This window comes from Hermetia illucens, chromosome 2 (assembly GCF_905115235.1).
Source record: "Hermetia illucens chromosome 2, iHerIll2.2.curated.20191125, whole genome shotgun sequence".
Lineage (NCBI taxonomy): Eukaryota > Metazoa > Arthropoda > Insecta > Diptera > Stratiomyidae > Hermetia > Hermetia illucens.
The window spans coordinates 124134522-124360707 of record NC_051850.1 but is presented as its reverse complement, the minus strand read 5'-3'; the positions used below and the strand labels follow the sequence as shown (position 1 = coordinate 124360707).

The window sequence follows — 226186 nt, the reverse complement described above, 5'->3', positions numbered from 1 at the left end:
CAGCTGAAATTTCTGCGTTCGAGTGACAGTCAGTGTGTGGCGTGTCACAGGTACCAGGTATAATATTCGCTTTTGACCATTAGGCTCCTCTCTACCATTGAATAGAAAAAACCTTTGTACAATTATACCCTTGCGCAACCGGGCGGAGGCTGTCCTGTTAAGTCCAAAGAAAACTAAGAAGACTTAGATGGCAGAGCATCAATCACCGCGTTCTTCCACTACAAAGGGAGAGAGCGTAATAAATTTTCCTTCAAAGTAGTTGCAGTTCTTAAATATTCAAATTGGAAGTGCATCGTTCCTCCTCGTGAAAGACTCCTCGACCTTATATACAGAGGATCGTGCCCCCTTATATCCTGTGCTGACTCTTACTTGCCCATAAAAGACTAAAGTAGTCAATCTCAGAATTTTGTTTAAAATGTGTAATCCTCTAATAAATCTATAGTCTGATGGTGGCTTTTGACTATTAAAACATTTGGCTTATCTCTCCTTCGTTATCTAGGTAAGTTCGCATCGTTTGTAAGATTCCATATATCGATGTTATCATGATAACGCAGACGCTACCAATGCTCTTTTGCATATTTTGAAGAACTTCGCTAACGTTTTGCAGATGTGTAGATTTGTATGCTTTATGTGCTTCTTTTGGAATGTCTGTATTTATTTTAGGCTCATTTTGTTGGTGTAGTTGTACAAGTATACTATACGTCTAAGTGAGCTTTATGATTTACCTATAGATTAGTAACTCATCGTCCATGCTGACTTGAAAATTCTCTCCTAATAGCCAATACCTGTATATGTATATGGAGTTTAGCTCTATTTAACACGCTCCATGTGTTGATTTTTTTCGTCAATCACACATCATCTTCCTTACGGGTGACTTTGATTCGATTGACTTTTTTATTAGTCAAATTAATGTGAACAGAATTGGTTTCAATTAATTTTGTTCTATATTTCAAAATACAATTATTTATGCGATCAACGGGATGTTGTGATTTCTCAGTAGGTTCTTTTTTTCTATTGTTAAAATAGTCATGTCCTCAGTTGATGCTATTATTTTAGCTTCGGCATAATTTCTACCGCTATTGGTGTGCGAACGTATTAGAAATGGTTTTATCCATTGCCTTACTAAATACAGGCAGCATTTTTTCAGACCAGAATATTCCTCCTTGCATTTGACTCTGAAAGAACATTTGGAGACATTTCTTTGTGTGTGAAGTAATGAAATGCTTGATGTACCATCAACCAGGTCATCACCTGAACGGTACTTCGGATTCCTTCTACAAAGTTGTCAACTAAAAACACGTCCAACTGGACGCTCCACCCCGCAATCGCTTTCGCATTACTTTGGGGTTGATCCTGTGTAGTAGCTGTGTGTCTGTTACACAGACTTTTCTAAGAAACGGTTATAGTGATTGACACCAAATTGGAAACTGTGAACGCGCACAAACGCAGAGTTACATACAGTTATATCGTTCTATGTGGAACTTAAGGGCGGGGGGGGGGGGGGGGGCGTACATTTGTTTCGCCCAATATAGTCATGTGCGACAGCAAATGTAATGTCTCGGTTAGTACTTCTCAATGTTGGCTTCAGTTCTGACATTTAATGCAAAAAGGGGAAGGACTGGAAAGTGGTCATTTCTTTCTCGGACCCATTCTCAGAACCTACCCAATTGATAATCTGAAAAAAATTACGAAGCTGCCACTAGGCTCCAAAATACCTTCCATATCGATATCTGTTCGAATGAAGTTAATATTAGTACATCTCTATAATGCAATTTTCAGCAATTTACTTTAAAATAACATTTTACGGTAATGAATTTGGGTCAAGTTTGCAATGATGTTGGTAACAACGCATGCGCCAATTTTCAGCTCGATCATTACTCTTTCGTTTCGTCACCTATCGCAGTTGGGAAAGTATATTCAAAATCATGTATTCCCGCACCACTAAAAATACTGTTTTGGTCATGCGATAACAATATTTCAGAAAATATCCATATCCGGACAAGAATTGCGTAAAATCTCTTTGATCTATTTTTTTTTTACATCGGGAATGAGCCGTTCATTTGCCTCCCGCTATCCGTCTGTCTTTTGGAAAGTCTTTTTGAATGGCTCAGTTGCTTTAAATTTTGAAGTTTCTGCCGCTCCAAACTTTCTTTTGCCTTTGAACGAACTGGTTATTATGACGTTGTTGTATCTTATATTCTAGATATCCAGGCCTAAAATGGGCCCCTAGGCTATATCGGACATTCGTTTTTTTCTTCGTATGCCATTACTGGTCTCAAATCGAAGTTGACCATTCTCAACGTATTTATTTTGGATTTTTTTTATTTAAAAGATAAAGAATGCAATAAAAATAAAACATATCCGATTGTTATTGTTCAACATTAAATGAATTTGCTCTTTTTGGGGTTTTGTGTAAAGCAAAACCTTATTAAAGTTGGCTTACTGTGTGTCTGTCTGTCACACGCATTTTTCTCGAAAACGGTTATAGCGATTGATACCAATTTTGGTGGGAACGCTCGTACATACAGTGAGATGCATCATTCTACGTCGAATTTCAGAGGGGATCCCCATGCATGTAATAGGATGATGTAATTTTTTTCCACCAAATATAGTCATTTGGGGTATCAAATTAAAGCTCTCGGTTAGTACTTTCCGAAGCCAGTCTTATTTTTGACATTTGTTGGGATAGTGAGGAGTACGGGAGGTCGAAAGTGATCATTTTTTCATGGATCCATTCTAAGAAACTATCCAACCGAAAAAAATTATAAGCCTGCCACTATATGGTACCTAGGCTCCGAAATACCCTCCATACTGAGAGAGAAAATGATCCTATTCGCACAATTACTAACAAAGTTGTAATGGGTCAAAGTTATCGCTTCTATGCAAATTCAAGACCTTGAATGTGAGTATCACGCGAAAGTGGATATTCTCACATAATATATGCATATATTACGCGCTAAGTACTAACTAGACAAATGTCTACTCAAACGCTTTTATAAAATAAATACACAAAACCATCATACTTGAAGAGTCCGATTTCCGGATTCCCAAATTGTTTGAGACTTAATCCATTTTCTCCTGCATTTAAGGTCAAACGGTGAACCAAAAATGCAGTTTTCTTTGGTCCATGTGTATTTACGGCCCGAACTAGAACTAACGGGTTCGGTTTAAAAATAAAATTTTGCTAGATTTGAAAAAATTAAATTGTTTGATTTCTTTTACCTAAAACATTGAACAAAAGGGACGAACAAATCTCGAAAATCTTAGTTTCCTCATAATAACGAGTACTTCAATAATTTTTCAAGAAACATTTTTAAAATATATTCTGTAGTTTCTGTGAAATATGAAAAAACGAGAAGCTTTGGGAAATGCGGTTTCTAGATACAAGCGTTCAGAATTGTTGCGTTTTTCAAAAGATTGTTGCGACCATTCGCTAATGTGTGCAACAAAACCTTATTAGCGTCGAGTCGATGTCTGTCTGTCTGGCTGTTTGTCTATCTGTCACACTTAATTTATTCGAAAACGACTGGACCGATTATCACGAAAATTGGTTGGGGCGTGTGGCGCCATTTTGTGTATGAATGGAGAGTGCACAAATTTTTTTCACAAAATATGACCATGTGGGGTATGAAATGAAAGGGCTCAATTAGTATTTTTCGAAGTTGGTCCCATATTTGATATTGGGTGAAATGTAGGGGAGTGAGAGCTCAAAATATGAGCCCCAGAAAATCTAACAGGTCTTGTTTTCAGAACCTATCCAACCGAAAAATTTTAAATAAATCACAGTGATGTATCTAAACGAAATCTTGACCCCCTTAAGTTCATGCTAGAGCTATAGAATTTGGCATTTGTATAAGGGATAATATAAGGCATAACTTTGGTAAGCTTGAAGAAACAACAACTATTATTAACAGAGTGTTAGAAGGTGAAACTCTTGCATTTTATGTGAATTTCGTGCATTCTAAAGCGTGTATGACGTCATCATAACATATCAATTCACACAAAGTGAGCTGACGTGAACGGGAGGTCGCAGGAAAACATTTTGTTATAGTTCATTTATATGTCAATATCAATTACTCCAGACAGACATGTATAAATTTATTTGTATATGTGAATGAAGCTTTGGGGTAGTGCCTAATTGAGATAGATATATTTGTACATTGAACAAGCTGTATTCAATATACTTACTTTATATGTACATATATATACTTTTATGCACGAAGTAAATCGAAAATAGGTGTACAATCAATTTATATACATGCATATAGAATACAGTATTCGGTAATAGAGAAAGTTTGTTTGTTTAGGGTGGGCATAATATCTACGTATGTAGTATGTACGTATTTCTTGTAGTTTGAAGGAAATATGAAAGAATATTTTGGGTTTTTAACCATATACGAATGGAAAAATGTGCGTAGAAAGTTTCTCACAGAAGATGAACACAAAACCTTTATACCCGAAGCACCAGCTTCCGGTATTTCGACTTGTTTTTAATATTATCTAATTAGTGTCACAATCAATTAGTGTTTTGTTCTCTTTATTTCATTCCACACATTTTCTGTTGGGTTATTTTCCTCTAAGGTATTTTTTTATGGATTTCGCGGTGTGATATATCTTGCACAAAGATGAACAAAGGTGTCTAAAATTCGATTTCATCAAAATATGGCAGCGCGGCGGTTTTTTTATATTGATGGGGGTTTTGGGTTTCTCGATGAAATAAAGAGGCCCTAGTCCGTTAATGGTGATTACTCCCCATACCATTATAAATAGCGGATGCTTAACCGTTTTCTTAATGCAGAGCTCATCGCAATTCTCTGCCATACCCCCTTTGACTTCCATAAACCATTATATCGTCGATTCATCAGGAAACACTACCTGAGAATATTTAATAATATTGAACGTTAGATACAAACATACAAATTAACGCTTTTAAATTTAAGGATTCTGAACGAATATTAATATTTGTCTTTTCCAAATATTCTACAACGAATTTTGAATTTTCCTTAACGAGTCTCGTTTCCTTTATTATTCGGCCGTCTTTCTTGAAAGCTGACATCCTCCAATCTCCTTCGTAAAGTTAGCTCCAAAATCTCTATGCCAGCATCATGAACCCATTTATTGACTTCCCACGAAGAAACCTTGCGATTCGTACTAGCAATTGCCAACATTTTTCCTTGTGGCCTAGGCTTGTTCTTATTTTTTCGTCCACAATGTGCCCGCTTTGACGATATCTCAGATGAATTTTTCTTTATTTTTTTTTGGAGATGTGGGCCACATAAAGTGAAATTACCTGAGAGAAATGAGAGCGCAGAAATTGCACTTTTCTCATTGGATATATCAATTTTGTGCCCATTATAAAATCTACACCAAAATATAATAATAATAATCGTTGGCGCAACAATGCATATTAGATCAGAGCCTTGAAGTGTGTTAGAACACTTCATTCCAGACCAAAATGGTACACTACAGCACACTGTCAGCATTGCGCTCCTCCGAGATTATTACCCTATTTGACTCAGGTATTCATTCACATCTGAGTCGACTGGTACTCGACGTTAAGTCACGATAACAAATTCCTACTCTCAATATGAATTACCGGCAATAATTAACCTACCAATTACTTAGTTATGATACGAAAATTACCCCTTTTCGGGGTGCCGTAAATTTTTAACGCTTATGATTTTTTAACAGGAATGTTTGTTCCTTTTACATATACTCTTTACTCCCCATTAGAGCTGCCATAAATTTTTAGAGGGTAGCCGTTGGGATTTTTCAACTGGATTTAAGAGAGAGGACCATCTTTACCTATGCGGGGATAAGGTTCAACATTAAACCCTAATGTTTTGACATGAATATGGCTCCACTTCGAGGAGCCATGGCATTTGGAGCGGTTGTGACCGCCGCAATCCTTTAACGGGATCTTTTCCTTTCTTCTACATATCCTCCCCATTCAATTCAATCTTGACCGTGATGATAAAAAAATTCCCCTTTTTAAGGGGTGTGGCCGCCACCCCTTCACCCCTTCACCCCTCCGGGGATGGGATTGAAAATTCAACTTTTACCAAAAGTGTAATTCAGCCCAGTCGACTGAAATATATTACGCTACGAAGCGCAACTTGGTCATGCATAGTACAAGGCGTTGCCCAAACGATTCCGTTGCACAGAAGATTTTAAAAATTTTTGAATCCCGTCAAACATTTGCGGAACGCATCGAACACGCCTATATTTTCGCAAATTATTGTGCAACAGCCCGCGTTGCGCAATTTGTTTGATAGTGCATGGGCATTTTTAGTTCTTGTATGAAATTTTCAGTCTTGCCTTCACATAAAAACTCAGAAAAGAGTTTTGAGTTTTGCTTTGACTTTTGGGGAACGATTCGAGAGAATATTTTCAATTGACAAAAAAGAAATGCATTACATATGTCCAGCATATAGAGAGGTCTTTATGTGATGGCTGGATGCAATAACTTTTGGGTTTACTAAGCAGGAGCAACTCTTGGTTTTTCCATATTTTCTTTGAATAAGCAGGTGTTATACAGATTTCGGCTGCTAGCATTTTTATGCGTTCCCTAAATATCCCGCCTGTAAACAAGACAGGCACATTGTATGTCGTTTCAGATTTTTCCCTTAGTGGTTCGTGCCTAGGAAATAAATAGGCAACGATATATTCGCAGTTTCACTATCCATCAGCGCATTGGCAGATTTTGCAACTGCAGATGTCCTAGGCAGGATACTTATAGCACCTCAGCACATGATCAGTTGATTTGCATCCAGCATTCTCATATAAACAGCATTCTAGTGTTTTGTCGCACTGTGCACACTCTTGTACCCTTCTTTGCCATAGAGATAGAATTCTGTCTGAACTTCTTTTGTCCATCGGTAGATGATTTAGAACAAACATCGGTAGAATTTCTTCGTTTTCGGGCAAGGTGCATTCAGACAATTTTAATGCTCCTTCGCTTGAGTAGCATTACGTTCCCTCGCTGGCTAGTGGCACGAATGCCTCCAATTAGTCTGTGCAATTTTCCGCTATAACTTTCCTTTACAGCGTTCTGTCTTTCCTCTTTAACAGTGTGAGAGTTCAGGTCTCGCTTCAACTGTTAATACGCTAAGTTTCTGTCATCAACGTTCGCTCAACAAGCTGAGGGCTTATGAAATTCCCACGCTTTTCTTTGTTTTCCTCAATTGTTTGTATTGGACAGTCATTAAAGTTTTTTGAAAGTTTTAGGAGGTTGAAGATATATTTCAGCGATCAGACAATCATTTTAAGGTGTTGTGTGAAACAAAACCTTATTAGAAACGAGTGGATCAATTGCCACGAAAATTGGTGAGAGCATGTTCTCTTTACATACAGCAAGTGGCGCCATTTTGTGTTAAGCTTAAGGGGCGGCTCTCCATACATGTGAATGGACGGTGCAAATTTTTTTCATAAAATGTGCTCATGTGATGTATGAAATGAAAGGGCTCAATTACTACTTTTCGTTTTGATATCAGGTGAAACATAGGGGAGTGAAGGCTCAAAATATGATTATCAAAAAGTGTAACAGGTCTCGTTCTCAGAACCTATCCAACCGAAAAATCTGAAAAATATCACAGTGGTGCATCCCTATGAAATCTAGGCCTCAAAATACATTCGGTTCCGATATCAGCTCAAATAAAGTTAATAATAGTATATTTCCACTTTTTAGAAATTTACTCGGCAACCCCCCTAAGTTCGTCCCAGAAGTATAAAAGTATAATTAGCATGGGTGTAATGAAGGATATAGTGCACAATTTGGTGAAGTTTGACGAAAATCCAGTTATTTTTAACAAAGTTATAGGGAGTGAAACTTTGCCATTTTTTGTGAATTTCGTGTATTCTACAACCTGTATGACATCATCATTACATATCAATTCGTCAATATCACAACAAAGTAAGTTCATATGAACGGGGTCGCAAAGAAATATTTTGTTTTAGTTTTTTAGTCATTTGTATGTGAATATCAATTACTCCAGACAGGCAGGAGTGTATGTAGGTATATAGTATATGCGCGCTAATGAAGTTTGCAGATAGTCTCTAACTCAAATAGATATACATATTTGTACATTAAACAAGCCGTATTTAATATACGTACTATATATGTACATATGTACGTTGTGTAGGAAGTAAATCGGAAATATGGGTACGATCAATTTATATACTTGCATGTATATGTACAGCATTTGATAACAGGCAATTTATTTGTTTAGGATGAGGATAATATCTATGGCTGTAATATATGGAATATATGTAAGGTAGGTAGGTAGGTATCAGTGACCGCACCGAGGTGCGCTTTGGTGCGCCGTTTTGATGCCACAAACTCCTAAGACCGTGAATGTTATTATGGGAGCAGGGAAGCAGAGTTCAGCCGACTCGGATCTTCAGAGCCAGCCCGTAGCATTCACGAAAGAAAACAGCTCTCCGACCCTGCAGCTAGAAATCTCTTTGAGGTCCCCAAAGAATGGTTTACCCAGTGTCCGTAGCCTGACTCTAGCCAGAGCTGGGCAATCGCAGAGAAAGTGCATGAGGATTTCCCTTCCTTATCCGCAGCTTCGGCAATGCGAATTGTAGGGTATGCCGAACCTAGCGGCACGGTCCCCTATGGGCCAGTGCCCCGTGCAGACCGCCGTAATCTTGAAAGCATTCGCACGCGTCTGGCACAGGAGCTCTCGTGATCGGGCTATGTTATAAGCGTGCCAAATTCTCCTTGTTTTATGTCTTGTAGCTTGGAAAAATATGAAGGAATATGTTGGATTTGTAGCTATATCGGATAGAAACATGTGTGTAGAAGTTTCTCATATAAGAGGAACACAAAACCTTTATATCCGAAGCGCGAGCTTCTGGTAATCCGATTTGTTTTAATAATATGATGATGATTTTCAATTCAATAGTAATAAAGAATTCATAGATGAAATATAGTTTTTTCTAATTATATATACTCCTCTTTTTTTAATTGATTAATTACTGAGCATATTAAACCAATAAAAAATATAACTTACCGACCCGGGTATTTTTAGCCCTTTCCCCTTCTTAGAGATTTGCCACTTTTCATGTTTTCTTATTTCTTGTGTTCTTGCCAGTGCTAATGAGTGCGACTTTGTACCGCCTGCGATCGCCGCACTGCTTATTCTAACGTTGCTGCCATAAACGGGCAAGGGTCCTAAGGTTTTTGGGATTTTTACTAGATTCTAACCCGAATGCCCTACATATGCTGCCCTTTGTCAGGGGTGGCCTACTCGATATTCGCGGTTAGTCTCTTGATAAAGTCCAGTTAAGCCATAAAACATACTTTTCTCTTAAAAATAATATTTAGTACTAAAATTGTTATGTTATACTCTTGTTCATAGCAATAGCATTGAAAGACCAAAATTAAACAAGTAGGGCTAAGTACAGGTATTTATTACATATATTACCAGGTGGGCGGGAAAGATTATTGACTAACATAGAAAAAACAACTTTTCTGATGAAATTTGATTTTGTTATTCAATATAGTTGGGAGACTATAATTCTATGATATCGTAAAAATATGTGACAGGCTTTGGGGAAAACAAAATCAAGAAAAATATAACCAAAAACATTTGCCTTCTTTCGAATAAAAAAAATAAAATCTTAAAGCAAAATACTACTAAAAAATGAAATGTAAATATAAAAATGTAAATAAGGATTTGCTATTGTATATTAAATATATATGGACAGTCAGAAATATAAAAGATTTGTGATAATGTAAGTCTAAAAATTGGAAGGTGAAAACTTCAATTATGAAAAGTTTAGTGTTTTCTTGGGCATGGAACTTCCGATGTACTTCAGATGAAAAGAAAATTCAATTGGGATCTATTTTTTCAGGGGCCGTTTTTACAATTACCACATATTATGCACACTAAAAAATTACAGAAAAGTATATATATGCGCATATTGTATATGTAGCTAATTTCAATTGTTCTAACCGCTTCTAGAGCAACTGTCTGTGTGTCTAAGTTTAAGATTTGTGATGATTTCAAACGGATCACTAGATAATGAAAGTTATAAGCAATATTGGGAAGTTTAGAAAATATTTTATGGCATTGAAAAATGAAAGCCAGTTTATAAAAACAACTTCAAAAATCTTTCTTCTTACATATAGTGCTTTAGAAATACAGTGCTCGACAAAAAAAAAATGTTCGCATTGCGAGTGTGGAAGAAAATTCAAGTTCAAAAAGGGTTTTTCTGGTTTATCATACAAAAAAACGTCAAAAAAAACATATACACAAGCAATTTGTTAAATGATTTTTTGAATGAAAGTAGATAAATAAAGGTATCTATAAATGTCAAATTAGAAGAAATTAATTTTCGCTTTTTAAGGTTTTGTGTGAAACAAAACCTTATTAGAATGGTGACGGTGTCTGTCTGTCCGTCTGTCCGTCTGTCTGTCTGTCTGTCTGTCTGTCTGTCTGTCTGTCTGTCTGTCTGTCTGTCACACCCGATTTATTCGGAAACGGCTAGACCGATTGTCACGAAAATTGGTGAGAGTATGTAATCTGGTGATCCCTTTACATGCAGTAAGTGGCGCCATCTTGCGTTAAGTTTAAGGGGGGGCTCTCCGTACATGTGAATGGAGGGTGCAAATTTTTTTTTCACAGAATGTAGCCAAGTAGGGTATCAAATGAAAGGTCTCAATTAGTACTTTTCGAATCTGGTTCAATATTTGATATTAGATGAAACATAGGGGAGTCAGGGTTGAAAATATGACCCACAAAAAGTGTAACAGGTCTCGTTCTCAGAACCTATCCAACCGAAAAATCTGGAAAAAATCACAGTGGTGCATCTCTACGAAATCTAGGCCTCAAAATATATCCGGTTCCAATATCTGCACAAATAAAGTTAATAATAGTATATTTCCACATTTTAGAAATTTACCCGGCACCCCCCCTTATGTTCATCCCAGAAATACAAAATTTGGCATGAGTGTAACGAAGAATATAATGCACAGTTTGGTCAAGTTTGAAGAAAATCCAACTATTATTAACAAAGTTATTGGGGGTGAAACTTTACAATTTTTTGTGAATTTCGTGCACTCTACAACCCGCATGACGTCATCATCACATATCAATTCGTCAATACCACAACGAAATGAATTTTTATGAATTGGGTCGCAGACAATTATTTTGTTTTAGTTTTTTAGTTATTTGTCAACCAGACATGTGTATATGTAGGTATATAATATATGCGTGCTAATGAACTTTGCGGCTAGTGCCTAATTCAGATAGATATAAGACGTAAATCGGAAATATGGGTACGATAAATTTAGATATGTGCATATATGTGTACAGCAGGTAATAGGCAGTTTGTTTGTTTAGGGTGAGCATGATATCTATGGTTCTAATATGTACGTATGTCTCGTAGTTTGGAAAAATATGAAGGATTATGTTGGATTTGTAGCTATATACGGACAGAGAAATGTGCGTCTCTTACATAAGATGAACACAAAACCTTTATACCCGAAGCGCGAGCTTCCGGTATTCCGACTTGTTTTTTATTTTCGGTCTTTAGTACTTCGTATGACCGCCTTTCGCCCTAATCACCTCTGCACCTCGTGCGGGCATCGATTAGTATAAATTTTCAATAAAATTGTCCGGAATTACATTAAGCCACATCTTTTCTAGATTTGCTTTGTTCCTTATCGATTTTTGTTGCAGTCGTCTCTTCTCTTCTCTTTAGGGTTCAGATCTGGACTGTTTTCTGGCCATGGTAGTGACTGCATGCCAAGCTCCTTTTTCCAAGGTGTTACCTGCGAATAAGAACCGTATTGAGAATAAAGCAGATTAAAAATTTGACCCGGGAAAAATTTTTTTTATTTACAGTACGGGCCAAATTTTCCTGAACCATTACTTCATTAAAATGCTCATGCAGTGCTTCTACCGTCTGAACAACGCCATCTTCGACAACTTTTTTGTACTTTTCTGCATTGACAGCACCGCTGAGAAACGAGAAACTATCAATTCCTTTTGATGTTATGCATCCCCACATCATTACTGAGGGAGAATGGCGTGCAGTTCGTACAACACACTGGGGGTCAAATGTCTCTCCTTCTCTTCTTCGCATGGGGGACGGACTGTCAGATCCCAGCAAATTGAATTTCGATTCCTCACAGAACACAACCCACCTCCAATCGTCCACAGTCTAGTCACATAGTTCCAATGCCCAATTCAGCCTTTTTTCGAGCATAGCCTTCGTTAAAATCGGATTTTTTGCTGATCTTCGAACTCTGAGTCCTACTTTATTCAACTATCGCTGCACTGTTCTCGCACTACCTGACACATTTCCCCTTCCAGCGATTCAGTACGTAATTCAGGAGCAGTTGCAAATGTATCTCGCAAGGATGCTCGCTCTAATGACCACCTGGCGCGGGGAGTGATCACCGCTTCCTCCCGCTCCCTTGTTTTCAGTGCAAACTACCATCTCTGGCATATTTTTAAAAAAAATAAAATACTTACCCAGAACAGTTGATTTTTCTCCCTATTACTATCACCCCTTTCCCGCAAAATTCAGAATGCAGGCCTTTTCCTCAACACTTAACTGTTTTCTTCCTGACATTTTTTTCAGACAAAATTAGGGGTTGCACTCTCTCTCCTTCCAAATCTCCAAGCAAACTGATTCTGAACTAAATCTGAAAATGACAATCCTTTTACAACACCAATATTTAACTTTAAATCCCAAAACAGACATCATTAAGTGAGAGTAAAGTTGTCTTGACTGCATTCGTTGCGATTTCCATTTTCTGATCTTATCGTCCACGGGTAACTGGTCTGGGTGCCGACTCAGCTCTGTATTCGAAATAGTATCAGGCCAGCGTACTCCAATGATACTTCGAAGACAAGTGCCCACGAAGACTTGAAGCTTTTGAGTAACAGTGGTGGTCACTTTCCAAGTGCTGCTCCAGAACAATCTCAACTTGATCTTGGTGTTGAGATAACTGCATTTCTAGATTTTAGACAAGGCAGCGAAAGCGGATGTAATGCTGTTAATATGACGGGCGATATCCAGGTCGGTGCCATCTTTGGCAGACACGACGCTAGATGTACAAGTTGATCGACGCCTTGGGTCCTCTGCCTATAAATGCTGACCAGGAGAGTGCGTTGGCCCGCCAGACTGACAACCTTGGTTTTGTTAGCGTTTATTTTCCGTCTAACTCTACTTGCCTCTTTTTCCAAATCCAGAACTATTTGACCAAGATCCATGAACCGGGGGGAGAGCATACATGTGTCATCAGCGTAGTTTAGATATTTGAGGAAAGATGCCATAGTCCACGCCCTGCGGACAAGCCAGCACGAAGAACGTCGCCAATAAGAAGAAGAAATAATATATTTGACAAGAGGCAACCCTGCCGGCCTCCTTTTTTGATCTCAAAATCCTCTGGTAATTTAACTTTATGTAGCACGTGATATTTTGCACCATCATATAACGCTCTGATAACAGCTAGTTTAGTGTTAGTTTCTCCAGACTGCCACTCCTGCGGAGAGTGCTCCAGATATAATCCCTGTTGACGCAGTCGAAAGCTTTCTCGAAATCGATGAAGAGTAGGTGAAGCGAAGATCTAAACTCCGCGCCTTGTTCCAAAGTAATCTATAAGGTGTAAATATGGTCAATGATGGAGGATCCAGAGCGGAAACCCAGCTTTGGATATGTTCCAGGATTATTTTAGATGCTATGTTTGCGTTGGCAGCACGCAGATGCGCCTTCAGTTGTCACATTAAAAACGGATTCCTTTCTTTAGAATTTTAAAGATCATTCTTTTTTTCCACTCTCTGGGAAAGGTCTCGAATTCCCAGGATTTCCGTATGAGTAGCAATTGCAGACCAGCAGAACCTGTGGATGCAGTCATGGATTACTCTGCCGAGAAACCGTCAAACGATAATATAAGGCGCAATATCTTGAAATGTGAAGGTGATCCTACTATTACTAACAAGGTTACAGTAGGTCAAAGTTGTTTATTTTGTGTAAATTTATATATTCTATATGTAGTGAAATACCTATATCAATGCCAAAACACCGTGAACCGTCTGAGATGATAAAAGCCCATATATACGGACTTCGCATGAGAACATTTCATTTTTACTTTTTTCAGTTTTTTTCATTATTTGTATGTCAGCCCCAATTTTTCGAGGCATATATATACATACGTAGCGCGATCCAGAATGATTAGTGTCACGTAGCAAGAAAATGTGGTGCTACTCGTATTTTTTTCTTTCGTTATACAGTAGGTACAGGTGTCATTATGTAGCATGAGAAAATTTCCACTGCTTATATTACCTACTTTATTCTTGGGATGATGTTGTCGAGTAATTTAGAATGTTGTGTAGAATTGTTATAAAGTTCTTGAATAAGGAGAATCTTACGAAAGCGCAAATAAAAGAAGGATCACTGTCGTTTACGGTTACTCTTGTCCTTCATATCATCATCATCATCAACGGCGCAACAACCGGTATCCGGTCTAGGCCTGCCTTAATAAGGAAATCCAGACATCCCGGTTTTGCGCCGGGGTTCACCAATTCGATATCCCTGAAAGCTACCTGGCGTCATGGCCTACGCCATCGCTCCATCTTAGGCAGGGTTTGCCTCGTCTTCTTTTTCTACCGTAGATATTGCCCTTATAGATTTTCCGGACTGGATCACCCTCATCCATACGTATTAAGTGACCCGTCCATCGTAACCTATCGAGCCGGATTTTATCCACAATTTGGCAGTCATGGTATCGCTCATAGATTTCGTCGTTATGTAGGCTACGGAATCGTCCATCCTCATGTAGGGGGCCAAAAATTCTTCAGAGGATTCTTCTTTCGGACGCGGCCAAGAGTTCGCAATTTTCTTGCTAAGAACCCAAGTTTCCGAGGAATACATGAGGACTGGCAAGATCATTGTCTTGTACAGTAAGAGCTTTGACCCTATGGTGAGACCTTTCGAGTGGAACAGTTTTTGTAAGCTGAAATAGGCTCTGTTGGCTGACAACAACCGTGCGCGGATTTCATCATCGTAGCTGTTATCGGTTGTGATTTTCGACCCCAGATAGGAGAAATTATCAACGGTCTCAAAGTTGTAGTCTCCTATCTTTATTCTTCTCGTTTCACCAGTGCGGTTTGATGTTATTGGTTGGCTGGTTTTTGGTGCTGACGTTGCCACCATATACTTTGTCTTGCCTTCATTGATGTGCAGCCCAAGATCTCGCGCCGATAGCTGCCTGCTCGATCTGAATGAAGGCAGTTTGTACGTCTCGGGTCGTTCTTCCCATGATGTCGACATCGTCAGCATAGGCCAGTAGTTGGATGTACTTAAAGAGGATCGTACCTCATGCATTTACCTCAGCATCACGGATCACTTTCTCGAGGGCCAGGTTAAAGAGGACGCATGATAGGGCATCCCCTTGTCGTAGACCGTTGTTGAGAGTGATCCTGATGCTTTTATCTGGGCTCACACATTGGTCAGGGTCAGGCTAATTAGTTTTATCAATTTCATCGGGATACCGAATTCTGTCATGGCTGTGTACAGGTTTACCCTGGCTATGCTATCATAGGCGACTTTGAAGTCGGTGAATACATGGTGCAACTGAGACGATTATTGATTTATCTAAAGATGATCGATTTTTTTACATGTGAATAAAAATTCGCAAATATCAAAATCGGCAATTGATTAGTAATTCCCTTGGTATTCAAATTGAAGTGCTGCGAAAGTGTTTTCTTTGGGGTTCCATGGCTTTCAAGAAATTTCATTTTTACATAGAATTTTAGTTTAGTTAGGTAGTTGGATTTGGAAAGGCAAATAGGGGGGGCTGAAGATAATCTCCAACAAAGTGTCTTCAGTCCGACCGGTCATCGCGTTGAACGATTTGCATATCTAGGTAGTGTTGTTTCTGCGGCCGGCGGCACCGGGCGTCGTTTGATATATTGACAGCGCTAAATCCGCCTTCGTTGTTTTTCCAAAATTTTGAAGCCACAACAACAACAACAATCTCAACACCAATATCAAGTTGAGTCTGTTCTGTACCAACGTTCTCTCTGTGCCGCTGATGAGTAGTATATGGAAAACGGCCGCCATTGTTATTCGGAAGCTATAAACCTTCATCAGCTTGTTTGCGTCGTAACATCGGGGTATTGTGACTTGAGACAATACCAAACGAAGAGCTTTACCGACCTGCAGGCGAGATGCCCGCGGTCTTGTTGATCACAAAGCGCAAGTAGCAATTAAGTCCTGGCGGTTTAACGTAAAGACCCTCTACGCCGGCATAACTCCCAGCAATTCTCCTGAGACATATGAATTCGGAGGGCTATTCCAGTTCCCATGGTACTAGATAGCCTCTGGTAAGTCCCCGTGTCTTGCATTTGCCTACTGCATCACAACCAGCAAGTCAATGTGAATACAGCGCTTCCCGCGGAGATTCTCCTTGGTCACTTGGTGTTAATTCGGCCGACAGGGTTGGTGTCTCGCCTGTCTCCTCGCCACCTCTGAGCACGAGGAAGAATGGTTGTCACAAATGCAAACGTCTGGATAGGTTAGTTGACTTGGTAAGTGTAGGTTTGCTATCGCTTGTAGGTGATCTTGTGCGTGCCCAGACTTGCCAAATCTCAACAAACCGTCGTAAACGCAAACGTGTGGATAGTGTTTGGCTTGGTATGTGTAGGTTCGCTAACCTTTGCCACCGATCCGATCGAGTGTCGGTTTTTTGACACAAATCAAAGGGAATTTGCGGCTAGCGCTTGCGACGCATCCTCATGTTTTTTTTTAGTGAAATGTGTGACTGGTCTAGTGAGGATTTACTAAACTTCCTGGGATGTATGGGCGTGTGTGTGTGCGAGATAAAGGGACGGTGTGAAATGAAGCTTGTGAAAGGACCTTGCGAATTGGTTCGAACTTGGCCGACGTGGAATGTTTAGTCTTCATAGCAGTTGCAAGCGAGTTGCTGCTCACCTCAGACGCTTATTGAAGTTTGCGAGTTTTTAGCAACCGGCAAACATGTGAAACCGACTTAAAGAATTAGTAAACCACAAACGTGCAAGCAAACAACAACTTGGCTTGGCGGTTAGTGTAACGCACTTTCCAACGATGACGATGTTTGATACGCAAAATAAAAGCAAACATTTGTAAAGGATTGGAGTTTGCGGCAAGCGGCAAACAAGTGGAGCTGACGGGTTATACGATGCAATGAAACCTACTACTACGGATGGCTGCCGGATGGATCAATGCAGGTGATCTACTAATTTTGCGAATTTAATTTTTCGCCTTGATTGGTTTGTCGATTATTGATCTATCGATTGTGAGCGCCCCTGTTGAACTTTCTGACTGACGAGTTGTTTTTTTTTGGTGAGAACCGTCTTGATTTGTCCTTTCGAAATTTTGAATGATTTTGGAAAAAGTTTACATCGATTGAGTGGTAGTTGGTATGGAGCTTCCTTCAGGTTGACTCATCGCTGGGGACTTATCAATTATTTTCGCTAAATTTCCTATACTTCCTCGTCTCCTCCGTCTCTTTCATTGCTCTACTAGGATAATTTGTCTCACTTGGCTGTCGAATAATTGAAATAAGGCTCGCATTGTTGAGAGCCAAAATGAATGCACTGACGCGGTTCATCGATATTTATCAACGAGCCTCTAAGGGTGACCTAGACGATCAGTATTTCATCAGTCTGGCGTCAGTTTGCATGACAAAATTATGGCAAACTGATCGTATAGTGCATTTTTATGGCAACGACTGATGAAAATTTAAATTTCTAAACACAATCTGTCAGCCTGGCTGGACTAATGATAAGTTGAGTGTAGTTCAGTTGTTGTTTATGCAACAAAAATGGTTTTTGTCATTTTGTTTATACTGAATCGGTCGGCCCATTTTTGGTGGATAATCTTATGGCAGACTGATGAAATATAGATCGTGCAAGGTCAGCCATACATAATGCATAAGTAATAGTGGCGGTTATAAACGTGCAGATGGCGCGAAAGTGTCGCTGCTTTATTATATGTTGTAAAAGGTTTTTTTTTAGTTTTTCCCACTGACTTCACCTCATGGCAAAAAATCTTAAACAACATTCAGGATCGTACAGTTTATTGTATATCACAGCACTTACAATATTTTTAAATCTTTCACTTAATCAAATTTAATCTAATTACATGTTGTTTTTATGCAGTCCCGACTAAGTAATTACAATGAACTTACAACGACTGACACACTTGGCTGTGTTTTTCTTACAAAACATACAAATGAATGCAATGAAACAAGAGGATGACATTGATAATGGGAGGGCTCTCAATAATATTACCAACCAGCACTTAATGCTTGCGAAATTAAGTTTCTATCCTTTTAAATTATTACAAGATAACAACAAAACGATCAATATATATATTACTCTTTCGTTAAGAAAACAAAATTGTCCGCTGAAAAGCGGAGTAAAGCCATATCTTCTTGTAAAGCCTAATTTCAATTTTATGATGAATTTTTGTATATGTTTGATGCGGTTTATGCATTTATGCAAAAATATTGAAAAGTTATCTTAATATGGAATGCATTACAATATCTTATTCATAAGAGTAGACTCTCAACGTGGTTAGCAAGACGACTTACAGGTTACACGCTCCTTCGCAGTCAATAGATCGAAGTAGCACCAATTTCGAGTGGAAGTGCGTTGCGGAAAGACTTTTTAATAAATATAAATTAGAAAAAAACGCAATTCAGATGTAAAAACTAAGCAGTATTCAATCGAAACTTTTCATTTGCCTAATATTAGCCTTTCTTTCGGTCCTAAATATCCTTTTTGTTCGTAGCAGCCTCTGTAACCGTTGATTTTGCTTCAAGCTCTAAATTTTTTACATTTTCCTCCTTGAAATCGTTATTTAGTAGCACAAAATTGCTCTTCTCCGTTAGATTCTTTTGATTGTTGCTCACAAAGTTGGCCTGAACGTTATTCATATTTGAATTTTTCATGTAGGGCGTCGGTGTGGTAGAATTGGAAGTGGTCGTGGACGTGGTGACAGTGGCAGCCGTTGACGTAATGATATTCGCAACTGGTCGTAAGATATTCTTGGAGAACGGCTCCAACTGCTGCGGCGTAATCCAAAACCGGCGAGCAGTCAGCATAAATGAATCTTTGATGGCCGTTACGAAGGTGAATATCTTGGAAAGGATTGTTGTTATGGTATCATATTCATTTGGGATGATTCCGTCGACGGAACTTTCGAAGTAACTGAACATTGGAAACCATATTCGTGTGCGTGTGGAATCATGCGACATGAGGGCCTGGAAAACATGGAAAGAAGATTATTTAACGGCGATCGGGCAGAGATTCTTCCACCGGAGAAATACAGCTTCAGTGTTATCTGAAGTTCAGAGAAACGGAGCTGGAAGCTCACCTGGTTGTTAGCCAACGTGTGGTAGTACAAGAATAAACGCGATGTTATGTAGAATGCGACGAATACATCAATGGAGTAGTGCTCGTGGGCAGCAAGGATGAAGAATATGCCGAACATATTGAGCAGCCAAGTGAGCGTATGCAGGAAGTATAAGTTCCGCGGTGTATCTGTAAACAATGGAAAAATTATACAATTAATGTGAATACTGGAAACATAAGCTTTGTTTACAGCACGAAATTGTTATTTAAAATTGAGCGGACACAGCCATGTAACAGCAAACAGCTGGTAATTTTCAAGTAATTTCGAAGTCAACAAGCAATAAATTTCCGATATGTTAGGTGACTCTGCAATTCCGGTATTGTCATAAAACCATTACGTTTTCCACTCACGATTTCCTCAAATATTTTCTATATTCGAGTGTTTTTCAACCAAAAATGTAAAGCACCTTGAAAAAGTGTCGGAGACATAACACTTGTAATGCAGATACTATTCATTTCCTGGGCGAAGCAAGCGAGCTTCATTTGTTTGAGACCATCAAGCGTAAGACAATTTTGTAAACACTGTTTTAGAATAATTCGATGAGAGTCTGTTGAATAACAAGTTATTTTCCCGATTGTTCATTTTATTGACATATTGCCAATAAGCTAAAAGAGCTGTGGCTGTAAAACTATGCAATTTGGAATTTATTGGCTTAGGTTGTTTACTTTAGAGGTAAATATAGTTTTTCATTGATATAAACATCGACGCCGCCGGTTTTAATATTTCCTACATCTGTCTCTTTGGAGTAAGATATTGTGACAAATTGAACATTGAACACAATTCAAGGTAAATTGGTCGAAACCTTTTGACACTCCCATATTAACGACAGCCTTGGAGCGTGATTATATGCTAAGAATGCACATTAAGTTCCTCACGAAACAATATGAGTACATGGACTTGAAAAGTAGCTTAGCCAATTAAATTTGGCCAGAACAAAAAAGAACATTTTAATTATTTCAGATTAGGTAATTTCGTCCAGTCTATCAGGCGAGGGAATATTTCTACAATACTGACAACGCTCAAGAAGGGGATAGTTGAGAAGTCAGGAAGCGGAGCCAAACTCAACAATGGACTGATGCGAAGACCACAACTCTCTAAGTAATAGCATATCTGCGGTTAGTATATAAGACGTGAGGAAGGAAACATATCTCAGTGGCGTTGGTGCTAAATGGTATTTGCGATATCTGAAGGGAGGCTAAGAGGGATAGCCCTAAGCATCCAACAGTACACGAGAAGAGGGGTAAAAGAGAGAGTATAATTCCATAAAAGAAGTGCTTTCAAGAAAGCCAAACCTAAGAAGGAGGAAATCTCGAGTAGGTTAGAAACCAAGGTAGGAATCAGGAATCGACCGGCTCTTCTACCTAAATCATTCCCAGAGCAAATATTAACTGGCGCAGAGCAGGAAATCATTGAGAATAATTGAGTATCGTGTAAGGGATGGAGTGCCAAGCTTATGTACACGACATACGCTTTCGATCAGGTTTAATATTAATAGGCCGAGCGAAGAAAAACACGGCAGAGTGGCCCAGGACCACAGTTCCTGATGACATCATATGGTAACTGGCCTACGTTCAAAGAGCTTGTGAACATCATAATTGCCAAAATGAGTTCCGCACAGACTTGTGGAGAGTATTCAAAAGCAAAGCGGAGGGCATAGGCAAACTACTTGCGATTGAAGTGGATGGCAGATACTTGGAGGTAGCATTAGCTACAGATTGGTAACACCTCGGGCCATGTGCACCAGGAGAAACCGAAGAACATATCCGAGTGGAAAACCTACCAATGCTCCAAAGGTGATCATAGAGGCTTTAGCGGCGGAAAGGACAGGATCAGGTAAAGAGGTGGACCTGATGCCTATTGAAAAAGAGAAGCGGGACGATCTAGACCTGGACCTCCTAAGGCTCAAGGCGAATAACGAATCGTAAAAAAAGCCATTTCGAAGGAGAAGGGCGATAGTCCGAATTTGCAGAAGAACTCTTATTATTAATGGAGCTAATGCTCAGCACTAAGATAGCCCAAGAACCTTGGGGCGTATCGGATCAGATTCCATCATGAGATCTGAGGAAGCAGCAATAATAATCGGAAAGGTGAGTACCTTTTTAAATTTATGCTTAAGGGATAATGGCACCTTGAATGCAAGATATCAAGGGTCATTTTCAACGACTTACAGAAGACAAACAAATTAATATTTTTTTAGTTTTGCCTTTTTTATATGTAAATTTAAGACTTAAGTTACAAGAAAAAAATATAACTACAATATTTTAAACAAAATGCCGGTTTAATGAAGCTCCTTTTTTTTAAATGAACTCCATGGGCGTAATTTTGTATATGGAATAAAAAGCCAAAAAGTTTTCTAAAGTAGACATAAAAACCTAGTGAAGTACGTATGAGTTTTTTAAAATATTGATTTTGAATAAAATGGCGTCAATTTGAAATAAAAATTTGTTTTTTTTGCGAAAGCAATGGTCTAGAATCGTTCATAAAATAATTAAATTTTAGTCAATCGAAAAAACCCTACGTCTTTCACTATAAAATATTATTATAAAGCTACAGTTCAAATTTGGATTTGAACGGTTGAAAATTGGACACTCTAAATTTTCGTCCAATTCAAAAAAGTGAATTCGAAAAACGCGCGTTTTAAAGTTCTGCCTGTTAACATAGAGTAGGGTTTAGAAAGAAACATTCTTAGCCCCTCATTCTTCCTTGGTGAAAAACATTCTATACGGGCTTCTCTAGTTTATGCAGTGGGCAGACATTCAGACTGCGCTATATGCATGGCGTCAGCTTCGAGCAAAACTTATAACAATAAAGTGCCATTGTAATACCAAGTTGATTCATAACTTGCATTATATAAGGTAAGGCAAAAGTAATCACCCGGTGTTCCTTTACTGTAATTTTTTATGAAAAACGTTGGTTCTGGATGTGAAATTTATTTATTTAATCCATTCGAATTTATTCCATCAAGTCGACAGAATGATATCGGCCTAGTGGCCGTCGCCAGGGTTGATGACCATACGGGCCCGTTTTATGGCATTTTCCATCACTCTTGCCAGAACTTCGAGCAGTAGATTTTCGCATTCCTGCCGAATATTCTCCTTAAGATGGAAATCGGCCTCATCGCTCATAATCATTTTCGATGAAAAATCGTCCTCCTCTTCGTTGAGATTCAGTACGACTTGAGCGTAGGTTAGACGGGTTTGGCGGTCAACACCTAACAGCTGATGCACTGTTTGCACTTTGTAAGGGAACATCTTCAAACCTTTCACCAAAATTCTGCGTAGAGACTGCCGGCTGCCGACTCTATTTTCGGGAATAGAAAAAGTCCACCGGTGACCAAGTCGGGGCGATAAGGGGACTAAGACAACGTTGTCACCTTGTGCTGGGCAAGATACTCTATTTCGCGGAACGCTGTCTGGCTCAGCATGCTGTCATGATTCAGTCGCCAATTGTTTGCGTCCTTGCTCAAGTCATCAGCTATCATTCTGATACTCATCCTACTATTACTATTCTGTAAAATTCACCTGAATTCCAATAGTCAAAGATTACATCGGAAGCGCCCGTGACGAAAACATGCGTATGTAAGGCCAATGAAGCTGCTTCTAAAGGAGTTCGCTTCCACCCATCGAAAGCCAGTATAGCTAAGGCGAAACAATACTTCTCAACGCACGGCGGGGCACCTTTGTCACCCAAGAGTATTGTGGATTAGCTGCTGGCTAGCACAAAATTCAGATAAATGAGGAGCTTCAAAGGAAAATAACGAATAGCAGCATTGGCAACTGATTCTGCCCCGCAATGTAATTCCGCAGCGGCAATTCCACGGAATAAATAAAAGAGATACTTTTAGTAAGAGCCTGACAAAACCATACGGTGAGAGCAAGCGATAGAAATTGAACTTTTTTAATTCTGCATCGATTAGGAAAAAAAGCTACAGATATTTGTCTGTTTGTTTTTGGCAGAAGTTCTCGACATCCTGAATGCGATGATATCGGCTTTTAATAAGTAGGTATAAATCTCTCTTACCGTTCCCGGCGTTGATTTTTTTTCTAAAACACTTTGTATGGACTGCTTGAGTAAGTGAGCTCGTTTTCTTATCTCACACTTGTCATCTTATAATCTTCCCAATTAGCTAGCGTTTTATTGACAAGAACTTATGATAAGGGAGCTTCATTTGGACACTGTTGTTCCAGAGCTATTGTATATATACTAAGTATCGCAGTTAATGTATTGCTTGCCGGAAAGGGTGATCCCGAAAATTGTACAGATCTGTGCGGATTGTGGTGCTCTGAGTTCGATTCCATGTTTTCCCGACGTTTGTGATTGGCGACAGTAGTGTGAGCGAGATCACGAGGTCACCACCATTAAATTCGCACGAGCCTAGTGCCCTTCTTAGTGGTTGGATGCACAGGACAATCAATATTGAAGTCCTATGGTCTCCTATAAGTGACGGTGACAAAATGGTAGCATCTTACGAAGATATAGCTGATCTACATTTTACTGTTGCCGTTCACCATAAAGATATTTTTGAAGGAGGGCTTGACTCCGCAGGGCTGCTTAGCTACCGCTGCCGATCGCGATGAGGCTGCCTTCAATCGCTCGTCAATCATTCAGGTTACAGGTTTCAGGATCACATACACTTCAGTCTAGGCTATTTCTCGTGTTTATCAGAAAGGTAGACCACTGCTCCAGAATGATTTGTTTTTTGAGCCATCGAATCCAGCACATCGCGGATGCATACGTGATCACCGGCCTAAGTCCATCTGCATTGCCCATAAGCTGTCAGTGTTCTTGTTATCTTTGCCTCGACATGTTTGTTCCAAAGAAGTTTTTTATCTAAAATTAATCCAAGATTCAATTTTTCGGAAAGCTTGTGCCAAAGTTCGGTCAATCGCCAGGCCTCAAATCACCACCGTTGTTTCTGCTGGCCTTTTAATCGTTTCCCATTGACTTCGATGTTCAGACTAATCTTGGCAAGTGAATTCTCGCTAGGATGAATTACATACCCAAACAATCGAGGATGTCCTCATATACATTAAAATACATTATGCTGGTTAAAAAATTCACGGATAATTGAAAATTGCAATTAATAATATTCTTGGATCGGAATGTGAGTGCTAAAAACTAAATGACGTCTTAATAAAAAATGCAATTTGAAAACACTAGTCACGGCATTAAATCGTGTTCGTATCGGAACGACATGGACCCACGAAGACTACCCTAACTTTCTGGTAAGCACGTAGCCCAAAGTAAAACGTGCTAGAAAAGTATTTTCTAGAAATCGTTCTAGGTGCCCTGTACCCTAATTTAGCATCGTTGCGTAGATGTAATTCAGGTGCTTTGAAATTGTCAAAGGTTAGTATAGCAGATTGATTGGTTTTCGACTGCTCTCGCAGTGTTCTAGTTTCTCTTGCAACACTTTAGTGTTAAAAGGTTTGAAGAAACTACTAATGGACTCTTAACGCCAAAACAGTAGTTTCACCTGCTCAATTAATAAATTCGTTCAAAAAACAATTCGAAAGGCTAATTTGTTAATTATAATAATTTAAAAATCAAATTCTGGCAATTTCTCGCGATAATACACTGGCACGGTTCATGTGACTTCACTGGGCGAGTAGTTTGAATCTTAGCCATTTCAAAGCCTAGTATTTGTTACGTCCGAGTTTTGAAGTAATCAACCAGTTTTTAATAGAAAGGGGGAAATGGTTACGTGAAAGAACAATCTGACAATTTACCTTACAATTTTGCAGGGATGGTAACGAGCTATACATAACTTCTGGCAAGTAAACTAAAGGACACAAATGTTACGATCAAAACGGAAAGGTCGGTATCTTGTTTACTGCATATTAATTATACTAATTAGAATAATATCGTAATGTTGACGCCAATATTTGTCTCCACCGATTGTTGCAAACATATTTTCTATTTTACAAATGTGAGTTTAGTTAAATTCATCCAAATCTTCGACATATTGCTACAGAATTAATTTGCAGGTCCCACCATAAAAGTTATGGAGATGATGCAGTGGGGAGAGGGCAGGTAATATGCAAGGACAATGTTTCCATGGCTTTGGCGGAAATAACGCCCGAACACAAGGTGTACTAGAAACTTCCCTCGGGTGTTTACCTAGGTTGCGATAGAATGTACGCTTTTGGAAAATTCGCCAAAATATCGGACTCGCATTGAGCGGGATTAGAATCTTGGGCCGGTTGAATATTCTGCGAGATCTCTTGCCAAGAAACGCTTTCTTTGTAACTTTGCAAATGCAGGTGGAATTTTCTCACGATGAAAGGTTCTGGGGCTTTGGAAGTGGGATCTAATGACAACTCCATGTAGTTCTCAAGATCGTCCTTGAACTGTAACATGAAAAATGTATAACGGTGACAAAAAATTGTAATATTATCATATATTATTAATTAAAATTGGAATTCGAGTTTATAAAATGTTAATTCACATTGAAATGATTCTCAGAACAATATAAACCTAACTGCAAAGAAACTGGATTTCGACGGGCGATGAAGATGTTGTATTTACGAATATTTCCTTTCGGAACAGCTAAAAAAGCTTTCGACGGAGTTTTTTTATGGAATTATTTGTGCAGCAAGGCACGAGATAATATTTTACAATTTTTCTTGACATTTCGCGGCCAAAATTAACTTTGACGTTTGATATTTTGACGAACAAATGCCAGTCTATTGAAGTTTTATGAGTTGACTCCGTCATAAGTGAAAATAAGGCAGTGATTCTAGTCTCTCTCTTTCAATTCTCTCAGCTGTTCTCTTGGATGGTGTACTTTCAAGAGAGTTTGTTCTGACTCAATTCTAAATCATCCAATTTTCTGAGAGAATTTAACTCGGCCGGCTCATTGCGTTTATGGACCTTACCCAGTCTTGAAGTCTCTCTTTGGCCTACTCTACAGTATGTTCTAGAGGAAGCTCGTTTCGTACTTCTTGCGAGTGTCTTATATTCAGGCAGGAAACTCTTGACGTTTATCCAGTCTTCATTTTTACTGCTTTTACAAGCGCAATTCAGAAGTCTGGTTGATTTGCTAAGAGTTCTGGATTCCATCAACCAACAATTTGCATTTGCCTCGGATAATACGACAAACCTCTACAAAACCCTTTAAAAGTGTGCGATCCAGAATTTTCAATTGAACTTCTATCGCGAAAGGAATTCTTAGTCGCTTAGGAAAGCACGTACTACTGCCAAAAAGTTGTTTGAACTTTGCTTAACCCATTTTCCTAGGATTCCGTCTTTGTGTTATAGTCTGTTCGCCTGTAATGGTCAAATTAAGTTTTGAGTAACGGTTTTCCGATAGTGAGAATTCGTTTCACTTGCGCTAAAGATTACTCATGTGTACCATTGAATGTAAGAATCATTTTGTTATCAACATTCGGTGCATTTTTTGGTCCTATTGGGGGCTGGCTTTGAAGATCCAAGCCGACTGGATTCTGCCTCCCTTGCTACCCTCCCCCGCAGTAATGGTCTTAGGAGCGTGTGGAATCAAAACGGTGTACCAAAGTGCTAATTGGGCAACTTGGAGCAGCTACTGAAACCTACCTACCTCCGCGAGTCCTGCCACGAGAAGATATCACGTAGGGCACTCCAATGGCCTTGCATTTTGACGTGGGAGGCCTGCTTGCCGCAGGCTTCTAAACAATCGATTAAAAAAAAAAATAAAGTAGAACAGGAAAATTGAAGGAAACTAGGACATTGCTTCATCAAGATAGATGTACTGATGTTGTTAAACTTCAATATTAGACATGTATTATCGACCACGTTGCAATGTTTGCATTGGCAGTAGATTATTGAATCGAAATGCTGCCATATCTAGTGTAGTATGATTAATTGACCCGCCTGTTTGGTGTCATTGAGAAGTAGAAAGCCAATGGGATGTTGCTCACTTATTCAGCACAGATCAAATAAAAGACTGATAAGTCTCATTGGAATTATAAAGACATGAGAATGACTGATTAATCTGCCCGAAGCCGTCTGGATGAAACGTGATAAGATGTGACTAAACTGCTCCCCTCTATTAAGTCAGCTATCGAAGACCTATGAGTCTAGAGTCTGCGATTCGATTTTTATTCATATAATCAATCATATTCATTTCATTGGATTTTCTGAGAAGCGGTAAATCTTAGCGCCACGTTACTTTTGTCTAAAAAAACTCTTTTTATTTTTGCATTGTCTTATCACAACGCAATTTTCGCGTGTTTTTTAAAACGCAATATTTTGAATGATTCGGCGAACCATTTTAACGCAAAACGATTGATAGTACTTTCACCGAATTTTTCGTCACCAAATCATTCGGTCGGTCGCATACCCTCAGTTGAAACTGCGAAATTATGCGCAATTATTAAATTCAAAATGAAAAATACTGAAAATATATATTTTAGTGCAGACCATGTTTGACTTTATTACTTTTCGCAGTTCAAGTTCATTGATTTATATAAGTAGTTCAACATCCCATTCGGCGACATTTTCTATAAACAAAGATTAACCGATAATTAAAAGTTATTACATTGCAGTATTCGCCGAGTATATATGTAACGAAGACGTCTTAAATCACGAAGATAACCAGGATCTTAGTCATTAATTGGAAATTGTGTTGTCTTCTATATTTTGTAAATTTGTATTATTTAATTTCCGCGAATCTTCTTATCAATAGAACATTCAACAAAATAATTGTGGGGCAACTTCAGTCCAAACGCATTTGGAGCGTATAAATATGCAAACATTCGATCAGAAGTCCTCAGTCTGAAATCATTTCTAGTGTAAATTTTAAATTCACCGGACATAGTATTGTTAAAAAAATGCGTTCTAGTTGGTTCATTGTGGTGTTTGCAGCGGTAATTTTGCTATGGAGTACAGAAGAAGTGATAGCTGCAAGTCTAAAAATTGATAATGAGATGCCGAGTGATATCGATGGAAACGATTGGCCGCAGGGAAGGGATTCAGCAGTGCAAGCGGAGGACAAGGAGAGCCCTTCAATAGACACCTATGAAGCATGCAACAATCTTTGTGAAGCAAGTAGAGGAGTTCCAGGAGTATTTGATGCTGAAAGTATGAGTTGTAGTTGTGAATAATAAGTATAAAAAGTAGAGTGGAATGATAATTAAAATAAATATAAGGTGATTTTTCGTTAAAAATGGCGAGCGTTTGATTGAAATTACTCAAAAACTTTGTTGGAATTTTATTGTTACTGAGATCTAAGTTCATAATGTTCGTTGAAATTAGCTTTAATAAGATAAACAACGAAAATTTATGCTAATGATAGTACAGTGCTGGATTTTCTGTTAGTTTTGAAAAACTTTTTAGATATCCTACTCAATCTATTCAATCCAATCCAACGCGGTAATTAGAAGATGATTTAGCTTACTGACATTTTTGAAAAGTGCATATTATACCCCTTTATTTGCATTTTGAGCAAAACCGTTTTCGGGGATATATCACTGAGTGGAGCAACTTCTGATTGGAGAGAAACATACAGGACCTCAAAAGTGCTATTCAAATGATTTTTGCGACCTAACTCAGAGTGATGGTTACTGTTATCTCTTAGATGGGATAGCACATCAACCACACTTACATACCTTTACTGTCGGTTCGCTGAAATATGTTTTAACTCTCCCCTGGTCTTCGCGAGAATCCTAGACACCTCCTCTATAGGTCTGCATCACGTACTTCTTGGGTGACCCACACGTTGCCCACTCTGGGATAGTGGATTCTATCCACAGCAATTCTGTCTTCTAATCAACACGTCTACTGGCACCTGGCTCGTAAACCGCCGTGCTAGAATATTCTGATCACACGGCGTAGACAAGTGTTAACGAAGGTGGTATCTTTCGAATGATAACTTTCCATGTGTTGCTCCCATATAGCAGCACAGAAAGAATGTTGGCGTGCAACAAATTTGATGTTAATATTAGACATTTGCATTTCAAGATTGCAATTATTAGCGTAGTCGATGTGATTGAGAAAAGATGTCATGCTCCATTGAAGCCCTCTATGTCTTTCAAATAAGGCACCATGAAGAGTACAATCGATGACGATGAGGAATAATATCAATGAGAGATTATAATTCTGCCAGAATTCATCAAAGCAAAGCTATCTTAAAATCAGGAAAAAGTAGCGAAAGTTGATCGTGTAGGCCCATCAATACCTAAATGTAGCTTCATTGAAATGGCTCTCAGACACACGCTTGCACGGCTGGGGAATGTGGAGATCTCCTTTTAGAGTCCTTAACACAGCGCGTACAAAACTTCACGTGTATTATACATGAGACGTTCGGATCGCACTTGTATCTGAATAACTATAACCTTTTGGAAAATCGCGAAAGGATCTTGAGAAATGAACGTGACGTGAAAATTAGAACAAAAAAAAGTGACGGTTCGGCCGTACACGTGGATCTGATCTCCCGTGGACCCGGAGTTACAGTTAAAAGAAGCAATCGATGACCGATTGCATTATTGACTCATTCCTTTTTAGGCAGCAACTTTTTATGAGGCGATCGATAGGATCTTTCTGCCTGCCATGTTTTCAGATTCCATTTATTCTTTTGTTTGGCGATTTCCCATGATCGTCCAATAGTAATAAGTAATGGCGCACAGAACATTTTGAATGTAGACTTTAAAAAGTTAAAGCACTTCTAGATCTAGACCGTAGTGGTACTCCAGAAGACGATGTTGTCAGCATTGTACCCACCCAGAATTATTGCTTTGATGTTCACTCACAGCTACGATATAATTCCCTCTGCCATCAGCAAGAACTGTGATCCTTCATTACAGCCTAGTGTTCTAACCACTAAGCGATTTGGAATAATAATGAACTCTATTACTATCATCTACTGGAAAAAGCAAAACCTGAATATCGAGACAAAACACAACATTTCCCGATTAGAGATGTCATTGTCCTTCACGATAATGTATGAACAAAACAAGGCGTACCTAACTAAAATCCCAACCGGCGCAGATTTGTTATCGAAACACGGTCATCCATTTGGATCGTTGAAAAAACCATGAGAGGATAAAGATTCAATAGTGATTATCATCATGAACGGCGCAACAATCGGTATCCGGTCTAGTCCTGCCTTAATAAGCAATTCCAGACATCCCGGTTTTGCGCCGAGGTCCACCAATTCGTCTTCTTTTTCTACCATACATATTGCCCTTATAGACTTTCCGAGCTGGATCATCCTCATCCATACGGATTAAGTGACCCGCCCACCGTAACCTATTGAGCCGGATTTTATCCACGACCGGACGGTCATGGTATCGCTCATAGATTTCGTCATTGCGTAGGCTACGGAATCGTCCATCCTCATGTAGGGGGACAAAAATTCTTCAGAGAGGATTCTTCTCTCGAACGCGGCCAAGAGTTCGCAAGTCTTCTTGCTAAGAACCCAAGTCTCCGAGAAATACATGAGGGCTGGCAAGATCATTGTCTTCTACAGTAAGAGCTTTGACCCTATGGTGAGACGTCTCGAGCGAAACAGTTTTTGTAAGCTGAAATAGACTCTGTTGGCTGCCAACAACCGTGCGCGGATTTCATCATTGTAGTGGTGAAAGGTGAATAGGTTGAATTCTTGATTAGAGAAGCGGCGTTCAACGTTTTATAATGACAGGATTAGTAAACTACCAAAAAGTTGGAAAAAATATAAATATGAAATATATACATATATAAAATGTTTTAAAATTAATAATAATAATCGTTGGCGCAACAATCCAATTGGATCAGGGCATTGAAGTGTGTTAAAGCACTTCATTCAAGACCGTAATGGTACACTACAGGATTACAGTATCCTGTAGGAGGCAATGTGGTCAGTATTGCGCTCGTCCCAGGTTATTACCCTGATTTGACTCAGGTACTCATTCACAGCTGAGTCGACTGGTATCCGACGTCAAATCACGATACAAATTCCACTGCCACTAGTGAGATTTGAACCGCGACCTTCCGTACGACAGGCTTGTGCTCTAACCACTCAGCTATCTGAACATTAATGGTTGTCAGAAAAATTGATTTGAAAAAATCTCCTTTATATTTGACTGACCCTCGCATTTTAAGAAAATTAACGGGTATAAAATCAGTCATAAAATAAACAAAGCCCACTTGAATCTGAAAAGTAGGGACAGACAGGTGTCTCAGAGAGCAAACAAATTATGGAATTAATATAGTACTAACTTTATTATTCCAATGTACGAAATGCCCTAAGGATACACTTGAATTGCAGTCCAAAGGGGAAACAAATTTGTGGGCTAGCAATCTACACATTTCGAAATATTGCCATGCTCAAACTCTCGATGAAGCTCCGAGTGCAGATAATGCCTTTCAGGGTAAATGTTACAAGGGTGTTGCATTGACGTTAGTAACATTCGTAAAGCCCAAATTGATAGATTCAGGTCCAGTTGCAGATGATTTCTATTACAACTGAATTCAGTCTACGACAGGATTCTTTAGTTGACCTTATAAAAACATCTGCTAGGGCAAGCTATAAGGAAACACGGTCTTGATGCATACAATCATAATGATGAAAGTTTGTAAACTTTTGAAACGTTGACTTGTTAGCACTGATGAAGGGAACAAGTGGTTCCCGAAATATCGGTATTTGCGAGCTTGATAAATATCAATATCGAATAAAAAAAAGCAAGTCTTAATTATTTTAAATAATTTAATTGCTAAACACACCGCGAGCATTTAGATTCTGAAACGTTTATCCCATCATTATTGGCAGCAAGCTCTTTAAGCACGGGTTTTGTTATCAGATCAATTAAGTAACAACTAATCTACAATATGAACTCAATCCGAGTGATCACATTGCAATCAACAGGCGATTGAGAAGCTATTTTTCGAATATACCTAACACACAAGTTCAGAACGGCACTGGTATTGTCATTGACAAAGGGCACTCATGTAATGATCGCCAGGTTTACTGGCAGGCCAGCGAAAGCCATTTTGTGTTGAACAGAAACTCTTGATCAACCCGCCGAAATCCTAACATTTACGTCTAGTTTCAATGAAGTTGTAAAATACATGTAAAATAGTTATTCACTAAAGTTTGAATGCCTGTTGTAAACTGGTGCGTGCATATCCACTGGGACCCTAATATTAAAACAGAATCTGAAAAATAACACATAATGAAGGTCACGCCAGAAAGTCCAAGTAAAGAATGATGAAAACAGGAGCGGCTCTTCTCATATACCACTGCACTCCGAAATCAGTGGTTGGCAAACCGAAGTCTTTGCCTCCATTGATCTCGATCGAGCGACTGCGTCCTTTATGTCGTGAAGGTGAGTAGCGTTTGGCTCGTAGCGTCTGGAAATTCTCATCATCCATTCACTCCATATGGCCCGATCGGAGCTTCAACGTCATCTTTTTCTGCCAGAGATATTGTATTCCAAGGCTTTTGAGCTGAGTCATCCTCAGTCATATGGATTAAATGACCCGCCCAAGATAGTCTATTAAGCCAGATTTTATCTACGGTCGTGACATCGGTCATAAATTTCGTGGTTATATACGTAGGCTACGGAATCGTCCATCCTCATGTAGGGGAACAAAAATTCTTCGGAGGATACTTCTGTCGCAATTTTTCTTGTTAGGAACTCAAGTCTCCGAGAAATACATACAGACTGACATTGTCTTATAAGCGCTGTGACCCTATAGAATTTCGTCGTCATACCTGTTTTTGGTTGTGATTTTCCACTCTAGATAGGAGAAATTATCAACGATTTCAAAGCTGTATTCTCCCATCTCTAGTGTTCTCCGTTGATCAGCACTATCTGAAAGCAGATGTAAGGTTGTTCTTGCCGATATCGCCGGCATAGGCCAATAGTTGGATGGTCGAAGAAGATGGTGCTCTCTTATTTACATCAGCATCACTTTATTTCAAGGCCAGGATAAAAATGATGCTTTATAGAGCCCTTCCCTTGTTTTAAACCATTGATGATGTTGAAAGGTCTCAAGAGCGAATCTGTGGCTTTTATCCGGCCTTGCATATTGGTGAAGGTCTGCCCAATCAGTTTTGCCAATTTATTCGAAATACCATTCCATCACTGCCATGTACAGCTTTACCCTGACTATGCTCTCATAGACGGCATTGAAGTTGATGATTAATGATATAATCATATTATTATATTATTGATGGTTGATGATATATTACACTTTCGCAATATTCCTTCGATATCGATTCTTTTGTCCTTAGGAGGAGCTGATAGAGTTTCATCGTTAGCAATATATTCCCTGATCCTAGGAATTCCGCAGGTATTTCTTCTTCACCCGGCGCTTTGTACTTTCAGTTTACCCTGAACTATTTCGAGTATAGCCGGTGGAATAGATGTCTCAATGATCTCTTTACTTTGACGTGTGGGGATCGTCCCATGATGTTGAGTGTTTTTCGAAATATTGGTCCCATAGGCTTTTATTCTTCTTCATGACTTCGATAAAACTCCCCGCTATGTCTTTGCATAAAACACTTTTAAGTTAGAATTTCGATGTTCTCCTTTTTATCATGTTGAATTGATTTCAAATTGTGCGTCTTGAAAGTGTAATTTAGTCTGCAGATGTTGCTATTCATGTACTTGCGTTTCTGCCCTTTGCAAAAAATGTCAGTGTTAAAAAAATTTTTTTTTTTTTACATTTTACTCTCATGGATTGCTCTTTTTTCTCAACGATTGCCTACTGGCATTCATCATCGAATTATTTCAGGGGGTTTTCCTAGGTGGCGTTTTTCAGAAATCGATTCTTTCTTTTATCAATACATATTTTGAAAGCATAATATGTTGGGAGTATACTACAGAAATTTCAGACCGAAAATCAAAATAAAATTTCAAATATTTCAATATATAGTTTTGATGAGATCACTATCCCAATTGTAAGTGTCTGCAGGTGATTATCACTTCTCTGCCACTGATTAAGGACAAGGATATTACAATAATTCAGCTGGCCGTGGCGTGAGACCAGCTATGAATCTGTGGTATTATTATGGTTAAAATATTGAAGGCCTACCTGGTTATGGTCAGGAAATCTAACCCTGCCAGATTTCGTTGAATTTGCCAGGTTGTTGAATGGGAGCTTGATTAAATTCCCCACCTTATTTTTACTAACGACGGGGGTCACTTTTCTAGTGCAACCTAACAAAACTTTCAATTTCAACCGAATTCAAATGCACTGAAAAGCCCGCTCGATCTGTGAAGTCACAAATTGAGCCAAGCAACTTCAATAGACAATAGAGTAGGAGTTATTCAGAAGAAGTGGATCGCCATCGTCCGATGGAATCCAGTTTCTTTGGGGTCAGGTTTAAATTGTGAGGATCATTTTAATGTGAGTTAACATTTTAACTATTCAACTTACTCCCTTTTTTTTTAGTCCACGGTGCTAAGCCCCAAACCGAGGGTCCGTGGACCAAAAAAGAGGGATTAAGTTGCTCCCCATTTCGTCCGATCCGAGATCAAATGGATGCGAACTTAGGGCCCTGCAACCCTAAAATATATGTATATATTGCAAACCGGTTTTCAGATTGTGAGGTCGGATGGTGCCAGTAAACACATCACAACCTAGCTTGCAGCTCGTCCTCGGAACCTGGAATTGCTTTAGTCGAAGCTCTGCGTTTTCTTGCTGCAGCACTTTGAGCTCTTGGTCCGCAGACTAACATACTACAAGCTTTGCGTAATTGATTGCAACTCCACGACAAGGTGGTCAAAACCGTGTACGTGCTGGATATCGGTGGTAAACTGCCCGATATAATCCAGATGACGAAATGGACGCGGTAAGCATTCGTTCTCTTTGTGGAAGGCGAAGGTTAGTTTCTTGTGATCCGCGAAGATGGTGACCCTTACCATATGACGAAAGTGTTTTATCACTAGGTATATAGCCAATTGTTCCCGATCGTATGCTCCGTATTTACGTTCCGACAGTCCAGCTGTTGCGTGCGCGATAATCTGCGCATGGTCTCCACTTGCTATTCTTTGTATGCATTATATGCAAGGGGGCAGTCTACGGAGTATTGGATGGATAGATGGATGGAGCCATTTTTCCCGTTCCGTCCGGGCGAGTTATTTCCGAAAACTTCTGTAGTATGCAATGATAATTGTTCCGATGATTTGAATTGTATATTCTACCACCTCTCCTTAGTAAGTAAGGTGAGTTGTTGAATCTCAAAGACAAGCGTTCTGAAGATCTGGAAGGAGTCCTTAATGTTTTAGAAACCTGCTCTAAGTGTGGGTTGGAATCGTCCGTAATAATAAATCTCCAAGGGAAATTCCTTCGAAGGCTTATGTTGAGGTTAGCGATTCCGTATGTGGCAATTGGGGTCCCGTTATTAGTCATATCTTTATGTCGTCTAATCCAATATGGCCCGGAATCCAAAGTTTCTTATTGCACAAGCCAAGCATATTTAGTTATAATAGTTTATCAAAACATTTCCATACCAGTCTATAATTCACCTCATTGGATGCAAGTACCTTGATAGAAACCTGACTATCGGTTAAAATCGCAATGTTCCTGAAATTGCTTTGGAGGTTAAAGTAGACACATTTGTGGGCAGCATGTATTTCCGCTTGAAATATGCTAGCGTGTTTATCCATTGGTGCTTTTTCCTTGGACTTATGACTCCCGCATCCTCCTCCGATTCCGTAAGGGATCCTTCGGTATACTAGGTAATCAAGCAGACTATTATCAAGAAACTTGACTGTTTTCTAACAGAAATAACTTATACAGCCCTTGTTGCCTAATCCTGAAAAATTGCGACCTAGGACCAGGAGTAGGAGAGAGGGTAGATTACGGTTCAAAGCACCAATTCTTTTAATGCAATATGAAATTTCTTTTTTAGATTCAAAGCAAATCCCCGGAAAACGGAAACTCCTACGATGAAAGCAGTATGTTTACTGCTCTCTCGTAAACGAAGAAATGCCATGATAAATGAAAACAAGATGAAAATCTGCATAACACATCAATACTATATCATGACAAGTGCCAGAACAGCAAGAATTACATCTAGGAATAAGCTTCTGGTTTAACTTTACACGAAGGGTGTATCGATTGAAATTAGGACGTGGTAAAATTGATTGAGTCAAACGACAAAATCGAGAATATCATGACATAGGATTGACTGATATCCACATACCAATGGCAGATATCGGAGGAAATGGTATGCATGTTTTTTTCACCTATCTCTGTTCAATAATAATACTTATTTCAACTCGTTTTCAAGGCTTTGTGTGAAATGATTTACTGCCATATTGTTACCAAATTATACGAGTCCGGTGCAAAGGTTCTTCTTATTAACAAAGTTGCAACATCACAGAACGGCAGTATCACAATGAATAGTCTAACAAACTGAAATATAGTATGGCTGCCTACATATTAGAAATCCCTATGGTTCATTTTAGCATTCATCGACATGGGGATCCTATCCCTCATACCTCATTGACTTAAATCTGGCGAAACAATCCATATTGGATCAGGACCTTGAAGTGTCTTATAGCATGGTCAGCATTGCGCTCACCCGAGATTACTACCCTGATTTAACTCACGTACTCATTCACAGCTGAGTCGACTGGTATCCGACGTCAAATCACGATACAAATCTCAGTGCCACCAGTGAGATTCGAACCGCGATCTTTCATGCTCTAACCACGCAGCTATCTGGACACTTCTATATGCATTCATCATCAACGGCGCAATAACCGGTATTCGGTCTAGGCCTGCCTTAATAAGGAACTCTAGACATTCCGGTTTTGCGCCGAGGTGCACCAATTCGGTATCCCCAAAAGCTGTCTGGCGTCTTGGCCCACGCCATCGCTCCATCTTAGGCAGGGTCTGCCTCGTCTTCTTTTTCTACCATACATATTGCCCTTATAGACTTTTCGGGTGGGATCATTCTCATCCATACGGATTCAGTGACCCGCCCACTGTAATCTATCATGGTATCGCTCATAGATTTCGTCATTGTGTAGGCTACGGAATCGTCCATCCTCATGTAGGGGGCCAAAAATTCTTCGGAGGATTCTTCTTTCGAATACGGCCAAGAGTTCGCAATTCTTCTTGCTAAGAACCCAAGTCTCCGAGGAATATATGAGGACTGGGAAGATCATTATCTTCTACAGTAAGAGCTTTGACTCTATGGTGAGACGTTTCGAGCGGAACAATTTTTGTAAGCTGAAATAGGCTCTGTTGGCTGACAACAACCGTGCGCGGATTTCATCATCGTAGTTGTTATCGGTTGTGATTTTTGACCCTAGATAGGAGAAATTGTCAACGGTTTCAAAGTTGTATTCTCCTATCCTTATTCTTCCTGTTTGACCAGTGCGGTTTGATGTTGTTGGTTGGTTAGTCTTCGGTGCTAACGTTGCCACCATATATTTTGTCTTGCCTTCATTGATGTGCAACCCAAGATCTCGTCCCGATAGCCGCCTGCTCGATCTGGATGAAGGCAGTTTGTACGTCTCTGGTCGTTCTTCCCATGATGTCGATATCATCATAGGCCAGTAGTTGGGTGGACTTAAAGGGGATCGTACCTCTTGCATTTACATCAGCATCACGGAGATAACTTTCTCGAGGGCCAGGTTAAAAAGGACGCATGATAGTGCATCCCCTTGTCGTAGACCGTTGTTGATGTCGAATGGTCTTGAAAGTGATCCTGCTGCTTTTATCTGGCCTCGCACATTGTTCAGGGTCAGCCTAGTCAGTCTTATTAGTTTCGTCGGGATAGCGAATTCTCTCGTGGCCATGTACAGTTTTACCCTGGCTACGCTATCATAATCGGCTTTAAAGTCGATGAATAGATGGTATGGGCCAATGATGTTCTGAGCGTATGGGGCTATCCGGCCTAGCAAGATTGAGGAGAATATCTTATAGATAGTACTCAGCAACGTGATACCTCTATAATTGCTGCACTGTGTGATATCTCCCTTTTTATGTATGAGACAGATAATGCCTCGTTGCCAATCGTCAGGCATTGATTCGCTGTCCCATACCTTGTGCACAAGTTAATGAACCACTTAGTGTAACTGGTCGCCCCCATATTCAACCAATTCGGCTGTAATTCCATCGGCTCCTGGCGACTTATGATGTTTTAGCCGATGAATTGCACGGACTGTTTCTCCTAAACTTGGTGGTGGCAGTATTTGTCCGTCGTCTTCAGTTGGCGGGACCTCCAACTCGCCGATGTTCTGGTTGTTCAGTAGCTCATCAAAGTACTCAACCCATCGCTCTAATATGCCCATTCTGTCGGAAATCAGATTTCCCTCTTTGTCTCGGCAGGATGAGCATCGAGGTGTATAAGGCTTCATCCTGCTGACTTGTTGGTAAAACTTTCGCGCCTGGTGCTGTTGCTCCCTGTACTTTTCTAGTTCACAGACTTGTTGGTTCTCCCAGGCTTCCTTTTTCCGTCTGTGAAGTCGCTTCTCCGCTCGACGGAGTTCGTGATAAAACTCTGCGCGTGCCCGCGTTCTTTGAGAATGCAATATTACTCGGTATGCGGCATCCTTCCGTTCCGTCGCTAGCTTACATTCATCGTTAAACCAGCCGTTCCGACTCTTTTTGCGGCTGGGGCCAAGTATGTTTGCGGCCGTATCCATGATAACGTTCTTCAGGTGGTTGTGAAGATCATTTGTTGATGCTTCATCTCCAGGATCTCTGTTGACTGCGGTTACTGCGGTATCCATTTCCCTCTTATAGGTGTCGCGGAGGGCTGTGTCATGGATGGCTTCAATGTTAACTCTCACCTGATTGTCAGAGGGGATTCTAGGTGGTATTGTTATTCAAACTCGGAGCACCATGCCAACGAGATAGTGATCCGAGCCTATATTGGCTCCCTATATGTTCTGACATTCATCAAGGCTGGTCAATTTGGTTGAAAGGGGTCCCGTCTGGAGAGGCCCACGTATGTTTGTAGACCACTTTCCGCGCAAACCAGGTACTTCCAAGAAACATTTCCTGTGACCCTGCTAATTGAATAATCCGCAGTCCGTTATCATTTGTATTTTCGTGTAAGCTATGGGAGCGAACGTATCGCCTGAATACGGGCTCCTTCCCTACTTGACTGTTAAAATCCCCAAGTATGATTTTGATATCATATCTGGGACAGGCTTCGAGGGTTCGTTCTACTGCCTCGTAGAAGGTATCCTTCTCCGACTCTGCAGTCTCCTCTGTAGGGGCGTGGACGTTAATGAGGCTTATATTTCTAAACTTGCCTCGCAAGCGCAGAGTGCATAGCCGCTCGCTTATGTTTTCAAAGCCGATAACAGCAGGTTTCATTTTTTGGCTGACTAGGAAGCCTACTCCTAGCACATGGTTTACTAGATGGCCACTATAATATACTACTATACTATATGCATTGTTCGAATAAAATAAGAAAATGTCTAACTATTGACAAAAAGTCGAATAGCGTGGAGAGAAACCTCCGAATTCTGGGAAAACTGAAAAGTACAAGCGATAATCAGCTGCTTCCTCAAATCGGTATCACAAAGAGCAACAGTGCATGCCGACTTTTGAGGTATCGGTAAATGGGATTAAAACGTTAATCGATTCTTAAAACTAATTACACACATTCGATTAGGAAGCAAAATAATGGCCGACATCTAGGACCCCACATGCTTGGCCATAACAAGAACCATAAATCACATCATCTTCAATTTCTTGTAATTCATCAGAACCTAGCGCGAATTTTTCGTACTGAATTCTCTTTGATTGATGATTACTTCCACAATTATCGACTGTAGGAAGCGCCCGTATTGAATCAGAACATAATCCAGAATAAACAAGCAAACAAATCATACAGGGCAATCAGTTTGACGTTTGACCCTAATATCCTAAATGAATAATTTGGTACACTCAAGGCATTAATCCAGAAATATTTATATAACCGAAAGCTTAGATCCATCCGCCTAGTTGGACTGGCACCTTTCTGAAATACTTTCGTGCTTACGTATATAAATAAAATACGGAAACATTTAATGACCCTCCCCTTGACGTATGAGGATTATTCATTGCTAGTAAAATTTTATCGATTAGTATCAATCACGTATGCAAATACACATGTGTATATCTATCTATTATCATCTTAACTGCTATTCATACGAGTAGATACTTACATTCAGTAATGAAGAAATTTAAAAGGGTCAAAGCTACAGTATGTCCGCTAAACATATAGTCACCACACGTCCGCACACCACGTATGGACATGCCTAACCCGCTCCATATGGTATAAGCGCGTGATATTCTTAATTCGATAGCATCGCTGACGGTGAGGCTGAAATCAAAATAGAAAAAACAGAAATAATAGGTGAGTCGATTAACTTTCATTACACGTAGTTGCGACTATTGCCGCAAGTTAGAAAATAAATAGTTCCATGATAAGTGTATCTGCACATATTCATAAATTTACATATTATTCAGGCATTCACTTCCCTTGCACCATTCAGATCTAGGACAAGTGCAAGGCCGTGACTTTTGTTAGTCACTCGAGCGATGGGTGGACTTTTTCGTTTTCCTGTTTCGTAATCTTCGTATAAAAACATTCACGGAAAAGCCTTTAATGCAATATTTTAATTGGATTGAAGCGAGCTTGGAAGCTATAAAATCCCCAGGCAATAAAAGATATTTTCTGCTGCTTCACAACGAGGATATTATTGAGTTCCAGGCGCAGGGGGAAATGTTATAATTTACTGCCTAAGAACTTGGAAATGGAATGCTTTGTGTAGAAAGTCCCAACGAAGGTAATTACAATTCTGGGGGACGGTTCTGAAAGGTTCAGGGATGCCGAGGAGCCATCAATAATACAATAGCAAAAAATTGTAATTCACCATATCTTCAAAGGATAATGCCAATTCAATGATAAAACCCTGGGAAATGAGCTCCAAGACTATTCTCATGAAACAGGCTGAAGGTTCTTAAATGTGTTGATAATTATCGGGAAAAAATTTAAAGCTGCAAGAAGTGCAAAATACATATCTGAATACAAAAGAAAGAAAGAACTATGTAATATAGTAATTCGGTTCACGTCATTGTGATCGAAATCTTTTATCTTTAAACTCTCGGTTTCTTTCATTGCATTTTACGTATCCACTACATTTCATTCTTCAAAAGGCGAACCATATCTCAAGAAATGTCTACATGAGTTCAAGAGCGTTTAAATGCATATCAATAGATGACGATTCATGATATCTGTTTATCATCTGCTGCTGCTCTGAAGAAATCGGATTTCATATAACAAGGATTCGAATACATATTAATGATAGGATTCGAATTTCTGAAGGCAATCCTGTCATTCAGCTATTTCCTTGCCAACTCTATGTGATGAAGTGTTGTGTGGCAAGGACTGACATCACTGACGAGAATATAAGGTCATAAAAAGGAGCGATGGCTCGGATCAATTTGTTTCATTTTTCGGTTAGACAAAATGTATTTTCCATATTGATTGGTTTGAAGGACGCCTATCTGTTATATAATTTTTTTGGTTTATTATTTGATATCAATTACGTTTAGGATGCCTTACAAGCGTTGTGCGTAATTTGGTTGTTGATATTGTGGTTTATTTAGGAAGAACTTTAATGTGGAATCCAAAACCAATATTTTGTACGTATAAAGTGCGATTAATGTTAATCAGTACACGCAAAAGTTTTCAAGAGAAGCAAAATAACCATTTAAAATATTCGATAAGCATCTCATGCACAAAATATTGTATATGGTTGCCATTCATCCCTTGGTGGAGTATAGTGCGTCAACCACACCGACGCGCCATCATTCGCGGCTACCTGAAATGCCTTTCAACTCCCCCCACGATATCCCGAGATGCTCGCACTCCTCATCCTCTGTTCTGCGCCAAGTACGCTTAGGGCGAACCACGTCGGCCATCTTGGGAGAGTGGATTCCTTCCTAATTGTGTTCACGAAGGCTTGGAGTTTTTGAGTAACAGTGAAGTTCACTTTCCCTTATATCAAAATAGAAAGAGCATTAGCATAAAGCAGTCTCAACTTGATCTTGGTGTTGAAATAACCGCATTTCCAGATTTTAGACAGGGCAACGAAAACGGATCTAGCGCTGTTAATGAATCGGGCAACATCCAGTTCGGTGCAGTGACCACTCTTCCTAGATATATAAATTGATCCAAATCCAGAGTCATTTGGCTAAGATCCATGACCTGTTGAAAGCAGCGAGGGAGCAAATAGATGTCATCAGCGCAGTCGAGGTGTTTGAGGAAGGACGTCATCGTCCATTGAATTCTACCACGTTCTCTGGACAAGGTACAGGATAAGAACGTCGCCGACAATAAGAAGAAATAGTATCGTGACAAGATGCAACCCTGGCGGACTCTGCTTCGGACCTCAAAATCCTCTCAGATTTTAGCTCGATGTAGCATGTGATATTTCGCGCCATCATATGTCGCTCTGATAATCGCTATTAGCTTTTCCGAAATGTCCTCCCACGTAGAGCACTCCAGATACACTCCCTATTCACGTTATTGAAAGTTTTCTCGAAATCGATGAAAAGCAGGTGCAATGAAGATATAAACTCCCCGCATTGTTACAAAATGGCACGTAGAGTGTTGGATGTTGTCAATGCAGGAGGATCCGGACATACCCCGTCAATTGTCACACTCAAAACGGGTTCCCTTCTTTAGGATCTTGATTATCATCTCGTTCTTCCACTCTCTGGGAAAGGTCTCGGAATCCCAAGGTTTCCGTACATTTCATGGGCAAGAGAACGAATCTAACCGGATGTTACACGATTAAGAACCATAACGAATTGTTCTTTCCATCTCTTCAGTTGTTCATCATCGTGGATGAGAAATCAACCGCTGACGTCTTTCACAGGAGCAATGAAAGATGCAAACTCATTCGTGATGCGATATACACATTTCATTCGCTTCCCTGACCATCGCAATAACAAATTTTTTCTTGTAACGGCGTACACTACGCTGAACTTCTTGGGAATTCGCTCGGTATTGGACTTGGAGCGCATCACGACCGCTATCACTAGCAGCGTTCAACAAGGCTTTACATCCCTTCCGTTCAACGATCCGCTTTCACGATTTCACAGTCAGCCAGATCTTATGACGCTCCTTCGGGACGCGGACAACAGCCTAATGCCCAACGATGTTGTCAGGCAGAATAGTCATCTGCCGTCCAACCAGCAAGGTAGCTCTCCCACCGTCGGGCGACAGCTGAATCATATAAGCGTGTGTGATAATAAATGGCCTAATTTCAGGGTTCCGTCTTAAGTCTACTTTTATATAATATTTCCTCCTACTATATCTTACACCACCCAGATTTACCATTATTTATGGATCACACAACTGCTTATGTGCCTGAGCCTATAACGGTAAAACTAGAAAATTATGTCGCGTTATTATATTTTTTTTTACAAAAAGAGCTTAACTTCCTTAATAGGCAGATAAGGTGGATCATGGTATTAAGGAATGATTCTGGGCAAAATCACTATCGAATTGAAACCCACTTGAAGACCTGCAGCATAAATGCATCAAAATTTACTTTATGGACAATATAGGGGATTAATATGATCGGCGTCAAATGATCTTTGTTTTGGGATGAGCTTGTCCTTAGCCCTGCCATCGAAACCGTATAGCCAATATTTAAAATTTTTAAAAGTACTGGGCGCTCGCCCACGAAAGAGTAGTCCGCGCACTGAATAGCAGAAATAAGTTGCTTCTCAAATATGTGCAGCCCGCCATCAAGTAGATGGTGGGCTAAGGACAAGCTCATCCCAAAACAAAATTCATTTTTATTCGCTCTAACCAGTTGCAGGTTCAAACAAATGCGATTTCGGTCGTTGTAATTCATACCCTTGGCGGGTTTTGAACTGCATATAAACGAGCCAATTGCCACCTGTTGTCGCTTTCGGTCACGCTGCTCCGCAGGGTAGAGGCGCTGAGGCAGCGCCTCTGCCCTGCGATCGAAACCGTATAGCCAATATTTAAAATTTTTGTCAAATGATCGATTCCGCAATGAAAAGAGCAACTCTTCAAAATCAGCAGTAATTACTTCATGAACATTATGCATTGGTTCGATTGTTGAAAACGGCCTTGGATCGCATGCCGATAATGACTACAAAGTCTAAAAAACCTAATTTAATTCACCAAATAAGTTAACACAACCCTTAGCCTTAGCTAGTTATGTTCATAAGAATAAGGAAACTAAAATATTATTAGGACCGTGACAACTATCTGGTGGCTATGTTGATATATCGAGATATAATAGAATAATATTTTTTCCATATCCTGCAAATCTAGCTAAGGATACGCTTGCTGCATTATTATAGATAATATTCATTCTACCCGAATGAAAAATCAAGGTGTGTATCTCCCACTGAATGCTTCTCATTCCTATTCAGTTCCGTGTATTTATGTCAAACTCCAATGTTAATACAAAGGCAGTGCAGACGCAATCTTGTACAGAGGACAACATCCTGCCACCATTAACTAACCCCAAAATTCGTCCCGATCTGTTACCTATTTTCAATCTAATTTTAAAAACATGATATTTTTCTCATATTAGGTATATATTATTTCTTCTTCTTTCTCTTCAACCTTTGTCCCGTTCACAAGCAGGGTTGGCTCGTTGTGATCAGTTTCGCCATTTTAATTTTACAAAAGCCTGATTTGGATGCAATTGCAAGGCTTTCAAATCTTCATCCAACGTATCAAGCCACCGTTTTTTTCGACCGGCCTTTTGATCGCTTACCACCGACATCGATGTTCAGACCAATTTTGGCAAGTGAATTCTCTTTAGCGCGAATTACGTCACCATGCCAACGAACACGCCTCTCTCGTAATTTTTCCACGATCCGTGCAACCCCATATCGACCGCGGATATCCTTATATCCACTGGTCCAACGCAACATTTCCGTTTTCATTGCCGCAAGATGTCGTTCATTGTCTATAGTCGGCCAACACTCAGGACCATAGAGGGCGACAGGGCGAACGACATGGCGATAAATTCTAGATTTGTGACGTTCGTTGATACAACGATCATAAAGAACACCAGTTGTGCAATACAGCTTCATCCAGGTTGCGCTAATGCGTGAAGCAATTTGACAACGCAATTCTCCATTAACTTATAGCATTGACCCGAGATATTTAAATCGCTTAGTTCTGGGCAGATTACTGTGATTGTACCTGCTTCATGGAGATCGGTCGACAAAAATTCAGTTTTATTCAGATTCAATCTGAGACCGTGTTGCATAAGGCGATCGTATGGTTCACGATCAAATGCTTTCTCTAGATCCAGAAATGCAATATAAAGAGGGCGATGCTTCTCACGGTGTTTCTCCATGAGTAACCGTGCAGCGTGTATTGCGTCATTGCCGTTCTTGACAAATCAGGCTTGGTTCTATTTCGCGAATACGGTTGTCAAGAATGCGTTTAAAAATCTTCATGGTATTGGAAAGTACTCGTAATTTGAACATTCTGTTCTACCTTTCTTTTTCCATATTGGAACTGTGGTACTTTCTTGCCACTCGGCAAGGTGTTCGTATTATACTTTGTAATATTTTTCAAGGATGGTGATGAAGGGGGAGGATTTTCAACGCGAATTTCAAAACCTACGAAATCTTCCGATCCCACTCGAGACAGCATTTTACATTAGGCAGATAGACTTTGTATTTCGGAAAAAAATGGACAGGACTTTTAAGATATTGAACTTGAGTTTGAAATATCTAAGACAATTGGAGAAACTACATATACAAAGTTGTGCCCTTAGACAACAAATTAAGTGCTGCAAGCTGCAAACAATTGTGTCGTAATCTATCAGTTCATGGTACCATAGTTATACCCCATAAATGAAGATTTATAATAACCGTAGGCGCAACAATACAATTGGATCAGGGCCTTGAAGTGTGTTAGAGCACTTCATTCAAGACCGTAACGGAACACTTTAGAATTATAGTGCCCTATAGGAGACAACCTGGTCAATATTGCGCTCACCCGAGATTATTACCCTGATTTGACTCAGGTACTCATTCACAGCTGGGTCGACTGGTATCCGACGTCAAATTACGATACAAATTCCACTGCAACCAGTGAGATTTGAATCGCGACCTTCCGTACGACAGCCTTGTGCTTAACCACTCAGCTATCCGGACACAAATGAAGATTAGAATCCCTGTTTTAATAATAAAAAAAGTTTGGAAGTATCCCTATTTGGCTTAGTAATAGATGTTGCGATATCATTATTTCTGTCAATACTATGTGATGATATCCCGACACTAATACAGAAATCCTAACACCCTTTCAGAATAGTGTATTGTCTATTCGTGTACAACTTTAGAAAAATTGATGGGTCACTTTAACGATTTTCAATATATGCAAGATTTTTATCGTAGGATGAAAAAAACAAACTATAACTTATAGGAATGCCAAGTCATTCTCATGGCGCCCCAGACAAGATGAATGGGCGCGAACCTTCACCTTTTTCAATGAAGCATCCAATTAAAATAAAGCTATTGTCAACATGACAGGATGATAGTTTCATCCGCATTGCTACTTACTTTGTGTCATCTACTTTATGATCATTGGGGTTGCATTGTAAATGAGTTCCAGGTACACTTAGCGAGGTAATTAGCATTGTCACACATCGTAGAAGAAACACTGTTCCAGCTAGTGCAAAAAATCTTCGTAGCAACACCAACCGATGCTTATGAACTATACAAACACACAGCCACAGGGTGAATAAGATTGTTCCAGTTATTTCGCACATATGAAATGCCCATGGTATATGCGGTACATTATCCAAAAATATGTCAGGAAGAGGTGGATATCGTTTCATATCGGGCACACGTTCATGTACAACAACCATTACGAATGCTGTTATCCATGTTACAAGAAATGCATAGCCTGAAATAAAAGAAGGAAACATGAAATTATTGTTTCTTGACGTCATAAATATCAATAATGGATGATAGGCATTATGAGCATGGAAATTGTTGTCTAATTTAAGATTCAATTCATTTAGTTTCATAAATATTTAACTTTTGTAGTTTATATTTATCTGAGGTGAATCCAAAAAAAAGAATCAGTTTGGAACATTGTCGTCACAAGTGTGAGATTTGTACTTGGATTGTAATGATATATAATTAATTGTAAAGGCAACAGCACATATCACAAGCATAACAGTTGCTTAGGTTGTAAATTGTAAAATTATGAAGGCAATACTCTGGCTTAGTGAGTAGGGAAAGGGGTGTGATTCCTACTACGCTCGGGGTTTACCGGTATGGCCTTGGTAATGCCTAAATTGACCGTATTCAGGAATGACTTATTGAATTCTTGATCGGACTTGTTTTATTTAATTCGATTCATTGTTAACTTAGTCTGAATGAAAAACACGAAAATGTTGCAATGTGAATTGTTGCCTTGATAAAAAATTTGATACAATAGTGAAACCAGATGCAAAATAACAAAATTAATGATGCGTATTATCCAGATATTTTATTTTAGCACAATAAAGGAATTGTTTTCAATTGTTCTGTATGGCGTCTTAACCACATTCTTTTCCAGTACGGGAAAGCAAATTCTTGTGGGACTGAATACTGTAATTACTGTTGGTACGATTTATTTCAACCCAAAAGGATCGTCGATGAGTATATACTGGACTGTCTATGTCAAGCAAAATGAGTTAGAAAATGTGCACTTCTCCTCAATTTTTGTTGGTTACCCTATTTTGTTCATATAAGCGATAGTCTCTTGCACATCCCAAAGTCATCTACCAAAACCTGACCAAAAATTATCAACAATACATCTCACATAAAAAGGAGTATTCCAACTATTCATGGCCAAAGCTGATGGGAATTCTAGAAGAAAGGTAGCCACCATAGAAGAGTCGGTTGCGGATACTGACATCGAAGATTAACTTCTCTAAACAGATCTATAAGTGGTTGAAAGTATCTTTCGTCTTCAAATTTATCCTAAAGCAAGGCAAATAGCTACAATTATAGTACACAGTAAACTGAGCGAAAATTTCCACTTTTCTCGGAATTGGAGGCCTGATCAGTTTACTACCATCGATGCAAAAGTTTCAGAAAAAATATGTACGTCTATTCACAATAATATAAATCCTGGAACATGGATTCAGATAGGAACCCTCATGAACTGCAATTGGCAGCAGCTAAACATATCGGACAAGTGGTAGAAGTCTATAAAAATGGTATTCTTCGACCAATTACTAAAGCTTGGAAAATTTAGCTTTCTGGATCCCCTAATCTATATAATTGAATCCTTTCAAAAAACAAGAATTCTAAGTGAAAATTAGCAACCACGGATCCAGCGAACGATCGATTTAAGCAGGCACTCCTCAAGAATCACCACTAAAGTGTACTCAGCTCATATGATTGACATGCCATTTGCAAATAAAGTTACTGAAAATTTATTATTCACTGACAATGTTTGGATTTGCGGCACTCCTTGGCAAATGCATAGCAGCAAGAATAATGCTAAATATTTTATGAGATAGAAGATATGTATAACGGTATAAAATGAAGTGACTACGATTTTTCAAGAAAATGAAAATGGTAAGGCATGCTTAACGGGAAACTCTTTGGCGTACGCATTTGAATTTTCAGAGAAACCATCACGGAGAAAGAGAGCGAGTCCTCCACATACTGTCTCTTTACCGCTCCGGAGGTGAGGTTAAAAATTCAACCTTTACCAAAATAATTTTTTATAAAATCTCAAAGCGTCAGTACCCCTTAACGTAGAGAACCTTAAGCCACTTCCAACCGCCGTCCATAAAACTACAAATGTAACGATAATATACAAAATACTTAGGGCTGACATTCGACGACATGAAAACAACATACGAGTATAGAGAACAAAGGGCAATCAACTCATTACTAATTATTACATAAAACAAGTCGGGAAACCGGAAGCTGGACGCTTCAAGTATGAAAGGTTTAGTGTATTTATTTTATAAAGACATGTGAGTGTGAATTTGTCCCATTAGTAAGTAACACGTAATATTCGCATCTATTATGTGACACTTTTGGTGATATTGACATTCAAATTCTTGAATTTCCAAAGAGGTGGCAACTTTGACTTATTATAACTTTGTTAGTAATAGTGTGATTTCTACCAAACTTGGTGGGATCAAGCTCTATATTATAGCTTATATTGCTGCAATTTCGTGGTGCTAAGATGAACTTAAGGGGGGTTCTGCAGCCAATTACTGAAAATTATAGATTTTGTTTTACACAAAACCTTAAAAAACAGATTACTGATATATAGGTAATACAATCCTCCCTACTATATAGGGGCTTCGTATTTTATCGAACGAGTAAAACTTATGGAAAACGGATAGAAAAATAAAAAAAATGTAATGACTTAAGGGAATAGAGCAATGGGCTAAAGACCATTCTAGCTAGCCGCAGTTGACTTAGAAGGAAGAGATAACCCAGAAACTTAAAAAGGTGGCGAAATTTACTGTAAAGCCCCCACTTCCGTAAAATACTGAAACTTCACTGAAATGTACAGCCGACATGCACTTGCACGCCTCTGTGTTTGCCAGGCTCGGAAATAAGGGGAGGGATCTTTCCAAATATTTCAGTCCATTACATATCGTTCACCGAAACTTCACGTGTTACTAAACCAATAAGAGGAACGGCATCGTAGCCTAACAATAATAATCGTTGGCGCAACAATCCAATTGGATCAGGGCTTTGAAGTGTGTTAGAGCACTTCATTCAAGATCATAAAGATACACTACAGGATTATTATTATATCCTACAGGGTAAGGAGGCAATGTAATCAGCGTTACGCTCGCCCGAGATTATTACCCTGATTTGACTCAGGTACTCATTTACAGCTGAGTCGATTGGTATCCGACGTTAAATCACGATACAAATTCCATTGCCACCAGCGAGATTTGAACCGCGATCTTTCGTACGTCAGCCTTGTGTTCTAACCATTCAGCTATCCAGACACACCGTACCCTGCAAAACAAAAAAGGGACATGGCGCGAACGAATGCCGTGTTCGAGAGGGAAGCTCCACGGCGGATCATATCCTCAATCAATACCCCTATCTTAGATATTTATGAGGTCTTTAGGATACCTTTCTTGATACCCTAAGGCTTCGAAAGCAAAAGATTCTGTTTGTGTGATTTCGCGGGAGTTAGGGAGAAGAACAGGCGAAAAGGAGTCCTCAAACTAAAAAAAAAGTTCTACATGGTATCATTCTTCAACTTAAATTGTAATAGAGCCGAAACAGAAGAAGAAATTGAAATAAGAAAGAGCAAAGAAAAATAAAATTAAAGTGTAAAAATGATAAAATAATTAAAGTTCACCATAAACGAAATGAAAATACGAAAATAAAAGCCCGCCCCTTTAGGTCTCTAAGGAGAGGGAAGAGTTACCTGATTAAATAACAATTTTATACTTTTTTCGAAATCGAGCAATGCATAGGCAAATCTAAGGACGACAAATTCAAATAAAGAGGCAAAAAGTTTCAGGATATCATTCATTTCTTGTAAAAAAGAAAAATCTTAATGATTCCAAAAATGAATATGTCAACGGCAGAAAAAACATAAAGGGATTAATGGTGAGAAGTCAATGATGGGTAGGCATCGAAATGGTATGCCGCTTTTTCGATTAAAAGGTCATATGTGCGAAAGATTGAAAGCGATTTGTCTACACGCGGCCCAGTTCACCATCTACGTGAAATTTTATCTGTGCCAAATGAATGAATTGCCTAACAGGAGACCGTCTTGAGTGCTACCGAAAATATTAATATTTGACGTTGTGCAGTTGCATATTGTGCGGGTAGTTCTTCCCCCCTCTGCTTCAAAGCTAAGACGTTACCTGATCCTTCGCCTGGAGGTCTCAAGACCTTTCTCGATGTCCTTTGATTGTTACTGAATCCCTAAATGGAAAAATTTCCGCGTTATTATTTGACTTTCATTTATCTATCCGACGTTTCAGATGCTAATGGAACCAGTTATATAAAATTCTAATGCCGCGGAAGAAGCTCGAATAAATCCGCGACGATATTTTCTTCCAAAGCTTACAAAAATGACAATAACCCACAATAAGAAACCAATATTTCGACGCCAGCAAATCTCGTCCTCCTGTCGCCAAGCAAAAACAAAGCGACACGGTCCTCCAGTCACCAGTTGCACTTTTCTCCCACCCGCGGAACAAAGCATAAGCCATACTTTCTATCGAAATGATCTCCTCACACACCCACAACCCAACGACCCCCGCAATATCAGCTGTTTTTGCAGCAATACTTGAACTCATTGAAATTTTCGGAGACAAAAGCTAGTAATGCGTTTCAAATTCATAGAATGATCAGGTCTATGTAAAAACAACAACAAAAATAAAAGGTTAACTATCATTTTGAAATATTAACAAGCAAATGAACCTTCTCGTCACAGAACAGAGCGAACGAGATGATGAGCATGTTACGAAGTCATGGATATTACAAACACCAAATACCACCAAAGAATCTTCTGATGCGAGAAATGCAGACATACATAAGAATCTAAGGATAGAGACAATTGACTCATTGAAACGTTATAAAAATATTGAAGAACATAACAACGGAACACTACAATTATTCAACCTCAAAGCCCAGCTGGAAGCATCTAATGAAACAAGTCGGAATATCGGAAGCTGAACGCTTCAGGTATAAAGATTTTGCGTTCATCTTATGTGAGAAATTTCCTATTCACGTTTTCCCATTCGCGTGTACTTCCAATTCAAAATATTCCTTGATATATACATAAGTTTTCCAAACTCCAATAATTTGACAGTGATATATATTTCTAAACTCCAACTCCGCCGCATATGAATTCACTTTATATGATAAAGACTTTATAGACGTTTTACAGTGCGATAAATTCACATGAAATACACAATTTTGTTTTTTTACAACTTTGTTAATAATAGTTAAATTTTTGTCAAACTTTCCAAAAATGTTTTATTGCTTACAACCGTACCAAATTTTGTACTTCTAAGATCAACTCAAAGGGATTTTTCGGGTAAATTTCAAAAATGTGGTAATATACTATTATTAACTTTATTTAAGCAGGTATCGGAATGTGATGTATTGGATGAGACCTAGATTTTATATTAAAAATATCAACAGTTTCAAACCCTTTCATTTGATACCCCACACGACCATATTCTGGAAAAAAATGTAGACCCTCCTTTGACATGTATGGGGAGCCCCAATTAAATAAAGTGCAAAATGAGCCCACCTGTTGCATGTTAAGGGATTTACATGCCGCGCGTTCCCACCAAATTCACACAACAACCTTAAAAACAAGCGAATGAAAGATGGGTAAAGAAAACCCACTCAGAAAAGGAAAGCAAAGGTGGCAGTCACCAGCTTTCTTTTGAAGTTTAGTGAATTCTCAATTTGGTATCAATTTGCGCTCTCTAAGCATTATTTGATTTTTCATGATTGATTTGTGTTTTGATTGTTATTCTGTATCACCTCAAATGGTATGACAACTTACGTATAAAAGAAATAAAGATTCAAGTTCTTTCCAGCTTCTTAAAGAATTACCATTTTAATGAATACAGATTAGTGAAAATTCTTTTTAAAATTTATCCTACAGATGTGATCTAAGCAATTTAACTCATTTATATTCTTAGTCGTACTGAAGAATTGTAACTAGTTTCCAAATGTGCAATCAATGGCAAAACCAAAAAGGAAAAGGAGGGAGGAATTCTCCTTGTTTCATTTAATGACAAAAAGATTGTATGATTTCACTGTTAGAAACTTTTGTTTAATCGAAAACCAGCAAGACATTTTCATTTACGAAGCGAACGAATACAAATTGGCAGGAATCCTTGGCATCTCAACTGATTACCATAGTTATTTTTACTCCTAAGTGAATCGCGAACTGACCTATAGAATTTCTGCCCTAGTATCTATGCTGGTTAACCACATGTGTACACGCTATTAATTCACCGTCTATCGGAAGAGTTTTTATAGTACATATGAGTACGAACGCACTCATTTTCATTAACAGAAAGAAATCGATAAGTGCCTCTTACAACACTCCATTAAAATCTAAGTTCAGAAGCTGAGTTCACTAAATTTCCATCAAGCATATACACAATAGGTAAAATGGATTTCCGTAATTATTTTCTTTCGCCTAAAACGACATTTACTTATATTCTGAAATGTATTATGTAAACAACAGTAATAGTAGTTACAAAACACTCTGACCGTGCAAGACTGCTACTCCTCAATTATTGGAACATAATCAAACTAGCATTAAATTCTCTGTTTACGAAACTAATTTACTACGCGTAATAAAATGTGTTTACGACAATTAGCTACAAATCTTTATTCAGTTTTGAACAAAGCATTTTCCAGCGCCGGCGTATCATTTCTAACTTAATTCTGTCACCTTTTAATCAAGTTAATCGTTTATTTAGACCAACACCACACTAGGAAGAGGATCGGGGTGTGATAACACGGAACAATAGCTCCAGTTCCAGACACACATGGGGATAGACATCACGTAAATTAATGGAGACTAAATGAATATCTCGGGTTGCTTAACGAAATTGTCATGATTAGATTTGGGTTAATGTAGAAAAGGGGGACGACCCTGTTGGGCGTTGATGGAAATATATTTTTCCGATACAGAATAAATTAGCTTTCAAGCAAGGTCTTTGTTTAGCCATTATCACCACTGGCTTCTTTCAAAACTCGGCCCCTGAACAAAGAACGACTTGCAGTAAATGTTATTTCTGAAGAATGTCTTTGTTAGGTTGTTTTGCAGATATGAATAAATATTCGGCCTCGGGATTTTAATGCACATCTACACGTGTAAGATATATGACGACTAAATTTGGAAGTTAAAAGGTGCAAGAACAATATCTGGCGTATATAACGAATATTTTTACAAAACCTGAAAAATTAAAAAATGAACTCGAAAAGAAAATATTGAGAATGTTTCGATTGATACAAGAGAATCTTAGTGACTTGACTTTGCAAAATAGTAATTAAATAGTTGCAATATATCCTAAACTTGAGAATTGTACTGTGAGAGTAGAAAGCATGATATATCTCAATAGGAGCAATATGACAAGGTATTGTAAGTTTATAAATGTTCACAGGTGTTTCCAGCGTAAAATTTTATATAAGATTGCATCCTAATAATAGAACCAAGCTATACTTTGCCTTTCGAAAAACAAAATCCCTTTTAAGAGAACTCAATTTTATCTACTTTGCGTTCCAATGCGCTTGTTATTCAACGAACCATTTAGAAATTTCACTTAGAAGAAACTTCCAAGATTACATTGAAATGCAAAAACTGAGAAACTATGGATCCGTGCGCCCTTGTAAAATTGCACACACCACACCAGAAGCATTACTTTCCCCCGAAAAGTATTCTACGCTGGTAACAGCAAATGTAAAACGCTATGTTCTTGATAGCGTATCAGCTAAAAAATAAAATATTTTCAAGTGGTCTCCCATTTAAGTACCAAATATTTCCAACAGCACTCAACTTCGGTAATCGAACAAGGACCGACTTTTTTGGCTACCCTTAGAAGTCAGTTAATTTTTTTTCAGTTATTGTTCATGTAATGTATAGTAATGGAAAAAACAATGCAAACAAACGAACTAAACAACAATTTCAAGCAGGCCTACATGGTTGCTGAGAAAAGTAATTTACATTTTTTGCTTTATAAATTTTAGTAAATATTTACAAGTCAGTTGACGTCTTGTAGTTAAGATTACTAAATCATGAAAAAACTTATTTTCTGCTCTTTATAATGATATATATTGAACATTGTAATAGCATATAATTAAGCGGTTACATGTCACTTTAAAAATGTCATATTCGAGGTCCATTGTAAGATCTGATTTGTGTATGCGGAAAATGTGTGGTAGCGTGGTCCTGATTTCGACGTTTTGAAAATGGAATGCATCGAAAGTGAACAGTGTAAAAACCATGCACTACTGATAAAACAACGAGCAGTGTCAAAATCATACACTACTGATAAAAATATTTTTGACGAACCTCGTGCAACATATTCCGAGGCAGGACTTTAAAGGGCGGCTTAAAATGTTTGATAGGACTGATTAATTGCTACGCCCTGGACAAAGAAAACAAGTTTTTGTCTTTGCGTCCATCTTGTGTGATAAACTATTTATGCACGCTTTTCCCATCGCATACAGTTAAAAATTCAAAATATTCCCCGATTTATCTCCCAACTCCAACTTCGCCATTCATTTGAGTTTACTTAAGGGAGTCATCATGTGTGAAGGCTCTTGGGAATCTTTTGTAAAGAACTGGATAAAATACAAATGCAAATTTTTCACCATATATTTATTAATATCTTGAGCATGCGTAACAATTTTTTCAGCCCGGTATCATAGTTCATTATTGCAGTACAGAGCAACTTATACACCCACCTCCAAAAAAGGTATTTTCGGGTGCTACGCTAGAAGCCGCTATGCTCATCTTAAACAAAAAAAATAAACGGGATTTTAACGTATGGACTATACCACGATTCGAAAACTACGATCATTAAAAAATATTGTAAGGGATATTTTTGGTGCCTGGTTAAACTTTTTTTTTTGTAAATTTTGGTGTTTTTTCACGACTTTTTTAATGCTTAAAAAAACGGCCCAATGGATCGCAATCATCCTAGTTTGCGAACCGTTGAAATATGTTCCGAATAAGTCGTGAAAATTTCAAAGAATTTCGTTGGATAGATTTTGGGCTACGGTGGCACCCGATTTTCAACATGCATTTTCGAGAAAAGCATTTGTAAATTAGAATGTAATTATTAACCATAAAATCTTAACTGATTATTAACCTGCTACACCTAGTGTATAAGCCTTCGATTTTCGAAGAAAAAAACACTTGTAAAGCCTTGGCTTCAATTCTTCATTTATACTGAACTTGTACTTCTAGAATGAACTCAATGGGCTTTTCGAGTAAATTTCTAAAATATAGTAAGATGCTATTATTGACTTTATTTGAGCAGATGTCATAATGGATTTTGAGGTCTAGATTTTGTATGATATTTCTCGTTTGGGTAAGTCCTGAGAACGAGACCTGTTTTACTTTTTGGGGCACACTCCCTTCTATTTCACTCAATATCAGAAATTTTCGAAAAGTACCAATTGACCCTTTTCATTTAATACGTCAGATCACCATATTCTATGAAAAAAACTCAGAACAAAATGACATTACTCATTGAACGTGTTGTGGTTCACAAACCACATATTCTCACCAAATTCCGTGACAATAGCTCCAGCCGTTTCGGAGTGACAGGAGAGACGGACAGACAGACATTCATTTGATTTCAGTAAGGCCTTGTTCTGTGCACCTTAAAAAATAAGTAGTTCTATAGCAAAGCAGGAACCGCCAACTGATTGTACTTGAATGATATTCAAACTATGTTTAAAGTTTAATAGGGAGGAAATTTATAGGAGAACGACTGGATAGCACAATCTCCATAATACCGCTAACATCAACAACCAGACGTTGGATGGCTAAGAATCCAATAAAAAAATGATTGTGAGTAAAACCTGCTTTTAGATTGCAATATTCATAAACATACACAATCGCCGTCAGACGGCATCATCTACAATCAGATGAACCATTTACTCATCGAGCTACAAACAACTTCGGTATGAGATCATACCTAGGTTCAAAATACGGTTGAGACTACTCCTTAGAGCGAATGTTACATAATAAAATACAGTCACACTATTCGGGATTACGATCCCAAACATCGCTGAAACGATTTGAGTTTAAAAAGGGAAGTAATGAAGATAGCAGAAGATACAGGAAAGAAGGCACACCGAACAGAAGAAAGACGAAAGGATTGGTGTAATGACGAATCTACCAATATAGTCAATACAAAAGGCAAACCGAATGGCTTACTGTCGCAATAGAAAATCCTGATTCAAATCTCACTGGTAGAGGAGGGATTTACATCCTGTGAATCTATGAATATCCCTACATCTAAGTCAAAACAGGGTAATAATCCCGAGTAAGCGCAACATTGCTTTGTAGTGCAGAATTACGTTCCTGAAGGGAAGTGGTCTAACATCCTTCAAAACCTAAATCAAAACTGATTTGACACTATTCTTACATCGATCAATATTATCATAAACAGAATGTCGAACGACCAATATCAGTATGAAAGAAAAAACATGATAAGCTAAGGTGATTGCCTAACCAAAAATACAAAATAGATAATAACAGCATACGCAATGATTTAGACAAGGCTATAAGCTGCCAACTAACATAAGGACGAGGAGGGTAAAGTTATCAGCGACTGAGAGGTCATCGAAATTAGGAAGCCCATGCACTTCCGTAACCATCTCAATCCGTCTGCACCAGCAATTCCTCGACGTACATTCCAAAAGATGTAATGAAGAGCACACATCATCCTCTATCAAAGAGCTGTATGACAACAAAAATAAAAAACAAGCCGGAAAAGTGGGAGCTGGGCACTTCAGGTATAAAGGTTTTGTGTTCATCTTATGGGAGAAACTCTCTACGCACACTTTGCCATTCGTACATAGTTAAGAATACAAAATATTCCGACATAATAAAAAAAATTTACACCTCCCTTTCACATGTATGTGGAGCTCCCCTTCAAACCCAACACAAAATGGCGCCACTCGCTACATGTAAAGGGGCACACAGACCACATCTTCTCCCCAAACTTCGTAACAATTGGTTCAGCCGTTTCGGAGTAAATCAGGTGTGACAGACAGATAGACATTGAACCGATTTTAATAAGGTTTTGTTTCACACAAAATCTTAAAAATTGGGAATGATGACATACATCTTCTTTTGAAAAGACAGGGAATCACTCTTTAGGTTTTCAATCGGGAAGAACGAGGCAATTGAAGGCAAAGGCCACAGTAATCATAAAATAAGGATTCTAACATATATGCGCCATTTCATTAAAAATTGTTAGGAATATTTTCAAAATTAATATTTGATGTAGTAATTGGACCCCCCACAAAACCAAATATGAAAAAAGTTGGCATAGCATCGCAGAACACTACCGGTGATATACTGGTTTGGGAGGAAAGGTGCTGAGGTGAATTTTGCAATAGCGATGGTGCAAATGGAGCTTGGAAAGGGAAATCACGAAGAACGAAATACATGGTTGCTTTATGCTATTCACTGTAAAAAGCAATACAACCGATGAGACATCCCCTATCTTTAACACAAATTAACAACTTAATCGCAAAAAGACCAAAGCGACAACACCCAGTATTCTTATAGTATAAATGGGTACTTATATATAGTAAATGTACCAAAAGCGGTCATAAAGCAGCTCGATTGGGAGACCCGCCCACGTCTAGGGTATTCAGTGGACCTCGTACCTACTTCGATCTCTTTTAAATAATCTGTGAGGAACTTCCTTCAACAACAAATAATTTTAACATCAAAAGTGGCTCCTCTTCAACGAGAACGTTAGAGACCCTCCCCCAATGTACACAATTATGAAATGGAAATCAACTTAGTTATGATCACTGTTAAAATAGTCGGTTGAATCTATAATTTCTAGTCACCATAAGAACGTGTCAACCGCTGTTGCGTAAGAATGGCGAGACCAAATTTCCTCTGAACTCTATGCACAAAAACGTGAATCATGTCTAGAATATCTTCTGACTAATGATAGCTTCAATGTCGAAGTTCGCAGTGCTGCTGATATTATTGCTGTTTAAGTATAAACACAATTTTCTATGTACAATTGCTATGCAGTGTAATGTATTGAGTAATGGATGTACATATTTAAGTGATAGATAATTATTTTTAATTCTTCGAGAGTAACATCTCTTGTCGTCTATCTCATTAAGCCATTTCGCCCAAAAATATTTTATAAATAACATATTTTAATGGATTTTTCCAAGAGAAAGAAGATTAGGCGTTCACTGAACCATTAAGTTAGTCAAATTCGGGAGCTTGGGAAACCCTTCCCTTGTGTTGTTACGCTATGACCCTTACTTGTTTCTATCATACATCTATATATCTAAAAATATAGAAAGTTGCAGTTTTAAAAAGAGGAATCGGGTGTTAATAGGAGCCCACAAAGAACTTGCCTTTGTTTATTTAGGAGCGACCTAGCCGCTGCAAATGGCTTCACGAAGGTTAAATTTCAGTAGACAGGACGTGTTTTGTCTTTTGCAAAAAGAATATCCAATCTGACGACTATTATATGCAGGTTTAGCCAGACTTCGATCTAAATAATAATTAGATGTTGGTAAACCTCACGTTAAATTTAGAAAGTGATGAGAACGTATGCAGAGGGTCATTCCTTTTAATGCAAGTTAATGGTCTAATGCTCAACAGAGAGTAATTAGACTCGGACAAATATTATGAATAAATTAAATTTAATTTGAAAACCAGCAATTAATCGTGGATGTTTGCGAATCTGAAACTGATCCATCTGTCTCAGACTCTTTCAAGACTGCAACTACCAATTCACCTCAGTCTATCATATCGGAAAGAGTATTGTATTGAGAATAAAATATTTACTAGGTCGATTAGCAGCTGATTAGATTGAAAGCAAGAAGATTTGGGCTATAAAACAGAGAATCGTAATATATAATATAATAAGTCTTTCTTCGGTTGGTTGTATTACCTTTAAGGTAGTATCACAGTGTGAAGATTTTCAAAATTGGATTTTTTCTTTCCGTATTTCGAAAGTATAGCATATTGAGTATGTACAGTTTCGGGAAAGCACTTACAAAGGAATACTTGGCCGATTTAGTTGAAATTTGAATCCTTGATGCAACAGAGCTATGCCGATATGTAGAACCTCAAAAATATATAATTTTCTAATATTTTTTAAAATAATTTCACATTTTTTTTATAAACCAATTTAAAAAAAACAAAACGTACAAATTTGCCATTTTCTTATTTTTTAAAAATATCTGCATATTTGAGGTGGCGACTGTAGACTACAGAATTGAAAGTATGTTTTTTTTTTATTCGGGCCACCACAGAAGGCTGTGTGCATCCCCGAGTGAGACCATCTTTTTTCAAGGAGTCTACTTTGGTCATAAAAAACATAAAATAATTAAACAAAAAGTGTTGTATATTTTAATTTTCCATTAGAATCATATTAAAATTCCAGAACAATCGCGTATTATTTTCTTATTTAAAAAAAAAATAGTGAAATAACGTTGTAATTTCGGACGTCAAACCTACTACTACTACTACTACCTTAAGGGGGTCTTCCGTCTGTCGGATTCGCGGAATCGAATTTTTTTTTGGCATCAATTGTGTCTAGATATAGTGTAGAATATATGGGCAAAGTGATTTTTTGATATTCGGAGTCGTTTGGAAATTATAATGTTAAACACGTGATAAGTCACAAGCCAGATTGATGTCAATCGCCGTAATAAAGCGCGTATGTATCGGTCCGAATGAGTTCGCCAAAAGGATAAGAATTGAAGCCAAGGCTGTACATGTGTTTCTTCAAGAAACCTAAGGTTTATGGACTAGGTATAGCAGATTAATGATCAGTTAAGGTTTAATGGCTAAAAATCGCATTCCACCTTTTAAACGCGTTTTTCTCGAAACTGCATGTTAAAAATCGGCTGCCACCAAAGCCCAATTCTTTCAAATTTTCACGACTTATTCAGAACATATTTCTATGGTCTGCAAACTAGGCTGATTGCGATTCATTCAGTAGTTTCTTTATTCATTGAAGCAGCCGTGAAAAAACACAAAAATTCACAAAAATAGTTTAAGGGGGTCATCCCGTGTGAAGGCCGTTTTTTCTTTCCTTTTTTTGAAAAATTATTTTGGAGGACTGGATAAAGATAGAAACGTGATTTTTTCACCATATGTTTACTGATATCTCTAATATATGTGATAAATTTTTCAGCTTGATTTCATAGCTAGTTTTCGGAATACGTGTCAATTTATGCACCCATCTCCAAAAAAAGGTGTTTTTCTGCTGCCACGCTGGAGGGCGCTGTGTTCATCTGATGAAAAAAAACTAAACGGCATCGTAATGTGGACAATATTTCACGGTCCGCAAACAAGGATAATTAGAAAATGTTAAAAGGTAAATTTTTGGTGGGCTTAATTAATTTTTTGGATTTTGGTGTTTTTTTACGGCTTTTTTTATGAATAAAAAAAAACGACCCATCCGATTGCAATTATCCTAGTTTGCGGACCGTAGAAATATGTATTAAAGAAGTTGTGAAAATTTCAAAGAATTTGGTTGGATAGATTTTGAACTATGGTGGCAGCCGATTTTCAAGATGCAGTTTCGAGAAAAACGCATTTGAAAATTTAAATGTGATTATCAACAGTAAAATTTTAGCTCACCATTAATCTGCTATACCTGGTCCATTGAGAGCACCCTCCGTTTCTTCGAAAAAGTCTTATAAGGCCGATTGTTGCTCTCTGGTGTCAATTGTGGCTCTTTTAGCGAGGTCAGTCGATCGTCGTTCGTACCGCCAAATTCGCGCTTCATTACGGCGGCCTGCATAAGCCTGACATATGTGACCAACTTGACATCCCATTGCCACTAGGATTTTGAGAATGCCATTGAATCCTTCATTGAAAATAATTACAGCCAGAAAAATGGCTATTTCTACGACCCTGGCCCCAGAATGAAGGTGTTTAGGAGCGAAACTCCATATCAATGCATTTAACGACTCATTGTTATTCTGGGTCTCTGCTCCTAAACATCTGTTCAAGAGATCATCTCGTGACAAATCTTCGTAGATTGGTTTGATGACTGTTTGAACTTCTTCAGTCAAAAGTGCCTTCTCGTAGTGGAAACTATCCAGTTCTCCTTTAGCTTCCCCTTTGCGCCATTTGCACAAACTGTCTTCGCCTGGTGGACAATTTTGATGCTGAGGATTTTCGTCTGTAGAACATTTATGGAAGAAAGTTGCCCAAATTTCTTGCTTCATTCCTTCTATCGAATTTGCGTGTCGACGAATAGGTAGCTCAAAAAATGTAGTGATGTCGTTAATAACCTTATCAGTAAGTTTTCCAGCCCCTTTTCCACCAATGCATTTGTGATTCTTCTCTGTAGTCTGTACGTTACAATGCCGTTTACTTTTTTCTTTAAGATGACCGCAGCGCCCTCTAGCGTGGCAGCAGAAAAACACATTTGTTTGGATATAGTTGCATAAATTGTTCTGTATTTCAATAACGAACTATGTAATCGGGCTGAAATGCTCGCTCAAGATATTAGTAAATCTATAGTGAAAAATTCGTATTTGTATCTTTATCCAGTTCTTCACGAAAAATTTCTAAAGAAAGTCAAAAAACCGCCTACACACGGGATGACCTCCTTAAGTTCATTAGAGATAACATAGCGCAAATACGGGAGTAGCCTCCTTTATCTCCGTTTTATGAAATTTTGATTGAATGACCTTCAAAAAATTGTTGTAACAAACACGTGATGATTCCTCTTATCATAAGGTCAGAAAAATGATTTTTATTTTTTCCCAAATTATTATATTTCACTTTCATAACGTTGGTTCATGAAGGGCGTGAAACAATCCAGTCTAATAGACTATAATAATTGACAACATATAATAATAATTTGACAGTTTACCAAAAATCGATCATAGGTAATAAAGCTTTAAACTTTGATCCTTTGCGTAATATGACTTTCAAAAAAAAAAACGTTGATCAACTATAGAATATAAATCATTTAATCACCGTCAGCTGTCCATATTTGAGTCATCACGACACTCATAAACGAAAAATGGTCTCAAAGTACAAAATATTATCAATCCATAAAGAAAATTAGTTCAGCAAAACATCACGATAAGCCCAACGTTCGTGATAACCCTCTTCCTTAAATATATCACTAACGCGTAAAGAAATATAACAAAGAAAATTAACTTTAACTTCGTTAAACAACAATTTACTACATCGAAGACATTGCAAAAAAAATACGAAATGCAAAACAGTGCCGACTGATAAGAGCGCCGATAGTTGATCATTTGCGCATTTGAGAATATACATATATACAATTTTCTCATCTACATCTCCACATACGTCAGACATGTTCTTCGTTTGCTAATATGTAGAATCAGCAATTCAAGAAATAAACATCAAACTAAATGAAGATTAAAACGATCAAGGTTATTGAGATTAGTTGTTTTTCTATATTTTCAAGCGTAATTGGCAGCATAAATTTATTTAGATTGGTGCATTTACGTGCAAGCTTAGTGAAGAGCCTATTGATCGTGATGACAAATTTGAAAGAGCGATTCTGATTGTTTTAAAATAACAAAATACTTAAAACTTTTGACTACCCCAAGCAATATGTATACACATCGTTTGCGAAAGACAATGTGTTGACATGTGTTATTCTTGAATGCACTTTACGTAACCAGTTTGTACTTTTATCTGCGATGTGTGATTAACTAGTTTCTATATTGTTTCGAATGATAATGATCCTTTTACATTTGTGATAATTCAAATGGATGTTCTAGATATAAGCACTGTTTGGAAACGATCTAACGAGAATGATGAAGAAGTAATTTTTACATATCTTTACCTAAAAAATCAAGAACAAGTGAATAAAAATAAAGTTACTACTATTTTCCCCTGCACTTTGTGCAAACAAATCGGAAACCGGGAGATAGGGTCTTAAGGCATCTGAAGTTTTGCGTTTGAGAATAATTCTTTATACGACCACTCCATTGGTACGCAGTTAGCAGTAAGTCATAATGCATATGGATTCCATATGTCACACTATTCATTTTAGTGTCAGACTGGGTTCCTATATTGCTTTAAGGTGCAATAAATTCGCACGATATGGGCAATTTCGACCTATTATAACTTTGTTAATGATGCCTTTCCAATATTATGCCTCATTTTATGCTTTACAACTCTACAAAATTTTGTAATCCTAAGATGAAGTTAAGAAAGGCTTTTTAACTAAAATTCGAAAATATAGTAATACATCGATATGGGATGTATTTTGGCGTCACATTCAGTTCCTACTTTTTAACCCTTTTAATCCTTTCAATTCCTCTCCCCTTTCAAACCGCTGTCAAATCTGTTTCGAAAAGTACTAACCGAGACATTTCATTGATAACCGACTTTATTCGCGAAAAATAATTACCTGAGGTTTTCCATTGTAGAGTTAGGTTGTTTATAATTCCTTTGCGTCTTGATACCGTTTGGATTTTGTGTAAATGTTTCGGGCTAGATGATCGCAACAATTTTTGATAACATTTATTTCTGGAAGCCTGCCCAAGAAACCTTCTTGGGCAATGAAGAATTCGAACTTGTTTCTGCTGAAAGTACTGACTATCAACCTTTGCAATGGAAATTCCAGAATTATCTTCCTGAAAGATAAACGGCGGGTCCGCAATTTCCGCCAGATTATTGTTAAACCCCCCATGAGCCATTTCCACATATCCGCTGTTATTTATTTTCAAGTTTAAAACAGAAATCTGACTTGTCGTGGTATACTGAAAACGTCAGCCCCTTCGAGACCGATTTCCTTTCTGCCCATGAAAATTACACGACACCGTTATTTCTTCTGACCATTTTATGCTCTTTTTTGAGATATAGTTATCTCCACAATTTACAGTGCTCAAGATGCTTTGGTCGTGCGATAATATTTCAAGTGCTTCTAATCTTAGTATTGTTGACTACTTTATCTGTTGTACGGTTAGTGTAGAGTTAGATGCTAATCGAATAGTTCTCCGATTGGTCCAGGAACTTACACTTTTTAGCAGTTCTTTTAATGTTTTGCTATAATATTCAGCATCCAGAATAAAATCATCGACTGCATATCTGCTCCGCAACACAGGTGCTCAGAGGTGGTGGTGAGGAAGACAGGGTTGCCGCCCCACCCTGTCGGCCAAACTAAAACCAAGTGGCCGAAGAGAACCTCCATAGTGGTGGCACCGGGAGACGCTGTATTCACTTGGCTTGCCGGCCATGATGCAGTAGGCGAATGCTCCAAAGGCCTAATTAGGGCGATTAGACCCGAGTGTGCACGGAGACTCATCTGAAGTGGCAATTTGATCACGAAACCTTACCAGGGGTAAACTCGTACCATGGGAACCGGGATAGCCCCTGGACTCTCATACTTCGGGTGAACTCCCGTTGTATGTGAGTACAGCTCGGTTGTTTGCATCCACCAGTATAAATGCTAAGCCATGCACTTGGTATAGACTGGTACCGTTGTTGCTTGTCTCAGCGGGGCTTTGATTGTGGTCACAAAATCATTCCTAAGAAGACGTAAAACCCTCAAGGATTTACCTGCTCCGTAACACAATCAGAATAATTTCCGTTATGGGTTTTTTAAGGTTTTATTGAAAACAATCGGCTTGCTGTCTGTCTGTCACACTCTCTTTTCTTAAAAACGGTTGCACCTATTGACACGGACTTCGATAGAAGAGTTGGAAATGTGAACCCAACAAATTGAAAAACAATTGTACAATTGTATAGATATTTTTTCTCTTTTTACAGAACAAATGTTCACATCCGAATAAAGAAGGAATCTTTTCTCCGTAGTGTCTTATCATTTTCACCTCCCTGAAATTCAACTTTTTTTCAATTACTCCTGGCATTATACCGGAAAAGCTTCGTGGCTCAGGAAAATGTAATGAGATTTCAAAATCAGGCTGCAGCTTTGCGCAAGAATGGAAAGTTCTGATGATTTCTCCGCGGTAATTATCCGATTTTTTTCTACGACCAATCAACGTCGTGATTATCAATAGTTGATGCCTCAATTCAAAATGATGATACGCACACAATTGAATTTGCTTAGTAATTTAGTACCACATTATGAATATAAATAGCAAATGCCTATCATTCGAGTAAAGTGCTTGAAACTGCTCCTTCGTTCAATGTATATTATACATCAAATAATGCTATGAACAGCTCTAAAGAGGCCTATAAATTATCCATAATCTTGTCAATTTCATTCGACTCTATAAATTTGATAAACACTCCATGAAGTGGAAAACTGATCATTTAGGACGCGCGTTAAATGACAGAAGCACATTTATAGCTATTGATGGAACATCAATAGATGCACATGCATAGTCGTTAGCAATGCACTCATTAATATAGTCGTTTGATTCAATGGATCTACTGACAATTGTTTTGTTATTCAACCCACAGTATCTTTGGAATTGTTTTTATTTACTCAGACTAAGCAATCAAGTGAGAAATTTATAAGCAAAACATTCACACCACACAAGAGCAGCAAATCGTTTTTATCTGGATTTCCATATAAATCTAAATTGCGTAGCATTCCGTGGCGGCAGCTTATTCCTAATCTGATTATGTGCATACATTTGATTATATAATTCATTCTATATCACAGAATTCCGAGTCCATCTACTTGTATCCTAAAACATCAAAAACCGTATTGCTACCAGTATCCTGTCGATTCTATCTACTGTATGAGAGCTTTTGAGTGAAGTGATTTCGCATCGGGATATTAAATCATCTCCAATAAGCAGTGTCAGCTGGTGATAAGCTCCTTCAAAAATTATTTCATGCATCTCCTGGAGTCATCCGTTCTATGAAACCTTGCAGCTTCCGAAAGCAATAAATAAGAATTCACTCCGAGTATAACCCTGGTAAGAATAACAAACAGCGTCAATGTCAATGGTTATAGACTTAAATTTGCTTTTTAAATGTTTGCCATTGAGATCAAATTGTTCATTACATAAGAAAAGTGTTAATCAATTTATACTGCCTGCCCTTTTGATCTTTGCAGTTTTTCTTCAACAAAAATGTCAACCGTATTAACTAACAATTTTTTTATCCATTTCTTCTGAAATTTATCGTATATAACTCTCCCACTTTCACGATTTCGACTAGAATATAACCTTTCTCTTCACCAGGAAATTAGTATGCATCAACATTCCGAATATAGCGAGTTGATACTCATAAACAATTTTATACTTGAATTGCCTTTCGCAATGGCCTTTCATCATTTATTGACCAAGCAGCTCTGCTCATCTTCAATGTAAGGAGCAGTTATTCATACCTTCGCCATTCCTTTTTTAATCCTTCTTATTCCATCAACTCATCGCCATAGCGACACTTGAATTTAAGAGCGTTAAATAGCGGTTCATTAAGTAATCCCTCCCCACCAATCTCTCAGAATTTATCCCTATACTCTAATCTACCGTAGCTTTATGTCTCTCTCAGACTACATCCCTTTCAAAAGAAAATAGTGTACCGCAGACCCTTTTGAGGACCGAGATTCACAATATCATTACTTCAACTATTGTACGCCAACTATTTCCTTGTACCAACTACTTCCAAAATTAACTATCCAACATAGGGTGGAACCTCACCACTATAAAATGCGTAGAAGAATATATATCTTATCTCGGCAAAACCGACAGCAATAATAATATCCTACCTGCATAATTCCATCGAAAACCTAAATATCATTGAAAAACATTTTTTGACAGAAGCTCTTACTAGTCAGGTTCATTTATTCTATCAGGTAACTTCGATAAGCCCAAAACGGTCGTAAGTACCACCAAGTAAAGCCAAAATAAAAAGTCGAGCTAATTTCCTCCTTTTTACCTTTCCACGAACTGGAAGTATGCCCAAATCTCCCATACCAAAGAAGAACGACAATCCTTGAGTTCCTGATAGGGAACTATCTCTGAGCTTCCGCCAAACTCTTCAGGCGGACAATTAAATGAATGGTTATAGATTTCAATCTCACACTTTCAAATTACCAACCGAATAGGATTCCGCATTAAGCCTGTCCTACTTATTTTGAACACCGATATCTTGCTTGGAAATCACACAAGGCTCTCATTATTGCCTGTATGCCTTAAAATTGTCAATTCCGTCTGCCAGTACGCAAATAGGCATGAACTAACAAACATTCATCCCTCTAAAAGCTAAAAAGTACAAATGAAAATGGCGAATCTATTATTTACACTTCCAGGAAGAATATACAGTCAGGCACTTGTCTAGGTATTCAATTAAGAGTGTAGCCAGTTAAAAGCCGGAAGTTAATTGAAATAATCTTTTGAATTGAGTAAAAAATGATTTGTTTTGTTTTTTAGAATAGGTGGTATTGGTAAAATTTTGGAGTTATGGGCTCCTTCATACATATGCTTGTCATATGCCGTTTGACAGCTGAGAGTTTAAGCTTCATTTTGAACTTGAGCGATTTGGTTATGTTTTGGAGTTTCGATACCAGACTGTGCATTTTCCCCATTTTCATTCTTGCTGCGATATGCTGTTACGTCCGAAAAATGATCTTCCTTGGAAAGATTTCTTATGGGTGATAAGAAGTGGATCGTTTATAAGAATGTGCAACGCAAAACGGTTTTAGTAAATTTTTCCTGTTCACTCATTGGTGAAGTATAGGACTTCCACACAGTCAGATTCTGCTTTAGTTTCACTATCATCACACTTAACGTTGTGCAAGTGATAAGCTCACAGCAGCGAAACGAGCACAAGATGAACACAGACACCCTTGGCAACTGGGATTCGAACTCAGAGCAGTGAGGCTTACGCTCTACCCCAGCAACCATCGAGCCGTCGCGGTCTTCTTCCCGACGTAATCATGCGCCTTAAGCTCTATTCATACTATCCACCAACTAACGTATTCAGCACAGCACAGACGAAATTATTCATATTATCCAGCGGATAGCGTGTCCTGCACTGAACGCATCATGACACAAAAAAATTCTTCCATACATTTACCATGAGAGTATTCATGCTATTCAGCAGCAAGCTTTTTGGGTACACATTTTGAGGACTCACTGCCCTACGTTTCATCTGATATCAAAACTAAGGTCAGTTTTTTTAAAGTACTAATTGATCTTCACAATTATCTGAAGAACATTATCATTGATACGGCCACAAACATACTTGGCCCCGGTCGCAAAAAAGTCGAAACGGCTGGTTCGATGATGAATATAAGCTAGCAACGGAACGGAAGGATGTCACATACCGAGTAATGTTGTATTCTCAAAGGTCGCAGACATGCGCCGAGACTTATCACGGACTCTGTCAAGCTTTGTGAACTCAAAAATTACAGGGAGCAACCGCAAGATGAAGTCTTATGCACCTCGATGCTCATCCTGCCGAGACACAGACGGAAATCGGATTTCCAACAGAATGGGCATATTGGAGCGATGGGTTGAACTGAAAACGGCGGACAAATCCTGTCACCACTAAGTATAGAAGAAACAGTCCGTGCATTCCATCGCTTAAAAATCATAAGTCGTCAGGAGTCGATGGAATTACAGTCAAATTGGTTAAATATGGAGGCGACCACTTACACCAAGCGGTTCATCAACTTATGCTCAAGTTGTGGGACGGCGAAACAAAGTCTAACGGTTGGCAAAAAGGTATTATCAGCCCCTTACATAAAAACGGAGATATCATGCAGTGCGGCAATTATAGAGGTATCATGTTGCTGACTACCATCTATAAGATATTCCCCGCTATCTTGCTATGTCGGATAGCCCCATACGCCCAGAACATCATTGGCTCATACCAAAGAGCAAATCAGCAGCAGATCAGATTTTCTCTCTGCGGCAAGCGGCGAAAAAAAACGGTTGGAATATAAATTCCTTTTACATGCCATTATGAGCATCAGAAATGATGTAAAAAAAAATTTTGTTGACACCGTTAATTCCTCTCGACCGCTGTAGAAAGCGTTTGCCAAAAAATACATACAATTTTGTTTAGGAACACGTTTCAAATAATGCAACAATTTGCCGACTATCTGTAACAGATACACTAAAAATTCAAAAAAGATTCTATTCATGAGACGTCAAGGTAGACAGTAAACCTCTAAAAAACCCACTATCTTATATTTTTAGAGTTTTATATGTATTTTGCTAAAAAATCGAAAAATTACCTTTTTAGAGCAATTTCAATTTTCAAAAGTTTATCGTCTATGTTTCCTTACAAGGAATCTAATTTTTTTTTTTGCTTTGTAGAAATCAATGGCGTAGTCTCCGAGAAAAATGTCGTGCCAGTTTGAAAAAATTAATATTTTTTTATTAAAAAATTTGTGTATAAAGCGGTTAAATTTTTTAAAAATTCTAATTGGTCATTCCTAGTGAATATTTAGGGTTGTCAGCAGCTGCAAATAGTCCGACCAGTTGGGCTAATTTCGATTCCCATTAGGTCCATTATTGTCAGATATCTTCTTTGTGCTTCCTTTAAAGAGCAAACTGCAGTCCACAATGCTATTTTCACAATAGCTTGGCTGACAGTGGTTACCTCGACTGCTTTTCAAATTAACACCAATTTGACGCATTCCCACGTTTTTAATGCAATTTTCAACTATCTTTCAATAAAATCGAAAGAAATCGATTTTTATTCATGCGTAGGTACTAGCTATAACTTTCTTTTGTTTGGAATTCTACAATAAAATGTTAGGAAGTGATTCTTGAAGGCAAATGGAAAGGAAACATTTCGAACCAACAGTTCCCTTGAGGCGATGAAAATGAATTTGCAATTGGCTCTATTGTATTTATCCTAATTAATGGCATTATGAGATGGCCGAGGCGCTTTTCATGTCCGGCTGAATCACTATATCAGAATCCATCGTCATTTACTTTCTGATAAGCTTAAAGACATTTCCGAATATTCGGTTTGGTTTCAAAAAGCTTCTTGTCTCTCGCAAATCATAATCATTTTATCTTTCTAACTACTTATCCAGAAAACAGGCACTCCTCACAGATAACATTTAATTGTTCCATGAGTTTCATAGAAGATCTGCATTGTCATTTTGTTAGGTCAAATGATATCATTTCTTAGTCACGGCCATTCATTACTAATATATATAGCCAATGCTTTATGGAAAATTATTGCCATAATTTTTTAATTACTTGTGGAGATAGTTATCATAGTTAGGCGTGTGGTTATTACCCCGTAAAAATTATACCAATTATACCAATACCATCCTAACAATAAAAATAGTAACCATTTACAAAAAAAGGTTTCACTTTTCAAAGGAATTAAAAAATGAAAAATTAAAAACACCTGGACATAATGCAATCAAAAAATAGAATTTTTAGAAAATTTGTAAGAAACAAAAAGAATAAAGAAATATGGAAATTTCTAATTTCTTAAATGTCATCATATAACACGCGATCAAATTTCATACATGAAAATAATCTCAATTAGTTCTATAAGGGAATTTACTTTGAAACTATTCTTAAAAATAGATGGTGAGAGAAGTAAAAATGAATGAGTAGCGTGTTCTAGGAGGTTGAAAATATTCAGTCACAACATATATAATTTTAGCACAGAATGAATCCGAATATAGAAAAGTAATTACTAATAATGATAGCAACTTGGGGCGAGCTGTTGAAAATTATAGCAATTGAAGAGTTGAGTAAAGCGTGGCTCTTTATCCGAGTGAGGGAAAGAATACTGAAATGACCGCTCCAAAATAAATGATTTAATAAGTGTAATCTTTTGCGTGTATGCATTTGTTCAAAGGAAATAGTTGGATAAACTGTCACTTGATAGTCTTCTGGTTCTTATTTAAAATGTATATAAAATTATTTGAATATATAATTCCGGGAATTTACTTTTTTTGCAAATGATCGGTACCCTTTAGTACATATTGACAGTCTAACTCGAAAATATTATTAAGGTAAATCTTCTTCTCCCCTAGCCTCTGTCCTGTTCTTTAGCGCAATCAAAGCGAATTACATAATCATAGTATCGAAGACGCTTTTCGTGCAGTTTTTCACGATACGTTCAACCTCATATCGATAGTAGATGTCCTTATTTCGGACCTAATCATAGTTTCTTACGCAAGCACATCATCGTCTCCATTGCCGCGCATTCGTTGAGATATTGTTCAGATAAATATACACAGTTAATATATTAATTCGTATCTTTACAAAATATTGTCTAGCATGTATGCTTCCGAAAAAAGTTAAACTCCTTAGACATAAAATTTGAAACACTGTCTTTATTATTGCTCCGTTTCGGGGCGCAGTCGTAGCATCGTAGTAACTTTTCCTTTACTCATTCACTTCAATATATGTATGTAATTCTTTTTACTCCTTTGTGAAGTACAGGACTCTCGGATAGCGCAAAAAAATACGAACAACCTTAAACACCGGAATTCAAACTTGATTCGAAAGGCGAGAGACCGAGAGTCTGGCGCTCAACCAATTACCGCGCCGACCTGTAGTCCCTCCGTGCAGGACTCCTCAAATATCCATCGAAATTTTCCAAATAGCACTCTAAGTTACTCTAGGTAGCTTCACGATTTGTTTCGATATTTTTGCCTATCCCGTTCTTTGAAACGTTGTCGCCCACTTGAGTTTTCACAATAACATCATTCTTATGGATCGTTTGTAAAATCTCTAAAGCGGAGGTATTTCCATAGGAAAACTTGCACAATTGCATAAAGAATCAGAAGATTATCGTTTTCTCCCATGAAAATCCTGGTATTCTTCTTCAGAAAGGTACCGAGCAACCTTACAGACGTGGAATAGAGGTGACACGTGACGTGCAGCGGAGACTGGAAACATATTTGTTGAAATAGCGCTCCACAATCACCGTCAACAAATAGCAGACAGGAGAAATTGCGATTGGCCTCTTTTCGGCGGTAATGACCCGAGGCGTCCGAAGTGTCCGGATGGCTCAATTGGTGACAATGCGGTTCAAATCTCACTGGCGTCAGAGGGATTTGTTATCGTGACTGGATGTCGAGTACCAGTGGACTGAACTGTGAAGGAGAACATGAGTCAAATAGATAATAATCTCGGGCGAGCGCACCACATTGCCTCCTACAGTGTACTGTAGGGTACCATTACGGTCTTGAATGAAGTGCTCTACACACTTCAAGGTCCTGATCCAACGATTATTAGTAATGACCCGAAGCACAAAAGTTGACTCTACACATCTTGGAAAGAAGAGGGCACGCAATTATTAGGTCGTCATCGTCTGCCGGCTGCAACTCAATCCAAAACATTTAGGCTATTTTAAAGACGAAACTTAAAGGAAACAGAACTTTACTAACTTGGAGCAGTTCAATCAAAATGGAAGTTGCTCCCGAAAGAAGGGGAATATCACCTGTTGTATGTTGTAAGCTTCAGAATCGTAGTAAAGTGCTTCTTCCACGTCTTATGTTGCTCATTGTCGCAGATGGGAAGTTTACCGCTGGCGCCCTTATCGAAGCATCGGAAAACTTACGATCATTTCTCACTTGTGTTTATTTCTAGTTTAATAATAAGCACTACTTTGTAAGGGGACACACTAACTACATTGTACTTTATGAAATTATATTTCAGCATATCATCGTCACCCCCCACAAAAGGCAAGTGTAGCCATCCCGTAAAACAATTCCATGCTAGAAGGTGAAGTTTACATACAATATACACATGGGACAATGACATGGTGGAACCGAAAGAGAAACTACCATTCATTAAATTAAATTGCTTCATCTCGGTAGAGTACGCACTGCCAAGTCATAAGTCGATATGTTTTTTGAGAATGATGGGGTCCTGAGTCCGCATCAACTTAATGCTGGACCGGGCCAAATGGGGACCAACTTACTTTTTTGGAGCACTCAATATCTGCGAGCTGCTTCGGTCACGCTGCTCCCAGGGCAGCGGTGATTTGCCTCTGCCCTGGTAAGAAACCGTAAAGCCGTCATCGCCTAATTTTTGGAAAGTCGATATGGTTTAATTATAAGCTCTTTCTGAATATCCCTCCTGTATAAACTGCTACAGATACACTCTCAGATATTTCTTCCGAAAGTCTTTTCGGAATTAATGAAAAACAGATTTAATGGGAATACAAGTTCCGTACATAACTCTGCGATGTTATTTACATAGCATTCTGGTGCCAAGCATAGATAAAGGAGCAGAGTTTGAGGCAACGTACTTTGTAATATCCTGATTAAAATAAAAATAAAATGCTGAGATCAGGGAATGAAATAAATAAAGTATAGTTGAAGTTATTCCACTATGCTACATTCTACCTGATTTCTCTTGGTGACAGGACCAGCGACAAGCCGACCAAGAAAATGTATTCAATGTCGCTAAAAACAGAAATGATCGTGTTGAATTCAAAGCCTCGGAGAAATGCTCGGGCACCAGTCTTGTCGGCGTCAGGACGTAAGTAAATTAGTTCGAGTAGAACAAATACGTGTCTACACGCGAAGTATTGGTACTCTCACTGGAAAGACCGAGGAACTCCCAAGAGCCCTTCGGAAAAGGGGCATTGATATATTTTCCCTTTACAGGAAATTCAATGGTATGATGTCGCGTTCAATGGTGTGTGCGACATAGGAGGCTATAAACTTCTCTATTTCGGTAGCCCGCACACTCTATATGGTGTTGGCATCGCCATCTCTAAGGGCTTCCGTGATGTCATTAAAGAAGCCGAATGATTTGATGCCCGACTCATGAAGCTTACCATTATATCAGCTGTTCGTACGATTCAATTCTTCACCAGACAGGTCGACATGCAACGTGCCTACCGATGACTATATCGTCATTGCGGGCGACCTTAATGGTTGTGTGAGTGTAAAGGCAGACAGTAACAGGTGCTGTGGGGAAGTGGATCTGAAGCAGGCAATGAGAGTGGTGAGCGTATAGTCAATTTTAGGGACACTCGCGACCTAGTACTTTTCAATGCAACTTTTATCAAACGATTGTCTCAGCTTCCTACATTTTGTAATTTTTGCTAAAATAAAAACGTATTCAGGACATAAAACGTAAAATTAACAGTGAACCAAGACACACTGCACGGTTACTCAGGAGAAATTTCGTGAGAAGCATCGACCTTTCTACATTGCATTTCTGGATTTAGAGAAGACGTTTAACCGCGCCCCATAGAAACTCACCTGCTGTGGTTTGCAGAAACAGCTGATTCGAGAAGAACCTGTGCGTATGCAACGCGTTCTCAAACTAAATCTGAATAAAATTGAATTTTTGACGACCGACAATGAAACAGGAACCATCACTAAGTCCGCCATGTTATGTAAATATCATGCTGTTCCCAAGCCCACAACAGTTACACCATCTATTCATCGACTTTAAAGCCACCTATGATAGCATAGCCAGGGTAAAACTGTACACGGTCATGAGAGAATTCGACATCCCGAAGAAATTGATAAGACTGACCGTGACCAATGTCCGAGGCCAGGTAAAAGCAGCAGGATCACTCTCAAGACAACAGTCTACGACAAGGTGATGCCCTATCACGCGTCCTCTTTAACCTGGCCCTCAAGAAAGTGATCCGTGATGCCGAGGTAAATGCAAGAGGTACGATCCTCTTCAAGTCCACCCAACTACTGGCCTATGCTGACGATATCGACATCATGGGAAGAACGACCCAAGACGTACAAACTGCCTTCATCCAAATCGAGCAGGCGGCGCGAGATCTTAGGCTGCACATCAATGAAGGCAAAACAAAATATATGGTGGCAATGTCAGCACCGAAAACCAACCAATCAACAACATCAAATCGCACTGGTCAAACGGGGAGAATAAAGATAGGAAACTACAACTTTGAGACCGTTGATAATTTCTCCTATCTGGGGTCGAAAATCACAACCGATAACAGCTACGATGATGAAATCTGCGCACGGTTGTTGTCAGCCAACAGAGCCTATTTCAGCTTACAAAAACTGTTCCACTCGAAAGGTCTCACCATAGGGTCAAAGCTCTTACTGTACAAGACAATGATCTTGCCAGTCCTCATGTATTCCTCGGAAACTTGGGTTCTTAGCAAGAAAAATTGCGAACTCTTGGCCGTGTTCGAGAGAAGAATCCTCCGAAGAATTGTTGGCCTCCTACATGAGGATCGACGATTTCGTAGCCTACATAACGACGAAGTCTATGAGCTATACTATGACCGTCCGGCTGTGGATAAAATCCGGCTCGATAGGTTACGGTGAACGGCTCACTTAATCCGTATGGATGAGGATGATCCAGCCCGGAAAGTCTATAAGGGTAATATCTATGGTAGAAAAAGAAAACGAGGCAGATCCTGCCTAAGACGGAGCGATGGCGTAGGTCAGGACCCAAACAGTTTTTAGGGATATCGAATTGGTGCACCTCGGCGCAAAACCGGGATGTCTGGAGGTCTTTATTAAGGCAGGCCTAGACCGGATACCGGTTGTTGCGCCGTTGATGATGATGTTCTCAAGCCCAGGTAAAGGAGGAGTGCTTGAGACAACGTATTTAGTACAATCCCCAGTAAAAGAACCAACGATCGGGGAAAGTAAGAAAAAAGTAGAGGAGGGCACTCAGCTTAGTTGAGATAACTTCAGCAAACTGCATCCTACCTCATCATATCCTTTCGTCAATGGTGTTGCAATGAAATTGATCTGATTCTCCAGGTCGGTGGTTCGGAACGGTGGACCCGCACCCGCCATCCACCAAAAAACCAACATCATGTACAGAAAGACGATGAACAGCCTCAGACAGGACTGATACCATGGAAACGATCGCGCAAATGAATTAATGACTGCGTACTTGTGTGGCAATTATTGTCAATAGCGTTTTTTTTTAATTATTGCCACAATAATCCAATGATGCGATCCAATGATTAAATGAATACTTTTATAATATTTCACGACCTAAATTTCTGAATATCAAATGCCATTTTTTCGGTTATTATTTCATACTCAGCAAAGTCACACAATATTATGTCACAATATGTTGCAAACATTTTAAAAGTTAATCAAGATTAAACGCATAGCAGAGGGACATACAGAAAAAAATAACAGATGAAACAGATTAGATGAAATCGAATAAAAATAGAGAATCAAAAAGTTTGATACGACAAAGCGTGAAAAACAAAAACGAATGGATATGTGGGTAGCGTTTGTTAGCATCCAAGGGTTATCATAGTAATACATATTAGAGATCAATACAAGCCAACTAAAATACAATTCTGACGAGATCACTATGATTTGAGGGAATCGTTTCTGAAGAATTATTTTTCATCTATAGTCGATATTTCGACGGAATCAGAGCTAATCCTGCTTGGTTACCTGTTTTTTATTTTCACAAGTAATGAATTTACATTTCCAACGAAACTGCCAACTGAAGTAAACCCCTTGAGAGAGAAGGTCAAACATTTCAAAAGTACTTACATATTTTGAGATTGTACCATTGGTATTAATTCCCTAAATACCACTCAATTCTGAAGATGAAGAAATTAAGATAAAGAAGTTTTACAAATATTTCCAAGTAGGACTCCACAATGTTACTCTGAGCACGGCTCTTAGTTAAGAAACCCCTTCAAGGATTCAAATTATTAATAAAACTTCAGAGTTCGCTATGAATGTTTAAGTTGTGTGGGAAAATACCAGAATCTCTTTAGAATTTATCAAAGGAAATTCATGAAATTGTTCTCTCGCACACTGTATTATTGCATAATTTTACTGATCTACAGGACCAGAGAATTTCATTTTCTTTAAACAAATATGTTCAATTCTAATAAACATACATACAAGGATTAACACGTCACGCATAGTCATAAATACTGGCAGGAAGTGTAGAGCATAGAGAAAATCCTTTCTTTTCGTAAACATTAATCACATGAAAACCGTTAATGTGATGGGATTGCTCTGAACGCAAGTAGATGCTGTATCATATGATAGAGCAGAAATGGGATTCAATAATCGTTGTAGTCTTACTGAAAGAATTGAGTCACTAAAGGCCATTTAAGGACAAACAAAATTTTCTATAGTCGATGTGTGTTCACGGTATTCCTAGCGAAAAAGTTAAAGAATTGAAACGCAACACCGTCTCCGTTAGTAGCAGTTTTTATTTTGCAAATATCGATATTTCCAGAACAACTTGTTCTTGAGTGCGATACTCCTCTGAAAGCGACACAAATTATGGGTATAAATAGTGAGTAGTACTTTCATCTGATCTACTCTATTTCATTTGATTTCCGTGATGGTCTGGATGTGAGGAGTGATTCTGAAGCTTCCTTGTTAGAAATTCGATTCGATAAAAAATGCACTTTCAGTTAATGGACAGCAATATCTATAGATTAAACTTTAAAGGAAAAGGAATCTTCTGCGCATTAAGACCGAACAAATACGCAAATCGATTGAAGAGAATTGAGCGGAACGTAGACAACATTTCCTCAGAAAACATTGACGCGTCCACGAATCGAAGATATAGCCTCGAATATGACGGATCCAATAGAAAATGGACTACTTTTGTAATGTATGATATTATCTCTTATGCATCTTCAGGATGCACCCTGTGGTAGCATCAGTATCTTACCCCTCCAAGAAAGGAAATAGCTCGGAGCAAACAACGAAGTAAACAACGCATTTACAATTGAAGTTTCCCAACGTAATCTTCGTTAACTGCCATGCGCCAACAGAGTGCAAATTCAATGTCTTTAAAGCGAAATTCAACATCCCACTAGACAGAATTGTTGAGAAGTTGCCCTCTAATGGCCAATTGGTTTGGAATTGTTTGATAGAGCAATAACCTAAGGGCAGCGCATTCAGTCATCAATGGGATAAGACTCCGCTGCTGTTATCGATGCAAGAATCCAATAAACTGCACATACTGCCAAAAACATGACCCGATGGAGTTTTAATCAAATCAACCATGTTCTCAGCGAAAAAAGGCGAACTATCTCGGACCACTTTCACATCAGAAGGAGTTGAGCCTTCAAACTTGATGTGGAAAAAGACACGTCATGGCACAGCCGTAGTGGGATGCATGTACATATAAAACGCATTTTGAAACGTAACCTCAGACTGGTTCTGAAGAAAGTTACGACTAAATTTGGATGGTATACAAGGTGCAATTGGAAATATCCTTGGTCATCTGTTTGGGTTTACTCAGTGATCGAGCACGGTGCCAGAGATATGCTACGGAGGAAAGGTCCGGTAGAGATAACCGACGGAAGTCATCTGAATAGGTCAGGCGCCCGTAGTTAATAGGGCGGCGACGAAACCACTACTCATAGGGCAGTTCAACGTCTAGGTTCCACGATGACCAGGAGCATGGCTCCAGTATGCCGGCAGACGGGGGAAGAACAAAATGTGAAGGGTTTACCGAAACTATGTCATCCTCAGTGAGAACCCCGTAGTTGAAATTCTTAACGCACTGACCCAGAAACTCTCTATTGTATGCAATCGGTTGTGACGGTATGGCGAAAGTCACTTAGACGTGTTCAGAATGGTCTGGATCGGGTGCAGAATTTCTGGCACAAAAAGTTCACCAATATACATGGTCGGTTGGCACGTGAAGATGGCATAAATCAGGTCATTAATTGTCCGGAAGAATTCCCACCCGTCCTCACTGAATTGAATGGTAAGTTTCTGCAATCATTTCTACCAGAAATACGAGTATTTATCGAATTCAATCAATTTTTTTTCATCTCGCCATAACTTCCCGAGCCGGGTTTTGTAAATTTTGATTTATTTACAGCCTCTAAAGCGTTAAAAAAAGTATAAATTTCAACTTTTTTAAAAAATTATGTACATATATTTTTGCCAAATTTCAAAATAGTAAAAATCGCACTCGGGAAAACATAAGTTATAATTTTTTGAATTTCGAAAACATAAAATGAGAATGTAGATGCCACAAAGCCGCCCATGACATTTCGTAAGGACGTTTTAAGGACAGGAGAAAAACCATGGGTATTTTTCAAAAAATATTTTCGAAAAGCAAAAATATGTACAAATTAAATAAAACAAGTCGGAATACCGGAAGCTCGCGCTTCGGGTATAAAGGTTTTGTGTTCATCTTATGTAAGAAACTTCAACGCACATTTTTCTGTCCGTATATAGCTACAAATCCAACATAATCCTTCATATTTTTCCTAACTACGAGACATACGTACATATTACAGCCATAGATATCACGCTCACCCTAAACAAACAAACTGCCTATTACCGAATACTGTACACATATATGCACGTATATAAATTCGTACCCATGTTTCCGATTCACTTATATCTATTTGGATTAGACACTACCTGCAAGTTCATTAGCACGCATATATTATATACCTACATACACACATGTCTGGTTGACAGATAACTAAAAAACTAAAACAAAATAATTCTTTCCAACCCCATTCATAAGAGCTCATTTCGTTGTGGTATTGAATTGATATGTCATGATGACGTCATGCAGGTTATAGAGTGCACGAAATTCACAAAAAATTGTGAAGTTTCAACCCCTATAACTTTGTTAATAATAGTTGGATTTTCTTCAAACTTGACCAAACTGTGCATTATGTTCTTCATTACACGCATGCTAAATTTTGTACTCCGGGAATGAACGTAAGGGGGGTGGGGGGTAAATTTCTAAAATGTGGAAATATACTATTATTAACTTTATTTGTGCAGATATCTGAACCGGATATATTTTGAGGCCTAGATTTCGTAGGGATGCATCACTGTGATTTTTTTCAGATTTTTCGGTTGGATAGGTTCTGAGAACGAGACCTGTTACACTTTTTGGTGGTCATATTTTCAACCCTCACTCCCCTATGTTTCATCTAATATCAAATTTTGAACCAGATTCGAAAAGTACTAATTGAGACCTTTCATTTGATACCCTACATGACTACATTCTGTGAAAAAAAAATTTGCACCCTCCATTCACATGTACGGGGAGCCCCCCTTAAACTTAACACAAGATGGCGCCACTTACTGCATGTAAAGGGAACACCAGATTACATACTCTTACCAATTTTCGTGACAATCGGTCTAGCCGTTTCCGAATAAATCGGGTGTGACAGACAGACAGACAGACAGACAGACAGACAGACAGACAGACAGACGGACAGACGGACAGACGGACAGACAGACACCGTCTCGATTCTAATAAGGTTTTGTTTCACACAAAACCTTAAAAATCAACAGATTATCTTCAGTGTTTGCTATGCGATTTTTTCCCCAAAATAGTGCTGGAATTTACGCCCTTATGTAGGCTTTCCTATAGGTTCCGCTCTAATCATAAAAGGCAATAGTAGAGTTTGTTTCAGATCTCTTATTATCTCATGTCTATTACAAATTCATCATAATATTTACTTTATTAAAAGTAACAGAGTCTCCTCTTAGTGCCCCGGATTCGGCCCCTGATTCCGATCAAAAAAGAATGTGCTTTTATTTAGAGGTGTATAAGAAGGGGGTGTGTGTCGGACTACTAACTAAGTACCTCCCCATCGTCAGAGAGCTAGCCTGGAACCGTTTGTCACATTACTTCCGGCTAGTCCCCGAACTCTCTCGCCTTGCGGAGCCTTTAAATTAGGGAATTCCCTTCACCATCACAAGGGGAGAGGAGGAAGGGAACTGCCAGTTCAAGGAACCCCCTGCTATCCGGCTCCTCCACCGGTCGAGTTCTATCTTCTTAGCAACGAGAAGGGTCCGAACGTAATGGGCAACACGGCTCCACCTGTCAGCACTCCTCAGCGTCTCTTCGACAATGTTGTCTGGAGAGAGATCCCCTGTGTTTAAATAGAGCTGCTGACGAACCCCATCCCACCTTCCACAAGAAAAAAAAAAGTGTGGTGGGCGTCGTCCACAACTCCATTGCAAAACACACGCACCCAAGTTGCCGATGAGCCGCGCAGTCCATCTGCCTCTAGTTTCATTTTGCCACGAGAACTGCCACTCGTCTAGAGTGCGTTCCCATTCTTCGCGAGCAACCCCTCCCTTGCGCTTGTATATGGCTTGAGGCTCTTTAGCAAGAAGGGCATCGGGGGTCACTCCCGCCGGCCACGGCCGGTTCAGAGATAATGCGGTACGCAGACGCCACCCGCAAAGCTCCCCGTCTCTATACTTGCGCGAGACGTTTACGATATACCTCCTTGTTAAGAATGTCAGCCCATACCTCTGCGCCGTAGAGCAGGACAATTGCGTTGAACTCATCAGGAGACGTCGCCTCCTAGACGTAGAACCCCCAATGTTTGCCATTAGCCTGCTTAACGCCGAAACTCTAGCTGCAGTCTTGTTCGCTGCTACTTTGATTTGGTCAAAAAAGCCCATCTTTGAGTCAAGAGTCAACCCGAGGTACTTTACCGCTGATTTTGACTCGATTATCGACTCGCCGAACGATATGGGACGCAGGATCGGAATTCTCTTTTTAGTCAGGATGACTACTTCGGTTTTTTCCAGTGCAAGGTTGAAACCATGAGTAGTCATCCATCCACTTACCCGTCGCATCAATATGCCGAGTCTGCTTTGCGCCTGTTCGACAATGCGTCCAGCAACAAGCGCTGCGACATCATCTGCATAGCCGACCAGGCGCGACTCTTCTGGCTTGTCGACTTTAAGTAGACTGTCATAGGTAGCGTTCCAGAGGTCCGGCCCTAGGATGGATCCCTGTGCTACCCCGATGTCACCTCCATCCTCCTTTGACCCTCTAGTGTTTCAAAGAGCAGGGAGCGGTTCCGCAGATAGTCCCTCAATATCCATAAGAGATAGTTCGGCACGTTGAAAGTCTTTCCATCTTAGGGAACTAAAGGCGTTTCGGACGTCGAGCTCGGAGGTTATGTGCCTCTGCTCGTCGAACGGCGTCCACGACTTGCATGACAGCATCAATTGTGGATCTCCCTGCTCTAAAACCAAACTGCCGGGGAGATAAATCTCCGGCAGCGCGTATCGCTTCAGCGAGTCGACTTCTGATGAGCTTTTCGAGCACTTTCCCAGCAGTGTCAAGCATACATAGTGGGCGGTATGAAGACGGAAATTCGGGGTCGCCCTTCCCTTTATGGATCAGCACAAGCCTCGCCACCTTTCAACGAGCAGGGAAAATGCCCTCATTCAGGCAAGCGTTGAATGCGCCGAGCAGAAGGTCTGGCCGGTGTTGGAATACCAGTTTGTATACCTCTGTTGGAATACCATCGGGTCCTGGTGCCTTCTTGATTTTCATAGAGAGAACTGTCTGTTCCAACTCTTTTATAGAGAAAAGTGGACAGTCCTCTGCGCTCTCCGCGCCGACGCCATCATCCCATACGGGGTGCGCAGGGAAGAATGCCCTTACAATGCGGTCCATCTGCTCGGCCTTAAGTGAACAGGGTTTCCGCAGAGCCCCGATTTTTCGGGTTACCAATTCGTAACCGAGCCCTCACGGATCCCTATTCACCTCGTCGACCAGATTTTGCCTGCAGCGAGCTTTGCTCCTGTTTATTGCGCTGCCGAGGCTCTTTTTGGTTAGAGCATTTCATTCGAGACCGTAGCGGTACACTACAGTACACTGTTTGAGGCAATGTGGTCAGCATTGCGCTTGCCCGAGATTATTCTCCTGTTTCGCTCCGCTGAGTCTACTGATGTCCAACATCCAGTCACGATTACAAATCCCTCTGCCCAGTAAGATTTGAACCGCAACCTTCGGCTACGACAGCCCAGCGCTCTAACCACTTGAGCCATCCGAACACAAAGAATTGGGCAATATACTTCTCAATCATATGTAGCTATGATTTATAACATAGCTCCATTTGCCCCACACTCGGGTAGTTCGAAACCAATGGTTAACAAAAGCAATGGGAGTATAAAGTATGTACATTGCTTATCTACGGTTGTTAATAGTATTCTATATGCTAAATCACCCAGCTAATTTCATTAACCGATTTCATTTATATGTTTTATTTAAAAAAACTACCGAAATTAAATTCTTCAGGAAAAAACATTTCAAACGTCTTGCTTCACACTATATTCATGCACCAACATAATATTTAATGGTTCACCTGCAATGTCTCCATATTCTAATGAAGAAAAAAGTATCTAAGTTCACGCTGCTGAAATTGCATAAGTACACTAATTGTATCATTAAAAATGATAATGACTTCAGCGCAAGGTTGATGGCTTGTTATTCTCTGACTTTACTAACCAGAAAAATTCAAAAATTTTCTCCATTCTCTGCTCTGCTAGTCTGTATGTAGGTCAGCCGACTAACCGAAAAACTTCACTTCTAAATTTCAGCATTCTCACTTCATCTCAAATTCCATTAAAATAGAGAACACAAAACACTTCAAATTCCTCTCGAGAGCATGCAAACAAGCATATTTCAAGGAATCGAATAAAGTGAAAGTTTAATAAATAATTGATCCCAAACAGTTTTAAAATATGAAAGTATTCGAGTAAAATTTCAACAGAAAGTGCGGCAAATGTTTGTAAAAGGCAAATGTGTAACATATACATACTCGTATGTATGTGCAAATTGTGCACAATAATTTTCATTGTTTTCCTCAGTTTATCGCACTCAACATTTCAAGATCAATGACCATAGCAAAGTCAAAGCATTTTACCTTAGTTGAGCACAGTTTATTGGTGTGTCGTAATATAAATGCTGATTCATATGATAGCTTTCGATTGCTACTGGGAAATGTTTAGTATACATTGCTCGTGATGCAAATTTTGATGATTTTCTACTGGGTAAATATATCTATGTTGGTTGATTCAAGCGAACTAATGTGCGGATTTAACCAAGCTAATGTTATGTTGTTACATAAGGAATCTCTATCAATAACCATGCAAATATAAATTGTTTTTGAATGAAACAATATATTCGAATCATGATATATATCAAAAACTCTCAACATGCAATTATATCATTTTCTGATTCAAAGAAACACTTATCAATCGGTTTAGATCAGATAAAATAAGAGAATCCGGTTTTACATTTTACACGGAAGGTCGCGGATGTTCACATCTCACTGGTGTTAGAGGTATTTTGTCGTCGGATATCAGTCGACTGAGGTTCTCATTTGCACCTGAATCAAATCAACTTCACACTGACGGTCACGCAATGCCGACCACAACGTGAAGTGGCGGCATCGAAATGAAGGGCTCTAACAAACTTCAAGGCCTGGGTTCAAATTAGAATGTTGCACCATCAATTTCTGAAATGCTCTTTCAGATAATACAGTTTCCATTAAGACGTAAGAATTTTGAATTTGAAGTTATTGTTGTCACTTGTCGATGTTCTATTTTTCATAACCACAGCTTACTATGCACCTATATACTTTTCTTTCGACATAAGCGTTAAATGAAAAGAGAAGGTTACCTACCTAAAGTGGGCCCAAAAAAATAACAAAATTGAAATTTTCTGGTCATTTCTCTAAACACTAGATGCAGACCTGTTAGATGTTATACAAAGCACCAAACAGATAAAAATAAGTGTTTCTAATTGAAAATAATTAGGGTTTTCTCAAAAATTGAAGTTTTAGGTCAAATTTTATGGCTATTAGGTGCACCTAACAAATAGCATATGTGGCTTTACTCTTCACTTAGCTTGGGTTTTTCCATCAGATTAGACTCCATTTTGAACGAAAAGTCTGAACTTTCAATACATAAAACAAAACAATTTAGAAATTAAGGAAAATTTGGCCAACCAAAATGCTGAATCCTACCAAATGGAGACAATTTGGAATTACAACAACAAAAAAGTATCGTAAAAATTGGGTGAACAATTGGAGAAAGCCAAAAGGTCATTTGGAATTTATCCCCTCAAATTTTCGGGCAGCATTTCATTGTCAATGCTTTGGAAAATAATCAGAAATATTTTTAAATGTAAACCCTTCTATCCCGAAATACTTTATATGCAGAAAAATATTCAATGTTCTCTCCTGCCCTTATTCCGAAGTCTGATCCATAATGATCTTTTCTATGAACATTCAATTGACAGCACATTCAAGTTTTAATAGAAATATTTTTTTTTCGCCCTTACAAATATGACAAAGGGATAATATGTTTTCGAAATTAGGGCACAATGTATTATGTTACCATCTCGATTTTCACCTTTATGAAGCTAGCCTCCATTATAGCAATGTAATGCGTCAATGCTATTATATTTTGGTATAATATACTTTTATAATAACTAGGAGAACAACATTTGAACCGACTTCGCTTCTGAATGGAACAAAAGTGAAGAAGAAGATAACTAGGGGAAAATATCATTGCATATGCATATTTGTATTCGTAAATACGAATAAATTGGTGCAATGATTTTCTATGAATACAAATATGAATATTTTCGTTCCGAAAAGGGGGTCCCTATATATACAAAAGGGGGTGTACATTTTTTTCACCAAATATAGTCATGTTTATTATCAAGTGAAAAGTCTCGGTTAGTTCCGAAGCCGGTCTTAGTTTTGACATTTATTGGAAAGGTGGAGAGTGCAAAGGGTCGAAAGTGATCGTTTTTCATTCTCAAAACTACCTAACCGAAAAATCTGAAAAAAATCAAAAGGCTGCCGCTATATGGTGCTCAGGTTCCGAAATGCCCTACATAGCGTTATCTGTTCAAATAAAGTTAATAAAAGTATATTACTATAATTTTTAGTAAGTTTAAGTTAAGTTAAGAAAGTTAAGTTCATCTTACGCAATTTTGCAACAATATGGGCTGTAACATAAAGCATGAACCTACAAAGTTTGGTGGAAATCACACTATTACTAACAAAGTTATAATAGGTCAAAGTTATCGCTTGCAAATTCAAGACCTTGAATGTACATATCACCCGAAAGTGGATATTCTCATATAACATATGCATATATTACGTGCTAGGTACTAATGGGACAAATGCACACTCAAATGTCTTTATAAAAGAAATACACAAAACCTTTTATACCTGAAGTGACCAGCTTTGGGTTTCCCGATTTATTTGTTTTTTTTTTGTTTTATAATTATCATATTTAACGTCTCTTTAATTTAGCTGATTTTTTTCTAGCAAAAATCGGGTTTTTAGCTTCCAAGTGGCGCGATAAATTGAAAAGTCTAAAAACATAACGAACAAATGCGTTTCGATTTTTGTATTTCAGATACTTTTCAAGGTTTTGTGTAAACACAAAACCTTATTAAAATCGGTTTACTGTCTGTCTGTCCGTCTGTCTGTCTGTCTGTCCGTCACACGCATTTTTCTCGGAGACGGTTATAGAGATTGAGACCAAATTTGGCAGAAAGGTGGGAACTGTGAACGCTTACGCATACAGTGAATTACATCCTCTTGTGTCGAATTTAAGGGGGGGGTCCTCATACATGCAAAAGGGGGGTGTAAAATTTTTTTTCATCAAATATAGTGACGTGGGGTATCAAATTAATGATCTCGATTAGTACCTTTCAAAGCCGATCTTAGTTTTGACATTCGTTGGAAGGGTGTGGAGCGCGGGGGGTTGAAAGTGATCACTTCTTTAAGGGGGCCATTCTCAGAAACTACCAAACCGAAAAATCTGAAAAAAATCAGGAGGCTGCCTCTATATTGTGCCTTGGCTCCGAAATACCTTTCATATCGATATCTGTTCAAAGAAAGTTAATAATAGTATATTACTATAATTTTTTTGTAATTGGCTGGAAACCCGCCTTAAATTAATCCTAACGGCACGAAATTCTGCAGTGATGTAGGCTATAATATAGAGCATGATCATACCAAGTTTGATGGAAATCGTAGTATTACTAACAAATTTATAATACGTCGAAGTTGTTGCTTCTTTGAAAATTGAAGACTATCAATGTCAATATCACCCGAAAGTGGACATATGCATATATTACGTGCTACGTACTAAGAAATACACAAAACCTTTCGTACCTGAAGCGTCCAGCTTCCGGTTTCCCGACTTGTTTTGTAGTTAAAATCGGGTTTTTGGCTTCCAAGTAATAGGATAAATTGAAAAATCGAAAAGTATAACGAACAAATGCGTTTCAATTTTTGTGCTTCAGATGATTCTATTGCGAATATTCACTGTCGTTCGTTTAATTTTAATTTCTTTCCAATAGAAATGTTCAGAAACATTGTTCAAAAATTTCATTATATGGGAATTTACTAAATAAATTGGCACTATCTGTATCCCCAAATAAAAATCTTAAAAATATTTTTTCACCGAATTAAATAAATATGCACCGTGCCGTTTTCAAAAAAACCTAAAGGCTACAGGGCCAAATATTAAATCCTTTCCATCTTCATCATTTCTATGACTTTAGAAAAATACAGGTTTGCTCGCCCCGTCCAAAAAATTTCCAGAAAACTAAATAATTAACGAAGTTAACGAAAGAAAGCGAAAATAATATAATTTAAAAAAGCACAAAAAAGGATTACTAAATTTAAAAGAAACAAATTTTTTTAATACTGCAAATGTTAACCAATAAAATCTGTCCAATTTTTTTTATCCTTATTATAATATATATAATTAAAAAGAACTTAAAATTTTAGACGACAATAACACATTCCCCGCTACCCATATGAAAATCGCCAGAAAGCCTGCCACAAAAAGGTTTCCTTTGAACATTTATAGAAGGTTGACGTACAAGACTTCATTCCAACTTGCCACTTACAAATACTTGCTCCAATAATGGTCTCAATTCACAAAATTAAAGACAAGAGGTATATATTTGTACCAAAGCAGGTAACCATCATAGAAACAAATCAATATTTAGCGTCTAATAAACCTGACTTCATCCTTTTATCAATTTATTCGGCAACATAAACTGATTTAAACGATATCTGGCATAGGTAATTACATCGATTTAGAAGATATGTGGTCTAAGATAGCTAATCCCACACCACAAGCAATTAGCTTATCAGTGTTGAAAATTATCGAACTATACCAACATAAAGATGAAGAGTTTGTTATAGATTTCAACATAAATGGAACTTTCAATAATTCAATTCGTTCATTAAATCCGCAGCACACTTTACAATGGCCAAGCTTAACCAGCTAACAACTAGTATTGCTATCTACCAGCATGGTTTTTAATAATAACTCAAGAGATTATGTTGTACATATTCTGCGCCCCAAATATTGGATTCGTTCCATCTACCAATAGGATAAACGCTAACATTCTACAACTAGATTTGGAATCAATCGCTACAAAGTATAAATCAACGAACAGAAACTCGGATGGAAGACCTATGAGATTTACTGACCATACAGGGTCATTATCCTGTTAATAATCGCCTACAGTGTCCAATACACAAAAAAACGAAGACTAATCAGTTGTCCTAAAACATCAGAAAAATGAACAAACATGCTTCAGTAACGATATCTAAGAACAATTGGACAGCGTTTGAGACGATATCTCAAATTTTACATAAAAGACTAAACTGGTAAACGAACATTTTGTAATTGTAGTTGTATTGGAAAAAGCTAGTCGCTCATTTCTGTTCAAATAGAGTTCAATTTTCTAAAGGAAAGGAAACCTATAATTAAGATGTATGGTATATACAATCAACGAAAAGGATCATGAACATCAGATTTGGGGAGGACATAAAAGAGATTGGTCCGGTCCGCCATTAAGTAGATGGCGGACTTAGGAATCCCTCAATTCTTAAACAAAATTTTACAACGTATACTGCTGTATGACAAAGCTTGGACGTAATCATAAATATTTCATCACTATTCTCAATCATATAGTATAACATCCAGTGAAGTTCCACATCTTGTGGATGATATGGAAAGCCTTGTAGGTACTACTCCTCTAAATAGAAAATTACTTTTGCCATTACTATATTGCTCAAATGGAATGAAACTATAATATTTCTTACATTCCCTGCAGTTTGCTGTCACTAAAAACATCAGGCGAAACATGCTCGTCTCCGGTTTTAGTTTATAATTCGATCACTCCCCCTGAACAATACATCTAATAAGTAGTATCGACACTAAATGGTCCGGACTTGCGAATTATATTGGAGAAGCTTATCCGTACCTGCCATAAGCAGTAAACCACATGTAGATACTGCTAAATGTTTAGGGCCTATGATGTGTACGGATAAGCTTCTCCAATGCATTCGCAAGTTTGGTCCATTTAAAGGGGATACTGCCTATTAGATATACTGTGCTCACGTGTTTAGAACACAATTCGCACTGACTGAGATCGGACATCCTGAAAGATGGCGACGTGAGGAGAAATTGACTGAAATCCAAAAAAATAACTCCTTCTATTGGAGTTATTTTTTTTGGATTTCAGTTCAGAGGGTCTGATAGAAGGGGCTAGAAGGCTATTCACCTGATAAAGAAAAAAACTTTGTCGAGAATACCAATACAACTAGTTAACGTGCTTTTGACAACCTCTCAAATGGGTGTGAAAGCTCTATAATACCGATGCTACCAAAATTAAAGACAAATTTCAGGTATGTAACCATTCTACAGACAAATTAGTTTGTTACCCATTTTATCTGAACTTTTGGAAAAACTTTGTTTACCCACCCAAGTTTAGTACTTGGACAGCAATCCGTTATATCCTCGCAACCAATCCAGATTGACCTCCCACATTGAATGAAAATATCTTGTTAGAATGACGAATTATCTTAACAGCTTCGCGAAACAAAATGTTGCAGCATTTCGAAGTCAACGAAACTGAAGAAGAAAGTCTTGACGATACAATGAGATATAAACTGTTGGCTGTAACAGACATATTTTTTTGTCTATTAGAGTTGCTTGTAAGCAACTTTGGAGAACGATGAAACCATAACCATTGAAATCGAAGATATGAATAAACCATGCAAAGGACTTTGTGAAGCGGATATAGAAGCCATTCTGAGATTTGACCAGTTGACCAGGAAGAGTTTTCTGAGAAAGAGTTCAAAGATTATGAGGCTAGCCTTTGGTTTTTGATGATGTTTGAAAGAAATTTTGCTAAAACGCGAGGAAACCGAAATCGATTGACTACAGGGGAATGCACTGAAGATCATCTAGAGACTTCTGGGCGTCTTACAATGGAGGAAAAACCCTTTGATTTAAACAACGTGTCATTGGAGAAGCCTCTATGGTAGATGTTAAAATGATGAATAAAATAACTCAATACAGTATTTCAATTTGTTTTTTGATGATACCGTAAAAAATCCAACTTACGTATATGCACTTCAACAGTTCCATTCTAAACTCAAAATGCACCAAAGAAGAAAGTCGTCGGTACTCTGAGTGTTTCGTTATATTTGGGTGTGATGTAGGTTTCGAATTACAAAATGACAAGCCCCAAGAGCTAAAGTTGACTACATAACTGAAATATAAAACAATAAGAAATTGTTCCATTTCTTTGACAAATCAAAGCAACCTCAAAAATGTGATGTAACTATTATAAGCTACACAAAATAAGTCCTGTTTTATCAACTATCTAAAGAAGTCTCGAAAGCAATAGAAGCGGAAAGGACTGGATCAACCAGGGAAGTAGACTTGCTGCCAGGGATGTACCATGGTGGAACAGGAATGCGGCCGGAATGAGAACAGAGGCACGAACACTCTTCAACCGAGCAAAACAAACCTGGGACTGGCAGAGGTACAAAAATTCACTGACTACGTACAGCAACGCCAACAAGGAAGCAAAACGGAACAGCTCCAGGAAATTCTGTGAAGGGATCGAACAGATCACAGAAGCAACCAGGCTTAACAAGGCTATAGCCAAAAACGCGTCAGTTTGAAGAAGGAAGATGGGGCATTTAACGAGAATGAGGGGGACAGGGTACAGCTGCTTCTCAGAACTCATTTCCCAGGGTCCTACCCCACAGTGACAGGCGACAAATTTTGCCTGACACGAATAAAAGGAGAAAAAAGGCGAACTAGCAAAAGAGGTATACTCAGAAGTCAGGCTAAGGTGGGCAGTGCGAACTTTTAATCCACTGAAATCACCCGGAGTAGACGGCATTTTCCCAGCTCTATTCCGGAAAGGCCTAGGAATCATCTTTGAGTCTCTTCTGAGAGTGGTAAGGGGGAGCATAGCACTGACGGCATGGAGACGGGGAAAGGTGGTCTTTATTCCGAAAGCGGGTAAAAACACTAAATCTTTCAGACCAATTTGCCTAACATCGTTCGAATTCAAACGGTAGACAACTATATTAGAACTAACGTTCTAAGGCGTAATCCCCCACATCGCTGTTAACACGCTCACCGGGCAGGACAGTCAACTGAAACTGCTCTGTATCAGCTGGTAGATATACTACGGGATGCCGTAGAAACAAAAGAAATAGCACTGTGTGCGTTTTTTGATATCGAAGGAGCATTCGACAACATATTGCACACAGAGATACAAGATGCCCGGAGTCGCAAGGGAGTGGGAAACACCTTGGCATTCTGGATGGGCAAAATGCTAGAAAGCAGACAAATCGAAGTACCGACAGGTACAAATTATATTGCAATGAACACTACTCAAGGTTGTCCACAGGGCGGGGTACTATCGCCGCTTATGTGGAGTATAATAGTGGACGAACTCCTGGACGTGCTAACAAATACTGGAATACAAATCCAAGGTTACGCGGACGACATTGTTTTAATCTGAAGGGGCAAGTATGTGATAGAATACCCTATGTGATAGAATCCAAACTGGACTAGTTCGAGAGTGAGAGATTGAATACACTCGGGTCGTCCAACAACGTCTGGATACTCAACGTACGAACCATAGCGGGAATTCTCTTTGGTCACTGTCGGCTAAACTATCACCTAGGGAAGCTAGGGATATCTACGGACGCTGATTGCAGGTTTTGTGCTGAGTATGATGAAACCTCTATACACGTCCTGGGACAGTATCCGGCACTTGTGCAAAGTAGGTCGGGGCATTTGGGGGAACACTTAATACCAGATGCAAAGTTGAAAGATCTGAAAGCGGGGAATATACTAAAATTCCTGGCGGTTATAGGCTGCTTGAGGTACTATGATTAATAGGTACACTACAACCAGTAAAAGCGGCACAATAGTTCTTTAAGGACGCGGTGCAACATTCCCTTAACAGAATAATAATAATAACTACCTAAATCAAGAAGAACATCATCATCAACGGCGCAACAACCGGTATCCGATCTAGGTGTGACTTAATAAGGAACTCCAGACATCCCGGTTTTGCGGCGAGGTCCACCAATTCGATCCCCAAGAAGAACACCAAAATATTAATAAGCAAGTTTGGACAACTTGTAATATTAGGTACTTTTAGGAGTCAATATTTCATCAAGAATATGGTTTCGCTTCTATGTTGGTTAAGGGGAATTCCTCCTCATAGGTACTTGGGATATCACCGAACATCTTATATTTGGCATCCTACCTATATTTCGGTATAGCTGGTTCATTTAGGCCTGACGACAGATGGGAAGAGGGGATTCTCGCGGATCAGAATAGAAATTTCAATGAAAAAAGATTATTATCCAATTTTCACCCTGGGTCCGAATTTTCAGTCTACGGCCCTGAGTTTACCTCGATCAGTCTTCTTGTATCCTCGAAAGAAATTGGTAAATTGAAAAATTGAAATCCGAATTAGATTTGGAAAAGCTTGACGGAGAATTTTATGATATGAAACGCGAACTCAACCACGGACTTGCTGCAGTTCGTTGATTGGACGACACAGCGGTACAGCAACCAACATTCGTTGAAGATGAACCAATTGAGCGATCCTTCGTCAAGTAGGCACGGAAAGCAAATGATTGCATTAACACAGAATACCTATAGCGAAGAGGAATTCGAAATTTGGCAGACATCAGAAACATTTTCATTTACAGAATCTAGCCCCACCTAACCAAAGTAGTAAGTCTATTCACAACTTATGCACTGAAATCAGTTAGTTGAGAAGGAGCAATGGCTTGGAATTACATTTAGCGAAAAACACAGGCCTTCATCAAATGCCGATTCTATTTGGATCATCAAAAAAATTGAGCGTTTGTAACAATCCAATGTGGAATATTACAAAATAACAAATGGCGATACTTGAATTTTGGATTGTCATCGTTCATGTGTCAGATCCACACCAAATCTTCGCCAAACCTTGTATTTATCATAATCTAAACGGAGAAGATTGATCAAACTACGAATTGTAAATAATGATTATACGTCTAAACGTAGATAACACAAAAATAGCGCGAAACGGTGACAAAATTGTTCTGTACAAGCGTGCTTTCAGGTGTATTCATTGGACAAATATTTTACTCAAATATTTATCGTACGATAAAAGCAGGAAGATTGTTACTTTCCGCCTGTTTTTTCTCCTAGTCATCTCACGATTATGTTCAATTCGATATGAAACCAAACAATCGATTTCGAGGGCAACTTTCGTCCGCACCCTTCGAGCGTCTACAAGTCTGACCATCAAATATTGGAAAAAGAAGAAATGCCACCATTCACTTCTCTCGTTTTCTATCATTCGCGAGAGAAATTATTCATGTGTACATCGCACAATAGCATCATAAATGAAAGTAGCAAACTAACGTTGTTAAGTGGCTGTACACGTAGTTAGGCATCGAGGTCAATAACTGCAGCCACTAAATGTCTGAACCGTTATCGTGTGATGTTTACAAAGAAACATGCAATTAGCGTGCCACTCTATCAATTGGGGGCCAATTAAACGTTATTGAGACCCTAGAAGTAGAACAGTCGACCCACAGCCACAAGCCCTACGAATATTTCGTGGGCTGGACAAAAAGTCACCAGAATCTGGCTCACATGGCCTCACGCCCTGACAGAAAGTGCTATCGTACGATGATGACGAAAGCGCTACCAAGTCGCTGTTACTCAGACTTCCTCACATCGAATGATGTATCTTTCCACATTGCGCATTCGATCACAAGACGAATTGAATTACTCGCTTAAGCATGACCGCGTTCAAGCCGCAATGAACGGAAAGCGATCTTCGCTTATGGCCGAAGCAAGAGAAGTAATTGTCTGGTGAGTTCTCAGTCAGAAACAGAGACTTCCTTAGAGGATTAACTGCGAGTGCGACAACACTGCATCAGCTGATTATGTTTTTGCGCCAAAACAAGTCTGGCAACCTATTTTCATCGGCATGCACTGTCCTCAAATATCCAACATTCCTTTCTCGAGCTTGTTGACGACGGCAAATTCCAATAAGACTCACCTAGACTGATCACCGTTTTGAAGACTTCAGGCTGTATGCTGGTGGCCCGGCCATCGATTGATAGTGGCGGTGACACTCGATCCGATTCATTTAAATGCAATAAATCAGTCGCCGCGTTTGCGACATGGAAGCTGCTTAAATGGTGATGCGGAGGATGGCCCAGAATCGTCGCCGTCGAGGGTGGCGGTGGTGGACAGTCGGCCAGGCCCAGACACACGATTGCCGCCTGGTTGTCTTTCTGAAGGGTCCGTGCAGCAATCCAGAATCGCTTGATGTCACTAATCCGCAAGTTGTAATTGTACTTGTCACGCAAATCGCGTATGTCGTTTTCACTCAGTGTCAGCAGGGATTTGCCGTCAATATCTTCCCGCACGATGCAGTCGATTACCAGCTGGCCGAGCCTCTCGGCTTTTGCCCAGTCGCTCACTTGGTCCTTGGACCAATCGAACACTGTGCTATTGTGCATTTCCGATTGCAATTTCAACTCCATTCACTTGAAACGAACTCCGACTACTTTCATGACACAATATCCATTGAGAAATTATCGATTGAAATCCGAATAATACCGTTGAGATCAGTTAATTGAATTTTTCGAGGATGCGGCGACGATACACCCCACGGCCACGAAAATCACACAAAACAATTTGACGAATTCCACTCTCGCACTGATTTCACTTTGACAGCAGCCAGAAAATTTTATGAGAGTCTGTTGTGCGATTCTCGTATGCAAGTGAAGGGAAATTCCACATATGATTTTAGTGAGGGAATTTACCCAATAAGAGTACGTTCAATATGATGAGCAAGCTTATTTGAAAGATTATCTTGGAATAAATTTCTAATTTATCTGGGCATTCAATATTAAGTAGTAATTCATATTTAGAATCGATAGAATTCAGATTATTCGATGCTATGAGCTGAAATTTCGCGGATTCAAACTTTATGTCACGGCGGATCACAAAACCTGCGAAATCAACCAACGTTTGCAGTTTAACTACAAAGCCCTGTGTCGGCATAGTGATCCTTGGAAGTTCTTTATTAACACGAAACTACAGAAACGAGTAGTAGGTTCTCTCTTCTGCCTAAAAGCAGGAAGCACTATAGCCTTTTAGATTAAAATTTGGTGCTCGGAGGCTATTTCAGAATTTTTCATGGAACATACTGAAGGGATATCGTTGTGGGCATGTGCAAAAGGGACTATTCGGGAGTCTATAGAACTTTTTGAAACCAAAAGAGTCAATATCTATCGGAGATATTAGGGGGCTTTAGGCTTGGATGGGATTCCAAACACAACATTGGAGCTTTCAGGCTCGACCCGACATATAATACTTATGAGAAAGGTATATTGAAAGAAAATAGTAGGATTTCGTACTCCTACCTAAAATTAATAAACCAGAAAGCCCAATATTATCATTTTATGTAATAATTTTTTGCTGGTCACAAAAGGCGGCTAAAAGCGATAGAAATTTGTGGGCCAGCGCCCCGCAAATTTCCAAAATACCTTGCAACTAAATAGTTATCAGGACAGTATTAAGGTCTCCTATAATGCGGCCTTTTTTCAGCTTGAGCAAAAATTCCGACGATATAGACTAGACAATCTTGGCCTAAGCGAAGTAAGAAGGTGGGACTACTCGAATGGAGAGTACTGCATTTCCCACTGTACTTTTTTACTCTGCAAAGCCAACTGTTAGCAGACGCAAATCCATAGTCACACTGTTGCTAAGCGCTACTGCAAGCCACGCTCTTTTGACCTGGAAATCGGTCCCTGATATGATTTTGACTGTAAGATTCCGGTCCAGGTTAAGGGGGTCCTCCTGTGTGAAGGCCGTTTTTTGCCTTTTTTGAAAAATTATTTTGGAGGACTGGATAAAGATAGAAACGTGATTTTTTCACCATATGTTTATTGATATCTCTAGTATATGTGATAAATTTTTCAGCTTCGGAACACGCGTCAATTTATGCACCCATCTCCAAAAAAGGTGTTTTTCTGTTGCCACGCTGGAGGGCGCTGTGTTCATCTGATGAAAAAAAACTAAACGGCATTTTAATGTGGACAATATTCCACGGTCCGCAAACTAGGATAATTAGAAAATGTTAAAAGGTAAATTTTTGGTGGGTTTAATTAATTTTTTGGATTTTGGTGTTTTTTTACGGCTTTTTTTATGAATAAAAAAAAAACGACCGTAGTTTGCGGACCGTAGAAATATGTATTAAAGAAGTCGTGAAAATTTCAAAGAATTTGGTTGGATAGATTTTGAGCTATGGTGGCAGCCGATTTTCAAGATGCAGTTTCGAGCAAAACGCGTTTGAAAATTTAAATGTGATTATCAACAGTAAAATTTTCACTCACCATTAATCTGCTATGCCTGGTCCATAGAGAGCACCCTCCGTTTCTTCAAAAAAGTCTTGTAAGCCCGATTGTTGCCCTCTGCTTTCAATTCTGGCTCTTTTAGCGAGGTTAGTCGATCGTCGTTCGGACCGCCAAATTCGCGCTTCATTACGGCGGCCGACATCCCATTGTCACTAGGATTTTGAGAATGCCATTGAATCCTTCATTGAAAATAATTACAGCCAGAAAAGTGGCTATTTCTACGACCTTGGCCCCAGAATGAAGGTGTTTAGGAGCGAAAGTCCAGATCAATGCATTTAACGACTCATTGTTATTCTGGGTCTCTGCTTCTAAACATCTGTTCAAGAGATCATCTCGTGACAAATCTTCGTAGATTGGTTTGATGACTGTTTGAACTTCTTCAGTCTCTTTAGTTCTCCTTTAGCTTCCGCTTTGTGCCATTTGCACCAACTGCCCTCGCCTGTTGGGCGATTTTGATGCTGTGGATTTTCGTCTCTAGAACATTTACGGAAGAAAGTTGCCCAAATTTCTTACTTCATTCCTTCTATCGAATTTGCGTGTCGACGAATAGCTAGCCCAAAAAATGTAGTGAGGTCGTTAATAACCTTATCAGTAAGTTTTCCAGCCCCTTTTCCACCAATGCCTTTGTGATTCTTCTTTGCATTTCTAAGCCGCTTTCCCATTTTTTTCTCGACATGTCCTACGCATTCCTTTTTTACTACTACGTATATTTTATTATTCGAAGAAATTTACAGAAATACCGGAGAAAACTCCAGCAAAATCCAATATACAATATACAAAACTTGTCGCAATTGGAACATCCATGTTCATGCTTGCTAAAAGTTTCTTTGCTGATGTTGATGCGAAGTCCTTTTTCTTCTCTGATAAATATCGATTCCCATGAAATATTCGTTTTTTAGTGCGAGCATGACGTTGAACGTTAAAGCTCACCCTCCCCCCCCCCCCCTCTCCCTTCGTACGATCGATTTAAAAAAATCACTGAACACACAAACAGCACAATACAACAAAATATAACTGAGTATAGCTTGAAAGCCTTTCAGTGCTTACTCTAGACTGGATTATCCTTTTTATTCCAAACGGGAAATAAGTTTAGACAATTGATTGGTTTTCCATCTTTTTATATTTATACCTGTTAAGTAATCCAATTAAGTAATCCAATTACTTTTTTATTTTAATAATCCGTTAAGTAATTAACACCACTTCTCATTTCAACAATCCTTATAAATATTTAAGATATTTTTAAATTAACAATTCATATGTTGTTTTCATTAATGTACACTTAACATTCTATTTAATTCAACGAACTCAAAAAGACTTCTCTGCTCAATTCCCAACTTGATATCTAAAACTTTTCTGATCTTTTTCAAGTCCAACTGAATAATTAAATTTTAGTGACAGGTCTCAAAAAACAAAATTACTCATCGCACACTTTTCTGAGATCTTCCACTCCATTGGTGTGCCACGCAAAGTGGATAGATCCGCGCCATCTATTCGCTCGCAACATTCGAAATAAATTTCGAATGCTGCGAATCCTGCCGCGCCACATCACTCCGCCCCCAGATGAAACCTAGGGGGTTTCAGCGACTGATCCCCGAACTTCGTTCGCCGTTAATCCACAAAGCGGACACGACGTTGCTTCGGGGCGCACGCGGGTTTCAGCCTGGACAAAGAGACCGCCTTTTTGTGACCACCGATCTCGAGCTGGAAGAAATGTTCTCCACGCTCGAGAACGCGGTACGGGCCCTCATATGGAGGCTGCAGCGGCTTCCGGACGGCATCCGTCCTGATCAGCACGTGCGTGCAAGTGTCCAGCTCCTTGGGCGAACAGGCAGGTATGGACGAGTGTCGAGTGGGTGGTGGCGCTTTGATGCGTCGGAGATTGTCTCTCAGCAGACGCACCAACCCCGACTCCGTGAGACCCGATCTCTTGTCGAAGACCGGATCGCTTGGGAGTCTCGGGTTCTCCCCGTAAACCAGCTCCGCGGGGCTGGCAGCAAATTCCTCTCGGCGAGTTGTTCGAAGGCCGAGTAGGACGAGAGGCAAGACTTGCGTCCAGGACGGGTCGTCGCGTGCCATAATGGCGGCTTTCAGCGTCCGGTGCCAACGTTCCAACATCCCATTGGATTGTGGGTGGTATGCCGTAGTCCGCTGGCGTTTAAAACCAAGGAGTTTGCCTAACTCGGAGAAAAGGGTGGACTCAAATTGCATTCCCTGGTCAGTGATGACCACTGCAGGGACGCCAAAGCGAGGTATCCACTCTCGACAGAGGGCTTCAGCACATGATTGCGCCGTGATGTCTTTCAGAGGTATTGCCTCAGGCCACCGCGTGAACCTGTCGATGATTGTGAGGCAATACTTATAACCGTGCGAGTCTCGCAAAGGCCCTATTATGTCGAGGTGTATGGTGTGGAAACGCTTGGTAGTGCGGGGGAATGAGCCCACTTCTTTCCTAACATGCCTGGAGACCTTACATTTTTGGCATGCGATGCACTCTCTGGCCCAGGAATTAATATCCTTGTTCATGGAGGGCCAGAAGTATTTTCCGGTGACTAACCGGTTTGTTGTCCTGATGCCAGGGTGCGCCAAGTCGTGAACTGCGTGGAACACTTCCTTGCGAAAAGTGGCCGGAATGTATGGCCGAGGTCCCTTTTCCGAGTCTTCGCAGCAGAGCGAGAGGCTTGAGCCGAAGATGGGCAACTCCCGAAATTTGTATTTGGGGTTGGACTTGAGGCTCTGAAGTGCTGCGTCATCCACTTGCGCCTTGGCAATAGCCGAGAAATCGAGTGAGGCGGGGATGTTAACTTCGGAGACACGAGACAAAGCGTCAGCAACAATGTTGTCCTTCCCGGACACGTGCTGGATGTCCGACGTAAACTGGCTTATGAAGCTCAGGTGTCGAAGCTGACGAGGGGACGCTTTGTCGGGCTTCTGTTTCAAAGCGAACGTGAGAGGCTTATGGTCCGTGAACACTGTGAACGGCCTGCCTTCTAGGGAGAAACGGAAGTATTTGATGGACAGGTATGCGGCGAGCAGTTCGCGATCGTAGGTGCTGTAGTTCCGTTGAGCGGGATTCAACTGCTTCGAGAAGAAGCTCAACGGCTGCCAAACTTGGTCCACCTTTTGGTGAAGGGCAGCACCTACTGCGTTGTCAGAGGCATCAACAAAAACGGCTAGGGGTGCATCTTGCAGAGGGAATGCCAAGAGCGTAGCGTCAGCCAGTTGTTGACGAGATTTGTCAAACGCGCAGATAGCCTCTTCAGACCACACGATCTCTCGTGTGTCCTTAGTTTTGGGGCCAGACAAGTACGCGTTCAAAATGGACTGGAGATGGGCGGCCTTGGGCAGGAAACGACGGTAGAAGTTTAGCATGCCCAAGAACCTCCTCAACTCCCTCACTGTCTTTGGACGCGGGAAGCTTGATATCGCTTGCACCTTGTCTGGGTCGGGCTGTATTCCTTCAGGGGAAATGAAATGGCCGAGGAATCTCACCTGCTGTTGAAGGAATTTGCATTTCTCAACGTTTAGGACTAAACCGGCCTCAAGGAGACGTTGAAAAATGCACTCGAGATGGGCTAAGTGCTCAGACTCAGTGGAAGAAGCGACCAAAACATCATCCAAATATACGAAACAGAATTCGAGGTTTCGCAGGACTGAGTGAATGAACCTTTGAAAGGTTTGCGCCGCGTTGCACAATCCGAAAGTCATCCGGGTGAACTCGAAGAGTCCAAAGGGTGTGCATATTGCCGTCTTTGGAATGTCTTCAGGAGCTACTGGAATTTGGTGATAAGCCTTGGTTAAGTCCAAGGTCGAAAAGATGCGGCAATTCGCGAGGTGATGCGCAAAGTCGTGGATGAGTGGAATTGGATATCGGTCAGGAACAGTCTGTGCATTTAGTCTTCTGTAATCCCCACATGGGCGCCATTCGCCGTTTGGCTTAGGGACCATATGCAGTGGGGAAGACCAACAGCTGTTTGAGGGCCTGCAGATACCCTGTTGAACGAGTTGTTCAAACTCTTTCCGTGCAATTGCCAGTTTCTGAGATGGTAGAGGACGCACCTTCGAGAAGATCGGGGAACCAGTAGTGATAATGTGGTGCTGCACATTGTGCTTCACTGGTTTGGAGAGACTACAGTTGGTAGTAATCTGGCTGAACTTTTGGAGAAGTGCCCGAACACGAGAGTCGGTAATGTCTTCTAAAAGAACGGAAAGATTATTGCCTGGGTGAGATACCATATGTCCCGACGAATTAAGGTTGGTCGTGGAATCTATAAGAGACTTGTTTTGCAAGTCCACCAGCAATCCATAGTGACACAGGAAGTCTGCGCCTAGTATGGGGAAGCTGACATCCGCCAGGATGAAACGCCACGAAAACGTCCTACGCAAGCCAAGACTCACGTCTACTTGCCTATACCCGTACGTGTTTATGCGGGAGGAATTTGCTGCCGCAAGTTTGAGCGGTTGAGGGAAAAGTTGATGATGCTGGGGTACGGGAAGAACCGAAACTTCCGCACCCGTGTCGACGAGGTAGTTGCGCCTGCTGAGAGGGTCGAAAATAGTTAGGCGACGTGGCGCTGCGTTCTGGGTGGCCGCCGCCAAGACCCCCCGCGGACCTAGTTTTTTGCGGTAGGAGAGAATCTACACGGTAGCGTACATCTTGTCGCTTTATCCCCGAATCTGCGGTGGTACCAGCAAATCCCTGGGTCCGTGGACTGTCCCGACGACCTGCTACCTGATCGCCCTTTTCGGATGGCAGACCGCGAGCGTACTCGCGATCTGGCGCCCGAACGCTGAGCGTCCAACGTCGCCCGCATCTCGGCCATACTGGCTGTTAATGCAGCAATCTCGCGCCTCAATTCACCCACCTCATCCGACGGTGGTTGAACGGCCGCCAAGGTTGGGCGTACGTACACCTCCTGAACCTGGTCGGCCGTCGCTGCCAGTTCCTCCAAGGAACCGGAGACGCAAGCGAGGATCGCCTGGGTGCCCTCCGGGAGCCGACGCAGCCAGAGCGACTTGATCAGGTCTTCGCCGATCTTACTCCCACCCAATTGCCTCATTTCACGAAGCAATTGGCTGGGAGTTCGATCACCTAAGGTTAAACCTGCCAGCAAGTGGTCTAATTTTGCCGACTCGCTTGCCGACAGGCGCCTGATCAACTCGCTCTTGAGCTGCACATACGATGTCGACTTCACCACGTCGGACACCAGAAGTATGGACTCTTCGTCCAGGCCGACCACCGCGTAGTTGAAGCGGGTCGCGTCCGATGTGATGCCGGACATTTGGAACTGTGCTTCCAGATGCACGAACCACAGTTCGGGGTTCCGCCGCCAAAACGGAGGAACGCGTACGGCGAGGGCGGTCACTTGCGGGTTCGATGGGCCTGCCGCGTCCCTATTGTCAAAAGACATCTTGTTTCACGAAAAGTACGAGATTGAAATGCAAACGCGGTGAGTTTATTCTGAAACGCGGTGAACTTTACACCGACACGGCAGGCCGCACCCACAAATGCACGCACGAAACGAGAAAAAAACGAAGCGGACGCTATCCAGCGCAGACCAAAAACACCACCAATGAGAATGGAGGACTCGCGATGTTAAACACTTGCACGCCGTCTCTTGCAGCGATTTCAATTTTTTTTATTATTATTTATACAAAAAGTTGGGACAAACTCATTACGCTTAAAGAAGAGTGAAAAATACATGCGTGCCACGCGAGCATTTTAAAGTAAAACTAAAGAGAATTTCCTCAGGTCGTTAAGTTGCAGCGGTTACATTTGGTATGTATTTCGTCGTGGGGTCTTCTTATTCCGATAGCCGAGTAATCTGATGGTGATGTCCCGACGTGTGTCGCGCAGTACACTGTGTAGAGAAGGTTTGTTGATGGGGATGATGATGTGCTTGAGTTTTTCAATTATATGACACCTCGTGCACAGCCTTGAGGAATTGAGACTTCTGCATTTGGAGCATATCGATCTTCTCGATTTGTTCTTGGACGTAATCCAGTTTCCGTTTGAAGTAGTCTTTGGAGTCTTGTAGAATTTGTAGGCCACGAAGGAGATGGCTAGCAGGCCAATGGTAAGGACGATTCCTCCGATGAACGAGGGTCCATCGAAGTGGCGGCAATTCGGAGGAGGCTTGACCGTGGTTGTTGTGCTGGGACTAGGAGGCGTCGTTGGGGTTCTTGGAATTGGCGTTGTTGAAGTTGAGGTAGTTGAACTGGTGGTTGTGCGTTAGGAAGTTCCGGGGTCACCAATTAAGTAATCCAATTAAGTAATCCAATTACTTTTTTATTTTAATAATCCGTTAAGTAATTAACACCACTTCTCATTTCAACAATCCTTATAAATATTTAAGATATTTTTAAATTAACAATTCATATGTTGTTTTCATTAATGTACACTTAACATTCTATTTAATTCAACGAACTCAAAAAGACTTCTCTGCTCAATTCCCAACTTGATATCTAAAACTTTTCTGATCTTTTTCAAGTCCAACTGAATAATTAAATTTTAGTGACAGGTCTCAAAAAACAAAATTACTCATCGCACACTTTTCTGAGATCTTCCACTCCATTGGTGTGCCACGCAAAGTGGATAGATCCGCGCCATCTATTCGCTCGCAACATTCGAAATAAATTTCGAATGCTGCGAATCCTGCCGCGCCACACCTGTGTTCAAATTTATAAGGCTAAGGTAAAAAACTAACAAGTAAAAAAAGATTCGATGCTCTTTCTCATACAGTACTCTAGCCGCGGCTGCAAATTCCTTAGTTATTTACCACTGTAATTTCTGAACGACTCGGAATATCGGAAAATCCCTTTGCCCACATATTCTCCGCTATATATAGATACAATTCATGCAAAAAAATCGATTTCTCCAACCCGACACACGGGATGACCCCCTTAAGGGGCATCCCAATTATATAGTACAATGCACCAATGGAAATTTCCAATTTAGAGGAGAAGGCTTTTAGGAATAATTGCACACAATTCAGCAGAGATTTCCTAACAGTGATATTGTGATTGCGATGGGTAATCTAAATACCTTCCTTGGGCATGTGATAGCGAGACACGTTCTTGGTGACCGTAACAACGATAATGGGTTCTTAGATTTTGGTAATTGTCATCGCCTCGTCATCGAGAGCACACCACCAAGGTTAGCAGGGTTTCTGCTGATCGGTAACGAACATCTAATCAAAGCGGTCATGCCGCTATTAGCAGTACATTTAGAAGTTTTCTGAATATCCATAACAAAAGTATTGCTGACATCAGTCTTGACGAGAACCATCAACTATTGTTTACCTTTTCTTAAGTGTCGCAATTGCGTTTGCTCGCAGCGCAAACAAAGCGTCGGTCTCCCAAATTCTTGATGATACTGTTGTCATCCAGTAGTGTGCAAACGACATATATTGCAGACCGACGATTAGGTTTAGGGTTGGGCCACCGTGTCATTTGACCCCTAAAGAAGAAAAGAAGACATGGGTCTTTCGTCGCGTAGGTACCAAAATCGGCTCAAGACTAGTTCTTCCCCGTGATTTTGTCCCTTCTCTTATTAAGCCGTTTGGCAATTTTAACACGTTAAAAACATTTTGCCCGCCTCGCCTCACGTCTCTATTAGGGTGGTTTACTCCGGGTGGGTTTAGTTTTTTGTATTGAGTATAGGCACGCTAAATGTTGGTACCCTAACTGGAAAGACGGAGGAACTCGCAAGAGCCCTTCGGAAAAGGTGCATTGACATCTGCGCTCTGCAAGAAACCCGATGGTCTGGTGCCAAAAGCTGCGACATTGAACGCGAACGCGGTAAAAATGGCTACAAACTTCTCTATTTTGGTAACCCACACACTCAATATGGTGTTGGCATTGCCATCTCAGAGGGTTTCCGTGATGCCATTAAAGAAGTCGAACGATTTGCTGATCGGCTGATGAAGCTCACCATTATATCAGCTGATCGCACTATTCTTTTCTTCACCGCGTAAGCACCACAGACAGGTCGACCTGATGCCGAGAAAGATGCCTTCTGGCAACTTCTCGATAAAAAGACTTGTCACGTGCCTGCTGACGATTACATAATCATTGCCGGCGACCTTAATGGTCATGTGGGTGAAAAGGCAGATGGTAACAGGTGCCATGGGGGAAAGGGGTTCGGAGCGCGCAATGAAGGTGGCGAGCGTATAATCGATTTTGCGGACACCCATGACCTTGTACTTATGAATACATGGTTCATCAAACGATTGTCTCATCTGCCCACATTTTATAGTGGGAACAATAAAACGCAAATCGACTATATTCTCATAAGACGCCAACATTTTACCACTGTCACTGATTGCAAAGTCGTTCCCTATGAAACCATCGCACCTCAACATCGGCCGTTGATTGCCGTCCTGCGAATTAAGCCACCGATAAAACAGCGTGAGGAACGTACTGGCCCGCCGCGCATTAAATGGTGGCGATTTGGTGAGCAGAAAGAAGAAACGGTCTGACTCCTACGATTGCCAACCATTACGAATGTGGAAGAATCATGGAACCAAATGAAAGACACGATCCACAAATCGGCCTCTGAAACCCTCGGGGTCACCAAGCCGGGAAAGCGGTACATCAACCGAGACACTTGGCTTTGGAATGATGATGTTGAAATGAAGGTCCGTGAAAAGAAACGCCTCTACCACAAATTTCTCGACGATAAAACGCCTGCTAATTGACAAATTTATAAGAATGCCAACCGGGAAGCAAAGAAAGCGGTCGCTGTCACCCGAGCGAACCATTTCAAAAATCTTTACGATAAACTGGACACTCGGGATGGCGAGAGAGATCTGTATCGACTTGCTAAAAGCCGTGATCAACGCACACAGGATATCGAACACTTCTGTTGTGTTAATGACAAGAACGGTACTTTGCTTACCAACCGTCGAGCCGCAACGGATAGATGGCGAGAACACTTCAAGTAGATTTCAATTGAAGAATTTGCTCATCCTCCACTTCCACAATAATTGCCGACATTGGGAGCAGTTCCACCAGTCAGCGCAACTGAAGTCGAGGAGGCAATAAAACAAATGAAATCGGGGAAAGCAACAGGACCTGACGACATCGCATCTGAGCTCTGGAAAGCGAAGAGCTGGGACCTAGCACTGTGGCTCAGTGAATTCTTTAACCGGGTTATTCAGGAAGGAAGAACACCATCTGACTGGCAAGAAAGTACCACTCTTCCAATATGGAAAAAGAAAGGTAGCCCAGCAGAATGTTCAAATTACCGTCCGATCCGGTTACTTTCCCATACCATGAAGATTTTTGAACGCATTCTTGAAAACCGTATTCGCGAAATCGTTGAAATAACCGTGAATCAAGCCGGATTTGTTAAGAACTGCGGAACTACTGACGCAATACACGCTGCACGGTTACTCATGGAGAAACACCGTGAGAAGCATCGCCCTCTTTACATTGCCTTTCTGGATCTAGAGAAAGCGTTTGACCGTGTACCACACGAACTCATCTGGTATGCTTTACGACAACACTTCGTGCCAGAAGAACTCATGCGCTGGGTTCAATTGCTCTACCACGATCTGAAAAGTAAAGTTCGAAGTATGGCGGGTGTATCAAAACCACTTCGTGTCTCTGTTGGTGTTCATCAAGGAAGTGCCCTCTCACCACTCCTCTTTGTCCTTGTTATGGACACCGTCACACGGGATATTCAACGTCCAGCGCCCTACACACTGCTTTATGCAGATGATGTTTTCCTAGCATCTGATAGCAAAAATGATCTCGAGCAACTTGTTCAAAAATGGAATGATCGCCTCATGCAACACGCTCTCAGATTGAATTTAAACAAAACTGAATTTTTGACGACGATCCCCATGGAACAGGCACAATCACTGTCAGCGGCAGTGATCTGCCCAGAACTGAGCGATTTAAATACCTCGGGTCAACGCTATCAGCCAATGGAGAACTGCGTTATGAAATTGCTTCACGCATTAACGCAACCTGGATGAAGTGGCGTTCCACAACTGGTGTCCTTTGTGATCGACGTATCAACGAACGTCTCAAATCTAAAATTTACCGCAATGTCGTCCGTCCAGTCGCTCTCTATGGTTCTGAGTGTTGGTCGACCATAAAAGACAATGAACGGCGTCTTGCGGTAATGGAGACGAAGATGCTACGTTGGACTAGTGGCGTCACACGTTTAGATCACATCCGAAATGAGGATATCCGCGATCGTTATGGGGTTGCACCGATCGTGGAAAAGTTGCAAGAGAGGCGTCTTCGATGGTATGGTCACGCAATGCGTGCAAACGAGAATCCACTTGCCAAGATTGGTCTGAACATCGAAATCGATGGTAAACGACCAAAAGGCAGACCTAAGCAACGGTGGCTTGATACGCTGGATGGGGATTTGAAAGCCTCGAGATTGCACCCAGATCAGGCATTCGATAGAGCTAAATGGCGAAGCCGATCACGACGAGCCGACCCCGCTTGTGAACGGGACAAAGGCTGAAGAAAAAGAAGAAGAGTATAGGCACGCGAATAAAATCCGTGTCCTGAAAAGGGATAACATCTGAGAACCAAGAACCCCGGCACTCATCTTGCCGAACTGCTAGTATTCGAGTTAGCTCCAGCACGTGCTATCCGCTTCCACATATTATTTCGCGCAATCGGTGTTCACCACTGGCAAACCTGTTAGGGGAGTCACCACTGACAAACCTGTTAGGGGAGTTTGGTTGGTGGACAGTCTTGGTAACCGTGTTGGTGACAAGGTGATGCAACGCCTGACTCTCATCATAAAAGAATTAGCGCCAAACGTGGTTCCACAGTTATTTCAAATGTAACAGCTCTTTTGCTTAAAAAATGGAAGACGTAAAAGACAATGACATTCCCTCCGTCCTCACCAGTCCACGTTTGCTGTATGCTGACAACCTTAAATTATTTCCCTCTGTTTCGTGTCTGCAGAACTGTGATTTCTTGCAGCCCAATCTTGACACTTTTGGGCCGGCAAATGCCACTGGGTATGCTATTCACTTAAACGGTCCCCATCATACTTTCGCTTCTCTTGGCGGACAACCCCCTTCATTACTCCTTTGAAGACCTGACTTCGTTTCAGTTCCCACTTCATTGACATAATCAATCGAGCTTCCAAAATATCTGACTTTATCCTCCGATTTAACTTCAAGAAAGCCAAAAAGATCGGCTAGAATATTTCTATGACAATGGTTGATAAATATTTAATTTTTTAAATAAAATCTGTCAGTCAGAGTGGACTGATGATAGGCTGAGTGTAGTGCAATTGCCATTCTGTTGTTAATCGAAGCATGATCTCCGAATGGTTCGGATCTTTAAATGTATGCAACAAAAGTGGTTTTTTATCGTCTTATTTATAGTAAACATGTCACTCCATCAGTTTTTCATCAGTCCATTTTTTATGGATTGATTTATGGCAAACTAATGAAATAGTGATCGTCTAGGGTAGGTCATACGGACCAATAAATAACGCGTATTTATCAAACTGCGAAAGAGTCCTACTCCCTCTGTTCCTGTAATCCTTAATAGATTCCATGATAACATTTCGATTTGCAGCTATGTACTTGCTGAAAAAAAAACAAGGATGCGATTCTATTTTCCACCTTGCACTGTTAGAAAAATGTTGCAGCCAAAGCGATAAAATCTAAAACAACTTTGTTTTACAATGCAAACATGGCTGACAATTCTCATATATTTGTAGGCAAATACCAATACCAAACGGAAGGTTATCGGAATTTGCACCAAATGGAGGGTTAAAGGAAAAAGGGTTACATATCTATTAGATTCCCAAGACTCAATACTTTGTTCGCCTAAAAACCACATTTTCAATCTTACTGTTTAATTGCTTTATAATAGTTTTGGCTCCAGAGTATATAGTTTAGTGCCTGTCATTAGAATAGAATAAAATTCATAGATTTGAATTGATCCATGAACAAAGAATGGTAAATCTTACAGCAGTGTACATAAAACAGTCGTTAAATTTAAAAAGTACTTTTACCACATCACATTCGCAATTGGTTTAGTTAGGTAGTTCCCAAGGTGGAAATGCAACTGACAAAAATGTTACAGATCAATACGGATTTACTACCAATCACTTTCGGGACTTGATGATCTTCACTTCAAATACCGTATTTTTTCTATTTTTTCCACCAAATATGTAGAAGAATGTTGATTGGATCTATTCAGCTCAACTTACTGAACACGAATTAGAAATTGAAACCTAACGAAAACACAAACTTTTTATACTCGAATTGTTTATTATTATCAACAAGAAATTTTATTTCACCGACAAGGTTTAACCAATGGTATCATCGTACATATGACTTTTTGAAGTATTACATACGCATAAAAATATTGAATTTAGAAATAATATAATCGTTCATAACCCTTATTATATCTAATAATCATAATAATAAAAAACAAACGCAATTATGACTATTATATATGTAAATTTCATATAACTAGTTTTTTATCTGTTATTATTCCTTTCAAATATTTCAAAGGAAATTTTCAATAAATTTTTTCCTGAATAATAGAAAAAAAATGAAAATCAAAAATTTATTAGTTGAAGAAAAAATGTTACTACACTTTCGTGTTCGAATAAAAAACAAAACCAAAATAATGTGAAAAAAAAATCATTTTCATTGCATAGCTCTTGACCTGCTGTTAACTTATAGTCATAAGTTTCAATTTCTTTTATTGTATCCATATCGACCATTTTTTTCTTTTCCCTGGTTTAAATATTTTGCGTTTTGTTATTTCGAAAGCGCATTCAATATAGCTCTCTGTTTAGCACTTGATATAATCTATTGAATTCCGAAAGCATAGCATTGTATCTTTATTATTGTATAAATGTTATAATATTCCTCCATTAAATATAATATTATCCAGTAGTTTATAAATTGTAATTGCTATAACCGTGAATATCAATCGAATATCGCGCGCATTATGTGAATTTCTTACGAACATAGGATCCATAAAAAAACCGATCGTATTAATAATTTTTCATATAAATATTCATACTAAATTTAAGGATTATTTAGCAAGATTTAAAATTATTCGAAAAGAAATTTGATTAAACGATAGCAGTCAATTTGGATAAGGAAGGCAAGTTTATATAGGAAACGATTTCCGCTTAATAAGGAATTATTCGAAAGGGAACAACAGTTTTGTTTTATAATTGCAATCGAATCTAGCTATTACGATATTAAATTGCATTAAATTCTTCTTGTGATCATTCCTGCTTGTAGATAAGATTTATGGAAAGGTATAAACATTGAATAGGAAATCAGTGCAAATATTTCTCCGTCCTCGTTTCGAATGCATATTTTTAAATAAGAACTTATTTTACATTTGTTCCAATTTGGTTTACATAATTTCGAAAATGGTTTCATTTAATTTGACCACACGCTATCCTACATATTTCCATTCACAAAATTTTCTCGCCAATCTACATTCGCTACACATTTTTCCCTTCATTGTAGAAGTTAGAATTTTATTTTGTATGCAGTGTTAGCTTAAAACATATTTTCATTATTTTAATTTGTAGCATTATCTCAGTTCAAAAAAATATTTCTTTCCAATTTTCAAGCCAACATAAACCTAACAAAATCTTATTTGATGGATGTGAAAAAGGAAAACAAAATTATGAAAATTCGAAAAGTTTTCATATTAAATCAGTCTTACCAGTAATAAAAGAAAGGAAGCAAGGATTAGAGTGATGTAACAGCGCTTACCAATTACGTAAATGTGGATATGCTAAATGAGAAATGGTGTGGATGAGAAGAACAGTAACACTATGATTCTGAACTGAAACGTTGAGTTAGCTGAAATGAAATTAGCATCCAATCCTTCTTCAAGTAATCACTCCGCTTTGCATTTTCTTTCCATTTTTGACTATATAATTGATGAACGATTTTATTTTTGGTACGAGTAGTTGCATTTCTGAACAGTTTTATTTTGAAAATTTCAATGTAAAGGGGCGACTGGAATCACATGCTCACAGTTTCATGAATAATTTTGAAACAAGTTCCTTTTGACATGAAATGGCAAACTTAGGGAGGAGGGTAAACAGTTATAAATTGGGGATCCCATTATGGTGGAGTCCTAATGTTTCGTGTTCTACTTATTCGTACAAATTTCACGGTCCCCAGAGAAAATCCCGATAAGTGAGCTCAGCAAACGTGTGTATGACGCTACTTCTAAACACATTTTTCTAAATACACTCTTCCCGAAAATACAGTTTCTAGACCGGTTGACATGACTGCGAAGTATCAATACGACCAATTTGTCTCAAATTTTGAGGGATTGTTGTACACATGTATAATTATAGCTCGTATTAGAATTATGATTTTCGTTAATATTTAACGGCATAACTCAAAATGACGCAATTTTATCTTTTTCCATTCAAAATTCTTGAAGCTGGGTGGCTGTAGCAGGTAACCTTATACTTCAATTTCCATTTTGATTGTTTTTCGAGGATGCAAAAAATAAATTTGTTTTTGTATAATTCAATATGTATACTTTTTTGTGTTACAAGGATATAACGCATAAATAAATCATTCTAAAAATTCTCAAAAATAGACACCACGGTACCACACGACCCCCTTAAACAGAAATAATAAACGTAAACGCCATGGCCACTGTATATAAGCAAATTGACGTATCCAAGCATTTCAACGACCCTCATTTCACAATCATATCGAAATAACTTTCCAGATATGAGACAGCAATGTTAATCGCTTCAAGACTGGTGATCACCCACAACTTGAAGAGAAATTCCTTCGCGCAAATAAGGATTTCGAATGTTATAATTCATAATTCATGCAAGTGATGGATGGTTTGATACATACAGAGAAATATCCAACATTAAATTTAAAAAGCTTAGTGGGGAAAATGTAAGGTCACGTGTTTCAAATAACGTTTGTTCTGAGTATAAGGATGCATTCGGAAAAGTAATTTAATCTTATGCGCCTAAAAACCACATTGAATGCCAACGAAACGGGCCTCTTTCATGAATGTCTCCTCGATCGTTCCATGTGCTTCAGCCAATATGGATGGACCGGAAAATTTAAATCCGCTCATGAATGGTAAGTCGAAGAAACCAAATAAAACAAAAAAGCATGAATGAAAGGATGGTAGGGATTAACTTGTAAACTGCATTATGTACATTCTTTACATGGATTGGTGTGTCGGTGTCTGTGGTACCAATAACTGCATTAACAAATTGTCATTTAAGAAGCATCTTAAGATTGGTCTGATTAAATTGTGCGAACTCATTTGCAAGGACAAAATGTTCCTTCGCTGGATTGGCCAGGTAATAGTCCTTATATAAACCCAATCGAAAACGTTTAGGAGCTGATGTTTAAAGTTGTCATCACAACTGAAGCTCAATTTTTGGTCACAAAGTCCGAGAAATGTAGCGTGTCATGATAAAAGCAAATTGTGTATCGCGTCACGAAAGAACTTAAAGGTAATCGTAAGTCTTTTGATGGCCCCCGTGAAGAATGCGTAGCTCAAAAGTTGGGAGGGGCACTTTACCACGATTCTCGATTCTGTTTAGTTCCACCTTTCATGAATGAAATGAGAAGTGGCCATAATATACGCATGTGGAGATAGGGAGTTAAAGCGAAATCATCGACATCAATAGGATATTGATTCAATAAACATCACTTAAATTACACCGAATACTCAACGTCCAGATGCAAGCTTTTGAAATTTCTCATACCCTTTAGTTTTCTTCTTGATATCGCTAAGTTAAATATAAATGCTCATCAAACTTTGAATGGCTCTATCGCCTCACAATCGATAACCTACATGACATATGCGAAAACTGTTAAGATCGAAGAGTACGCCACTTTTCTAAATAATTACGAAATAACTAAAGTAGGTCATAAGCAAAATCCAAAACAAATTGCTTCGTATTTCACAACTTTATAGAAGAAAATTTACGATCAACGGATTTATTGGAAGCAACCTTCCTCTAAACTGTATGCTTCCATTGTTGTGCTGTTTTTACACGAAATAGAACTAACCAAATTGTTTTTGCTTCTTTCCTTAGGTTTGCGGAGGCAGTACCTTACGCAGTACCGTCTTCACTCTTTTATATCTTTTCTATAAAATGTGCTCGAATATAGAGACGGAAGTATTAATAAGTGCAGTCCAAGAAGAGAACTCTCATGTGTTCAGCTAAAAATTATACGATAAAGTTGGAACTGGAAAATTGAGAAGTGGCTAGAGAATATGGAACAAAAATTGTGAGTACATTTTATCAGCGTCTGGTGTGATAAGCTCTCTCTCGGCCCTGCTCGGCCTTTGTTATCATTCTAAATAAATTTATACTATTTCATGTATTCTAGTCCTTCGTTAATCTGAATTGATGTCGAGGGCTTTACCCGCTAGCGCTCTATAATTTGAAACCTTCTCTCCCGAACAATCTTTAATTTGAAATTTTACTAGTTTCTTTATTCTGACCAGTGTTGATCTTCCTTTATATTCAATCTACAACAATTCAGCCTTTACTAATCTATTTATTCATGCCGTGGTATTCAGTCAACCATGCAAACTAACTAGTGTCCGGATAGCTGAGTGGTTAGAGCACAAGGCTGTCGTACTGAAGGTCGGGGGTCAAGCGCAATGCTGACCACATTGCTTCCTACAGTCTACTGTAGTGTACCGTTACGGTCTTGAATGAAGTGCTCTAACACACTTCAAGGCCCTGATCCAATATGGATTGTTGTGCCAACGATTATTATTATTATATGCAAACTAATTATTGAAGTTGTGGTGAATAAAATTTCCGAAAAAGAGAGAGAAAATAATAGTTTCCTTTCCCGTCAGAATTAGTCTTCCGTCTTGAAGAGCGCTTGATCAAATGACCACTATGTGCAGTATGTGGTTTCATGTTGACAGAAAGCGTGAAGTATTTCGCTCAGTGACAAATTTGAAAATTTTTTCGCAGTCTCTAATTTTTTTAAAAAAGTAACGCCATCACATTTGATAATCTGCGAAGAGACTTAGCATGAATGCTTTGTTATGAATGGATTGATGAGCTAAAACATTTAAATGGAAGGGACACATACATTATATTGCCTTTAATATAGAAGAGCTAAAGAAGTTTGAGTCAGGGCTTAGGGAAAGCAACCATTTACTCCTGCGTACCAGAATGTCTTGTTTTGCTGAAAAAGTAAAAAGCACATCCAATTACAAAAGGACAGATAGAATTTGTTGATTTAAATCTTTTAATCAACATCGCATGTTTGACGAAAAGAGGACTGATTGAAGTAATAAAAACTTGTTGTTATTTATTCTTGCAAATACCGATATTTCGGGAACTTGATGAAGGGAACAAGTGGTTCCCAAAATATCGGTATTTGCAAGAATAAATACCCACACCAACGAAAAAGAAACAACAAGTTTTTATTACTTCAATTAATTAATCGTTGGAAACACTTCACGCTGAAAAGAGGACATTTATCTTAAAAAAATATATAGGCAAGCTTCGATTTGGGACACTTTCAATTAAAATGTCTAAAGAACTGAGGAGCAAAATCCACTCAGAAAGTTTGTTGAATGTTGGAAGCACAAAAGTGTTGTGATTTTGTTGTAGAGATACTATAAATAGTGGCGAACAGAAGAAAAAAAGTTGAACATCATTGTGATTGTAACAAGTAGTATCGAATGAGAAGTTAAGCAGTATTAAAATACCGTTTTTCACTGCGAAAATTGGAGCAAATGTGATAGAAAAATCTGCTCTACAAATTACTTGCAAAGGAAGACGAGAATAGTCATATTGCGAAACGTCAATTAATTGTTACCTTGTTTTGTTCACTTCTAAGTATATAATAAGCGACGACTAATTGTATGTATTGTACCCAAGCAAAAAGGGACATGCCATAAGCTATACCTTTATAGGAGAATTCCACCTCGTGAGAGGTCGTAATATTAATGCATGCAAAAACGAACGGATTCGATATGGGAAAATAAAAAACAATATTTTGTATTTTCCCTCCTCTTCATTTCGGTCAGATGAAATAAAGACTCATTTGCAAATTCATTTTCCGCGAAAATGTCAAAAATGAAAAATTCTCCCACACCAACTTTACTAAAAAATTTGTTTCTCTTCTTTTTCACCTCAATTCAATGTACAGATTAGAAAGTTCCGGCGAGTTACCACGGGTCAATTGTAAGCACATCCCAAGTCATCATAATTCAAATGCACCGAATGACACGCTTTGCATCCCTTATTTCTTATTTGATAAAATCGGATCTGAACGGCACAAGAAAACAGCAAAAAATAATTGGACAAATAATGTACACTGCAGCTCTCATCTCATCAGTAAATCGCCATCGTCTAATTATAAATTAAATCCAATGCAATATTTAATCAGAGAGATTACTTTACTTCGTCTTATATCTTCCATTTAACATAGTATGTATAAAAGCGAAGGTATGTGTATATCCTAAGGCTTTCCACTATATATTAGTGGTTTAGGTAGTGATAATACTCTTTCTTTCAGCTTTTTTTCAAAATGTATGCCTGCGGCTTATGTGAAATGTATGATGTTCGTGTTATTCAAATATGTAATAAGATAAACGATTATGATAAGCATAAAAAAATAAATCTAGATTACGACAAAATGAAAACAAACAGAAAACAGAAGGCATATGAAGAGTGTAAATAAAACAATAAAAATCGTATCAATCAATATAATGGATAATAATAGATTATTTCCCTGCGTTTAGATTTTATATATTTTCTTCCATATTATTACTATTATACTTCGAGGAGAGAAGATATCGTCGCTGCGACATTAATAATTATTATAATTCTTGAATATATTTATATATTAGCAATAAATAGCAATCTATAGTGAATAAATATGAATTATTCCTTATAGACTGAAGTATCCATTGGACTTGCCGGCTGGGCGAATGCATTCGGCGGATTATTTGTCGGTGTCGAAACTAAATTACTATTGACGATATTGCTACTGGAACTACTGGACGAATTGTTTAAGCTAGAGTTCAACGGATTTGATGATGATATTATGCTTGAATTACTTGTAGCACCACTAAGACTAATTCGTTCAACACCGGCCCCACCACTACCGCTACCACTACTTACAGTTTGAATTCCAGCACCGATAAATTGATTCGAAAGTACATTTGGAGCTGATGTATTCAGTCCGAGTGGCGTTGGAATTGCCGGTTTTATGAAACGTTCACTTGTGCGTCGTCCCTGTTTGAAAATTAGAAGTTATATTTTAAGCTTGTTCTACAAATTGTACCGAAACGGTAAATCAAACTCCGTCAAGCATGAAATAGGAGCAGCAAATGTTCTTAACCACACTCACCAATATTTGCCCGCATGCATAACACCGATTAGACTGCGCATTAACGGCCGCTCCAGGACTCAATGGGCGACTATTCGATGGACTATGAGGTATTGGGCTGCTAATTGTGCGTTGCCTATGTCCGATACCGCTTAGTAGATTCTCATTATAGAATCGCTCCTCTTCCATTTCCAAAGATGATTCAGATTCAGATAAATGTCGGCACAATGCTTCGCGACGTTCCACCTCCAACTGCAATTTCCTTTGCAATCGTAAATTTTCCTCGCGGATACATTTCTCCTCCTGCGCGAATTGTTGCATTTTCTCGTTTGTCTCTTTCTGGGCGGCGGCCAAATTAGTTCGAAGACGTAAAACTTCAGAACGTAAAGTTTGAATATGAGCACTTAAATTACTGGCAGTATCACCATTCGCATTGTTAATGTCTTTCGGAGTTGTTGGATCAGATATTGGCTGATCAAGTTTAATTTGAAGAGATCGTTTCTCAGCTTCAAGCTTATCCATTCGTTTCCAGAGTTTATTGACAAGAGCTTCTTGCTCCTGTTCAAGAGTGTTTTCTAGTTCAACCATTTCGCGGCGTAATTGCTCGAGATTAGATTGCTTTGCAAGCGTTTCGGCTTCTAATTTTTCAATTTTACGCATCAATTTATTAACTAAACATTCTTGCTCCTGTTCAAGCGTTTGTTCAAGTTTACATTTTTCTTGGCGGAGCTGGTATGTTTAAATATTGATTATAGATTATACTTTTTCCGATGAAAGTTAAGATGTATTTACCTGGTCCAATTTACGGGACAAATCGTTTGTCAGGCATTCCTCCTCCCGCTCATAGTGGTGGGCAAGTGTCTCTTTCTCTTTCTTCAAGGCTTGAATCTTTTTCAACAATGTATTAGAAATATATTCCTCTTCTTGCTCTGCTTTCGCTTGCTGCAATAAATAGATAAATAATTTTAACAATAATGAAATAATCAGTTGGTTCATGAATGGATTAGCAATGAATTCTACCTATTCAAAGAAACCCCTATTTGACAATTGATGGCGGAGTTCGTTGAGCATCAGCCTATTGACCTCGAGCCCCGCACGTACATGGAAGATTGAGTCTACGAACTCCAATAGAGAAGCAGTTTCTTCTGCACAGTTGATATTCTACTGTCTTTGTTATGTGCTATCTAGAGTGTGCGTTAGGGTTTTCTCATGCAAACTTGAAAACACTGGATTTTGGTTTTGATTACTTTTTTGCTGTTTGAAAAGTTGCAATTGCTTTACATGAAACGGCGTTGATTTGGTGATGCCCGGGCACTTACTAAAAGAGTGCGCCAACTGCGATCGGCGGGAAACGACAATTTTTAGATACCCAGTACAAAAGGCACGATAGATTCGGCTATAGTAGACAATGACCGGTATTGGTATATTTGCAAAATATTTTTGTTGAAAGCATTATTATTAAGTTGTCTCTGGCTTAAGAGTAGTCTCCCTCAAACAACGATCAAACGAATGTCTGTCATGCCTCAGATATTAGACAGATAAATATCTGTGACGTATCATTCCCAGCGGGCCTTAAAAAGCTGTCGTGGTATATCGCTGTCAATCGCTGCACTTCTTCTTAGTTGCACTTAAGCGCACTATTTAGCAAGAACAGATTTCAACTGGCCCGTTCCCTTTTCCCTATAAAAACTCCTATTTTTTTATTCACTTTTACATTTCCATGCATTGGCAATCGAGATGGGAAAAAAGAGGTCCATTTATGCAGGGGGTAACCGAGCGCTCCTTGTTGCATGTGGTTTTTTGAAGAGTCTTAGTCCTCAATAGAAGCTGCTAGTATCTTGTTAAGATTTTAGCAATTACGTTTCTGTGAGGCTTGATTTAGAACTTCCTTCACCAGGCTAATGGAAGGCTTTCCTGGTTGTTTTTTTTTATTCCATCTTTCTCCACTAGTACTTATTTCCAGAGAGCAATGAAATCTAATGAATGCTCAAAAACATTTGAAAATACGCTGCTGGCATAAGGAAATCCAGACGTCCGTTCATAGCTTCCATTTTGCTTCCCTCACCCAGCGAATGAAATGTTTTAAGCGCATTCCTGATCTTAGGCCGCATAGCGGTGTAGATAATGTTGGAGCCAACTATTGGCTTGTTGTTGGTGCGCAATAACGACGTCAGTTATTTCCTATCATTGGCAGCCTTTTCTCCTTATTGCGTCGATAATATCGATGTTGTGTTCGTTCATTCTAGCTGTATCTTTTACATAAGACATATACATTACACATATTATATTTGCATCTGGGGTTAAGGGGATGTTTAACATTGAATGGAAAGAAAGAAAGAGCTGCTGGGAATATAACTCTTTGTGTGGATGTAGGTTTCTTGAAAATATTGAGTTCGAGGTTTTCCCCGTTTCCAATGTGTTTAATGTACAGGAGTAGTATTTCTCCCATTAATTCAGTCTCCATGGTGAATGTTGCTTTTATAGAGCAGATTGATTTTCTCGGGCACCCCCATCAGCTACGATTCGTATCACATCATCAATCTACCTTACCTAAAAGCGGGCATTATCCGACACTTCAGTTCCTTCAGAACTATCATAATCATGCCGCTTATTAGAAGGGGGAGAGGGTTACCCAATGCCGTGTCTTATGTAGTTTTGTAGTATTCGTCTCGAATTTTCACCCATGCATAGTGACGCTAACTTTGCGTACTGGCGAAGTACGGTATTTGTTAAAACATGTCTCGAGATTATGTAAGGGGCCTTTTTAACGGGTACACTCGGCAAAAGTACTTCCGGTTCAATTTTTTGATGGCGCGGTCTTATTTGGTTTGTTGTTTATCTGTCCTTTTACAGTATTGCTGTATTATCTTTTTAACGGTTGACCTAGCCTTCTATCGATCATCCTTATCTAACTAACTTATGGCTCCCTCGAATTCCATTATGGTCAATATTCATCTTCGCGCTCGGTATCGTGTAACTCAATCCTTTATATAATAATTCGGCATCTGTAAACACTTCTGGCGAATCATTTATTACGAAGTACATTTTCGATTGGCGTTTTTTGTGTGCTGTGGTAACTTCTCTGAGGGACTTTAGCTTCTGTGAGAGTATCTCCTTCCTCAGATCTTGTTCACATTCACAAGCTCGTAAAAGTCTAGAGAGTGCGATATCTATTGGGATGTGCTACGATGACATCTCATTCGCTAATTTCAAGTGGAAGTGAAACATAAGATAGCGAATTGTTTTTTATATTAGATTGGGGAAAAAGTAATGTCGTATTTTGTCAATAGATGGCGACACTTAAACATATCTTGTGTTGTACTTATCGCATCGGGGATTTGAAGACGATAATCTGGGCTACGGTGTCTCTTTGATAGTTTTATGATCGTACATTTTAGTCTCAAGTAATAGCGCGTCAAATATGGAGTGCACCAAGGAAGAAATTCGTCATATTTTACATTTTTACTACCTGAGAGGTAAAAATGCAACGAAGGCGGCCAAAAAAATTTGTGAAGTTTATGAGTCCGATACTGTAACGATTCGCACAGCACAGCGTTGGTTCGATCGATTTCGTTCTGGTGTAGCGGATGTCGAAGATACACCCCGTACTGGTAGGCTAATCATAGACCGGCATGTGAGCATTCGCTCGATTGGCCAGGAACTGGATAAGGACCATAAAACCGTTTGGAACCACTTGCAGAAGATTGGATTCTAAAAATAGCTGGTTGTTTGTGTGCCACACGAGTTGACGGAAAAAAATCTCTTGGATGGAATCAACGCCTGAGATGTACTGTTGAAGCGGAACGAATTCGACCCATTTTTGAAGCGGATAGTGGCTGGTGATGAAAAGTGGATCACGTACGAAAATCTCAAGCGAAAAAGATCGTGGCCGAAGCGCGCCGAGCCGGCCCAAACCATCGCCAAGCCCGGATTGAGAGCCAGGAAGGTTTTGCTGTGTGTTTGGTGGGATTGGAAGGGAGTCATCCACTATGAGCTGCTCAAATATGGCCAGACCCTCAATTCGGTCCTCTAGTGTGAGCAACTCGTTTCAAGCAGGCGATTGACCAGAAGCGGCCAGGATTGGTCAATAGGAATAGTATTCTGTTCCACCAGGACAAAGGTCGGCCTCACACATGTTTGGTGACCCGCCAGAAGCTACGGGAGCTCGGATGGGATGTCCTATCGCACCCACGGTATAGTCCGGACCTGGCACCAAGTGATTACCATCTCTTCCGGTCCATGCAAAACGCTCTTGGTGCTACTAAGTTCGCCTCAAAAGAGGCTTGCGAAAACTGGCTGCCTGAATTTTTTACAAATCAGGAGGGGGGATAATTGAGTTGCCTTCTAAATGGCAACAAGTTTGCGAACAAAACGGCGCATATTTGACTTAAATCGGATAATTCTAAGTATTTTAAATAAAGCGTTAAAATTCGATCATAAATACGACATTACTTTTCCCCCAACCCAATATTTAAGCAATGTGTTGAATGCAGAATCTGACCTCAACATCATTTTCGTAGGTTTTACAAAGAAAAATTCCTTTGTTTTCTACAGTTAGTTAATTAGATTAAAAATTAATTTTACTGTAGATTTTTTATTATTTAGAATTTGTTGTTGTTTGTTCATCAGTGCTAATTCTATAATGGTTTATTTCACTTAACTCGCTACCCTTTCATATGTTTTCTTAGCACACGGTGTTCCACATAATGATCCATAGAATCTTAAACACTCCCTTCAACAGATCCAGACGTAATATAGAACTGGCCACTGTTAAAGTTACAGCTAGAAAGAACGGATAAAACCCCACCAACAGGTCAAACAAAACGATTGATGAAAACGAGATTCGAGAAACATATCAAAGAATCGGAGCCAGCGCAAAAAATCCGAAAAGGCATGCCTTCTCAATTGTGAAAGACACAGTAGAAAACGACCATAACATTTCTTGGAACTAGGTGTAAGCAAATTTCTTCGGTAGTTTCAAACGGTTAAACATTGAGATCATTGAGATAATTCCGGTTTTGCGCCGAGGTCCACCAATTCGATATCCCTGAGCAAAGTATATTGAGGTAAAAAAAAAAGAGGCGAACCACTTTCGAGAAAGAAAATACATCCAACAGCGATCAATGCCGGAGAAAGCCACCGGACCTGATGACATCGCATTTTATCTCTGGAAAGTGAGAAGCTGGGACCCAACACTGTGGTTCAGTGAATTCTTTAATCGGGTTATTCAGGAAGGTAGAACACCATTTGAATGGCAAGGACATATCACAGTTCCAATATGGAAAAAGAAAGGTAGTTCAGCAGAATCTTCCCATCAAGTTCGAAGTGTGGCGGCTGTATCAAAACCGCTTCGTGCCTTTGTTGTTCATCAAGGAAACGCCCTCTCACCACTTCTCTTTGTTCTTGTTATGGAGACTTTCACTCACACAACCAACATCCAGCACCGTATACACTGCTTTTTGTAGATGTTTTCCTAGCCGAGCAACTTCTCCAAAAATGGAATGATCTTAAAATAGTTATCGTTCCGATGCTTGTAGTTCTTCTAAATAAAAATAAAACTAGGTAGCTTTCTCCTACTACAATATATTTTAATAGTTAGTAAATACATATTTCGAGAGCTACTTACTCTCTTCCTCAGTACCTAAACTACCTTAGCTTAAGTACTGAGGAAGAGAGTAAGTAGCTCTCGAAATAAATATTTATTAACTATTAAAATATATTGTAGTAGGAGAAAGCTACTTAGTTTTATTTTTATATGGAATGATCGCCTCATGCAGCACGGTCTCAGATTGAATCTGAATAAAACTGAATTTTTGACGACCGATCCCAATAAAACAGGCGCTGTCTTAGTGTGCCTAGAGCTGAGCAATTTAAATATCTCTGGTCAATGCTATCAGCCAATGGAGAATGTTATTAATTTGCTTCACGAATTAGCGCAACCTGGATGAAGTGGCGTTCCATAACTGGTGTTCTTTGCGATCGACCTATCAACGTACGTCTCAAATCTAAAATTTCCCGCAATGTCGTCCGCCCTGTCACCCTATATGGTTCTGAGTGTTGGCCGACTTTTTTTCCCTTCACTCCTGCAAACCTTTACAGAGGGCATGCAGAATGTTACTGGCAATGATAATTTTTTTGGATTATTGTCAGACAACTTATGTATGTCACTCTAGAGGAAATTGGAGGCCGTATTGTGTCAAAGATATTACCTTCTCTTGCGATTTTCAAAAATAGAGGTGTCTGTATAAAGAATCATTAAGTTTTTCCTCCTTGCACAAGAATCATTAAGCTTTTCCTCCTTGCACAGAGTATTGGAGGTTTAAGCAATCTGCCTACCGACGTATCCGCCGTTCTACCCACCTTTTACCTTTACTGCCCCAAATTTAGTTTAGTTATGTGTATTGCTATTTAATGACTTGATGATTTCGTGAATTTTTGCCTGGTGCCTCACCGAAGTGATAGCATTAACGAAAATGTAATGAACTGTAATGTTTAAAACAACATATTCCGTACTTTATATAAAAATATTTATGGGTTAAAATCCATAACGAAATTACTAAGCACATCATTATATGTTTACACTACGATTCCAAATAAGTGCGGAATTTAGTGATTGTAAAAAAATATTTGTATATTAAAAAAATGAGACTATTTACAGCATTTGCGTAGATCGCACGAATCGCGATACTTATCTTGTTTGTAAACAAAACTCTTGTAAAGGAAATTTAATGAGCTTCAATGGTGCTTTCCTTCCATGTAGTGCCGAATTATCAGTTAAGAAAAAAGAATTATTAAGTAATAATTTAAATGGGTCCCACTGTAGAATCACATATTGTTCTGGATGTGATACAATCTCCACTAGACGTTGGGAAAATTTCCACGGGCAGAGTTTGAATTTCTTAAATATCAACAGATTTTAGATTATTCATATTTCGTAATCGTAAACGCATCTATGAGCGAATATGCGTGCTAGTTTTGTAATTGTTTCTTCTACCATCATCTAGGCTGATGAACTCTAGACAAATTCGAGACATATATTCACAGCACATCTACAATTACTAATTCTTCGAATATAATTCATATTTTTTCTTAAATATGCACTCCGAATATAAACACATGAAAACAAACGAGAAGTAGAAGTGATGAAAGCAAGGTTGTATGATTGACCTCCACCGCATTTGCAAACAGGCGTGGGCGAAATAATGATAAGTCTTCGATACGGAAAATTCGAGAAACATTCCATGCTTTTTTAATGCTACATCAAACTATTTTGCTCTCGAACTAAACACCGGGGAATCGTGGACAAAAACCACTATTATGTTTGTGGCCTTTTCCTTTCATTGATCAATTTGAATGTGCATAGTTCAAGGACATTAGCAAACAAGTTAAAAGCCTCAGAAGGAGAGGGATCTAACCCAATTCACACTGCGCTGAATAAAGAACTGATGACATTGCCCAACGAAAATAGTTTTGTTCGAAATAAAAATAGGCAACGTTTTTTTGTTTGCAGTGTGGACAATAAGAAATTCTATTTAGATTGGTATGCATGCTATGATCGGTAATGCATGGATTCTGGTAGAAATATATGGATGCGTTGAAGAGAACAATCCTCTTTTTAAGTATATTTATATATAGTATAGATCATCAATTTTGTAAAAATGTTTCAACTTAAACTGTTTTCTACTCATGACGATAACGAATGATTCGGCAAAAGGAAGACGAAAAAATCCATCCGTGACAAATTGTTTATAAAAATTTACAGTTTTAAGATACTTAGTCGATGTAAGATAGAATAATCCAACTATCATATAATATAAACAACTACATCGGCTCGTAAAATTTGTGAATGAAGCGATTTTCGTATTGTTCAAGATTTTGGCATTAGAAGTTCGACCATCATATCTTTAGAATGCAATGCAATAAACAATCAATCATCGACCTACGTGTGCCACTACGATAGCACTGGAAAATGGTTATTCATTTCTAGTTTCCTAAATTTTTGCATTGAAACAAAACAACGCTTTCACAAGAATTCTCACAAAAAGATATCCTGACTCCAGATAACGGATTCGTTGTTATCCATCGCAGCAATTATTGTTGATGGAAGACTTGCTAGAAAATACCTTCGGCGATTATTACATTCCGGACGTTGGAAATAGAGAATACTCGTTCTAAAATGGAACCACATCAGGAAGAATCATCCATGCCTTGTCCATCCATTCCAAAAGCGGAAAAAGGAATAAACCTTCTGACATCGTAAACCGTAACCAATAAAGCTCCACAAGATACGAAACGCATAACGGCCATCTCCCAATCAAATACCTTCTTGGGTTTTCAGAACAACGGTTCACCCGTTCGCAAATTCTAGAACTCCGCATGTTATAAGATTGTTCTTGAAACTGAAAGATCTATTACCCGCAAATAACGAATATACTACATACCTTGCAAAGAAGGATCGAATGGGCAATATGAAGCCGAGTATATTGGAACGATCATACATTACAGAATAAGATTGCTGATCACAAATCCGATATCAAAACCAAAAACGAGAATAAAACTGTGTTGGTTTATCATTGTTTAGATAATACTACACAGCGACTCGAGGACATAAGAATATTGGACAAAGAATATGTGATTGTTATAAATCCCTATGTGGGGCCCAGCGTCAATTATGCCTACGTACGATCGTTACCGATTCCTATGCTTCAATTTTCCCCAAAACTTTTTGAAAAGCTCGCACTCTTATTGTATTTTGGCATCTAACTATTCGCGTCCCACATCGACCATCATGTGATAGTGGATTCCTTTGCATGGCATAATCCACAATGGAATTGTCATCCTACCTTAATGGTTGATCTATCCACTGTCAGTTACGCCTTCTAATCAATCCGTTTACTGGCATCTGTCCCATATGCATCTTAGGCCAAAATATCTGGATGAGACGACGCATCATAAGTTGACGAAAGCCTGGAGCTTTCGAGAAACAATGGTGGTCATTTTCCCAGTGATACTTCCCTATATCAGCACAGAGAGAAGCTGGAGCGGAACAGAATCATCTTTCTTCTCATCTGTTCACGCTGTCGGAAGGCTTATCGAAATCGGTAAAAAACAGGTGGAACAGGGTTCTAAACTTTGCATACTGCTCCAACGTAATGCGAAATTTCAATGTGGGCGATACAGGTGGATCCGAAAGAGCGAAAATCAGCGTGCTCTCAGTCGATCAACCTTTGAAGATGTTCCTTGATGCATTACAGGATAATTGTAGTTATCTTTATGAGCAGAAAGCATGTAAATAACCATTCATCGCTGCACTCAAGACAAATCCCCCTTTCCTTTTTGGAGCTTTACGATCGTCAGCTTCTGCTACTGCGGAAGAACTTCGTTTCTCAGGATTCATGATTGATTGAAAATAGTTACTCTCAAGAAACAGCACGGAATAGTTCCGCAGATTTTTACTCCGCGAGCAGTATCTGCCCCGGTCACCGTAAGACCTGTTTTCTAATCTATAAGAGGTGGAACTTCACCAAATGTTATACGATTCAGAATGGTGGTGAAATGGTTTTTCCATTTCTTCAACTGATTGGTGATGTCTTTTTGGGACATGACCTATAGCTTTACCCGTGACAGAGATGAAGACACTTTTGATGGCAGCCCAATCCTCAACAGTAGAGGAAGCTTCCCGCATTGAACTGGCGGTCGACGTTCTGAGGCCGAGTCATTGCCCTTTGGTTACAAGTATTCAAAAGACAATTCCTAAATCTACTGCTGATGTGGATATTCCTTATCCCAAGCCAACGGATTTTATGACAGGGTATGTGCTCGCACAGTGCAGTGCTTAAAACGAGGAGGAGAAAGCTGCAGAAATACACAAGTTTTTCATCGTTCTTCTGATCACCAAGACCGAACCTCGTTGATGCATAGTATTCTACAGTTGTGATGTTCCTCAACTTGGAACAGAATCTCACTATTTCACTTGGATTAGCTCCAGAATGTCCAGGCTCGGAATTTTTACTCAAGTTGAAGAAAGCGAACATCCTGGGAGCCCTTACTATCGTTGTCGAGTGTGCATACATACCAGAAACCAGTCATAAACCGTTTTCTATAGCCAAAGGTACCGACCATAAAATCAGTTTCTATCCAACAAACTGTTGCTGTTTCGATAGCTTGAAAGTTCTAAAATCGTTTTGAAACAAGCAAGGGATACTTTGAGTGTATTCTTAAACTCTAGCATCAATAATTAGATCGATTAATATCATACCGAGTAGAAACCATCAGGCGAAAAAAATTTACACCATATTCATTCAAATTAACGAGCTCGGGTAACTGATTTTGTGACGATTATTGGTCGTAAAAATGACATGAGTCATTACTGGGGCCTCATGTCACATGGCTGGATGAATAATCAATTTATGAAAGTTTCGATTTTGAGGGGCCATCCAGATCACCCGATTTAACGTCACTAGACTTTTATTTGTGCGGAAATTTGAATTCCAAGGTATAGTCAACAAGTCAAGGAATCTAACGTGCCACTTGAAATCGTCACCATATCCGCCCAGACATTGAACGACGCGATGAAAAATACCGAAAAAAAAAGTACATCTTGCTGCTAGCGACAAAGGTGGCCATTTGCACAATATCGGTTAGAAAAAGTAGTTCGAATGAATCTCCTTGAATCAACATAAATGACTATTTAAATCTACAACAAAAAATGTGTTTTTCAGTAAGAGACCTATTTGCTTTAAATAGCCAGTGCATCTGCAAGTTCTCCTTCTGTACCAGCGCGATGACCCGTCAGATTGAAAACCTTGGTGTTTATCATCGATCCGATCTTATTTGCCTCTTTCCAAATCCAATCATTCGGCCAAGCAGGCCATGTCATCAGGGTAATGGAGAAGTTTGAGGAAAGATGTTGTAGTCCATTGAACTCCTTGGCATCCTACAGACAAGATAGCATGAAGAACATCAACGGTAACAAGAAGAAATAATATCGGGGACAATATGCGACAACGGCGCAACAACCAGAATTCGGTCTAGGCCTACCCAAGTTAGGAACTCCATACAACACGGTTTTGCGCCGAGGCCGTCAATTCGATATCCCCGAGCGCTGTCTAGTTTTTTGGCCAACACCATAGCTCTAGCTGAGACAGGGTCTACCACGATTTCTTCTTCTTTTTGTATCATATGATAGGCTGGATCATTCTCACCCCTACACATTAACTGACCCGCTCACAACAATCTGTTGTGCCGGATTTGATCTACAACCAATAGGCCAATAGGCTCTGTTGGCTGCCAACAACCGTGCGCGGATCTCATCATCGTAGCTGTTATCAGTTGTGATTTTCGACCCTAGAGGAGGACCCTAGGTAAAATTATCAACGGTCTAAAAGTTATAGTCTCCCATCTTAATTCTTCCCGTTTGACCAGTGCGGTTTGATGTTGTTGATTGGTTGCCTTGCCTTCATTGATGTGCAGCCCAAGATCTCGCGCCGATAACCACCTGCTCGATCTGGAGGAAGGCAGTTCGTACGTCTCGGATCGTTCTTCCCATGATGTCGATATCGTCAGCATAGGCCAGTAGTTGGGTGGACTTAAAGAGGATCATAACCCCTGCATTTACCTCAGCATCACGGATCACTTTCTCGAGGGCCAGGTTAAAGAGGACGCATGATAGGGCATTCCCTTGTCGTAGGCCGTTGTTGATGTCAAATGGTCGCACATTGATCAGGGTGAGCCTAGTCGGTCTTATCAAGTTCGTCGGGAAACCGAATTCTCTCATGGCCGTTTACAGTTTTACCCTGGCTATGCTATCAAAGGCGGCTTTAAAGTCGATGAGTAGATGGTGCAACTGGTGTCCATATTCCAACAGTCTTTCCATCGCTTGCCGCAGAGAGAAAATCTGATCTGATTTGCCTGGAGTGAAGCCTCTTTGGTATAGGCCAATTATGTTCTGGGCGTATGGGGCTATCCGGCCTAGCAAGATAGCGGAGAATATCTTATAGATGGTACTCAGCAACGTGATACCTCTATAATTGCTGCTGGCTGATATCTCCCTTTTTATGTATGAGACAGATAATGCCTCGTTGCCAATCGTCAGGCATTGATTCGTTGCCCCATACCTTGAGCACAAATTGATGAACCACTTGGTATAACTGGTCGCCTACATATTCAACTAATTCGACTGAATTCCATCAGCTCCTGGCGACGCGTTCTTTGAGAATGCAACATTACTTGGTATGTAGCATTCTTCCGTTCCGTAGCTAGCTTACATTCATCGTCAAACCAGCCGTTCCGAATCCTTTTGCGGCTGGGGCCAAGTATGTTTGTGGCCGCATCAACAACAATGTTCTTCAAGTGGTTGTGAAGATCATTTGTTGATGCTTCATTTCCAGGATCTCTTTTGACTGCGGTTGTTGCGGCATCTATTTCCCCCTTATAGCTGTCGCGGAAGGCTGTGTTGTGGATGACTTCAGTATTCACTCTCACCTGATTATCAGAGGGGATTGTAGGTGGTGTCGTAATTCGAACCCGGAGCACCATGCCAACGATATAGTGGTCCGAGTCTGTATTGGCCCCCTATATGTTCTGACATTCATCAAGGCTGAGAGGCGGCGTCGTTCAATCAACACGTGGTTAGTTTGGTTCAAAGTGGTCCCGTCTGGAGAGGCCCACGTATGTTTGTGACCTGCTTTCCGCGCAAACCAGGTACTTCCAACAACCACTTCTTGCGATACTGCTAACTGAATATTCCGCAGTCCGTTATCATTGGTATCCCTATGTAAGCTATGGGAGCCGACGTATCGCCTGAATACGGGCTCCTTCCCTACTTGACTGTTGAAATCTCCAAGTATGGTTTTGATATCATACTTGGGACAGGCTTCGAGGCTTCCTTCTACTGCCTGGTAGAAGGTATCCTTCTGCGACTCTGCAGTCGCCTCTGTAGGGGCGTGAACGTTTATGAGGCTTATATTTCTGAAATTGCCTCGCAAACATAGCATAGCCTTTCGTTTATATTTTCAAAGCTGATAACAGCAGGTTTCATTTTCTGACTGACTAAGAAACCTATTCCGAGCACATGGTTTACTGGATGGCAGCAATAATAAATGGTGTAGCGGCTCTTCTCCAGGAAACCGGTCCCTGTCCATCGCATCACTTGCAACGCTGTTCCAGCCTTATATTGGGACAAGGTATCGGCTAGCTGCTCAGCAGCATTCGGTGTGTACAGGGAGCGCACGTTCCATGAGAAAATGTTTCGTCCTTGTAAGATCCATCCTGCCCGAGGCTCCTGTCGCGGCTTCGTAAGATACGTTTTCCGTGTAGGATTGTCAGCTCTACCCAACCCCTGACCTGGAGGACCAGTTGGTACATTTTGTCCCGTTTTTAGGCGCGAGAGACTCACCTTCATTTTTCTCCCTCTGCAGTTTTTCATAAAGAAAGAAACTCCCAGCGATCACCACGTGGAGATAGGGGTTGGTAGTAGAGCTGTTGGTGTTGGTTCAACAGGCGTTTCCCAGGTTTCATACTCCATCGTGGGTACCAATCCACTTATCGCCCTGGGACCTATACTACCCTTTGATTGCGTGATATTCCTCTTTTTATATATGGGACAGATAATGCCGTGACATTTTGCTCCAGTATATGTATTTTGTTATATTAATTACAGTAGAGCTATTAGTTTCTCCGGGATGCACCTCCTGCGTAAAGTACGCCAGACACACTTCCTATTAACATTATCGAAGGCTTTCTCGAAATCGATGAAGAGCAAGCGAAGCGAAAATTTAAACCCTCCGCACTGTTCCGAAATGATCCGCAATGTTTTAGTGTGGTCAATGCAGAAGGACCCGAAACGAAATTCGAAAATTTCCATTCGAGAGTGGAAGATGTAACAGATCGGCAATAAGTGCAGGTGTAGCGATAAATAACTCTGTTGGGGGATCGTTGAGCGCAACAACTTTACTCCGTTTGAGTGCTTTGGTGGCCGAAATGATTTTCCTTGTGTATAGAAGAACAGTCCGTACCCGCACGTTACAGTGACTCACCATTTCATCCTCCCGAGGTGAAACTTCATCGTTAAGAACCATGGTGAAGTGTTCGTTTGACCTCTTCAGTTGCTCGTCGTTAACGTCTTTCACAGGACCATCAAAAATCTGCGATCATATGTAAGCTCTTTCGTCATGCATCTCCGGGATTTTCCGTTTCCCTGACCAGGGTAATAGTAAATTCCCTCTTGTCATGGCACACACTACGTTTAACCTATCGGTATCTCGCACGGTATAGGAGGTTCGAGCCATCGCTCTCGATCAATAGGGATTTCCGATTTCCACATGTCAGCGGCCCTCTTATTACCCTCATCCAGGAGACAACTCAACTACTGTCGATCGCAAGTGCTCGATCTGATTGTTCGTGTGGTGTCGATCATTTGGAACCCAACTGACTTTATGGCAGGCTTTGTGATTGAACAATGTGTCACCAATGTCGAGACGGTCGATAAGACCGTGCGTACTTAACCTGGAATCTTGCATTCAGAACCTAACTTACAAAAATAAAAGGGCGCACCTTGTGGCAGCCGTCAGTATCAATCCGACACCAGGTTCGCGTCTGTTCCCACTTAGTTTTTCAGAATACAAAAGCACATTCCTGCAAGACGGAGACGCTTAGGTCCAATATGTCAAACTTATCATGCTGGAATTCTCCCTCAAGTTGAGGAAAGCGAGCATTCTGGAGTCCTAATTGTCGGGGATCATGCGCACATTCTAGAAACCAATTATAGTCCGAAAAATCAGATTCAGCTTAGTCCCTTTTTCCAAAAATGAAATAGAATAAAACACTAACAGATCTCGTAAATCCTCTTTAATTCCCACCATCTACGAAAAGGTAAAAGAAAGCCGCCAAAAGACAAGTGAAATTCCATGATGGCTTAGCAAATTCAGTGGTCAGCAGATGAAAATTGTTGAAAGATCGTTACTCGTCAGGTGTATATCCAACATAGGCCCGTAAAGGAGTTCCTAAAAAGTATTCCGACCCTTGAGTAGCCAGCGTGAATCCATGACTTCTACATCCGCGATATCGCCTGAGGTAATTAGTCACGTTTTTTTGTCAAAGGTATCATGGATAGTATAAAAGCGTCCCGAGATAAGTTGCATCATAGGCTACATTGCATGAGAGTGAAGTATCCATGCAGTTTTCGGCCTTCTATTATTGGAGGATTGCTATGATTCGAAACTGTGTGGTTGCTAAAAATATCTGATTCTGCCAAATGACTAGACTAACAGAAATTTCCTCCTACAATTGAGGCAATTTGATTATGCGAAAATTTCACATTCAGAAGTTTTTTCACGCTTTTTGCATACTTGTTGATATTCCAGTACAATAAATCCTGTTTACTCAGACAATCGTTTCAGGCAGATAAACAAAATCACTCATAAGAGTTATTGTGACTCCCAGATTTTTTCATTTGTTTTCTCCGAACTAGACACGATTTGGCTGCACGCACATTATATACTGCGTCATTTAGTAAGGTAGATAAGTATAATGCACCCCTCACTATATCAAGTCAGTGGGAATAATAGAAACATTGAGACTTACAATGATAACAGATGCCTGCCTTAAACTCTTGTTCTCCTCCTGTAGCACTTTCACTCGAATTTTGTACGTCTCCAACTCTACTTTTAGCACCCTAAACACGGGGAGAAACCAATTAAATGGATTAGTCTCAATTGTTAAGTAAATATCACGTAATATAAGATAAATGCAAAAAAAGAATATACAAGTGCGTTATCTGGGTAGCGACCTACTTAGGATATATTTACCCCGCAACGCAAAATTCTGGAAATTTGCACGGAACGAAATAAAAATAACAAAATCTTTTCAAAGCTAATGAGGACCCACCTGTTCTGTTGAGTCAAACTCTCATTACGTTTTTGCAATTGCTCTCGAGACACCGGGCTCGGTGGCAGCATGCTTCCTCCGTCTAGAGAACTTTCCGATTCACAGGGACTCTCCATTCTACCAAATTTTTATCTAGAAATGAAAAAGGAAGGGACATGCATCAGCAGCTGCAAAGAACGCACGGAACCGGAAAACTCATATGTTGCCGGCGTCGTCGGCACGTTGCAAAAGTGCAAAGAGAAAGCGAAAATGTAGAAATTTCTCGGTTTGTCGGCTCGGCTACCTTTTCCGATCGAATTGCGGCAAGGACACGCACTACACTTCCTCCGAATTTTCACGCCCGACACGATATTCTAATACCGCATTCGATTGCACTCTGCAGTGCCTACACACAAAAACAGTTTGCAAATCTTGGCACCGAGCTTCTCCACATGACGACGTCAAAGATGCGAACGACGAATTCTCTTGTTGGCAAAAAGTTCATGCCGCAAAACAACTTTTCGGTCGACTCACCTGCAGCAAGCAAGACGCGGTTGCGGTTCCTCCAATCGCGAATCACTTCCAGTAGGATCCGACACTTTTTTCGCGTAGAATTGGTGCTATTTAGTCGAAGAGACACAACGAATTTCAGAACAAAAGTATGTCGCCATATGCACTTTTAGCGTTTTTTTACTCCACTTCACTCACTGCTGCTCCTAGCTGCAAGTCAGCCGTCGGTCAGCGGGCGCCCGTGAAACACACACAGTTCGGACAACTTGATGGCATGAAAAACGCAGGGAAACGGATTGTCAAATTTACAATGGGTACGTTCAATATAAGTAGAAGCCAAAATGTTGATTTAAAGGATTCTACTTGGAGTATGGCATTTGTTAATAGTATATATATTCAACTTTATTTTCTTAGGACTTTTATAATTATCACTTTTTACAGGATTCAATTCTTTTGAAATTTTTTTTTACTATTAACTTTTAATTTCAGAATCGTTAATGGCCGTTAATGTAATTGCTCCTGATTAAAATTTTTGGAAAAAGTTTTCTATTTTCTGTTATTTTAACAGTCTGTTGATCTCCAATGTAAATCCTACTAAGTTGAAAAAGGAAACATAAGATGTTTCCAAAGTAAATTAACTTTGAACTGCAGAGATTACTTACACCCTGTCATCCTTCGCTGGTATGACTCTTTCGGCAGCCCTACAAGTATCGTGAGTCTTATTTGATTCACACAAGAAAATAAATCATTAAATAATATTTTTATGTAATTAATATTTAAGATATCCTTGTTTCTTTTTCTTTTTCTTCAACCTTTTCCCCATTCAAAAGCGGGGTTGGCTCGTATTGATTTTTGAGTCGAAAGATTCTCAAATCACTATCTACCGTATCAAAACAACGTTGTTTCGGCCGGTCTTTTGGTCATTTTCTATTGATTTCGATGTTCAGACCAATCTTGGCAAGTGACTTTTCATCAGCGCGAATAACATGTCTACTCTATCGAAGACAACTCTCTTACAAATTCTGTACAATCGGGACAACCCCATAGAGATCGCGAATGTCCTCAATTCAGACGTGATCATTACATCACTGGCTCTTTGCAATATTTTCGCCTCCATTACCGCGAGGGGCCGTTTGTCGTCTTTTATAGTCGACCAACACTCAAAGTCCTGGAGGGCAGCAGGACGAACGACACTGCGGTAAATTTTGGATTTGAGACGTTCGTTCATATATTGATCACAAAGAACACCAGTTGCGGAACACCACTTCATCGAATTTGCGCTGATGGGTGAAGCAATTTCACAGTGCGGTTTACTGCCTGATAGCTGATCCGAGATATTAAAATTGCTCAATTGTTAGCAAGTCGCTGCTACTGCCAGTGATTGAGTCTATTTCATTGGGTCGGTCGTCAAAAATCCTGTTCTATTCAAGTTCAGTCTGAGACTATTTTGGGATAAGTTAGTCGAGATCAGCTTTGCTATTAGACACTAGGAAAACATTATTTGCATAAATCGGTATATCAGGCACTTCATGTTGAATGTCCTGTGTAACGGTGTCCATAACAAGAACAAAGAGGAGTGGTGAGAAGGTGGTAGAGACACAAAGCGGTTTTGATACATCTACCACACATCAAGCTTTATTTTTCGGATCTTGGTGGTGCCATTAGTCCACCGCACGTCAATAGTTCCGCAGTTCTTGACAAAGCCAGCTTAGTTCACGGTTACTTGAAGGATGTCCCGAATACGTTTGTCAAAAGGCATTCAAAAATCTTTATGGTAAGGGATAGCAATCGGGTCAGAGGTAATTCGAAGATTCTGCTGGACTGCTTTTCATTTTCCACATTGAAACAGTGGCGTTTTCTTATCAGTCAAATGGTGTTCTATCCTCCTTGATAGCCCGATTGAAGAACTCACAGAGCCACAGTGTTGGACCCGGCTCTTCGCTTTGCAGAGCTCAGATGTGATGTCGTCAGGTCTTGTTATTTTGCCCGATTTCATTCGTTTTATTGCTTCCCCGACTTCAGTTGCGCTGGCATGTGGAATTACCCCAAGTGTCAATAGTGCTTGTGGAAGTGGAGGATGAATAAATTATTTCGTTGAAATCTGCTAGATATATACCCATCATCTATCCGTCGCGGCTCGACCGTACCGTTTTTGTCAGTAATGCAAGAAAAGTAGTTGATATTTTGTGTGTGTTGGTGTCCACTTTTGGCAAGTCGCCACAGATCTCTCTCGTCGCCCCGAGTGTCCACCTTATCGAAAAGATCTTCATGATGGACCGCTTGTTTAACAGCGAACACTTTATTTGGTTACCGGTTGGGATTTTTGTAAATTTGCCAACTGGCCAGTGTTTTGTCGACGAGAAATTTGTGATAGAGGCCTTTCTTTTCATGAACCTTCCTTTGAAGATCGTCATTCCACAGCCAAGTAGCAGGATTGATGAACCACTTACCTAGCTTGGTGATCCAGGAAGTTGTGTTTTATTTTGACTCTACGATTCTTCAATATTCGTAATGGTCGCCAGTCACATCAGATCCTTTCTTCTCTTTTCTCACGAATCGCCACCATTTGATTTGGGCTAGTGCGTTCCTTACGCTGTTTGAGGTGCGATGGTCTCATAGGAAATCCTTTTTGCAATCAGTGACGGTGATAAAATGCCATCATCTTATGTACCAAAATAGAGAAGTTTACAGCCATTTTTACTGAGTTCGCTTTCCATGTCGCAGCTTACAGATTATTCCGTCTTTACACGAATTAGTTTGGTTCAGGCTAATTTACTTACGTCCATGAGTCAAGAACACTTGCCCATTTCTTGACCCGTCCTGCCGCGTTAACTGTGGTGAACGGCCAAACATTTCAATGCGATCATTTTTTTAAAGATATTAAATGCGTTTTCTTCATCGGTCTGTCGCAGGTCCTATCACCAAGAGAAGTTAGGTGGCATTTAGCTTAGTGGAGTAACTCCAACTATATTTATCTCTTCCCCTGATCTCAATATTTAATTTGACTTTACTAAGGATAGTACAAAGTACTTTGCCTCAAAATCTCTTCTATTATCTAAGATTCTCTAGTGGTAATTTAATACAAAACCAGTTCGGAAATTAGAAAAAAAGTTTTGGTTATAATTGTTTAATTCCCAAGCGTTTCTAATAGCGACAAAGTGATTTTCCTCAGTTATATTCTTGAAAATGTTGTCGGCATAGTGACCGGAATAGTTTCTTCCAACTCGATTGAAGGGTAGTCTGAAAAACTGAATCCCGATCGAGTTTTAAAAGCAGAATGGCTTCGCGGACTGTGACTTTCTTCAGAGCATTGGCTACTTAATACATAATAATTTTAATATTTTTTTTGTTTCTCGTAATGTAAAAGAAAAAAATACAGTTTTCTTGAGTGATAATCATTGAAAACAGAAAACAATGGGCGTAGGGCGCATAGAGCGCTAGGTGAGTTATTGGGAAAACCGAAGCTAGTTTTCGCAATGTCTTCTGATTCTCGGATCCCCATACATCTGTTTGGTAGAAGATATGAAGTTATCTTGAAACGAAGAGAAAACTAGGGCGAACTAGAAGAATGCGTGTCAGGATATAATGACGATTTCTACACCGATGACTCAAAACTCGAACGGGATTCTGGAGAAGAAGTCTACCTTTCGAATAAAAGTGAGAAACGTGTAATATTCGGCGGTCTTTCAGGCTGAACCTGGATGGTTGACGAGCAGTTGAAGGGCAGGCAAGCTGTGTTAAAAGCGTTGAGCAGTCGTTTGATCACTTCAAAAATGATTCAGGAATGTAGAAATTGATTGAGCTCTGTTTCTAGATGCAATACGGTGGAACTGATCTGGATACCAGGTCATTGTATTGTGGAGGGAAATAATATCTCGGATGCTTTAGGTCGTTCAATTTTCCTCTTACCCGGACTGGAACCCGCAATTAGGGCGTCTGTAACATGGGCTAATAATAATAAGCGTTGGCGTAACAATCCAATTGGATCAGGGCTTTGAAGTGTGTTAGAGCACTTCGTTTAAGACCATAACGGTACACTATAGGATTACAGTACCCTGTAGGAGGCAGTGTGGTCAGCATTGTGCTCGCCCGAGATTATTACCCTGATTTGACTCAGGTAATCATTCACAGCTGAGTCGACTGGTATCCGACGTCAAATCATGATACAAATCCCACTGCCACCAATGCGATTTGAACCGCGACCTTCCGTACGATAGCGTTGTGATCTAACCACTTAGTTATCCGGACACAAGGTTCTCTATGTCGCGATAAAAGCAAGGTTGTGTACGTTTGCTGAGTTGTTCGAAGCATGCCTGTATTATATGGTATGAGAGGCAGTAATTTTTGTTGGTACCCAAACTTCGTAAACCTCTAAGAATGCATTGTCTTATTGACCGATATACATACGATGACACTTTTGAGTTTCTGATGATACTAAAACCTTTGAGATTCCCAATTTGAGTTGCGTAAATTGATCTCACTTTCGAACTTTCTGGGTAACAGGTATCTCACTATTGTGGACAGCGTGTACAATGACGCCAAAAGTAACATTGATTGTGCTGACAGAACATCTTAAGGACATTGAATTATGCTCATGTGAAGATAAAAATTCGCGTGGTAAAAAGCGTAAGCAATAACTATCATCACAAACTGCCATGAAAGAACTTAGACTTTCGTTAGCATTGAGAATCATATCATCACACTTAAGCGGGCTTACATGCGAGGTCGTTAAAAATTTATCTAAACATCAAACGATACTAAGGCGAGACGAGGTTTGTTCCGAATGCAGGCGATGTGCAATATATGTACTTTCAAGAAGATTTCCCAAACCTGATGAGAGGGGGAGGAAAGAAGGTCATTACCGTCGGACCTGAAATAGAGACACATAACGAAGTAACTAACGCAAAAGGAGTAATAGAGGGGCCGGTATAACGTTCATTCCGGGCCCGGATTTTCTTCACATGGCTGTGACTTCACGTGTGACGGAAAACACTGAAGTAGTTGGGTTTTCTTGAAAATCGCCTTCGATTCTTCCTAGGTCTTCCTTCACTTGTCAACTTGTGAGAATATATGTAAGACCTTTTCAGTTAGTCTCCCCGAATGTCCGACTAAATATTTAAACTCCATTGATTTCGATGATGTGCTGCACGCACTACATGGAGATTTGATTTACTTCACCAAGGTAGTCGTAAAAAATAGCTTGTATTTCGTAGTTTTGAGGATACAGGACTTGAGCTCTAGAAAAGTGTGTTAAATGCGCAATAAATGTGGCCCCACTTTGGGCACCAACTCTGTTACGATGAGAGTCCAGCGTTTCGTCACCTTAGCACCAACACGATTACCAAGGCTGTCAATCACCCAGACTCCCCTAACAGGTTTACAAGTCGTGAACACCGACTGTTGGAGATAACATTTGAGAACCAGCCTTCATCTTGTCGAACTGCTAGCATTCGGGTTAGCTACAGTACGTGCCGTCCGGTTCCATATATTACCTGGCACAGTCGGTGTTCAGGACTTGCAAACCTATTAGGGGAGTTGGTTGGTTGGCTTGAGAGGCTTAGTGACCATACAACGCCCCACTCTCTTCGTAACAGAGTTGACGCCCAACATGATGCCACAGTTGTTGCGTTTATAACAGAGTTGGTCCCCAACGTAGGGCTACAGTTGTTGCGTACGTAACAGAGTTGGCGCGTTGACGTCCAAAGTAGGTTCTAGTTGTTGCGTACGTAACAAGTGATAGCGATAGTAGTTTAAATTTCAAGTGATTCGTTGAGACGTCGAAATTAGAAGCTCTTTCCTGAGGATATTCTCCTAATGCTGTAGGTTAGATTTTGTACGACGAAATTGAAGAGTGATCGATGCAACTTATCAGACGCCGAAAGTACTTTCAGTGGTAGAATTTCAAATCTATGGGGGACAATTCAAATTAAAAATCGGTTTTTTTCCTACTTAATAATAATAATCGTTGGGGTAACAATACTGTTAGGGCACTTCGGTACACTAGGACGCAATGTGATCAGACACTAATTCACAGCTCAGTCGACTGGTATCCATCTTCCAGTCTTGATACAGACTTCTCTACCACCAGTGAAATTCGAATCACGGCTTTGCCCACCCGGATCCTTGGGGGTGTTGTTTCCTCTTAGCTTTTCATTGTGAACCATGTTGTAATTAATGTAGCCAATTGCCTACTGTCGATGTCAAAGAACACCAAGCCTATTGATTGAGGAACTCGAAAATCGACTGCGAACCAGTAGCGTACAGTGGAAATTTTTCATAGTCAAGCAGTTGATCATCGCAAAGCTTGTTTGATATAAACAGAATTAACTGAGTAATATAATAAACACGGCTTTAAGCCTTATAGAAATTAAATAAATATATTAATAAACAATTAAATAAATATTGCTTATTGGTATTTTACGTTCACGGACCATTCTTTGTGCCAAAATTCCTTAATTACTTAATCAAAAGATCCTTCGAATTTGTATGAGAATATGATGGTCAAAGGATAGCAAGGCGAAACGAACATTGATACACACGATGGAGCATAAAACCTGGGAAACACCTGCTGTACTAGCACCAACAGCTCTACTGCCAAACCCTATCTCCACTTCCAACATGGAACATGCGCTGCCTGTACAGAGATGAAGCTGCCAAGCAGCTAGCCGATACCCTGTCCCAATATAGGGCTGATGTAACAGCGTCGCAGGAGATGCGTTGGTCAGGGACCGGTTTCCAGGAGAAGAGCGACTACATCATATATGATAGTGGTCATCCAATAAAACATGTGCTCGGAGTAAGGTTGTTAGTCCGCCAAAAAATGAAACCTGCTGTGGAAAACATAAGCGAACGGCTATGCACTCTGCGCTTGCGAGGCAAATTTAGAAATATTATAGAAGCCTCATCAACATTCACGCCCCTTCAGAAGAGACTGGAGAGTCGGAGAAGGATGCCTTCTACGGGTTGTTGAAAGTACCTGATTTGTGAGGAAAGCGGTTCACAAAACAAACATGGGTCTCTCCAGATTGTACCATTTTCAACGAAATTGACCACGTGTTGATCGAATGCGCTGCCTCATATAGGGGGGTCAGTATAGACTCGGATCACTATCTCGTTGGCATGGTGCTCCGAGCTCAAATAACAACACCACCCAGAATCACCTCTGACAATCAGGTGAGAGTTAACACTGAAGCTATCCAAAGCATAGCCCTCCGCAACGCCTATAAGGGGGAAATGGATGACGCAATAACCGCAGTCAACAGAGATTTTGGAGATGAAGCAACAACCCAACGACAAATGATCTTCACAATCACCTGAAGAACATTATCATAAATACGGCCACAAACATACTTTTCCCCAGCCGCGAAAGGAGGCGGAACGGCTGGTTTGACAGTGAATGTAAGCTAGCAACGGAACGGAAAAATGCTGCATACCGAGTAATGTTGCATTCTCAAAGGACGCGAGCACGCGCGGAGATTTATCACGAACTCCGGCGAGCGGAGAAGCGACTTGACAGACGGAAAAAGGAAGCCTGGGAGAACCAACAGGTCTGTTAACACGATAAGTACAGGGAGCAACCGCACCAGGCGTGCAAGTTTTATCAACGTCAGCAGGATGAAGCATTACACACCTCGATGTTCATTCTGCCGACACAAAAAGGAAAATCTGATTTCCGACAGAATGGGCATATTAGAGCGATGGGTTGAGTACTTTGATGAATTGCTCAACAATCACAATATCGGCGAGTTGGAGGTCCCGCCAACTAAAGACGACGAACAAGTACTGCCACCACCACGTATAGAAGAAACAATCCATCGGTTTAAAAATCATAAGTTGCCAGGAGCCGATGGAATTACAGTCGAATTAGTTAAATATGGAGGCGACCAATTACACCAAGTGGTTTATCAAGCTCAAGCTGTGGGACAGCGAGTCAATGCCTGACAACTGGCAAAGAGGCATTATATGTCTCATACATAAAAGGGGACATATTACACAGTGCAGCAATTATAGAGGTATCACGTTGCTGAGTACCATCTATAAGATATTCTCCTCTATCTTGCTAGGCCGGAAAGCCCCATACGCTCAGAACATCAATGGCCCATACCAAAGAGGCTTCAATCCAGGGGAATCAGCAACAGATCAATTTTTTTCTCTACGGAAAGCGATGGAAAACCTGTTGGAATATGGAGATCAGTTGTACCATCTTTTCGTCGACTTGAAGGCCACTTACATGGCCATGAGAGAATTCGGTATCCCGACGAAATTGATAAGACTGAGTGGGCTGACCTAGGCCAATATGCGATGCCAGATAAAAGAAGCATGATCACTTTCGAGACCATTCAACATCAACAATGGTCTACGATAAGAGGATACCCTATCATGCCTCCTCTTTAATCTGGCCCTGGAAAAAGTGATCCGTGATGGTGAGGTGAATGAGAGAGGGGCCATCCTCTTTAAGTCCACTCAACTGCTGGCCTATGGTACCGATATCGATATAAAGGGAAGGACAACTCGAGCCGTACAAACTGCCCTCATCTAGATCGAGCAGGCGGCGCGATATTTTGGCCTGCACATCAATGAATGTAAGACGAAATATATGGTGGCAACATCAGCACCAAAAACCAACCAACCGACAACGTCAAATCGCACTGGACAAATTAGAATAATAAAGGAGACTACAACTTTTAGACCGTTTATAACTTCTCCTCGCTAGGGTCGAAAATTACAACCGATAACAGTTGGCAGCCAACAGAACCTATTTCAGCTTACAAAAAGTATTCCGCTCGAAACGTCTAACCATAGAGTCAAAGCTCTTACTGTACAAGATAATGATCTTGCCAGCTCTCATTTATTCCTCGGAGACTTGGATTCTTAGCAAGAAAAATTGCGAACTCTTGGCCGCATTCGAGAAAGGGACCCCGAAGAATTTTTGGCCGCCTACATGAGGATTGACGATTCCGTAGCCTAAATAACGATGAAATCTATAAGCGATACCATGACCCTCTGGTTGCGGATTCAACTCAATAGATTACGGTCGGCGGGTCACTTAATCCGTATGGATGAAGATGATCCAGCCTGAAAAGTCTATAAGAGTAATATCTATGGTAGAACAAGAAGACGAGGCAGGCCCTGCCTGAGATGGAACGATAGCGTAGGCCAGTACGCCAGACATTTTCTAGGGATATCGAATCGCTGGACCGGGGCACAAAACGTGGAGGTCTGGAATTCCTTATTAAGGCAGGCCTCAACTGGATACTGGTTGTTGCGCCGTTGGTGATGGTGATGATAATCAAATCACCCACATTCATCTAAGGCATGCTGGCGGTGAAATTTTATTGAAGCAACATCCAGGTCAAGCACTTGCGTGTCTGCTTGACTCCATTCATACATCATAGACTCAAAATGTTTCTGTGTATCCCTATGTACTTCATGTATTCGTATCAGATCTAGATATACATGCTGGGAATATGGTTGGAAAATGTGTGCAAGTTGTATGGTTGGAAACATGGTTGCCCGGGGTTCGATTGTTAATTCATATTATCGTATATTTCACGTGTCAACTTGGTGATTTGATACAGTTGGAAACAACGAATCTGGAGAATCTGGAGTAATTTTAAATCAAATAGTTTAGAATTGCTTACTATGACTGTACATCGCTGCTGCGGTTTCAATATGAAGCAGCATTCTGAAAAGTTTGGTGGGAAATATAGTGTTATTAACAAAGTTACAGTAAGTCGAAGTTCCTCCCTTGCCTCAAATATCTACTCGCTAAGAGATAACATGTCAATATCACGTCGAATTGAATACCGGGTATGTTCAACGTAAATACATTACGAGATACATGTAAGTGGAACCATCATGTACCCAAATATTCTTACATAAAAAATCAACAAAACCTTTTATATCTGAAGCGCCTAGCTCCCGGTTTTCGACTTGTTTAGATTTCTTAATTGTTAATGCAATCGAACGACGACGCTCTCAACTTGATGTGTTGATAGTTGGAGGTGATTTTTGAAGATTTTTATCTGCTTAGAAAAGGTGCTCGCTGAGCAATGTGATTACTTTTTTCAATACAATAGATGTGATACGGCCCTGATATATGCTTGGTTGCTATGACTATTAACGAAATCTACAGTGAGCAGAGAATATTTTTGATTTCAAAATTTTCCTCTGTCCTTGCGAGCTTTAGTTTGTGTTGATTGTTTTGGAATACGAAGTCAGCAGGAAACGATCACAAGGCTAACCGAAATGACAATAGCTTGATACGCTAGATGGTGGCCTGGGAAGCCCACGAATACACCCGCACCAACCCTATGACCGATCTACTATTCGATCCAGAAATAGTGTTTCAATTCTTATATTCTTGCCTGGTATTTTTTAGAATTTATTTAAATAAAATCTACATATTAATTTTTTCAATGGTGGCTATACATTTAGGACAAACGAAATTCGAACTATATTTTATCTTTTTCGTTTTACACCAATTTGAATGAAATTTTCAAATCTTATTTATTAGAATAAAAGAAATTTAAATTTAAAAAATATATATAAACACGTTAAAATAGTAAAAAGAACGCGATGGTTATATGTACCTATTTATACGTAGTTACCTACATGCATAATCCCTATATCATAGTTACTGTTAGTTACGAATGTGTGCTTTATGCTATTTGTTTTAAGAAGGTTCAGTCAATCGCCTTTTTTATAAAGCATACACATACAACAAGATGGCAGACGGAAGAGCTCTTTCACCACTTTACCTGTTGAGTCCAATGATAACAACTGCCTGTAGGCATATTTTTGTACACATTTATGCCGTTTTTCTGAGGAGAAACTAACGTCAATGGAACATGGCAATTCAGGCTTTATGCATTCTTCTACCCGAACTCCTTGTCTATATTTCGCATGATTTATGATCACGCTCCATTCTCTCTCCTGAGTCATTCCTGCTTGAGGGTAGATTACCCTTTCATGAGTTTCGCATAATGGCCGCCTGATAAGGCTATCGTCGAAACGGTGAGTGAGACTCGTATTCACCAATTGATCATGACGGAAAAACAGGCGATAATTAGGTAATTGGCGTAGAAGATCATCTAACATTTCTTGGGGATAATTTTCTATTTTATTACAAAAATTACTATTATTCTTTGTGCATTTCGGCTTCATTGGAGGAAGTGCCATTGGTTCCTTTCTTCCGGTAAGTTGTGAAGTACGTTGCCTTAGTGACTCTGTAGACAATCCTTCTGGCACAAATGTCGATATGAACAGTAAAAATGTGTAAATCGAAATTACATTCATTGTTCTTTTGTTGTTTTGGACGTTCCAGAGATATAACGTAGACGAATTCCTGCAATTAAACCGAAAAATTAATAATGACAAGTGACCCAAAGTTAAGTTTGCGCGCATTATTAGCATTGCAGCTTCGCATTTTTTTATAGATCGAGTGATTGCAAAGAGCAATTCTTTGTTAATTTGGTAGTTGCAGGGCAGCAAATTAGACGTCAAAGAAATTTGTTTAGTTGCTACCTATATCGATTGCAGCAAGGCTTTTGACAGCGTCCTGAGTACCTGGTTTATCGATGTTTTACGTCTGTATCACATAGGTCCGAAATAGTCTTTCGCGACAGTCATAGAGGGATAACATACCACCCTCTCAGTATGTTCAACCCTTTGATTTTGTAGGTGATGTGTGAGGTGTGTTAGGTGATTTGGTTGAGTTGATGCACTTGATATACTAAGACAACATCAAGCTGATGATCATATAGCGGATAGTTAATATGTTTAGTCGTAATATTGGGATGGAATTTAATTTATAGAAATTTCAAGCCGCACGTCGGACATAGCATTGATTTCCGCCACATCCAAACTATAGTTGAGCCCCACTTATCTAGTAATTTTACAAAGAACCTTTGCTTGAGTTGATGAGTTGAAGGATGTTTGACTGTCAGAAATCTTGCAAGCGCATTGAATGTGTTCACCTTTCATTTACTGGCATATGTATTCGGAAAGCTGTCGTGGATGAAGATCGATTTGGAAAACATCCAATCGGAACACAGACTACTGGGTGTAATTTCTCAAACTCCAAATTCTGTTCATGTTGAAAGGGATGAACTTACCACATTATATCGGAAATAGCACTATGCGCTTATTAAGAACAGGCAAGTTCCTCGCAGGCATTTGTTTGCAAGACATATTATGGCCTGACTTCACTTTATTTGAAGGATCGATCTTCGAATGCTCCGAGTGGGGTGAAGTTAAACTAGGAGCAGATCGATAAATGGAGCTCGAAGGCAACGCACGGTAAATACATAAAATGTCTTTGTCGATCACCATTTGCTGAGTAGATGGCAGGATTCATATGGCCCCCCGTTGATCACAGAAAACCCAGAATGTGTCTTTCAAAAGCTAGATGCGTTGGACCATCCGATTTCTCGTTGCACTATGATAGTACTGGTGCCAATATATGGGCGAGTGTAATGCTATACGAAAGGTGATTGTTTAAGGATCTCTATGTGAGCATGAGTTGATAATGGAAACATACCGGATTTTCTTATATGAACAGTAGGTCTGAAGTTCTATTAATTAACAAGGCTTGTCGTTCCGCCTGCATACTGATATTGTTCCCCTCACGATAGTAGCAACCTCCAAAGCCCCTGGCCCGGAGTTCAAGTCATCCAGAATAGTAGGACGTAGCCAACGTCAAACTGGACCAAACTGGACCTGGAGAGGCAAAACCTACTCTTCATTAAAGAAAGATTTTTGTGGACAGGGATCTTTCCACTTTTCACCAAACAGTAAAATAGTTACTATTGCGTACATTCAGCAGCTTCATGATCAACGTGAGAAAGTCGGGACTAGCTGCGGAATATTTACTTAAGGGAAGAATGCCATCTTTTACTCACCCACATACAGCTCTCATAACTCAACAGAAATGAGGAACTTCTTCCTTTCCACCATATTTTGGTCGCGAGATTTTACTTGAAGAAAGGGAGTCGATGGAACATCTTCCAGGGACATAGAATGCCATCCGTGAGCGAGGCTTTGCTATTGATTTCAAATTATTGGATTAAGTGGAAACATGCTTTGTTTGGTAAGCATCCTTTTCGATGAACTTTTGTCCATAAATAGGTAACAAAAGGTGAGGGGCGCTCGCAGCGACCCCCAAAACACTGCGTACGATACACTCGCTAGACGACCTGCGTTATAAAACTACTTTCTCTGCATGCTGAATTTTGTGCGAAACCATTTTCTGTTTAGCTTACCTGCAGTAATGCGAGATTGAAACTCCTCAGCTGCAAATCACTTTCAATAGCAGGCGACGCTTTCTTTTTGTTCAGAATTAGCGCTATTTGAGCGAAAATAAACAACGGACTTCGGTAGAATAGTCAATTCCTTCCCGCGCATCAATTCTACCTGATACAGTGCTACCTTTGAGGTCGTTGATGCTACAAATGAATTGCCGTATTGCCTTATTCAGAAAGAATTGGATATTCACAATTATCTCCACTTCTATTTATACTAGAATAATGCTAATAATTTGTTTAGGGGAAAGCGCTGGAAACGGTAAAATATGCAGAATTTTCATTTATTTATTAATTTATTGATCTATGTACGTACTAAATGGGCTGAAAAGTTATTGGACTACCACATAGATGGTATACTAAAGTATAACCTGAGAGGACTCTCGAGTAAACGTCTCCCTACCTCCTTCTCTTTTCTTTAGAGCTGCTAGTCGCCTGATCACCTGGCTTTCGCCTTCCGGTCAGAAGATATAGATGTCGAGTCTTCCACTTTACAATTAAAGTGCTTTTGTACTCCGGTAAGTTTGACCGAAGAAAACGTGAATTTAGTATTGAACTAGTCACCACTTCATTGCTTCGGGGCCGGCATCGGACAGAATACTGGCTGTGAGATCCTCTTGCTTTTACTTGTGCGTCGAATTCGCTCCTTCTTGCAGAGTTCGACTACCCAGATTCCTTGAATAATCCAACACAATCAACCAGCATAGTCCAGTCATTGAAGTTTCAACCTTCGGAGTAGTGGGTACCATAAGAAACAAAAGATATATATATCCACCAATTTTTTAGAATTTATTGCGAGGGGTTAAATACAGTAGATTATTTTCATTATTTTATTTATATGAGAAAACCAGGCTTTTATTGATTTGTTTATCAAAAAATCAGGTATTTACATTACTTTGATCATAGCGCCATTATTATTTATCCCACTAACTTCTATTATATCCCATTGCAAATGCCTTTTTGTGCACTTTAAAAGAACTTTAGATCAATTTCCACTATAAATTACTAGTTCTGTCTTATTTGACCTTGAAAATATTATTTTTTTCTAGAAATTACAAATTTACGTTTGTCGAGCTATAACTCAATCCACTGTGTGTGTTTTGTTTCTGCTTAATATAATTTCTACATGAAAAGTTATTTGTGAAAAACCGTTGAAAAAAACGATATGTTTGAACATGAATAACTCGAAGACTAGTACTTGTACGAACTATTTTCGGTGAATATTTTTTGCTTATAATCGACCAATGAAATGGTTTCTGTGGTTACTTTAAAGACATCACTCCGGGAGGAGGCGCACATCGGCGCTATATAACTTTTGTTCCTCATACCACCCTCTACCCCTAAGCCAAATTTCATGTCAATCGGTCTTCATTGAAAGAATTCGGAGGTCGCACCCGATTTTCGGCTATGACGTGCTGCGTAGTGTGTGCCGTGACAAAAGAAAATTTACTATTGCTCTGGCCAAGAAAGAAGATGATTTTAGAACAGTACACCGTATCACGAATTGACAGGTGGTCGTAAACCTTTCTGTTAGGGGCACTAACAAGATGTAGCTAAGGAGTAGAAAGAAGCACTTCACCACTAGCTGTCTATCGTATAATATCCGGTGAAATTCTACCTCTTGTGGATGAAATTATTAGTCACCGTAACAATTGAATAAGGACTACTTCTTAAGTAGAATTAAAATCTTCTCGGTTATGTGTTGAAGCAGTTTCTGTCATGTTGCCACTTCCACCCATTCATGAATTCTGGAAATTCCCAGTGAGCGGAGAAAAGGAATGTTCATAAAGATTCCGAGAAAGGATATCTGACCGTTGTCGCAAAGATAATAGCTATAATAACGATGGAACCTATCAAAGAACACCTCGGAAACGTGATCGACAATCTGGATCATTCAGCACTGATCACAGCAACACCCTTAGAATCATTGTGGAACAACAGAAAGAATTTAGATCCCCGCTTGACCTACTCTGCATCGATTTCGAACAGGCAGGAAGCATATCTGAAATACTCTACTCAGAAGGAACATTCCGTAGAAACCAGCAACTATTATCTGAATGATATACGATGGCGTAAAATTTCACGTGCCGCATCTAGGTAAAATTTTGGAATAGAGAAAAAAGCAGAATCGGTGACGTCCTCCATGCTGTCTTGTCCGCCATTATGAATTCGCCTCCGCCGCTGCATCCAATGGCCGCAGAAACAGCTGACGGACTGACATGAAACTGGGGTGACAAATATCAAGAATGACATTTGCTAATATTCTCAATAACTGTCGAATCCTGTCCACCGACTCACAAAAATTGAGAGAAAAATTGATATAACTTTGAGTGAATATAGACGTAATATACACTAGTTTGACATTTATAAAAGATTTGTGAATATGAACAATTAAATATTTAAGTAGAAGAAAATATTAAATGGTATTAAACGAAATTAGCTCGGTTATTTTACCCTCACGACTTCGGGTGCAAAGAAGTATATGCTTGGGGAAATCTTTCCTCAGATACTTTGACTATGCTGATGGCATGTGCTTGCTCTCTCACTAAGTTATTCCCTTGACCAAATGGGCTGGATTTTAAGTAGTGGGAAAGTAAAATGGCAGTGAGGATAGATACCAATAAAACCAAGGTTTTTAATCTGATCAGCTATCTCCTTTTCGTATTAATGGGCAGAACACTGAAGGAGTTGATCAATCTGTATATCTGGAAATGCGAGATAGCTGCAACATCAGATTGAGACTGATTCGTGTTGATGCTTCTCTCTGTTCTACTATATGCGAATAAAACAGGGAAAATAACCACTACTGTCATACATAAGCTCCAAGTCTTCGTTAATACCTGTCTGCGTCATATTATGGATTATTAGGAGCTTGACTGTAGAAAGAAAATCCGGCCCGGGTTGAAAATTATGCGGGAAACCGGAACCCGGGTTGCTGGCTATGATACGTAATGGAATCCTTTGTGCTAGGATGGCTGACTAGTGGATCGCCCCAAAAACACATGAATTGGCTATGTTCCATTTAGGCGTGAACACGTATGCAGAATGGTGTACTTCTGCATGGTTTGAACCAGACTTTGTGAGAGTACCAGGATATTAAGGAAGCCGTCAGGGATTTAGGTACAATACCTGGAGCTGACAATATTATGGGAACTACAACCCCTTTCTCGAGACGCTCATGGTGCACTTTCATCTCCACGCATTTCCGTTCAATATTGCTATTATGAAGGATAGTATCTCCACGCATTTCCGTTCAATATTGCTATTATGAAGGATAGTAACATTAATAATATGGACGGAGCTTGTTGTGTGGTACGGGACGATCAGACAGAACTTGCCGGTCCCAATACATGCTATAAGTAGAACTATCAAGTACTGCTTGGGGCTCATATCGGTAAACTGGACATGTTCCCGTGATCAGCCTATGCTTATATACAAGGTTTTGATGGACCATCTTACATACAGCATTATGCCTGTTCCTGTATTGCACCGGCGCCATAACAGTGCATCCAGAAATAAGATGGTCCAACGTCTCTAACGCCGAACCACACGTTCACCCCCGCTCTTTCATGATGAGCTTTTTATAAGCTCGAAAGGCGACCACACCATCCTGAATGGCACACATGAATCCCTCCGTCTCAGCAAAGAGCTCCCCAACACACAGCCATCTGTCCGACAAATTCAAATCGACAAATGGCTGCCAAAGACAATTCATGTGTTTACCGTGCATTGCCTTCGACTTACATTCATCGATCCGCTCTTGGTCCGACTTCACCCCACTCAGAGGATTGAAAGATCGATCCTTCAAGTTAAGTGGAGTCAGTCCACAGTCTACTTAACAAACAGCCGCATGCAATGGACTTGCCTGCTGTTTGCTGTAAAAATAAGCGTGCAGCGAGTCGACTTGGCGATGATGTTGTGCCGCCACATCAACCATGCCCCTACCTCCAATGCCACGAGGCAGGTTCATCCGCTCCACGGCTGAGTTTGGATGATGCATTCGGAATTTGGATATAGTAGTCCGTATCCGCGGCTGGCCACTGAAGGGATAGCGTATATATTCAATGCGCTTATTTAATTCTTGCCGAAGAGATGCGATTTCAGCACCAGCTTCACTCGTCGCAGGAATTCGTACAGCAGTGTATCCTTCAGATCACCAACTCGAGCATGGGTTCCTTGCAGAATTCCTAGGTACTTGTAGAAATCTGTCTCGGTCATAGCTTCTATGTGGAGGTCACCAATGCTATGTCCGACATGCAGCTCGTGATGACCTTTGCGGATGGATTCGACACTTGTCTAATCCAAACTCCATCCGAATATCACGGTTGAACATTTCTACTATTCGCAACAGACTTCTAAGATGGTCGTCAGTACCAGCATACAACTTGATGTCATCATGTACATCAAGTGTGTCAGTTCACACTTGGCACGCAGGCTATACTTTATTGCAAAACCATACCCTCTGGCATCTTTCAGTAGCAATGAAAGGGGGTTCAGTGCCATGCAAAACCAAAGGGGATTTGAATCAGCCTTGCAGTGTCCTGCCTCAGTGAGTCCCGCCGACGTTCCAGACGAATTTTCCATGGTGGATCTCTTCGGTCACTCAAACCAATAACATGAAAGCGAATTTTCTGATAATGCAATGTGATAGCCGCAACTGCACCATAATACAGAAGTGATTGTAGTTGCAGCAACGACATATCGCCACAGAGCCGAGATAGGATTCTTGGAGTTGCTGGAGATGTATAAAGTCTGGAAGTGCCTGGTCTGTGCTAAGGTTCCATTTCCGAGAATTCTATACACGCTCTTTGGAACTCGTCTCGAACCTCAGCGGAACTCTCAGTTGCACAGTGGAGAAGAGTGCTTTGCCGAGTAGCGAAGCTGTTGCCTACAGTGTGGCGTGGTGGTGTTGGTGCCGCCGCCTCTGCCCTCATCGACTCTTGGTCACCAGTTTCCCCGATGACCTCAAGTCGAACACGCTCCCTGATGATGTCCGGGATTATGTCGCTGCGAGTTATAAAGCGGTTTTGGTCTGCGACTCGCTAGACAGTCACGTGCGCGAATTGCGGGAAACGCTCGACGAATCTCTGGTGTAACAAGGGGCAGTAAGATGTTATACCCTCCCCCGCCTTTATTTCGTAGTAGAAACGGATGAGGAGGATGAGGTTTTTTCGTCAGTCCACTCCATCTGCTGCGAACCTGTTGAATTGGTCGCCATAGATTGTAACGCAACAGCTGCAGCAGTTGTCGTCGCCCTAGACGTCGAACCACCCCACGACTAGCGGTTTCGACGCCATGCTGTCCATTACGGGAGCCCGACGCAGTCACCAAGTCAGACGACTCTCACCGGTTATCCGTACCGAGCCTTAAATTTTTCCTTCTTCTCATTTCTGGATTTGCATTTTATACTAAACTGCCAGGTATGATGATAGCTTCCTCAATGAGTAATCTGCAAGGCTGCAAAGTTCCTGCACTTTCCTCATCTACCCCCTGAGACGCTACGATGACGTACAGTCATTCAGACTGAGGCTATCCATCCCTCCTCCTTTCACAACAGGACTTGGGGCCAACTACAGCGGAGTTTATTAGTATTATTATTATATACAAAAAATTACGCTCATGTATATCATTCCAAATAAAAGGAGTTTCTTCTTGTCAACTGTTTCCCCCACATTTTGTTTTAAAATAATGTCCTTTTACATTTTAAACCTTATATTAACATATAGAAAAGACAGAACTAAAAAAATATTAATTCATTTTTAAGGTAATATTACCAATATATTACCTACCTTTTGAATTGACTGAAAAACGCTCCTGAAGTTTATTCTAAAAGTACTAAATTTGCATTGCAGCAAGCACAGTGGACAGTATCGTGCAGAATACTGGAAAATTTCGTGGAAATCCAGCTGTTAGTATCAAGGTGACAGCAGTTCAAACTTATCAACTTCGCGAGAATTTACAAGCAAATAAGATGCTGACGTCATAATTAAGGAAAATAATTGACGTTGGAGTGAAATATTAAAATTCTACTCATGAAGAATCTACTTCTCCCCAGCCTGAATTGAACTTCTTGTGTGAAGCGTATGAGGTCCTTTCTATCTGAGTAAAGAGCTCTTTAAAAATAGAAGGGCAATTGAATTTTTAACTATATGCACACGAAACTGTCACGCACTCCATCATTCCTGACATAGGAAAACACAAAACCTTTTATACTCTGAAGCGTCTAGCTTCTAGTTTTCCGACTTGTTCTACTATAAATTGTAGAAAATGTCCTGAAGTTTCATTTTCACAAAGTAAACGGGTGAAAAAAAAGATGATTATATCTAATCAAGTGAGTTAACCAATTAAGTACAAACTTTTGGATTAAGGGTTCTACAAGGTTATGGATGTATTTAATCTAGGAGTCATGTAAAATTTAGCAAGATACGTTGACATCTATAATTATGTAGACAAAAGACTCATCTATGCATTCGAAAACTAGGGATAACACTCAAAATCATAACCGGAACTGGCGTCATGTACATAGTGCAGTAGAGGTTCAGAAAAGTTAACCCGTTTGTTCTTAGGTCTGCCTATCGGTCTTTGTTTGCCTAAACAAACACTAGACTTGATTGCTAACCGATTGACCCTAACCCTAGTTAGAGTCTTCTAGCTTGAAGGATTTTTCGACAGGGAATAATAAGATGCATATTTTTACAAACATGTATGCACATATTTCATAACGGTTAATGCAGATTGCATTAATGCTTTGTTATTTCTTGTAAACATCCAAACAGTGACAATCTACACACGATAAAATTGAATAAAGAAGTTTGAAAAGTTAACTTTTTAGAGTTTACTGTGGTGGCGCAAGCTTTGTTAACTTTTCCCTATATTTAACTTTTGTGAGACTATGCGTATGTGGACAAAATTAGCTTGAATAAAAGGTAAATGACTTTACACCTCTGATAGTAGTATGTACTCACACACAAAATTTCGTGAATGGGATTAATCCGTAAGATCTCAAACTAATAAGCTAAATAATTCTTCCTAAATTTGTATTATACTCTCCTAGTACGCGTTGTGTAATGGGAAACTAATTCGAGATTATCAGTTCGATCCATCGTAAGCCATCTCCGTCGAATAAGATTATTATAAACTTAGATTAGGTACTTTTTTTCAAGTTCTCACCAGTGTTGGTATTAAATAACCAATTTCATTAATTGATTTCACTACTAAATCATCTTAACAGTAGACACAAGATGTGGAGAATAATGGCAGTTATAAGCGAAGCTGTTGAAATTTGTTGGCATTCGAACAACAAAACTTATCAGCGGAAAGTGACAATCGTTAATATTGCTTTCCAAATAGTTCGCACTTCCTCCGTATACATTCTGCCTATTGAACGTACTCACCATGTACTCGCCCAATTAGCTGCCATGTTTGATAGAATTTTTAATTAGGCCAAGAACGTTATCTCGTTATGTGTGACGTACACACACACATGCCCACAAGCAATACTTCCGTAAATTGTTTACATCGAATAGCCATCCCATGTACTCACTCGAGAGTTGTATTTCTGACTGAAAGCTGTCCAAATGAATGAAAAACAAAGACTTCAAGAATAAACGAACTTTATTCAACATATTTTGAATGTACACGTATAATCGCAATTAATAAAAAAAGGAAATTGAGAAGTGAATTACCCTAACCTCACTTTCCACCATGTACAAATTGTTTACGGCACATTTGTACATGGCGGCATAACCTCAAGGTCTGTTTATTCAATATTTCACATAATTCAACGTGCATATAAAAGGCGATGAAGCTACATTTATATTTCAGATGTTTCTATACAATTGATATTAGATTTCTATGGTTCTATGCGGCATCTGGGTACTAGTACATGCCATGTATAGTTACAATGTGCAGCATGGCTTGTGAGAATGTCAGAAGCTTGACATTTTCAGCGAATGCCCACCGGCTTAATTACTACATGATGTTACATATCTGAACGTAAACAAATATAAATGTGCAACAAGTAATTATGCAAATTAATTGGGTTTGAGCCTAAGATGTATGTTTATAAATATGAAATTGTGCCGACTGGCACTCTGGCGGAAAATTTAGCTGTTTACGATGCCGAACCTCCGCCAAAATTCACTCAAGTCCTGCAAGCGAAACGTATCAACCGAGAAGTTGAGGAAACAAAGATTACTGGAAAACAAATCTGCTCCGAATTAAAACGAGGACAAGTTTACTTCATATTTACAAAAACCTAGGCTTAGATTTTATTTTTTAGTCAAAATGCAATTATGACTGTATCATGTTATTTATAATTGTAGCTTTTTCAATCCTTAAAAATTATTTATCTCGACCCTAAAATTGTCCTTCCATTCTGGTGTTCATATCACTTACTTAGTTCTCCGTACATAATAAAAACTTAAAAACGAAATTCTTTATCTAGTTGGACTCGTTCAGTCTGGCCGTTTTCCGAACCACCGGCTCTTGGCTCTTACTCAATTCAAGGTCAAGCGGTCGTTTAAGCGTTATTGTGTTGGTGGATGCAGTTGTTGCCGTTGTAGTCGATGAAGCAATGGCAATGGGTCTCTTCTCACCGTTTCGTTTTACTGGCGAAGCTTCACCTTCCGTGTCGCCACCCGCGAGTGAATCAAGTTCCTCTTCCTCCTGGAAAAAAATAGAGGGAAAATGTTATTGTGATTGATGTTAAGGAAAAATTTAAGTGTGAAGGCTTAGAGGTAGTTGGAGGGGATTTTTAAAAACAAATATGTTAACATTAGGTCAGGCTGAGGTTTTTGTGGATACAAAGCGTCCCGGGACAGCAATCATGTATTTACTTTTGTACGAAGCATTGTATTTGACTTAGATCTTTGTTCTCTTCATACCCAGGGAATAACCTTGAAGGCAGAAAATACTATATGGTGGAAAAATGAGTCAATGCTATTTGAAAGTGTAAAGACCGTCTCAGTATAAAACATGTGTTATTTCTGGTACCAACGGAAATTAATTATTATTAATAATTTAAATCAGACTACTAATCCCTCGATCCTTAAACAAAATTTCAGACTACTCCGTCCTAAATTCCCACGACAAAAATAGGAGCTCTAGAGAGATTACGTATTATTAGGTGATTGTTCATTTCTGGAAGGCTAAAAGGGACTAGAGAAGCTACTGCTACGCCAACATTAGTGATGGGCCATTGATTTAATGGGCTTTGCAGGACGTTGGATTGAAAAATTTTATGAAGAATAAAAAGCTAAAAGCTTTTCCGAAAACTCTCAAAACACGGAGATTTTTTTTGATAAAGTACGGACCATGGACTACTTCAGTTTGGAATTCGCTAAACGAATCAAAACTTGTTTACTGATTTTTAGATAATTTTGTAAATTAAGACCAAAATAAATCAGTTTCAATGATATGGCTGAGAGACACTGGTCAAAGTAATGAGATCCTTCATGCCCATCTCATGTGCAACCCACACATATAGGTTGAGAATGTATTACCTCGAACTGCTTATCAAAATAATAATAATATAATAATCTTTGGCGCAACAATCCATGTTGGATCAGGGCCTTGGAAGTGTGTTAGAGCACTTCATTCAAGACCGTAACGATACACTAGGAGGCAATGTGATCAACATGGTGCGATTATTACCCTGATTTGACTCAGGTACTCATTCACAGCTGAGTCGACTGGTATCCGACGTCAAATCACGATACAAATTCCACTGCCACCAGTGAGATTTGAACCGCGACCTTCCGTACGACAGCCTTGCGCAATACTTACAATAATTTGTAATTAGTATTATTTGTGCATTCTTGTCGATAATCTTCAAGCTGCAGTTGAAACAAGCCGGGAAACCGGAAGCTTGACGTTTCAGGTATAACAGGTTTTTTGTTTCCCTATGTGAGGAGCGATGAGTGTGTGACAGTTCCGTATGCTCTTAGTTATTAGAAAGCCATTTAAATAAATAATTTGATGAAAAACACTGTATTGATAACGGTCAACATCATACGCTTCACACTTGAAGTTTAATATTATTAACAAATGTGAAGAACTTAACCCACAACAGACACAAAAAAGGGGTGGGGAAGAATCTACTTCTGCATGAATAGAATTTTAATATTTCTCTCGAATGTCAATTATTCTCGTTAATTACGACGTCAGCATCTTACTTGCATGACTTTAAAAGCAGTAATTGCTAAGTTTGAACTGCGTTAATGGCCAGATTTCCATGAAATAGCATGTGTGCAGGATACTATCCTCTATGCTGTTGCAATTTGGTATCCCTAACATGAACTTAAAGGTTTTTTTTTCAGTTAATTTCTAAAAGTTAATAATATACTATTAGTAGGTTCATTTGAGCAGACATCGAAGTGGGATATATTTTGAGACCCAGATTTCATCTAACCGGACCATCGTGATTTTTTCAGATGTTTGGGTTGGATAATTTCCGAAAAATGAATCCCGTCTCACGTCAAAATAAAATATCAGTTTACTAATGGAGACCTCTCATAATTTTTTCTAGATCCACCTTTCACATTTATGGAGAGCCCCCTTTAACTCCTCTTAAATTTATGTCACTCGTTGTATGCGGGAGGGCGGGATTTCATAATTCCCATTTGTCCTCCAAATTTCGTTCGGATAGGTTTAGCTGTTTTAGAGGAAACTGCATGTGACAGACAGACAGTAAATCGATTTTAATAAGGTTTTGTTTTACACAAAACGGGAGTATCGTCCCTGGGTTATATTTCAGCATGATAATAGCCCTAAGCATCAATGTTAGAAATCCTGGAAAGTAGCTTGTTCTGGTTCCAAATTTGATTTTTGGACTGCCCCGCCAGCACTTGTTCGTTTTCATAGTAATAGTAATTATATATGTTAAGGGAGGTCGCACTGCTTCTATACCTATTAACTATAATATGTCGTTTAAGCCTATATGCCTATGTTCCATACTTCCAAACATTTCAAGCTGGCATCTGGTAATGCAAAAGTGCCGGACACTATCCCAGAACATGTATGTGTGGAAGTTTCATCATTGTCCACGCGGAATTTGCAGACAGTGTTTCTAGATATCCCGAGCTTCCCCAGGTCGTAATTTAAGCTGCAGTGATTAGGGAGCATTCTTACCATGGTCCGGAGGTTTGCCTTGGTCAGGTTTAAATATCTCGAGCATTTGGACTGTTGCATTCCTCATAGATTCGCCCAGTACAGTCCCCTCAGCCGTTTTTCAACTTTGTAGCCATGAACTTATTTCCGATTCCATGTAGTGTCGTCTCTGCTTCTTTTCTGGCAAGCTCGGCCGCCTCATTGCCTTACAACACAATGTGCCGTGGAACCCAGAGTATCCAGACCTCATTGAGCGAGTGTTCAGCCTGTCAAGGTATTCCCATACCAGTTTAGAGTGCACCTGGTTGGACCTAAATGGCTTAATAGCCCCTTGGCTGTTGGTTAAAGTAGCAGCGTTCTGCCATCTACAATTCCTTTCTCTAGGATGTCTTTGGGAATGTCCTGATTGCTCTACTTATACACAGCCAAGTTAGGCAATCTTTGAAGTTTGTGTAACTTCCTGATTGTTGTGTTGAGTTGAGTTTTGCCTGCCGAGATTATCGTTTCATAGTAGTATATATTGCAGTGAATATCCAGTGCCAAATTTTCGGGGTTCATCCCCATTTTCCCCGCTACCGATCTGCAACCCACGAAAGTCTTTGTATGTGTATGCCATGTTTTCCAGAGTAGTTTTTGGTCTAGTGTGATTCCCAAATATTTGACCTTTCTTACTCGTTTCACTTCCGTGCCATGTAATGTAATGGGTTTCAGGTGGTCCAAGTTTGCGCTTCCTAGTCAATGGTATTATATTGGCCTTGGCTGGATTGATGCACAGACCGACCGTTTTGCACCAGATGTTATTGATACTTAGCCCAGTTTAGATTCTGTCGCATAGAACATCCTCTATAGATGAAAACAAATCAGCCTAACCTTGTACTGTATTCCAGTGTTTGGTAGCTTGCCTAGGAGTTCTTCCCATACTCCACATTAGCGGTGATAGTACCCCGCCCTTTGAACAACCTTGAATAGTATTGATGACAATAGAGTTTGTTTCTCTCGGAACTTCTATTTACCTGCTCTCTAATATCCTGCCCATTCAGGCCAGATAGTTTCCTACTTTCTTGCGAATTAGGGAATCTCGTATCTGTGTTGTCGAATGCTGGTTCCTTGTCGAAAAACGAACACAGTGCTAATTCTTTAGTTTCTATTATATCACGAAAAACATCCGTCAGCATGGCAATTTCGGTTGACCGGCGTGCTGACACGGATGTAGAAGTTTACGCACCGGAACTTTAGTTCTAATATAGTTGTCTACGTTCTTCTCCGCCGCTTTCAGCACAAACCACGTCAGGTAAATTGGTCTAAAAAAGTTGAGATGAAAAGCAGGCTTTCCGCTTTCGAAAAGACTAATTTTGCCTGCCCCCATGCAATTGATAAATATGTATAGTCTATCATTTTCTATATACTATACCAAATAGCGTTGGAAAAATGTCACTTCAATGATTTAAAGGTTTCGACTGGCCATTCTACTTTAGCTTCTGAGCATACCTCTTCTGCTAGTTTCCACTTATTTCTTTCAATTTTTGCATAGCCATAATAATAATAATTATAAACAATAATTCCTTTGGGACAATATGCAACGCTTTTTCAAGCCGAAGTTTATGCGATTCTAAAGGTGGCAAACTGGGTGATTGACGAGCGGTTCAAGGGCAGGCGCACTGAGGGCATTGAGCAGCCCTTTGATCACCTCGAAAATCGTTCAGGAATGCAGAAACCGTTTGAACTCTATGTCTAGATTCAATACGGTGGAACTACTCTGGGTACCTGGTCACTGTGGCATAGAGGGAAATGAAATCTCGGACGCTTTAGCGAAAGAGGGGTCAATCTCCCCTATGCCGGGACCGGAGCCAGCAATTGGAGTATCAGTGGCATTGGCTAAATCTGTTTTCAAAAACTGGGAACAAGTTTCCCATAATGACAGATGGCAGAGCCTAAATGCTGCTCGACACACCAAACTTTTCCTGCCAGAACCCAACATACGTACCGCAAAGTTTATCCTGTCGAAAGGCAGGAGGACTTGCAGGTGTATTGTGGGCATTCTGACAGGCCATAATTCACTAGCTGGGCATATGTTCAGAATAGGAATTACCGAAGATGATACGTGTCCCTCCCGTAATGAGGAAGCGGAATCCACGGAGCATTTCCTATGTGAATGCCTCGCCTATGGACGCATCAGGCATCAGATCTTTGGTGCCGATGTTCTCCAATTGCGACGGGTAGCATCATATCCACTAACGGAAATCCTGTGATACGTGAACGAATCCGAAATATTCCGTTAGACGGGGGAGGCGAGTACAATGGGCCAACACGGCCTGAGTGCTCAGAAGCTGTAGCTTCTCCCCCACCATACACATACACACACAACAATAATTGGCGCGAAATTCCAATTGGATCTCGGTCTTGTTAGACCGTAATGGTAAACTCTAGAAGGCATTGTGGTCAGCATTGCACTCGTCCCTGATTATTACCGTGATTTAACTCAGTTAACACACTTACAGCTGAGTCGACTGATATCCGACATTCAATTACGATAAAAATTCCTCTGCCACTTCTGAGATTTGATTTGCCACCGTTCGTTGAGGAAGCCTGGCGGTCTTCCCACTAAACCATCTGAATATCCACAGCGATGGCTCCAGCTATTATTGGCCGCTCGCCCTATTCCTTGTCCCTATTTGATTTCGCCCTGTTGACATCCCTACCTTTTTTCCGGCATAAGACAAAGGAGTTGTCAGTTTTGTGTTTGGAAAATTTAGAGTTGGCAAGTAATTTTCTTCACGGATGATCTTCGGGTCGTGGGAAAGAAACTAAAACGAGCTGAAAACTGTTGGAAATACGGACATAGTTGGCTGATGTTGTACCTTTCCATCTACAACTCTCACACCATTTTACTAGGTGTACAACTAGGTTCCCGGAGATCTGTCAACAATAAACAGAAAAATATCAGAGGAAAATACTGTGTAGATCATAACACAGCTCAAAATATTGTTTCTTAACAGCAGCTTGATAGAACAACAGCAGAACACAACAGAAAATGCCCTCTTCGCTATGCACATTCTTTGAGAGGCATTTCAAAATGGGCCTGTGTGACGATGCACTGAAAAATTCATTTCGTTGTCGACCGTTCATCTCGAATCCGTAAATTGTAGTCAACTGGATTCTTGTGGAGGTGTTTTCAGATTTGCTCCGAGGCGGCAGAATTAGTTGTTGCTGAATATATAGTGTATTGGTCCGATGGAATGAACTGTTTCCAATTGATTCTGATCGAAATGAACACTGAATGTGTAAGTTTCCAATTTGATTTGGAGGTAGAACTTTTGCACGTTGTAAATTTACAAATGGCTCCATGTGATTGAAAGTTAATATTTGTGTTGAATACAGCAGTTTTCGAATTGAAATTCGTGTATTTATTGAATCAATAATATTCGTTAGCGCAACAATACAATTGTATCATGGCCTTGAAATGTGTTAGAGCACTTCATTCAAGACCATAGCCGTACACTACCCTATAGGAGGCAATGTGGTCGGCATTGTGCTCGCCCAAGATTATTAACCCTGATTTGACTCAGGTACTCATTCACACGACGTCAAATCGAATTATCAAATCAATGAAAGGTGAAAATGTTTAGTTTTTTGTGATTGATGATCTGTTAGCTAAGTCTTTTGGAACACGCTCGTTTGCTAATAAGGAAAAAATTGTTGATGAATGTCGGTATTAAATATAATTGAATGCCGGAAAGAAATTTTGTGTTCGTGATTTTTATAGTAAATTGTATAATATTGTGGATTGGTTTACCGACTGTGATGTTAAAAACAAATTTATTTGTAGACCATGTTTGTAATTTTCTACCGAAAATAATGTGCGACATGATTTAAATTGTTTTCATTAAGCTATTGTAGGACATAAAAAAAAACATTTTAAGATTTGAGCTCGGTATTGGCCTTATCTAAATTTAGTAACGGTCCAAGAATCAAAGATTTAAGTGATACCCATTACAGATCATCAATTATAAGCACAGCCAACACGCTTGCCGATATGTACATATATATGTACGAATTGCAAAACAACCCCTTCACGGTACGGATCTTAGGGTTAGTGTGGAAAGATTATCCGTCAGATCAGTTCCTACAAAACATGTTTGTATTTCATTGAAGACCTACGAATTGTCAATAGAGAAATTGGGGGCTAACTTTTCCACTTCGATTGGTGGCCGAGACAAAGCTTCGTTAGCAGCAGTAAACTTCTGAGCCAAATCTAAAGGATCGATATCTGTCCAAAATGTTTGATGAACATTTCCTACTATATGGATTGAAAAGATCGTTAAAATAAGTAAGTAGATATTTTCTAATATCTGGAATAGTCTTCAAGTACCCGTTCTCACTTTTGGCACTCAACTGAGGTAGTAAAACCTTGTCAGCTTTTTGTCTTTGTCTGGTTTATAGATGTTGGAAATAATGCAATGAAGGAAGAATTCTATTTTCGCCAATTGTCAAGACAAAGGTGACTGGCATAATACAAAATTATTGTGATTATTTTAAAAAACATGAATTCTCATGGGCAATGCTGCAAGAGTATATGTTAGATAGTGCACCCGCGATTAGACATGATTTGCAATTTGCTATCTTATAAAAAAAAAAAAAAAACCCTGGCGTGATTACAACGCACTGAATCTTCACCCACAAAGACTTACTTCGAAGATGTCAGAAAAGCTGACCTTCTCTCCCCATTTAGCAATGAAAGTTGTCAATTTTCTCTCTCAATTCTTAAAGAAAACGCTGTAGATACTTGCTCCGGTGACTACCAGCGCTGAACAAGAAATACAAAAGGACCAAGCTTAATAGGATCTAAAGAACTGCATGTGCAGGTGCTTCGGAGGCCCTGTAGATACACTTAATTTACTCCTACGCCTCCTCCCCCTGGCTCTTTTTAGTAAAGACGCTGTATTGTGTAGTGCTGTCAAACCCCGTGATCTGGATGCTGGTCAACGAAGATCTATGGGGAGAGTAACATTCTCGACGAAGTACCACGGAGGTGGTATCGCTCCAAATGAAATATGTTACACACAAGCTATCAGCTTCAAGAGAAATTTTGCGCTGTTGAGTATCAAGCGTAATGTACGTCATTTGGAACGAAAGCTGAACCACTATCAAGGCCTTGTATTCAGCAGCAATATCTACCAGGGTGATGGGGCAGCGCAGAAAAGCGCTAAACAGTGTGAGGAACGCCCGAAGTATTTTCGTTGTTCTTCACTTTCTCTAATGCATAATTTGTTTACAGATTGAGCATTCTCGCTAAAGCACATATTCTGCATGTGTTGGGAGCTCCCGATGCGTATATTTCTAATGTGATTAAAACTTTCGTCTTGTATCTATATGGGTTATGATAACTCACAGATGAAGGTAGCAAGTTAGAACTGAAATGTACATTTGGGATAATCAATTACTCACGAACTTAAAAGGAACAGGTTTATTTTTTTGTGGGTTTTCCTAAAAAACAGTCAATGCAAATAAGCCGGCTACGGTTTAATATCAAAGTTCTAATTTTATCTGGTAAATACGTTGAACAGTTACCTAAGCATTATCGCAGCAATAGAAATAGTTTTTGCTGACGTTTATCATGGTTTTGATCTGAGAATACGAGCCTGTCCTTAAATTTGAATACCTAGACAAAGTATGCGCTAGAAATTACTCTTGGGGAAGGAATCGAATGTTGACATTGTCTTTATGGATTCTTTGGGCCCCGCAGCAAGTAACCTTAAAAGTGATAAGGAAAAGAGAATAAAACTTTCAGATAAAGTTTGAAAATGTTGCGTTAACTTTGAATCCAGTGCAGCAAGATTGAGAGGCTAACGCTCTACCTCCTCAATGATCGCACCGTTCATCGAGGTCGAGAAAAACAAGATAAAACATTGCGTGGATGCAGCATATTCCTCATATAAAGAAATGCATAGGGTTGTTAGTTTAATTCTGTGATAAATCATGATTACCATATTGAAAACGTCTAAAAACGCAATAAGCATATTCAAAATACATTGCGCATAAAGAATTTTTTATTAGTGGACCATGTTTTTCGCAAAGTCAACAAACTTTTTTTTAGAATATAATCCATCTTTACATAGTATTTAAGTGATAATAGATATTGTTCTATCTTTCCATTTTCCTGAAATGGTGCTTGATAGTGATTTCAATGTTCATAAAATACAGTCGTCTAATCTTCTTTTGGGATGTCATCAATCTTCAACACCCTGTAAATGAAAGCAGTTTTATTCTTGAGTACCCATTGAGCATTTCAGTTCCCTTAAAAGTACTGCTCCGAAACTTAGACCGTTGTCTCATTTCAGCTTGCTTCAACCACTCTTCAAATAACTGTAAACCAAAGCACGCACTCTCTTAACCAATCAAGAGATTATCAGAATTCCGTCTTAATTCGTACGCGAAAGTCAAATTACTGCTTCTTATAAATATTGGAATAGTTGTGTAAGTCTAATTCGCGAATACTTTGTTTATTCCATTTTATAAGAGAAAACCACCCTTCTTTAAGCGAACATGTCTATTTTAAACCTTCTGTCATAGCGATCTTTTAATTTTCCGTGGTATGCACCGCAAAGACCGCGCTTCTGAAGCAGGAGAAACATCGATTGAGGATGTAATCCGACGTGGATCTTCCCTGTCGATCGCAGTACTCAGGACCGGTTTTACGCGCGAGAGGTCGAGCCGTTATTTTTTGTGTTTGTTTCATTCTAGATTTAGCTCGCGTGTTTACTGTCGATGCCACATGGTTTTTTTTATTTTTCAGATTCCGAAGCGGACTCGCGCATCAATTCAAGGACATTTGAAGTTTTGTATAATGACATGTGAGGGACTGAAGAATTCAAAACGTCCTCCCACATTTCCAAGCCACAAAGAGGTGAGCAAGTCTGTTTAGACTGAATACTTCAGTAGAACTTCAATATTTCTGGGCGACCCTGGATGATCAACTTCGCCAACTTTTTAAGTTTTTGGGATAGCCATACTCTCTTGATAGACTCCAATCACTCAGGATGGTCTTTGACCATCGTTTAAATTGTCTGTCATAAGCTATTACAATTTAATCAAAAAATTTAAGACCTCCAATATTTAGCTCATGATTTACACACGGTCGTTGTAAGATCTTAGTTCTGTGAATATAAATTTTGGTTAGGGCGTTACTTTCACCATGTTGACATGGTGCCCTGGGTTCTTATCCGGGTTATAGTCATGGATGTTTGTGATTGTCTAAAAAGGGTCAGTACAATAGACCTACTCAGGCCCTGAGTGCTATAACTATGGTACCCCCTTTTGAAAATAAATGGGATAAGACGGACAACTTTTACAACCACATAACCAATTTAATTTATAACGAGTCGTATATTAGAAGCTTGTTTTTTTGGTATGTTATGTTAGGTGGTTTTGTGTTCGGATTTTTTTTACGGCAATAATATCCAAAGTTGGATAAACCGAAATTGCGTCAAACTTCTTTTTTTAAAAGAAATAAAATAAAACCTAAGATATTCCACTTACCTCTTCTTCGCCCTCATCGTCCATTTCTTCCTCCTCGAATTCGGCCTGTTCATCGGTTAGTTCAGGTTCAATTAATTTCCCATTCAAAGTTGGAAATTGGATTTCTGGTAACGGCAATCTATCAGGATTATGTTGTTCAACTAAACTCTTAAGTAAATTCGAAATGTCTTCCCGTTTTCGGGTCACTACGATCGTTTCAAACCAGCTTACGAGCTGCTTAATAGGCAACTTATAATCCTTAATTGGATCTTTGAAAAACTGTTCTACGTACTGTAACACATAAAGACCGCAGTCTGTAAAATTATTTTGTTGTGGAACTTTTACACAATGCCCGGGCATATTAAATTTATTGAAAACATGAGTTGTGTCTTCCTTGATTTTTGCACGGTATTCACACGTTAAATAATCACGTAATGTGGCTACAACTCGACTCCGCGAAGCACCCGCCAATGAATCGAAAATAAGTATTAGAGGCTGTTTGATGGGACGATACCGCGTTTCGTCAGCATTTGATGCTGTACTGCTATTGCCATTTTGAGCTTCACCGTCACTTTCATCAGATGCCAAATCACTCTCATCACCTTCGGCTTCATCTCGTTCGCTCAACGAATCATCTCCTACACACACGGAATCAACTTCACGTTTCGATAACGGCGTAATAGTTGTGTTACCAATCTGCAGTGAAACTTTTCGCTCGACAGGCGGCTCTGAGAATAAAAAGGGAACCAAATAATGTTGTTGAAATTTCATGAAAATAATTAGGTCTCACTTTTTTTCTTCACTGTAGGCTGATTTACAACTGGTTCGTGCGTATCATACGTAACTGGACCTTGGAGTCGTGGAAAGCAAATTATAGCTAAAAACCAGTGAGATTGTTCGTTTATTGGAATTATAATAAAATCTTTGTCGAACAGGTTAACATTTTTCGTCCAACTTTTGACTCGAGCATGTCGCTTTTGTGATGCTGTCAACTTTCCATCTTTCTCAGTTTGTCGCTGCCGTGTTGTCATTGTGGTCAAACGATTGTAGAAAAATGAGCTAAATATATGAGTCTTTTGTCTTTGTTCCTCAGTCAACACGTCCGTATGAAGATACTTCAGGAAGAAATCTATGATGACGTCGTTCAAATACTGATCTATTGCCAAGCACATGTAGTCCTCTGTGTTTATTGGGATGCCGCCTTTCCCGGGAGGATAAATAAGGATCTGGCGAATGTTTTCCGTCTCTGATTTAACAGCCGCACTGTCAGGGAAACAATACATTTATTAAGATTTACTGAATTTGTGAATTGCATTCTTACTTTTGATCTTGTTTAATATATTTATCCTTTAGGCATGACCGTACTAAAAGTTCATTAGCCTCAGTGCATTGGACCTCTTCTAGCATTGTCTTCGCAAAGATAGATCTTATCACAGTTTTCGCTTCTTCTGAAATTACATCCATTTGAAGAACGATTCTCTTGTACGGCTCTGCTCTGTCGGTAGGATTGTAATACGGTGCTGTGGAGGAATGAAAAAGGTCTTGTAATGAATGCAAGCGAAAAGAAAACATTGTCCACTTACTATCGGAACTTTTGGATTTCATCTCTAAATTTTCTCTAATATAAATTCCACATGTCGGTAGAGTATAAATAAATAAAATGTTGAGAGATTTTGAGAAATGGGCTATTATTTTCACAATTTCGCGCATTTGTATATTTAACACTACCGCGTCGACAGGATTCTTGCAACTTGGTGCGATTATTTTAATGCCCTTCGATGATAGTAATACCTAATGAAGAGGACGAATTCTTAGTAATATAAAATATAAGATTGGTTAGCAAAACATACTTTCTCCTTAGGATCATATCTATATGTACCAAAACGTATAATTTTACAGTTAATTAATGTGTATAATTGATCTGTTGAATTAGTTATATTTCCTACATCTTCGCGTTCCATATCTGAAAAAGAAAGAAGGGAAACGTTGAATATTCAAACTTATTTGCTGTAATGGTTATATTTGCTCGTAGTTTCTGATGACGACTTATTAAAAAATCCCGGAATCATCATCCCACTGACGATCAAAATAGATCAATATAAAGCTTTTCTTTTGAAGCAGTTGACGGCTATCGTCGAGGCAGACGATGGCTCGGATGTTGACAAGAAAACCGCGAAGCACATACTGACGAAAGACACCCTTGAAGTCTCATTCATTGTTCAATTCCGAATGCGGTTTCAACTTCTGTTGCAGCTACAAGAAAGCGTAAACCAAGAAAACTTAAAAGGGCTTTACGGGAAAACCAGATAGAAAAAGGAAGCACCAGGCTACTGAAGAGGAAGTCGATGATCCAAATATAGCATGCACAATGGAGGGTCCAGCTAAATCCGGAAGAAGTCAAATAGTCTTGAGAGTATAATCTATGAGTATAACTAAACAAAAGGCCAGAAAATTGCAAAGGGAAATTCCTACGTCGTGGAATCGATTATGTCGAGACCTCCTGTGGCGCAGTTCAGTTTTGATCATATTCGCATGGCGCTTAGGATACAATAGAAAGGCACATAAGGCACAACGTCTCCCCTGCTTTTCTGAGCGATGGTTTTGAAGAGAAATTTCATATTTGGATCCCGGAATACAAAGAGGAAATTTTAAAATTCATTATTGAAAGCAAGTATGGATCCAAGGACATTACGACAGGGCGGAGAAGATTTTGTCCGAGATATTTTCAGGGAAAAGACTGTAATTTAAAGAAATCCTTATATGAATTTAAAAAACACTGAAAGTCACACACATGACGTGTTTTTGGATGAATAAAAGGGAGCAAATACCACCTTGTAACCACTTGGGTCACGCTGCTCCCAGGGCAGAAGTGAGGCAGCGTCTGATGAGTTGCCTCTGCCCTGGACGAAATCGCAAGTCATAAATTTTGCAACATGGGTGCTTGCTCAAAAATGAGGGTTCCGCGGACCACAACAGCGAAAGCATGTTGCTTTCAAACTGGTCCGATCCGTCATTAAGTGGATGGCGGACTTACGAATAGCTCGATCCTTAAACAAAATTTCACTGGACGACATTTTTGGGGCAGAACCAACTTTCGGGGATGCTAGTATCTAAGTGTGGATCGAAGGGAATGATTTGCTTATAATCCACCACCAATTTATCACTGAGGTAGAAAAGCGACCTCGTTAAACTCTTGGTAATAGTTTTGAAGCTTCTTTTGACGATCGCTAATAAAACGAGTATCCGGATAGCTCAGTGGTTAGAGCACTAGGCTGTCATACGGAAGGTCGCGGTTCAAATCTCACTGGTGGGAGTGGAATTTGCATCGTGATTTGACGTCGGATACCAGTCGACTCAGCTGTGAATGAGTACCTGAGTCAAATCAGGGTAATAATCTCGGGCGAGCGCAATGCTGACCACATTGCCTCCTAGTGTACCGTTACGGTCTTGAATGAAGTGCTCTAACACACTTCAAGGCCCTGATCCAATATGGATTGTTGCGCCAACAATTATTATTATATTAATAAAACGACTCCTCTGGGGCGTAACTTTTTTCATCAGAAAAGAGGGTCGTTTGATGCTTGTTACCTTCGAACTCTTGCAAAGGCCTTTGGCATTTTGCCATCCTATTTTTCATTAAGCCTTCTGTCGCCAAATCTACATATCTTTTGTAAATCAAGTCTTCGTTGATTATACGAGGCATTGATCTTTGATGGTCTTTCACGTCACCTGTGTTCCCAAGAGTTCAGCAGCATGATAAACAAACATACAGCTTATGCCGGGTGGCTTTGGTCTTTTGAACATCGCACTTTTTTCCATTCTGCACTTATGTAGCGCTATTACTGCGAGTTTATTTTTTTATCGATGTGTTTGTATTGTGTATTGTGAAACAACAGAAACAGGAAAAGTGATCAATTAATGCCAATAGCACTGGTTCAACCCAATTTAGGTCGCTGGTGCCAAGTCTGAAACGATGTGTCAGGTATCAATTCGGCGTCTATTTAGCACCTAATTGAAACCATATTGAACCGAATGCTCCCACGACACGAATAGGTTTTATCATGATTCAATACAGTTAAAATTCGTGTGCAGGGAATTCAAACAAATCAAGGCTTTCATACACACACGGTTTAGTTTAGGGTTTGGCCTCACAGTGGGCGGATTTTAAAGATGAGTTGCTAAAAGCTTTCGAATTTTATTTGGGTGAAATGAGCAATTTGTCGAATGAAACCTTGTATGTGAGAAAGGGTTCGGTTTGTTTTAGTTTGCGACCGAAAAAAACTGAGCCGAATGGAACTGTATATGTGTAAAACGAGACTGATTGCCAAAATCTGACAGCTATAACATTTTGTCGAATTAGATATATAAAATTGTAACAATATTTATGGGTGTACTAGGTAGTATTAAAATCGAAACCCGCTGTATCATTTTTGTGTGTAGCATTGCCTCAATCTGCCTTTTCTCGCAGCAGCATATGCCGCCACTTACGGCAATTGTCGATAATAAACCTCTAGTGTAATTTATAGTGTGTTAAACCTTAAATATTCCTGGAACCTCATTAACACAAACGGCCAATTTGGATTTGGTTTTTTTTTTAATTAATCATCATATTCCCAAGTAACGTCGGTATAGAATTTCATTTCGTTACAATAAGAATTAAAGGAGTTATTTTGATTTTATTCCAAATTTTCATTGTGATCTGCTTTTCGTAATAGCTGTGGCCACTGCTTTATGTAATATCGCTTTTAATCCAATTTTATCAGATTAGCAGGAATGGGGTTTATGTTTATTTGGTTGTTTTTTTTCTGCCTTCCTTGATATTATTTATATATTGATCAACAAGTCTAGTTCTACTTGACATTGACATTTAACTAATGCCATTAACTTATTAATGCTCTCCGTTTATTGGCTGGCTTTGCAAAATTAATAAGAATCTTCCAATCGTTTATATTGCTAATGTAAGGAAGCATTCTAATCCAAACTTATCAACCATATTGTGATTTTCTGTAGAGAATAATTCTGATTTTTTCTTTCAACATTGATCCAATATCAGTCAAATTAAGTTCCAGAATATTTTTTAGATTTTTAATGGATATCATTTTTTTGAAAATCAATTTATGAGGTTTACAGTGAATCAAATTTTATATTGGACCATCACTCACCATTAGATGTTATCCTTGGCTCGTCAATTATCTTTCGAGATTTTGATTCGTCTACGAATTCTAAATCATCGTCAAGGGTTAACCAAGCTCTTCGTCTTCTAGTGGACCGCTTTGATACATCCTTGTGCAAATCAATTTCTTCAGTGTCGGATATTTCAAAAACATCATCATTCTTTTTTGGGGTATCCGAGAAAAGAAGTTCGCGCATTTGTTCCTCTGTATATCTTTCACCGTCCACTAAGTAGGAACGCTTGTCCATTTTTAATAAATATTAGATTGTCCCCTATTTATGTCGTACTTTCGGAAAACTTGATTGAAACTCTAACTTGTAGAGATTAAAGACGATTAATGAATTTCGATAGCACTTCCGAGCAATTAAATTCCTTCGCTCATAAACCTTACATCTTCTTAAATAACTGATTGTAATATATCACAAGTCTTCAATTTGTTGATTTATTAAAATGAAATCGAAAAATTATAACAGATCAGCGTTCGTTTAGAAATATCTTTTAATCAATGAAAAAAAAAATCGTGAATCGTGAAACGGTTTTCTGTATTTCTTTTATAAAAAACATTTGACTGGACATTTGTCCCATTAGTGCTGAGCACGTATTATATGCACCTATTATGATCGAATAGATATCGATATGAGCTTAGGTACCATACAGAGGCAGCTTCTTGATTTTTTTCAGATTTTTCGATTGGGTAGTTTCTGAGAATGGGTTCGTGAGACAAATGATCAATTTCGATTCCTCGTACTCCTCACCTTTCGAACAAACTAAGACCGACTTTGGAGAGTAATATCCGAGACCTTTCATTTGATACCCCACATGACTATATTTGGTGAAAAAAATATACACCCCCCTTTAGCGTGTATGGAGACCTGCCTTAAATTCGACGGAGAATAATGTAACTCACTGTATGCTGACAGTGAATCGATTTTAACAAGATTTTGTATTACACAAAATCTTAAGAAGAATTTAATTGTAGGTAACTGTATCATGATTTCATCCACCAATAACAGTTTCCCCAGTTCCCTATAAAAGAAACTAACGGAACAGAAAATCGTTTAATCGATCGAACTTCTTTTTTCATTAAATATTCAAGTGAAAACGCAAGCATTTATCTGGGTTCTTAATTGAATGAGACAAGGCATCATATTCATCTCTGAATAACCAAACCATATAAATACTATTGTGAATCGCTCCTGTCTTTGTAAGCTGTTAGATGTCGGGGAGGTTCGTATAGGGTGGGGCTGTCGCTTTAGGGAGCAAGGAGAGGGGCATGCTGTATCAAGTCATACAAGAATGTAAATGGGTTCGCATGTCCCAAGCATGGCGTTGGCTGAATTCGAAGACATGTTGGACAGATTGGTCTTGGACACAAAAGCACGAGAACCAAAAGTCATCATCGGTGGCTTCAATGCGTGGGGCAAACAATAGCCAAGTTCATTGAAGAATGCAAGAGGGCGTTGTCTCTGTGAGGTTCTACGAAGTTAGACGTCATTTTTGCTAATGATGGTAGGTTAATAATAATAATAAACCAATTGTGAAATGTGTTAGAATAATTCATTCAAGATCGTAACGGTACAGTACAGTACACTGCAGGAGGCAACGTGATCAGCATTGCGTTCGCCCGAGATTATTACCCTGATTTGACTCAGGTACTTATTCAATGCTCAGTTAAAACTTATCGGAAAGAGAGTTCCGGTTCGTTTGTGGATCTGACTTTTGTTAGTCCGTCACTAGCTCGCGATATGTCCTTGAATGTCAACACTAAACCCATAATCATCAACAGACACTCGTCTTTAATCTGAAAAGCAAATCAAGTGGTGGGAGACCTGCTCGTTCAAGAATGAGGAGAACGTCAGGTTGATCTGCGAAATCAGTTGACGAGCAAACATTCATAGATGTATAGTTAGACCAGTATACTCTCCAGGCAACCAAGATATTTGGAGAGTTGTTTGAAGCATGCTTGGTGAATGGGACCCTTCCCGAGACATGGAAAAGATAAAGGCTAGTGTTGTTGCCCAAACTGGATAAGTCACCTGGTAAACCATCAGACCTATTGGACACTATGGGAAAGACATTGGAGCGAATAACCTACAACCCAATGCTCTCGGCTGTAGAGAGTTTGGGAGGCTTATCACTGACAATTCGGCTTCCGTACGGCCACAACAATCATCGACACAATCAAACGAGTTGCTAAAAATGCGAAACACGGAAAGGATGACAATAGCAAGTTTTGTACAATAATTACCCTTGATGTGCAAAATACGTTCAATTCAGCCAGTTGGAACCTTATAAGTAAGTCTTTGGAGGTGATTGGTGTATGCAATTACTTAAATGCGCTTGCCAAAGGTGGAAGGCTCCAGTACGACACAAACAATGGACCCAAAGAATATATCGTCTCCGCAGGGCTCTCTTATGGACCATCATGTATAATGATGTCCTCAATATCCCAATTGCTGCAGTGCTGTAAGGAAACCACTATTCGATTCAAAATAGGGAAGCATATCATCACTTTAAAATCAGCAACTTGGAGTGATGATAAATGCGAGACAGAATTTCAAGCAGCACTTACAACAGTGTGCACCAATGCGTCCAATGTTAGCATGGCCCTGGCGAGGGCGATACCAAATGTCGGCGGCCCGCGAAGCACTCGTAGACTGCTCACAGCCAGAGTGATGAGCTGTATACTGCTCTACGCAGTGCCAATTGGGGAAAGCTCAAAAAATAGGCGCGGTTTATAGAAAGACGGTCTTAGGACTGTGGTTTCAGAACCATCTCAGATGAACGGCTAAGGCCAAGGAATCGTTAAGTAGGTGGCAACTACGGCGGAAACGGGCGGAAAAGAGTGCAGATTGATTCCTAGCATTAAGGTGTGGACGCACAGAACGCATGGTAAGATAAACTATGATCTCATGCAGAATATGGCGGATACAGTAAACACCTCTATAGATTTAAACTGAACTGCTCACCAAACTGTCCCAGCTGCGACGATATTCTGGAGGGGCATGTTTTCTTCCATTGTCCTAGATCCGCAGAAGAAAGACATTAAAGACATTGTTAGGAACAGTAACACCGAAAAATATAATTGGGGAACATGCTTGCGTGTCAGGCGAACAGGAATGCAGTTAAAACATAGCGAAGCGGACTCAGTGCAGGTTGAGAGAGGTAGAGGAATCGAGACAAGCGCGGTTGCAAATTCAATTGATGGGCGAAAGGAAGGGCTACAGCCATGTCTCTCGCACGACGTAATAATTTGCGGTTGTTCCGCGGGGAAGAGGACAGGAGGTAGGGAGTGGTTTCAATGGGTAATAACCGTGGCACCTGTATTCGAGTGTCTTTGGAAGACTTTACTTCCGAAAAAAAAACTGTTTGTCTGTTAGTTACACTTATTTGTAAGTGCTGGTAGTATGGAATCTTTCCCAGTAAATGAGAGGTGAGGAGGATCGTTAAGATTTGAAAGGAAAGCACCTGCCACCCCCAACAAGTTGAGGGATAATGGCATGTTTCCCACTAAGATCATCCTGGAACACTTCGAAAGCTTGATTGACAGAAAATAGAGTAGCTTGGACTTGAATCCTTTTTAATTTCGCATTACCACCAACCGAATCACCCTGGAGTAGTTGCGGAGTTTAGGTCACCAATTCACCTGCTCTTTATTGTTCCGTCCCCACGTACTCGAGGAGGGTGATCAGACCCGAGTCTGCAAGGGACACATCTGAAATGGCTCTGCCACGAAGCCTCACCGGAGGTTATCTGGTACCATGGAAACTGGGTTGGCCCTCTGAGAGCCTATGCCCCAGGAAAAGTCCTGGAGAATGAGTTCTCGGCCCGGTTATTTGCGGTTGCCCCCCCTTGTGGGAGTTTCATGGTGGTTGTGGTTATGCCTACATCGCGGGCAGAGCTCCTCGGAGCTCAAGCGTAGAGTTGCGCTGTACAACTCGGATGCCGTAACCCTTAGTTGCGGCAGAGGTGTTAGATAGGCCTTGCATCCACTGGTATGAATGCTGAGCCTGCACTCAATATAAACCAGTGCCGCTGTGATCTGATTGTGGGCACAAAATCAATCCGTGTCCCTAGGGGACCGTGGGATTATGCCTACACAGCAGGTACTCACGTTAAACCTTAGGTAGCTTTGGATAGACTGAACAGGGAGTGTATCTGGTTTGCTGTGAGCAGGAGGAGTATTCCGAAAAAACTATCAGCTAATATCAGAGCGATATATGATGGTGCAAAATGTCACATACTGCATCGTCAGCAGGGTTGTATTTTGTCACGGATACTTTTCCTCTCGTTGTCGCTCTTCACGTTACCTTAGCTGGAGGACGTATGCAATGTACTATGTCATCTTTGCTCATACACATCGAATACGCTGTTGACATCAGCTTATTCTCTCACTAAGATATTCTGGCTGAAGGCAATAACGAAGAATTTGCTCGGCGCAGGGACCAGATACCCACGAACCTATTTCAGGAAGCGCATTGGTCGCACAGAGATAGGACGCAGTTTCTTTCCGGTTTAAGGCCATGTAATGGAAACCACTTTACTAAAACAGCCGACAGGGAGCTGGGTCACCCTAGAAACTCGTGAGCGTTTGCTGGAAGAAAAAAATGACGATCGCCGAAGTGGATTTTTGAATTTCGCCGTGCCATTTAGCCGGCAGTGCGAACGGTGCGTCAATAGCGGGCTTTAGCAACGCCTCCGATGATAAGATAATGTGTGATCGTAATTTACTGACTGTAATTTATTTTAGAGTCTAACGGCGAAAAGATCTGACGCCAACCTTATGCAAGTGGCGACCTCAATTCAGACGACCCTTATGCAAGGCCGCAGAAAGTGGAGTGTATATATTTCAAATTAGCTTTTTTCGTGTAATGGAATGGGAACTAGTAATAGCTAAAGACGGGGCACAATAGTTCTTCAAGGACGCGGTGCGACTTTCCCCTAACAGAATAGCTAAAGACTCAAAGCACTAGACTATGTATTTAGCATACATCTCGAATGCCAGAGGATCCCGAAGAAAACAGTATTTCAATCCATATAAAATCCCTTTGAAGTCCTTGTGTGGATTTCAACGATCAACTAATGATCAACCTTCTAATCAACTTGCTGAGTTTGATATAAGGTTCCAATCAAAACCTCACGCTTCCCATTTATAGAAGTTTCCTTAAGAGTCTCAACAGCAGCTAAAGAATTAAGCGATCTTTAAAAGGCAGTTTCCGCGATTAACCGCTGTATCCAATGACTTTTCGTTGTCTTTTATTATTGCCAATAATTCGAAATGCATGGCATAGTGAGGATATACTTTTTTGGGTTGAAGATTCGCTAGGAATTGTCTTCCTGTAGCAGAAAACAACTTTCTCAACCCGAAATCGTTTCTATTTGGTCGTCCTACTCGACTAAAGGTTTATCTAAGTTTGAGGCCAATGATATCGTGGACAATGTTGAGGGTTCATCCCATTAAATTCCCAGCCGGTGCCCCAATCTGCAGCGGAACTGATCCTCCATTTTACCCCGCAATTTAGTGCCAGTGACGTTGACGCCGGAGATAAACAAGAACAAAACTTCAACAGCACAATGTGTTTTCCAGTATACAGGCTCTGCGGTCAGGGAGTCTAACCCAACAGTCCTCCGAAATAAGCCCTTCAAAAACCCGGCTGCACGTAAAACATATGCACTTGGTAAACGTAACAAGTTTTCCGCACATTTCACATGAACTTGCAGTTAGTGGAAAATCGAAAATAAACTAACCTAGCTCCATAGTGAATACACTAGCACTAAATTCTCGCACTGAATTCAACAATCTTAATGTTCCCCGGGCGTAGCACCACGTCGCGAAATTCAGATACACAGAAAACACTCGGTGAATCTCACTTTAAACTCCATTCCGACAGGAGACAGCGAACATAGATCAGACATCGACACCTTCCAATATGGAAGTCATTGGAACGAAAACTGTGTGGAATTTATTTGAGGTTATATTTAGTAGTGCCATAGGGAAATGCCGGTTGGTGAACTTTTCATGATAGGTGGCATGGCGGTAACAATTTGAATGAATGAAACTGAACATAAGAAATATTATTACACATGCTGACATTAGCTACGGGAAAGCAAACAGTTATATGTGATATTTAGAACTTCTCATTTACGATATGATTTTAAGGTGGTTTTCCTAAGAAATTGTTCCAAATAAACAATTCCGATCAGTAGTAGTTTGGGGAATTATCTTTCTCCATGATAACAAAAGTGCTACAACACATCTAGCCCAAACGAAAATTAATTTTGATCCTTCCAAAATAATGACAATATTTGTTATAGTTTGAATTTTATAAAACATTCAATCAATGAAACTAGAATTGTGATGACGCGTACACTTCCTACTCGCCGCTTGAAATGCGTTTCGCAGACCACATTCTCCCACCAACTGATTGTAATCATAATCAGCTCTCTCAATTATGACCATGTAATCATGTAATCATAATCCTGCATTTTCAAATGCGATTGCCTGACCTCGTTGTTCAATAAAGTGTATATTTGTATGATTTCCAGCTGAGATGAGTTTGAGGAGATGATCGGGTTAATAAAGATGAAAAATTTGCAATTTTGGGATTGATTTTGAACATTATTTAAATTTTTAGGATGATCTAATTTGGTGGATTTGGGGCTAACGCTAACGCCCACTCGGGACGCACAGCAAGACAGAATAGCCTGGTGTTTTAGCAGGATATGCGTATTGAAAACCCTATTATTAAATTATGTCTGACTTAGGCAATTGCCTCCGTTTCAAATAAACATTCGTTCCAGAAAAATTTCTGTGACAGACAAACATTTGGCAGACAAGTGTCTGCGTCTGTTTTAAACATCAGGCAGACAAATTTCTCCATCTGAACAGTACTTCACGGCTATTGTCACGAATGCACGATATATATATATACACATGTTTCTGAATTGAAAATATTAGTATATCTGTGCGCATTTCACCATTTCGTCATTCAATGAGTGACAGAAATTTAGGTGGAGTTTAAAGGGGGGCTTCCCATACATGCAAAGGGGTGATTTAATTTTTTTTTCACCGGATATAGTCGTGTGTGGTATCAAATGGAAAGGAAAGGTCTCGGTTAGGACTTTCTGAAACTGATATTAGTTTTGACGTAGATTGTAAATTGCGCAAGTAAGAAGTCAAAATGTACACAATTAAAGTGAGACAGGACTCATCTTCGGAAACTACTTAACCCAAAAATCCGAAAAAAAATCAGATGAAATCTAGGCCTCAAAATATGCCCTATTTCGATATTTGCTCAAATACACTTACTAATAGTACATTACCAACTTTTAGAAATTGAGTAAAAAAAATAGAGGGCAATGGAATTTTTAGCTATGTACACTGTCATGCACTCATCGTTCCTCACATAGGGAAACACAAAACCTTTTATAACTGAAACTTCAAGCTTCCGGTTTCCCAACTTGTTATAAGATCCTATAGGTCTTATCTCAGTCATACGGATTTACACGTTTTGCTTGATCTAAAGATGTTACCTGATTTTGTGTCTTAGGGAAAAAAATTACGCCCTACTTTTGCATGTATTGGGAGCCCTTCTCAAACTCAACACAAAATGGTGCCACTTGCTACATGTATAACCTTAAAAAATAAAAGTATCTCAGCCCCTGCAATTAAATCCTTCTTCCAAATAAATTCAAAAATGTGCCTTTATAGAGGCTTCCAGTCTCAGTCGTTTCCAATAAATTAGTTATTAAAGACAGGTAACGAGAAATTCAGTTGTTTTCAAAATGGCTCTATATTATGTCGTGTGTCCGAATAGCTGCGTGATTAGAGCACAAGGCTGTTGTACAGAAAGTCGCCGCTTAAATCTCACTGGTGGCAGTGGGTGTGTGCTTTAATACACTTCAAGGCCCTGATCCAATATGAATTGTTGCGCCAACGCCAAAACCTTAAAAACAGTTCCCAATTCAATGTGCATAACTCTCGAGCGCATGGGCCCATAAATTCAATCAACAACTAAACCAATTGTTACTTACCCCGCCCATTGTACCTAATCCACTAAATTGTTAATTAAAACATTTGCACAGAGCACAAACAACAACAGGGGGTGACTTGTCCAGTTTAGAAGAACTAAATTGTGGAGATCGACAATTATAAAGCTCACAGAGGGCATTCTGATCTGCAGGAAAGTTGAAAAATGACTTACGGCACCTTTTTAAGGTTTTGTGTAAAGCTGACATTTGATGCAAAAGAGTAGCGTGCGAGGCCTGGAAAGTGATCATTTATTTGACGGACGCATCCTCAGAAGGTACCCAACCGAAAAATTTAACAAAAAAAAATCACGAAGTTACCCCTACAGTGCATCTGCAACAAAACCAAGTTTCTCCGACTGACGGACCATCGTACCCTTCCTATCTGCATTAATGGGTAGAGTATCGAAAGTTTCGATAAATTTATATATCTAGGAAGTGTGGTTTCTCCTGTCGTGATGGTGGCACCGAACTGGATGTTGGTCGATGCATCAACAGATTAAAATTTGGAAATACAGTTATTAACACCAAGATCAAGTTGAAACTGTTCTGTGCTGGTACTCTTTCTGTGTTGCAATATGGGAGTAGCACACAGAAAATGGCCCCCACCTTTACTCAAAAGGTCCAAGTCTTTGTCTTTTGCGTCGTCAGCATTGCGCTCGCCCGAGATTATTATCCTGATTTGACTCAGGTACTCATTAACAGCTGAGTCGACTGGTGTCCGACGTCAAATCACGATGCAAATCCCCCTGCCACCAGTGAGTATTGAACCGCGACCTTCCGTACGACAGCTTTGTGCTCTAACCACTCAGCTATCGCGAAAAATGCTGCCACCAAAAACCATGGAAGAAATAGTCCGTGCAATTCATCGGCTTAAACATTTTAAGTTGCCGGGAACGGATAGAATTACAGCCGAACTCGTTAAGTGTGGAGGTGAGCAGTTACACCAAGAGATTCATCAACTTATGAAATAGCAAATTAATGGCCAGAGTAAAACTGTACAAGGTCATGAAAGAATTTGGTATATCAACCAAGTGGATAAAACTAGGGTAACCCTAACCAGTGTGCGACGCAAGATAAAAGTAACAAGATCTCTCGAGAGACCATTCAACATCAAAAGGGGATGCCCAATCGTGCATTCTTTTTAACTTAGCCCTGGAAAAAGTGACCCGTGATGCGTGATATAAATGCGAGAGGCACCATCCTCAAGTTCATCCAACTACTGACCTATGTTGACGAAACTGCCTTCGTCTATATCGAGCAGGCGGCACGAGACTTTGAGACCTTTGGTAATTTCTCCTATCTAGGATTAAAAATCAATCGAAAACAGCTATGACGATGAAATCTAGGCACCGCAGTCTAATATATTTCAGCTTATGAAATCTGTTCAGTTCGAAATGTGCCACCATAGGGTCAAAGCTATTACTCTGCAAAGCAGTATCTTGCCAGTCATAATGTATTCTTCGGAGATTTGGCTTCTCAGCAAGAAAAATTGCGAACTGTTTGTCGCGTTCGAGAGAAGAATCCTCCGAAGGATTTTTAGCCTCCTACGACAGGATAGTCGATTCCATAGCCTATATACTGACGAAATCGGGTACCATGACCGTAACAGGACGCAAAACCGAAGTGTCTGAAGTTCCTTATTAAGGAAGGCTTATTAGAATCGGTTCGATGGATGTCTGTCACACCCGATTTACTCGGAAACGGCTGGATCGATTGGCACAAAATTTGGTGAGAATGTGTGGTCTGTGGATCCCTTTACATACAGGAAGTGGCGCCATTTTGTGGTGAGTTTAAGGGGGGACTCCCCACACCCGTGAAAGGGAGTGCATATTACATGAAAGGATTTAATTAATACTTTCCGAAAGTGGTACCATATTTGATATCGGATGAGGGCTCAAAATATTACCCTCGAAAAATGTAACAGATCTCGTTATCAGAACCTATAAAAACGAAAAATTTGAAAAAAATCACGATTGTGTAAACGAAATCTAGGCTCAAGATACATCCGTTCCTAATATAGTATATTAGGATATTTTAGAAATTAAGCCGGAAACCGCCTTTAAGTTCATGCTAGAAGTGCCTTTGGCACGAGCATAAAGGATAACTAAGGCATAACTTTGGGAAGTTTGAAGGAAATCCAACTATTATTAACAAAGTTATAGAAGGTAAAGCCTTTAAATTTTATGTGAATTTCGCGCATTCTAATCTCTCGAGTGCAGCAAATATATTAAAACCGCTTCGGGTTTCTGTTGGTGTTCATCAAGGAAGTGCCCTCTCACCACTCCTCCCTCCAAAAGTGATGTGGAACTGAATCTAAACAAATTTTTGACGACTGACCCCAATGAAACAGACACCGTCACCGCTCTGCCAAAAACTGAGCGATTTAAATATTTCGGATCGATGCTTTCAGCCAATGATGATCGACGTTATGAAATTCCTTCACGCATTAGTGCAACTTGGATGTAATGACGTTTCACAAGTGACGTTCTTTATGATCGACGCATCAATGAACGTGATGCAAACTCACTTGACAAGATTGGTCTGAACATCGAAGTCGGTGGGAAAAGACCAAAAGGCCGGCTGAAACAACGTTGGTTTGCACGCTAGATAGTGATTTGAGGATCTTTCGACTCCATCCAGCTCAGGCACATGAGCGAGCAAAATAGCGCAACCCATCAAACGAGCCGACCCCGCTCCTGAACGGGCTAGGCTAAAGAAGAAGAAGTATCGTCTGTGTTATAATAGGGTTAAAAGTTATGTTCTCCGCAACAAATTTCATGACAATTTAACACGACTCATTGAAACAAAATAAAGTAGTACTTACTTGCTGGTGCTGGCATATTTTCCAAAATAACAGGTTCACATGCTAAAGGAGGCTTCAATACAGGTGGGCTTGGTGCAGCCAGTTGAGTCTAGCAAAATCATTTTTATTACAACTGAACTAAATATGCTAAAAGACAGTCTTACTTTTGCTGATTTATTCGATTTATCCTCATCGCCCTCTTCATCACTACTCAACGTTAAAATTACAGGTTCAGCTTCTGGTGGTTTGACCCGTGGTATTCCCCGACCGCGTCCTCGTGTAGAGGCTGTGATTGTTACTTTACCGGCACGCAATGGAGGAAGACCGGATGCACTAACTGCGAGTGTACCCTTTGCCGCAGCCCTGCTTAGTAGCTCTGCTGGTGTTTTTTTCTTTTCGTCTTCTGATTTAGCGACTGATTTCGTTGCAACTCGCTTTGGCTCCTCGGTAAAGACTCTTTTGCAACTATTGAGAAAAAATACGATGTTAACTTGTTTCTGGCCTACCTTTGCCTTTTAAATTGTTTGAAAAGCACTTTGAAGTCGAATAAAACTTACACATCATATACTTCCACTTACCGTTCACATTTAGCGAAATCGGATCCAGTGTAACCGCATTGTGTGCAAACGGCCAAAAACCCTGGAATTAGTTTAGCAGGAACTTCCTTAGACGTTTCTGCAGTTTGCTTTTCAGATGAATTGTTCTGATTGGTTTGGGCACTTTGTTCAGCATTTGTTGCATTTTGCTGAGTACTGGCTTCTTGTTGCTGCTTTGACAGTTGCAAGCTATTTTCAGCAGCACTCGCTAGTTCAGTTACAGATTCTTGAACGCTGATACCAACAGTTACAATGTAATCGATACTTGCACCAGGATTGGGAACACATTGAATGCTCGTTTTAGGGGTGAATGGAACGCCTACTTGCTCGAGGAGCTCCTGAACAGTGCAGCTTTCTCGTGGGAGGGTGAATGTTATCAACCGTTGCTCACCATTGCTAAGGATTACTAACATTCGGGCGCTTTTTTGTGTGTCGCCACCCGGATTTTGGAGTTTGTTAGTAGACATGGGCTGAATAATGTGTTGGTTTTGCGGTTGACTTCGAATCACTTTCTTGCTGTCATCAGTTGCGGTTGCAGCTTGAGTAGTGTTTCTTTGAATTGCGACCGACGGTTGGCCAGATGTGCTAACGGCACGGTTCGCAGCAGTAGCGTTCGTACGTACTGCCTGTACTGCCTTCCCTAGAATATGAGCGGCTTGTTGCGGTTGTTGCTGCTGCCTTTGTTGTTGTTGTTGTTGACGTTTCAATTCTATAAGCGATATACTGGGCCCATTTTTTATCGTCACCTTGCCCGTGTTCTTATCGTCATCTGGAGATTCAATAGTGCTATAAGTAGTCACGGTAGTATGGAACGTTTTCGACCCCGAGGACTTGTTTGTTGACACCGTGCTACCAGGAGTATTAACTTCGTTGGCTTTCGTAACAACAACCGCCTGAATGCTTTCTTCCAAATCTAAAGACAAATTCGAATTATTATTAGTAATGGTGTGGGGAACAGAATTAGTTCTACCATTGGTGCTAGTGTTGGCGGCTATCTTCGGAATGCGGTATCGCGGGGTGGATTGTTGACTTCCCGCACCAACAGCAACTGAGTTTGGTGACTGATTCTTTGGAGTTTGAGTTGCTATAACGCGCTGTGCCTGACCTCCAGTAATCACCCCTCTAGGTGTGGTAGCCAGAGTAGTGCTCACCACTCCAGCATAAATGCGTTGCGTCGGAGTTGAAACAAGTGGAGGAACATTCTGTCGAGATTGGGATTGTGCTGTTGATACTTGATTTACTTGGTATTGCACTGTTCGCGGTTGAGCATTTTGAGGCTGTGAGGTTTGCTGTTGCTGCACTATGGTTGAATTAGTTGGTGCCTGAAGGCGTACCGGAGTACCACCACGTCCTCCTCGGGGGGAGGGACCCCCACGACCGCGTGCAGCATTCCCTCTACGTTGCACTTGTTTGACTACTGTTGCTTGGGGAGGTGTCATACTTTCAGAGGTATTTGCGGAACTTGAGGCGATTGCTGCGGTCACCGTCTGAGTGGTCAACGAAGCACTTTGGGGTGTTGAAAATCGAGGACTGTTGTTGCGGAAAGGTGCCAACTTAGGCGCCTGGTTTGGGCTAATTAGCGTTACACCCCTCGGAGTTGCAATTCGCACAAGACGCGATGGTGATATTTGAGCCGGATGCGGTTTCTGTTGCATAATATTGGTCTGCTGAGTCTGTTGATGTTGTATGTGCTGCTGAGTTTGTGGAGTTTGATAAATTAAATTTGGTTGTATTTGAGGTTGGCTTGATACAATAAGTTGCCGGGTTTGGGATGGTTGTTGTTGCATTACGGATACTCGATTTGACGGAGATACGATCTGCTGGTGTTGATGCTGCAAAGGATGCGTCTGCTGTGGTTGTTGCTGCTGAATGTGTTGCTGTTGTTGTTGTATTTGTTGCTGCTGTTGTGTAATATGTTGTTGATGATTAGTTTGAATTGTAGCCTGGGGTTGTGTGTTATAAAGCACTGTTCTAGTCTGGGGTTGTTGGTATACGTATCGCGACTGGTTTATAGTGTTTCCTTGCATTTGCCTCAGAACTATCGGATTTGTGGTTTGTTGTTGCTGCTGCGGTGCAGGCTGTTGTTGCAGTACTATATGCGGAGTCTGTTGCATTATCACGTGTTGATGTGTGGTCGCTTGATTTGTCATAGGTTGTTGAATGAGAGACGCCGTCGGCTGCTGATTCGTACCAATCGTTTTTTGAAGTATTATGTTTTGCTGCGTAGCATCCTGATGTAGTTGATGCGATATATTGATGTTCTGTTGCGGCTGCACTTGCTGATGCTGAATCAATTGATCGCTAGGAACTTCGGTTGAGTAATAGATTGATGGTTGGGCTACTGCGGCAGTTTGCTGCCCACTATCGTTTTCAGTGCTTTGTATTATGTAAGCTTGTGTACTTTGCGTTGGCTGTTGATATGTGACTAACTGCTGTATGGGTGTTTCATTCAGGACGAGTGATTCTTCCGGAGCTATAATGACCTTCGAAAGGAAAACACAAAATCAGCTTACGGTACATTTATTTACTAACTGAAATTACCACCTGCTGCGTATTTTGTGTTTCATCGGCAACTCCACTTCCCATAGAAACAACTTGAACATTTTCCAGATTGAGATTCGGATACAAACGTTTTAATTCGTCCAGGTTTATTGAAATATACGGTGATTCCATAGCTGCAATAAGGGATTTTTCAGATTTATTATTGGAAAACAACTCCCTTCCAAGTAGTAAAAGCTAATGAAATGTTTTTCATCGATGCTAATGATTTTTCCCAAAAGTTCTACAAGGGTGGAACTGCGAAAGACTATTCTAGTCGTGATCACATAAATATACGCTTTTAAGAAATTAAAAATTTCAGCACTCTGCGGCTCGCAGATGTTGAGTGCTCCTTTTTATAATTCGCAGAACAGGATAAATTAAATTTGGTTCTGCGAATTATATAATTATATAATATATATTTGCGAGCCGCTTCGGTCACGCTGCTCGCAAGGCAGAGGTGAGGCAGCGTTTCACGATTTGCCTCTGCCCTAGTAAGAAACCGTAAAGCCGTCATCGCCTAATTTTTTGTAGAACAAGATTCACGCTCGTTGGAAAAAAAAAAGAAAAGATATACCAATGCAATATAATGTATTATTGAGTGTTGAAAAGGCTGACCCACACCCAGGTTAATACGTACTCCGTGAAGTAGAATGTGTACCCTTTGAATTGGAATTTAAAAATTCACTCAAATTCAACGTCCGTCGTAAAAGCAGACTAAATGAGATAGAAATTTGTGGATTACCAATTTGCAAATTTTAAAGCTGTTTCGATATCAGACGTCAAACATACCCAAGTTGGGAAGTGTGAGGCACCTTCTTTTTCTTCAGCCTTTCTCCCGTGCGCAAGCGGGGTCGGCTCGTCGTGAGCGATTTCGCCATTTGGCTCTATCGAATCCCTGATCTGGGTGCAATCTCGAGGCACCATAGGAAAGGAATGATTTCTAAGAACAACCTCATGCAGTTCAGTTGAGGAGAGCCGTCCTTAAGGACTACATTGTAATTGTGGTGGTGGTGGACTCTAACCACATCCTATCTGATAATGTTATGAAAGAACGAGCAATGATCTCACCAGGAAATTTATCAGTAGAGTACTTACTTGCCGCAGAGACACACTGACACGCTCTTTTCAGTCCGAACGAAACGCGTTTGTGCGTCGGTGATGTTTGCAAGTTGTTTCGCTTCCACTCAACATGTCCACGAATAGAATAGAGGTAAGTCCTTCAGTAAATGCCATGGAACTGCGGGTGCCACTGGTCGTGGCGTAGGAATCCGACAGCTCACACCGTATGAATGAGTATTTGAGTCAGGTGCTCAGAGGTGGTGGTGAGGAAGACGGGGTGGCAACCCTGTCGGCTGAACCAAAACCAAGTGGCCGAGGAGAACCTCCATAGTGATGGCACCGGGCGACGCTGTATCACTTTGGCTTGCCGGCCGTGATGCAGTAGGCGAATGCTCCAAAGGCCTAATCAGGGCGATCAGACCCACGTCTGCACGAGGACTCATCTGAAGTGGCAATTTGGTCACGAAACCTCACCAGGGGTATATTGGTACCATGGTAACCGGGATAGCCCCTGGACTCTCATACATCAGGGGAACTCCCGTTGTATGTGAATACAGCTCGGGTTGGCCCCCTAGTGGGAGCTTCATGGGGGTTGTTGGTTATACTCAGGCGAGAAGAGACCTTCGGGCCTCGGCGTAGTGTTACGTTTCAATACGGGTGCCGTACTCCTTAGTTCGGTAGAGATTTAGGTGTAGGTCTTGCATCCACCAATATGAATGCTAAGCCATGCACTGGGTATAGACTGGTACCGTTGTTGCTTGTCGCAGCAGGGCTCTGATTATGGTTACAAAATCAATCCGTGTCTTAAGAAGACCGTGGGATTAAGTCTCCACTCGACAGGTATCCACGTAAAACACTCAAGGACTCAGTACCTGGGTCAAATCAGGGTAATGACCTTGGGCGAGTGCAATATTGACCACATTGCCTCCTACATTGTATTGTAGTCTACCGTTACGGTTTTGAATGAGGTGCTCTAACATATTTCAAGGCCCAGATCTAATATGCATTGTTGTAACAATGATTACTATTATTGTATCAGTTCGTGTAGCTCCCAAAGTCATCACGAAAATCGCAATATGCACACCTTTCGGACCCTTCGTGTTCACTAGGATGACTTTCAGATTTTTCAGTGATTCATCCACTCTATGCAACGAAACCTGCACTTTTGTTTCGTTTATTTGAATGATGTTCTGGTTGCGTCTTCCTCTGAGTCCGAGCATTTAGAGTACCCTCGAGCGCATTTTTCCAAGCCTGCTTGAGGGCGGTCTAGAACTAACCCCAAATACACATTTGGGGAGTTTCATATTTTCAGCTCAACGTCCAGTATACAATATATTTTGGCCGATTTCCGTCAGGTATTGCATCACATGCCAGGAATGTAATACTACAAAACATGTGAGAAAAGAGGTAGAGGCAGAGAAGTGCAGAGGCTCGATCCACACAATTCATCCCAATTTAATTAACCCTTTGCGAGAATCGCAAGTTTCCAGGTATTACCTCGGAATCATCGATAGTTTCACGCCTGAGGTGATATCTCTGAAAGACATTTCTGCACAATATTGTACCGAAAGTGGAGCCCATGCTTTCGTGCACCGGTAGCTGTAATTATCGAGCAGGGAAAGAAATTTGACTCCTCCCTTTTCTCGGGTTTGGGCAAATTCATCAATTTCAAACGTTACCGGACAAAAACGAATCACCTGTATAGACACAGGACGCCTAAGGACGCTATAATGACCCAAAACGACCCTGCTTGGTTGCAAGTCCTGCCACCCGTTCTATTCGGCCTCCAGACAGTCAATCGCGAGGAATTTGCTGCAATTACCGCGGAGCTGGTATACGGGGAGAATTCGAGTCTCCCCAGCGGTCCTGTACTCAACATTAGATCAGGACTTAACACTACCGATTTGGTACGTCTGCTTAACGACACAGTTGCCGCTAAAGCCGCTTACGATAACGCTTTCACAGCCCTCGAGCGAAGCCCAATTTTAACCTCGACGTAGGAAGCATGATCACGAGGGTCTTCCTGGCCCACCTTTTTTCCAGCGCGGCCAGTCATTTTGAGTTGCGGCAGCTGAGCTCTGAGGGAACCGTGCGTTTAATTCCTCGCTGAAACTCCATTTTGTTTCAGCCGGGGGCGGAGTGAGCAACCTACGTGTCGAACGCAAACAATTGCGATAAAGTCGGCGATGACCTCGAAAAACAATTTTTTAACAGCAAAAATTAATTTTCGAATAACAAGAAAGTCAGGAAAAAGTGAGTCAGACGAAAGTAAAGTGTATTATCTTACCAAATTGCCAATAAGCTACTCAAAGAAGAGCTGCTGGCGAAGGACATCGACATTCGATAAGGCAACATTCTGAGGGAAGGGAACGACGCCTTATTGTTTTAAGTCGTTAGTCCACACGTTTAGATGTTTTCTCTCCTATAACCCGCAAGAATTGTAAGATTTTCCCCTTGGGGAGCAAATGTTGAAATGTTCAATCCAATGTTTAACCGGCGAAGCATTTTGAATTCGTTTTAAATCAGCGTAATATTATATTTCTTCTTATTGATTGCCTGAACGCATACCGAGTTTAGCTCAAAAATTTTGGAGAAAATTATAGGAAGGAGTTTTGCCTTCGCTCGAGTCACAATACGGATAGACAACACAACGTCTCTTAAGTTGTCGAGTGTTCGCGCCTCCACCAAAAATACGGCAACATTACTAGCGAATGTAGTATCTCCCAGCCAGTTGGAGCATGATGTTCAGAAGTGGCGTCCCAATTTTCTCCAAGGTACGTCCTTTACGACCCGTGAGAGACTGCAACCTTGGCGGTGGAACGGTTCTCAGTACTTGGTAAGTTGTGGAAGCGACAGGACGTAATTTATTGTAAACCGCTGCGCGCCAACCGTGTCTCGAAAAAAATGGAATCGATGAAATTGTTGGAATTTGCTGGAGGAAGATGATGTGGTCCTTTTGTTCAACTTTGCCGCATAGGTCACAGCGGTCCGTGGTTGAGCACCTATCCTAGCCAGGAAGACCTTCTTTAAGATCTTGTTGGTGACAAGGCGGTTAACCATTTTGGTGGTTTTAGATTTTAGTTCTAGAGTTGTCTAACAAGGCTTTTTGGAATTCATGGGAAGATGTTGGCGAAACATTTTCCTTTTGTCCTAGCGGGGAATATGCCCGCTAGGGTAGATCTTTTGGCAGTCTGATTTGCTAGTTCATTAATAGGAACCCCGCTGTGCGCTGGAGTCCAAATTGGACTTCCTCAAGGTGAGAATCCTCAACAAAGGCGTGAATTTTAAGTAGTGGGTGGTTGTTTGAGGTAGCATACATTTGTACGCTCTCTGACTGTCGATTCAAATGACAAATTTTTGGAGATCTCGGGCCTGTGCTGCACGTGTCCCAAATTTTATGGCGGCTAAGTCAGCAGTTTGGGTAGACTTCACCGGGATTGAAAAGTAAACATTCCCCAGATATAGAAGAAACAACAGCGCTGCCCGTGGAATCCGCCGAATGCGATACATAGGATGTCGCTTTCAAACGGCAAAAGAAACAAGGATTCCCCGAAGTTTTCTGACAAATCGCAAGAAAAACCATTCTATCTCCTGAATTCCTCTAAATTGTCGTTAATGATCGTTCTTTGAGTGAATACTAAGTCGTGCGATTGACCTTGTGCAGTTACATACAGCCATGTCCTCATTTGCATCTGTAGAAAACATTTTTTTCTACATTTGGTCTGGTGCAATTTAATTTTCAAAACAAGTGGGTAATGAAAGTTGGTGTTTATATTTGAAGACATTTCGACAAAGATCGTCAAATAGGTGGTAAAATTTCCAAAAAAATGAGCAGCAGTAGGAAGAAAAACACTTTCAATTTGCCTCTCAGCATCTTGCCAAGCATCGAGCAACACGTGGACACAAGGAGTGTTTCTTGTATCGAATCGTGATGTGAACAAATAAAAAAAGAATAGGTTGCTCCAGGAGAAACGCCAACGCCTAGAGTCAAGCAGGATCTCCACTCAAAGAAGAAACATTTACGCTTGGTGGCACCAGGAGTGTATATTGCATTGGGTATCTCCCAATGGAAGAAACAGTGTGGTCAGCAAAGAGCTATAAATTGCCGAGTTTCACCACGTAAATGAACAGTTCAACTGAAAAGGCCAGAGCGGCAAAGCCAAACAATACTGCTTCAAAACAATCCTAGGCTGAATTGCGAAAGTGGTCGAGGGCGTAGTCTAAGAGCTCGAATGAAAGGTTTTTTACCATTCACCATATTTTCTGTCTCCTGTTCAATCAGTTAAATCAAAAACTGACCCAAAAATGTCTTCGACTCATGACCGCACAGCTTGTGGCGGAACGAGATCAACAAAATAGTCGAAAGACGAGAACAGGTCGTGAGCATTAAGGGCGAATATATTATTATTTTATTGCTCTATTTATTGCTGTTTAGCCAAATAAAATTTTTTGAAAAAAACGGTACGAACATATTGAGCTACCTAATGGTTTAGATGTATAAAATAATAATAATTCTGCATACGTGTTGGATGTTGCGGGGAGTTCTCGACGGATTCTCGCATTGTCCTACCACTAATGACCTACCGGCCACTACCGCCTCTTTATAATTTAAGTAGGTAGAATCGTCCGAGCCTAAATGCTTGGCATTTAGTGTTAGTAATAGGTAAGATCCGGCATCTGCCGCGATTGTGACAAAATTTTGAACTCCGGCGTAGCCAGTCCCAAGCCCGTTTGTTAAAGGAGGAAGGAGTTGTTACCCTCAGGGGGTAGGTGAGGAAAGTGCAGGAACTTTGCAGTCTTGCAGATCACTCACTGAGGAAGCTATCACCACACCTGGCAGTTCAGTATAAAATGCAAACCGAAAAATGAGGAGAAGGAGAAATTTGAGGTCCGGTACGGATGACCGGCAGGAGTCCCGTAATGGACAGCATGGCGTCGAAACCGCTAATTGTAGGACGATTCAACGTTTAGGCACCATGATGACCAGGAGCATTGCTCCGCCTGCTACAGCTGTTTCGCCACAATCTGTATCGACCATTTCAGCAGATTCACTTCGGCAGCGGATGAAGTGGGCTGAGGAAATGAACCTCTTTACCCTCTTTATATCATCCGCTCCTATTACGAAATAACGGCAGAGGCGGATACTATATCTTATCGCCCCTTGTTGCACCAGAGACGTTGAGCGTTTTCTGCAATTCGCACACGTGACTGTGCAGCGAGTTGCAGATGAGTACCGCTTTATTGCTCGTGGCGACACAATCCCGGCCATTATCAGGGAGCGTGTTCGACTTGAGGTCATCGCGGATACTGGTGACCAAGAGTCGATAGGGGCAGAGACGGCGGCATAAGAAACACCACGCCGCACTGCAGACAGCATTTTCAGTGCTCGCGAAGCACTTTTCTCCACCGTCTAACTGAAGTCCTCGCTGAGGTTTGGGACGAATTCCAAAGAGCGTATATAGAATTCTCAGAAATGGCTCCTTTGCATAGACCAGGTATTCCCAAGCTCTATGCAGCTCCAGCAACTCCGAGCATTATATCTCAAGTCAATGATGAGATTCCATATCGTCTGTATGCTATTCTGTCGTTGTTGCAACTACAATCACTTGTGTATTGTGGTGCAGTTACGTAGTTGAAATTCTGGACATACAAAAGCAGAAACTTTCTGTCGTATGCAGTCGGTTACGACGGTATGGCGAAAGTCATTGCAGACGTGTCCAGAATGCAACATGCGCGAGGAAACAGCTGAGCTTTTCCAGATCACTCAACGAATCCCAACAGAGCGTGCAGACAGTGCAGTTTTCGGTGACGGAAGCGGATGTTGGGGGTTACCCTCCCAGAATGTTCAGTGGATGACCGGCGAAGGCATCCGCCATGCCACTACGATTGGCATTAATTTTTCGGATGTTACCGAAGAGGAAGTTCGACGAGCCATAAACAGCTCGAAGGACTGCAGGGGCCCAGGTCTGGATCGGGTGCGGAACTTCTGACACAAAAAGTTTACCAGTATACATGGTCGATTAGCACACAGCATAAATCAGGTCATGAGTCGGCCGGAGGAATTTCCACCCTTCCTCACTGCGGGGATTGCCTACCTTATCCCTAAAGAGGACAGGACCTCGCAGACATAAGACCAATTACTTGCTTACCAATCCACTAGAAATTCATTTATTAGCGGAAGGGCTAATGCACATCTTGAGGACTGCAATATTCTGTCCGAGGAGCAGAGGGGCTGCCGAGTTGGGTCAAGGGGTTGCAAAGACCAACTCATTATCGACTCGATAGTTGTAGGACAAGCAACTAGAGGCCAAAGAAATCTCTTTAGTTGCTATATCGATTATGCCAAGGCTTTCGAATGCGTACCGCATACCTGGCTAATCGCTGTCCTACGTCTGTATCTCATTGATCCGAAACTAATAAAGTTTTTAGCGACAGTCATGAAAGGGTACAACACCACCTTATCAGTGCCTTCATCTGAGGGTGCCAATACCTCAGAGCCTGTCCATATATGGAGATACTATGCGAACTGACACACTTAATGTTCTTAGGTAACATCAAGTTGTATGCTGATACTGACGACCACATTAGAAGTCTGTTGCGAATAGTGGACATATTCAGCCGTGATATTTGGATGGAGTTTGGATTAGACAAGGGTCGAATCTAAGCCATCCGCAAAGGTCATCACGAGCCGCATGCCGGACATAGCATTGACCTCCACATCCAAACTACGACCGAGACAGTCTTCTGCAAATACCCAGGAATTCTGCAAGGAACCCATGCTGGTGTTGGTGATCTAAAGGATGCTTTGCTGTCCGAATTCCTGCGACGTGTAAAGCTGGTACTGAAATCGCATCTCTCGGAGAAGAATAAAATAAGCGCATTGAATGTATTTGCTATCCCTTCACTGGCTTGCACGGAAATACTTGGAGAAGAAGGTAAACTATGAGCCACTGGCTCGGGAAATTAAAGAAATTTCGCGTCTCGAGTGGATGGTTGTAGTTCCCATAATATTGTCAGCTACAGGTATTGCACCTAAATCCCTCATGGCTTCCCTTGATGTCCTCGGACTCTCACACAGTCTGGTTCAAACCATGCAGAAATATACCATATGTACTCGATGTTGCGGGAAGTTTTCGACGGATTCTCCTATTGACCTACCACCGGCAATCAGCGCCCCTTTATAATTTAAGTAGATAGCATGGTCCGAGCCTAAATGCTTGCCACTTAGTGCTAATATTAGGTAAAATCCGGCATCTGCCGAGATTGTGACAACTCGGAAAAAATTTTGAATTTTATTATGATTTATCAAGTTTAATTTAAATTATGATTTCTGATGCGATCTGATATAAATCATTGATTTCCCCGAGAGTGGAAGAAGGGGACGATCGCGTGCACTACGCAGATGGAGCATTCCGGAAAAATCTAATAGCTTTTGTTAGAACGACATATAATGTGGCCGGATCTCTGAGAAATTTGAGGTTCTTCTTGCTATCGGTATCATTCTTTATTTTACCCTGTTCGGAGGACGTGGAGGAGCTCAATGGACGATGATATCTTCCCCAAACACGTCGACTACGCTGATGACATATGTTTGCTCTCTCACCGGATCATGGACCTTGGCTAAATGGCTCTGGACTTGGAAAGAGAGGCAAGTAGAATTGGACTGAACATAAATATCAACAAAACTAAGGTTCTTGTCTGACAGATCATCACTCTCCCTATCTACATTAATCATCAAAGTATCGATGGCGTCGATAAATTTGTATATCTAGGAAGCGCGGTTTCTGCCGATCGTGAACCCAATTGGGTGTTATCCGAAGAATGAACAGCAATAGGTCCACTTCCACTGCCTTGTTTAAAATGTAGTAATTTGTTCAAATTGAGATTGTTGCGTGCTAGTGTCCTTTCTGTGTTGTTATATGGGAGTAGCACATGGAAAGTGAACTCCACTGCCAGTCGAAGGATTCAAGCCTTCGTCAAAACAGGCTGCGACGTATCATCGGAGTACGCGGCACACAGACCTAGCATCCGTACGCTATGTGAAGACGGAAGTCGCAGTTAAAAAGCGACAATTCCATTTCAAGCTTAGATATGCAGTCGTCTCAAGGACACTTTGTGTAGGACAGTGGAGGAGGATTGCGGACATCTCGAAGAGCTGAAGCGCTTTTCACCAAACCACGGGCGATAGCGCGTACATGTGTGTGACTCCTTGCACCCCACCAAGGGGCAAATGGTAAACATATATTAATTTAGTAAAAAAAAAAAAGAAATCATTAAAAATACTCAAATAACAAAATATAGTGCATAAACTGGAGAAATTCGACATCTATCCTAGAATGCAAATACTTCTGCCGCTAATGGGATTTGGAGCCATCCGAACATCCCTCAGGAAAGGCTGAATGGATATCCAACGTGGCGCACGGATATTGAGAATGGTTTCAATTCCTAACATGCATATTTCCTGAGAATAACGCGACTGGAAACATGTTTTTGAGGTCGGAACTGAAATTGAGAGATAAGGTATCAGGCAGAGTAAGGTAATGAATTATACCAGCCATAGGAAGGACATAGGAATTATCTCAATATATAATCGATAGGAAGCTCGAATAATAATCAACTGGAAACGTAAAATTGCGTTTGTGCGCAAAACTTGCAATTCAACGCCGTGGAAAACGAAGCTCACTCACTGCTAGCCAACGTCTGAGTTGCTTTTGTTTTAACGAAACCGAATGTCCCTACTCGCAAGTGCGAAGGAATCTTTTCCAATAGAATATAGCAAATATTTAGGTTTGGAAGTGGGTAACGCCAGAATGATGGCAACTACAGATCCATCCACTTACAACCACTTGTCACCGTAACGTGAGTGCAATCATGCACTATCCTTAGGCACTAGTGCGATGGTTACTAGACGAGTCAAACAAATTGCAAGACTCATTCACGTTAGATTAGTCAATAGAAGCCTCCTCGCAACAGTGAACTTCATCGTGGGATCTTTCGGATGCACCTCACGTCAGCAGAGTCAGTCTAATTCAAATTTCGCAATTTGAACTGCCAATCAACAGCGCTAACAGACTTATTGGTTCCAAGCAATTTACAGGCGTACGGCCTTTTCCCCAATGTTGGGAAAAGTGCCCAATAAATCGCTTCCTTGCTCAGCTAACTCTAATCAACGGTAAATGCATTAGACACATTGCGCCTGGTTCCACCAAACCTCTGACACTAGCGAAAAAGTTTCTCTTTCGCATCGGTTGACACTGCACAGGCTCCCAGCCACCTTGTTTTCACCAAAAAGCGCTGCACGCTCGCCACTTCATCCAATGGATACGCTCATCGGGCGCAGTCCACCGCAATTGCCTTAAAATAAGGAGAACTACACTGGGAAACCATTGTTCCATCGAAATAAAAGCATTTTCCGAGGGGATATTCCACACACGGCCATAATTTCGCACGGAAAATCATGAACACTTAGCCAGGGTAGACACTCCGCGACGACCTAAATTCCGTCAGATTATCCAATTTTGAAACTCGTTTACCTGCAATTCGTCTATCAATCGCCCGCCGTTTTTACTGCCCCCTTTTTCAATACATTTCCATTTTGACTTTTTCACCGATCAACATTCAAAAATGCACAACTAAATGCCGAAATTTTAATGAATTTTCCTACGATTGCTCCACAAACACACTCTGTACGCATACCAGTGCAATATGGCGTACTTGGATTTATGACATGACGATGTCATGGCGGCTGGTGGCCATCTTGTGGAAACGGTGGAAAGCGGAAGGTGGTGGATGAGAGAGGGGAGAAGTAGGGGGTGGTTTTAGAAAATTCTGTCAAATTTGCCTGATAAGTGGGATTTGTACATGGGAGAGTAGTGGGACCATTCACGGAACTTGTTTGAATGTGGTGGTGAGTGGGACCACTGATGATTTTTTTCTATTCTTGTTGGAATGGTAATTTTAGGAACGGTTTAGGTGTGCCATACTTGGACGCGCACCATTTTACAAAATTCGTATTACATCGGTTCTTGGCGGGAAACATGCGTTCCACAGAGAATATGAGTGTGGAACATAAATTGGACGCATAAATCCCAAGTATTGCCATATTTGTTTGAAGCTTGTAAGTAAGTGAATAGAGCTCAGAAATAGTTGTAATTCTAGAATTCTAGGATAATTCTTTAAATCTTCGCTTCCTGCGACGACGGCATCAGAAGTCGTGGGCACTGGCGTGCATCAAACTTGCTGCAAGTAGTAACCTAGTGGATTTTCAGCGCTCCCTTTTAGCAAGAAACTTCTTTTGCACGACCGAATATCGATTGGTTGAAAAGGTGTTCTTTCGAGTTTAAGGGAAACAGTCACTTAGCTCATTTTCCTCTCTTCCACATACATTTGCGCATTTTTTAAATTAATATTAACAATAAATGAATACGCTTGGAGTGCTCAAATCGTCTTAAATTTACACTTAAAATATGACAAAGTCTAAAATAAGATTTTTTTATTTAGTGGATCTCGAATAACTTAAAGATATTCGACTTCAGCCTAGAAACTTAAAAATAAAACCACTTAGAAGGGTATAATGAGGTATGAACCTATTACGCATGTAAGAAATGATGAATAAGGCACTAACGAGTAAATTTTTGCTTCTTCAAACTCTGACATAAAAGCAAAACATTTTTGAAAGTCTCAAAGAAAAAAAGAGAAGAAAAAGGATTTTTTTCAAATTGTTTAGTACAAACACGAAAGGGAAGTGAATTAATAAAACGTTGTTATGAACTGCTCTGTAATATTTTCGAATTTTAAACGATAAAAAAAATATACAATAAAATACTGAATTGAATCGAAAGAACTGGGAGAGGTTTGAAGGAAGAATTTTTCTTAGTACTACAGAAACTGTATTTCCGGAGAAAAAACCCCGGAGAAAAGAATCCTAAAAAATGCTTTTAACCTACTTTATGAAATTAAACTCCGTTCATTTTGTTATTTATTTGGGCTGTAGATTTAGTTTTAGGATTAGATTTTTACGTGAAATAATCATATTTTTCGAAGTGAATTTTGGGAGATAATTTAATAATAATTGTTGGCGCAACAATCCAATTGGATTAGGACCTTGAAGTGTGTTAGAGGACTTCATTCAAGACCATAACGGTGCATTACGGGATCAGCGTTGCGCTCCTCGAGATTATTACCCTGATTTTATTCAGGTACACAGCTAAGTCGACCTGTATCCCACGTCAATTCACGACACAAACACCTTCGGTACCTTGTGCTCTAACTACGAGCTATCCAAAAAAAAAAAAAAACAGCAGACTGTGCACTTGTCTCTATCGTTTTATTATTTCTTAGTGTTAAGAAATGTATTTAGTAAGAATATTCTAAGATGATGCCTATTTGTTCAGTTTTTTTTTTTTGCAAAAGTGTAATCATTGAATAAGTATGAGTTGGACTGAGGCTTTTTTCCTCTGTACTCACCCGCGAAGCGCCAGTACTTCCGTATCTTTAGAGTTCTCCATTATAATTGAAGCGGCAGGGGCAAACAATTAGGTTGAAGAAGAAGGAATTATGGCCACTCGTCGTGTTGGTGAGTGAATCAACTCGAGGCTAATCCTTCCCCGTCGATTCCCCTGCGCATTATTTTTTTTTTATTTTGTCCTCTCTCTTTATAGCCGTGGGACAGTTTAATCCCCTTGAAAAAACAATATTTTGGGGTATCAACTCGTTTCGAGACTTCACGCTGGTTAGGTCTTTGTTAATTGAGTCAAGGCACTTGAAAAATCTCTGCGTTCTGACAGGAAGATAATATTATTGAATTAAGAATCCGGCCCTCATCTCGCTGGGCTACTAGCATTCGGGTTAACTCCAGTATGCGCCGTCTGATTTAAAGTATTATCTCAGGCAGTCGGTGTTCACGACCGGCAAACCTGCCTGGGGACTTTGCCTGATTGACAGCCTCGGTGATCGTGTTGGTGTCAAGCTGATGCAACAGTCGTACTCTATTGACTATATAGAATCACATTAGCATCGGTAGTGGATGCAGTAGAACTTTGTAAAATAAATGTCTCCCTTGCCTAAAAGGTTACTTGGGAAAAGCTTCTAAACAGTACGGTGATACCTATTATCAATGTCACAAATTCAGCCATGTAGTAATCAACTGCGGTTATAGCCTACGGTGTGGTAAATGTGCTGACAATCATCTGACCAAATAATCTCCAAGGAATGTGGAAATGCATCAATGCATCAATTGTGGAGAAACCAGTCAGTTACTCCAAATGCAAGTCAAGATTTGAATATTTAAAGAAAAAGGGATTGAGCAAACTTCAAGAGCTCTATGTTACCTCGCGCTCTGAACTTTTCTTAAATAAGAGCGATAAACCAAAATAACAAATAAGACTCAATCCACTTCCTTCGCCACTCATTCCCTATTAGGCTACTGTAGCGAGGTATTTAATCAGAAGGGAACCACATACTGATTCATCTTCCCAATCATCGTTATTTACAGATTTTATGCAGGAATCCTACTTCTCCCTTCCTCTCCAATGTTTCCACCTTCTGCTTGAGCTACTCCCAACTTCCCAAAATTAAGAGGCTTATTTAAAATTTCTTACTGTCAACCAACTTCAAAATTGAATTCTTAATATTAAACACGAATTCATTGACCTCTAATGATAAGTTCACACCATTGAAAGCTTTCTCGAAATCAATAAAGAGCAGGTGCAGAGAAGATCTAAATTCCGCGCACTGTTTCAAAATGATCCCTAGGGTGTTGATGTAGCCAATGCAGGACAATCTGGAGCAGAAACCAGCCTGCTCTTTGTCGATCAAACTTTTGAGATGTTCTTTGAGGCGTTCCAGAATTATTTTAGGTATTAACTTTGTAACGGCAGGAAACACGCAGATACCCCTCCCACTGTCACACTCAAAACGGTTCGCGTTCTTTGAGACTTGGCGATCATCCCCCTCCCCATTTCTCCTATCTAGGGTCGAAAATCACAACCGATAATAGCTACGATGATGAAATCCGCGTACGGTTGTTGTCAGCCAACAGAGCCTATTTCAGCTTACAAAGACTGTTCCGCTCGAAACGTCTCACCATAGGGTCAAAGCTCTTACTGTACAAGACAATGATCTTGCCAGTCCTCATGTATTCCTGGGAGACTTGGGTTCTTAGCAAGAAGAATTGCGAACTCTTGGCCGCGTTCGAGAGAAGAATCCTCTGAAGAATTTTTGACCCCCTACATGAGGATGGACGATTCCGTAGCCTACACAATGACGAAATCTATGAGCGATACCATGACCGTCCGGTTGTGGATAAAATCCGGCTCAATAGGTTACGCTGGGCGGGTCACTTAATCCGAGGATGATTCAGCCCGGAAAGTCTATAAGGGCAATATCTATGGTAGAAAAAGAAGACGAGGCAGACCCTGCCTAAGATGGAGCGATGGCGTAGGCCAGGATGCCAGACAGCTTTTAGGGATATCGAATTGGTGGACCTCGGCGCAAAACCGGGATGTCTGGAATTCCTTATTAAGGCAGGCCCAGACCAGATACCGGTTGTTGCGCCGTTGATGATGATCATCATCATCATCCCCTTCTTCCACTCTCTTGGAAAGCTCTCGGATTCCCAAGATTTCTGTACGACTGGAAGCAACAAATCAGCAAGTGCAGCGATAAATAACTCTGCAAGGAGACCGTCAAGCTCAACGGGTTTGCTCCATTTGAGTGCATTGATGACCGAAATGATTTCTCTTCTACTTGGAGGAGCATATCCATATCCGTATTAATATACGGTAGAGGAAATTCACCGGATATGATACGGTTAAGAATCGTGAAGAAGTGCTGTTTCCACCTTCAGTTGTTCATTATCGTGGATGAGAAGTCGACCGTTGACGTTCTTCACAGGGCCATCGAAAGATTTGCAACTACACGCAGGATTTTTCGTGGTGCGGTATACATTCCTAGAATCACTACGATCTGCGGCATCTTCCGCTTCCCTGACCAGTGCAGTAGTAAATTCTTTCTTAATACGGCGTAACTTATGTTGAGTTTCTCGGGATTTCGCTCGGTAACGGGGTTCGAGCGCGTCACGCTCGCCAATACTCGTAGCGGTCAGTAGAGCCTTTAACCCTTTCCGTTCACCCGTCCACTTCCATGATTCCGCAGTCACCCAGATCTTATAACGCCCTTTTGGAGAGGCCAACGACCTGTGTAGCACCCGAGAAAAGAACATTTTTAATGGCAGCCCAATGTTCATCGATGTTCACAGGCGAGCTATTCATTTATAGATGCTTTCATCCTACCGGTACTATAACACAACTAATAACTAAATGCTCCACTAACGCTTCCCATTCAGACCATTAAGCACTGTTAATGATGTTCGAACAAAAAAGGATTTATTGCCTTCTTACCTGTTGCTAAGATACATAGGTCGTATAAATCAATTCACTGGATTAACTTCAAGAGTGACGTCTAAGCGAAGCCGAATACAACCCGACGAACAAATCGTCCTCAACATAGAAGCAATTAGTGCATCTATAGCGTCGATCTATTTTAAATATGGATGCGTATCGACCCACACCTTTCGCCTCATCCCACTCAAGAACAACTGGCTTCAGAAGAGAAAATGGTTATTTCATAGAATGTACAGTAGATGCAATGATGAATATAAAAGATTATCTGACTTGATCTCAGCACTTTTTAAGGTTTTGTGTAAACACAAAACCTTATTTAAATCGGTTTACTGTCTGTCTGTCTGTCTGTCTGTCCGTCTGTCTGTTTGTCCGTCACACGCATTTTTCTCGGAGACGGTTATAGCGATTGAGACCAAATTTGGTAGAAAGGTGGGAACTGTGAACACTCGCATATAGTGAGTTACATCCCTTTACGACGAATTTAAGGAGGGTCCCCATACATACAAAAGGGGGGTGTAAATTTTTTTTTCGTCAAATATAGTCATGTGGGGTATCAAATTAAAGGTCTCGGTTAGTACTTTTCGAAGCGGGTCTTAGTTTTGAATTTCGTTGAAAAGGTGGGGAGTGCGGGGGGTTTCAACCCACTTTTAAGTGGTCATTTTTTTAACGAACCCATTCTCAGGAACTGCCAAATCGAAAAATCTGAAAAAAATCAGGGGGCTGCTACTATATAGTGCCTAGACTCCGAAATACCCCCCATACCGATACCTGTTCAAATAAAGTTAATAATAGTATATTACTATAAATTTTAGTAATTGACAGGAAAACCCCCCTTAAGTTCACTTCAGAATCACAAAATTGCAGCAATGTAGGCTACAGTATAGAGCATAATATTACCAAATTTGGTGAAAATCGCACTATTACTAACAAAGTTATACTAGGTCAAAGCTGTCGCTCCTCTGCAAATTCAAGACTATGAATGTCAATATCACTTGAAAGTGGCTATTTTCACATAATATATGCATATTTTACGTGCTACATGCTAATGGGACAAATGCATACTCAAATCTCTTTATAAAAGAAATACACAAAACCTTTCATACCTGAAGCGTCTAGCTTCCGGTTTCCCGACTTGTTTTTACTATTAACAGAGAAATAAGAAAAGCTCTTAACAAAAAATCTTCTTTCATTACTAAAACCCAGTCCGCATATTTTTAAAGTGATCAATAGGCCAACACAGAGAAAAAAAATCTCTAAATACCCAAACTAAATTTATAAATTTTAATAATAATCAATATCATTCTGATGAAGACAGAACACTTTAGCCATCAGGGCGAGATCTCCCAACCACAGAGCCTGGGAACACGAGGTAGTAAGAACACTACAAGAAAAATCAAGGATCTCTTCTTTGTATTTTCTAAGATGGAATACCGGCCGACAACGTAAATACAGGTTCTTTTGCCTCCTTTTTCACTACAAAAGTGTAGTTGAAGCTGTGATTTTAGTGCTAAACAGGAAAAAGTATTTTTATCCTTATCAGAAAGTGCGCCTCGGTGATCAGGAAACGTCTCACGATTATCTTTAATAATTTTATCAATAATGAAGTCTTTCCGAGGAAGTGGAAATCGTGTTCCCATTCCCAAGAAGAGATGCGGGGAACATGAGGCCTTTATCTTTATTATCCGATGTGGGAAAAAATTCTCGAGAAAACCATTATGCCAGCACTGAACCAGCACTACTCCAAACACATTCTATTTAGACAATTCGAATTCAAAAATTTTAGATCAAGACCACATAAGTTTCCATTTCGAGAAAAGGCAATAGACCTTGGCTTGTGCGCACACATCTAAAAAGCTTATGATTCGGTTTGGAAAGAAGGCCTTCTATATTAGCTGATTAAGACAGACTGTCTTGCTCCTGCCCTCAAAGTGCGTTTCAGTTTTGTCCAGCATAGAATGTTCTTTGTTCGGTTCGGGGAACAAATGTCCTCGAGTTTTCTAGTGTTAGCGGGTTTACCTCAATGCTCAATTGTAGGATCAAAACGGTTTAATATATTTCTGCATGACATACTACTTGGGAATCACACTTCAAGTATCATATCAAACATTGATAAACAAAAAGGTCGTCGTTTTTTTTGAGAAGTGGGCACTTATTATTAATCGGAACTCATTTCCGAAAAACAATCCCAGAAAGTAAATCTTCTTCAAACAAAGCTACATGCTAACACCTAAGAATAAGCTGAAATATTTCGGAAAACCTCACATCATAGATGTAAAGCCAAGAATAGTAGTAAACGAAGCTAATATAGCGACCGCCTTACCTCACAAAAAAAGATATGGGACATTTACCGAGAATAAGGAGCAGGAGCTGTCAAGCAGCTAGCCGATACCTCTAATATAGGGTTGATATAACAGTATTGCAGGAGATGCGATGGACAGGGACCAGTTTCCTGGAGAAGAGCCCCTACACCATATATTATAGCGACCATCCAGTAAACCATGTGCTCAAAGTAGGTTTCTTAGTAAGCCAAAAAATGAAACCTGCTATTATTGGCTTTGAGGCAAATTTAGAAATATAAGCCTAATAAAGTTTCACGCCCCTACAGAGGAGACTGCAGAGTCGGAGAAGAATACCTTCTACGAGGCAGTAGAACGAACCCTCGAAGCCTGTCTCAGATATGGTATCAAAATCATACTTGGGGATTTTAACAGCCAAGTAGGGACGGAGCCCGTATTCAGGCGATACGTTGGCAACCATAGCTTACACCAAAATACAAATGATAACGGACTGCGTATTATTCACTTAGCAGTATCACACGAAATGGTTGTTGGAAGTCCTTGGTTTGCGCGGAAAACGGTCCAAAAACAAACGTAGGCTTCTCCAGACGGGTCCACTTTCAACCAAATTGACTACGTGTTGATCGAACGCCGCCACCTCTCAGCCTTGATGATTGCCAGAATATATAGGAGGGCCAATATAGATTCGGATCACTATCTCGTTGGAATGGTGCTCCGAGCCCTCCCCTCTGACAATCAGGTGAGGGTTAACACTGAAGCCATCCATAACACAGCCCTCCGCAACACCTATAAGAGGGAAATGGATGTCGCAATAACCGCAGTCAACAGAGATCCTGGAGATGAAGCATCAATAAATCATCTTCACAATCACCTGAAGAACGTCATCATAAACACGATCACAAACATACTTGGCCCCAGCCGTAAAAAGAGTCGAAACGGGTGGTTTGACAATGAATGTAAGCTAGCAATGGAACGAAAGAAGACGGAACGGAAGAAGAGTAATGTTGCATTCTCAAAGAACGCGGGCACGCGGAGAGACTTATCACGAACTCCGGCGAGATGAGCAATGATTTCACAGACGGAAAAAGGAAGCCTGGGAGAACCAACAGGTCTATGAACTCGAAAAGCTCAGGGAGCAATCGCACCAGCCGAGGACTTTTTACCAACAAGTCAGCAGAATGAAGCCTTATACACCTCGATGCTTATCCTGCCGAGACAAAAAGCGAAATCTGATTTCCGACAGAATGGATATATTGGAGCGATGAGTTAAGTACTTTGATGAATTGTTGAAATATCGGCGAGTTGGAGGTCCCGCCAACTGAAGACGACGGACAAATACTGTCACCAAAAAGTGTAGAAGAAACAGTCCGCCTAATTCATCGGCTTAAAAAGCATAAGTCGCCAAGAACCGATGGAATTACAGCCAATTTGGTTAAATACGCAGGCGACCAATTACACCAAGTGGTTCATCAACTTGTGCTCAAGGTGTGGAACAACGAATGAATTGAATTGATTTTGACAATAAAAAACAACCCAGGGAAAAAACACTTCCAATGCTGCGAGGTGCATTAAATGTTTTAATATTCAAGATTTGAAGGGTTATTCTATTCGCTAAATTGCAATACAAATTAACCTCTAAACGATTTCCTGAATAATTCGAAAGATTATGAAAAAAATAACCATTTTGGTAGTCTACTGAAAATCGGTGAAGGGCGGAAAGACAAATAAAAAGCCTTAGTTAAAAAAAAAAATTAGCTAATAAAAAAATCGTCAGTGCTTAGCTTTATCTGCGATAATAAGACGTCTCCAACACATTTCGAGCAAAGAGGAACACATTAAATATAATGCTTTTACTTTGTCGAAAATTGGCCAAATTAAGCCTCGTCTACAAATACGAATTTTTTGCTTTCCGAGTGGCGATCCGTCGTTTTTAGAGATTAAAACAAGTTCAATTTGGATGGTTCTGATGGTCTATCGGGTTTAGACAGGACATTGTAACAAGACAGGCCCACAGCGATTTATGTTTCGAACCAAACTACAATTTTTATTGTCGTTTAAAAATAGCAGAATATTGGAATGGTTCTATGGGTGAATTTATTTAACCACATTTATTCTTCCCGTTTGACCAGTGTGATTTGATGTTGTTGGTTGGTTGGTTTTCGGTGCTGATGTTGCCACCATATATTTTGTTTTGCCTTCATTGATGTGCAGCCCAAGATCTCGCGCCGCCTGCTCGATCTGGATGAAGGCAGTTTGTACGCCTCCGGTCGTTCTTCCCATGATGTCGATATCGTCAGCATAGGCCAGTAGTTGGGTGAACTTAAAGAGGATCGTACCTCTTGCATTTACCTCAGCATCACGAATCACTTTCTCGAGGGCCAGGTTAAAGAGGACGCATGATAGGGCCTCCCCTTGTCGTAGACCGTTGTTGATGTCGAATGGTCTTGAGAGTGATCCTGCTGCTTTCATCTGGCCTCGCACACTGGTCAGGGTCAGCCTAGTTAGTTTTATCAATTTCGTCGGGATACCGAATTCTCTCATGGCCGTGTACAGTTTTACCCTGGTGGCTTTAAAGTCGATGAATAGATGGTGCAACTGTTGTCCATATTCCAAAAGTTTTTCCATTGCTTGCCGCAGAGAGAAAATCTGATCTGTTGCTGATTTGCCTGAAGTGAAGTTGCTTTGGTATGGGCCAATGATGTTCTGGGCTTATGGGGCTATCCGGCCTAGCAAGATAGTGGAGAATATCTTATAGATGGTACTCAGCAACGTGATACCTCTATAATTGCTGCACTGTGTGATATCTCCCTTTTTATGTATGAGACAGATAATGCCTCGTTGCCAATCTTCAGGCATTGATTCGCTGTCCCATACCTTTGGCACAAGTTGTTGAACCACTTGGTGTAACTGGTCGCCTCCATATTTAACCAATTCGGCTGTAATTCCATCGGCTCCTGGCGACTTATGATTTTTAAGCCAATGAATTGCACGGATTGTTTCTCCTATACTGGGTGGTGGCAGTATTTGTCCGTCGTCTTCAGTTGGCGGGACCTCCAACTTGCCGATGTTCTGGTTGTTCAGTAGCTCAGTTCAGTACTCAACCCATCGCTCCAATATGCCCATTCTGTTGGAAATCAGATTTCCCTCTTTGTCTCGGCAGGATGAGCATCGAGGTGTATAAGGCTTCATCCTGCTGACTTGTTGGTAAAATTCGCGCGCCTGGTGCGGTGGCTCCTTGTATTTTTCTAGTTCACAGACTTCTTGGTTCTCCTAGGCTTCCTTTTTCCCTCTGTGAAATCGCTTCTCCGTTCGACGGAGTTCGTGATAAGTTTTTGCGCATGCCCGCGTTCTTTGAGAATGTAACATTACTCGGTATGCAGCATTCTTTCCTTCCATAGATAGCTTACATTCATCGTCTAACCAGCCGCTTCGACTTTTTTTGCGGCTGGGGCCAAGTATTTTTGCGGCCGTATCAATGATAACGTTCTTCAGGTGGTTGTGAAAATTATTTGTTGATGTTTCATCTCCAGGACCTCTGTTGACTGCGGTTATTGCGGCATCCATTTCGCGGAGGTCTGTGTTGTGGATGGCTTCAGTATTCACTCTCACCTGATTGTCGGAGGGGATTGTAGGTGGTGTCGTAATTCGGGCTTCGTCCCTACTTGACGGTTGAAATCTCCAAGTATCATTTTGATATCATACTTGGGACAGGCTTCGAGAGTCCGCTCAACTGCCTCATAGAAGGTATCCTTCTCCGACTCTGCAGTCTCTTCTGTAGGGGCGCGAACGTTTATGAGGCTTATATTTCCAAATTTGCCTCGCAAACGCAGTGTGCATAGCCTTTCGTTTATATTTTCAAAGCCGATAACAGCAGGTTCCATTTTTTTGGCTGTCTAAGAAACCTACTCCGAGTACATGGTTTACTGGATCGCCGCTATAATATATGGTGTAGCGACTGTTCTCCAGGAAACCGGCGCCTGTCCATCGCATCTCTTGCAACGCTGTTACATCAGCCCTATATTGGGACAGCGTATCGGCTAGCTGCTCAGCAGCATTCGGTCTGTACAGGCAGTGCACGTTCCGTGAGAAAATGCACAAATCGTTAATCCGTTGCCGTTGCTGGGTAAAATCCGTCCGAGGCTCTTTTCGTGGCTTCGTAACATCGGTTTTCCGAGTAGGTTTGTCAGTCCTACCCAACTCCCAACCTGGAGTTGGTACAATTTGTCCCGTTTTCAGGCGCGAGAGACTTCATCCTTCTCCGTCTGTAGTTCTTCACAAAGGAAAAACTCCGAGTGATCACCACGTCGAGATAGGGTTTGGTAGTAGAGCTGTTGGTTCAGCAGGCGTTTCCCAGGTTTTATGCCCCATCGTGGGTACCACGTTTCGCACTGGGATCTAAACTACCCTTTGACCGCCTGGCTTATACTTGTTAATCAAAAAAATCATGGTCTCCGTGTAAATAATTTATTGTTGCAAAAACTTTTAAAAAAAATAAGAGAATCATAAAATTACAACATTATATACAAAATTATATGACTGGAGAAACTATAGCACTTCTTCTCCCTCAAGAACTTCCTTCAGCTCCATCAGTTCCATGAGTCCCTTCCCCTTCGTTTCGTTCCGAACCATCTCGTCGATTTGCCTGAAGTGTCCGGGGTCGATCAGAATCACTAAACGCAATGTAGGACCATCCCAATCTTCTGAAACCGTCGACGCAGCCAATTTCAACAAATTCTCCTTCAGTTTGGGACTTTCCTTGCCTTGGAACGTGATACTAAGCTTCATTCGTGCCCGCTCAATTGGCATGCTCTCCTTCAACAGTTTGATGGCCTCGAGTGTCTGTTGTTTTGCGTTTTTGTTCATTTTGACCGAGAAATGTACGTCTTTCAGTGATTTCTCAATAATCGACACTGGATATGGGCGACGTGTCTCCGGATTAATGCAGAGGGAAGCGATATTCGTGGCGACACTGTTGAACGTTGAGTCGATCATGTTGGCGCGCTCCTTCTCGGAGATTTGTAGTTCTCCCTTAGCCAGGATTTCCTTGCATATTTCGGTGTCGTCTGCCTTACCGAACGCTTTCACGAGTTCTTCCTTTTTCGCGGCCTGTCCTTTGGAAACGTTTGTGAAGACGGTGTGCGTCTGAAGGACTTCATCGATATCTTTCTCACTGAAATGGATTAGCGAGTTTGAAATTAAGAGTCAGACACTGCCTACTACTTCATAATTTGGGTAACTTACATTCCATTTCGCCAGGAAATCACCTTGTTTTTGTAGCAAGCTATCTCGAAGCGTTTGCCAGCCTTTTTGAGTCGAACTACGGCAACATTCGTGAGGCGGATTTGGTTTGTTGGTGTGAAGATTTTTGACATCTTGCGAAATTCGATGCACCTTCTTCTCGATGATATACAAAAGTGCGGTTGGTCAACTGTCGTTGAACGGTAAGGTGGAGACTGTGCTAGCGCAACAGACCTTCTGCAGACAACTAGCACAATCACCAGCTGTTTGGGCCAAGTGCCAAGGGACTACCAGAATATGATTCATTTGTCAATAAAGTTGATGTATTTGTCATCCACTTGTTCTAGTGTCGTTTTTTGCGTTCTCAGTCGATTTTTGGTTGATAACATCGTCCTTGGTGTAGTTTCAAATAATCCGGTGTGAAAAATGTTCTCGAGCGGACCAAATTACACGAAATTAAAGACGCATCTGCGTCTCGCTCTAAATCGTCTGAAGCTGCTGGAGAAAAAGAAAAGCGAATTGACGCAAAAAGCACGAAAGGAAATTGCTGACTATTTAACGACAAATAAAGTCGAGAGAGCGAGGATTCGTGTGGAGCACATAATCAGGTATGACTACCTTATTCCTTGAAAGAATCACGAATGTAATGCTGGGCGTTTCCGTTTGCCTTGATACAGGGAAGACTATTTGGTGGAAGCAATGGAAATTGTCGAAATGTATTGCGACCTTTTGTTGGCTCGATTCGGCCTTGTAACGCAGATGACGGAGTTGGACGATGGCATCGCCGAGGCAGTCTTCAGCCTGGTTTGGGTGGCTCCACGAATGCAGACGGACATCCAGGAGCTGAAGGTGATTTCGGACATTTTCATTTCAAAGTACGGCAAGGAGTTTGGGGAGCAGGCGAGGAATGCCACTGGTGACCATAAGGTATCCGAGAAGCTAATGCACAAGTTGGCGATCCAGGCGCCTCCCAAGTTGCTGGTGGAAAAGTATATAGTGGAAATTGCCAAGAACTACAATATCGAATACGAGCCAGACCCGCAGGTCATGAAAGACGATCAGAAACCAATTGGTAAGTGTTTGTGTTTTTTCAAGCTTTCCGCATAGTTTATTAAGATAAGTTCATCGAATGTAAAGTCGGAGGGCAACAGAAAATCATTTATTCATGACAGAAGGCATTTCCCGAATTGTATGAAAAAGATTGAGATGATATTCTTTGTAGTCTGTGAATTTGACCGAATTTCAAGAAATATTTTATTCGCTCGTTTAATACCTTGTGAGTTGGGGCTTAAGAATGCACGCACTTCCCTACTTGCCGTAAGAAGGCAAAATAAGGCCTCACGGCTTCGGCCTTTGGTTATTGAAAACGGACTATAAATGGTTTCTGGGATGTATGCACGCTCTTCGATACCAGTGGCGAGTGCTCTCAGAATTCTCGCTTTCTCAAACTCCAGCAAAAATTCTAACGAGTGTAATGATGCGCTGTTTCCAGCGAATGATTATTTGAAATGGTAAAAAACTTGTTTTTTTTTCGCGTTATCACGATCTCGGCAGATGCCGGATTTTACCTAATACTAGCACTAAGTGCCAAGCATTTAGGTTCGGACGATCCTACCTACTTAAAAACTAAAGGGGCACCGGTGGTAGGTTAATGGGAGAATCCGTGGAGAACTCCCTCCGACACATCGAGGACGTATGTAGAGTGGTGTACTTCTGCATGGTTTGAACCAGACTGAAGAAAGTCCCAGGACATCAAGGGAAGCCGTGAGGGATTTAGGTACAATACCTGTAGCTGACAATATTATGGGAACTACAACCACCCGCTCGAGACGCTAAATTTCTTTGATTTCCTGAGTCAATGTCTCATAGTTCACCTTTTCATCCACGTATTTTCGTTCAATGTTGCTATTATGGGGAATAGCAACATCAATAATATACGCGGGGGTCGCTCCGTCTTGTCAACTAACAGTACGTTAGGCTTGTTATGTGCAGTATGGCGATCAGTGAGAACTTGCCGGTCCCAATACATGCTGTAAGCAGAACTACCAAGTACTGATTGTGGCTCATATCGGTAAACCGGACATGTTCCCGTGATCAACCCATGCTTGTATGCAAGATTTTGATGGATAACTTTATATACAGCATTATGCTTGGTAATGTATTGCACCGGTGCCATAAAAGTACAGCCAGAAATGGGATGACGTCTCTAACGCCGAACCACACATTCTGCACTGGTCGTTCTCCACCCGTTCTTTCATGATGAGCTTTTTATAAGCTCGGGTGGCGACCACGCGTCCTGAATGGCACACATGAACCCCTCCGTTTCAGCAAAGAACTCCCTAGCACACAGCCATCTGTTCGACAAATGCAAATCGACAAATAGCTGCCAAAGACAATTCACGTGTTTATCATGCATTGCCTTCGACTTCCATTCATCGATCCGCTCTTGGTCCGCCTTCACCCCACTCAGAGTATTGAAAGATCAGCAGAAAATGAAAGCAGAGCATCACTCAGATTACAAACTCGAGCATGGGTTCCTTGCAGAATTCCTAGGTACTCTGTCTCGGTCATAGCTTCGATGTGGAGGTCACCAATGTTATGTTCGGCATGCGGCTCGTGATGACCTTTTGGGATGGCTTGGATTTGACAAACTCCATCCGAATATCACGGCTGAACATGTCCACTATTCGCAGTAGACTTCTAAGGGGGTCACCTTGGCATAATCGACATTGCAACTAAAGAGGTTTTTTTGGCCTCTAGTTGCTTGTCCTACAACTACCGAGTCCATAATGAGTTGCTCTTTGCAATCCCTTAACCCAACTCGGCAGCCCTTCTGCTCCTTGGACAGAATCAAGGTGCGCATTGATCCTTCGACTAATAATGGACGTAATGAATTTGCAGAGGGTTGGTAAGCAAGTAATCGGTCTTGTGTCTGCGGGGTCCTGCATCGTATCCTTCTTAGGGATAAGGTAAGTAATCCCCGCAGTGAGGAAGGGTGGAAATTCCTTCGGCCGACTCATGACCTCAGTTATACTGCGTGCCAACCGATTGTGTATGCTGGTAAATTTCTTATACCAGAAATTCTGCACCCGATCCATACCTTGACCCCTCCAGTTCTTGGAGCTGTTTATGGCTCGTCGAACTTCCTCTTCGGTAACATCCGCAAAATTCATGCCAGGCGTATTGGCATGGTGGGTGCCCTCGGCGGTGATCCACTCAGCATGCTTAGCATGTTAGCGGTATGTTGCATTCTGGACACGTCTGGAATGACTTTCGCCATACCGTCGTAACCGTTTCTGCTTCAGTGTGTCCAGAATTTCAGCTATAGGTGTCTCAATGGGGATGGCATAGTTCCGATAAACCCTCTGCACTTTATTTCTCACCCATCTGCTGGCATTGCCAGTGCTGATCTGAATCAGTCTAGCAATGTCCTGCCTTAGTGAGTCCCTCCGACGTTCCAGACGAATTTTCCATGGTGGATCTCTTTGGTCACTCAAACCAATAACACGAAAGCGAATTTTCTGGCCGTGCAATCTGATAGCCGCCACTGCACCACAATACACAAGTGATTGTAGTTGCAACAGCGGCATATCAGCACACAGCCGAGATGCTATCTCATCATTGATTTGAGATAGAATTCCCGGAGTTGCTGGAGATGCATAGAGCCTAGGAATGCCTGGTCTATGCAAAGGATGCATATCTGAGAATTCTGTACACGTTCTTTGGTATTCGTCTGGAATTTCAGCGAAAAACCCAGCTGGACGGTGGAGAAGAGTGCTTCGGCGAGTATTGAGACTGTTGACTGCAGTGCGGCGTGGTATTATTAATGCCGCCGTCTCTGCCCCTATCGACCCTTGGTGACCAGTATCCGCGATAAACTCAAGTCGAACACGCTCCCTGATAATGGCCGGGATTGTGTCGCTGCGAGTAATAAAGCGGTACTAGTCTGCGACTCTCTGCACAGTCACGTGCGCGAATTGCGGGAAACGCTCAAATCTCTGGTGCAACAAGGGGCGGTAAAATGTTGTACCCGCCACCGCCGTTATTTCGTAGTAGGAGCGGATGATGAAGAGGTTCATTTTTTCAGTCCATTTCATCCGCTGCCTACGCGAACCTGCTGAAGTGGTCGACGGAGACCTCCAATATAGTGGAGAAGGATGCTTTTTACGAGCAATTACACGCAGTTCAGAGGAGGCTTTCTTAAAAATGACGATTGTGACCGTGATGGGAGATCTGAATGCCAAGGTAGGCTCTGACAACACCTTGTTCGAGCGTTATAAGATCTGGCTGGCTGCGGACTCGTGGAAGTGAATCGATAACCGGAAGGAGTTGAAGACTATTGACAGCTGCGAGTGATGGAAGGCGTAACGCGCTCAAATTCCAATACAAAGTGAAATTCATGTAGTGTGTGCTATGACAAAAGGGAATTTGCTATTGCGCTGGTCAAGAAAGCGGAATATGCTACAGAAGTGAATAATTTCAGAAGAAGAATTTCAGATCACGAAAGAACATGTGGTCGCTATCACATCTGTCAAGGATATTGAGGAGTGGCTCTTCATCCATGATGACGAGCAGTTGAAGGGGTGGAAGGAACATTTCACTACGTTTCTTAACTATATCTTGTGTGTCCGTCCCCTCTGGATTAGTCAATGCACTCGAACGGACTAAGGCTGCTGGAGTTGATGGTTGCGGGCAGAGTTATTTATCGGTGCGCTTTCAGTGCTGCTTCCACTCGTACGAAAATCCTGGAAATTCGAGACCTTTCTCAGAATGGAACAAGGATGATCGTTAAGATTCGAAAGACAGGCACCCGTTCGGATAACACCTAAATAATTCTGGAACGCATCAAATAACAACTTGAAAGCTGGATTCACAGAGAGCAGGCTGGGTTCCGCTCACCATCCTCCTGCATTGATCACATCAATACCCTATGCTGACGACATCTGTTTTCTCTTTCTCCAGATCAGGGATCTTGGCCAAATAGTTATGGATTCTCCAAGAGAGTCAAGTAGAATTAGACTGAAGGTCACAGACAAAATCAAGGTTCTCAGTCTGATGGGTCATCGCACCCTCCCTATTCGCGTCATCTGCAGAGCATCGAAGACGTTGATCAATTTGTATATCTACATTTGCTAACAAAAAAATGCGAGTGTGAAAGAAAATCTAAGTTCAAAGGGAGTTTTTCGGGTTTATCTTGAGAATAAAATTGTGCTTCATGTGATTGCAAGTGAAGTTCTTATTATTTACACCAGCGGAAGTTCTAAAACGATCTTTTTTAATGAAAGTAGATAAATGATGGTACCTATAAATGTCAAATTAGAAGAAATTAATTTTCGCTTTTGTTATATTTTCGGTCTTTAGTATTTTGTATGATCACCTTACAAAGGCGATCTCTGCAACTCGTGCGAACATCGATGGGTTTAAATTTTCAGTAAAATCGTTCGGAATTTCATTAAACCATGTCGTTTTGGAAAGAACGACCCGAGACGTATAAACTGCCTTCATCCAGATCGAGCAGGCGGCGCGAGATCTTTGGCTGCACATCAATGAAGGTAAGACAAAATATATGGTGGCAATGTCAGCACCAAAAACCAACCAACCAACGAGATCAAACCGCGCTGGTCAAACGGGAAGAATAAAGATAGGAGACTGAAACTTTGAGACCGTTGATAATTTCTCCTATCTAGGGTCGAAAATCACAATCCGCGCACTGTTGTTGTCAGCCAATCGAGCCTATTTCAGCTTACAAAACCTGCCGCCCGAAGCGTCTCACTACAGGGTCAAAGCTCTTACTGTAGAAGACAATGATCTTGCTAGTCCTCATGTATTCCTCGGAGATTTGGGTTCTTAGCAAGAAAAATTGCGCACTCTTGGCCGTGTTCGAGAGAAGAATCCTCCGAAGAATTTTTAGCCCCCTATATGAGGATGGACGATTCCGTAGCCTACATAACCACGAAAGCTATGAGCGATACTATGACCGTCAGGTTATGGATAAAATCTGGCTCAATAGGTTACGGTGGACGGGTCACTTAATCCGTATGGACGAGGATGATCCAGCCCGGAAAGTCTATAAGGGCAATATCTATGATAGAAAAAAAAAGACGAGGCAGACCCTGCCTGAGATAGAGCGAGGGAGTAGGTCGGGACGCCAGACCGCTTTTAGGAATATCGAATTGGTCCTTATTGAGGTAGGCCTAGACCGGATACCTGTTGCGTCGTTGATGATGATGTTATCGTTTCTAAAGTGCAACAAGTATCGATAAGAGACAAAACAAATCTAGAAGCTTTGTCTCTTATCGATACTTGTTGCAGCCGCCGCATGATTAATGTCCATAAGTTCTCTATGGGGGTCAATTCTGGACTGTTCGAAGGTATGCCCAGCACTTCCTTTTAAGATGTTACCTGTGAATAACAACCGTATTGGAGATAAAACAGATAAAACATTTCACACTGGAAAAATGTTGTTTACCTACAGTACGGGTCGAACCGTTCTGAAACATTACTTCATCAAATTGCTTTCCTTGTATTTTTCTGTGTTGGCAGCATCTTAGAAACGCAATGGATTTTATGAATCCCCATGTCATTACTGAGGAAGAATGGGGTAACATTTCTCTCCATTTCTTCAACCCAACAGAGAACACAACTCGCCTGAAATTCGAGCACAGCCTTCGTTAAGATCGACTTTTTGCTAGCAACGAGCTCTGAGCCTTAATTCATTCAGCCGTTGCTAAACCGTTCTCACATCAACTGGCATATTTACCTTTTCCAACAATTCAGTGCTTCATTGAGGAGCAATTGCAAATCTCTCCCACAAGGATGCTCGTTGTAATGATCGTCTGGCCCGGGAAGAAGTAACCTGCTTCTTCCCGCTCCCTTCTTTTCGTCTCAGACTGCCATCTTTTTAAATCCCAAAACCGACATCATTAGGTGAGACTAACTGTTGTTGTTGTGTAGACTTTAATTTCGTTTTAAGGTAGAATCATAAAGGTGTTGAGTCTGAACATTTTTTTGTCAGGCACTGTAGGAAGCCAATTTTCACCGAACTAGATGTTGTCTGACACATTAACAATATTAGATCTGCTTTTACTGCTTTGTTTAGATTCTAGCAATGCAGTTATTTCAACACCAATATCAAGTTGAGACTGTTGTGCGTTATTGTTCTTTCTGTGTTGCTGTGTTGTAGTAGCACACGGAAACTGATCCCTAGTGTCACTTGAAGGCACTAAGCCTTCGTCAACACCTGTCTGTATTATATCATCGGAGTACGCTGGCCTGTTACTATTTAAAAAGAAGAGCCCGGTCGGCGCACGGGCCTATCACCCGAACGCAATGTGATCGGAAGGCGGGAGTGGATCCGTTGTGGATGTTTTACTTTGGCTAAGCTATGATAGACAGCCTTAAAGTAGATGAAAATATGGTGTTCCTGATGGACATATTCCAATAGATTTTCTATCATTTGCCGCAAAAAGAAAATCTGATCTATTGCTGATTTTCTTAGAGTGAAGCCTTTTTTGCATGGGCCGATGATGTTCTGGACGTATGGGGCTATTCAGCGGAGAATATCTTGTAGGTGGTACTCGTCAACGTGTTACCTCTATAATTGTGGCACTGTGTGATATCCCCCCTCGCTGCGTCATAGGCTTGTTGTCTTACTCCTGAACACAAGTTGATGAACCGCTTGGTGTAGTTTTTCGCTTCCATATTTAACCAGTATTCATCGATACCTGGCGACTTATTATTAACTTATTACGATTAATTGCAGGGACTGTTTCTTCTATGCGTGGTTGTAGCAGCAATGTTCGTCGTTTTTAGTTGAAGGGACATCTAACTCGCCGCTGGTTGTTGAGCAGTTTATCAAAATACTCACCCCATCACTCCAATATCTTCATAAATCAGATTTTCCTTTTTCTCGTCAGGATGAGCATCCAGGTGTATTAGGCTTCCTCCTGCTGACTTTTTGGTGAAATTTCAAGCTTGTATCACCGTCATTTAAGTCGTTGAACGTACTGTTGAACGATGCACTATATCAGAGACTTCAGCATCGCAAATTTGTCTTGAGGGAAAATGCTTTAAAATCGTAGTAAACACTGGCAGGCTCTTCATATTAAGAACCTTATGTTGGCTCCACAGGTTTAGCATTTTCCACAAACTGCAAAGCTCTACAAATGTTTGGCTTCAGTCAGGGGACCAAATGTCGTCATCTACATGCTTTCTGAGCAGGCAAGCCTTGATATATGCCAAGAAACCGACCCTCGATCAGATTGATGCAAACGTTTGTAAACCAAGCCAGACAGGTTTGGTAAAAGTGTGGATTCAGCGTTATAACTCTGGAAATATTCCTTGAACTTGAGTCGAATTTGGCTACTTAGGGGGGGTTATGTGGGAAAAGAGTATGCATCTTAGTCTGCATGAATAATCGTGCTTGGGGCTTGGTATATTGCATTCGTATGCAATAATTTCTCTAATTCTAATCTAATGAAATTAAACCATCTTCTTCGATGACGTTACAACCCAAATTGAGCCTTGAGCTCCCGAATGCATCGCCTCCAATTATCTCGATCCGAAAATCGCATCCTCCAGTTAGAAAATCTTAGAATTCATCTGCAATCTGCCTCCACTGAGTCCTCCCAACATTTCCTTGGCTTTCCTTTTGATCGGCTACCATCGGCTCTGCCTTTCAGCACTCGCTTCGGAAATCTTCCCTCGTGCATTCGTTCGTTCGATGTGGCCAGCCCGTTGCAATTTCCAGATTTTGACTAGTGTGGATGCTGGTGGGTCGTCAAATAATTCATACTCATGATTGTATGTGATTCGCCAGACATTGCCTTCTTTTGTGGCTCCGAAAATCTTTGGGAGGACTCTCGAAAATATCGATCTGCTTTTTCGACATTTGCGTCAAGGTCGACATCTCTCATCCATAGCATGGGCCGAATAATATCTTGCAGATTAGTAGTTTACTGCGTCTGTTTACTTTTCTTGTTTTCATCATGGGGAGGACCGGACAATGTTGTTCGTTTCCGTCCTTCGAGAGTAGACGAATAGGTTTGTCCGTTCGAAATTATGGTCGTCCGTTACACTGCTCTGCATACTAGCAGCCGCCTTTCGAGTTTGGGTCATGTATTTCGTTTTGGATTCATTGGCCCTGAGCCCCACTTCACTCGCTGCTGGCTCAATCGGGTAAGAATATCCATGCCGTCTGTGTACACCACCAGTTGCGCGAATTTTACCAGTAACGTACCTCTGGTATCAACTGGGGCCACCTTCCTGACGACGTATTCGAGCACCAAGTTCAAAAAGGTGGGGACGAGACCATCCCATTGCCTAAGTCCTGACACTATGGGAAAGCTTTTTGTCAGTTTATTTTGGATTTTCACCTGGCCCTCCGTTTTAATCATTATTTCTTTCTTTCTCCTTTCTAATCATTATTTCTTTCTCTAGCCGAACTAGTTTCGGTAGGATTTCTAGCCCGATCATTATTCTGTACAAAATACTATGATTTACATTATCGTACGCCTAACAGAAGTCAACAAACAGTTGATGCACATTGATGTCATATTCCCCGGACTTTTCAAGCACCTGCGAGTATCTGGTCCGTTGTCGACCGTAAGGTTCTGAAACCACCTTGGTATTCCCCCATGTTGTTGTCTGTATACCCTCTCAGTTGTCTTTCGATTATATTTGACAGCACCTTGTAGCGCACACGCCTCTTTTGTACTCTGGACAAATAACACTTTCTCTCCAGTCGTCTGGTATTTCTTCGGTTGTCCAGATTCTGCTGATTAGTTTGTAGATTCGGGCTCGGCTGAGATGCCTTTGATTCCGGGAGCTTTATGTGATTTTAATTAAATAAAGCTGTCTTTACTTCGTACAAAGTCGGGGGTGTGGGTACTTGTTCTGTTTTAGATCATCCCGAATGACAAAGGGGTGGAAATGTGTCGTCTTAGGGTTCAAGAGGTTTTAAAAATTTTGAATCGATCTTGCTTTTATTTGAGTGGCGTCACAATTTATGTTGCCATTCTGATCTTTGCAAAGGGTTTAAAACCCATCCTCATCTGTTCCACTGTGCTAGATGCTACTTGCACGTTGTTCTTTTTCAAGCTGTCGTCTAGTGTTAAAATTTTGTTGTTATTGCACTTTGTTGTTCGTCTGTAGATCTTCTTAGTGTATCATTTTATTCCGTGATACTTCTCCTCTTTGGCTCGGGTTCGTCTTTGGATTAGTAGTCGGTAAGCTTCGTTTTCTTGTCAATTACTTCCAGGCAGGCATCATTGGATTATTGGTTATTGAGGAACCAATTCTACATGCCCAAGGGTATTTTTAGCTGCACTCTGGAGACCATCGAAACCAGTATGTTTGAGGCAGCCCTTTTTTCTACGAGGACGTGGTCGATTTGATTGAAGTCTGCCCGTCTGGTCATTTTATGGCCCACGTCATTTTATGTATATTCTTACGGAGGAAGCAAGTGGAGCTTAAAACTAAATTTTTGCTACTAGCGAAGCTGATGGGTTTTTGACAATTATGGTTTATTGCATTATAGAGGGTCTGCCCCCTATTATGTCACTATGAAACAGTTAGTTGCCAGTTTAAGCATTAAAGTCTTCCAAAATAATACTTTCAAGTCATTGGAGGGCAGCCCGTCAAAAATTCGGTCCAGTCGGGTGTAGAATTCGTCCCTAATGACATCATCTTTGTCCTTCATTGGTGCATGGCATGATAATACCACACATTTATATTGAAACGGATTAAGTACATAGATTCCTGCTTTAATCTGTTTGAAATCAGTTACCTGTTGTCTAAATGTGTTATGACAAAGGGGACACCGAATTCTCTGCTTCCTCACTCTACGCTATTGTGTTATGTCCGCAAACATTGTTTCTATAGGTTATTGAAATCTCGTTGGGTAGATTTGATGTTAGTGTTTTTTTTCAATATACAGTTTTGAGAAAAAAAGGGTTTAGAACTCATCGAGTTTTCGAGTGGGTGCTGCAATACTTTGCCTATTTAACACTGTAATTTTTATATCTAGGTCGTTGAATTTATAAAGTCTTGGAATAAATCTTTTTATTAGGCTTCGTTGCTTGTAATAAAATTTTATAAAAATTTCATTTGTTATTTCCAGGGCTCGATGGATTTCTCATTGACTTATCCGATCGTAACAATCTGAGCGGACCCCACCCGCCGCAAGTGGGCTTTATTGGTTATCCTCAACCACCGCCGCTCCCAGTTATGCCTGAACCGCCAAGCAACAAGCCATTCAACTATCCTCCTTTCGGTGGTGGTGGCGGTGGTGGGGCTGGAGCGGTTGCCCCACCTCCATTCCCATATAACATTCCACCAATGCCGCAGAACCAGCCACCACAGCAACCGTATCAACAAAAGCCAGGCGCTCCATCTGAGAGGAAGGATTTAAATATAAACACGAATTTCATAAATGTAAGTTGTGGCCCATTATTTGCATGTTAGTGTTAAAGAACAGTAACCTTAGAAATATTTTTTTTTTTGAAAATTATTAAAATGAAATTTGTAGGAGGAGACGAATGAAATTTCTCCTCCATCTTACCCAAATTCGGATAGTCCGGATGATAACTTACAGGTAGGTTAGATAGTGTTTGTTATGTCATTCTTTTTTTGTGAATATTAATTTGATTTCTTTTTAATACTAATGTTTTACTTCGTCTGAATGTATTTGTTTGCGGATGGATATTTCTTGTAAGTACTTTCCTCTTGACTCGCAAGCATATCGATGCAAGTGTTCTCATCACAAAGCTTGCTTCTCATATATTTTATTTGATTGCTTCTTTGTATCTACCATCATGCTCAGTATTCACTTTTTAGAATTGGTTGGGCAATTTGGAACACCGGACATTTAGAAGATTGACTTGAAAGGTTCCGTCCGCAGCTTCTGAAGGGAATTTCAAATAGACACAGGAAATTTCGCTTAGTGTGGAATTTTCTCCCGAACTATACATTAATGACATACCTCCTCTCGTTCGGTCGATTATGGCTACATCATTTCATCTATTCTTTCCTTATAATGTACACGAATAATTCCGGTTCCTAACAACCAGATTTAAAATTACCGCAAAAATTTACATCTTCACAGCTCCATATTATGTTCGTTGTTTGCATATGTTTGCATATTTTTCCGTAATGTTTTCTTACTTTCTTTTTGTATTTCATTAGTTTTGATTTGATCAATTTTTTAGAATGCACATAATCAGCAGCCAGAATCGCTTCCACCTAGATATTCATCGGTAGTGCATAACGATAACTTGCAGGTGAATCAACATTTTTTGTAGTTGCTACTTTGGCGTGCGTTTGTTATTATTTGATTCAAGGCAAAGTTGAATGAAACCAATATCGAAATAATAACGATCGCATACAATGGCATTTGTGTTTCCGATTTCAATTGCATTTCATGTTTTAGTTGCCTTGGGAAAATTGCTAACAATATATATTTGCGTTGAATTGTTTGCAAATTATTAAAGTCTTTTTTTAATTTTCTAGAAATCATCTAAACCAAAACCACAGCCTCGTTCGAAACTTCCACCAGGTAATCTAGACCAACACCAGGCTTCTGCTCCAGCTGCTGAATTCCCAAATCTACCAAGTGTTCCTAATGATTTACCAGGTAGTGTTGGCGAAAAGAAAGATGATGATGAGATCGACTTTGACGACTTATCACGTCGATTTGAGGAGTTGAAGAAGAGGAAGTAGTGAGCTCAGCGTGCGTGTTATTTCCAAAATCCAGGCGTTGAATAGTCGCGAAAAATATGTGAAATAAGAATCATATAAAATTGTATACAGTCCTGTACTACTACGAATTACATTGTTATTTTGCACGGTCCATAAAGTTATGTATTTTTATAGAAATTGCTAGCGAAACTTGAGTAACGCTTCCTAGGCAAAATTATATAAATTGAGATTATAAATTCAAAACAATAAAGTATCTGTTATTTTAATTACAATCGACGTGCTATTATTATAGGCTTGATAAATATTGATTCGTGAGCTTGGAGTGAAGATGAGTCGTTAGTGACTCTTAAATTGGCGTCATTTTCTTTGTTTCGTCTGTAGTCCTTGCAGAGTTGGTCAAATAATGAAGCCCCCGCCAAAGCTGTCAGGATGGTTAGGGTAGTTTTTAACTTAAGAGAGTTGATATTCACAGAGTTGAAGACGATGGAGCTGATAACTTCACCTTTCTTACATACTTTTTTGTTTGAAGATCCGCACATTGTTAAAAGGTTAATTTCATTGGGTCGGTGCGGAATAAACGTACTGTGTTTTAAGAATGGCGTTGTCCATGACATCGGAAGTGTGTGTATGAAGCGGAGTCTCAAGCGCGGCGGAAGGATTGTTTTAATTGAGGTTCTGTGTGCCGTTGTTGTCGCCGTCTAGGTGGCTCTCGGAGTGCTTCTGCCTCAGCCACTATGGTTAGCTTATTTACAATAGTTTAAATATAAAAGAAGAAAAAGATGTCCAGCGAAGAGGATCGTTGCGAAGCCAATACTTCAAGAACTATGGGAGAAATTTTTTAACAAGCAAGTTATCTCACATGATTCGCTAGTTATCTACACAAGGGCCACTAAGGCCGAAGAATGAGCGACCGATAAAGAAGGAGCTACTCAAAGAAGAACAGCTAGCAAAGGTTATCGACATTTGTAACCAAACCAACAATGGTGTATTATTCTAAGTATTTTTGTTAAGTTAGTTCAGGCGTTTTTGTTGTAACCCTTATATCATTTTTGTTAATAATATCCGTTGCGTTGAGTTTGTGTGTTGTTTTTGAATTCGTTTGCTCCTGACGATTGATTTAACTGTATTGTTGGTTTTGTTCTGCTGCGGCGCTCCACTCAAACCTTTTTGTATAAAGTATGTTGTGTGAAAACAAAGTGGTCGCGGGACCCTAACCGTCGTTTCGGTTGAAGTTCCATTGTTTTGGCGGCAGAACCTGGAAGCGTGGTTTCTCCAGTTGGAGGAATCTGGACTAGCAGTCAGTCGTGCTTCTACGCCCGGCTGAAGGATCAGCTCATCAAGCCTGTCAGTATGTGAGACAGCAAAGCTGAATCACTGACACTTGGTGACTGCGCCTCCTTCGGGAAATGAAGCAGCTGGGTCGGGACAAGATCGGGTCTGAGCTTCTGAAGTCCTTTTGGCTTCAACGACTGCCAGAGGGCACGCACGTCATACTAGCGTGTGCCGACGGCGGTTTACTAGACGTGCCGATCCCTGTATTCGTGCCATTCTTCAAAAATACCGCAACATCACTACCGAGCGTAATCTATCTGAGTCAGTTAAGCATGATGTTCAGCACCACATCAGCACTACTGCCTCCCCAATTTTCTCGAAAGCGCGTCCAATACCACTCCAGAAGCGCGCCTTTGCGTGGAAAAGTTTGAACAGCTACTTAAGCAGTGTATATGTAGCCCTTCCAACAGCAGTTGGTCATCTCCACTCCATCTGGTACCAAAACCCACCGCCGAATGGCGACCTTGTGGAGATTATAGACCCTTGAATGCTTAGACGATTTCAGATTTCGCTCATCTAAGGCTTTGCGCATTATTTAGCAAACTATCGTGTTTTCTCGCATCTTCCACCGAGTCCGAACATTTGTCACATTTCGAGTGCATTTTCCAATATCTCCTTGACAATGACTTAATTCTTAACGTAGGTGAAATTTCTAGGTCATTCCATCATCCCTGGCGGCATATAACCTGACCCAGACAAGGTGCAAGCTATGGCGAGCTTTCCGCTGTTAAAGATGGTCAAATGCCTTCGAAGGTTCTTGGGTATGGTAAACTTCTACCTTCGATTCCTGACCAAAGCCGCTCATCAGCAGTCTGGTCCTAACACCAAAGAATCGTGGCAGGTTGTGTGGTCTCCATGAGTCCTCCAAGCGTTTGAAATAACCAAGCAACAGCTGGTGGATGCTACATTTTTGGCATCTCCTCAACAAGAGACACCCCTAGTCGTGTTCGTTGCTGCCTCAGACATTGTAGTAGACGTTGCTCTTCGTCAGTTGGTGAACTAAAGCTGGCAACGGTTGGGTTTCTTCTTAAAACAATTGAATCACACCTGTGATCGCTGTGTACCCCCAGCATTAGGACCGGCTAGTCTTCAACAAATATTTCTGACTGTTCATGAACAGAGTGAGAGACGAGTGTTGCGGTACTTGCGGGAAGGTATACGAAGTACGGTTAAGATGGAGTCTGTGCGAAAAAGGTTGAAATTTAGAAAAGTGGGTTTACATTCATATTGCAATCTGGTTTTACATAGGAGCATTAGTTGTGGATTGTGTTCGCTTAGAAACAATTCTAACTATTGTCTATGAACCGGACTCATTGATTTTATTGAAGTTCAACTCAATGATCTATTCATGGTTGGATGCCATGAGGTTATGGTAATGTTGAACATGATCATTAATTCCCAGGATTGCTCAGCGACGTGTCGGAGATCCGGGATAACTTGGTTAAGAAGTGCCTCTAGGAGTAAAGCACTTGCTTTACCGGTGCGTGAAACATCGGCGGTCAAAGGGTAGTATAGGTTCCAGGGCGAAACGAAGATGGGTACCCACGATGGAGGATAAAATCTTGGAAACGCTTGCTGAATCAACACCAACAGCTCTACTACCAAACCCTATCTCTACTTCCACGTGGTGATCGCTGGGAGTTCTTTCTTCATGGAAAACTGCAGACGGAGAAGAATGAAGGCGCCTAAAAACGGGACAAACTGTAACAACTAGTCCTCCAGGTTGGGGGTTGGGTAAGGCTGACAACCCTACACGGAAAACCGAAGTTACGAAGCCACAACATGAGACTCGGACTGGACGGATTATACAGGGTGCGGCAGCATAACTTCCTTTTTTAAAATGCGCGCCACTCAGTTAGTTGATGTCATAGCGGAGCGCTAGTGGTCTCGTTCAAGAGGGGATACTGTAAAGTTTTGTCCCGACACGGTTCAGTCGCCATCATGCGTTGGAATAGTGAGGAGCGTGCCTTTGCCGTTGAGGTTTAGTTTTCAAGTGGATGTTCGGTTATTGCAACACAGCGTGCATTTCGGAATCGCTTTAATTTAGCCCCTTTGGCTCCCGTCCCAGACCGCAAATCAATTGTTACATGGGTCACTACATTCAGACAAACTGTAAGTGCGACAAAAGGAAGAACTGGAGTCCCTCGGCCCGTTAGATCACCTGAGAACATTGAAGCAGTGAGAGCGTCAATGTTGCGATCGCCACGGCGTTCTGCGCGCAAACATGATCTTCATTTTCATCCCTATAAGATGGCGATAGTGCAGGAACTTTCAGAACGTGACTTCAATTCTCGGATGAACGCGTGTGAGCTTCTTCTTGATGTCGTTCCCGAGGGTGCTATTGTTTTTTTTAGCGATGAAGCCCATTTTCATTTGTGTGGGTCGGTTAACAAACAAAACATGCACTACTGGGCTGACACCAACCCTCGAGAATTGCATCAAAAGCCTTTGCATTCACCCAAAGTCACAGTGTGGTGTGCAATTTCCTCAGCTGGAATTATTGGTCCCTGCTTTTTTGAGGAAAATGAGGTTACAGTGACAGTGAATTCGGACCGGTATGTAAACATGCTACAGAATTTTTTTTTCCCGCGGCTAGAAAATTTGGATTTGGGGGACACTTGGTTCCAACAAGACGGTGCAACAGCACACACTTCAAGAGTATCGATGGCTGTTTTGAGGGAATGCTTTCCAGAGCGCCTTATCTCAATTATAGGCGATTTGGAATGGCCGGCACGCTCTCCCGATCTGTCCCCTTGTGATTTTTTTCTATGGGGTTTTTTGAAATCTCGTGTTTATGTGAACCGTCCAAGAACCCTACAAGATTTGAAGACCAACATCCAAGAAGAAATTGCCAACATAACACCTGCTATGCTAACAAGAGTCATGACAAACGCCAGAAATCGGTTTACGCAATGTATGGAGAATGGGGGACGTCACCTAACAGATTTGATCTTCAAAACAATGTAAATAAAAACTTTAGACATGTACCTACATTATAAAAAATAAATAAATATTTTCCGATGCATACAATAGTTTTTATTGAGTTTTGAAAAAAGGAAGTTATGCTGCCGCACCCTGTACAACGACGAACCCGGCGACGACAACGGATTAACGATTTGTGCATTTTCTCATGGAACGTGCGCTCCCTGTACAGAGATGAAGCTGATGAGCAGCTAGCCGATACCCTGTCCCAATATAGGGCTGATATAACAGCGTTACAAGAGATGCGATGGACAGGGACCAGTTTCCTGAAGAAGAGCCACCATATATTATAGCGGTCATCCAGTAAACCATGTGCTCGGAGTAGGTTTCTTAGTTAGCCAAAAAATGAAACCTGCTGTTATCGGCTATGTAAATATAAACGAAAGGCTATGCACTCTGCGTTTGATTCCTGATGCGGATGTAAATGCGAGAGGCGCTATCCTCTTCAAGTCCACTCTATTACTGGCTTACGCTGACGATATTGACATCATGGGAAGAACAACCTGATATACAGGTTGTATACAGTCTATCTTCATGCAGGTCGAGCAGGCGGCGCAAAACCAAAAGAACGAGCAACATCGAATCGCACTGGTCAAACGAAAACAATGAAGATAGGAGACTACAACTTTGAGACCGTTGAAAATTTCTCCTATCTAGAGTCGAAAATCACAACCGATAACAGCTATGGCGATGAAATCCGCACACGGTTGTTGGCTGCAAACAGAGCCTATTTCAGCTTACAAAAACTGTTCCACTCGAAACATCTCACCATAGGGTCAAAGCTCTTAATGTAGAAGACAATGATCTTGCCAGTCCTCATGTATTCCTGGGAGACTTGGGTTCTTAGCAAGAAAAATTGCGAACTCTTGGCCGCGTTCGAGGGAAGATTCCTCCCAAGACTTTTGGGCCCCCTATATGAGGATGGACGCTTCCGTAGCCTACATAACGACGACATTTATGAGCGATAGCATGACGGGGTGGGCGGGTCACTTAATCCGAATGGATGAGGATGATGCAGCCCGGAAAGTCTATAAGGGCAATATTTATGGTAGAAAAAAAAGACGAGGCAGACCCTGCCTAAGATGGAGTGATAGCGTAGGTCAGTACACTAGACAGCTTTTAGGGATATCGAATTGGTGGACCTCGGCGCAAAACCGGGATGTCTGGAGTTCCTTATTAAGGCAGGCCTAGACCGGATACCGGCTGTTGCGCCGTTGATGATGCATCAGTGAGAGACAATGATGTGATGGGGCTTCTCCTCGCCATCACGTTGACAATTTAGGGCACTAGTGGTAGTTGGCCAGGACCCTGACTTCTTCCGTATGTATGGGCACACTTAAGCGATAATGGAGGTGGCAGTTCGGTGCCGCATACCCTATTTGCTGGTAGTTTTTTCGCACTGCAAAATCCAACAGCATTGTTTTCTCCGATAGTAAGTGTAGGTGAGGAATTTTGCCTTGTTATTCACGAGAAGGCCTTTTGTTACGATTCTCGTTCTGTTTCCTTAGTGCAATCATCTCATTGTTGACGTTTGCGCTTGCCTGTTCCCTCTTAGTTATTTCGTTGAAGTCGTTGCCTGCATCAGATTCTCCCTGTGCAGTCACGACCGAGTCCGTCGCTGACTTGAACCGCATTTTTTGGGTAGCCGCCTTAAGATTGTGTAAAAGAAAACCTTATTATAATCGGTTTACTATCTGTCCTTCCGTCTGTCTGTCACACGCATTTTTCTCGGAAACGGTTATAACGATTGACACCAAATGTGGAATTTGCTGGTAAGGTGGGAACTGCGAACGCTCATTCATACAGTGAGTTGCATTATTCTACGTCGAATTTAAGGGGGGTATATATGCAAAAGGTGGGTGTAAATTTGTTTCATCAAATGTGGTATGTGGAATACCCTACAAATGAAAGGTCGGGCCGTCGCCGATTGCA

At 40.3% G+C, this 226186-nt stretch overlaps 6 protein-coding genes across 17 annotated transcripts; 1 reads left to right on the top strand and 5 right to left on the bottom strand.

The window, feature by feature from the left end:
• Positions 1 to 18065: 18065 nt before the first annotated feature.
• LOC119647932 (sphingomyelin synthase-related 1-like) lies at positions 18066 to 95775 on the bottom strand. Its single transcript, XM_038049272.1, has 5 exons — positions 95101 to 95775; positions 46915 to 47260; positions 40503 to 40660; positions 19384 to 19550; positions 18066 to 19270 (listed from the first exon to the last, which is right to left on the bottom strand). The coding sequence occupies exons 1-5, from the start codon at positions 95588 to 95590 to the stop codon at positions 18776 to 18778; spliced, it is 1656 nt and encodes a 551-aa protein (XP_037905200.1). The 5' UTR covers positions 95591 to 95775; the 3' UTR covers positions 18066 to 18775.
• Positions 95776 to 110833: 15058 nt separating this feature from the next.
• LOC119647483 (coiled-coil domain-containing protein 6) lies at positions 110834 to 133434 on the bottom strand. 2 transcript variants are annotated; one of them, XM_038048438.1, is made up of 6 exons: positions 133204 to 133434; positions 132691 to 132822; positions 132388 to 132478; positions 117598 to 117747; positions 116827 to 117534; positions 110834 to 116711 (listed from the first exon to the last, which is right to left on the bottom strand). In XM_038048438.1, the coding sequence occupies exons 2-6, from the start codon at positions 132804 to 132806 to the stop codon at positions 116358 to 116360; spliced, it is 1419 nt and encodes a 472-aa protein (XP_037904366.1). In that variant the 5' UTR covers positions 132807 to 132822; positions 133204 to 133434; the 3' UTR covers positions 110834 to 116357. The 2 variants fall into 2 exon arrangements, with proteins under 2 accessions (XP_037904366.1, XP_037904367.1); XM_038048439.1 differs by lacking the exon at positions 133204 to 133434 and adding an exon at positions 132974 to 133132.
• Positions 133435 to 143557: 10123 nt separating this feature from the next.
• LOC119649299 (protein spaetzle-like) lies at positions 143558 to 153786 on the bottom strand. 2 transcript variants are annotated; one of them, XM_038051394.1, is made up of 2 exons: positions 153651 to 153786; positions 143558 to 144526 (listed from the first exon to the last, which is right to left on the bottom strand). In XM_038051394.1, exon 2 carries the CDS (start codon positions 144475 to 144477, stop codon positions 143869 to 143871), a length of 609 nt encoding a protein of 202 aa, XP_037907322.1. In that variant the 5' UTR covers positions 144478 to 144526; positions 153651 to 153786; the 3' UTR covers positions 143558 to 143868. The 2 variants fall into 2 exon arrangements, with proteins under 2 accessions (XP_037907322.1, XP_037907321.1); XM_038051393.1 differs by lacking the exon at positions 153651 to 153786 and adding an exon at positions 146082 to 146374.
• Positions 153787 to 154076: 290 nt separating this feature from the next.
• Positions 154077 to 195003, bottom strand: LOC119647906 (protein split ends). Of its 4 annotated transcripts, XM_038049217.1 has the most exons (12): positions 194841 to 195003; positions 184249 to 184382; positions 182678 to 184190; positions 181690 to 182620; positions 181276 to 181576; positions 181133 to 181220; positions 166955 to 167067; positions 166688 to 166895; positions 166426 to 166624; positions 165895 to 166367; positions 165126 to 165832; positions 154077 to 155147 (listed from the first exon to the last, which is right to left on the bottom strand). In XM_038049217.1, exons 2-12 carry the CDS (start codon positions 184378 to 184380, stop codon positions 154923 to 154925), a joined length of 4890 nt encoding a protein of 1629 aa, XP_037905145.1. In that variant the 5' UTR covers positions 184381 to 184382; positions 194841 to 195003; the 3' UTR covers positions 154077 to 154922. The 4 variants fall into 4 exon arrangements, with proteins under 4 accessions (XP_037905145.1, XP_037905142.1, XP_037905144.1 ...); XM_038049214.1 differs by having other exon boundaries at positions 181690 to 184190; XM_038049216.1 differs by having other exon boundaries at positions 181690 to 184190; positions 184252 to 184382.
• An 11453-nt stretch (positions 195004 to 206456) lies between these two features.
• On the bottom strand, positions 206457 to 207439 carry LOC119648005 (ribosome maturation protein SBDS). The gene is made up of 2 exons (XM_038049397.1): positions 207248 to 207439; positions 206457 to 207176 (listed from the first exon to the last, which is right to left on the bottom strand). The coding sequence occupies exons 1-2, from the start codon at positions 207376 to 207378 to the stop codon at positions 206552 to 206554; spliced, it is 756 nt and encodes a 251-aa protein (XP_037905325.1). The 5' UTR covers positions 207379 to 207439; the 3' UTR covers positions 206457 to 206551.
• Positions 207440 to 207526: 87 nt separating this feature from the next.
• LOC119648004 (IST1 homolog) lies at positions 207527 to 220212 on the top strand. Of its 7 annotated transcripts, none has more exons than XM_038049392.1 (6): positions 207527 to 207852; positions 207922 to 208316; positions 218364 to 218677; positions 218772 to 218837; positions 219469 to 219522; positions 219752 to 220212. In XM_038049392.1, the coding sequence occupies exons 1-6, from the start codon at positions 207671 to 207673 to the stop codon at positions 219959 to 219961; spliced, it is 1221 nt and encodes a 406-aa protein (XP_037905320.1). In that variant the 5' UTR covers positions 207527 to 207670; the 3' UTR covers positions 219962 to 220212. The 7 variants fall into 7 exon arrangements, with proteins under 7 accessions (XP_037905320.1, XP_037905319.1, XP_037905318.1 ...); XM_038049391.1 differs by having other exon boundaries at positions 207528 to 207852; positions 219466 to 219522; XM_038049390.1 differs by having other exon boundaries at positions 207528 to 207852; positions 219451 to 219522.
• The last annotated feature ends 5974 nt before the right edge of the window (positions 220213 to 226186 follow it).

What these genes read in the sequence shown, in the direction of transcription:
- LOC119647932 (XM_038049272.1), bottom strand. Translation starts at nt 95,590, where the DNA reads ATGGAGTTGAAATTGCAATCGGAAATGCACAATAGCACAGTGTTCGAT. An exon ending in CATAAAGTAGATGACACAAA is followed by an intron (nt 40,661 to 46,914) that starts GTAAGTAGCAAT and finishes TTTTGATTTCAG; the next exon opens with CCTCACCGTCAGCGATGCTA. An exon ending in ACACGTTGGCTAACAACCAG is followed by an intron (nt 19,271 to 19,383) that starts GTGAGCTTCCAG and finishes CATGTTTTCCAG; the next exon opens with GCCCTCATGTCGCATGATTC.
- LOC119647483 (XM_038048438.1), bottom strand. Translation starts at nt 132,806, where the DNA reads ATGGAGAGTCCCTGTGAATCGGAAAGTTCTCTAGACGGAGGAAGCATG. An exon ending in AGTTTGACTCAACAGAACAG is followed by an intron (nt 132,479 to 132,690) that starts GTGGGTCCTCAT and finishes CCCCGTGTTTAG; the next exon opens with GGTGCTAAAAGTAGAGTTGG. An exon ending in TGTCCCGTAAATTGGACCAG is followed by an intron (nt 117,535 to 117,597) that starts GTAAATACATCT and finishes TAAACATACCAG; the next exon opens with CTCCGCCAAGAAAAATGTAA.
- LOC119647906 (XM_038049214.1), bottom strand. Translation starts at nt 184,380, where the DNA reads ATGGAATCACCGTATATTTCAATAAACCTGGACGAATTAAAACGTTTG. An exon ending in GATTTCGCTAAATGTGAACG is followed by an intron (nt 181,577 to 181,689) that starts GTAAGTGGAAGT and finishes TTTTCTCAATAG; the next exon opens with TTGCAAAAGAGTCTTTACCG. An exon ending in GAAATCCAAAAGTTCCGATA is followed by an intron (nt 166,625 to 166,687) that starts GTAAGTGGACAA and finishes ATTCCTCCACAG; the next exon opens with CACCGTATTACAATCCTACC.
- LOC119648005 (XM_038049397.1), bottom strand. Translation starts at nt 207,378, where the DNA reads ATGTCAAAAATCTTCACACCAACAAACCAAATCCGCCTCACGAATGTT. An exon ending in ATTTCCTGGCGAAATGGAAT is followed by an intron (nt 207,177 to 207,247) that starts GTAAGTTACCCA and finishes AATCCATTTCAG; the next exon opens with TGAGAAAGATATCGATGAAG.
- LOC119648004 (XM_038049390.1), top strand. Translation starts at nt 207,671, where the DNA reads ATGTTCTCGAGCGGACCAAATTACACGAAATTAAAGACGCATCTGCGT. An exon ending in AGACGATCAGAAACCAATTG is followed by an intron (nt 208,317 to 218,363) that starts GTAAGTGTTTGT and finishes TGTTATTTCCAG; the next exon opens with GGCTCGATGGATTTCTCATT. An exon ending in GTCCGGATGATAACTTACAG is followed by an intron (nt 218,838 to 219,450) that starts GTAGGTTAGATA and finishes TCAATTTTTTAG; the next exon opens with AATGCACATAATCAGCAGCC.